At 42.3% G+C, this 248,883-nt stretch overlaps 1 protein-coding gene across 1 annotated transcript; it reads right to left on the minus strand.

Moving 5' to 3' along the window:
• Positions 1-49,475: 49,475 nt before the first annotated feature.
• KCNH5 (potassium voltage-gated channel subfamily H member 5) lies at positions 49,476-217,165 on the minus strand. The gene is made up of 11 exons (XM_075712579.1): positions 217,093-217,165; positions 203,833-203,956; positions 197,306-197,412; positions 192,717-192,845; positions 177,271-177,386; positions 173,130-173,522; positions 156,256-156,685; positions 102,786-102,985; positions 90,964-91,216; positions 78,070-78,266; positions 49,476-50,423 (listed from the first exon to the last, which is right to left on the minus strand). The coding sequence occupies exons 1-11, from the start codon at positions 217,163-217,165 to the stop codon at positions 49,476-49,478; spliced, it is 2,970 nt and encodes a 989-aa protein (XP_075568694.1).
• Between the last annotated feature and the right edge of the window lie 31,718 nt (positions 217,166-248,883).

The raw sequence follows: 248,883 nt of genomic DNA on the forward strand, positions 1-248,883 counted from the left end.
GTCTTAGGTGTGCACTTGTCTGTTTATTCCTTGACAAAGCCTTTCTCAAGTGTCCATACATTTCGTACTTCACATGTTTGTGCATTTCCAGCACGCTCACCCTGGCTTCTCTTGTCTGGAACAGACTTTCCAAATTCCTCTACTGCTGGAGTGATCTTTTAGAGTAAACATGGGGTTTGTGTTAATTTAGTGCACTAGGCAAATAGTGCACAATGTACATGCTCCCTTCCTGCCTCCGGTAGTGGACATCCTCTCTGTGTATTTTATCTTAATGTGCTCCCTTCCCACGCTGCTGGGGGTCACAGGCACCCAAACTGTTTCCCTAAAAGTTAGTACAGCTGGAAATGGTTTAGTCACATCAGGGTGATGCTTCATAAACCAGGACTCATCGGCTGGGAAATTATGCCGTGCCAATGCAGCTCCAAGCTGGCATCTCTGCATGGTGCAGCCCTGTGCCCATGACTGTAGCAGTGCAAATCACCTGCATCCCTTTACCTGGTGACAGACTCATCAGACTGGGGGTCTGACCCTCAGTAATGGACCCTAGTGCTGCTGACTCTCTCCAGGCCTGGGTGAGGAGCTCCTTTTCAGAGATACTTTGGCTTTGGACTGTGTCTACCATCTGCAGTTCTTATCAAGTCTCTGAACTGGGTGTCCTCACTCTATCCATCCTTGCATGCTGTCAGCTCTCACAAATCCCCTTTCCTCCCCATCCTATCATGCCTCCCAGAACATCCCCAGTCCTGCACGGATCATGGAGCACATTAGGAATACTTGAGCTGAAGAAACCCCAATGGGATTCAAAAGGAGCATAAATTGTCTTCACATTTGTATCTGGTTATTGATTTATGCTGTCACTTCAACACACAGACTTTTTTTTTTTCACTCCACTGATCCACTGATTTTAGTAGTGCTGGGAATCCATAAAAGAAAATTAATTTGGTTTAATATGTTTGATGTGTTTGTTAGAAAACCCTTCATTGAGTTTGAATAATTAGAAATAGTTCATTTTACCATCCCTGTCAGGTCCTGGCTCTATCAATATGAGTCAGTTATAGAGATCTAAAGGTAAGTTGAAGCCAGTAGCTTATTGGAATATATTCTTGTTGGAGCCAAAGTGTGGTGATAAATTGTTCATAAACTGCATCACAGAAGACTGCTTATTATGTCTGAGTTACATCACTGTCTCCCTAATTGGCTTTGATATTGCTGTGCTTATTTTAGGATACTTCTGATGAGTGAAGAATTTTCTTTCTTCCACCTCGATATAAATGTACTATTTGTAGTTCCTTTTGCAGTCTGTTCAAATTTTATTCCAGTGCTGTGGAGGACATTAAACCAATTTCATTGCATTAATTTCTGCCTGTCTGATTTCTGCCTCATTTCTGTGGGCATGAAGCAAATCATTAGTCAGAACTAAACTGAAGAAATGTATCATATATGTTAAAATATTTTCTGAAAAGTAAGTGTCAGGTTCATACAACTATTTTGCCCTCGGCTGGTTCAATGGGCTCAGCTTTCCTGAACAGCGGTGAAGTTTGGCCTTGCACCAACCACAGATGTAGTTCAGCTGTCAGCATCTGACATGAGGCCCTCATGGACTGGGTTACGCGCAGCTAGAAGATCCAGCTTGATCAGCTCCAGACCACGCACAGGCATCTGAGTGTCCAAACTGGGGAGTTACAGTCGCTTTCTCTCTAAGGTGCTCTTCCACTGCCCTGTAATTCCTGTGCTTCTGACTACTCAATGTCCCAGGGAAGGCAAAAAGTCTCTCCCCATCCTCACCCACCCAGTGACCCCATCCCGCAGTAGCCAGGTGGCTCTGGTACTCTTACACAGGCAACTGAGATGGACTGAAATCCCTTCAAGCAAAGACCCTCAGCTGAGGTTATTTCAGGCCAAGTTCTCTGACTGTTTCCTGTTAGAAGGAAGGTGGCAACTGCCCTACTGAGTGTGTCTTTCCCTGAGCATAAAAGTCTGAGGCTTTGGAGGCCCAAACATGAGAGTTTAGCCAAGAAAGTGTTGCCTTTTCTTGTGGGTGCCCAAGGAACCTTCTGGCCACCTCAGAGGACATTGTAGAGATTCAAGGATTAAGCAGTGTTGAAGAGCAGACAGGCTGCATCAGTACTGGGACTTGAGCAGAAGTTAGGCTGCCTGGATGTCACCTGCAGGATCTGATCAAGGAGACAAAAGAAGTGTGCTCCCCATCCATCTCCATCCCTTTCAGGAGCAAGTGCCCTCTGTTGGGTCATGGAAAGAGATATTGTCTGGAAGTTGTACTCTACTTCTGACCATTTGGGGATGGATGCATCATGTGCCAAATAGAGAAAATATTCAGAAATGAATGTACAAAGTCCTAAGAAACATAATAAGGAAACTACTGCAGCCAGAGAGACAGCTGCAGCCAACAATTCCTTAGAAAGTTATGGTAAAGTAAGAAAATCCACTCTGTGTTTTGCTGAAAGTTGGGACGCTGTGGACAGAACTCATCCTGCTGAGCTTTACTGACCAACAGAAAGCAAGGAGGCAGGATACTGGTGAGCTCCTTAGTATTAAGCATTTTTTCTGTCCCATTGCTTTCACCCCCATTTTCTGTGACTCCTGAAGTGCATGATACCTGAAGTTTTAGAATGTAGTGCCTACTGCCCTCACTCTTCCCTCTTCTGATTCACTGCAGGATTTTACATTCACTTTATGTCTTTTAAGGCAACTTGAACTCCCAAATACAGGGAGTAGCCATATCCTCCTGAACATGAGACTTACTTGGCTCAGATGTTTTGTGAAAGATAGGAACAGACTTTTGCACGGTTTCTCACTACCTTTACTGTCCTTGCACTGCAGATGTTGCAGCCCATGAAAGGGCTGAAGAGATGCTAAGTCAGATGGTTTGAAGGGACAAATATGTAGTCTACATCTAGTCTTGTATGCATTAAGCAAGGTCAAGGAAATCTGAGCATTATTTGGAGTCCAAGAAGAGGAGCACTGGGAAAGGTGAGGAGCAAAGCGGGTGCAAAGAGGATTGTCCAGAGGGACCAGAAAGAATATGTATCCCCCTTTAAGAGTAGGACGTCTGTTATGTTCATAGTGCTTTACTTTAGAGTGTTATCCTGTCTTTCAAACACCCTTTGTAAATTGAATCTGTGCTGATGTGTGCCCTAGGAAAGTTCTCAGGAAAATAAATAGGTGGTTTTCAGTGCTTTCTGCCCTGTAAATACAGTCATCCTGCATTTTCCTTCTGAAAATGATACAGAGTTCAGTAGTTCAAATGAATCACAGTGACACTCTCAAATTATTTCTTTCAGCAATGTAAGATGAGCTTGACACAAGATATTAATTGCCGAGATCTATCTTTGTGTCAAACACATAATCAACAAAGAAATCTGAGTCTGACAAATGAAAAGGGAACCCACCATTTCTGAACTGTTCCTCCTGAATGCTATGTCCTTTCAGGGGTGGTTTCTGGGTGTCACTTCCAGCCTGTGTTTCTCACAGAGTGCAGAGATTTATGGTCCAAAATTCTTGATTATAAGGAGAGTTTAGTAAGGGAGTACCCCAGCCCACCACCCTTTGTGGGGAGCGGTGTCTTAGTGAGGATGGGGCATGCAGAAGCATGGTGAGAGCCATGGGCCATTTCAGGGAGGGTCAAGGATCACAGCACAGCCTCCCCACTGCATTGTAAGGTGTACAGAACATCGCAGCACTGTCTGTGTCATCCATTCTTTCACAAATATAATATATGACTTCTTCGCATGCTGATGGCACATCTATGATGTGCAATATGATGAATATTGCGCAGGTCACCTCTTGAGCTACAGAGATGGGAAGCAGGAAGAGGGAAGCTGGTTTCATTACACTCAGGATCCTAACTCTGATAGAGCACTTCAGTTAGCTATTTATTTTAGTTTTCCTTTTTGCACTCCCATGTCACTGGAGAGACAGCCAAGAGATCCTTAGATTAGCTCCTGGTGAAGCTTGTGTTACAGCTGTGAGCCATTAGCTTGCGACACACTGGAGGTCTGCCCTGTGCCATCACAGAGTGATTAATGTGGCTCTTGGGCATGTCCAGTTCTGTAAAATTCTAATGAAGTTTTGCTTGGAGAGGGTGAATCGCACACAACGACACTTGGTTGCATTTGATCAATGCCACGGAGAACTCTGGATGGCATTTCCTGCGCTCTCTCTCCACTAATTGACTATACGTGTTGATATGAAGTTTTGGCAAGAATTTGATATGAGAAGTTATAAGGTAAATGTTTGCAACAGAGTTGCCGTATATCCTGAACCCTAATGAACTACCTGCATGTCTTCCTGATGCCTCTGGGTGGAAAGCCAGAGTATATCTAGTAAATAAATTGCTTTCCACAACCACCTTCAAGTCTGTCTCCTTTAAATGAGCATGGACACGAAACACAGCTGTGAACCTATGCCACAATTTTTCATTTTAATTTGTGATTTTATCCAAAGAAATAGTCTTTTTGAAGCTGGCTTCATCACAGTTCAAAGGTGTTCAACAGAACATTAACTATTTCTAGTGCAAGTCCTCAGATTTTTCAGCTTGCTGGGGGAACTGCTTGTTGCTGTTTTGCATTCAGGGCTAGCTGCACGCTGCTTGGGCTCATTCCACTTCCTCCCAGATTCATTTTTAAGTGGGGTCATCTCTCAGGAGGAAGGCTAAGTTAACTTGCTGAAAAAGCAAAGAGCTTTCTTTTCATAGAATGAAATTGTAAGTCTCTTTCAATCTCATTTACGTGGCGGTTACATCAGTGTGGACACCTGATTTATGGTGCTGCCTGATTTACAACTCTGAGATCAGATTTAGCCCTAAGAGTTTCCTGAGTTAATGCAAGTGGAAACATAGCTGAAGAAAAGAAAATGGAAAGGAAAATGCAGTGTAATGTTTGCTAATGTGAGGAGTAATTATGGGTAACTGGTGATTCGATACACAACATGACTGAGCTAAAACAGTGGCCTTCAGATTTACGTCCAGGTGCAGCAAAGGGCAGAGGAATGTACCCACCTTCAGATGCAAATGTGCCATGTGCTACACCTAAAGCTGAGCTTGTGCAGAATTACTTTGCTAAACTGAGGTCCAGGAAACCTGGGGTTGTTGGCTGACAGCCGGCTGAACATGAGCCAGCAGTGTGCCCAAGTGGCCAAAGAAGGCCAAAAGCATCCTGGCTTGTATCAGGAATAGTGTGGCCAGCAGGAGCAGGGAGGTGATTGTTCCCCTGTACTCGGCGCTGGTGAGGCCACACCTCAAATACTGTGTCCAGTTTTGGGCCCCTCAGTACAAGAAAGACATTGAGGTGCTGGAGCGTGTCCAGAGAAGGGCAACAAAGCTGGAGAAGGGTCTAGAGAGCAAGTCTTACAAGGAGCGGCTGAGGGAACTGTCATTGTTTAGTGTGGAGAAGAGGAGGCTGAGGGGAGACCTTATTGCTCTCTACAACTCCCTGAAAGGAGGTTGTAGTGAGGTGGGTGTTGGTCTCTTCTCCCAAGTAGATAACGAGAGGACAAGAGGAAATGGCCTCAAGCTGCGCCAGGGGAGGTCTAGATTCGCTATTAGGAAAAATTTCTTCATGGAAAGATTGGTCAAGCATTGGAACAGGCTGCCCAGAGAGGTGGTGGAGTCACCATCCCTGGAGGTGTTCAAAAAAATGTGTAGACATGGCACTTTGTGACATCGTTTATGGGCATGGTGGTGTTGGGTTGATGGCTGGACTGATGATCCTAGAGGTCCTATCCAACCTTAATGATTCCTAGTTTTACTTTCATTAAAAAATAATCCAGCCACCAAGCCAGGAAACGTGAAATTAATTACTACTCTACCCTTAACTGGTTTAGTGGTGGACTTGGTAGTGGTTGGCTAATGGTTGGACTGGAGGATCTTAAAGGTCTTTTCCAACCTGATTCTATGATTCTATGATTTTCATGTAGGGTCATGAAAAACCTGGCAGGCAAGTACAAACCCACTTCCTTTCAGGTTGCTAACCTGATGGGAGAAAGAAAACACTGGCATGCTCTGATTCTGAAGATGTTGGCTCCAGCGATTCACTGCCTGGGTGATTTTTGCTTTTCATTGTTTATTAAGATTACAGTGAGTTGACACCAAAACAATGAGGTCAGGAATCCCAGATTAAGCAAATAAATACACTTTCACATCTACTTTAAAAAAATTTCTGCAAATATGCTTTTCTACGAGAACAGATGGTTCCATCATTTCAGCTTCTACAGAACGTTTTGTTTTGGTAGGATACAGTCGTTATCTCTGTCTCTGTTGTTTTTCTTATGCTTTTGCTTTATGTCAGTTTTCAACATTATCACATCTCTGTGTGCATTAGAGCCCAACTCTTTGACTGCAACAAAGAGAAAGTGGCTTTACCAATTATTTTCATAATTTCTTAAAATACTTACGGTTTTCATTCTGATTTGCAATGAAATAGCAAAATTTCCTGCACCTGGAAATTCTCGTCAGCTCTGATTTTAAAGCAGTGGGCCAAGGGACACAATTTAAAATGCTAGATAAATAACTTGCATGCACTGCCTACACTGAAAGAAGATTGATTTTATGTGCTTCCTTCTCTCATCTTTGTCTTGTAGACCATCTTGTTTGATGGACAGCCAAGCAAGAGCTGAAATGTGCTTTAGATAGACTTCAATAGTTTTTTTCTTCCTCCTTCCTGACCAGTGGGATTTAACTTGCAATGTTTAGCACAGAACTGTGCATTCCATTTGGTACAACTTCAAGAGCACTATAATTACAGGAATAAATCACCAATATCTGCTCAGTGTTTGTGGAAGCGAAGATTATAAAGCACTGGAGAGCTGCAAGCACTAGCAGCTAGAGAAGACAGTGCTGGAAAGTAGTTTGTCTCTAAAGTTACCTCCCTAAGGAAGAGAGTTAATTATGATAATAATATTCTTATTCTTTTGTTTCTTTGGGGACCAGAACTTTGGAAATGGATCTGAGCACTGATATAGGCAGACAAATCTAGAAATGCCCTCAAATATGAAAACTGCAGTATTCAAGGGACCACCTTCCAGAGAGAAGAGCAAGGAGGATACTTTTCCTACCTGTCTCAGGCACGTTTGGATCTTGATCTTTAAAAATATTCCAGCTTTTGGTTCCTGTGGAAAGTAAGGGAGGTTAAAATGTCCAACAGGTGTTTAAGTCTGCTATGTAAAGTCATTTTTATGCTCTCTGTCCTGTTGAAGGAGTCACAGCTGGCTCAAATTTACAGCCAGATTCACTACACAACAAATTTAGTTTGGATTGCTTTGTGTGGGATGCAGAAACATGCAAGCTTGACCCTCTTTCTGCCCTTCCTCCCCTTGTCCCAGATATAAACATGGCAATATTCAGTATTGCAGCAACACATATTTGTGCATGCTGCCTCCCAGTTGTGGCTCCATACAGTACCTTACCAAAGAGCTCTGCAGAAAACTTTCTGGTGTGTATACAGACGTCTAACCTTTGGGGTTTTTTTGGCTCGACGTGCACTAAAGAAAGCAGGAGCTCAGCTACTGAGGAGAGGTAAATTTGTTACAGACAGTTGTTGAGATTAAATGCATCACTTCATCATCCTTGAAGGTTTTTGGAAAGGTTCCACATCTCCCCCACATTTCTTGAAGGAGTCCTCACAGAAGGATCTGCCACGGCTCCTTCCAGCACTAGCCAAGAATTGAGGGTCAGGGCAGGAAGAGTGATAACTGATAAGGCACAACAAATCATAAATGAGATACCTGGAGGGGTTTTAGACAGTCCTTGAGCATAAGGATTGAGTTTCTGCAGTCTTCAGTTGACTTACGTGGAATGAGGAGTGCAACTGGCCTATTGGTATCGATTTAGACTACCTTGCCAAGGAAAACCTTGTTACCCGGGTGAGACTGTATAGTCTCCAAGTAAAACATTTCATAAATGAGAGCAAGTGCCTCACATTTATATCACTGGGCTGGCTGTTTTCTTTCTGTGATAAATGCCAATGCTGAAAGGCAAACAAGAAGCAGAATCTCTTCTATTCTTCAAAATTTTGGATAATAGAGGTTCCAAACTGTTTAAATTTGGAACCACTCAAATGCTAAAAAGACATCAAAACTAATATGAAATATTTTATAAATATAGTTCAGTACAACTCATTCATCTTTCTTTGATTAAAGTAAGAACAAATCTCTTGTGACATTTTCAAAACAAAATGGGACAACCTCAATAAGTCATTTACTTTTTTCTGTCTAATAATAGTTTGAAAACAGTATCCAGAGAAGCATTTCACTTTCAATGAAACTGCAAGGAAAATCTTTTCTGGCTAAAGTATTTCAACTAGCTCTGGGATTGAAAACGTCCTGGGTTAACATTTATTTTACAGTCATGTATTTCCTGGCAAGACCACCTGGCTGGTGAATAGCAGGGGATAAAACCAACATATACAAGTCTCAGGATAAAGGTTTCTGTCACAAATAAATCAATGTCCCAGCAGTACATAAATGGAAAGTGGGAGAGGAGAGACTGTAAGGCTGTAATCATGTGAATTTATTAGAATTCAGGTCATGCTGATGTATGAAAAATGCTGTCGGGGAACAATAATTCACTTTACTTTGGACTGGATAGATTAGGAAATATGGCATCTTGCCTTAGTTTTCAGAGCTGGTATTTTGTATGCAGGGGAAATGTGAAATTCACTGTGTCAGTAAGGAATGAAACTGTAGGGAAGACAAAATCTAAGGCTTAGCCAAAACTTTCAAAGTGATTACTGACACTGGATTGCTAATGGATTCTTATTTTTTGAAGGGTAATCTAGAAACATCTGTGTCTCTCTGATGTGTCTTCAAAACTGGGTACCCAAAAAGTGAGGAATACATCCTAACTTAATAAGTCTTAGTCTTAGTGATTAATTCTAGACTCTCTCTGGAAGAGAAAGCAGGTACCAATGCTTCTCTGGGTGAGAGAGACTGTGTATTTGTAAGTAATTTAGCAGTTCTCAATACTGGTTTACAAGAACAGTAGACAAACAGCAGACAAATACATATGATCTTTTTATAGTACTTTTTTAGCATCTTGCTTTCCCCGTTTCAGACACCTTATTCTAAGAACCTTTGTTTATTGCCCAGAAGTGGGCTTCATCAAGTTTATTAGCATGGTGTCAAGTGACATCAAGTGGTCATCTGAGAAATCATTTGTGTCTTTCCTTCAGAGCAGTGGCCTTGGACTGCTCTGCAGACACCTGAAGGCTGAGATGCACAGAACTGTAGTAAGAGCTTGGTACTGATCCATGCTACTGTTTTAAACACAAACACTCATAAATGTGTCCACTCTGTGCACGTATTTTGTGCAGTCCGTGAAAGACTGCAGTCTTCCCACGATTCCACTGAGCCAAATATTTGGGAAACAAATTCTTGAAATTTCCCAGGATTTCTCTACTTCCTCGATCAGCTATAGCTGTTGGTATCAGCCAATACATTCCTAAATATATTGAAACAGAGCTTGTTTCAATAAAGTTCATATTCTAACCTTAACAAATCCCTGGCCCTGGCCATCAATGGTCATTTCACATACGTCTGAGAACTTCTGTAAAATGCAGGTGGGCCATGTTATAGAGGAATGGATGAAACAACAGGCTTGGTAGATGAGCAGCCCTGAGAAAACTGCTCTAGGAGACCCTGCTTGAGCATGGGCATGGGACTAGACGATCTCCAGGGATTCCTTCCAGCCTCATCCATTCTGTGAGCCTGTGATTCTATTTGCTTGCAACAATATTGAAATACTTGTTTTGAAAACACTTTTGTGTGTTGGTTTGTTATTAGGTTTTTTTTCCTCAGAAGATCCCTATCCTCACAATATGGTTCCAATCTGCTAGAATGTAATATTCTACTGTAAAAACAGTCTTTCACAAAACTTTCAACTGCCTTAGTTCCCAGAGTTGCTGTGTGAAAACCTTCCAAACCCATAATAATCTGCCCAGCTCTGAGGTCAGAGACACCAGTACCTGAAACCTTGCTGCCTAGACCAGTTCTGGATTCCTATCAGGTCTGATGTATTGCTAACTAGATTCTGTGGATATTTTTCAGGGAGGCTGAAGACAACGTAAATGCTATAAATTCAGCTCAGTTATTCTTTATGCAGGTTGCTGCTGTCTCAAAGTCTCAGAGTTCTAGTGACAATTAATTGTAGCAATTTTAAAATTTTCATCTCTACTTTTAACAAGTACTTTAGATTTAATAAACCTAGTAAATAGATTAATGTCATCTCATCCATTTCTCTGGCTTCTCTTGTGATGCTCTGGTGGGATTATGCAGCTTCAATCTTTTTTCAGTTGTTAAGGTTGTATTGATAAATATGTAATAGCACAGAAGTGAACAGCATACTAGAAGTGCTGTTAAGAAGTTGTGAATCGAGATTGCTTATAGCACCTGTTGTATTCCTGATCTGTTCAGAAGTGATTTGTTTTTCTTCAGCATTTCAATTAAGTCATGTCAAAATCATTTGAGGTATAACTATTAGACATGACACATCCCTCTATCTTTAGAAGTTTAAAAAAAAAAAAAGCTAACTTCTCTAGGAAGTAGGAATATTGACACATTCAGGCAGCATTTCTTATTCCATAATGTTCATTTCTACCACAGATTCCCCGTGTGTCTGATAATTAAAAAAAAAAAAAAAAAAAGAGGACAGAAGTTTCCTGCAACTTTGGAAGAAATAGTGATGAATAGTGAAGATTTAATGCTCTGTGGTGGTGGGATGGTTCCAGACCCATCTGAGAAATGTATTTCTCTGTTATTAGACAAGATCTTCTACGGGACCTCGCTTCCAGGCCCTGTGAGAGGGACCTACAAGTGTGATGGGCTAGAGACAAGCTCTAATGCTCTTATAGTATCCCAGGATAGAGTCTGTTCCCATCATATCAAGGTACCTCCTGAATGGTGCCATCATGCAGTGATGATCAAGACCATCAAGAGAGGAAGGGACCAGTTCCCTCCTTTGTAGCATAGAGATAGCTATGGCAGCTCTCCAGTTCCTGTCTTGTTCCAGACAAAAAAAGCCCTGAAAAATGCAATTGCTTTATTTTTAAAAAATGGCCAGAGAAGATAGGCCTCATCCTGTAAGGGCCTTAGTCTGTAAGTTTGTTAGGTGTAGCTCTGAACAGTGCAGGCATTTCCAGAGAGTCACTGCCCCGCTTGATTTCTAGATGCTTAGCTAGTCTTTGGTAGGAATGAGAAGTCCAGTATTGGGAAGAGTAGTTTTGGTGCTGGGCAGAAGAAGAAATGTCAGGAGGTAGCTGGAAGAGGTTGACAGCACAGGGTTGCTGTTCAGCCGACCTCTTCTGACTTGTAATTCTGGACTTTGGGTCAATTTTGGATTTGTCTCCTGCTCTGGATTTGTCACCCTCTCCTACAGCAATGAAGCAACTTTAAATGCTACTGAAAAAGTAGCAAACTCACATAAGAAAAGGGTCTCTTTTATACCATGCAAATTCAGACTGTGGGAAGCTTTGGCTCAGTCCCTCAACGTCATTTTTCAGATGTCAGCACTTATATTGCAACTCATCCCACTTCAACCTGGGTAAGCAGCTACTGAATCCAAACTTTACAAAGGTCCGGCAGTGCTTCCTGTGTACATTTCCATATAAAATTATTTTTTCATCAGTCATTGATCAAACACTTAGAATGTCACTTTACCATTTTTACAGTCACCCTCCTGCATATTTTCCCTTCCCTTCTGTCTTGGTTTCAGCTGGGATAGAGTTAATTTTCTTCCTAGTTGCAGGCATAGTGCTGTGTTTTGGATTTAGGAGGAGAAGAATGCTGATAACACACTGATGTTTTAGTTGTTGCTGAGTACTGCTTACGCTAGTCAAGGACTTTTCAGCTTCCCATGCTCTGCCAGGCGCACAAGAAACTGGGAGGGGGCACAGCCAGAATAGTTGACCCAAACTGACCAGAGAGCTATTCCATACCATATGACGTCATGCTCAGTATAGAAACTGGGGGGGGGGGTTGGCTGGGGAGCAGTGATTGCTGCTCGGGAACTGTCTGGGTATCGGTCGGCGGGTGGTGAGCAATTGCATTGTGCATCACTTGCTTTGTATATTATTATTGTTATTATCATTATTATACTGTTACTATTAGCATTACTATTTTACTTTATTTCAATGATTAAACTGTTCTTATCTCAACCCAGGAGTGTTTCTCACTCTTACTCCTCTGATTCTTTCCCCCATCCCACCAGGGCAGGGGGAGTGAGCGAGCGGCTGTGTGGTGCTCTAGTTGCTGGCTGGGGCTAAACCACGACACCATCTTGAATTTCTTCCAGACTTTTCAAACTCTTTAAAACCTTTGTTTTTGCAGGAGTAGTAGCGCTTTTCCCAACAGGTAAAACTATTTCCATTCCAGGTATTTGCCAAGCAGTTAATAATTACATCCTATAAATCAAATGACCTAGTGCTTTCTGAAAAGCAATGGAAACTTCCATCAGTGGGAATGTGTCAGTGTTTTAATTAAATGCAAAATAATACTCATTGCATCTAACAATGCAAGTAGAAGAGGTTTATGTTTTATCCAAATAAATGAGCAAACAGTTCAAATCCTGAGAGCAACAGAATGAAATGGAATTAAGCTGCCTGTGATGGTTTCCCCCCTAAAATAATCATCCCTGGCCATTGTAACACAGGTGCTCCTGTTTTTCAATTTATTTCTTAATTACATTTTCCTTTCAGAATTTTTTCTCTGACTTCAAGTGCCATAATTCATCTATCTCTTTTCCTTCCTTTCTCAAAGTTACCTCAGACTCAGTCAGAAATGGAAGTAGGAGAGCAAGCTGGAGCACCAATTGAAATGGAAAATGGCATCACTCTATTAAGGTCCAAAATAACAAATGGAAAAGTTTCCAAAAGGCAAAGAATAATAAAAAAAAATCAGCCATGTGTACAAAATGTCAGCAAAGTACCCTTCAGTTGAGTCAATTTTGTCCTGTACATTAAACCACTTCCACAGAAGAGTCACCAAAAGGGTTGGTATGTGCAGTGGCTTTAACATGCTTGCAAAGCACAATGGGACATATGACAAAGCACTATTGCACGGGAATAGTGAGGTGCCCGAGAAGGGGGATCCAGGCTCTACGATTCAGCATGTGGGTGCCTATGGAACCCTGCAGGCAGAAGATCCACAGCCAGGAATTCACACCTGCAAGTGGAGTCTTACAGTAGCTCCGTACTCTGCCACCACCCTGTGCACAGGCTTTGCTCTCCAGCATCACAGGGTTGCTCTGTGTTTTCAGAGTAGTCCAACCACACAGCGATGCTCTACCCTTTGCCAGGCTTCTAGGGAATATCTATGCTGCTAAATGAAAGACGGGGAGCCAGCTTAAGGGCTGGACCTCTGTCGTCCACATTGCTTAGCTGATGACTCACAATTCTGTTGTGGACCTCTCCAACATATTTCTAGACAAATTAGGGACAGAAAGGGTAAGCTCTAAATAGTGTAGATGTGAGCCAGCTGGTTCCATTTGCTCTTGGTGTCTGAGGTTGTTTCCTCTAGCAGCACAGACATGGTCTAAGCAGCTTTCTGGAGGAATTGCCTGGTTGGTGTTGTTTCCCAAAGTAATGCTTGCAGCTCTTTAGGGTGGAGAGTTGCTGGTGAGGCATTGATTGGGATCTCTGTTCATTCAGAGGCTTCACAAAGAGACGTGTGGAGTAGCTTCTAGTATCAAAAGGCCCTGAACTCCTTGAAGTGAGTGGGAGAATTTCCCCTGGCCCCAGCGGCCCCTTATCTGCAACCATGGTCGCAGAACAGCTCTGAGGACTGCTGTGGAGACCAGAGGTGGGCTGACTGTGCATGGGCTTCTAGGAAGGTGCCCACAGGGTTTCTCTACATCAGCAATATCCTTCTGTATGTTGCGTGACTGTGTTCTGGCCAGTTGGAGGAAAGCAGACTTTTTGAGCAGTCCGTCATAATGTGTTAGTGCCTTTTCTGTCCCATTCGTATCCCATAGGCGCTGTGCTCTACTGAGATGTCTTTTTGCTAACAACATCTGAAAGCCTATTTACGAGTGACTTTTGTGTCTTTATCAGCAAAAATTCAGATTTAATCTGATATGAAAACTACTAATCCATTAGGACTTGGACATTTCATTAGCTTGGAGAGAAGCTTTTATTGCCTGCTCAAGCTCGTAAACTTGTCTCCAACTGGAAGGAAATGGCATGTAGTTTGAAATCCCAGAGTTGGGTAGTACATGTGCTCAGGTGCCACGTCAATCTCATTTGCCCCAGGGAATGCTCGTAGCACTGTACTATGCCTACGCTTAAAGGTCGCATGAGGAGAGACTGCTACTTGTCATGCTGCTCTGCAGCCAGCAGCTTTGCCTCTGCAGTCACTGTGCTGGGAGCTGAAGCATTTCTTGGGAAAGTGCTACTTGAGTAGGAATAAGCTACAGGCCAGCTAAGTTGTCCCTATGAGCCTCTGGCACCAAGGAAGCAGAGAAAGGAAAGGAAAAATAATTTACTGGAGTCATAGGTGAGAACTTGGCTGTGCTTTCCACCCAACAGCATCAATTCCTGCCTTAGAGGGACAAGATAGTGAGTGACTCACTGGAGGAAGTCTTGTGTCCTTTCTTCCCACTGTTGCTCTGTGCTGTCCCACCCATGCTCTGCTCACAGACTGTTTGGCTCTGCATCACCCTCACCAGTGCTTTGCCTCCCTGTCTTCTTTTCCCCTTCTCCTCTCTCTGCCTCTGCATATGCCTAACTGGGCTTTCCTACTCCACTACTTCACCTACATGGTTCAGCCTGGTTTATCCTCCTTCTCCCTTTTCCCAGCCTTAGAAGGGTTCTTTTGTGTTAGCTCTTCTTCATAAACTGTGGAGAGCATAGATTTGAGCCTTGAATGAGGGCACTTCTTCAAAGTGCTCTTGGAGGGTACAAGAAGGTTTAGGGATGGCTCTACTCCTGGAAACAAAAGTTGAGTCTACTGTTTTCTCCCCCTGAACATTATAGAATCATAGAATCATAGAATCGTTTAGGTTGGAAAAGACCTTTAAGATCATCCAGTCCAACCATTAACCTACACTACCAAGTCTACTCTAAGCCAATCAAGGGTAGACTAGACTAAACCATGTCCCAAAGTGCCACATCTACCCGTTTTTTGAACACTTCCAGGGATGGGGACTCCACCACTTCTCTGGGCAGCCTGTTCCAATGCTTGACCACCCTTTCCGTAAAGAAATTTTTCCTAATTTCCAACCTAATCCTCCCCTGGTGCAGCTTAAGCCCATTTCCTCTTGTCCTCTCGTTATCTACTTGGGAGAAGAGACCAACACCCACCTCACTACAACCTCCTTTCAGGTAGTTGTAGAGAGCAGTAAGGTCTCCCCTCAGCCTCCTCTTCTCCAGACTAAACAATGCCAGTTCCCTCAGCCGCTCCTCATAAGGCCTTTGCTCCAGACCCTTCACCAGCCTTGTTGCCCTTTTCTGAACATGCTCCAATATTTCACCCAACATTAGAAAAGATTATACATAGGCTATTACTGTCACAAACAGTGTAGATCTGCTGCAGGAAGTGTTGTATTGGTTGAAAATGGCAAGAGCTGGTCCCTGCTGCATCTTCTGCCACTATTACTGGGGTGATGGAGCTGCATTTATGGGATGTCAGGGGAATTCTGATGAACATTGGTACAATCCTCATCAAAATGTAAATACTGATGCTCCATCCAACCTCAAGGCTAAGGTTTTTCAGAGCACTTAGCATTTGAGGGCCAGTCCCCTGTATTGCCAATGCCACTGTACTCCCAATGGAGGGAGACTGCCTCCCCTAAAGAGCATTTCAGAGTGGCAGTACTACCTCTTCAGACCTGCCTTCCCACTTACTAGCAGCATACAAAGTGAGGGTCTTCTGTTGTCCCTCAGCCTCTCAGCTGCTTGCCTTTTAATTTGTACCTTTAACTTATCTCCTGAGCAATCTGATAGCAGAAATATTTCAATGAAGTAAAACTCAGTAACGCGATACAGCAAAAGATGGTCCTGATCCACAAGTACAGGATTCATTAGCAAAGACAAAACCATTGGTGTATTTATCTGACCACTTCAGCTGTTACACAATAGCTATTTGCAAATCCAGGGTTATGCCTCACAGCTGGCGCAGCCTGGCTTAGATAAATATAAAACTTGCTGTAAGGGAATAGCTCGTAATTGGATTATGCACAGTGTTTTAATTAGATTTACGTAAATGCATACAATGCATTGCAGAAATCAATAGCTTGAAGAGCTGCTTTGGTTTTATTGTTTAATTCAGCAATATCAAGTCAGCTGAATTTAATAGCATGCTTACATTTACCCCAACCCTCCAAAAATGGCACTTTTAACATGACTGATGGTACGTTTGAAATGTGCTGTGCTGCATAATGAGCTCCATTGAGCGGGTCCATTGCATGGTGCTCTCATTTGTCAGTCTGGCCACTTGCAAATTGGGCACTTGCAGACAGTACCTGTCCAATACAAAGGAAGGAGGTAGGAAGTATTTTAATTCTAGGAAGAATTTAAGCATTAAACAAAAGTTGTGCTATCCAAAACAGTACAGGTCAATAGTAATTAATCTGACCTGGTAGGCTGACATGAGCTTATCAGTTCCTGGAGTTAAAGCATTTACCATGTCTGCAAATGGTAGCAATTGGTACAGTGTGAAGTAAGGTCTTTCTGTTATGACTAGAAGTAATAGCCTATGAGCTATACATATCATGTTTTATAGACAGGGTGTGCTGATTTTCTGCAGAGATCTTAAGGAAAAAATAATTGTTTCATTATTTATTTCAATTGAGAAATTGAAATTGTTAAAAATAATTGCTTTATTATTTACTGATAAAGACTTTCTTGTCTATACCCATGTTGTGGTTTAGCCCCAGCCAGCAACTAAGCACCACGCAGCCGCTCGCTCACTCCCCCTGCCCCGATGGGATGGGGGAGAGAATCGGAGGAGTAAGAGTGAGAAACACTCCTGGGTTGAGATAAGAACAGTTTAATCATTGAAATAAAGTAAAATAGTAATGCTAATAGTAACAGTATAATAATGATAATAATAATAATGATACACGAAGCAAGTGATGCACAATGCAATTGCTCACCACCCGCCGACCGATACCCAGCCAGTTCCCGAGCACCGATCCCTGCTCCCTGGCCACCCCCCGCAGTTTCTATACTGAGCATGACGTCATATGGTATGGAATAGCCCTTTGGTCAGTTTGGATCAACTATTCTGGCTGTGCCCCCTCCCAGTTTCTTGTGCCCCTGGCAGAGCATGGGAAGCTGAAAAAGTCCTTGACTAGCATAAGCAGTACTCAGCAACAACTAAAAACATCAGCATGTTATCAACATTCTTCTCCTACTAAATCCAAAACACAGCACTATGCCTGCTGCTAGGAAGAAAATTAACTCTATCCCAGCCGAAACCAGGACAACCCATCAACTGAGAGGAAAAAGGCAGAAAGAAAACAGTATTATCAGCTATTTATTAAAGGGGACAAGTTCAAGTGCAGTGTGAGATAGATTTAAAATACTCTGAGGGGTCCCAAACAGCTGTGTATTGCATTTTTTTAGGGAAAAAAATAGCAGATTTGGGGGGGGTTCTGGTTTTTTTTCATACTTCAGTGTGGTCTGCTTGGCACTACTGCTTTTCCATACCTGAAGAAGCCTTTCTGCCCTTAGCAAAACTTTTACATAAAATAAAGGTGAGACTTTTAGAACAGCTTGGTATTGGGCTCACTTACAGTCAATGAAAAGCAACTGCCACCAAGCGCTTCAAAGCTGTTACCTTAAAAGATCACTTGGTACAGTCAAAACTATGACTTTCCAAGAGCAGCATCAAGTGCAGAGTTATGCACTCAGAAGTTAACTGCCAGGTTTAAAGACCTTGTGTAAGATCCACTTTTGCAGACCTTTTATGATACAGTCTTTAGTTGACTGATTGCAGTCTAAACCTCCTGCCTTCTTTAGTACCTCAGTGGACACCATTCATTTCTCCTTGCTGGACAAAGTGTAGTTTCAAGCCTTTTCTACTGCTGGTATTTATCCTCACTATGTTGTTCCTCACTAATCAGGTTTTATCACTGCAGTAACATGACCAGATTTTTGAGTGTCTGAAGATGCTCAGAGAGTTGTGATGGAAGTTTCCAAAGCGTCATTGTTTTTCCCTGGAAATCCCAAATAGATCCTTCCGTTCTTCCATCTATAAGCCTAAGCTGTTCAGCTCTGCCCCTCCAACCTTTTTTTTGGTCTCTTTTTCCTATTTTATCATTCAATCCTGTCTTACCCACTTCTCCCAAGTTCAGACCCTGTCTTGTCTCTTCATTCTCTCTCCTCCATTCTGTCACTTTGCTAGATCCTCCTCCCAAACTTTTGTCTCCCTCTTTCTTTCTTCCAATCCCTGCCCCATCAGTGCTTCATGTTTTTGATGTTTTTCATCCCCTTCATCTTGGCTGCATGTCATGCTAGCTGTCCTTACAGACCCTTTCTGTTTATGCAGTCAAGTGCTACACAACCCTTCAGCAGTAATTGAAGATGAAGTCCAGCTCCCCTTTCACTACTGCAGGCTGCAGCACGTGGTATCCCACAGGGCCATGGCCTGTGCTCCACACTAGTTGCGTGTAAGAGGGATCACATCTCTCAGAGGCTGTGCAATCTTCTGAGACTGAAGCTGCCACCTTCAAAAGTATCAACAGTCAAAATCTGAAAAATCCACTAAATTGAGCCTTATAATTTAGTGGATTTTCACACCAGCAGGAACAGGCAGAGCTGTGACCCCAAAGATCACCCCTGAACTAAATTCTAGTATGCTCATGGTTTCTAATGAAACTAAGCAATGTAAAACAAAACAAAAAGCCTTGCTGATACTATTTTAAGATAGCAAAGGAAAATATGTTTCCTGATCTCTTTTGTTCTTGTTTGGAAGTTCTAAACTTTGCTCTCAACTGGTTTTCACCAAAAAAGAAAAGAGAAAAAAAAACCACAATAATCAAAACCAAAACAAAAAGCTTAAGCAGCCCATGCCTTGTATGAATTCTCAGAGTGGAAAATTTTAGTGATAGTATGGCAAACCTATAAGCAACTGAAAACAGGTTCTCTTAAAGGAAGTATTGTATTTATCAGGCCTTGCGTGCACACACACAGATCCCCTGAAATGGCTCAGAGACCATCTTGTTTTCAGTAAGTGATGTTCCCCTTCATTGAACAACAGAAATTGGTGTTGATAAATGCATACTGTTAATTTAATTCAAAAAACAAAAGCCATGTATATTGTCAACAATGTTTGGTGCTACCACTGATTTATACCATCATAAAGGTTAAATTTAAATGTGATGAAAGGGTGGGAATTGTCATTGTTGAGGGCTAAAGCTTCCATTCTGTCTAGAGTGCAGCTAGAGTGAACAGCAGTAGCACATTTGTACTTACACAGGCTAGGAAATGGGCTATATGAGGACTATGAAAACAAGCACCTAATAGGAATAAAATCTTTGGAGCAGCTAATTTGTGAGTTTCTGTGTTTGCCACTTAGTTCAGTTAATTTTTCTTTCTCTTACCTTTTTGCTTTCTTGTCCTTCATCTTGTGCTGTCCATGGCAACACTGTAGTTCCAAAAAAATAGGGTGGTCTGATGGGTCTGGTGAGACTTGTCTTCATGCAAAACTTAGGCTAAGAGGACTGACACCATAGCCAGAAGTATCCAAGTAAATATTATTTACCAGAAAAAACAGACAGCTCATAGAGTTCTGTGCTTGAGCATCTTCATCAGACAGAGTCTGAAACTTATGTTTGTTGTCTCAGCGGATTGAGAACTCATGACCAAAAGGTGGCTTTCAGGGAGGAAAATTCAAGGTGCCATTTATATCCGTGCACAATCTTGTGCTAACCAAGAAAATTTACAGTCACTAGAGCTGTGCAGACCAGCCCTAAAACATATAATCTCAATTAAACAGATTTAAATCAGGGGTTGCGTAACTAAAATACAAGGAGTCACTTTGCCTCTGTGAGGAGGAATCAGATCATGACCTGGCCATAGATGCAGAATTTGCATATGGCAAGAAATATGTAAATATGCCAATAAAGTATTTAAAATGAAAACAACAGCCACTAGAATAAAAAAAAAAATCTTCAGTCTTTGAAAGAGTATGAAATATATTCCTTTATAGAAATTTGAAAGTATGCCCAGGCAAGATATATGTGAAAAGAAATCTGAATTTGAGGTGGGAACATGCACCTGTCATATAAAAATGGTGGGGTTTTTTTGCAGTACAAGACATTCTTCAATGAATTTTCTAAGACTCAGTTTATGCAGGGAAATGCTAATGTTATTGTGTAAAGGAAGCTGCTGGGCCAACTCAAATCAAGTTTGGACTGCATCCTATAAAGTCTGTCTGGTTGAAACAGGAGTAAGCATATGCATTTTCTTTGCCTGGATTTGAACAGCAGTCTCCAAAATAACTTGGTTCAATATTTGGCAGACAGGGAAGAAGGAAGAAATGCTGAATCTTCAATAAAATTGTCACTTGTATTCACAAGAAAAATACAGACCAGAATAAGGTACTTTGAAACTGCACAAAAGAACAAACAGGAAGATGGAGCAAGAGACAGTCAAAACCACAAGAAAAGAGAAAAAAGGGTCAATGCTGCAGTCGACTTGACGGATCCCTTGAAATCTGTTCCACATGGCAGCTAGGAGCCAATAACAAGTGATGATAAAGACAGGAGATGGCAGAAGAAAGAAGGTCCTGGGTTAAGAACTTGAAGGAATGGTGCAAGGAAATGGACTCTGGAGAATATTGCTTACGTATAGTTTTGCTTACTTGCAGTACATGGGGAGCACACGTAGCGTATCCTGTCATCCTTAAAAATAAAGTTGGGTGGCTTGGGTGGCTGGTCACCCGGTGCATCACTCTTTTTGCAGTTAGTTTCATTGTGAGAAGAGTAACTATTCATGGTGTTTGTGAGGATACACTAGCCCACCTCCTTTGAGCCCTAGCTGATGCGTAGACATGAAGTGTTCCTTCAATTGACCAGTCCAGGTGGATTGGGTGAGCTTTCCCTCCATCAGCTAGCCAGAGTGGAGAGCTGTGGTGGCCCTAAACTGTGGTGGTGCATAACAGACTGACCACTCCAAAACTTTTCAAACCTACTATTATCCCTTTTATATTCCATTATTCAACCCTGGCTTGTTCCTGCTGAAACTGTTCTGACTGTATAGTAGGGCTAGATTTGTCCATTACGTATCTTATGGAAGTCCTTAAGGCAGGATTTTCAGAAGCAATGCTACTGGTTTTCAAATTGGACTGTTGAGACTCTAAGTTAATGTGATGACAATACTTTTTTTGTGAAATGTTGTGGAGAAAGGAGCCCACATTTCACTGATTTCTTTTTTGCTCATTTTTCTATTTTAAGAACTCATATAGAAGGACTCAGGCTTTCTGCAATCATCCAGGTCTGATGGTTATTCCTGACACTGGTCACGTCACCCTGGAATGCTCTCAGGAAATGTCTTCTAGAAGAACCAGCAGAAGCTGTTGGTAATGCTGTGGCTAGTGGGACTTCCCAGGAGATAGGCCTGGATTGTACCTGGTCAATGATTGCCAAGAATAAAAAGATCCAAAAAGATGGTAGTAAGGGAGTAAGATTAACAGATCCTTGGCCAGAAAAAGTCACCGTGATCAGCTAGTCTCACCACTTGCATAATGAAAGCCAGATTTAGGCAGCAATTTATGTAGGAAGCTCATAGCTCTTCCTGGAGTTGCTTTAAATTCTTTTAAATGAGGTTCTGTGTGTTCTTCAATACACCAAGGGATGGTGAACCCACCACTTGCCAGCCATAAGTTTGGGAAGCCAGTCACTGTCAGCACAACAGCAGTGCTCTCTCTTCTGTAATGTGAACTGGTCCAGAGGCCTGCACGCTGGCTTTTGTAATGTCTTTCACAAGAAATGCAGTCATCACTGATTAACTGGGGCATCTTCCCCACCATGGTCTTGACTATGATATTCATCACTTTCTCTTGGTTTAACTGAATAGATGGCACCAAAGTCCCCCTGACTATATTTGTACTGTGAAAATGTATGGGTTGCATACCAGAACTGACAATTATTGTTGAGATGCAGGAGCAAAGTCCGGACAGGGCCCTCTTCCCTCTCCCACTGCTGCCCTGTTTGTTGCTCTCATCCCTGTGAGTACTGCCCAGGTGGGATACTCAGTGGGCTGAAGGGATAGCAAAAGGCTGTAGATGTAGAAATATTAAAGGTCCTTTGTTTATCTCATGTGAACTCATTTGAGGATCCCCTTGGCCCACAGAAGCAAACTAACCATGAGTGTGGTCACTGCATGTGCTGGCTCAAAAGCAGTTCTGCTTCAGTAAGCTTTGGAAATTTGACCTTGCACAAATTTCAAGGAACCTAAATCTTTTTAGTTGTCCACAAAGGAAAATTAGGAAGAATGTGTTTTGGAAGCAAAAGGCCTTAGTTCATTCTGCTTTTTGTTCATATAACAACTTCTTAAAGCACAAATGAAATGTTTAACTTAAAAAATCCTTGAAATAGTATGGTGTGACATTGTCTGTTTTTTTTCTTTACTTCTGTTTGTTTCCAAAGGTAAATTATTGGCAGAATCACATGATTTTAGTATTGATTCATACTTTTGTTAAGCTATAACAAGCTGCCCATGGTGTTTGCTATAGTTAGTTACATTCAGGTAGTCTTTCAGATAAACTCAGACTTGCCTGAATTCATTCATGGGAAAGGCTGACCACACATCTGGGGCTGGCAGCTCCATTTCGTAAGGGAAAGAATCTGCCGCCTTTTCTTCCAAGGTTTGGTGTTATACACTTTAATTATTGCCAGTTATTTCAGTAAAACTGTCTGTGCAGTAAGGTACTTCTAAATGTTCAGAAAAGTGATAGAATCCAGCTCTACCTCATTACCACGGCTGTAGTGAAATGGTAAAAGCGGAATAAATTGCCTGGTATAATTATGTATATGCCAGATGTTCTCAATCATTCCACTTCAAGCCTCCTTTGCTAACTGCAATTTTGAGCCTTTTCCGAATCTAAAGGAATTGGTAAACATCAGTAATTAAAAAGAAATTAAATGGATTTTAGAAGTGAATTACTGTAGTTCCTGCAACACTATATAATATAATTAGCACCTCTAAAATCAATCTGGGTTAGAAGATGTGCTTCATGTGGCACAAAGGATGTTTCATTTGTGGTTTGCGCTAAAAACATAGTCGTTGTCTTGGTGTGGTTAAACATCTCAACAGAACTGTACCAGGCAAGTAAGGAGAAATTTATTCTTAGAGCAGATATATTAAAATAGAAACAGAAAGCCATATCTCAGCTGGTGTAAATCACAATATTTGCACTGACTGTTACATGCTGAACTTGGACCAGCTGAGCCTGTGGCCCATCCTCCATTCAGATTCATGCAAGCACAGGTCTGTTGGTCATCCTACTCATAATAAATTATTTTTGGCTCTGTAGCTAGAACTCCTCTTTCAAATGAGACAAAGTTCCTGTAGCTGAAAGCAGAAGATACCCTACTATTAGGGTTTGTTTTTTTTTTTTATTGTGTTGATATTTGGAATATTTCTTTTCTTTGTTTTCCAAAACTCTGAGGATATGAAGAAAAAGACAAAGCTGTAACACAGATTGTCCCAAAGAAAACAGATTTCTGACCAAAGTTTTCCTTAGAGGCTCAAAGACACCTGTGCTTTGTCAGAACTCTGTGACATACCATAAAAGCTCCATTTATCTGGGAGAATACAAATATTACCAACGGAGGAAGGTGGGTAAGCATGGGATATCTGTTACAGGAATCACAGACATCGCAGTGTTGGTTGAAAAGGACCTCTGGAGGTCTATAGTCCGATTTACTGGTCAGCTGTGATCTTGTCTAGCTGAGTCTCGAAAGCCTCCAAAGATGGACATTATAGCAGCTCCCTGGGCAGCTTGCTCTAGCATTGCAGCACCCTCCTGATGAAAAAGTTTCTCCTGAACATCCAAAATGGCAATTTACGGGTGTTTTCCCTTGTTATATTGTCTGCCCCTCCTGGGTCTGCTTTTGTAATCTTTGTAATTACCCTTCAAGTACCCTTCAAGCACCCTTCAAGCCACCTGATCATGACTTAGACTCCTCTGTGCTGGATTAAACAAGCCCAGCTCCCTCACCATCTCATTGTAGGTCATGTGCACTCTAAACTTATATTGAACCTGGTGTTCACCACAATCCCCTGCTCCTCTTCAGCAGGACTGCTGCTCATTGAGGCAGATCCCAGCCTGCATGAGGGAATGGGGTTAATTCCAGGTGTAGAACTTTGCACCTCTCTTTATTGAACTCCATGAGGTTTCTGCTGTCCCAGTCAAGTTTCTCAAGATCCCTCTGGATTGAAGAGAAGCATCAAAAGAGATAAGAATCCTTTTCTGTATATTTTGTGCTAAATACAAGGAACCTCCTTGATTTCATCCCAGTAAATACCTGCACCTAATTATCTTATCCCAAACTATACAGTATTTCCTACTGACTGGGAAGGAAGCAAGAGTATTTCTGTTCTTAAATACAGATTTATCAGAAGTTAGGGTACATGACTAGTTTGCAGAAACACTTAGATAGCTATACACTCAGAGTACCTATCACGTCTGCTGTCTGCCTCTTGACAGTCACAGCCAACAAATGGGTATTTGTCTCCTTTCACCAGGTTGCAAGTTGAAAAGTGGAAGGTCGCTCCAGCCATCTGTATGCTAAAACTATGTAGACAATTCGAAGGAAAGCCTCTTGCTTCATACTGATGATATGCTCATCTGCTTCTTTTCAAACACAGCCGACCAGATCTTCTGCTGCTGCTAAATTGGCTTTCGCTACATTGAAGATATGGAGTTATGCCAACTGACAGCAGGGCCAGAGCAACAGCACTTTAATGGTTTTTGCCTTATTTAACTATTACCATTTGTTACAGGATCGTTCATTAGATGCAGCATAAATTACAAGGATTTTTATTAGGTTTTCAGCTCTCCTTTCCCACTAGAGACAGGTTCCACTTTCAAATGAATATTAGAAGAACATTAAAGTCTTAGCTATTCCTAATCTTTATGGTTTCATTTGAGTTCATAATGTATCTTTTGGTTTATCCCGTGAGTTGGGAGCTATCTATTTGGGGGACTTAGTCCAAAGATACAGTGTGAGAAGATAGTTTGGTTAAGCTGATTTTTGGAGTTTAAGTGGGTCTAAAGCACATCATGCCTGGGATTATCTTTATAGTTGTGGTTAAATTTGACAGAATTTGAGCATTCTTTATGTATTGCAGTGTACGGCTTGGAAAGTAAAAGGCAGCTAGGTTAGTGGTTTATATGTGAAGGATTGTTTGAAGGAACACGTAGATGATTACATTTTCATTCTTCTGTACATCACTCAGGGAGAAAGTAAATATTTTGGCAGCTTAGATCATGTGATAGCAATACAAGAGACCTCATTAAATCAGGTATTTCAGATTCAGCAACAGCAGAAAGGAGGAATTATGACTGCCCAATTTGATCCAACTAGAAAAATCTAAATCTAGACCAAGGTCAGGTACATCACAAATGAAGGAACAATATAAAGGGCATTTAATTTCCTGAGAGCTGTGATAAAATTAAGATAGGAGCCCTGGGAAGAGAGTCTAATATACCACTCAACCTTATCAAGCCTCACATGTTTACTAGGTGTGTCATAGCTGACTTGAAAGGATGATCCCTTAAAAAAAACCTGCAGAATTTTCTATTTTTATTCTTTTAAGAGTTCTTGTCTTTCTGAGTAGGGCCATTCATAGAGTCAAATGATATTCAGTTGTGCAATATTAATAGTGAAAGCATCTGTACTCTTTGTTAGTTACTAGGGACAAGACCTCATTTTCATTTCTTCAGCCAGTGCCATGACTCTGTGATAAGCTGTGTCTTCCCTCCCATGGGATTGCAAATCATAGCACTGCAGTGGGCTTTGCCATCTTAGATTTAACATTTGCCCTGCACAGTGTAGAATTGCTCATGGTAGAAAAGACTATTCCTCACAAACAAAGCAGGAACAGTGCCCTGGAGGACTCCTGCACCACCGCTGTTGCAAAGCATTTCCTTAAGCTTATTTTGCAGAGGCCAGAAAAGAAGGAGCAGCACTAGCTAGGGGTGAAACATTAGCATTTTATACTGCCATCTCATTGGTGGTCCTTCTGAGAAAGGCTTTTGCTCCAGTGAAGGAAAACTTGCCCTCTTTCTCTACTGTTTTTTTTCTTCTCTCTTCAGTCCATCCTTTTAATAACTTTATTTGCATACACATGGGAATATGTGCATGCATGTGTGTATATGCATATGTATACATATATATATTTTTACAGGGGTGTCTGTACATTGTGATTTGAATTGAAAGCATGTTACTACTATCTCTAACAGAGTAAGGGCTCTGTTCTAAACAGTAAATGTCATATGCATTCACTCCTGCTTGAAAGTAACACCCAGCATTTTCTTAGCTCTTACTAGATCAGATCTAGGAAACACTGGGAAGGAATTTAAATTGCCCTCTAACCCGTGCCTGGTTTTCTTCCCGATTTCACAAAGGTTAGACACGTCTGTGAAAGCTGTTCTTTGCGTTCTGCCCACTTTTTTGTTTTCTTCACCCAGGTAACAAAAATCCTCTGTCCCTGTCCAAAGACCAAACAGTAACAGCTGGCTCTTCAGCTCACGTAACAGCAGTCAAGAGCAGAAGCGTTTGTGATTGAAAGTAACTGTTGATGAAGGGGGAGGATGGCAAAATACCTGCAGGCCACCGAACATTTCCCAGCAATTCAGCTATGGCCAACTGTGAGTGCTAATTAGAGACGTTGCGTCACTGACCTGCTATTAAAAGGGAAGGGAAACAGGTCTGTTTACCTTTGCTGCATTTAGTTCAGTTTACAGAAGGAGTGGCTGCTTCTCCTGGCTTTTGCAAAGCATGTTGCACATCTCATGCTGCGCCCAGAGCACAGCTCCTGCAGCAAGTGAGAGGGTACAGCGGTGCTGGAGAGCAATAAGGTCTCAGCAGTGAACTCAAAATTCACCTGGACTCTTGAGAAGGACGTCTATATTGCTATGAAACGTGATTGTACAGAATCTCTCTTACATGCATATGAAAGTCAGATTAAATTAACGTTTAAAAAGCAAAGAAATCCAAGGTGGTTTTAGAGCACCAAGTTTAGTGTCACTCCTCAGTAGTCAGCACTGTTAGCACTGCACAGTCAGGAACCATGAGCGTGTTTTCCCCCAGAGATCACGCAGAGGTAAAGGCAGTGCATGCAGTGGTTCAGCGTCATAACTTCATGTGCAAGTTTGCGTGTTATTCTCAAGGGTGGGTGAGCCACGCATTTACTCTAAAAACATGTAAGTGACGGTTCTGGTGTGTTCGTATAGCTGTAGGGCTTAATGCTTTTACAGCTGTCAGATGTCAAGAAATTTTAAGTAATAATAGTAACGATAATACAAAATTATTAGTCTCTGTAACCCTCAGCCTAGGCAGATCTTTGTGCTAGATTAAACACCATCTCTCCTCTGTATACCTGTGTCACATGCTTGTTCCAAGGTATGAAAATTTAGTTTAAAATCTTCTGTTATCTTCCTTAATTCTGCAACAGTGAGTCCAGAAGGGGGGGAAAGGTTTGACACCCCAAAAGCCATTCCTTTCCTCTGCTCTCAGGCATCAGAATAAATGAGAGCAATCATTTCTCACCTCATCAACAGAGACACCTTGAGGGGTTTCATCTTACCCTAATTCAGACCCCTCAAATGGATCTTCAGACGAGATGAGCCCACTGCTGCTTTCAAAACTGTGGGACCAGCAAACAGAGATCAGATGTGAGAAATGTATTTCCAGATTAAAACCCCTACTCACTCAAGGTGCTTTGGGAGCCAAACTCCTGGTAATTTAATGTTAGCAATGTTGAGGTACCTTCTTTTAAAGGATTTTGAGGTCACTCTCCATCGATTCCTGGTTTGCTGCTCTCCGGATGATTGGTTCTTGGTTGCAATTGCCTGCCACATTTGTTTTAAGCTAACATTTTGTTTCATTTATATGGGATTTTATTGCTCAGAACGAAAAGATGTGATTAGCTAATGAAAACATGAACTAATTGTTGTAGCCCTGTACCAGCAGCTTGGTTTGGCTTGTCACTAGGGTTCAAGTTGAACGTACAACTGCAAGCCAGAGGGAGCGAGGCACAGGGCTGAAGATTTGCAGGGGAGCACTGCACAGGTGCCACTGCGGTGTTTTTGGAGAAGAAGCTACGTGCTGCCCAAGAGCCGTGTCCAGCTTGGGAGGCAGCTTGAGTAGCTGATCAACTAGTAGTGCCAGCAGTGGTGTGCAACTATGCATATGGAAGAAGCCCTTCCAGCAATGGTGAACCTCAGATCAGAAACTCTGGACTGCATCTTAGGCTGAAATTGCATTCTCAGGAGAGGGTTGGAGTCCTCCACTGCAGGTATGACCCTTAGTCATATCTAAGGAGAAATTACAGAGCTCTTGAGTCCTCAGTGGTTTTCGAATAAACAACCCAAGAAGCTCATCTTCCGTTGATGGATCCCCAGGTGGATCCCCAGTCACAAGGGTGAAGAATTTGCTGTTTGTTACATGTGAGCACAGAACAACTTGCATCTCTTAGAAATGCCAAAATAATACTGATTTTATGCAGCAAGGATCAACTGAATGTCATGTGCTACCTGTTTTGAAAGCACATTTTCATATGTGCCCTATGGTAGATGAACCCAGCGTTTGCCTGGACTTTGTAGGTGGGTTTTACCCTGCGCTGGGAGAAGAGGAGAGCTGCCTCACCCAGCCAGGCTGACATAGTGTTTTGGCAACATGGCAAACAAAAGCAACTCCATAGAGACATTATGCCAACTGCTTCAACATGGGTTAGAAATATGAGCTGGAAATGACAAATGAGGGACTGATCCTGTGAAACTTGTAAAGGGAGAGAGATACTCACAACGTACCAAGTGCTGAAAAAGCCCTCCGGAGCACTCTGTTTAAAAAGAGATTTAACATTAAGCAGGTGAGCCCACGAATGGTTAAAATGAATAATCTGAGTAAAAAATGTTGTTGTAGCCAAAGCATAGGATTGAACCAAGAGAAAGCATGAATGCAGTAGCCAGGCTCTGTAACCAGAGGCTGGGGGACCAGCATTTCATAGTTATCTGCTGGTTACAGGGGAATATTTTGCCAGATCACAACCTCAAAGAACAGGTGGGATTTACCCACTCAAAGGCAGGCATCTGTATCTCAGTGAGGTTCTAGGTTCCTAATTTAAACCAAGAGAGGTAGAGGCAGTCATAAAGCACTGTTCATCTGACCTATCTAGATGTTTAATTTTGAGAAAAAATTCTGTTTAGGCATACTATTGCATGCATGCACGCACACATGCACACACACAGACACACATGCACATACTTTCTCTGCTTTTTTCTGTTGCCTGCAAAAGAGGTCTGGGTCATTAGCTGAGATGCAAACAGCTATAGGTCAGGCACCAAAGGGTGAACAGATGAGCCCAAAATGAATGCTGCGTTGCATGGAGCTGTGACAGCAGCACATACCTGGGAGGGAATGGCTTTTCTCTGCATGGCACTGCTTAGTGCTTTGCTTGCATCCAAGCAAGCCCCCAGCCCTCTCAAGGTTCTAGAAAGGGTTATTCTGATTTCTTTACTGGACAACAAAAAAAGGAATGCTGAGACAGGGTCATCTTTTTCTCCCTTTGTATGGGTGGTGCACACATCTTTTTTCCTATTGCCCTGGTCCTTCAGGTGTTCAAATGGGCAATACCAGTGCTGGGTATTGGGCGAGCATGTGCAGGTCAGAGCTGATGAGCCCTGGGTGAAGCTGGACATAGCTTGAAACAGAAATGGGAGCACAGAGCAGCCTTCTGGGGTGAAGCCCCAGCTTAGCAGGTCACCAGGACACTAGCACTGGCAGCATGTTGGGCTTGGGTACTGGCCTCTCTTCGTGACTCCAGTCCAGAGCTTGGCATTGATTTTTAAAGTATTTGAAAGCACTGAAATGTTCTCTGCACCTTGCTGCTAATGAGATTTCAATGTAAGATAAAAGGAACCCTGTCTAACCCAGATTAAACTCGCTCCTGAGTTATTTTTAGCTTACCTAAACTCTTTCAACCCTTTTGGTAAAACTCATCAAAATTCATCTCTACTAAAAGGATGTAACTTCAAAGAAGTCATATGCATTAAATGTCAACATGCTTTACTCATTATAAATTACAGTATCATTAAATCTAACATGAGTTAAAATGTAGAAGATTTAATTTCACTATCTTTAAAAAGAAGGCTTTTTAACAAGAGAATAAACTTTGCTTTTAAAATTATTTTTAAAGTAAAAGTTGGTATAGAAGCTTTATTTTACATTGTATCGTATTTGTATATAATAATAAAAGCAAAAATGTAACACTCCATTGTTCTTAGGAAAATGTGGAAATAGTAGCTTACTTCTGCTCATTTTACAACCCTCTTTTTGGATAGACTTCTAATTTAAACTACGGAAACTGAAAATGTTCCTTTAAAACTGGTTGTCATGGTTATAAAATCCCGAAAGAAATGATGTGCGTCTGCATCTGCTGAGGGAAACATTTATGGCATGATTTAGAAGGGGGGGGGGAGGAAAAAAAGCAACCACCCACAACAACCCATTTTCAGACTTGCTTATTGCATTACTTGATAATAATTCATCACCCTCCCCAAAAAGCCACAGAAAGGATTCTCACACACTTTTCACTGCATGTAGTTCATTAGCAAATATCATATGGTGAGGGGTTAGTTCTGTCAGGTTCTAACAGGTTGGGGTTTTTTTGTTTGTTTGTTTTCTTTACTTGTCTTTGTTTCAAGCAAGCTTATCTGGAAATACAGAGTGTGCTAGACTACTACTGTACATTTGCTGGCACAACTGATGTCCTGGATTCCCTCTGTTACTTTTCTTTCCCTGCTACAGTTAGAAAGTTGTCTGGACAGAATAAAAGGTCAACCTCAAAACTGCAGGTCAAACTGGCCAGAACAAGAGTCTGCATTTCTTGATGGAGCTCAAAAAAGGAAAAGAAAAGGAAAAGAGGAAAGGGGGGAGGGGGGACGAGAAAGGGAAAGGGAAAGGGAAAGCAAAAGGGAAAAGGGAAAAAATAAAAAAGGAAAAGGGAAAAAGGAAAAATGAGGGGAAAGGGAAAGAAACATCATTGTACTAAAGGAAAATTGAGTCTTTTGTAAAGCAATATGCTCCCAGGATGACGTTTCCCAACCTTTTGAAGCCATAGGTTTATTAGAAATGGGTTGATGTTGGGCTAGGCTTTATCTCTTACAGGGATGCAGAAGCCTGCACATGTCTTAGAAGCTATTGTTCGGCACTTTTCATTTTTTACTAAGAAAAGCTGATTACATACACAATTAAAAAAATTGTGCTGTGAAAGACTGAGGTAGCATTTTTTAATCTTTAGAAGGAAGGAGAAAGACAAAGGGTGGGTAATCTGTTGGCTGGTGGAAATCTCTGCAGCTCCTGGCCCTGCTTCACAAAGTAAATAGAAGATAAGGAGAATGGGGGCATCTTTGATAAATACTATGCTTTATGTTACAGATTGTGAACCACAAATAGGATTCAAAGAGTCTGCTTATGCCCATTGATCCCTGGCTTTTTCTGTTCAAAAACAGCTGCTGGAGAAGGAAGTTTGGTGTCCCCAGCATGAAGCAGAACCCTTTTTCAAAAGTTTGGAAAATCATGACAGGCTGAGCTACTTCTGAAAAGCTGTGGCTATTTCTAAACCCTTTGACCTCCCCGCACCCATGAAACCAGGGATGACATTTTTCACTGTTCTGTTTGGTGGAAAATTATTTCTAATGAATAATTTCTACTCTCCCAACAGAAGCAAGTGATTTATAGCAACTGGATAGAAGAATATGAGAAACTGGAGGAGAGGTGGAGCAGCGGGGACAGAATTATGCTTCTCCAACCCTCTTGCGTCTGTTCTTTCCATCTCAACAAATGCAAAATCTTGCCACTATATTTGAATCTCCGCGTGTGACTTCTGATTGACCATGTGCTGCATGATCACAGACTTGCCTTTTCCCTTGCTGCCTGTTGAGTAAGAGACATGCTTTCCCATGTCTGTACTACCAAGCCCTCGCCCAGGTCCTGCTCAGCCCTAATGGCTGGAATAACTATGAGAAAGACAGGCAGGCAGCAGGGCTGCATCCATCCAGCTCCCCAGAACTGGTCCCACTGGTACCTTCTGCCTCTGCTGCAGAATACTGCCAAGTTGTGGCATAGTGGAGCTGGGGTCTTTGAACATTACAACACATATGTATATGAAAACCAGCTAAATGCGTCCAAATTCTCTTCCCAGGTTGAATAGCGTCTGTTCTGCAGTCTTAGATTTTGCATACCAATGTGCTATTCTTTGCATAGTATCTATGACACTGATTTATAATGTCATCCTAATGCCTATGTATAAGTAGATGGCAAGACTGATTAAACCATCAAGTCTGTCCATCCATTTCTCATCTCTGTTCTTTTCTTGCCTGTGCTTTATTTACTTACCAAGCAATAAGTTGGTTCAGTCTATCTCCTTATCCAGCCTTCTATTATTCCCCTGCTAATTATTAGCAAGTAGACTTGGCAGCCTCTTGGAGGGTCACCCTCTGCCCCATGCCATGGGGGCAGCAGTCTCACCTGCTCTCAGCTGAGATGGACCACCGCACCACTCTGCCTCTGCCAGCAAAGCCCTGCACTCTCCAGGGGCTGACAACAGTCCGCTTCACTGCAATCAGATTAATTTGGAAGTATGTTACTTTCCTGGCGAAAATGTCACAGAATTACAGAGGGGAGAGATGGAAGAGGTTTATTAAATCAGTCAGTCCATCTTCCTGCCAATCAAGGGCAGTTCCCGACAGTGCACACTCCCAGCTCTGCTCAGTGATGTTTTCAAAGCACCTCGTGATGTGCTGCCGGCCCCTGCCCGTGAGGGCTCTTCACAGCCGGCATCCCATGTCAGGAGCACTTAGCTGTCCTGCACCTGCGCTCTGCGCTCCTGGCTGCCCGCCGTTCCTCCTTATTTATTCCCATTTGCAACAGCACAAGCATACTCAGACCTTCCTCCTGTTTGTTAAAGAAGGTGTTGAGTAGCACTAATCCTGGCAGCAGCACTTGTGAAGCCAGAAAGCGCCTCTGGGACGGCATACTTTGCTGTTTATCAGGAAGGTCACCTCAATGCCTCAGTGGGCAGTTTCCAGCCGATGTCACTGTGCTCTCCTTCATACCAATAGGACAAGATACAGATTCAGACCCTTTGCTACAATATTTAACCTGCCCTAGACTTCTTACCTTCTAACCCTCTCAGCGAGAGCCTATTTGAAAAGAACAATTTAAGTTGTGCTGGTCTAATAAGAAACAAACCCATCATATGGTCTGTATAAACTGGGAGTTCCTGAAAATACCTATGACATTGGGACATCTTTGAAAGTTAGTGGGCTAGCACAGCATTGGGCTAATATGGCCAACTTTTGTTCTGACCTGATCACACAAGCCATTTCAGTGTGGGGTTGGTGGTGGGTTTCCATGGCCTGCTGCAGAAATGGTTGGACTGTCCCAAGTGGTGTCCCATTCAAGCTTGGATTGCTTTTCCCTCCCGGGAGCCAGAGATGAGCCTTCCAGAAGCAGCAACCTGCTGATTTTGGGTACTCCCACCTTTCTTTCAGCATCTCTGAAAATCAGAAGGGGAGCAACCAGATTTGTAGAGAAAACTCAAGTTTGGGATTTCTTTAAAGATCTGTCTCTCCCATGCAGAATCACAATTGTGCCCTCAGTAGGGAGTAGATGAGTACTCAGCTCTCTGCCTCTCTTGCCTAGCTGCTGTGGGAACAAGAGGCACTGCTGACAATGGTGGGAGCTCTTGGAAGGTAGGAAAGTCTGTGAGAGCTGGGCAGGAGCAAGTGACTTGCAGGCACCGGGTGAAATGAAGAGATGACAGGCAGCAATTCGTGCAATGCCTGGCAGACTTGAGCCAAGGAACTCGTGGAGACAGGAGCTGTCACAGAGATTTGTGCTTTCTTGCTGCTTTGGTTATTGGGCACTTCGAAGCAGAGACACTTGTCATTTGCAGGGGAACACCAACCCACTGCTTTCCTCTGCAGATGTGTTTATAAAAAGACCTGGGCAGAAGCACACCTTTTTTCACAGTGTAGCTCCTTTGGTGGCTTCCTTTTCAGCAATAAAAAAATCCATCCATCCTTTCTTGACAGATGCTTGTTTGACTCCTTCTGAACCACATGTTGTCCGTGTGCAGAAGAATAATAGATACTACCACTGAACCTAACTTTTCCCTTCATAATCTGCATTATGATAATCATTTACCCAGCTCCTAATAACATGTTCACAGAAAGCTTTTGGCAGCTTCTCTAAAAACAAATTTCTTCAAGCTTTTTGTAAATGGGCTCTCCGGCAAGAATGGTACATGTTGCTCTTGAAGGACTTGTGTGATGACTCTAAACTCTGCGTGACACCTGCAGGATATATATTTGCAGAAATGTAGGAGCCAATGTTTCCACGCCTGTGTTTGTACAGCACAACAGCAATTTATAACCAGCAGCCCAGAACACTAATGATGTAAGGGTGTTGTCACCTTAGGCTGCCCCGATCTTGTTTATGGGGACAGATAACTCATCCAAAGAGTTTCAGTGAGCTGGAAGTGTCCTGTGTCTTGTCCATGATGACAGATCTTTAGTAGGATTGGGTTCCAGTCTGGCATCCTCAATGAGTTGCCTAAATTTTAGGTGAGATGAACACAGGCCACAGGGAGTAGAATAGGAAAGTAAATGTTCAGATCTTGTCTCTCCCTTGGTGAATATCAGCAGTGCTTGAGGCTCTGCATGTCCATTTGTGACGGCACAGAAATCAAAGTATTTTGCTAGTGTCTCTATTTATCATTTCGTTATACAGTACAAATGATTCATGTTTAATTCCATAAATATACTATGTATTTGTATTTATTTGTTTGGCAGCTTTTGAAGAGAAGTGGCTATGAACAGGAGAAGCTGTTGACAAATGTCTTGCAAGGCAAACCTCTACTTCCCACTCGTGAACTAAGCAATCAGGACTTATTTTCTGTGTCTTCCTACCTAACACAAGAGAAGCAGCAGGAGCAGTCTCTGCCACTGGATTTTCAGCAATGGAAATTATGGCCTGTTCTACCAGTGCCTGCCATGAAGGCTTTAAGCTGTCCTCCCTCCTGTGCTGGGCACGAGATCTCCTCACTGCAGCTGAGGATGCTGAGAGTAAGCACTTAGCGAGTCCAGAAAAGAAAAGGTCAGCGGTGGGTACTTCACCATAAATAGGGAGCATTTTCTCCCCAGAGAACATGTCCGTACAGATGGCAACACCTATCTGTGGACAGCTAGATTTGGATGCTTTACCCTCAAACTGAATTAGTTCCACTCTGTCTGTCACAGCTGTAATTACTACCCCTCTCACACCCTGATACCATCGCTGGCCAGGACAAAGCCTGTAGGATCTGGATCAAAGCCACTTGCAATGGAATAGAAAAAACTCCACCAATTTCCATGTGCTTTGGTTTCTGAGCTGAAGGAGTGTTGGAGCAACGATGGTTTCAAGAACATGTCAGCAATGTTGTGTATATATGTGTCAGAAAAGTCACTGGCACCTTGGCACAGGTGATTCTTTGGGGAATGCCACTTGTGACAAAGCTAATTATATAAGAAGCAAAGGTAGGAAATGTCTTGGAAATATTTGGAACTTGCTATTTGCAAGTGAAACACTTCTGCCTCTACCCCACCCTCCCAATCTTTATTTTTCATTTGGAATGTAATGAACATATGGAATTGTTCTGAGGCAAAGTTATGCATTTGCACCAAATAAAATGGAACATTTTATGAACAAAATGTTGTAAGCAAACACTTACTATCCACTTAGATAAAAGTATTCCCTCTTCATCCTGATTTGCTTGGGGGAGGTAATTAAATGCTACAAAAGTTTTGTGGATGAGATACCTGTGCCCAGCTCAGCTTGATTTATTCCTATTTTTTTCAGGCTAGTGAGGAGGAAGGCCAAGCATTGTTCCTGTTCTATATACAAGCTCTATTCTAACAATAGATTATGTATCTCCCCCATCCCCAAACCTCCTAAAAATAAGATTATGTTTTGCTCATTAATCTCAGCAAATTTTGCTCTGCTTTGGTCAGAAAAACAAGAGCTATTGCTTTTATGGTGCCAGAGCTCAAAGAGAAGTAACAAAACAAGCACACAAGGTCAATAAAATGCACTTTTTATTCTGTATCAATGAAAATATAGCCACATGTAAATAAAGACGTGTGGAAAAAAAAAAAAATCAACGTTGATCCTCCCTGAAGAAGTACAGTTCATTGTGCTAAAACCCATAATCCTTTGGGTTAGAAACAGTTGTCTGCCAATGCTTTTAAAGTGACCCACATTTTCCTTGTTGTTGAATTTTAGCAAACAAAAAGTGCAACAAGAAACTTGCTACAGATTAACCAATTTCAATCAACCACACATGGCAATGTCCAAAAGCAACAGGGTAGTCACGTTTAACCAAAGCATTCCCACACATTCCTCCTCGGCAGTCACGCGTGTGGTCAAGGGAGCATCCACTCTGTATGAACTGATGTGTGATTTTCAGTAGAAAGATGGTCCTTCCTTGACGAAATTCATGATCGCTTTGCAGATTTCAGATATGGTAGCAGAGGTGCATTCCTTTCATAGCTGTTCAGGTTTCAAATGCTTTATTTTTTTTCTCTAGGGTTTTATAAGCTTCCTGCTGTCAAAACACAGTTCTCAATTGCTTTTGTAGAAATAATCCTGAAAGGCAGAGGCATTTAAAATCCCCCCAAATCCTCAGTATATGAACACCAGCAAAAAAGATAGTTGGGCTGTTCAAAATATCACCAGTAACGTGAATGCCATTTGCATCAGCTAGTGTACAAAGAGCAGCAAGTAGTAACAAAAGAAACATTATCCAAGCAATAACCCTTTCCCCCAATTTCTCCCTTGCAAAAAAGAGTTTTCCCAAAATATTTTGCCTCCCCACAGTCCAGTGTCTGTGAATCACATACATTCAAAAGCTGTAGTTATCTTGTAGATCAGTTTTTCCAATATGAGTTTTTAAAACCAGTTGTTCTGCCCAACTTCTCCATGAAGGTTGCACAAATGAGTTTATACCAGCTGGTGCTTTTTCAGCTAATGGGACACCTTGAAATTGGAAATCAAAACTAAGGACCTCAGGGTAAAAAAGGAGGCTTTAAAGCCCATTACACTTTGCTTCGGAATAAAGTCCTGCTAATGTTAGTGGAACGATCCCCACAGACTAGGGATTAGTGTTGCAGGATTGTCCATGTTGGGTGCTCAGGGGTGCAGAGTGAGACGTTGCAGAACAAGCGTGGGTCAGTGAGCGCTGGGCTGGCGACACAAGGCTGCCTGCTCCCAGGGAAAGAAAAAAAATACAGATTGGCCATGCAGCTGCATTTCAGCAGAGAAGAAGAAAGAGAAGGCTGGTTATGCCTAGGATGGGTGCTCAGCACAGACTGTGTGGGTACCTTGCGAGGACAAGCTGGGGGGGTTTTTAAATTCAGCCTCTCACTGTGCAGGCTTGTATAGCAGCTCCTGGCTGTTTAGTTTTCAGTTGTCATTTGGGGTGAGGGGGGAAGCCTAAGGAAAAAAGCTAGAAAAATAGTACTGCTTACTGACTGTAATGAGGTCCTCTGTGATGATGACAATTTGTTAAGAAAAATCTCCCCCTGCCACTAAGTGTGAAAGCACTCTGAGCATGCCATTACAAGGATACTTCACCAGACACCATTGGGGATCTGGGGGTTGCACAAAGAATTATGCAACACCATGCCCAACCCTCATCCCCTCTTTCCTCCTATATATTCCCCAGATTTTTCTTCCTTTAAGAGCCTAGGATGACCAGTTGCCTAAACATGAGTGGGAACTCATAAGCATTTCAAAGGGATGGGGGAGGCAGGGGAGGAATCCTAAAACCCATGCCAAAACTCCCGTGGCCCTCATGAAGCCAGGACTTCACCCTTTGAAGCCTGGTTTGGGTGGGGGCTACACTTCATGAAGTCCTATGCAGCTGCTCCTTCCCTGCGTCATGCTCTCCTCCACTCCAGATGTGGACGGAAATGAGGAAACACAAACAGGATTTAAAAGTTGAGCAGCTCAGCCCATGTCTGAATCAGCAGTGCTTGGATACAGGGATGGCAGGACAGGATTCAGAGTCTCACAGTATCTGGTGCATAACCTCATGTCTTCGTCATCATCTCTGTGGTTAGCAATAATAACTTTATTTTTAACTGTGCTTCTCCCCAGAGAGTTTGCACAGCTTATGTACATATCTGGCTTGTACAAGGATATTCTAGACAGTCATGAATTTTGAGGAGCTACTTTGGATGGAAATTACTGACAGTTCAGACACCAAGAATAAGTCATTTGGATTCAAATATGTATTAATTAAAAAGTGCCCTTTCCCTGATCGGTTCAGCTGATTTTTATGGCAATTTACCTTGCTGTCCCAATCTTCAAACACACCCTCTACATTTCTGCCTGCATTCCACATGCAGCATTTTGTAGGGCGTGAAATCTTGGACCCATCTGCATTACACAAGGGCCTGAAATTAAAACTCTGGTACCCGCAGTTCCTGGTTTTGAGAAAGCTCAGCCTGTGCTGAAAGTTGCTGTCATGGTGCCTCTGTGAGAACTGGCTTAGAGTTAGAGAAATTAATGGAAAGATTTCCACTGGCCTTAGTAAGAACATTTACACAGGATGCTTGGAGTCTGAAAATATTTACCTTCAAAACGAAGAACACAATTTAGAAGATCTGCTGAGACACTTTACTGAACCACTCGGTCACTGGCTGGTATTTAAGCAGGACATCAACAAATCAGCCCTATCTACAATTCCTATTAGCGTATTGTTTCTTCTAAACATAAATAGCAAAACAGATCATTATCTCATTAAATCTGCTGATGCAACATTACTTAATCAATCTTCCTGTTTCTACGAGTTGCTAGCCTAATAATCTAGGCAAGAAAAAAAGAAGTCAAGGAAGGAAGGAAAAGTGAAAGAAAAAGAAAAGAAAAGAAAAGAAAAGAAAAGAAAAGAAAAGAAAGAAAGAAAGAAAGAAAGAAAGAAAGAAAGAAAGAAAGAAAGAAAGAAAGAAAGAAAGAAAGAAAGAAAGAAAGAAAGAAAGAAAGAAAAGAAAGAAAGAAAGAAAGAAAGAAAGAAAGAAAGAAAGAAAGAAAGAAAGAAATGTAAGAAAGAAAGAAAGAAAGAAAGAAAGAAAAAGAAAGAAGAAAGGAAGGAAGAAAGGAAGAAGAAACAGAAGAGAGATAAACAAGCAAACAAGGAAGGGAAACACTGCTTTTCATTGTGGAAAATATTCTGCTTCATATTACATAGCTTTCAAGACATGCAGAAATTAACACAAGATATGCAGCTACACCTGCATGTAAAAGCCCCAGTCAAGTGCTATAGCATAAAAACAGCAAATAGGTATGTAAAGTTTATGAAGCATACCATGTCCGAAATTCATGTGAGAACGGTTTGCAGTACTAATGGGATTTTGTTACATAAACTGTGCTGATAAGGCATTGGAGCTTTACACAGTTAACAAGTGTATTTTTATTACTGGGATGTTTTCCGGAAAAGATATGGTGAACCTTTATCTCCACTGCATCCCCACAAGCTGCACGTTTATTGTGGTGTCCCACGTCCCTTACAGGGCCACAGCTCTCTTAAAGGGCAAATAATCAACAATCGGTGACAAGCAAGGAACGGGACAAACCTGTCCTGTGAGAAATACTGCAGTACCAGCTTTAGGAGCATCTTTGAATCACTGCGAAACTACTGGCAGGGGAAACACATTGAGGTTAGTTGTGAAATTTGCCCATCCTAGTAAAATAGTGCTATTACATTTGAGGAAAAATGTTTTGCATGCAAGTTTTCTGGGAAAGCTGATTAGCCAGTCCTGCACTCTACAGAAATAAGCCTTAGTTCCCCTTGTCTGAGTGCAGGGATTTTATTGGGACAGTTGAAAGGTACATTTACAGAGTTGCTTTGCACTTTTAACGCTAATGAGCTTTTTCACTGGTATCAATAAATTCTCCCGCTCACATGGTTAGCATTCCTTTGGCATGCATTGCCAGCTAAATCCTTTATTGTCTTTCTGGTAGCTTGCCCAATTCCCACAAGGCAGATTTTTAAAACCCAAATCCTGCCTTATTGCTAGCTACTGCCTCTCCCACTCGATAAATTGAATTTACCACTTGATAGAATTATGCAGTTGGTGGCACTCAGCCCTTCCTTTAGGTCAAAAAAATGTGGCTGGGAACCTACAGAGCATGAACGGGCAGTAGGAAGAGTTGGGAGGTGCCATTGCATTCTTGCACCCACAGTCCTTTTCTAAGAGCCACATTGTGGGAGGACACCCTGCAGAACAAACCCCCTTCTGTTATTGATTTCAGAAAGACGTTCACACTGACATAGTGATGGCCCTGAAGTAATGAGCTCTGAATGCTCAGTGAGTGCAATGGGGTTGTTGGTATTCAAAAGCTAGGTTTAAACTACTAGTTTAGGTGACATTTCAGCTCTGTAATTTTTAAGTACCACCTGAATGAGCTTGTTTGTAATGCCAGGACTCCTAATTATACCTAAAATAAAAAAAGAAGCTGTTGCCAAACAGCATTTGATGATACAAGTGAAGAAGGCAGTAATTAATCCTGCAGGGACAACAGAGGACTAATTAGAAGCAGAGCAGAAATTTTGTTTTGCTTTAGAAAAAAAAAAAAACTTTTTCCATGAGAGCTCGGGTACGACACCCAATTTACAAACTGAACTGTGACCTCCAGCTAATGGTCCTGGCAGCAGCCCTGGATGCAATTGGATTCCCAATGGATCAGCCAGAAAGAGCAGTGTACCACACTGCTCCTCGCCTGCTTGCAATACGCTGTGCATGTCCTCTCCTGCTCCACCAGCTAGAGGAGGCGGAGCACCAGCACAAAGAGGCGGAGCACCAGCACAAAAGGAGTTTTCTTCTAGGAAAACAAAGTGGTGACAGAGAAAAGAGGTGCAACAACTCAGGAAATTCTTCTGAAACCAAGCCCAGGACAGGAAAACGCCTTCATGTCCTGGCATACCACACATGGAAATGTTGAGCAGAGCTCTAGGGTCTGCCCAAGGAAATGAAGAGGACTTTTACTAGCACTACATGGCATCAGTCCAAAGTGCCGCTGGTGGTGAAGTTCACCTAAGGTGTAACCACAGGAGGAAACCTGAGGAAATGGTCACACATGGCAGTTGCTGGACTGAGCGTGAAGCTGGTGTCTCACTCAAGTTCCCCTTCTCAAACTGCCTCGTTAAAAACCGCAAAAACTCCAATCCCTGCTTGTCTATGGGACACTGTACTGTTCAAGATTTTCCAAAGATCTATAAATAAAATAAAAATTACTGTTTGTTTAATAAAATAATGCACTGAGATGGCATAAGGTTTGCCCTGTTATTCCTGATTTATTTGGAGACTTGCTACTAAGCCACAGATCGGAAAGGATTTTTTGAGTAACCCTGTGAGGGATATGGAGGAGGTTACAGAGGCTGGAAAAATAGCTTTTCAGTTACACCTAACAGGGCCAGTTATAAACCTTGGAATGTGCCTAGAAAAGCAGGGAATAAGCCTGGGAATGGGGCTGGGGCAGACTCTAGGGATGTGCACGGGCCCCATGGACATACCCAGACCCTTTGGACAAACCCAGGACATTTCAGCAATGGTGTTCACGCACAGACAGTGAGCAGGCTGAATCCAGAGGGGTGAGAATCACCCACTGATCCAGCCACTAATGAGAAACCTACTTGCCACAGCCCTTCACACCTTTCCGATCGCTTTGGCTCGTGCATGTCTGCCAGTGCAACACTGAAAACCAGCTCAAATGCTACTGCTTTTTGGATGGCATCTTCAGATATCATAATCACCTTTCACTGAGCTGGGGAAGAGGCTGGAAGAGGAAGTAGGTGTTGTTGATGCATCCATATTAGCCTGCTACTTCCAGAAACTGCATGGTCACCGAGACATTTTGCCTCACTGTTTGGCATCAAGTGTGGATGTTAGCTGATGCCCAGTGAAGGGCTTAATTTATTTATATGCCATAGTTCTAGAATATGCCAAATTTCTCTGGTGTCTGTTTGATGAGTATCAGCTTTTAGAAATATTCGTTATCTTGAAAACTGGCATCACATTCCTCAGTATGGTATTTAAATTGAAAACCAGAAAATAATGGAACATAACTAAGAACCTTCAAATTCTGCCTCCTCTCTATTTCTGCTACTAAAATCTACAGAATCACTGAATAATAAAACAACATAGCTGGGAAGGGCCCTTTTGGAAATCATTTGGTCCAACCCCTGCTCAAAGCAGGGCCAACTTCAAATATATTCCATACATGGATGTTACACAGCTTGGATATTATATGCCCCCTTCCAACAGGTCTTTTGGAATCTGTAAGAGCTGTGGCTCTCCTGAAGCCCACATTTTCCCCTAAAGGCATCTATAAAGGGTATCTATATTAGATTAGCCTCTAATGGCCTTTCCCTGTCCCACAGCTGTCACCCCAGAAAGGGCTGCCAGCCTCATCCTGAAATGACACCTGAAGGAAAGAGGAGTCTGCCAACTTCCAAATAAATAAATGATGAAGACACAAACAGCCACTATGCAGAGACTAGTAAGTACTGACTTCAGTGGAATATTGTCACCATTTTTGGACACCATTCTTTATATCTTTCCTTCTCCCCCTCTCCTCCCATTGCACAGCATAGAGCCAGGGCTCTGCTGTGGTCTGGGCAATCGCCTGACCATTGTTCACTCTGTGTCTACCTTGGAAGCTCCTCACCACAATTTTTCCAACAATTGTTGGACATTTCCAAGCCTTGGCCTGCTTCCACTGCATGACACAGCTCAGCAATAAGACTCCTAACATCCTCAATACCCCAGAGCAGCCAAAGATCCCACACAGGTGGCAGTCCTTCACTGCCCAAAAAGTGACCGGTGATTCCCCCGTGCCTTGGTGTTGCACATCGTGATGAAGAGCATCTCAGCTGCTATATACCTGTGAAAACGGGGGTCCCTGGACTATCCTGCCATGGCATTGAGGTAAAAAGTTAAAAACCTGATCACCACAGGCCAAGAACTGAGCATCTGAGAGTCTTTGTGGAGCTCTCATTAGCGGTTTAGGAGCTGAACACTGTTTCTGGCTGCACGCTGAGACATTTCAATGTTCCCTGTACTGTTAGTCACCTGTATGAAAGGGCTTCTGTGCTGGAAAGATGGTAAGTGGTCCCTTTTAGAGGTACCTTTTTATACAAACGAAATCAGGCTGGGAGCTTGAGTTATGGGTGGGATTCAGTTCATTTACCCTCTAGCAGTCTACAAATCAAGTGTCTAATCTGAAGTCGTTACTCTACAGTAAATGATGGGAGACTGGCACCTCCAGAGCATGATTTATCCCACCTGTCTGAAAGACCTGTCTTAAATGGGCTAGATCTGAGTCCCCATTCCAAATGGGTAGGTATACATACATATGGCGTGTCTATACATCCTTTGCAGGCAGGCAGAAACATACTCTGCCATTGCTCGGTCTGAACTGAATCTGCTCTGAACCAGCTAACATACAGCCGTGTCACTGGGGGGGTGGCGGTGGTGGGCTGAGCCCAACCTAACACAAAATCCTTTTTATAGAGCTTTTAATTAAGGCTAATTGATGTATTTGTGGCAGATAGCCAGATACAGAGTTGGTGCACACCAATAGTCTCAGACTGTGGGCCAAGCAAGCTTACATGTCTAAGCAGAAAATAATGAAGAAACGCACTTATCTGCTTTATAGACAATGGATAAAAAGGTTTGTGAGAATATTGCCCTAGATGCCTGGTTCCACCTGCCTTGCATCAGGAGGCTGATTAACATAACATAATAAATTAGTATAATTTATTTATCATAGCCTGGTCAAGCCCTTTTTGAATGCTTTATCATTTGAGTATTCAAAATCAATATATGCCTTCTTGTCCCACTGTGCAATACAAGGTCAATTTTCTGTATGACTAAATGCACCCTCAGTAAGGACGATTTTATTTTGTTTGTCATTTGTTAAGTATCACAAAGCTGATCTTTGCACAATATTCTTTATGTCAGTAATAAAATTTGCTGCTTTTCTGCCAGAAATAATGTGGACTTCGTGTCTATTTTAGCTCCATTCAGCACTTGCTTTAAGAATGTATTTGATTTTGAAATGCGCTGTAACGTATTAAAACCAACCAAAAAATGTAGAGATCATCTTATCCATTTGTACCAAATAAATAAGGAGAAAGTTATAAAAACTGTTCCAAGATGTGGAAATCTAGCTGGATCAAACTTTTCCTCCCTGTAGGCTCCATGGGAAAGCACTGCTCTGGTCACACAGACATAGGTGAAGGACTGGGGCCATCCAGGAAAGATGACAGTGTCAACTTTTCTACTTCCTTCTTTAAATTCCCTGAAGATAATCAGTGCAGATGCAGAAGTGCCAAGACAAATGCAAACTACCGCTGTTCAGTGCTCACAGCTCTCACTGCAGCTCGGGATGCGAGAGTCACAGAGCCCAGGCTGCCACGGAGAGATGCCTTTCTCCAAAGGAATCCCACTTCTCAAACCCTCTCTAACAAGTATGTTAGCAGCAAGACTATAAAGCAATATAGATCCTATACACCTGAAGATATGTGTTAACACACATACAAAAAAGGAACTGAAAAAAGCCTTTACATACAGCCTATTAAAAATAACGATAACAAAACCGGTTAAAACACTCTTCTGTAGGAAAACGGTATTTGAACACTTTTTTTTAAAAAACAGGTATCACTGATGCCACCTCACTTAGGAAAAAAAATGTTTATTTTAACAAACAGTCTATCCAATTCTGACATCCAAAAAGACAGGTTTGTGTTTTCTAAATGCTCAAAATCCAAGTAGAAAAGCATCAGTTCATTATAATATATCCTTCCACCTCCTCGCTCCCAAATTCCATATTAAACCTTTGACTTTTTATTTTCCCTTCCAGTTCAGGATGTCTTTTTCCCCCAAAAGGCTCCAAGCTATTTCATGAGCACAACATCTGTTTTCTGACCCATGCAAACGACGACATCTGTATAAGGGTCTCAGTTACATCCAGTGACTGCTCACAGCTTGGAAATAGTACAACATTATTTCTGCAGCTGCCAGTTCTCTAAAATTTTCGGGGATCCAAAATACACTTTAAGGTCCAATATGATCATCAGATTCAACCTTCAGTTCACACCTGTGTAACAGGGTTGCTTTCCATGTGGCGGTAAATGAAGATTGAATTTGAATCTAGCAATGAGCCCAAACTTCAGTGCCAGCTGCACAGAGTCCCTATGGTTGTTCTACTTCTCCAGAACAGGGGAAAGAAAAACGGGCAAAGCTTAAGTTTGTCACTTCCAGAGTCAGCTCTGCTCTAACCCCTGTCCCCTGGCAAAGACAGAAAGATGGAAAAAAGGATTTACATATACAAATTCAGAAGAACTGAATCTTCACTACAACAACTAATTTTTTCCACTTATTATTCTGAAGTGCTGTTCTATCTCGTGTATGTAACATTACACAAAAATGCTATTAAAGGTACTCTAGTTGGTTTGCTTTGGAAAGTGTTTACTTTTCTGTACACATTTCATTTCTATTCCAAAGTCCAGAAAGATAAAATCCACTTGTGTACAGGTAAAATGCTTTGAACACCCGAAGCACAAAGTAAGTGCTAAGAATGCTCTTAGCAGCATGTGGCAGGAACATCTGTACAGGTACACAGCTCTTAAAGGAACGCATGCAGCCGAGAGCTCCCTCCACGCGGCAGGTAGCCGCCTGAGCACTGGCTTAGCTGGGAGAGAGATGTTTGTGTCCGTATTGCACTTAATGACTATAGGTGCTTGTTTTCAGTCAAGCCTGAACTACAAGACTATGATTCATGCTTCTTTAACAGAAAAGGAATGCCCCAGTCGGCAGCACGCTGGCTCGCATCATGCATAAACATGAGGGGATGGGAAAACTGAACCAGTGCCCTGGTAACAACTCCATGAAACAACACGTAATGCTCCGATCATGACATTTTGGAGGCAAAGTGCTTCAGAATTGTACAAGCCAAATTTTCAGAGCAATAGCCACTAGAGTCAATCCCGCAAATTGGGCCTCTGGCTGCACGGAGCCTGGGATAGCCCATCTGCAGGCAGCATTTATCATGTCTGCAAGACACTCATAGCGCTACTGCCTCATACAAGGTACAAGCTGGTTCCACTGAACTTGCAATGGACAATATTGGAATATCAGAGTCAAAGCAGCATTGTGGACCCGGGAACACCGTATTTGTTTCATGAACTTGGTATTTTACACTATTTATAGCTTTTAGCCACTACACATTTTAACGAGTTGAGTTGCACTTGAACTGTAATAGACATTCTGGGCTCAAATAATTTTCAAGTTCAGATTAATCCTGTTACATGTTCTCTCATTGTAAAGTGGCACAAAGTTACACCTGACTTGCAAGATAAACCTAAATACAGATCCCTTTGCATGCCATGCAGTTCTATCTAGAATTAATATCAGTTACGGAGAAAGAAAAGAAGTCCTTCACAAAGGCAGAGGAATGCCATTAAGGCTAAAGCTTTCTAACAAAGTCACCCACATTACCCTGCTTGCTCTTTTGCAGCATCACATCACGGCAGATTCATGCATTCAAGGAACTTTACCAAAATCTGGTCCCCAGACAGCCTGCGTGACTCAGCTATTCACTGGGCAGCTCTGGGCAGTTGCTGTTTTTCTGTCTTACCCAGCAATCCAAGTCAGGCAAGAACATTCAAATCTTCAAAGCTTGGCACTTAAATTGTACCCACAAGGTCTGTACATACTCCAGCAGCCTGCAGCAACCCTGTAACTCCCTAACCCTATAACCCTCCTGATTCTTTCAGAGTCCCAGGATAGGATTTAGAGTAGGACCTTGAAGGCCCTGCTGTTTTGCAAGTGTAGTTTGTCCTTGCAGACCAAAGCATGGTTGCAGAGTTACAGATTTGCACTCGTGTCAGGACAGCAGCTGCAAAATACAGCTGAAAGTTTGACAGCGGCAACTGCAGCTGTGAAAAACTATAATGAGCAGGCAGCCTAACCACCAGGCTTCAGGAAGAGTTGTCCCTTTCAGTGGCTTTTTATGCTTCTTTTTTTTTTTTTTTTGTCTATAATTTCCTAAAGAAAGGAACTGGAGAAGGGTCAGAAACAGGTCAGAAAGGAACAGCAAATGAGAATGACCATCATCTCCCCAAAAGCTTCTATGAATTGACACAACAGAAGCAATGACTTCTTTGGCTTTCTTATGAACTTTTGGGGGTTTATGGGTTTGGATTTCACAGAAGATATGTTCACCCTAAGATGAAGGTTCCTAATGGCCACTACTGCAAATGATGTTTTGGTTTGGTTTTTTTTTTTTTATTTTTTCAGGAAGCAATTTAGTTTAGTTTAGGTTCCTGATGTTAAGCAATGGATCTGGTATTGGTGTCTGGTAAGGATGCCCACTAATTAAAAACATTTCTTTTATTTACCTGATTGATAGTGATGCCTTGTGGTACATATATGTTTTACTCCAGGCACTTCTGAAAACATGGGATCTTGATGCAGGAGGTGTGGAGGGGAAATCCTCTGAAGGAGCCATTGCAGTTTGCTGGGCTGGCCTCAAGCTGTACCGGTTAACAGCTCTGAAGCTGCGATGGCCATTTCTGCTGTCCATCATGTGTATCTGGATTCAAAACCAGTACAAACAGACAGGAAGAAAAACCCCACCACACTCAGGTGCAGACCCAGGCAATGTTCAAAACCTCTGCTCTAAAAAGGAGAACAAACAGGATCCAGTGCAAGAGCCTGTCCTGCCGCAGCCCTGCCAAGCCAGCAGGGCCACGTGGAGGCAATGCCAGCCTAGGAGGTGGAGATGCGGTCTGAGCACGGTTCAAGATGCTGATGGGAGCCAGCTAAGAGGACAGTCGGAGCATCTGACACAGACCCAAGGGACTTAGTACATGTGACGACTGGCTGCGCGGGCACTGCAAGCCTGCTCTTGCAGCATGCCCACCCCGCACTCAAACCTTGCATGAGTCCAAGGCAAGAGCGGTGGGCAGCACCCTAGGGAGGACTTCATCTCCCCAACACACCCACCACTCTCCCACCCAAACATTATCATCCAGGTGCCTTGGACTAAAGGGAATTTCATCCTGACCAGTTATTTTCTCTCCTTCTCAAAGGCAGTTGCAGGCTGATAAATGTCCTCAGAAAAGAAAGTGGAGGGGGATTAAACTGCAGCCTTTTAATGTCAGGCTTTCAAACCTGCTCACATGGCTCCTGAGGAGCTGAACTATGATTGTTCTCTCCCTTGCTCAGACCTCGTGCAAAGTCTTTCTGCCAGGGGCAATGGGGGGGACAGAGGGAGAGCAACCTCAACCCTGCAAAAATGGGACATCCTAATGAAGATACTGACAGAACTGGACACCATCGCTGAGTGCTGCAAAGAGAATCTACATAGTGTTACTCTAACAGTTCGGTAAAAATGGCATCAGTAAAAGGAGGCTTTCAAGAAAGAAGTTACCCCCAAACACACAGGGAGTGCAGCTGAGAGAGTTTCTGTTAGTTTCATTTTGTTACATAAATCACCATTATTATTTCTTACTTACAATGTTAAAAGAGCAGGAGGATACTTGAAATAAAAGGCTGTGCATGCACAATACCCACATGAACAAATTCCAGTGATCCACCCCAGCACTGGACACGGTGCCCTTCCCTGGCCACTGAGCTGAGCCCTCCCTTTAGGAGGAGTAGGGGAATTAATCACCGAATATACAGTATATTGTAATGGGATGATACCAGGAAACAACACTAACTGGGGTCTGAACGTGTCCTCCACGTGGTCACGTTAATCTACTGTTTAACTCGGCAGAAAAGACAGTGAGGAAATAAAAGCTCAATTCACCCAGCCTGAGATCAAAACTGTCATGGCAATATTGGCAGGTTAGACCCTGATTCGTTAAATAGTACATTGCCTTTGTTAAACAAAAGTCATTCTTTTATTACATAATAGAGATTATAAATAAATGTAAAGTGTGCATGCAGTCAACTGCATATTATACAAGCAATATCTATGTTAATAATTGTTTTCTTTGGCAGGCCAGAATCCAGCTGGACATGCAATATTTACATATCAAAACCATTGGTGTGTTCAAGTCATATTGGATGCAAGTGAAAATATATATGTATATATATTTACCGTATACACACACACATATATATGTATAAAGGTATATATACACCTCTGCATATATACTGTATACATATATACACATAGGTATATGCTAAAAGTGGATTTCATCTTTTTCTGATTCAGGTGATGCAGGCCTTGAAACACTAAAAATATCCTGACAGGGTATTTGGGGGGGCCGCTGGGGTGATAAATGAGACGTGGGGGAAGTGGTCTGGGGTACGTTCTTTTCGGACAATATTTTTAAAATTTCTGCCACCTGCTTTTCAAGGGCAGCCATCCTACTGCTTAGCAGCTGGATATCTTCTTTGAGTTCGTGCTTGACTTCCTGCAGCGTGGTTTGTAAGGCCTGCTCAGGAATAGGGTAGAAAGGATGCCTAGCATCAGCCTGAATGGGGCTGTGCTCCAGGGGGCTGCGAGTCTCACCAGCTTTGTCCAAGCGAAGGTCACTTTTTGTTATTCCACTGTCACAAGAGTCTGTTTTCCTCAGTGGGTTTTTATTTACACCGTTCTCTGAGTCATTGCACTTGGGGTCATCGGACAGTAACCCCATGGACTCAGCCTTCGTGACGTTGTTCCAGTCCTCCTTCTTCTCCTCGTGGGTCCCCATCGTGTTCTTCAGTCGAAGCCACCCTTTCCCGTTCCCGTTTTTCATCCGCATGGGACTGTTTACTTTCAGACATTTTTGGTCTCCGTTTCCATTTGGCTTGAGCTCCATCGCATCCCTGTTGTTCTGCTTCACGGCCTCACTAGTTTTCATGTAAGCCAGGGATGTCTGGATGGGGGTGATCTGAGACACGGTGACCACGCTGGTGCCTGTGATGGAGGCCCCGTTCTGCACACTCCGGCTTTCCACCTGAAGCTGGTTCCTTTCCGGGTCGATGTGAGCTGAGCCTTGATTACGCATTTCTTTTTGCTGTTTGAATTTCTGGAAGAGTTTCCGTACGGGGTGGTCCACAGGGATGCTCAGCGTCACCTCGTTCTTCTGGCGCAGGCGCTCCTCTTCTTCCTTCTTGACATCGCTGATCTTGCGGAAGATGATCTATGGGGGATAAACCCACAACAGAGTCAGTACCCAAAGGACATTGCGTATGGTAAATGTTACCGGGAGATGGGAAACAGTATTGAGAGAACAGCCATTTCTCCTTCCTTTCTATCTTAATTTCTTGTGGTGAATTCAAATGGAGCTAATCAAGACATAGTAACCTCAGATATATGTCACTGCATAGATATATATAGACATATAGACACACACACTGTCTTAAAAGTGTAGATTAAAAGTGTGTTTCACCTTTATGTTTGATGCAGAAGAGAGAGCATTGAAGAACTAAAAATATCCTGACACCAAGAGAAGGAAAGAAACTGAATAAAGAGAAGAAATAAAGTGAGCAAGAACTGAAATACCGTGATACCTACCTACCCATTACTCACGCTCATACCTGCTCTGTCACTGTCTTTAGTACAGATCAAAAGGAAATAGTAATTCAGTGGAGACTACACAGCTGTAAGTTTAACTCAATGTACATACCCTCCCAGAGCCTGGAAAATCCAAATGTGCTCAATACTTTTTAGCTCTGCTTACTGCTAGTTTTATAACAGTGGCTGGAGGGTGCAATTAGGTTCCCCATGTGCCGTGTTGTGTGGCTTCACACAGCAACACAAGCGTTTCCTGGAGAGTTTATATGTCTAATATGTGTGGGTGTACTGGGAAGACCACGAAGAAGCACTGTAACAGGGGTGTATGATTATAAAACCCAGCAATAGCCACCGTTTTGTGATGCCATGCCATTTAATGCTGCAGTTATTTCACCCTGCAGCATCTCTCAGGCCTCTATAGAAAAAGGAATCGGTGCCTCAAACTGTGAAAGGATCCACAGAGTAAGAAACTTCTGCTTGATTTTATGCATGTTACTCATATGAAATATTTTTTTTTTTTTTTAAGATTCATCCAGTTTTCTTGAATGTGGGACTGAGGCAGGATAGGGAAACTCTGGTTCTCTGGATGACGATACTGAAGTGAAAAGCAGCACGTGATTAAATGCAAATATGGACTGTGTAGGGATAGTATTGGTAAGAAAAGTAAAAGAAAGCCCCTGCAATACGCAAACAGTTTTCTCTGTGACAGTCAGATGTAGGTTTTGAAGTATCTGTTTGAGTATCTGTATTTCAGTATCTATTTACTTTTTATAAAAAGGTTTCTCACGCCTGCCCATATTTGCAAAGAAATAGTTGCTTTCAAGTCTCACATCTTTAGAAGTCAGCAGAGGAGTGCCATGATGGCTACAGCTCCTTCCCTGCATGAATCTAGGATAGGCTGGACTTCAAAGCTTCATTAGAGAGCTTTCAAATGCAGTAAATATATCCTTGTGCAGCTGCTTATGATAATTTGGAAAGTTAACATGTTTATTAGAAGTCCAGTTAAAAAAAACCCCACAAAACCAGAGAAACATGGAAGATACTTTCATCTGACCTAGATGCTGCAACACATACACTCATTTGGAAGCTCCCCTTCATTAGCGCCTACCCTCATGGAGCAACTCTCTCTCTCTTGAACAAGCCACTGGGGACAGCAAATAAATGCAAGAGAAGTTGCCCTTAATTCAAAATGAAAGTAATTACATTTAATTGAAGCCACGGTCTCTAAATGAAGATTTGGAAGGTGGGTTGTGTTGTTTTGTTTGTGCCTTTTCTTTCCCTGGAGGGCCACGTGGCACCTCTGGCAGATGACGCAATGCTGAAAGCAACCAGCTGCAAGGACGTGTCCCCAAGATGTGTCTCAGAGAAGACGGCCGGTTCCTCTGCCGGTCTCCCTGGCTGGCTGGGCTGCTCTGCCCTGTGCCATGCCAGGCCAGAGTGGCTGGGTCCCTGAAAACATCTGGGGTGGGGAAAACATCCTCTACCCCGTGTTTCCCTGCTGTGTGGCCATGCCCCTCTTTCACAGCTTGAGCACCCTCCTCTCCCCCAGCCAGCCTGTGCCTGGCAGGTGGTGCCGCAGGCAGCCGGGGATGCTGCAAGGCAGGCAGCTGCCTGCAGCCTGGCAGGGGCTCGCAGCGCTCCCGTGTCCGGTGCAGCGCTGAATGCGTGGTCTGGAGAGGCACGAGGTAACTTTGGCAACTTCTGTCCTGCCAGCTGTTTGTAAAGACCAGAGCGACAGCGACAAAGACCACAGGACCAGTTTTTGATTCTTCTCCAAACACTTGCCCTTCACTGAAAATTACCATCATCTCCCTTTTTTTCCCCAGTCTACTCTTGTTCTTTCATTTCTCCCTTCTCTCCTCTCAGTTCAAAACTTCTCCAGCCAGAGGTTATCTCCCTGCACACAATATAATTACCCATGACTGCTCCCGCTGCCTTCCGCAGAAGAAAAGCCAAGACTTCGCTAATTTGACACTGCCTGTACCTCACACTCCTCAAGTGGGCCCTTCTGAAAGCCAGGAAATTACTCTGCTTTTCTCCGCTGGAGGCTTCACCCCAGAACCACTTGGCCAGACATGACTCAGATGAGCTGAGCCCACTGGCACAGGGGTCTGAGCCCAAGCACTGCTGTGCCTCAGCTTGGGGCCAATGCTTTGGGGGAAGCTGAATGTTTCCCTGCCGCGGGGACGGGCAGCCGAGGTGACGAACACCGTCAGATGTGCAATGTAGATCTGCTCCAGCCAAGTGAGACCAAGGACCCAGTAACCACTCAGAGCCGTGGGCTTTCTCCCCACTTTATGCACATGCAGTGGAGAAGACACGCTCCCAAAGCCCTTCTGTCACCTCCCCAGCAGGAGATTTTCCTTCAGTGTCTTGTAGGATGCAAGCAGGAGCCTGCCAGAGCTCTTCATTAAATCCTTTCCTCTTTCTCTGCATAGGACAGAATATGCTATACCCTGGAATAATTATGGGCAGCTCCTTTGAAGAAGCAAGCCTGCTGCACACTGAATTAGCACAGAAAATGCCCAGGGACTCGGAAATCCAGGGGTTAGCTGGGAGTCAAGAATTCAGGACTGATCTACCTTGGTGGAGCTGTATTTCCAAGGAAGCAAAGGCGGGCTGATGCAAAGCCCTGCACCCACTCTCCCCTCGGCTCTCCCATAAAACTTGGATGTGTTCACAGGTGTTTGCTATTTTCTTTTTCACTCTGAAATGCGTAACCAAGCAGACCTTCATGTCCCACCTGACACTGTGAGATTATGGCACTTTGGAGACCAGAATCTTGGTGCTTGTTCACCCACTGAACTACTCCGTCACAATGAGGAAACCATTTCACCCCTGCATAACCCCATGGAGACTGCCCCTTCTTCAGGACATCCACCCTCAACCAAGGGAGCACTACGCCTAACACAGCAGGGATCTAGTCTTAGTCAGGACTACTCAATATTGTTAGAATACATACAAGTAAAGGAAAAGAAAGGTCCTCTTATGCAGACAAAGAACTGGGGGGGAAAAATGAGATGTGAATTCTAGCAGTAATAGTTGTTTTGAATTACCAAATTTTTCCATATAAGGAATGTTTTCATGTGGTTGGATTTAATCCATTCCACAGTGGTTCATCCTAAGCCAGATCAGGATTAAATATGTTTACATGGAGACTTAATTCTATTAATGCCTAATAACTATTATTGGCTATTTTTCTCTATAAATAAGAACAGAAAAACACCTCATGCAATCTGACATTCCTCAGCAAATTGGGAGAGGCTTATTTTGACATCTTAAATTGAATGAGCTATTTCAGTTGTCCCTGACCCTTTTCAGAAGGGTTACACACAGGCCTGTCCAAACGTATGTCCCAGGAACAGACACAAACCCCAAAGGAGTTAATCAGAAGAAACTGAATTAAATGTGTATATAGCACATCTCAAGGAGTAAAGAGCCATACCACTGTCTCAGGGCAAGTGCTAAATTCATTAATGTGATGGAGATTCAGTGTAGGACTTCATCTCCTTTATGGATGGGATTGTGAAAGACTGCCCTGTGTGACACAAATCCTGTCTCATGAGACCAGGTTCCTGGTTTTTTTTGCTTTTAATGTATTTACTTTGGGAAGGAGGGGGAATGGAAGTGATGTTAATTATCGAGCTGGCAAAGGTTAAGTAGAAGTCAACTGATGGCCAGCCCTTGGAACTGAATTATTTGGGTTATCTACGAGGCAGGCACAGAGGAGACAACAGCAACTTGAGACTCTCCATTTGATCTTAACCCCAACCTCCTTTCCCTCCCCTCTGTACTGAGAGGTAACTTGCTGTGACTGCGAACTCAGCCCATTACCACTTCCAAAGTGGTGCCTTACCAAAGGCACTGGCAATGGGTACATTACTGCTGGAGCAGCTCCTGTGAGGTGCCAGATTCTACAAAAGAACCCAAAGCCAAGTGCAGACGAGGGCAGCAGCAATGAAAGGTCGGGGAGGCAGCTCAAGGCTGAGACACACACAGGTTCTCCCATCTACTGCTGAACTAATCAGTAAAGCTGTGGCCCTTTCCAGATGCTTTCAAATGCCTTCCTTGTCTGCTGTCTTTTTTTGTACCAGTACTGTGAAAATCATCCCTCTAAGACCTTCCTCCATTCGTAAAGACCCCTTAATAAGCAACTCCAAGGAAGGTACATGAAAGGATTAAAGAACTGGTGGAAGTCTTGAAGAATTACAGTAAGTTCATAGAAGTAGCAAATATTTGACCAGAGATCATCCTGTCCCGTTCCTAGAACATCCCATCCTGTTGTTAGTAGCGTTCAATACGTGCCTGCCCCTCACCACGGAAACTCACAGAAATGTGTAACGGTATAGCAAAAGGGCACACAGTTGTCATGGTGATGAATACAGAGGATATGCACCAAGTGAGAGAGAGGGAAAGCCACACAAGGCCATCAACCTAAAGACTTTCACAGTGACTAATAAACTCCAGGTGCCCGAGATGAGGCATCCTACGAACATGGCTGATGGGCAAGGGATGCTGGAGTCCTGCTGCAAGGGGAGACCCTGTCCTACAAGAACTGGCTTGATTCAGCTCGCCAGGTGTTTACGCAGTGCCAAAAACTGGAACAGAAAGCAAACACAACATTTCAGCCCTCACAGCTACATACAGCCACGTAGAGCAGAAGGAGGAGCTCTGCCATGTGGCTGGATTGGGACCGCAATCACTAACCGACAGGTCACACTCATTAATGCATAGGCTAGGCTGATGTGGGTGTTGGTCACCTCTCAAAAATGAGTTCCAGAGGGAACTATCTTGTCTGTATTAATGTCTTGCAGAAGCCCCATCTCCCTCATATCTGGTTACTCACAATCTAATGTGTTTGTCCAGATTACTGTATTTTTGTTCCCATTTAATACCGGAACATTCTAGAAGGCACCTTAATTCAATATTGTGGCCCTGAAGACAAATACTCACTGTTCCCCTCCCCAGCAGCACTGAAAATTAGATCAGTGAAATTATCCAGGTTAATAAATTTGAAGAAATAAATAGGTCTCCCTTTAATCTGGACCATGCCAGTGACCCATCTGACAGCACAGACCCACCGTTGTACTGGAAAACACTGCAGGTGGAGGGAGTGGGATGAGTGGATGGAGTGAGTGGGAACTTTCTGAGCCAGCTGCAGCGATGGAGGCAGCGTGTTAGGGAAATGCACCATCCCTTGGACCACACTGAAGAGCTGGCAGCTCCTGGCACACTTGCAGTTGGCTGAGACCTGCAGAGCAGCTCCTTCGCCAGCTTTCAGATCCCACCAGAGGGATTTGATCTCGTCATGTCCTATGGGGATGTCTAATTCCCATAAAAAAGAGTCAGTGTCCTCACAAGGTGTGTTGGTCTTGGCACCCTTTTATATAGGTCCTTTTTGGGAAATAGGAGAGCTGTCTTCCATTGCTTCCTTGGCCTGAAATGATTCAAGGCAAGTCCTTCACACAAGCTTAGCTGAAGCTGGCAAATGGATTTTAAAGTTTTTGATGATATAACCAATATCAGACAAATACTGCAATCACATATGCCTCATTTTCTTTGGAAACAATGCTAAAAAACCCGCCAACAAATACAACTGAAAATAAGGGAAGCTTAATTCATGCCTAGGCTGCACAACATAGAGCAAACTTTTATAAAGATGTTTGCAAAAAATACTATTAATTTTCACATCTTAGAGTGCACTGTAGAAAAGTAATTGCCATTTTTCTCATGCTAATGAGGGAGGCGAATTTGTGTCAGATCCAGGATTTAGACACAGGATACCCCAACCTATGCAGTGTTCAGACGAGTGTGCTATTTTCCGGCTTCTAAGAACAAACTACAAAACACACCCAATTTCCAGAGCACACGCACTCAGAACAGGGTTCACCCACAAAGCCTGTGTCTGGATCCGAATTCATCCTCCAGGAGCTCTGCACAGTCGAGGGAGAGAACAAGACACTTGGAGGGTGTGAGTCATTTCACCTGCAGCTAGATGTTAAAACAGGGCAGACAAGCTGTACCCTGAAATGCCTGTTTGTCTCCTGTGTCTGTACAGGGAGCTTTGTGCATGTCACAGATGCAGACATCCTCCACGTGATGGTGGGTAAGAAGTATCCAAACTCCTGCCTCTAGCAGTGCAAATGTCAGGGTTTGGTGCAGAGCATGTGTGTGTGTACTATATCCTTAATCTGATGTTATTTTTATTCCCCCCAGCATGCTGGGGTATTGCCAGTTCCCAGCTGGGATGCGTTCCCCATCCAGCCTCAGAGACCAGCCAGTCCTTCCAGATAAACACTATTATTTTAAACGCTGCAGAGGGAGGACGAGCGACAACTGCACAGAAGACTGTGCCAGACTGGTAGGTCCAAGTGAGAGCTTGTAAAAAACTAGATATTTTTGCCTGCATGGAGCAATCAGATGAACCACTAATGGGGAAGGCAAAGACCCCCTGTTCTTACCATGCTCCCTGGGAAAACCCTCCAGTAGTTGGTGGGGAAGTGAGCTGGTCTCTCTGCAGCTCCTAGGAAACTGGAGCCCACCTGGGATGGCTGTGGCTACTCCCATACAACCACCCTTTTGCATTGCAAATCTCATCCCACTCCCAGATGTTGCAGGACAGATCCTGCTCAGATCTCTCGCACTGCGGGCACTGTGCACTGCTAAGGACTGTCAACACCAGCAAATCCTTCCCAGGCCATTGCTTTGATGAGCTCAGGTGAGTCTAGGATGCTCTACCCCTCAGTCCTTGGGGACTAGTCCTCTCTGGGAGACTTCAGTTGTCAAAACAGGGCACATCTGGGACCCTCTTTTTTGATATTCTGAAAACTAGGCCAGTCAAGCCCAATTTCTCACATGTAACCTTTGGCAAACAGGCTTGCTCCAAAACCAAAATGTTTTTTAAATCTATGCAGGTCACGGAGAACATGATTCACTATTAATACTTGATGTTAAAATGTTTCTAAATCTTAATTTTTCAGATATATTTTTTTTAAAAAAACTTTTAAGATGTTAAATCTTCCTTTTTATTTATATGAATTAAAACGTGCTTAAATTTAAAAAGTTAAACTATTGAAAGAATGGACAGAAATGAATGAATAGGGAATTACCTCACACAAGCCCTTCTGTTTGCAATTACGCGGAAACTGGAGCTCTGGGGCCTGGGCTAGCAGAGATATGAAATGCAGTTCAGTCTGATAGAAGAGTCACAGGCCATCTCTATTTGTCCTTCACCTGGAAGCCCAGCCTGTGAGCCTCACAGCGAGCCAGAGAAACCCAAACAGTTTGTGTTAATGCAAACCTTCCTTTGGGATGGATGCAAGAAGCTGCTGCCATGCACTGTGGATGGACTCACTGTGTCTGGATTGGTTCCCTGCCTTGAAAACCTGTTTCATTGCAGGTTTACTGCCCTTCCAAAACAGAGAGGGCAATGGCAGCATCGCCCACAAGATGCAATTCCAGCTCTTAACCCCAAGGGACAGTGTAGAGTAATGCTTCCTCCTGGGTCAGGGCATGGCAAGGAGTCAGGAGCAGACAGCTAGGATGGGAAGACCAAGCAGCAAAACCAGCAAACACCAGCAAAGGGCCAGCAAGGAGTGCTGGCTCCGACCCAGCTTCCATTAACAGCTTTTCCATATGGCTCATGCATGAAAGCAGCCTCTGACCACGGTGTCCTGCGCTGGCAGGAGTCTCTGCAACTGAGAAGCATGGTCAGAAACCCTCTACTGAATATGACAGTGACAAGAAACCTGGTAGAAATGGAAGGGAGCTGAAGCCACAAAAATTGAGAGCAAAGAGAGCCTGAAGCCAGGGTACCTCTTTCCAAATACAAACTGCATTTAAGCTGCTTCACCTAGTTTAGCCCTGTAAATCTCCATGTCCTCTTAGCTCACTTTATTAATCTGCACTCAGAGGAGGCAGAATAGATGGCCTGAAATGATGGCTTTATTGTTCTTCTGCTCTGTACACTCCTCAGATAGCTTTACTTTGATGTGAAATTCAGCCTCAAAAACAAATTGCTCTAACAACTGTTTTAATTGCTCTCCAGTAAATTCTCCTTAATCCTCCTGTCCCAGGAACTGTTTTGTGTTAAACCATTGCTCCATCTGCGTGTGGGAAAGGAATTGCTGTCCTTGGCTGTGCAGTGAAAATGACTGACTGCTGAGCAATTAGTTAATCTCTGGAATAGGAATGTTTGACTAAACAGTCTTTCATGCTGGATTTTGGAGGAAAACGAGATTTTTATAGGTTAGTCTGCTGGCTGCTTGAAAGAAACAGTAAATAATAGCCTTTCTGCAAATTTCCATTGATCCTGACTTCACAGACATGGTAGTGTGCAAAAGCAAAAGCTTGCTACCAAGCACATTTTAATTTTGCTTTGGAGAAACTGTATTCATGTAGTTTCTTCCTAAGTGATTACAGAATTGACTTGTAAGAGATGTGAAGATTTCTAATCCAAGTAACAAAGTGATGTCACTTCAAGAAAAGGAGAATTATTTCCATGATGTTGAAGAAGTCCTTTTAAGGGAAATTTAATGGCATTTTATGTGCAAGAAATGGGTTAATCTTTTCATCATGACTTAATAAAGATCTGTGTCCTCCAAGTTGCTCATCTACAGAAAAAGCGGGGCATGTAGGGAGGGAGAGACCCTTCAGAAGAACCCAACAACAGCCAATAACTCATTTCCCAGAGCCCAGAACTTCTATCACCTCATTACTGGTTGCTCTGTGTTTTAGAAATTAGTTACTGTAGGTCAAATTTTAATCTGGTTTCATTTTGTGTTTGCAATCAATTTGCACGGCACCCGACTACTCTTGCAGAGAGACATCTGTGCCTGCTGACAGTCAATTAGGCTGATCTGCATTTGCAAACAAGCACACATATTAAGAAGAGAGTGGTTGAGAGTTTTCCCGATCTATTTCATACTTGGGATGGGTCTGAAGTCATCCTGTTTTACTTTAAAACACGTCTAGATTGAAGAAGAAAGAGAAGAGAAGCAGGCAGAGATCCAAGTCACATTTGTCACAACCCCAGAGCATCACGGCCCAACAGATACAGCACCAGGCTGGGATTCAGGAGAATGGATTATTCTGCTGGCCTGACCTTTGGCCAAGTGGGAAGTGTAAATCACACTGTCTCTTCATGTCTCCATCTCTCCCAGTGTAAGAGAGGATAATAACACTGTCCTCATTCTTGCAATTAATTGGAAATCCCTCTATCATGGCTAACTATTTACAACCGAGAGACTAGGATCCATGGCTGATAGCAGAGAGAGGCCACTGTTTTGGCCTACTGTCAAAACCAAGACACTTCATTAAAAAAACAGCCATAAATATACACATAGGTGTTCTCAGGATTTCAACTCAGGATTAGGGGCCTAAGGCACTGCTGCACTGAGACATCTAGGGTAGCGCACAACGGATGTACAAAGCTACATGGAATCCTTTCTTGATGCCCTGATACATCAGTCACACCGTGATTGAGGGTAGCATTGACACCTACTTTGCAAGGAAGGATCAGTCAAATTGTTCAGCCTGAGTGATGGGCGCTGATTCTTCAAAATGGTGTGATTACATGTTTACCTAAGGACGTGCTGAGGTAAGGAATCAGATTGCCAAAGGAAATGCCAAAGCCTCTTAACTCTGTTTGCACAATTGCCCACATTTACACCAACCAGGAGAGCAGCTCAGTCTCCTGAATCAGGAGCTCTTCTGTTCTTCCAGCTGCCCTGACCTCAGCACCTCCTGCCTGTACATTCAGCCTTTACAGATGCCTCTGTCTCTTTGTACCCCAGGGCAAAACAATGCATGGATTTTCTGCTGCTGCAGGCTTAGCCGTTATATCTGATGCCTGCTGGGCTCTGTGTTTCTGCTTGGAAAGGGACGCTGAAGAAGGGCACTGTGCACCTTTGGAAGTGTGGAGCTTTGCCGTGGTTTTTAAACAAGACTCTGGAGTTGAAACTGATCTCTTCTTTTGCTGCTTTGCCCTCACTATTTTCTGTTTTCTTTCCTTTAACCAAACAGCAGATGCCTTAGCATGTTGCAGAGCACCCAGATTCAGACCTATTTCTCCAATACTATCAAAGACAGCAAAATGCACCTTCCACATAAAAAAATGTTGAAAACAATAAACTAGAAAGGCTATTTAATTTATGAATTTATGGCATTTTTCAACCAGGGTCTATTGCTGGTTGGCCTAGTTTAGGGTCAGTCCATTGCAGAGAGGAGTACTGATCTGTGTGGCCTCAGAAGAGACTGAACTGTGACCATGATCCAAAGAGACACAGTACTTCCTATGGGCTTCTGTCACAACTGGAGGCAATGAAACACAGCTTTAGCTTCCTAATTCCTTTTCAGGACCCTAAATCCTACACTGAACTCAGTACAAAGACTAAATTGGACTTGGGAGCTGAATACTTTGTTGAATCACGGCCTAATTTGTTTTCTGTGTACAACTCAGAGATGGTTAAGCATTGGGAAACTGAGCAGAGAGCAATTTGGAGATAACTGTTGCAGTGTAACTATTACTGAGTAGTGTCCCATGGCGACCCTTGTTCCCTCTCACTGGTTAGGTTTATCCACTTTGGGATTTAAACTCCATAACAACTCTCCCATGTAAACAAGTCTAGCCTGGGCTGGTCATTTGGTGGGTAAGCAAACTAAACAGTTCCTCCTGCTCTCTGCTTCCTTCTACCAATTGCTCCTTCTTGCAGATGTGCTCTCAATGGAGAGTATCACGTACTCATCTCTCCTTCCCCTTCTCTTCCTTACTGAAGCAGTTATTAGAGGGAGCAAAAGGCACAGGAGGTATTTCTCCTACTTCTTTGCCTGGCACTAAGGCAGAAAGAAGAGCGGATTTCTAACACTCTTGCTGGACTTTCTTTCCTTCCATCTTGAAGATGTTTCTTGCTCTGTATAGCACAGAGCTCCTGCAAGAAGGGAAGCTGAGGTACTTATGGAGACTGTCATAGATTTCCAGCCCTTGGGAAAGAGAAGCCCTGCAGAAAGCTAAAAACCCAAGCTCAATAGACCCAAGATCTTTCACTGGATGTGGAGAAGAATCCCAGCAAAGATAGCCTCCACCCAACAAAATCATCCCATGACTTTTAGAACTCCACATTGATGTAAATAGCTGGTGACACATACCACCAAGTGGTGCACTAAGACCATGCTACCACCACCAATCCTGCCAGCACTTCACCATTAGGTACCCTGGGGCCCAAGAGTTGAAGGGAGCTTCCCATTACCTCCTAGCCCAGCTGCAGGGTGGTGTGCTCACTGTGAGACAGTGCCCCTTCAACAGGACAGCTTCCAACTAGATCAGGCAGGCTTGGTCCTTGCAAACCTATATTGGCCATTGGATCAATATCTGCTATTGGCACTGGCCTAATGAAATGTCAGTAAGCAGCAGTGTCAATTGATTCAGGCTTCACTGTGGTGCAGATGAGTTACAGTCTGCATTTTATTACAGATGATTAAAAAAGAAACTCCTCAAAGAAAGCAGCCTTTGCTTTGCCCAGTGCAGCATCTCCTAAGAGTGATATGCTTCTGAGCATAAATTGGGAAAGATAGTTCAAAGCTTCCAGACGACAGCAGGGTGGTTTGAGCTTGGGGCATACTACAGAAATGGTGCTCTGGGATGGTGAAAAGTGCCAAAAGACTTTTCAAGCTGCTCTTCAGCCTGGTTTAACTTGGAACAGAAAATCAATCACCAATAATAATTATATGCAGTACTAATCTACCACTCTTCTTTCCCTGTATTGGAGAAAGTAGGATTCATGTTGCTGCCTCTTTCACCAGATGCCAAAACCAGGGCACAGACAGGTCATATATCACTTGCCCATGGTCACTGAGCTGCTTAGTGGATGAGCAAGAGGGACAGAACCAAGGTTTCCAGCCCAGAGTCCCCATAGTAGGAAAAGCCATACTGCAAAAAGATTAAATATATATAAAGATATTTATTGAAGTAAAATAAAATTATTAATATAATAATGCATTTTTTTTCACTGCTATCCAGTCTGGGAAATACAGTTCTGGATTTGAAATAGTTGGAAGGACTCAACTGTAATTGCAGCTAACTGCTGAAATTAAATCCAGTCCAGGACAACTTTGCTGCTGTTCAGGTTTGTGTTGGAAGAGGGGTGGGGAGGTGGGCAGCACTCTCTCTGTTTATTTAGTGACAATTTTCAGAAGGACTTGCTTTTATTCCAATGAAAAATGTCAAAATCTTCACGTTTGGCTTCTGGTCAGCCCTACTTGTGACAGACCCAGTATTCCTGCATATCCCTAGCACAAAGCCACACAGAACATGGGCCCAGAGGATATGCAGAATTCATGTTTTGTTCTCTGTGTCTTCGCCTCTTACGGGTTTCTGCCTGAAGACCAAATGGTCTCAATAAATGCCTAAGAGACACTCTCCATTTACAAAGTAATACATCAGCAAAAGAATTGCAAATTGCTCCCAAAATGGACTATTCTCTCCTCTCTACTTTAAGTGGAAATTTAAATTAATTGGAATCATTATGGGTCTTTTTTCCTTAAATATTACTGTACCAGACTATAATGTGCCTGAAATTTAATCTGAAGTCTTCAGACCTGGAAAAGTGTTTTGCAACTGAAAGCTTGTTGATTTTTTTCCAGTTATATCCACTGGTCTAACAAAAGGTAACACCCCTTGCTATCAGCCTTGCTTCTGACATTGAGGACATTCTACCTGGCTTTCAGAAACTTTCGTTTTATATGGAATGTGCTACCAGCTATTCTGTTTGTTCACTTCATCATTTTCAAGGTTTTATTAATTTATTGAAAAGCTTTTATAACAGGAGCTTCAATTAAAACAATGCACTTCCAGTGCCATGCAATGCAGAACACCATCAGTTTTGTTTGGAAGTGATGAGTCAGAAATGAAGAAATAATTTTAAAGGGCAGAACATATGAAAAACAGACCCAAACAGAAGGGACAATGGGCATCCTCTGTACCTTGAAGAGCCAAGGCATCAAATCTTGTTGTATCTTTCCATATTACAAAAGAGTGAAGTAAAACATACTGTTCTGTCACTGTCAGACATTCCTCACCTGAACCAGGTCTAATAGTGGAGACTAGTTTGGTGGGGAGAGCCACTGACTCCAGATTCAAGCGAATTCAAAAACACAGTAGTATTCCTGAGCAGAGCAGGTTCAGGCTGGCAGCTGGGCAGTCAGTTGCTTGTTTCCTATTTGCTCCTAGATTCCAGTCAAGGACCTGATCTTTTAAATGCTCGTGGGGCTGAAAGTGAGGGCACATCTACACCACACCACAGGGAAGGGCACAAGGACCCCTGTTGTAGCATAGTAGTCTTCCCCTGCAGAAAGGCAGGATTAATTAGGCTCAGTTCAGAACTGCTCTAATCTGGCTCTGTTGCTTTCAAGCCCAAAGCTCACACTGCACCATGGTTCTGCTTTCAGCCAGCCAGCCATGCCAAAATTACCCTGGAGTTAGTTGTTTTCTTTCTTGACCCATAAATAGAGCCTATTGCCATATCAGAGAAGACTGAACCTGCCTGAACCAAATTCAGGGAGTTTCTGCCAGTACTCACTCCCTTTCTACAGATCTTTTGGATAAAACCCAAGCTCAAATGACCATGGATGTATCCCTGTGACTACCTTCCCCACGGGATGCCCTGCAAACGAAGCCGCAGGGATGCTGCAAGGGAGAATGATCTAGGACAATTCAGCAACTCACACCTCTGCTTCTCAGCTCAGAGACACCAGCACAAAATCCACTGGCATTGTGACCTGGCAATTCTTTTAAATGTAAACCAAGACTCAGAAAAGATGAATGCCTCTGGCAGATCATTCACTGACTGAAAGACAGGGTCAGCCCACGGTGTAATAGATGCAAAATAACTCCATTAAACCATTGGGAAATCCCAATTCAACAGGAAAAAAGACCAAAAGGTTATTTAAACTTTTAATATCTACTTCATTTAACTACAGAAAGCTCTGTGAAATGACCTTAACAAGTATCCCTGGGATTCTTCAAGTGAAACATCTCACCCAGCAAGAGCTAAAATTTTCCCAGTTGAGAGCTCTCAGTTGGCAGTGTGTGAGTAAGAAGTGCTGGCTGTTGAAACATACTGTAATTGCCCTTAATATGATCACAGCCAGGGCTTCAGTGGGGGGGGAACACCTTGAGGAGAAAAGAAGACCCAAGACATAAGCATGCAAACACTGAAGAGTATCAAGAAGAGATATACTATGAAGAGGATGTGCCGCTTTCACCTAAGCATCTCCCTTTAGCCACAAGTGGTTGGCGTAGAGGTGCCACTGAGGGTGCTTTAGCTCAAGAGATTGAAGGAATCACAGTTTTCCAGAGGCATCTGTAATTGTCAACAAAGCAGGGGCCTCCTATTTATGGCATAATCAAATGAAAAATTTTTAGAGAGCAAAGACTCCATTTCAATGATGTTGCTAATGTTTCCTCATACCTGAATCTGCACCAGTGAAGAGCTGTCCCTTTCTGGGGCAGAAAGTCAAGGAAACTCACCCACAGCCAGAAGAGCCTGGAGGAGAGCCGCCCACCAACTAGTGAGCTTCCTACAACAGCATGGAAATACTGCATCAGCCATGTGAAACCTCACCACAAAGAGAAGCGCGCTGTTCCCTGAAGGTTACTTGTGCAGAAATGAAGTTGTTAATGATAGTCATATCAGAGCCTCTGGCGGGCAAAACCAGCAGGTTGCCTACGTGACAAACACCCAGGGAGGACAAAGTTCTCTCCCTGTCCCCATAGGGACCATCAGATGTGTTTTCTAACCTCAGAAGATGTGACTGAGGAACTCAGCAAGCGGTGACTCTGCAAAGCTTTGTATTTATTTCTGAAGCGTATCAGCAAGAGGAAGAGACAGCACAGAAGAGTTAACTAGTGGGGTTACGGGGATGGGATAAACAGATGGTGTGGTGAAGAGCCATTTCCTTCCCATTTACATGCTGACTGCATTAAATCAATCCCTGGGCTTTCATGGCAATAAGCTAAGGCTCTGCTGGGGAGGATTTTAATGATCTGGCTATATCCTTGTTGTGGGTATCATTCTATTGTGTCCCAGCATTTAGTCTGTTCTCGGGGAAAAGGGCCTTGAATTTTTTTCATGTGATTCTTGGTGATCTTCCCTAATAACTGTATCACAGCCATCACCTCTTTTCTAGATGTGGATCTCTGTAAAGCTCATCAGCACTGTTTCATGTTCCTATCCATGTATTTAGGCACTGACACAGGATGCTCCTTAGGGGCTGAGCCTGCTGTTTTTGCAGCCTTAGCTTATCTCATTGCTCCAGACCCAAACAAATTAGTTTGTAATCCTCAGTATTGTATACTTTGGCAAACCTGGCTTTAAAAGTGATCAGAAATGACCTCCTTATGTAAAACTGGAGTCAGTCCAGTTGGTTTGTCCCCTCTTCCTGTCTGGGGTTAGTAAGAAAACCCTGTACATGCACAAATAACAGGTCTTTGCAATCAATAACATTGATGATTCTGTATTTCCCCATTTGTGACTGTGCTGCACCCTGTTTACACACTGTTTGTATCCTTTCTACCGCTCCCTGTGCACACGCAATTAACAAAACACCAGCTGGTACAGGATAAACGCTGCTGCAATGATGCAGAGAGACAGCAGACAGAAGTACAGATCTCTACCTCTGGCTCTGTTACTTTTCATCTCAGATGCCGCATTTGCTTCCCAGAGGTCCTTTTGACCTCTGAGACTTTGGCCAAAGCATCCTCTCTGCTCTTCTCTGGTTTGATTTTTTTTCTGGTGTCTGAAAAATCCAGCTAACCCTAAGCATCCCACACGAGACAGCAGTTCTTCAGTCACCTTCACCCAGGAAGGCCTTGTCTGGGCACTTCTAGGAGGCTCTTTTCAGTGGGGTCCAGCACCCACCTTAGATGCTAGCGGATGCCTGCAGATGTGCAACTGTGCCAGATGTTCCACCCATGGGGCAGGGTTGATCCATGGAGCAAGAGCATCTGCCCACAAGAAGGCTAGCAAGGTTAAAGAAAAGCTGTTGGGGATTTGGCAAGGTCAATGTGTCCCAGCAGAGTCCTTATCTACCCTATTAGCAGCTATCTGACACGCTGGACTGAATTTGAGCACAACTGGTCTGGGAAGAAGCTCTTCATGGGACATGTTACTGAGGGACCACAGGGCAAACAGTGCCTTGGTTCAAACTTTCTGACAAATGCTTTAAGTTATGGCTGGTGGTTCACACGGATCTGTCAGGCACCTGTTTGGTATACTAATGCATGACTGCATCGAGCTTGTAAATAATAATTTACAATTCATGTACTTTTGGAGAACATCCTGAGGTTATTGGGTAAGTCCTTTAATAAATGGAAACAGGGACAATTAATAACACATGAAAAACATGCATGATTCAGTTCATCTATTTACATTTCTACTGTAGCCTTCTTCGGCAGGAGGGCTAATACAGCCTGGGAGAAGGATGGGGGTCATTCATAATTGAGCAGCTCTGAACTACCAACAACTGTTCCATTTAAAAATGGATTTGGCTTAGACACATGATGGAGATGGAAATTCATTATAATGGCAGGCAGTCAAGGAAGGCAGAATTGGTGAAAATAGCAAGGCTAGACACTGAAATTAAGTGCTGAGATGCCAGGATGCTCTGATAAGGTCAGGGACACAGAGAAGGAAAACTGGATGTCTGCGATGAGGGGCAAGCAATGCGCACAAATGGAAAAGCAAAGCCAATCTTAATAAAAATGCTACATTTCAGCTGACCGGTAGAAATATCCTGCTTAGAAATGGCTGTTCTTTGCTGCTCTCATCTGCTGGTTGCTTAAGTCCCCATTTTCACATTTTTAAGGGAGTGCAAAGTGGTTTAGGCTCTCAGAAAAAGCCAAAGCCTGTTCCTGTGGTAACAGGAGTGCTGTCCGTAATAAAAACCAGAAGACAGTGGACTGTTTCCAAAAGGGATATGTATTCACGGAGCACGGAGATGTAAGCCCCTCTGCTCTGGAGGTACAGTGACTGATGGAAATATTTAGTCAGGAAGCACTATACAAAATCTTTTTGGCAGATGAGAGAACGTTGTGGAGTACTAATAAAATAATCTAAAATTCACCAAAAAGTCTGAGGGGAGGTCCCAAAGTTCAAAAGATCACTGACAGTTTAATTAAAGGAGTTAAGAGAACCAGAGACTTTTATAACTGCTTACACTATGTTCCTTTTTTTAACAGTAACTGACATCTGAAAACTATACTATGATTTCGTTATCTTTAGGAAGGGAAACAAAGTAAGAACTAAGGGCTGTGAAAACTGAGAGGTAAAAATATGAGGAAAAAACGTGGATTAATAATATATATTCCTTCCTAAACACACGGAAGATTTTTGCCTTTCAGCATGTTGCTCAGAAGTGCAATAACAGGGGACTCAGCTTATTTCAGGTGCTTCCCAGAATCCCTCTGTCCCTCGCGACAGCTATGCCCATCTCTGGCATATATGTAAATCAGCTACTCTCAAAAATGCTCCTCCAGACTTCCTTTGCATGAGACCTAAACTGAGGCAGCTTGCTAATCACACCAACTGGCTGACAATTAAAAAAGGTACAGTCAATCAGCCATCATTAAGCTGGAAGTGACAGGCTGGGTTTTATTTTTAACTAAAACTAGTGGGATTCATGCAAACTTCCCCACAAAGTTTCTCTTGCGCTTTGTGTACAATTTAATACTTTCTTACATGCACTGTTTCTTTGCTGTAGAAGGCAGCCTAAAAATAGCATTTAAGGTAAATCCAGGATTTGCACTGCTGCAATGATTATCACATGCTGGATCGGCATGTTTGGGTATTGCATCTGTGAAGTGTGTGCTGCAAAACAATAAATGGATGGATTTATACTTGCACGGAAATGAAAGACCTTATGCAGGGAGTTTTATCTAGCATTTTACAGGCTTATAGTATGTAACTGGTGAGGAACCTTTCTGTGCAAGCCAAGGCAAAAACCTGTTCGGAGAGGGGAAGGTAAGAATAAAATCAGTGCTCTCTCCAGTGCAAAACAGCTGTGAAATTGCTACGGATCATTTCTAGATTGGACAAAATGGATCCCATTTTGGGCAGAGCCAGAAAACTCTCATGTGGGTGAATGCTAAAGCTCTGTCTGCTCCTTGTGAAGCCTATGGGAATCAATTTATATGATCCTAATGAACAGGCAGAAGTTCTCTTTCCCCAGCCATGGTTTTGGGTGCATTGCAACTGGCATTCCATCTTGCAGAACTATGGTTTGGGGAGTAAGAAGTCTGGTGCAGAAACTCATTTTTATACCCGCAAGTCATGCTCTGCTGTGTTACTAAAATGTCTGGCATTCTGCTGCAGGAAGCAAGGATGGAAGCAACCAGAACATTTGGAATTTATCATCGCATTTTTGTAACAACTCTCCCTTTCTTTGCAGTTGGAAAAGTTGTAGATCTACATGGTAATTAGGCTCAGCAGCCCGTGCAAGAAGATATCCATTGCTCTGGGCTAACTGTTTGGAGGGGTGTGAGATAACACAACAGGCCTCTTTCCCCACTTTCTGTGCAAATCCTACCTGCTAGGATGCCGGTGGCCTTAGCATTAGGCACAGTTGTATGTAATGGAGGTGGCCCACATGCAGAGAACCACCTGCAGCAGTGGCAGCTGCTGGGCAAACTGAGGGCATCACAAAATAAATTGGCCACTCTCAGCGGTAACAGAAATGCATTTGTAGCAATCCCATGGCTTGTTAGGCACCAGAGGAGTCACACAAAGCTATGGGGAGATCAGCTTTGTTAGGCCGCCTGCCCAAAAGGGAGCCTGCCACAGAGCTAAACCTGGCAAAGTAACAGCCCATGAGGGAAGCTCAGGGACAGGGACGGTGATCTGCTTGGGTCTGCTGCTGGCTGAGCTGCTGGTGCCCGTGTTCATCACAACATTAAAACACAGGGAGGGCTGATGATAAAAACCTTCTTAACTGGCAATCAAAAATGAAATGGCAATGTTGCTTCCTATTGCACCAGGCACATTCCCTCCTCTTCCCTAGCAGTTGGAAGAGATTAAAAGCATCAATTTTAATCGATGAGGGGAGGTGAACACAAAATATTTATTTTTTTAATATTTACAAGATTAAACATAGTAAACCTTTGATTTATTTTTTTATCATCATTCAAGTCCTGCGCAAGCAACACTGCCCTGAATCAATATTAGCAGACAGCCTGCAGAAGGCTTTCTGAGTCAGCTAAGGGGAGTCTCTTAATTGTGACAGCTTTCTAAACAAGAAAAGGGTATTAATTCACAAAACGCACAATAGCAGATCATCGTCAATCTGGATCTTCACTCTAACATAGCCAGTTTACACTTTTGTTTTCGTATGGACACTGCCCATCCCTGTCATTTCATGTTTAATGATCTGTCCACACACAAATAAAGCACTTAGTTTGCATTGCCTGCCTGAAGAAGAGATGCTCATACCTTTCACTGGGGTAAATCAGCAGAGTGCCTTTTATAACAGCTGCTGAGTCCCTACATACAGGAAGCAGCACATCAGCACACAGGATTTTCTTCTGCAGCCATACCGTACTGTTCAAAGATCTTTGAATGAAAAGTATGCTCAATTGCCTTGCATTTTGCAACAAAAAACAACAGTAAAACAAGAGCCTGACAAACAAGATCAAATGTCCTTTTGATTTAGATTTAGACAGAGAGCTACATGTCCAGGAAAAAATAAGTCTACCTCTGTAATGCCAAAGGATTATCAGAATTGGGCTCAGTCCTACTTTTAACAGAGTTAAACAGAGAGTGCTTTGCCTCTCACTCCTACAGAAGAACAGTCAGGATCTCTGAGGAAGGTATTTAATTTAGAGATTATATTCAGAATAGAATAGGGGCCTGCTGGTACCCTGTGGGATTAATGTGACTCTGAAACACTATTAAAGATGATAGTACCTTGACTAATCTCTGCATCTGCCTGTAGTCTAAAGGCAAAATATATTAATCCAGACTGTGCCATGAATCCATACTACCCCAGGCCTCCCAAAGACCCCAGGGGATTACAGTGCCCTGTTTTTCAGGTAAGTATTGAAACACTCACTAAGATACCCAAGTGCTTGAGGTGGCAAGGAGAGGAGAGATTTCAGGTTTATCGCCCACTTCTGCACCCATCCACAAACACCGTCACAGCCAAGGGAGCACACTGTGCTTGTCGAAGGAGAGAAAACCACTGTGCTCCCTCTGTGCCTCCCGGAGGGGTTCAGAGGTGCAATTGCTCCCGTACCCCTGATTCTCCATGGTCCATCTGACCTGAAGAATGCCCAGAAGAGACCACTGTAAGGGAGATGATGAAGTGGCAAAAAGGGGAGGGAAGGGAAGGGAGTGAGGCATGCAGAAAAGAGTGAGAAAGCAAACCCACTGACTGCTTTTACAGCAATTGCTCTGCTCAGACAGCTGTCCTATGCCATGTGGCAGAGAGGCATAAAGGGGTGAAGTTAATGCTGCTGCAGCTTTCTCTTTGAATTTTTATGCTGCTCTTCTACCTAGCAAAGTCATGCATGGTCCTCCAAGGACTAGCTTCCTTGCTTTCACGCCCTCAATCTGAAAAATCCCTGGTCCCCCAAAGAGCAGCAAAGACACAAAGAATTGCTCAGGGGAGCAGGAGATGGGAGGGAAGAGCTGCAGAAAAAACTCTAGCCTCAGATCTGTAATCCTCACTCAGAAGGAATCACATGGGTCTCTCAATGGCAGAAGGTGTAGCACGGACTGTGCTGGGCTGTCTGTAACCACACAGCTACAAACACACAAGGAATTACTCCATTCTCTGTACTGATAAATTCCTCACATGGGTTTGGCCCAGACCCATTAGTAGTTTCTCAAGAAATTCCCGAGCATGGACCAGCCAGGGACCACTGTCAACTGGCAGTTTGGACAAGGCCACTTTGTTTGAATGTTTGAAGTGGGCTCTTCTGTCCCATGCACATTCGATATACACAATAATATACAATACACAAGTCTAGACACCATCAGAGGTGGTACTAAACCTAAATCAGTGAAACAGCCCTTTAGGAAATATTGCAGTGGAGTATTAACATCTCTGGAGATAGCTGTGAATGCAATGAAGCCAAACAATAACTTTTTTTAAAAAAATTGTCTTAAGTGAAAGCTTCTTCAAGCATAACGGAGGCTGCAGAGTCTGCTAAGACGTGAACAAAATAAAACAATATTGATTTTTGAGGGTATAACTTATTTGCTCTGTAATCATGCTAAACTGTTGCTACAGCTAAACTATAGCTATAGGCCTTCATTTTCTGGGACAACATGTTCATATAAACAAAGGAAAAAACCCAGATAACTAAAGACCAGAGAGGGACAGGAAAGGGCAGAAGCATCCTGAGACAAGGTAAAACAATCTTTCCTTTGTCACATGGAGATGGAGAATAGAATTTGGTGAAATTAAAGGCAAGGTTACTCTGTGAGCTCTACAGTGGGAGCATGAGGATGTAAATTCCTCCCTTATGCCCAAACTGAGCTGACCTTATTGCTTAAAAAAAAAAAAAAAAAAAAAAAAAGGACAAAATAAAAGGACTCAGGTGCATTACTTTTGTTGGAGTTACAGGTGAGGAGAGAGTGAGGAGGAAAAGTAAGAGGTGAGACCTTTGGCTTAGGCAGCTGACAAAGGTGTCCTTTGCCATGGTCACAAGAGAGTTGCCCGTTACTTCAGTAATGAAGCAAGAGCTGTAAACACCCAAACACAATGTCACGGGCAGCACAGCTGGGAGCCGTGACTAACATCACTCTGTGTTTTGCCCTGAAGAGGGGTGTCACCATGCCTGGCTGGGGAACCCCTCTGTGTCCCCTCGCCTTGGCTAGAGGCTGCGAGCAGCAGGATGTATTTATTATCCTGCAGATGCTTTGAGTCCCTGAAAAGATACAGACAGGGAAAGGAAACATGCCATACATGTTGCCATCAAGAAGTTGATCAAATTAGTTTCCAATAGGCTTGAGCAAGCCATTGAGTTACAAACTCTGAGTTAAGCCATGCCAAAAGTCCACTGGCCATCTAAGCCATAATAGAAATTGATCTGTTGGATCTGCCCTTCCAGACGCGTGATCCTGCACTCCCTGGGACCCCTGTCACTGGCTCAAACCAGCAGAGAATAAGCTGCACGTGCAAAAGAAAAGTACCAGGAGTGAGACATGGATAAGGACTGAGCACCAGCCTGGGGGTGGGCACATTCCCTATCACAGGTCTGGACTCTAGGACCCCACTGAAGCCCCCACCAGCTGATCTACATTATTAGTCACAGCAGCTCCCTAAGCAGCATGTTTTTCTCCCCTGCTTCTCTTCATTAATAATGATGGAAAAAATTGTTTTTCCCAGGAGGTTTTGCCATCATTGCTGTCCCACATGGAGAAAGCTCCCAATAACAGACCGAGGAAAGGTGAAAATGGATGATGGACCTGCCAGTGCAGATGGACCACTGGGCAGAGGAGGTGCTCAGCGCATCCTGCTCCACAGTTACTGCACAGCTTTCTGTTTGCCACGTACCCAAGGACGATGCTCTGATCCCCTCCTATGTGAGCAAGTCACTCCCCACAACTGATCAGGACTGAGTGTGAGCATCAGCTGGCAAAGTGCAAACAGCTCTGAATTAAGCTGTCATAATTGTGAATGGCTTTCAGAGCCCCAAACCTGCGAAAGTCCTCAGGTTCACCAGAACACACGCAACCTTCAGGACCAAGGGCCAATACGCAGAGCATGCTTTCTGCCTCTGACATTGTTTCTGCATCACGACACTCACTAATACAGCACGCCATCTGGAGAGTCTTAAAAATGAAAAAGAAGGGGGATCCTGAATGAACCTTGGTACAACCTTCACTTTTAGGGGACATGAATGCAGAATTCAAATTAAAATAAAGCTTTTCTAAAAACTATGTGACACAGAAATGACGAGCAATTCGGTCGAGCAACAACACGCCATTCTTTAAAACCTCAAGTGAAAACAGAAAGCCAATTTAAAAAGGAATTACTCTAATCTGAAATAGAAAGAAAAACAGGACGTGCGTTAAGACAGTCTGATAGCCTCACCTGGTAAAAAGCCTCAGAGATTCACACTATGCTGGACGATTTAGATAACATCAGTCATTCACAGTGTTGTCCCTGGCTTTAAAAGCCTCACAGGAAAAAGAAATGAGCCTCTCCGGATGGTATTTCACTGCCTTAAAGGCACTTGTTTCTCCTCGCATCTCCTTGGCTCACTCTCCAGCAAACCTTCCAGGAGCAAATGCACCAAATTGTCTTCTTCCCTGGCTGCTCCTGACTCAGTTCTTTAACACAGCTCACTTTGCTCATGGTAGAAAACAGCAGTATGTGACCATGTACATTCAAAGCTGTGGGGAAAATCTTTGCTTTACTGAAGCACAGGAGAATTTTAGCTGTGATTTCAGGAGGGCCAAAATTTCAGTTTGATTTTTTTCTTGCACTTGCATAGACCGTGTTGTTCTAGCAGTTAGCTGGAGATGGTGCATTAGCTGGTGCAAGTGGAAGCAATGATGAGAAAAGGAAAAAAAAAAGCTTTACAAATATTTCAGCTGAACACTTGTTTTCTGTGGGAACACATTTGATAGCTTGATGTAGGCCTTTCTTCCTGAATTTAGACCGTCAATAAAATGTACATATTTATATGGGTTTGAACCTCCTAGAAATCTGTCTTGGCTCCCCTTCTCAGGCCAAGCTCCATGGCTCAAGCTTGCAGAGAGGCCCTCCTCCAGCTGTGTGAAATCTTGAAAGGCACTTAATGAATTAGACATTATTAATATTCTCTTCCAACATCAGAAGGCAGTAATTAACTCTTTGAAGACTCATCCTAAGCACTGCTTTATAACTTTCAGTCCTCAGAGGCAGCTATGTAATCTTATTGTGATTTTAAAGAGTATCTTTCCAGATTAATTATTTTTCCCTGTTTGGAAAAAAGTTCAAAGCCCTGGTTCTGCCTTGGAGTGTGCATTGGTGAGGTTAGATGTGCCATAAAGATTTCAGAGCGTGAAACATGATGTGCTGCAGTACTCTGCAATTATGAATTAAAAGTCACCTCACCACCCTGGGCAGGAGAGATGACTGTAGGTTGAAAAGCTAGCAGGCACGCTCACTTTATGGGCTCATAAATGCAGCGTGATGGCTGAGCTACCTAGCAAACAAAAAAGAAAACAAAAATCCAGAGTTGATAACAGCATGCTGAGCGGATCCCTTAAGTAGGTCATTCAACATGCCAGGCCTCTAAATGTTATTTGGGAGTGAGAAAACATTATTTTCCCACCTCAGCGTGACTTTCTCTTCCCTGTCATGTGGAACTAACCTTTTGTGCTCAGTACTATTATTAATTTATTAGCCTTTTGAACATCTAAATTGTTTTGCAGTCTATGGACTACATCTAAGTGCTTGTTGAGGGACAATGCAGCACAAACACGTGTGTGTGTGTGTGTGTGCATCCACATACATGTATGCATATTTTGAAGGGCAGACCTGATGAAAGAACAATTCTGTCTATATATTTTTGACAGTGAGAACAGCCATTTTCTTCAGCACAGAACCGCAAGGAGTGTATTTTTGTTATAATTAAATGTCAAAGCTTACGAGCGATGACTGCGTAGAAAAAGTGCTAAGTATATTTCTATTGAAATCAATTAAAGGAGACAATGATTTTCTTTCCATTTAGATTACATGACTCCAGCACAAACTGCTGCAGTACAGTACAGCTCTGTCACCCTGGTCTCATTGCCTGAACAACTGCTTTCTGTTCGCCTGATGAAACTGTCCTGGATGGCACTGCTTTTCCTAAGAGATGAACTCACTGTCAAACACTTCTGTGCCCAACAGGGAATCACATATACTTTCAGCAGATCTGAGCGTTGAAACAATCCCCTGAATAACTTTATGTAACAGGACTTAGACTGTGCCCCTGGTGTTGAAAGTAGCATGATCTATTTTGTGCCTAGGAACAATACACAGAATTTCTGCAAAGCAGGCTCCAGGTCAGCACATCTTACTGCAATACTAGAATAAGACTTTTCGCAATATAGTTCTTGAGTAAAACTGTAGGAGACATCATAGGCGGAGTTCATCTGATGTACCCTAGGTATTTAAAAGTTAGTGATCAAGGACTCTCTCAAAAGTCAACAGAAAGGGGATGATTTTCCCATCCCAGACTGGGCATTGAAAAGGGGCCAGATGATTGCCTTCTGGAGGAACCATTTCTCACGGGCTATAAAGGTGACTGGTGACTAGCTTGGACGTCATCACCCAGCTTTTAGTGAAATGAACTCCACCCTGCATGTACCAAATTGACAAGACCTTTCTTTGACTCTCCATCCACTGTCATGTAATGCCCACACATGCGCCCAACCAACATTTCCTCTCCTTCTGCAAAATCCAATGTTTCTTTAGAAGCACTGTTCCTTCTTGCTTTGAGTCACTGCCCTCATGACAAAGTCCATGTACCTAACACTGAGCTATACAGCAGGTTCTGTACTGGGGACCCAAGCTCCATGAGTGTTTCCACCTGGGTGACTCCCTGTGGCAGGGCTCTGCAGGGGAACCAATTTTCCTAGGAAAAGGTGCATGGGAGAGAAGAAAATCCATGAAAACCCAGGAGGCTATTCCCCATATGCATCCCGGGACTACAGAGTTGAACTCCAGCACATTGCCCTGTCAGAAAAAAGATCTGTACTTGGTTTTGCTGTATGCAACCTTGTCATGGCTAATGGTGGAATGGGAGTCCCAGGAACCTAGCTGAAGTGACAGGTTCCCAGTTTTAAGAAGGAAAGAATACATTTTGGCACAACGTATGTGGCATGAGCTTGTCCCATGAAATCACCATCACCAACACCTGAGAAGAATTGTCATCACGGGACTGTAGCTAGTGGCACGTCACAGGTAGGCAAGATGGCAAGCAGGGGGATGCTGAAGTCAAGGCTTGGTGGACATTGTATCAACAGAGAAGCAATAAGCTAGAAACTCCAAATGAGCTTTCCAGCCCCAAAGCCCTTCTTCAGGTCTGAAGCAGAGTTAACAAGCTTCAAGTCAGAGGTAAGCTGACAGGCTGGAACCAAACCTGATTATAATTCAGCTCTTTCAGGCTCCAGCACAGACAGAGGGGGACTGTAATAGCACTGCAACTGATTTTTGCCATGGGTATTTTGTGCCTTACTTGGTATATTAATGAGCACAAGGAATGCACCAAAAATTAAAACTCCTTTGAAAGAAGCATTTGTAAGATGCTCCAGTGGATAGAGAGAAACTAGACTCAGAAAAGTAAAATTTTGGTTGTGTGAAACTCCTGCTACTGTGGAGGCTGAAATTGTCTTGTGAAATACCGAGGTAGCCTTGGTACATTATCAGGTGAGATGCCTTAGGTACAGCTGCAGAAAAATGTGTTTCAGCAGCTAGCGGATCACAGTTAATACTCAATAATCTATAAATCATTGTTATGAGATTTCTCCATGCAAATGAAATTTATATAACCCTCATCAATCTTAAAAAAAAATGATAAAGATTAAATTTTGCAGCCGCAATGCAAATTAAAGAATCCCTTAACCTGTTTTCAAGATACGTCCTTATAGCTAATTAATTTTTAGATGGAGTGTTCTTTGAAAATACTAATGGATAGTGAGCATTGCTGATTGATTATAAAATGAGAGGAGGGTTTAAGAAGTGAGCTGTGAATGTAAAATTGCTACCAAGCTTTATTAACCTTGCCATATTAAAATTCTAAACTATGCAAGTGAGAGAAGCAGGTATTAATATAATACTTTTGCTGAGTACATTTTATTTATTTAACATCAATAAATTTCTCTTATTCAGTCCATGCCATGCAGATCCATCAGACTGTCCTCTGACCTATATCTTAGCAGGTGAGCCACGAAACCTCACTTCTGAGGAATCCAGAATCTGGATTCTGTCAGACTATAAAATACGACTTTATCCATTATGCAATGAGGAAAAAAAGCCAAAACCCAGCAACTGTGAAGAAAAGGAAAAGAAATATAATTCATATGTCACCCTGCTAGGACTGCTTCTCAGAGCTGCAAATCTACGGGAAACTTTTATTGAGCCATCATTAATGAACAGCGACAACACTTATTGAAAGACCAGTTAATCTGCAATGACCTGAAAATATCAAGAGTAAATCGGGGGTTGTGAAACACTGCAAACGGTCTGCAAGAGTGTGCAATCTCTTGGTGAGAGAAAGGGGAAAACAAGAGCAGTTGCCTTACCCGTTTCCTCAAATTGCAGGTGAGCGTGAGATTCCTTGAGAATGAGTTTGCAAAAGCAGTATAAAAGTCCAACACTTTAAGCAAGGCTTCTCGTTTAATAATATGTAAATCGCAGTATGTCAGAGCCCGTACATTGGCACATGCGTGGGCCAGACTGGTTTCCTTCCAGAAGATATCACCAAACACATCACCTTTACCTGAAAAACAGCAGGACAAATTTGTTAAAAGGTAAAACTTACGCACTGTTCTTCAGCACACAAATGATTTCTTCCCAAACTGTCTTATACTTCCAATTACTCTAACATAAGCTCCCAAATGTGAAAACTAGTAAGGGTAGAAGTTTTTAAAGTATCTGAAGTACTTGAGTATCCTCAGCAGTAGCCCCAGGTTTTTAAGGTATTTATAGATTGCTGTGTGAAGTTTCACAAAGCATAAAAACCAGATTGTAAAGGTCTCCTTGTAGCTGAAGATGCAGGTAATAGATTTTTCAAAGGCTCCTGAATATAGTAAGCACTTAACTAATGTTCAGGTGATTGAATATTTCTGAGGGTCTGTTCTTAAGTGACTTAGGAGCCCTGCTCTCACCGAAAGCCCATGACATCTAGATTCCTGCACCACCAAGGCTTTGCAGCGTGGTGTAAGAGCCAGCTTCCAGGGCCCAAGGACCACATTTTAAAGGATGTTTAAACATTTTTACTTCAGTGTGAGTGACAACACTCCTTCTGAAAACCCACCAAAAACCTCCCTGAGACTTTTAATCTATAAATAACTGGATCTAAATATTAAACAGATCCAGAAGTCTAGTTCTAAATCCAAACACATCAGCTGAAGTAGAGGCTTATGCTTAAGTCGGTATTGAAATGTCTGCTAAGTAAGAAAGGGTTTGACCCCTTAGACACCTGCACATACAAATAACTTCAACCAGATGTGAAAATTACACCTGAAGGCTATTTCTACATTGGTAGGCAGCGCAGCAAAACAGTTGATGCTGAGGACCTGACCTTCACCCTGCACATTTTGAGGACTTAGGGCTAGCTGTAGGCCAGTCCCATGGTCAAAAGAGCTCCAGCGAGTAGAAGTGCATGAGATGTGCTCCTCTGCATCTCCCAGTTTCTTTCCCTCTGCGAGGAATCCACACCCCCAGACAGCCGTGCTAGGCACTGAAGCAGGACAAGTCAGGAAGATCAGGACATCAGATTCAAAATCACACTCCTGACCCAACCAAAACACCAGCATGGATGCAGACTGGACAGACGCTTTCTGGTTTGGACGCTATGGTTGCTCTGAGAAGCAGCAGTGGCAGCAGCAGAAAGCACCCTGAAGCATCCAAAAGGTGCCTCTTGCTTCCCAGCTCCTTGCCAGCCACGGCCTGGGCAAGGGCCATGGCGTGTGGCTTGTGGCTGACACCTCAAATCCTGAAGCAGAAACCATGGTACAAAAGGCATTTTTTGCTTCAGACCCCAATGATATTCAAGCTCTTTATTTTTGCAGTTACTAAAAGGAAACTAAAATCAATCAGTCAGTGGTGGTATCGCTATCGATTTCAGGCACCTCAATCACCCCTTGGTGAAGGTTAGGGATTTTATAGTTTTGGCATAAAAAAGGTAACACATTTTAATATTTCCTCTTTTAAGAACTTGTAACATTTCACCCAACTGTATTTTGGGAACACAGACCAGAGTAATAATTTATCCAACCTTATTACTTTTTGGGGTCAGAGGCTCTATTTCTCTATTTCCATTTCTGCTTTAGGTACTGTATCCAGTAAAACATAGCCAACATTTCTCATGTAGAGTAAAATAAAATGTGCAAGTCCTTATCTTCATTTCCTTGTTTTAATTTCCTAACAAAAGTCTATATAGCGGAACCATCCCTTAGAAAGGTTATAACTGCATTGTCATTGAACTGCTTTTAAATAATTCTACATATTTTGATGTAATTAACTACAATACATAATACAGACGGTATAATTCATAAAACAAGTTGCTTTAAAATGCTCTCCTTATCACAGAGCATTTCCTAGTAACATATCATTTATCTAATGTACTGTTTTCAAATTACCCTTTGCAGTTAATTATCCTTGTCTGTACCCACAGTTCGAAACCTGGTTTACAGACATACTCAGCACAGTTACTAATTTACAGAAAATAGACCATTTCTGAAATGCACAAAATTGCTTAATGGATTTGCTCACTGAGGTGGACACATGACAGAATCGAGTCCTGCTTTCACCGGCTGCAGAGTGCAGTTAAAAACACAGAATTCAATAATAGATACTACTACGATTTTCCCACTGAAATGTGAGCAAAACACATTTTCTTTCCAAATTTAAGGTAATACATAGCTAATTCAAGCCAAGAGGTTGAAAGCAGTGGATGCTCACTCTGAAACTCTGCATGATGGTATGTTACAGGATGTGTACCCAAACCCTGGAAAAATGAAATCACCAGGCATAAACTTGAGAAGATCTTCTCATTGTCTTCAGTTCAGTGAGGCAGGGAACTGCACTGGGTCCCTCAGAAAGGCTGGGACACGATGAACTGAACCTATTCACTCCTCCATGAGCCATCAGTCACTGGCTTTGAATGGTGAAGCTATAAGCTCCTCTTACATGTGGTTTATTCTCTTCAGAAAGTATAAAATCTTGGAAGCATTTAAGGGTTCTTGAATTTGATGTTTCCCCCACACATTTCCGAGTCTCGTTCGCCTGTTATAAATGTGCTAAGGAACATACTGAATGAAAACAAACCCAACCAGATTCTCCAAAACAACGTGTCTTTTCTCATAAATGCAGAGATTAATGTACTATACTTAGTCCCTATTAACTGTAGTTCACTGAGTAGAGAGTGGTAATTATTCATTCAAGGTTAATTTTACATGGCGCAACTAAATGAAAAAAACCTTTCAGAGTTGCAACAACAAATTGAACTGGTGGGTCTGAAACACCAGCTACACAGAGGCACGTATACGTTGTATGCTTGCATGACATGTGCACGCCTCCAGGGAAAGCCCGGGGCTGGGCTGGGAATACAGAGGCACTTGGGGCTGATGCAGCTTGCAGACTTTTCAAAGCCTCTCTCCAGAGATTTCTTGAGGCCCCAGCATGTTACCTCCCAAATCTGCATTGCCCTGAGTCCTGAGCAGTCTTAATATCCCCCCTCCTGAATGGAGGCAAAGCTCTGGGAAGTACTCCTGCCCCTCCTCTCACAGTGCCCGAAGCATCGCTGAAAAAAGAACGCCATAAAATTAGAGTAGGAACCGCTTGCATACATTTTGCCGTTGGTATGAGGAAAGGAAAGAGAGGTGTCAGGATTTGGATACTGCTGGATTAAAGCTGGCAGAAACATGGGTGTAAGGATTTGGGGACTGAAAGAACGATGGAAACCAAGAGGAAAGGTGCAGGGTGTTGGTGACAAGCATAATTTTTGCTGAAATAACTACACCGGTATCATCCTAAACATGGACAAAAATTTGCTGGTGTATTATGTACATATGTGTCACGGTTTAACCCCAGCTGGCAACTAAGCACCACACAGCCGCTCGCTCACCCTCCCCCCCTGCAGTGGGATGGGGGAGAGAATCAGGGAAAAAAAAAAGTAAAACCCGTGGGTTGAGATACAGGCAGTTTAATAGGACAGCAGAGGAAGAGAAAATAATAATAATAATAATAATAATAATAATAATAATAATAATAATAATGATAAAAGAATATACAAAACAAGTGGTACACAATGCAGTTGCTCACCACCTGCTAACTGATGCCCAGCCAGTCCCCGAGCAGCGATTGCTGCTCCCCGGCCAACCCCCCCCCCCCCCCCCCCAGTTTATATACTGACCATGACGTCATATGGTATGGAATAGCCCTTTGGTCAGTTTGGGTCAGCTGTCCTGGCTGTGCCCCCTCCCAGCTTCTTGTGCACCTGGCAGAGCATGGGAAGCTGAAAAGTCCTTGACTAGCGTAAGCAGTACTTAGCAACAACTAAAACATCAGTGTGTTGTCAACATTCTTCTCCTACTAAATCCAAAACACAGCACTATGCCTGCTACTAGGAAGAAAATTAACTATCCCAGCCGAAACCAGGACAATATGCCTGTACATGAAAAATACATATATATACCTGCATGTTTGTATATATATTTAGAGATAATCACATGGTATGTAACTATATAACAGATAATGGTATCTATTAATGGTATATATATCTATTATTATCTATAATCTTTTATATGATGATAACTCTCCCATAGAGAAGGTGGGGAAGACGTTCTCTACAGCCCTGCACCATGGACTGACTTGCCAATTTGTGAGACAGCAGCTCATGCCTGGACCTTTCAGGCAGAAAAAAAATTTCAAGGGCCTTAGGAAACTCCCTAGGAGCTTGCAAAGGGAATGAAAAAGTCCTTGAACTCAGAGAGGAACGACACTTGTTAAACAGCGTCTCAGAACCCATATATATGGATTTAACCAGCTGCTTACAGCAGTTGTTTCAGTGCAGAAATGTTTCTCCAAATGGTATTTTGAAATACGTAACACTATTGTTGAGATGTTCAAAGAGCTGAGCCTCAGTTTTCAGGATCGATGTGGCCTTTGGAAGCTCCTACTGCATAAATAAATGGCTGGAAAAAAAATCACTCCATTGCAGGGGTGGGCATCTGTTTAAAAACAATTGTGAATTTAATCAAAAAAAGAAATGAAACTTTGTTAAACTTGCAGGGCAAGTATAAGGAGGACATTTCATGAATTCAAATTCCCACACAGGTAGTACAATGTGGTGTTAAAAGTTGATAGTTTGTGTCCTCTAATTTGATTCACGTGGAGATCTGTAAGGTGAGGTGGAACTGGTACACGAACGTTGTTTTAGCTTAGCAGCAGATGGACTGACACAGCGGAGTCACAGAGCAACTGCTGTGATAGTAAAGCAGCATGATAATTCGGCATCTGTTTTCTGTACTGGGGGATGAAAGGCTGGACATGAGCCGGCAATGTGCGCTTGCAGCCCAGGCGGCCAACCGTATCTTGTGCTGCATCAAAAGCAGCGTGGCCAGCAGGGCGAGGGAGGCGATTCTGCCGCTCTGCCCTGCTCTGGTGAGACCTCACCTGGAGCCCCGCGTCCAGCTCTGGGGCCCTCAGCACAAGGAGGACATGGAGCTGTTGGAGCGGGTCCAGAGGAGGGCCACACAAATGATCCGAGGGCTGGAGCCCCTCTCCTACGAGGCCAGGCTGGGGGAGTTGGGGTTGTTCAGCCTGGAGAGGAGAAGGCTGCGGGGAGACCTTAGTGCGGCCTTTCAGTGCTGAAAGGGGGCTTATAAGAAAGATGGGGACAAACTTTTTAGCAGGGCCTGTTGCTATAGGACAAGGGGTAATGGTTTTAAACTAAAAGATGGTAGATTCAGACTAGATAAAAGGAAGAAATTTTTTATGATGAGGGTGGTGAAACAGTGGAACAGGTTGCCCAGAGAGGTGGTGGAGGCCCCATCCCTGAAAACATCCCAGGCCAGGTTGGACAGGGCTCTGAGCACCCTGGTCTGGTTAAAGATGTCCCTGCTCATCACAGGGGGGTTGGGCTAGATGACCTTTAAAGGTCCCTTCCAGCCCAAACTACTCTGTGATTCTATGATTCTGTGATATCGATGTAAAATTTATCCTCCTCCAGATGGGGACAGAAACTGAGCTAAAAAATATCCCAGTAAACATGAGAACTTGATGTGGCCTTTGGGAAGAAGTTTGGGCAGGCAGTGAAAGAATAAATTCTTGGTGGAAAACAGCACTGAGGAAAAACACATAGAAGGGACCAAGACTTCTTCTTAATGTGATAAGGTGTTTTTCCGTTCTGTGCAGTCTTAGCTAATAGGCCGCTATCCCTCCCCCCATTTTAAAACATCTCCCAAGTCCCATCAGTCACACTAGCAAAGGCCAGATGTGATGAATAATGTAGGCTTTCGACCATGATATGCTCAAATCTTTTGTTGCTTATGAAAAGCAAAGGTTGATTTTGCTGCAGAATCAGTAAAATAAAAAACGTATCATATAGAGAAAATGTTTATCTCATCAGCTCAGGTACCAATAGCCATGAAGTGACGGCAGCACACACAGAGGTGGAGGTCAGCAACCAAATATCAAGTCCCTGCAGCAGTAATTACATATACTGGTATGTATATTCATACAAATACATCTGCCTGTGTCTACACATGTGCAGTGAAACCTCTGGCTGCAGGACAGATGGATCTCGAACTGATGTAGAAATCCAATGAGCAAGGAGGGAATCAGCTCCTGTTACCCAGAGCAGCACACAGCTCTGTGATGGTTCAGCGAGTAGGTAAGCTCTGCAGCTCCTTGCCATGGGACATCGGGGATGGTTGCATAGGTTTACAGACTGATGGGATGGATTCATGCAATAAAATCCATCTGTGGCTACTAAACACAAAAGATTCCCCTCTGGGTGAGGAAGACCTTAAAACACAATTTAATGGAGGGTTGGAGAATATTCTGGGGGATTATCACTGTTTGCTTACTTCATCCTCCTACTTTGTCCTGCACATCTGCTATTGGCCATTTTTGGAGACAGGCTACTGGGCTGGCTGGATTTCTGGACTTAGATAATAAAGCTGTTTATGTCTGAAGAGGGGATCTGGAGAAGATGGGGGTGATGTAGTGGTGCAGATTTACCAGCTGCCTCCTGCCAGCTGAGACATCATTGCTTCCTGTAAGGACAGCCTACGATGTGCAGAGTGAGACTCTGATGCTCAGAGTAGACTGTGAGAGAGGGCTCCTTGCCTTTGTGAATGTTTTCGCCAAAATATCAGCCTTTCCTATGGCATGAAGAAGGGCCAGCACTCCCTTGAAAACCAGATCAGAGCTGAGCACTAAACAGTCAGAAATCCAACTCTACAGGACTGCACATTAACATGTGAAAGGGCAGAATGATAAGAAAAAACAGCATTTCTACCATTTGAAAGATTGTCAAAATAGCCAGCAAAGAAACAATAACAAGAGACTGTGCCAAAGGTCCAAGTCCATACTGGCAAACGTGCATTATTTAATGAAGAGCAACCTTCCTCATCTGCACCTAAAAACACAAAAGAAATTTACCTTTCTTCCACCATTCAGGACTGCTGCAAAAAGAGCAAAAGGTCTATATAGATATTCTCTTGTTAGTGAAGGATTTATGGTCCCCATCTCTCTCACTTTTAGTGCAAGTCTCCTAGTACTTCATATTTTTCTAGAAGCCCCAGCTCCTGGACACAGGATATCTGCATTTGGATTTTATACAAAAGTAAGTTTCTATCCTTCCTGACCGAGAAAATAAACTCAAAAGCACAACCATTCCCACCATCTTCATAGAATCATAGAATGCTTTGGGTTGGAAGGGACCTTTAGAGGTCACCTAGCCCAACCGCCCTGCAGCGAGCAGGGACAGCTTTAACCAGACCAGGTTGCTCAGAGCCCCATCCAACCTGACCTTGAAGGTTTCCAGGGATGGGGCCTCTACCACCTCTCTGGGCAACCTGTTCCAGTGCTTCACCACCCTCATTGTAAAAAACTTCTTTCTAATGTCTAGTCTAAATCTATTCTTCTTTAGTTTAAATCCGTTATTCCTTGTCCTGTCACAACAGGCCTTATTAAAAAGATTCTCCCCGTCTTTCCTGTAGGCCTCCTTTAAAACTCGTAAGGCAAATCAGATTGCCTCAAACTGTTAGTCTGATTTAAAAGAAATATATCATATGATTTAAAAATAATTTTCCTTTTCTTGCACTGCCAAGACTTTTAAGCTCCTGGGTTTGGCAGTGAAACATGCAGGTCTAATTCAAAACCATTTCAATTCACTGAAAGGAATCTTTCTGGTATTGGAGGCTGCAGATCACATCTATAACACATCAGCTGGCACTAAATTGAGATTGATGCTTCTTCTAAGAGTTAACTATCATGCAGATAGAAACAAAAATATTTTAAATTTACGAAATAATGTGAAAAATTGAATGTTCCCTTCAACTCTGTCAGTAAGAACTAATAATACTTTTGAACAAGCATTAGTAGGACTAAATCTTACATGGTACTATGTATGCTAACCCAGACCTGCAAGATATGATTCATTCCAAGAACAGCACAGTGCAGAGCAGCACGTCACACTGGTTCTCAGATCAGTAATCCTTCAAGTATTTTGCAGAATACTTTGAGATTCAGTGCTTAAAAAACAACCTGCATCACATTAATTATTGCAGTCCTGCTAGCTGAAAAAAACCAAGCCTTTCCTTTATGAATCATTTTCCTCTTAGTTAATTTAGAGCTTTAACTCATTGGAACAAAAGGGACTTTTTCTGTAGATGAAATAGGACACAGGCTGTTCCATAAATTGCTACCAGGTGCACGTTGCTAACCTGGGGAAACTCTCACAATTAGTCTGCCTTGGTTTACTTCACATGAAAAACAAGAAAAAGTTCAGTATAAAATATCAAGAGCTGATTTGACATAGGGGCAAATTCTGCCACCTTCATTCCACTTGAGAAGAAACCCAAGCTGCAACTACACTAATTAAAATCACAGAATTAGCTACTAATACTGTGAGATAGAATTGGTCTGACAGTTTTTCATGTCATATGGTGCATCACACATAGTCAGTCGTGTCCTGCACAAAGCACATGCCCAGCTGTATAACACCAAGGAAATTCAAAGTGTTGATGCATGGATCCCAAATACCAAATTACTAATGCCTAAAAGTAAAACTCTGGCTTGCCTAAAAACAATAAATCCAATAAACAACAGGTTGCACTGGGACTATACGCACAACATGCTGAGAATTAACATGCAACACATAAAGGCAAATAACAACCTAATTGAATACATACGGGATCAGGACCCTAAGTGTGGCTGAAACATGAGCTATTAAATCTATATTCATCCTGGCTTGACTATCAAAATTTAATTCATTCAGCAGCAGCCTCCACTAGGATTTCACTGCTTAATATACTTTTATCACTATGCAGTTTGAGCAATATTTTTGATCAATTCCTACAATCAACATTTGAACGTGGTGGGTCATTATTTCTCTGCTGGCAAAATGACTTCTTTAAACCTTGTTCATCAATCTGCCTGGTTTAAGTTACTGTACAACTTACGCAGTCAGCTGTGGAAATAGCAGGAGCTGGAAAGCAGCTTCCAGAGACACTTGGTTGGCATCGCCACTTAGACGAAACTCCTAGCCAGGAGCAAATTCAGGTTAATTGCAGCAGGGTGAATTGTTAGGTGCCCTCTGCTAGCAGATGCCTTGTTTCATTAGCCTGGGGGACTTCAAACCCCCGGCCCTTCCTGAGACTTCTCCGCTGGTAACACCTCCCCAGAGCAGTGGCAGTGAAATTGTTTACTCCTGCTTGAGACGGTGGAAGATTACTGATGTGCCTTCTCAGGGTCGCCTCGCTTGCTAGGAAAGTTTTGATAATCAGAGACAAGACTGTTTGCCCTTCTCCATTACCCTGGCAACTGCAGATGAGTTATGTTAAAATGAGTGGATCTTGTTTTCTCCAGCAAAGCAGCACCCCATCACACCAGCTCTGCATGGGGTGTGCTCTCTGCTACAGCAACACTCAGTACGTGCAGAAGGTGGGAGACCGTCCTCGAGAAATGGAGATAACTAATGAGGGGAATGTAATGGGGCACCTGGGTATCTTCATTAATGAGTCCTATAAACTGCGGATCTACAACTGGATTCATTCTCTTACTGTACCGATTTCTGTAATGCTGATTACTGCAGCAGCTGGGCATTTAATTACGCACAAATGAGAACAAAACCAAACCAGGGGAGAACAAAATGTCGCAGTGCTGAAAGTTGCCCTGTCAACCACTGGGTTTCATCTGCTTTTGAGCACAAGAAACGCCAAAGCTGGGGCCGTTGAGCCAGGAAAAATGCTGTTGAACAAAAGGATGGTTGTCTCCACAGTGGAGCCTGCAGAAAGCACCTGGACAGGATGCCAAGTCTCCTGAGGACACCGTTTCGGCAGGCAGGGAAGCTGGATGTGCCAACTCACCATGGCTGCGAGGGAAGGGAACATGATAAGGGAAGACGGAGAGAGGGGAAAAGCAGTAACATCGCGGAGTGATTCATGCTGGGACCCGAGGGAGGATGAAGCCCTGCACTTTGGACAGAGGTACAAATGTAAGAGATGGAAGATGCATGTGCTTAACCCTTTTTGGTGTCCCTACCTGATTCACTTTTCTAGGATATTCCACTTTTAAGAATACACCAAAACTTGCAGGTGAGCATGGTGAAAAGAAAAAAAAAGGACACACCTTCTCTCTCTCTTTAAGCAAAGCAAATAACACTACCATATTAAATGACACTACATTATTAAAACAGTAACTGCAAAGTACCAGTTCCAAAGCAAACTTAGGAAATGGATGGCTCTACAAGGAGCAGAGGCTGGCAGACAGCATGTCCTGCCACGCTCCTGCTCCCACAGAGGAAATTAATGAGGACAAGTTTCCAAAGGATTGCATTTCCACTCTAGGTTACTGCTGGGGGATGGAGAAGATGGGACAGACTGGTAGTACAACCCTGTAAGTTGACTTTCCCTAGGAAACCCAGTGTGACAGCAGCTGCTTGGAGTATTCAATGCAGGCTACAGAGGTTTTCATGTTAGGCAGAGGTTTTTAAACCTGGTCTCCCCCTTAGGCAGATTCACTTTCCTTGTGCTTGAACTTCTCAAGGGAGAACAGGTCGATAAAAATTATGTTCTTCACCGTCTGATCCGCAGTCGCTATTTCAGGTGCCACAGCTGCCACTATAAATGTCTTTGCAACTACATCTGGGAGAGATTTTCCTTCCACAAGTGAATTTTTAGGATTCGACATCTCATAATTACTCAGTTCACTATTCTGTTAAATAATCTGTCAGAGCATGAAAAAACTCTTCAGTGTGCTCTATGACTACAGGAAGCAGTTCATCTTCCTTTAAGTTACATTTACACATTCTGCCAATCCCTGTAGTACACAATGAACATAGCTCTGAGTCATGGGATTGCCTGTCAGCAGCCATGGCAGAATCGAAGGCACTTTTGGTAATTAAAGGTAATTCACTTTAACTAGATATGGTTAAAGGTCTCTCCAGCCAAATGGAGAATAACATAGATACTAGATTTGCCATATCTACAAGGTAGAAACAAAAAGTTCTTACCGTCATTCCAAACACACAATATTCATTAGTAAATGCAATAAAGTTTTGCATGTAATCCATTTAGTGATGGCTTCTAGTTCAGTAAATTACATATTTATTGTTTGTTTTCACTGTAATACCCAGAAAACCAATTAATTGTTTAAATGCTGCTATTTACTCTTAAAGCTTTTGGTTTTTAAATAGCTGTAAGCAAATATAAGATATCGTCACTGAGATTAATAATAAAAATGAAGTTGTGCAGTGAGCTGAAATACAAGGAATATTTTACTATGGAAATCGCAGACTTAGGAATTTTCACCACAATGACTTCACATCTGAATATGGAAACAGATTCATTCTTACATTAAATCTCTATCTTTAAAAACCTTAGTATATACTAGAATACAGAAAGCCGCAGCAGGTAGTGTGAAACAGCACGCATGTGCATTTTCCTGAGTTCACACTCTCTGGCTGGGAGGACCTGGGTTATGCCCTCTGGGAGCCAGCCCCATACGCTCCCACCCACACACCTGCACACTGCCCAATCCCACCCCAGCGCAGGACACACATACACAGGCTTGTACGGCAGCACGTCAGGAGCCTCCTTCAGCTACATGCTTGTCCTCATTTCTCCTCTCTGCTCACTTGCTGCCAGCTGGGAAGGAGCTGAAGCCTTTATTCACGACCAGTATTGACTCCCCATGTCTGCCCTCTTGCCACGTGCTGGGGCAACTCCCAAGTGCAACCCTCATCTCCCCGCGATCATCCCCGTGAGATAGAAGAGGGACCTATGGAGCCCTCTGGAGCCACCCTTAGGCGAAGATGCAGTACAGAGCTTCAGTGGGGTGTGAGAGGTCCCCTAGGACAAGGCCACCCACCGGATTTGCCCTCAGGGAGCCACAGCTCCAGTTTAAAAGAAGGCAAATAACTAATATTCAACAGGAGACGAGTTCTACAATAAATGAGTCTATCTTAAAACAGGCAAGACAGACTCTGGATGGTTTTCATGCAGAGCCACCAGTTCTTCCTCTACAGTGTTCTGTCTCTGAGGATGATTCCTGCCTCAACACTAGTGCTGACCACTCAGTCCCACCATCTGCTACACCTTTCCCAATCGCATACAAGATAGTGAGGAGTCTGCATTAGGCTCTTTCCCACCCACCGCTGGCAAACCAGACACCACAGCAGGGTAACGGGGTGATTAGCCTGGAGCTCCCCCATTACTCAGACTTCTCACAACTGTGGCTGGATAGCTGCTGCATCCCTATCTCCTTGCATAGTCATATCAGACTATTTGTTTTTTGTAAAGACAGTTCACTACAAGCAACAATTTTGCTTCCTTGTAGACACTGTTTGCCGGTGTTATTCTGGGATAGAATACAGACAAGTGAAAATCCCAGTGTGAAGGTTAATGTGGAAATCCTCGTGAGAGACTGATATAAAACAGTGTACATTTCCTCTACCAGGCTATTTAAAAGATGTCAAGTACACAGATGCCATTCTCTTCTGCTCAGAGACACTGTAACTGTGAACAGTGAGCCATACTGGGCAGAAAGAGCTTTCCCAATGGCATAAAAGATGAAGGGTTTGCTTCTAGAGTAGTATCTCTGGAGGCATGACATCTCCATCTTATGACAACCACTAGCCTTCTGTAGTCCCAGCTGATGATAGGCAAGGCTAGTTAACATTTGAAGCTAAGCAGAAGGCAAATATATCTAAAAAACTAGCATTTCAACAGAGATCACAGTACCTAAAATAGCCACCACCTCGTCGTCCTGGATGACTTCTAGGGATCCCGAGACCACAAAGCAAAGAGCATCAACGCTTTCCCCAGCATGATAGATGAGGTCTCCCGGGGCGCAATGGATCGTCTGAAACTCCACAGCCAGGGCTCGAAGGCAGCCGTCACTAGCCAGCCGGAAGGCAGGGTGCTCGTTAAAAACTTTCCGGTTTAGGTGCACGCAAATATCTGCTCTCATGTCCTTTGGGCAAATTGAGAGAACCTGAATAAAAGAAAGATGAAAAATAATCAGCTGGGAATATGACACCAGGCCAGCGCGTGCTTTGTGAAATAACTGAATGGGTGGATCTTAAGATCCATCTACCCAGTTATTTCATAAAGCTTCTGATGGGAGTTTTATCTTGAATTGGGGTAGTCTTTTTCTACCCATCTGCTGCTTTCACTGCAGCTGAAAGGGTGATGTGGAAGAAGGTACTATTATGTTACACTGTTCTGATTCCTAACAGTTTTCACACTTGTTTTCCAGAATTGCAGGTGGCACTACTATGTCCTGTTTGTGGATATCCCTCCAGACTTGGTGCCCAGACTATCCACCCGCTGCTACGCTGAGTCCCTGCAGGAGCACAGAACGGACGCTCAGAGCTGAAGGAGCTTGAAGACATGCAAAGACAGACCATTCACAATAGAAAACACCACATTTTGCTCACATCCAGAAAACCTAGTCTTCAAAAGTCTTGATGTAGATGACCACTTACCGACGCGTATCCAAACACACCTAGGGTTTAGTTTCAGTGCCGTGAAGACATATAATAAGTAACCTGCCCTGGAGGGCTTACAGACTAGAAAATCCAAAGAGCCTGAGTTAGAGCAAAAAGAAAGTATTATGAAACCTTATGAAATGTAAAGTAAAGGTGAGTGAAAAACTGTCCTGTGAACATGAAGATGTCTTCATAGCGGATCAATTAAATAAGACCTTCAATAAATTTCTTACCTGAAATAGCTTTCCCTATTGAAATAGTAGCACAAATACACCTGAAGAAAGAAACTGAAAACCTGTGGGTCTTGTTACATTTGTAAACTGTGTATTTAATATTTGCACATCCTCCTAAACACACTAAGGTCCTTATAACCCTAAAATGCATGGTAGCTGAGAATGTATGCACTGAGAAACATATAAAACCTTTTAAAGTTTTCCTAGGATAAATAATAGAAAAGAGCATGAGATTAAGAGCACTCTGGAAGTCTCATATAAAGAAGACTGCAGATCAATAGTACTGATTAATTTCTCATTGTATGGAATTAATCTGGCAGCTTGCTCTGCAGACAGTACGAGAGCCAGGGTCATTGGGTCAGTGTGCTGACTGCCATTGAATATCAGCAAACAGAGAGACTCCGGTAACCCGGCCTAAGCTTTGAGGCAAATGGTCATGTTAATATTGAAGTAAAGCCACGATTTTCATTTCTGTTTAATGCAGAAGAGGTATAAAACATAGTATTGTAAAGTATTACTAAAGGTTCTAAAGCATCAAATGGGAAAATAGTAAACAATTTCTAGTTTAGTAACAACACTACTTAGTCCCTTTCTTATTTCAATAGATCAAAGTTCCTTTGCGGTCAGAGATATAATGAGTGCAAAAAAATGAAGTTATTCTATCCTCTGTACTATGACAGTCTGAGGCTAGAAGGGTCTACTGCAACCATCTGCACTAACCTCTTGCACTCATAATTTTCATATCAGTCCCAGAATACCTGGTAAAATTACAGCCTAGAAGGCCTTGATTCAATGTTTTCAAATTATATAGGGTAGTTGTTCCAATGGACAGCTACTCCCTCTTTTAAAACATGTGTTGTTTCTGAACTGCTTTTTTAACAATTTTCAGCCAGCAGATCTCATCATGTTGCTCAGATAAAAGACCTGCAATCATCAGAAACCTCTTCCACATGTAGGTGTTTATAGAATATGACCAGGTCATCTCTCGATCTCATCTTGAATAAACAAGAGAGATGATGCTTCTTGTGCCTGACACTATCAAGCACAGTATCTCTTTGGAAACTTCCCCACAGCACAAGGTTTTCTCACTTACAACAACGTTCCCAGATCTACCAGATAATTAGTTTTTATTTCATTTAACACAGAATAAGTCTATTTGGCTTAATGCTATTTTTCTGTAATAAAATGTTGTACAGAACACATTAAAATATCCTGCATAAGTCTGTTCTATCATTAAAATTAATAATAAACACATTCAACAAGACATATTCTCCATAAACCATCATTTGCATTAGTAATAATGTCTTGTCTGAGTCAGTGTTGACCATATCCCGTATCACATTTCCATAATTTTATCAGGGGCAAATGTCAATTTTACAAACTTATACTTACCTGAGTCATTCCACATACCATCAGAAATATGGGCACACCTTAGTTTTTCCAGTAAAAAACAAAAATTACTTTTGAGAGTAATTGTTTCACCTCAGCCCTACTTCTGGATCAAACAGAAAGCTCGTCTTTATTATAAATAAAATAGAAACATGCCATCTTTCTTGTCCTCAATAGTAATTTAATGAAAAATTCTGCTTCCTTTTGTATCGTGATTGATGACTTCTAACATTTTTATCTACTCTTGGGCCTAAATCGTGGTTAGAATTTTTTTATATCCCTTTAATACTTTCAGTAATGTAAGTGCTTTTGACTTAACAAGGCCATGAACTATGAATTCTCAAACACTGCTCTTAAGAAAAATGTGCATATTCATACATGACTGATTTCCAAATTTTATCTTTTAAGCTTCCAAACTGCTGGAAAAATTGGTTAAACTATTGCAGAAGTTGTTACTGTAAGATTCGGAGATGTTCTGGGACCCTTTGTTTTTTGGAGTGTAAATTAATTATGTCCCTCAAGAATAAAAGCCACTTGGATGCAAAGCAGCATATTGTTTCCTCACAAATACAGAGTCAAATACAGAGTGTTAAAAGTGAGCACTCAGAGCATTACTCTTTTTATAGACACAACAAACATATCTATCATCACACACTGTAATATGAAGAGACAGGAAAAAATCCATTGCACAGAAAAAGCCAGTCTTAGAAAGCATAATTCAGGAATTTTCTGATGTCATGAAAAAGTGATTCTGCTAATGACATATTATTGTATGGAGATATATGGAGATATTGCTTATCAACTGGTACAGCAGTAAATGAGTAATGATCCAAGAGTTAGCCAGGAACAAATATCCTTTATTTCCTTTTTCTTGTCTGCTATGCTGCAAGTACTGAGAACAGAGAATGAAACAGATGACAACTAAAAGAAATGTTTAATATTAAAAGATTTGGCAAAGGAGCTTTGACTGATAAATGTAGATATACAAAGGGGAAAAAAAGAGCAAAGATAGCCAATCTCAGTATTCAGCTATGTTTACTGTATGCTCTAAGCAAAGGACTTCGTGAGCTCCAACCTGACTTTGCAGCACTTCTTTTCGTGTTTACAAATACCAACATCATGAATTCAGAAGGAGTCTCACAGATGCCACCAGCTTCTCTATTAGTTGTACTGTAGAAAGGGGTTGTTGGTGACACAGATTACAGTATGTAGTAATTTTCCTGCTTCCAAAGAAGACACATAATGTGATATAGGATCACACAGAAGCATTTGGAAGCTAATAATAAATAGTCCAAAGATCCTAAGAGCAGAAAATGAGCACTTCAAATTCAGATAAATATTCTTCTGAAAACAGTCCCTTATTGATCATACAAGACTCTGACATTCTTATTGTGAAATGCTCTTTCTGAGATCTCAGCATTTTTAAGGCAGCATGCAACTAAAAAGATACAAACTAATAGCAACATGGTTGTATGCGAGTCCATATGATGTACAAATGCACACACGTGGGCGTAAAAGAGAAATTCAATTTAAGGGAGAGGATCTCCTGTAATGCTCAATCTACTGTTTCACTGTTAGGGAAATGCCTCCAACACTTCATGTTAGTAGAACCAAAGTTCAGCTGGAACACTTGTTCTAGCCTGTGTATTCTTTCAGCAGCATATCAAAAAACACCAAGACAAATTTCTGAAGAGGAAATTACCTTAGAGATTTCAAGACCTTTCTCAGTGAAACCTGTAGTTTATAAGCAAGGCAGGATATTAAGGTTGCTGACTGCAGTGCTTCACTAACTGATGGTTTTGGAGCACACAACTTGGAGCAGACAGTCTGCAGGGACCAGATGCTTCTGCTGCTACAGAAGTTGCTCTGTAATAAATCTGTAGCCACAGACTTCACAGTCAGCTTTCCCATATGCATCCAAGCAGAACCTGCTATGTTTCAATGCAAAATCAGAGGAGAACGTCGAATTCTACCCAGAGGAAAATCTTCCCTGGCTGTATAAACTGTGTTTCTACCAGAAAAGGAGCAAGGCTCCATGCCGCGCATGACCAGTACACATGTATCCACAAAGACCTGCACCACTACAAAGCTGAGAGAGGAGAAAGTAAAGCACAGAATAACATTTATCACTTCCTTTCTCTGCACAGAAAATTAAACCTCCTCAAAGTCAGGGTAAGACAATTTTATTGTCTTTACTTTACTCGGCATTACTCGGCACCCAGCTGATACAAACCTCAACACACCACCACCCAATGCAGAGATTCAACACTGCTGAAGTCTCTAGAGCACCCTATGGCATACGTAAAATGCTGGCTGTGAGTGAAAAACTTGTGGTTGCTGCTACAGACTGGGAAAGGCAGTAACCAGCTCTGGAAGACTCACAGGGAATTGGCACAAAACATCTCACTATCTTTTCAGCTCAAGATCTGTAAGGGGGGAATAAAATTCCCAAGGAGGTTCCATCTGAATTTTTTCCCCTCCCATCCATTTCCTCAGCATGCTCAGGCAGTTTAAGATAAGCACCTTGAACTGCTCAAAGAACTCTGTGGGGAGCAGAGATTATAAAGAACTCAAAGAAAAGCAGATAAACTGAAACAAAAATTGTACAGATTAAGAGTGTGTCCAAACAATACCTTTTAGGATGGGTTTAAGTATTTTTTAAAAAATCTTCCCCAGCTGGAAAACACTACAGGATGGCTTAGCAAATACTACAGAATCTGTTAAGACTTGTTAACAAAAAGGGCAGAGGCCAGTGAATCATGAACGCTATCTATTTGCAATTCTCTTTCAGCACACAGGATTCTCACTTTCTCAGGGTTGTAGCTAGGGGATATATTGACTGATATTCAAGCGAAGAGCGTACACAGTCTTAGCGGTGGAATAACAAGGATCGTTTCCTAAATGAGTAACCATAACAAATATTGGAGATACTAAAAAATGTCAGCTTTGACAATAAATAAATAAACTCCTCCAACTTCTAACCAGTTATAGGCCACAGATAGCTCTTTTTATTTTGTGGAGATAGGCCATTCTGGGTTTTCAGACATATTCAGCAGTCATAATCAGGGCCAGTTCTTTCCAAAAAACCACAAGACCCTCTAGGCACTTGACCAAATTATTCATATTTTTAGAAGGATTTGGCTCATTTGAGTATTGAATTCTTGTGCAGACCTGCCTAAAACTGTTACATTCGGCACTGGATGGAGGTCAGAGACAAAGGTAAGGAAACAGCTGATTGGCAAAGCACAGAGCATTTTCCTGTAATAATCAGGTAATTTTGTAAGTAACTCAAAGGTGATGTATGGAACTGAGCAATTATTAACCTGGCATGCATTAGGGTAATCTTTAATACATCACTGAATATCTTGGCACTAAGAATTGAATTTCAGAAGCAATGGTGTGCTCTGTTTTAATTGCACTAAAATCCAAGGTCACTTGGATTTAAATGATCAGAAACAGATCTGAAAATCAAGTCTAATAAGTTGAGTTTGGCTTGTTTTCTTGTTAACAATACATGATCTGAACCAGTGATCAAAATGGTTAGGTTTAGTGGTATAGTAACAAAATTAACCACTTTTTAACGAGTAACAAGTGTTAGAGACATTAAAAAATCCCTAGAAACTGGCTCTCAATTACATTAAATTCAGTATTGTCAACACAGGTAGAATCTAGCTAAAGGACTTGAAAAACAGGGGAAGATGAGAGGCATCACTGCCTGTTTTAAGGAATCACGTGGTTCAGCAGCACAGGGCCTGCTGGTTTGTCTAACGCACTGTGGCACACTGGTAGAATTCACCAATGACCCAAAGTAGCAGATCTCAGGTTGCCTAAGGGTCGTAGAAGTCTCAGAACAGTTAAAGGTTTTATTGTTTTCAGTTTTGGTATAATATCTATCCCAAGCACAATCATCAATGGGGCAAAGGATAGCAAATTACAGGGAATTTTATCATTAAAATAAACTTCTTAGATAAAAGAAAGAAAAATAAACATCAGAAAGAATATGGCATACATCAAGGAATCTCTCAAGTCACATTTTTTGGAGTGACAACTTCTGGCACAAAGGTCACCCTTGGAAGAATGGAGTTGATCAATGGATTATTTTATTTTGTGCTTCTTCTGGAGGTGGCTTTATTTTCTAACATGCAGCATTATGTGAAGACATTCAAGGGTGAAAGCATTAGGAAAACAGGTCTGGAGAAGACCTTCCCCTAGATGTGGTCTCTGGAACTGACAGACCCTCTGTCAGCTCCATCCCCTTGGTGGCAGTGCTCAGGAAAATGCCCGACCCATCCACTTGGGTACTTCTTCCCCCAGAAACTAAGCTCGTGAGCTGCTCCATAGCCATGGTGTATAGCCCTCGCATGCCCTCAAGCATGACAGGTTCATAGTTTAATCTCCATCAATCCCAAAATGAACACATCCAAGAGGCAGAGATAATTGTGGATAATCTTTCCTGGCTCTGCACAGTGCATACAGGAGGTAAATAATCCATAGCATCCATAAAGGTGAAACAGAAAGCCCCACTGGTGCACAGGCCCCGCTCTTGGACCCGTGTGAAGGACAGTGAGACCCTGACCGTCTCTCCTGCATCCCACTCTCCAAAGAACCGTGGATTGCAACTGTACCTGGTCCTAGCTCAGCTCTGTGAGGTGAGGGAAGACTTCTTGTTCACCTCGTCCCGATCTGCAAGGAACGACCAACAACCCCGCCTCTACAACGAAACAAAAATACTTGTCCAAACGATTTTTACCTTCCCTCTTCAGCAGGGAATTGTATGTAGCTGTCACACCTAATTTTGTAGAAGTTCTCTTTGGCCACGAAGCTTGGAAGCCTTCTACCCCGGTCATCCACGAGGAAATCCAGCCAGCACTTACAGACACCTTTATGTGATGGACACCATAGGAATGGCAGCCTGATTCCCCTATTTGTCTCACGTTATCACTAATTATTACTACAGCTCTTGAAGATCTTATTAACAGCAAACACAACTAAACTGCACTGACCTTCTGTAGATTAGTGTTTAATAAAGCTACAGCCTGTGTCTATTTACCATAAACCCATCTCTCCTGTATGAAAGCTTAGTGGGCCAGCAGTGAATAGTTTTAAGACTGTGTTATTTTCCCATGATTTCCATTTCAGTCATTGCAATGTAGAATTGGCTCTCATTATTTGAATCATCATTGATGCTTAGGTTGAGACGAAATAGATGCCTTTTTTCTCTTTCAACCTATGGCTTTTCTGAAGGAACTGACTGTTAAAACATAATAGACATTTATTTAATTGCTTTCTGAGCAAATCCTAAGCCATGCAACAGCATAGAGGTCAAGAAGAGAAAATCTTCGGGTTTTACTGCCATTTCAGAATGTTATCATTAGATGAGACCTTGAGACATCTGCATGTTAGTTAATCGTTGTTCTGCTTTCATGTATAATGACCTATTTCTTATAGAAGAGCTAATATCTATAAATTTTTCATTTGCTGCCTAGAGATTTCAATAAAAACTAAGAATTCAGTGTGTGTTTCATATATCAAATTATTACTGTAAAGATTTTTTTCAGCTGCTTAAAAATGGTTATATACAGAGCATGTACTGCCTCTTTTTTACCTCTCAAAAAAACAGGTTCTGCTGGATGAGAGATACTGTTTAGTATATAAAGTCGTCTTAGTTTTGTCATGTTTTTAGCTCTGCTCATTATTAGATGAATAATCCTGAAACCTGTAGCATTAAACGTAAAAAAATATCCATCTTGCTTGAGCCACTCTTACACCAGAAGATAAGAGTCTGTGAGCATGTATTACACATATCATCCCAGCTGTCAGAGGAGGGCTCTCATGTTTAAGTGATTTAAGATTATGGATCAGAGGCCACTTGTTTCCCCATAAGTAATAATAATAAATACGCTAATGCTTTTAGTGTCATTGTTAATTCCTTATTTGTGAACACTCAGAGACAGGCTGAAGCGCTGTGGTTTGAAGACAGGATGTGAAGATGAGCTATTCCCAAGGAGAACAAGGAAGCCAAAATTGTGTGCTTAAGGCACCATCACTTCAGTATGGGAGAACAAGGCCTCTTCCACATACAAGGACAACAGACTGGGGCTTTAAAACAAAGTTCTGTTCGGGAGAGATTGCTCTCACAACCAGCAAGGACTAGATCTTCATTCAACTTCCTCCATGCTAACTTCCACTGCTAACTTCCACTTTGCCTTCAGTTCCCATTTCATCCTTACCAGTTTTAGCCAAAGATCTTCTTTGGGACTACACACTGAACATGTCATTCAAGAATGGATATTTGAGCTCTGATGCAACAAATCTACACATATTAAGTGGTAGTAATATGTGTAGTGGTAGCAATTCCAATCAAGTTATTAACTTACATTTTTATTTCAAGCATATGAATTTAAAATCATTAGTTATCAAAGAAACACATGCACATGTGCTTACTTTTACTCCATCAAATTGCTAGGATTGTTCATCACCATAGGAACCTATTGTAGCACTCATATAAGAAATTTCATTCTTTGTTAGAGCATTAACCTTCTTGTTCTTTGAATTTGGATTTCAAAACAAAGCCATTTCAACATGCTGAGTGACTGAATGAAATGTATTATAAATTTGTGGCAAATGATGTTGCAAAACACATTCCAATGTGACAATGCAGATATATTTGGAACATTTTAGGATGTAATACTGTATGTTAGGTTGAAAAACATCCCTGGATGATGGAAACTGTCTGAGCTGTCTGATGGAAACTGAAAAGTTGAGAAATTCCTCACTAATTATCATGTGTCATGAGCACATGTGTTTTGCAAGATAATAAGAAGCTTATTGGAAAGTTCCTAAAAATTAAGGAGAATGGGAAATCATGTGATGCAAAGATAACCAGACAACAGACTGGTCAGAATCTCATTACTGGAGCTTTGAAAACTAGACTGGAAGAAACCCCTAAGGTCACGTCCAGGCTGTCAGACAAAGCAGTGCGGAGAAGCAACTCAAGACCTGGGGCAGTAATCCCCTATTCCAACCTACGTTGCAGCACTATCTGGATTTAGCAGGTCAGCTGCAGGTGCAGTGTAGTCCCATTAGCCCCACTGTGTCTACGGTAATAAATCTGACTTGACTCTGTGTACCTTGGAGGTCCCTACTGTGCACTCCCATCTTGCTGCTCTAGGGTTAGTACAGATGGATTTAATTTAAATGCAAAGGGTCTTAAGACAGGGCTTGAAGGGGTAATGAAAGAACTAATGCAAGAGAAACGATCCATTCTACATGTCTAGTCTCTGGGACTGTACCACTGTTTCTACCATTTCTCAGCTGGGATTTACAACATTTTCTCATTTGTTTTGGTGAACCACATTATAACACCTTCCTGAGTGGAGATAAAGGTAGGAAGGCTGCCTGGCTATGACACAGCTTTCCACCCTTTCTAAAACAAATCCTGACTTTGGCTGAGGTCCTGCAGCTGAAAGCAAACTGCCTGATCCTTACACTCGTACAGACCCAGGGATGCTCAGTGCAGGCACTACAGGCCACTGGTGCTGTTGCTTTTGCAGACTTGCAGGCTGTAAGGGATACAAAACACCAAAATATTCAAACCGGTGCTCAAGTTCTTACGTTTATCTTGTCTCTGTTCTTCTGTAACATGGGCTTTTCTGGGAAGTTCGATTAGATGCAACTACTGATGTCCAGATGCAGAGGTTCCTGAAATCCTTCCACTGTATTAAATAGGTTTTGGATCCAGGCCTAAGTTTAGGCAAGTCTTTACCAAGGGAAAATTGTTAAAAACCTAGGTCACAGATTGTACAGCCATATTAATTATCTAGCTAAGCAGCCACTACTGTCTTACAGAGCAGAGAACACTGCTTACCATGTGTTGAAGATTATGGCTCTAACTGCATTTTTATAATCTATAAAACCGGACATGCGGAAACTATGGAAGAAAATTAAGGCATAGGTTCTCCTGATTAACTGCAAAGCATCATTAAAATCTAATGAAACTATAGTGGAATAATACAGGATTCTGGCTTAACTGCAAGGAGATAAATGCAAATGAAAGTTGAATTTTCATATGGTTTTGAGTTTACACAATAGGACTGAATGCATTTACAGTAGTTCGCAATATAAAAGCTCACTTTTAACACTATGAATCAGCATTGGGAAGTTAGGGTATTAGTGTATAAGAAGTTAACATATTAAAGAATGTAACATACTGAAGCACAAGAATCAAAGAAATCAAAATCCTTGTTTCTTAAAATAGTTGTATTTGAGATAGTAAACCGAATTTCACAGCAGATGATTAATAAGATAACTGCTGTTGTATCAGCATGATGTAGACTAGATTTTTCAGTGTAGCAACTTCATCTTGGCATACCTGAATAAGCTGCATCATCATTCCATATTACGCAACAGATTCAACTGAAGCAAGAACTCCAAAGCTCTGCAAGCACTAGACATTTTAAGATATTAATCTGTCATGACACTTCCTTACCCTCCCTTGGACATCTGCCTTATAAGTTCTTAGGAGGGAAATCTTCATGGAAACTGGAGCTTGAATTCCTAATTTCAGCTGATGTATATCAGGTCTACAGAAGCCACAGGAGCATCACCAATCTCCACTGATCAAGAATCTAGACCTAAACCTGTTATATCTTGCCTACATTCAAGGTATTGCAGGTGGAAACCCTTCCTTCAGCTCTCTAAAATATCCAAGGCTAGAGAGACTCAGTGCACATATGAAGAAAGAGAGGCCCTAAGGAAAATTCACTTGGTCTGTCCTGGCACACAATGAATCACTCTCCGAAGACGACCTTCTCCTTTAATCAGCTTTTGAAGAAACCTAAATGACCAGTCCTTTCTGAGGGCTAAAGTCCTGTAGGACTTCCACCCTGCATGGCTGCCAGCAGTGCCACATTTTTTGTATCTCCTTACCAAAGCCCTAAAGTTCTAGCTGAGAGACTCGAGCTCAAGGAGATCAATCTCTACTACCATTAAATCCTATACTAATTATGCTGATGGATATGTCGATGTCCTGGGCATCAGCAAAAGGTCCAAGCCAATCAAACTCATTTCATTGCAACTCACAGATGCCAATACTTTTCAGAATAATACTGATGTAGGTTAGACACCAAATTATGTTCTCAGACTAATTTGAAGACCAATTTCCCATTGATTTCAACAGTTAAGTACATTAAAATTATTTAGTATTTAGGCACAGTAAGACTGGAAAGCAGAAAACATTTACCATAATGCAAAATAAAGGCATATTTTCAAAGTAGCAAAACAGTCCTTCTTAAAAACATCCAGTTTTTCATCCAAACACAAATATAATAATGGAGTAGCATGCAGTTAAGAATTTGTTAGTAAGTTATATGCTGTTATACAGTCCTGTTTCTAAGAAAGTACGCAATGGACACAAACTCTCGCTATCTAAATTGTTACCTCGTACTCATACCTTCTCTGTGTCAATTCCTTTAGACATGGACCAGGTTGAGACAATATAATCCATGACTCTTTCACTAAGGCCTTTTGGGACTTGATATAATTTTAGGAAATCCCTCACATTGTTCAGCATCTCATGGTATCGGTTGGTGTTGGCATACATTTGCTGGAAAATGGTAGTGACGTTTCCAAAAATAGTTGCATAAAGGAGAGCTGAAAAAAACCAAAGGTAATCAAAAATAAATATGTATGCTCCAGTAAATGCTACTCATAATTCAAGGATAACTTGAAAGAATTTTATGTATGGTTACAAATTACTGCAAATGCATAGGAGTAAACTGAAAATTTCTGTTTATGCACACACTCTCAAAAACATACATGTACAGTTATTTATTGGATTTACCCATACAGCTCATACAGCCACTCAGTCTGCATTAATTTATAAAATCAGTCATACAGATAATGTCCACACATGGAGTTATTTAAAAACAGTCAGTGCATTTTAACTCTATACCCTATACTAAGCCAAACTAATTTTCAAACGTAGCTTCAGCCTGCCAGTAAACCTTGAAGGCACTATCTAAAGAATCATGTGGATCTCCTGTACAATCGGCTCACATAGCACGTGCTATGAGTAGAGAATGGCCTCAGTCCCAAAGAGGAAATGATATGGAGAAGAAAGGAACCTGGAAAACTGGCAAGGAGATATCTATACAACTCGTGTCCTGTGTCCATGGCCAAAGTGTGCACAAGAAAGATTCAGAGTGGCATTTCACAGTCCAATTTCACAGCCAGCCCCAGCAGATGACTTGGGTATGTCATGTCAACTCTAGATGCCAGTCACTAATGATTCCAAAGAGAGAAAAACTGGATTAGCAAACAATAGAAAGTCCCAAGTTTACCTCATTTCTGAGGACATATCACTAGGGCAGAAGGAGGACACAGTAGAGTAGGAAGCACTACCTCAAACCCACACCTGAAGCTACCTTCTCTTCTGGTTTGATTCTCCCCTTGCCAAACATGCCACCATTAATGTCAAGCTCAGCCAGCTGAGTTGTGCAACACCAAAGAATGACATGCCTTATTCAAGAAAAATCACGTTTTAAGTAAGCCTTTCCAACTGTAAAGGCATCAACCTCAGTATACTATTACAAGTGTGATGCAGTGAACACTATTTGATGAAGAACAGTTAATTTCTGAACCCTAAATTCAGCAAAGCATTTAAGCAAAAACTTAAATGCACACCTTTGCTAGAAAGACGCTTTTAAAGTCAAGCAAGTTTAAGGTGCCTTATTGAGTCACAATGTAATTACCCTTGCAAGCAAGCCCAAAATTGCATTCTTCCATTAGGCATTACAGATTTTGCAGAAAAAAAGAATTATTCTGATATCTTATAACACCAATGTGCAGCACTTTACTTCTGCTCTTGACATTATCAAATACACAAGAAATGTGCCTGTCATTTTTAATAATCTTTGCTTGGAGGTACTTTACAGCAGAATGCAGCTATGCATTTCCACATTGCTTTTTAAAAAAAAAACTGCAGCCTACAAATGGCAAGAAATAACCCACTGTGAAAGGAAAAATGCCTTCCATCTCTCACTGCATAACATCTTCCCTCTACACAAGACACTTCTACCTCATTCCAGAAAACTCACTTTGTTTCATACTCATTTACTGTTGTTTATCACCCCTATCTGAGAGGTGGCATTTTTAAAGAAACATGGTGCTTTCCTAACACCTGTCTAATAGAAAAACTGTACTTTCATTTCTCACAGTGCTTTTTACTATGTCCATGTAAAAATTAGATGTTGAAGTTCATCAGAAATACGATGTTCATTGTTTCATCAAAGTCTTGGGATTTTTCATCTCAACACACAAGATGATATCCAACAAGGTTACACCATGTGTAGCAAAGATGAACATGGGGTTTCAGTTTTAGAAAACACATCAGATTAATACTCTATGTGATGTCCAGAAATAAAGCTCTTTGCAAGGGTAGTTTTTTTTCCTTGTTTTACTGATTGTTTTATCATATCTGCTAGCTACTGAAAGGTTTTCTCTACCTCTGTACCCATTCAGATAGGTATTTCTTCACCGAAAAGGTTATCAAGCATTAGAACAGGCTGCCCCGGGAAGCGGTTGAGTCACCATCCCTGGAGCTATTTAAAAGATGTGTAGACACGGCACCTAGGGACATGGTTTAGTGGTGGATTTGGCAGTGCTAGGCTTACGGTTGGACTCGATCTTAAAGGTCTTTTCCAACCTAAATGATTCTATGATTCTATATCAGCACTCACTCGGAGTAAAAGAGTATGTGGATTATAAAAACACTCTAGATGGATGAATGCCACCTGACTTTTTTCTGTCTTTTTTTTTTTTCCAGCTTTCACCACTCTTTTGGACATTTGTAGTGGGACAAACATGACGAAGTGTCACTTCTTCTAAGCACAACATCCGTCATTCTTCTGAAGAACAGGTGTTGATTTATCATGAACTCAGCTCATCAGATATCTGAGTGCAGAGCATCTCTTGTCTTGCCCTCTGATGTCAGATGCATCTGAAAATGACTATGACTATAAATGTAAAGAGAAGTCATAACTGTCCCCGCAACCCTGCCTTTCTGTATTAATAAAATTTATGCAAACCTGTAACTACAGCTAGACTGCATATGCAATTACAATGCATACAACCCAACTGGCCATGCAAACCTACACAGAAGACACAGGCTGACTGAAAATGTAACACAGTGCCCTGTAAGGTTCGGAAAAAAGAGATTCAACTCTGACATCTGCCAGGTTGGAAACAGCTGAGACTGCCATAGTGAAAACAGCTTGTCTGAAGCAACTGGCAAATATTACCTCCTCTACAAAAAAAAATTACTCTTTGGCAGAGACAATTTGTAGAAAATATACAGCCAGAAGAGAAATTCTAGTTCTGTCTCTCTTAATATAGGGTCCTGGAAAGTTGTACTTAAAAAGAGTATGTTTGTTCAAGAAATTAAGGGTAGAATAAATCATTGGATCAAGCCTGCAAAATTGCTGGAAGCATTACCCAGCAGTACCTCACTAAGCCAGAATTCATGAGCCCTCACTGTAGAATCTGCACAGACAAAACCAGCATTACCCCTCTGTTGGAAATCAAAGCCTTCCTTTGCCTCCTATTGGAAATGGTAAAGACACATGGTTGAGCTCATCTAAATATTCCACTTTTCTTACAGGTTACAGCATGGGCGTCCTTTGGCAAACATTTAAAAGGAATCTACTTAGATCTTCACAGCTTTGAAGCTGTGCCTCAAAGACTCTCCTTGCTTGTGGTGCTTCCCTACGTAAACACTGGTGGCTGTTGGGACTGGTTTGTTGTTTTTTGGGGGAGAGCACATTTTTCATAATTTGGCACAGAAAATCCACCTCTCTCTATAAATCAGCTCCCCATCCCTGTTCTCTACAGGATACCTAGAAAACAGGGTCATTTAAAAAAAGCTGATTATTTCTTGTTTTGCAGGTCTTGGTATGCAACAAAACAAGTTCGTGCTGATAAGGAAATAATAAATATATAAATAAAATCATTCGCATTGCATTTGTTACACCTGTTGTGACACTCCTCTACAAGGAAAGGGTCCTCTGCTTGGGAGGGTCTACTGAGAAGAGGTTAGTCCACCTTAAAAATACAAGTTACCTGCCTTTGCTCTTCCCCAACCAACTTTAGGCCGGGGTAATTGCATTAGCTGCAAATATGACAGAGATGGGACAGAACAGGATCAGCTGCGTAGCTGGCAGAGATGTCGCAGCTCAGGGAGCCGACAACCTCCGGAGCCTGTTGGATCCCCTGTGCACAGCCGCACACGTGCAGGCACATGCGCACACGTGGACATGCTGGCAAGCATCTAACGCTGCTCCTGCCTTTCTCAGCCTTTAAAGGTTTAAGACTCTCCATGAATGACCCTTAGCGCCTGTGATTAGCAAATGAAGATTTCTCAGAGCATCCCTATTTAATGAGCAAACACTGAAGTGCCAAGTGTGAACCTTACCCCTCACCTTTAAAAAGTGAAAGGCAGAGGAGTGATACAGAGGGCATTTCACTTTTGTTGTATTTTAATTATTTTTGGCAAGAGGAAGTGGCAGTACAGATCATTTGCAAAAGGTTCTGAAGGAAATAAAATACTGTCCCTCTCTTGACAGTAAGAGGATTTGAACAATCTCTAAAGAAATCTCTAAAGGTATACATACACTTCAGTAGTTTTAATTTAGTCTCTCCATTTACAAGAAATGGGAGAGATGACGTTACAGAGATTAAAGGTGAAATTACTTTACCCAGTTTCTTGAAATGACTAGTTAGGTCAAACTGCATTTATCCACCTTCTCTTTAACACCTCGCATTTCTCCAGATGTTTTCTGTTATGTTTCTACAGCCATGCAATGCTCATTTACTTAATTGCCCTGTGTGTGTAAATCTGGAACAGTCTTTGCTAGATTTTGTAGAGATCAATTTGATATAATGATGCAGAAACATTTTTTCTCAGTCCTGAAGGTGAGGTAGGTGGTTCAACTGTTACTTTAATTTCTATTTTTACTCTTCAGTGTTGAAAAAGTTCCCCTAAATTATATACAAGGATCTAAGTGCTATGTATTTTTATATATAAAATGTGTGCTACTATATTTGTACATGCATAAAACAGTTTTGAATGATTTAGCAATAGTTAACACTAATAGTTAACACATAAATCTTTATGCCAGTTTAAAAACAAGGAACTTTCTGGAAAAAAATTTATCCCAAAGCATTTCAGATCTCTTATTATCCTGGCCATATGCTAAATATGTCCAGATAGGAACATCTGCCTTTAAGAACTGAAGGTTTGACTAAGAGAGCTAATTTTCCCTATGGTCTGCTCTGTGCTAGAGTATTATTAATCTAAGCATATATACCTTTAAATTGTAATTGTAAAGAAGAAGATGATGCCGTGATCCTGGAAGAATATAGATGCTTATTTTTGCATGCTCAGGCTAGATGTAACTTTTTGAATGAATTTTTGGAATTAGGTATTCCTGGAAGATTATTAGATCAATATCATTAAAGCTGTATCATTCACGAGAGATTTGATACAAACCCCAATATATAGATACTAGACATAATTAGATATAAGCCCAGTACCCAAATATCTGGTTGATTACTTTAAAAGGAGAGCAGTTTCTATTACTCCCTTCCACCTCACCTTAATACATCTAATTATATTGCAAAACTTTTGCAGGCACTATCCAGTGTGACACCTGGCAGCACAGTGCAGTGTCCCTCTCCTAACTTCAACAGCCTCACTGAGATGCAGCAGCAGCGACAGGCTGCCGCTGCCACAATGAACAGCTTTCTTCAAATCCATCAACATTATTCAACAAAGTGTGTTACTTGGAAGAAAATAATGCTTCTAAGCCCCCTCCCTTATCATCGTCTTACGGCACTTTTTTGATGCCTGCCCCGTGCTGCCCCGCAGCCTCAGCCTCCCACCTCCACCCTGCAGCAACACTCCCGCCTGCCAGCTGTGCTAGTGAAAGCACCAACACAATCCCCCGGTTTTACAGGTCTTCCAAAGGCCAGTTTTAATTTTGAATCCTTGGCTCCAATAAAAATTGTGCTGTTAAAATACACCCCCCCATTCCAGCAATGCTGACACCAGTTTTACAGCAGTGTTCAATCAGTGTCCTAAATACAATTACTCCCCATTTAACAAGGAGGGGATATCAACACCAGAGCATACCAGCTTTCACATTTTACTTCCAGAAGTATCCAAAGTAAAAAAAAAATCTCTTTCCTCCAATTACACTTGTAGCTGTATCGCTGTACAATCCTGTGCCATATAATGCAATATATTTATCCTCCCATAAGCCCCAACAATGCATTGTTACACCCGCTTTGCAGAGGAGAAGCTAACGGGCAAAGGACTGGATTCAGCAGTGAGCTTCAACTCTGAACTTCTTACCAACATCATCCGACTGCTGAAATCGGCGGCGGGGTTGGACATTATTGTGTCTAGGCGCAGGCACACCCTGGCCATCCTCCCACAGTGCCTGCATCCAGATGTATGTCCCATACTGCCAACACAGGGAGGTGGTGGCCATCCATGCGTTCCTATATCCCATGCTGCAGTCACTAAGACGCACAGCTCCTCCATGGGTCCAGCTGACATTCACCCCTGTTTTCCTGACCCAACACCTTCTTAATACTATAGTAATGGTAATTCTAAATTAAGAGGATAATGATAATAACGATAAATCTGTAAAATTCCTGTTCACATTGATGGGGTATTTGTTTGACAAGAACTAAATAATTATGTAAATAAGAGGATCATCAGTAGTACACTGTAGGAACTCACTCTTGCTGTTCTCCCCTTTATAGGGGACACTGTTTGCATAGCAGAGTGGAACAGCTGCTTTGGAGGCAGTTAGGCATTTTGCATACTTTATGCAAAAATCATTATAAAAATAAGGGCTTTCAACTGTACTTGTATAGTCACTAATTTTTAAATGGTGAAACTGGGAGCTTTTTTTTCATGAGAGCACTTAGCTGACGGAAAATATTTACTTTAAAGCTCCAATGCCTCTCTACCATGCAAATGTGATGCACTGACTGGCTATATTTTTGCACACAGATGCAATCTAAGAGTGGCCAAATTGGTATTGCAAAACACAATTGCTTTACTGAGACAGTCTTAAATTAAGGCTACCATTGCCCATACTTACCAGTGGTTTTGGCTTCTAGCCCTGAGGAAGCGACGAACATGCACTGAAGTTTGCTAAGGTTACTCAGCAGCATAGACAACAAAATTCCACGTTGACCCCCCCCCCCCCCGAGGATACGGGGCCAAGGGCTGCCTGGGTCTGATGATGCAGATGCTAAGCAGCTTGAAATCACAGTTCACCCATAACATCTCCCCTGCTCAACATCCCCTGCCACAGCCACCCCATGTTATTAGAGTACTTTGTTCGTTCACTCGAGAAACGGTGCTAGCCATGAGAAATACAGCCCCGCACAGGTTCAGTGGTCTCCTCTTGGCATGTGGACGCAATTTCCTGCATTTTCTTTCATCTGTTTTGGGTCGGCTAGGGTCTGCTTCTCTCTCTTCATATTATTCAAGGGTGTTAAGCATCATATGGCAAGGCACAGCCTGAAAAATGGCTGCAGTTACACCGTAACAGGCACCAGGGAAAATAGCATTACCTTGTGTTAACTGCATGGCAAAACCTCACACCTAAAAAATCCGTATCTGGTAGTGAAGGGGCCTTAATTCTGGAAACTTTTTCCCTAACAGCTCTGGAGTAAGAGGCTGAGAGTTGGGGCTTTTTCTACATATTTTGTAAGCAGTGGAAGTTGGGTCTAACAGGTCACAGCTTTTGTGGTGACAGTTAGGGGAGGAATTTATATTATTGCCATTTATAAGAAGGGTATGACATAAACACAGAGAATAATTAACTAGTGAAATGAGCTAAACCATTTCTTATACTAATGCTTCATCGTTCCTGTTTCTTCAGAAATCCACCACCTCCTTACCACATGGCACATCTAGCATTTCACATGCTGCATAAAGCCCTGTGCAATGGTAAATGCTAACTACAACGCAATCACTTCCCTAAAGGAATTACAGTGGGTGCAGAAGCAAAGTAGAGAGGCAGAATATGACCAAAATTCATGAGAATTATGTTCACCATGAATGCCAGCAACCCCATCCCTCTGGCACTTTGCTCCATCCCTTTATTTGAATATTATTTTTAACATTGCCACATTTCCATGCAAATCTCTCCAGTACTTCGAAAAAAGCTGAATTGTGTCTGTCAAACAGTCATCTACCCATCAGATGAATCTTTCCCTTTCCTTTCTCTATCAAAGAAATAAAGGAGATGCTTTCCCGGAGTGCTGTCTTTAGTGTTATTACTGGCTGGCGCTGACACCTGTGGATCAAAACCATCCCATGTGCCTTCCTCTGTGTGCATCACCGTGTCAAAACTGTCACCAGTAACAAGCACAGGACACAAAGGGACTCCAGCACTACTGAATGGAAGCACAGCAACCAAAGGGATCATCCCCAGAAAAAGGTTCTCTGAGCAAAATTGGCAGCTGTCAGCATTACCATGTGAAACAACTTGACAGCTTGTTGCTGGATTTGAGCTGCGAGGTTTTTTCCGGGTTTTTTTTTTTTTTCTTTATTATTTTTAAGGGAATTTTTTAGTGGGACACCAAGTTCTTGTCACATTAAGATGAACCTAGCATAGCAATGTTGCTGGAGGCAGGATGCCAGAACATCACTTGCACACTGAGGAACACCACCTAAATTGCCTGTCTTGTTAAAATATAATAGGAAATTTGTAAACAGACCTTCAAAGTACTGGACTGTACTAGAAGATGTTTCTAGCTCTCTGCTCCTAGGTTCTTTTTTCTGCATATGCCAATGTAAAAGTTTGTACTGTATAAATCTATTGGTGTGTTTTAGATACTCACAAATATACGTATTTATACATGTACGTACACACAGATACACCTGTATGTAAGTGTAAAGGTGAACATACAACATGAATGGGCTCAGACTTTCTGCAGCTCCTAATTTTCCTTTCAGTCTTCTAATTTGCTCATTCTTTCTACTTCTTTCAAATATAACTTTGCTTATTCATTTAATTAAACATTCAGTTTTATCTCAACACAATTAATAGGAATGGATTTGGGACAATTAGACAAATGATGCCAGCTATAAAACACAGGCCACGCATAGCCTTGAGAGGTGTGGTAAACACACCTGTTAGCATAACAGTGCGTGATTCCACAATATCTGCCTGAAAATATTAATGGGACAGAGCACAGGTAAAGCAATGCTGCTTCTATTCGGTAGTTCCTTCTTCCTGCATTTTAATTCATCAGCCTGAACTCTGTGTGAGGATAGATTTTTGTATGCAGTTATAGACTATTTTTAGGAACAAAATAAAGTTCTTAACTGTTAATCCTAAAACCCTCATATTTGGAGATGATGATTGCATCCTATTATTTTCAGAATAATTCTGCTTTGTAAAATGACCACAAAACTGGCTTCATTGAACTGAACGATAATGTTTCTTACTCATCTAAGTCATCTACAGAAGCACCTTCCCTCTAATTCTCAATCCTGCAAATTCAGCATCTCTGGACAGAGCCAAGCAAAATTTTGTATCGAAATTTTTCTATGTGAAGCTGACAGTCTATCTCAAATTAAATTTGCCTTCCCTGAAGTGTTTGCACTAAAACCAAGGGGAAAAAATAACAGTTCCACAAAAAGTTGAAACAATTCACCTCCAGGTTTTACAAAGCTAAAATAATTCATAGCAAAACATTTTTCCTCCAGTCTTTTGATTTTAAACCTTTGAAACCTGAACAACAGAAGAAAATCCCATTTTGATGCAAAAACCAGTCTTAACAGCCTAAGAAAAAATGGAACATTCATTATCTTCACACACACCCCATATTTACATTATAATGGAACATCTTCCACAAAATGCAAACCATGAGTTCCTAGCACACTGCTAACAATCAGGGCCAATGTGAACCCCTTTTTGCCTGATTTATTAGCACCAGGTTTCCATTTTATCAAAGCATCTGTGCCTGTGGCTGGCGTGAAGCCTGCTCCCCGCTCCCACTGAAGGCAACACTTGGGCAGACTGCTGCTCAGGGCTGGACCTCGGCACCTCTCATGTTTTGCTGGAATAATGCTGGTTTGTTCTAAAACATTTCACACTAATATTTCCAGGCTTTCAAGGTGAATTAACTTTACTCTGCTTTGATTATCCACTTTGGGAACCTGTCCTTCATCGCAGTATTGATTTAGCTGTGGCAGATGCTGAGCTGTCACTGAGCCTGACAGCTTCTTCAGAGCTTCCTCGGTGGTTGTCTTGTAAAACAGTCAATAGCCAAGTGAAACCGAACTGCCAAAACAAGCACGCTTCCCACTTCTATAGTCTGTGAAATATGTGTGCTACTCTGTACTGCATCCTTCTGGGAGGAGGGGGGAGGAAAAAAGTGGGCCTCTTAATTTAGTATTCAGTGTTACCAATTAACCCTTTATGTATTCAGACTATATCCACCCCCGCCAGCCCTGACACAGCAGTGGAACCACGTTTCAGTCACAGGTCTGTGGCTTTGGTGTCACCCACTGCCACTCCAAAGCCATTTCTCACCAGTGGAAAAGGGTCTTTGGGGAAGATGTTAGTGTGAATGCACTTAGCGAGAGGGTTTCGTCTCCTGAGCTGCCCGCCCCTTCTTCCAAAGGTGGTAGTCTCTCCTTTTTTCCCTGAGTCCCAGCAAAAGCTCCCTGTTCAGCCAGGACTCAGGGAAAAAAGGAGAGTCTACCACCTTTGGAAGAAGGGGCGGGCAACTCAGGAAGAGTACAGGGATCTTGTTAGGTCATGCAGAGAGGAAATTAGAAAAGCAAAAGCCCAGCTAGAACTCAATCTGGCCAATGCTGTAAAAGATAATAGAAAATGTTTTTATAAGTACATCAACAATAAAGAGAGCCAAGGAGAATCTCCATCCTTTGCTGGATGTGGGGGGGAACATTGTCACTGAGGACAAGGAAAAGGCTGAGGTACTTAATGCCTTCTTTGCCTCTGTCTTTAATAACCAGACCAGTCATCCCCAGGGTACTCAGCCCCCTGAGCTGGAAGACAGGGACGGGGACCAGAATGGAGCCCTCATAGTGCAGGAGGAAGCAGTTAACGACCTGCTACGCCACATGGACGCTCACAAGTCTATGGGGCCGGATGGGATCCACCCGAGAGTACTAAGGGAGCTGGCAGAGGAGCTCACCAAGCCACTTTCCATCATCCATCAGCAGTCCTGGTTAACAGGGGAGGTCCCTGGTGACTGGAGGCTTGCCAATGTGACGCCCATCTACAAGAAGGGCTAGAAGGAGGACCCGGGGAACTACAGGCCTGTCAGCCTGACCTTAGTGCTGGGAAAGACTATGGAGAGGTTCATATTGAGTGAACTCAACAATCATTGAGGTCAACCAGGGGATTGGGCCCAGCCAGCATGGCTTCATGAAAGGCAGGTCCTGCTTGACCAACCTGATCTCCTTCTATGACCTGGTGACCTGCCTAGTGGATGAGGGAAAGGCTATGGATGTCATCTACCTGGAATTCAGCAAAGCCTTTGACACTGTCTCCCATAGCATTCTCCTTGGGAAGCTGGCAGCTCATGGCTTGGACAGGCATACTCTTTTGCTGGGTAAAAAAACTGTCTGGGTAGCCGAGCCCAGAGAGTAGTGGTGAATGGAGTTAAGTCCAGTTGGTGGCTGGTCAGGAGCGCTGTTCCCCAAGGCTCCGTTTTGGGGCCAGCCTTGTTTAATATCTTTATCAATGATCTGGATGAGGGGATTGAGTACGCCCTCAGTAAGTTCGCAGATGACACCAAACTAAGTGGGAGTGTTGATCTGCTCAAGGGTAGGATGGCCCTGCAGAGCGACCTGGACAGGCTGGACCAATGGGCCGAGGCCAACTGTATGAGGTTCAAAAAGGCCAAGTGCTGGGTCCTGCACTTGGGTCACAACAACCCCATGCAACGCTACAGGCTTGGGGAAGAGTGGCTGGAAAGCTGCCTGGCTGAAAAGGACCTGGGGGTGTTGGTCGTCAGCCAGCTGAACATGAGCCAGCAGGGTGCCCAGGTGGCCAAGAAGGCCAACAGCAACCTGGCTTGTATCAGGAATAGTGTGGCCAGCAGGAGCAGGGAGGTGATTGTTCCCCTGTACTCGGCACTGGTGAGGCCGCATCTGGAATAACTGTGTCCAGTTTTGGGCCCGTCAATACAAGAAAGACATTGAGGTGCTGGAGCTGCCCAGAGAAGGGCAACAAAGCTGGTGAAGGGTCTGGAGCACAGGCCTTGTGAGGAGCGGCTGAGGGAACTGGGATTGTTTAGCCTGGAGAAGAGGAGGCTGAGGGGAGACCTTATCGCTCTCTACAACTCCCTGAAAGGAGGTTGTAGCGAGGTGGGTGTTGGCCTCTTCTCCCAAGCAGCTAGCGGTAGGACAAGAGGAAATGGGCTCAAGCTGTACCAGGGGAGGTTTAGATTGGATATTCGGAAAAATTTCGTCATGGAAAGGGTAGTCAAGCATTGGAACAGGCTGCCCAGAGAGGTGGTGGAGTCACCATCCCTGGAAGTGTTTAAAAAACGCGTAGATGTGGCACTCTGGGACATGGTTTGGTAGGCATGGTGGTGTTGGGTTGATGATTGGACTGATGATCTTAGAGGTCCTTTCCAGTCTTAATGATTCTTAGTTTTTATTTTCATTATAAATAATCCAGCCACCAAGCCGGGAAACATGAAATTGCTACTCTACCCTTAATTGGTTTAGTGGTGGACTTTGTAATGTTAGGTTAATGGTTGGACTGGATGATCTTAAAGGTCTTTTCCAACCTAAACGATTCTATGATTCCATGATTCTACACGACGTCTATTTGAATCCCAGTATATTTGGTAGTTTTTCTGGCACTTGAGAGAACATCTATGGTCCTAGGAAGATGCTCTCCACATTCACCTTTGCAAATGCCAGAAACTGTTCTGCTGAAGAGCAATGGCATGCCAAAATGGCAGGCAACAAAATATATTTTTGCATTTTCTATCAGAGAGGCACAAAGCCAGACAGTAATACATATGTTGAAGTGGACATCAGTACTGCAAAGGTTACAAACAGATCTCTTTTCAGATGGAACAAGAGCTGTCTAAATACTATATCGAGCACATTAACTCCACCTCTTTCCACCTGTCCCACAGCTCTCCACTGCTCCCTTCCCCATAAATCCAAGCATAACAACATTGCTGGAAATATTACTAGCCATTGATGCTGTCCTGGTAGAAGGGGTTTGAGAATACTCAACAGAACAACGAAAGATTGCATACATTGGCAAACTAAACCAACAAAAATGTCTGGCATTTCATTTCAGCCTCTGCCCATGTATTGTTGAACCCTCCATGTGAGACTGGAAAAGTGTCTTTATTTCCTGGCAGCAGGTCCTGGAGCTCTCCTCCTCCCTGTCCAACTCCTTCTGATCAGCACTTGTTTCTATCTGATTACCTCCATGTTTTCTTGCTCACTATTGCAGGAAGGAGATGCTGGAATTAGATTTGCTGCATTTCCATTTCTACATTAACACTAATTTCACTGAAGTCAATGAAATTACATGGACGTCTGGAGAGTATCTGAGGAGAATAATTGAGTGTATTTTATCACTTTCCTTTGGCTTTTTTTGTGGTTGTTTCATAGCATTTTTAAATGTCCTGTTTCACTAAAATCAATTTATTCTGCTCTTGGATGCTGCAATGAAGTTACTCTCTTCGGGACAATGGTGTTCTTGCTGTAAAGCTCCAGACGCCGTCTGGAAGACGCTTGTGGTGTGTATGGCCCACAGAGATGGGTACAGCAACAGAAATGACATGCAGCATCACACCCAGTGCCCATCTAAGCCAAAATCTTTCCTCTGACTGCAGGCCCTTCTGGACACTTATGATAAGAGTGTAAGAAAGAGGGTGCACAGGGCATCTCCTGCCGTGGGCTACTCCTTCCAGATTTCTATGAGCCCAGAGCCCAGGAGCTTTCTACACTGCCCACTGCATCCAGACCACGGTATTAGCCACCGACCAAACATTGCCACCAGGAGTATCTAATTCCTTTCCACAAATCTACCTTTTTCTCACCAAAACACTGTGTGGCAAGTATTTTGTCATGCTATTCTGCTAGTCTGGCTGCCCCAGCCTTTACATTGGCCACCCCCAGCTCCCCTTGCTCGTGAGTCAGTGTTTGCTCCTCTGCACCTCCTGGGCACTGCTCTTGATTTTTGCCAGCCTTCCTCCACTGTTTTCTCAGTAGTGAAAAGGCCTCGCCTATTTGATCTCTCCTTCTGAGAAAGTCATTCCATGCTTCAATCTCATCAACTTTTAGACACCCTTTTTAATCTTACAAAATCTTGTAGAACAGTGTAGCGTGGTGCAATGACGTTAATTTCAATTACGTGCCCAGAAATCCGATTTGCCTTTTTTTGACTGGTACTGAATATTGAACTCATATTTTCAAGGAACTATCTGCAATAACAATCAGATGTCTTTCCTGAGTGGTAACTGCTAATTTAGAAACCATTATTGTATAGGTATAGCTAGCTATTTTTTGCCTGCATGTTTTAATTTGCATGCACTGACACTGAATTTCATCTGTCCTCTTCATAATCGCTTCTGTGGTGGGACTGATACAGCAAAGCAGAAACCCTAATTTAAGCATTAAACAGAAAAAAGCTATGCAGCATAAGGGAGCAAAGCTGCACTTTGATACAGATACAAGGTAAAGAATAACAAAAATCTGGGCAAAATTCTTAAATTTTTTTAGGTTTATACTAGTATCATGGCTTAGGTCCCAATAATTGGGAAGATTTTACCATCTTTCTACTACAAGCAGGACTGACTATTTCCCAGAGCAGGGCAAAGGCAGGCAATGCTGTTCCTTCTTGGACTTTATCCAAGAGTGACTAAGCCAACCCTGAAAGTCCAGTGAAAATTAATGAGATATTTGACAGAATAAAAATGTCAAGATGTGACCCAACACTTATAACAGTTATGGGGTGTCTCTTGACCATTAACTCTTTAGCAGCGAGAGTAAGCATTAATTTCTAAAAAACATCTTTAACCCTCCAGTTTGGCAGTGTCAGTGTCACACCATTGCATGCACCATTAACGACACTGAACAGCTATCGCCTTTATTCAAGTAACAGTGAGATCAGCTACAAAAGCAATAGGTTAATTTAAGTCACCTTGACACCTTCAATGTTTTTGTTCATATGCTGATAGCTGCAGGAATTACTGCAGGGTCTCTCCCCCCACTTATTTTGCCGATACATGAAGCATCCTCAGTTGCTTCTCTGATGTTATGAGGCACTAATAGCTGGGCATGTATGCCATTAACTTCCTTCATTAGGGACAATGACATCTGAAATTACACACCGAATGGGGACTGTACATGGAATGGGGAGCTTGACAGTATTTTCAGGTTTTTTGGTCCCTCTGCATTAACGACCTAAACCAGCTAGTGCTACTAATACCTGCAGGTAGTACTCACGTTCAGTTGTTCCTATCACTGACTACTTCTGAGAGCAAGAAACTGTTGTAAGCCTTGCAAGATGAAGTGTTAAAACCCAATGAAAATTAAATTCAACAACCCATTTATTATCACATCTTTTCAGGCCTTCCAGCCTGCTTGTTCCCAAGCCTCTGCAGTATGGTACATTAATTTTATACTGAACCATTAATTGTAGTTGACTTTGCAAAGCTGTTTTCTTTACATTTTTTATTCAGTTTTGCAAACCCAATCCCAATGGAGTTCATTTTATTCCCCACTGTTTGTTTGATCAAATTGCAAATATTTCCTTTAATCTTTTTAGGTATTCAGATTTATTATCTATGGAGCAGACCCTCTTCATCTCCTCTACTGATGGTTTGAGAGAAAGAATCTTTTACATACTTCTCATTTTAGGCAACTATTTATTCCTTCAAGTACATATTAGTAAGCATAACATTAAAACACATTTACCTAACCTAAATAAAACCACTTTGAACTAAATTTGCAAGCTAACCTGCTTTGGTTCTTAAATGATATTCACCTGAACTCATTTTTCCCAGAGGTTGTGATCCATAATTCACTGAGGTCAATGGAAAGTAGCTGCTGATGTTAGTGAGTTTTAGGGTCAGCAATAAACAGGTACGCTTACCTTTTCACTTGAGAATCTGTATGGGAAATTTCCCACAGGCAGGGCAAAAGGCCTTTGGGAAACTATTTTAATTTTCTTCATGTCTATTCATCGTAAGAAATAGTAATAGTAACAGTAACAGTAATATCACAGCCACACCATACTTGACATTTATAAATACATTTTACAAAGGAAGATAAATTATGCAATTTTGTTCCATACCTGTCATCTACTTCAATTGTCCCTATTCTATTTTTCATTGGAAAATTCAGAATAAAATATTTTATAAAATTGAGACATTTACTTTTTTTAAAAATTATTATTCCCATGTTATTATTTAGCCACTTTTTTCCTAGTCAAATAGAGTAAACACCTGTGGGTTTTCTGAATCTGAATTTGTAGCTGTGGAAGATCTTCTAAAGTGAAAGTAGAAACCCAATGTCTTACTTCTTCACTACGTTGTACTTCTACCATCAAAGTCAAAAGTTTTTTAAAAACAAAACAACATTTCCTCTCATTTTTAGAAACCTTTCCAGCAGAAAACAAAGGGAAGGCTTGTGCTCCAGTTTCCTTCCAGTGTAAAAAAATCTGAAAAACACAGTAAGAGAATGAGCAAGAAAGAACTTTTCTGTTATCTAGAAAACAGGGACATAGTAGTTGGGAAGTAAAAAAAAAAATGCATGTATATTAATTCTTTTCTTCAAAATATGTCATTTTCAGTAAAAATACATTTTCAACAAAACTAAGGGTTTATCTAAATACTTTCCATATTATCTGAATAAGTTTCTACCAAGTTGTTTTCACTATCTCATTAATTCCCTCCATTTCTTCCTCCCCTCCATGTTTCCCCTCAGCCTCTGCTGAAGTCTTCCAGAAGTGATATAGCATCTTTTTTATTTTGTTTAAAAGCTTAACTGCCTCCCACCTGACATCACTCTAAGCTGTTTTTCTTCATTTTACCCAGTGTTATTCCTAATGATTCTACCTAATTGATAAGATGCCTCCTCTGGGTAGAGCTGGTTGCCATGACACTCGAAGAAATGACTCCATATTCTCCATCCCTGGATCTTTCTGAAGAATTTATACAGAACATCTTGCTTTCACCAACTCCCCAGCTTCACACATACCCATAAAAAATAATTAACCCTTGCAGCCAGGTTTCATCGGCATAATAGGGCTAAAAATTGGTTTTTTTCATAAAGTTTTCTCCTTCTACTAATACCGGCCAAGATCGCTCAGCTTTGGTGCTCTGCCGTAGCACGGCATGCCTTTGTCACATGAAGCGCTGTTAGTCCAGCTGCCAAATGGCAAGCTCTCATCACAGGGGACTTGTTTTACTGAAGTAACCGTAGTTAACAGCCTCGTCAGCTGCTTCCCTGTGGCTCCTACTGGAGTTACTAGGGGTACCAAAGACTCAGGGCTGCTCAAGGACAAAGCTCTGCCTGGTTTCTCTAAGCTGCCCACCGCATGGAGCTCCACAACCATGTCTTTGGTCGAAGACACAGGACACATGGCTTCGCCCACAGAGTTTTTGGGGAGTGTTAGCCCAGCTGCTACAACATGGACACAGACAACTTGCACACTCCCCCCACCTGCATGTTCCTCCTCAAATTCAGGCCAAACAGAGGCAGAGAACACACCTTTCTGCATCTGCCATCACCTTCCGTGTACCACCACCATCATATATATATCCAGTGGAGCAAGATGGGCTGCTCCCATGGCACAACAGCTACAACTGCCCAAATGCTGGCCCCAACTCACGCCCTATCTATGTCTACACCTGCGCTACAACATAGGAGTCTGGGCACTGCAAGGCACAGGCACTCTTCCTCCACAGGTTTCCAGACAGCAAAGCACAAGGAATCAACACAACAGCAATGATTAACCTAATAGACAACTTCCTCCCTAATGATATGTTTTGAAGGCACCTGTGAAGAAGGGAAGTTTCCAGGTGTCTTTCTAGTATCTTTGCCACCATGTGTAAACCTCCTCCTTCAAAACAATAAGGGACAACATGGCAGGTGGTACTTACTTGAAAATTTAACAAGTGGCTGCTACAGGAAGAGGTAAAACAGGCTGCTCAGAGGTAGGACCACCCTGACAGTGGAGGGCTTCCTATAGATTGGCAAGGCAAAGGGTCTTAGAAGTAAAGGCAAATAGGCTACACTTGATGTGACAAACCAAATGCAGCCAGGGGAAAGCAACAAGCAGTGAGGTGGCACGGGCACAATATCATCAGCATAATGCAGCTCATACAGGTATGGCTTTGGTGGGAGCCATGCTGGGTTACAGCTGAGTGCTTTTGCAAAGCCCCCCACCGTTCACATCAATAAAAAGTGGTGTGCGCTCAATAACACAGAGGAAAGAAGACACAGTTTACAGTAAGATGGTGTCTCGGAAGCTGGAGCCTAAGCCTAAAGTTTCAGGCAACCTTCTAATTACAGTAATTTGAGACAGTGAATTTTAGAACAGGGCCACACAAATGATCCGAGGGCTGGAGCCCCTCTCCTACGAGGCCAGGCTGAGGGAGCTGGGGTTGTTCAGCCTGGAGAGAAGGCTGCGAGGAGACCTTATTGCGGCCTTTCAGTACTGAAAGGGGGCCTATAGGGAGCATGGGGACAATCTTTTTAGCAAGGCCTGTTGTGACAGGACAAGGAATAATGGATTTAAACTAAAGAAGCATAGATTTAGACTAGACATAAGAAAGAAATTTTTTACAGTGAGGGTGGTGAGGCACTAGAACGGGTTGCCCAGAGAGGCAGTGGAGGCCCCATCCCTGGCAACATCCCAGGCCAGGTTGGACGGGGCTCTGAGCACCCTGGGCTGGTTAAAGCTGTCCCTGCTCACTGCAGGGGGTTGGGCTGGATGACCTCTAAAGGCCCCTTCCAGCCCAAAGCATTCTACGATTCTGTGATTCTATGTTAATGGCTTGAGATGTTTTAAGGGCCCTGTGACTCTCTTAAGAGCTTTACAGTTGCAGAAGGAGGAGCGCATTGAGGGAACCTCGTGCAAAGAACAGAGACACAGTAAGGAGCTCCAGGGGAAGCTGAGATCCCTCTCAGGAGAGCAGTCCTTTCTGTAAGTCCCCACTCACCTTTGGCAACCCCAACCCCTCCTGCCTGGCCCCCAAGTCACCCCAAACCTCAACCCCCATCTCTGCACAACCTCCCCTCATGGCCCAGACTTTCCAATCAGGACATTCATTTGAAAACATGAAATGAAGCTAAAGCATTTTAAGTATATACCTCAAGCAGCATTAATGGCTCAACCTCTACAGTCTGTTTTGGACTGGTTTTAGACAGTGATCACGCTGCTTACATTGCAGCGCTCTGGACAATTACGTACAATTTAGAGGACCACAGTTCGCACCTAAGGCAGTCTGAAATACACAGCATGGACATTCCTTGTAGTGTATTTGTCCTTCTCAAAGTTGCTAGTGAAACAGAATAGTAGCCATATCCGTGTCGTGGTTTAACCCAGTTGGCACCACACAGCTGCTTGCTCACCCTCCCCCCCTGCACTGGGATGGGGGAGAGAATCGGGGAAAAAAAAAGTAAAACCCGTGGGTTGAGATACAGGCAGTATAATAGGGCAGCAGAGGAAGAGAAAATAATAATAACAATTATAAAAGAATATACAAAACAAGTGATGCACAATGCAATTGCTCACCACCCACTGACCGATGCCCAGTCCGTCCCCGAGCAGCAATCGCTGCTCCCCGGCCAATCCCCCCCAGTTTCTGTACTGAGCATGACACCACATGGTATGGAATAGCCCTTCGGGCAGTTTGGGTCAGCTGTCCTGGCTGTGCCCCCTCCCAGCTTCTTGTGTGCCTGGCAGAGCATGGGAAGCTGAAAAGTCCTTGACTAGCATAAGCAGTACTCAGCAACAACTAAAACATCAGTGTGTTATCAGCATTCTTCTCCTCCTAAATCCAAAACACAGCACTATACCAGCTACTAGGAAGAAAATTAACTCTATCCCAGCCAAAACCAGGACAATCCATTATTTCTATTTACACACGCCACTAGAGCTCTGTTTCTGCTCTTCAGAACTATGTAGTTAATATTGCAGAACTGATACAGACTGGGAACAGCCAAGCTTTTTAAGGTATAAAGATATTAATTTATTTTCATTTTTACGTTATTAACAAACTTGCTGAGTAAAACCTGCTTTTATTGTTGATGATGATTCATCCACAAGGCTAGGATAAGAATTGTGGCAGAAGCTAACAAAATCTTAACTAACAAGTCAGACATAATAACAAAATTGCCTCTGAAGTCCTTGATGTTATCTCCATTTCACACTTCAGAGGCATAAGGTTCTTATTAACTTCTTTTTTTAATTATTATTATTTTGGGGAGATTCATACCAGATTCAAGGACTGATTTATTCACCTAATGTATTTATTGTCATTTATGGAAGACATTTCCGAGTGCTCTAACCAAAATAACAACAAATTGAAATTCTCAAAAGCTACCATTCACTGATTATAATTAGTAAGAGCTTGTCCATGTCTCATCTCATTTACACAAAATGAATGTACAGTCCATTTCCAGGTTCATCCTCTGCAAGCAATCAGCAAACAGTAAGTACTTTAAAGAACATATACTAAGAGGCACTGAGTAGAGGATGAGAAATGATCCTTTCAACCCTGCACAGAACCCACAGACAATTTAAGCAAGCCTGTGCCCACCCCACAGATCTCCCCCTGCCTTGTGCAGACATAGAGTCATTAATTGCTCTATAATTAGACAAGACCAAAGAAATGAATGTCACTGAGCAGAGTCAGCATGCAGCATAGACGGCAGAGCACGTCCCCTTATGGCTGCCCTAACGAACAGGTTCCAAGCGCACGTACATTGAAGACAACAGGCTGCAGAAAACCATGCCGCATGGCCACAAAGAGTCACCTCGATGGAAAGGGAAGTTACCAAAGACATGCAAAACTGAACATCAGTCAGCACACCATACACTCACTGGAGAAGTGCGCCAACAAATGCAGAAGAGCAAATACGTTTTCTTTACCTACACCTCTTTTCAATGATCTCTGACTGCTGACTCTGTAGGTTTGGTCCCATTCCTAAACTGGTGGCCATGCTGTTTTACTCCACTGTTTCCAGCTATTCTTGGAATGAGACATTTTGCCACTGTCTTTTCCAGGGACAGTTAGAAATTCAGAATTTGACACCCCCCAACCACCCAGCTTCCTATTTACCCGCTTTGCCCTCAAAAAACGTGTAGAGATTGATATAGCTCAGATTTTCTTTCTCTCAGGAAACTCTAATTTTGAGACCAAATTGGAAAGGAAGAATAATTTTTAGATCTAAACATTGGGGTGAATGGGTGTAGATTATGGTGTTAGGAATGAAAATCAAATCTTTTTGCACTATTTTATATTCTACTAGGTAACACTAAAGAATAAAAAACTCAAAGCAAAGGACGCTTAATGACAAAATTGATAGGTCAGTTTGTCCCATACCGAATTTATCAGGACATAATGGAAGGAAGGGGACACTGAGTGCTAACAAGTTTTTAAAACATGTTTTGGCAAGATCAGTTAAATGCTTCGTCTTTGACAAATTAGCTTCTTCTATTGAAGTAATATTCTCCCTCAAAAATTTTTACTAGCTTTAATAATCTCACAATTTACTTGCTGGTAAGGGATTTCTGCAATACTCCAATAGTATTTCCAAACAGGGCGTTCAGACTTACAAGGGCCACATTGAATATCTTTGTATTTAAATGCATGAGGATGTTCAGACAAGTTACCGTTGTAGCACAGTCTAGTACTAAATTATTATGAGCAGTTTGAAAGTAACTGCTCATCTAGTATCTTGATTTTTCTTAATTACTGGAAGAAGAAAACTCTTTTCTTTTTGATCTCATGATCCTCACATAGGCTGAGATGACACCTGAGAAAGGCTATTGAATACATTTACCATGACCGATCTTCCACGTGTTATCTTTCATTTTCCTTCAGAGAAAAAAAAAAAACAACAGTATTTCTCAGTATCAACAACTAAAAATATGTATCACTGTCCTTCAGAAGCAAGTCCGTTTCTCACTATGTTTCACCTATTTTATTTCAAATAGAAACAGAACAATTCGAATTCTTTTTTGTTAAAATCATGACAAGGGCAGTACACCCCATCCATGGAGAAGCTGTGACTTTGTCCTCTGCATGGATCTAAAATATGACTTAATAGTATACTGTCGCTGATGAACTAGTAGCTCTGGAGGCGGTTCACCAGGTCTTTGTAACCAGCAGTTGGTCAGGTCACTGCTTTGGACAGACAGTATTTTCAGGATAGAGCAGGCTGTGGCAACTTGGAAGGGAGGTTCAGGACATGCCAGACCTTTTTTGCAGTTTCGACTATCCAGGGAAGGTGGGGATCATCAGTAGTTAGGAAAAAAGGATCTGTTCTGCAAGAATACGAAACATTTTCCATGTAAATATCCCAACTGTATTTGTGCACAACTGTACACAACTGTATATCCCAACTGTGTTTTGCATTATTTAATAACAAAATGAAGCTTTTATGATTAACTCGCCTGTAAGCCTATAGCACAGCCACAAGCTAAGTAACAGCAAAGGTAGTCCTCTAAGAATTTTAATTAGTCTGGTAACATGCACTTCAAATAACTTGCAATAGAAAAGCCTTTAAAAAAAGTTACTTGAGCAAATGTTATCTTCATAGAGAGAGAAAGGGGAGGGGAGAAAAAGAACATTACCCAGCACTTTATTATCCTAACTAAAAATAATTTTTAAGAGGTTCTAAATTTATGGGTAGTATATTTAAATGACAAAAAGATAAAAAGAATCTGTATTAGGTGTAATGCCTTCTATTTAGAGAAAACTGACAATAGAGGTTCTGGAGACATAAGTTACATAAACCTGGCATCAGAAGAATCAAGCCCTAACGATTGCCATAGTCCTTCCCTATAAGCTGACAGAACTTCTTTTCAACCGACCCTTGCTAAGAAAGAAAGGGAAGGGAAGGAAAGGTGGATAAAAGATGAGGAATAAGGACTGAGGTTTCATTGGCAAAATTTCATAGTAATTTTTCCAGTTTTTGGTAAAAAAGTTTTTAGAAGCCTTTCCCCTTCATTACATGAGCATTTCATGATCCATTTGAAATCAATACAGAAAAGCTGCCATCTATTTTGAGAAACCAAAAACTGTCTAAATCCAGACTGTTTCACATTATCCGCATTATTGGAGGTGCTGAATTAACACTGTTCTGACAGCAAACCTGTGGACTGATTCCTTTGCCTCAAGCAACTTCAGAGGCATATTTGGGCGAGGTCTATTGATTTTTGTACCAGCAGAAGTAAAGAGGGAATGACAGGGAAAGGTGAACAAATTTAAGCACTGCTTTACTTTGTTAACCTAGCACTACTTTTGACTGAGAACAGAAATGAAAAATTGGGTGATCGAAGATTTTATGAAGCCAGCTGCACCGGGATGGTAAACGCAGGTGCAACCTTCTCCTCTCTGTCCATATCCCCAATAACCACCTAACTGTGGTTATTTTCAGCTGCCTTCTCCAGACAGATACAATAGCTGCTGCTTTTCCCACAAATAGCAGTAAACATATAGTGAAAGCCATTTGAGAAATAAAAGCCTATTACTTATGCGAAAAATTATACCTTTTCTAAGTACAAAACACTCTCATCATTTTCTCTCTTCTTTATATAAAATGGCTATAGCATTTTCAGCTGTTTTACGATTACACGTTAATATACTCAACACCTTTTACAAAAGTTGAAAACAAACCCTCAAAAGTAGGAAGCATTTGCACAAAAACACAATCCTGATAATTTGATTGTTCAAGAAGTAAGACATCTTTTAAAATACCAATTTTGGAAGAAACATTCCATTTTAAAATTTACTTTTTCTCCTAATGTGATTATATAATTGTATTAAATGCTCTTAGTCATTGAAATATTTGAAAAAAGAAGGCAGGACAGGGTACTGCAGATGACGCTGGTCTACACATAGCTTCACCTCAATGCCAGAGTATTTCAGCACAAAGATTCGTAACAGAGAATTTCACTTGGATGAGTGCCTTGCAAAATGAAAAATGGATCATTGTTAGGGTCTTTGGACATCATGGAAAAGGTCCAAAGAAGTAGCACAAGCAGAAAACAAAGGTTAAGCAAATTCAGATGCCTGCATCATCGTGTTGCAATGAGGACTAACCCTGGAATTACTCAGAATCATCAGCTGCTTCTCTTTTTAATCTAAATATTCCTGAGTCACCTTCAATGCTGCTTTTCTGCAGAGACCAACAGACTTGGAAAGGATATGGGAGGGACTAGGCAGAGGCACCTACAAACAATGGAGGTTGCTGAACTAGGAGGATGTGGGAAAGAGTTAAGAAGAATGGCCAGGCTTGGTCACAGAGATGAATGAGTTCACCTGGGAGAGAACATCTGAGAGAGAAACAGGCAGGAGCCTGAGGCAGGATGCAGTAAGAGGGAGAAGTGAGAAAGGTGACCTGGGACCTCTAGAAGGTGACAGATGGAGGACTGAAGTCCCTCAGATCAAGGATGGTTGCCCAAGTCATATGGAAATATTCTGATGACTAGCTTCTCCTCAAATACTCAGGTGAGGGCAGTGATCCTGCCATAGTGAGCCCCTGTTGGCTCTTTTCAAAGAACAACTACTGGCTCCAACTGCATTTGTGGTGGTGGGTCTCAGATGGGCAGAAGATCCTGGTAGCCACCCTGCCTTATAAACTTCTGCTGATGGGATTGCCCACATTTGGATACCCACTGTATTCAACAAGCAACCCACTAGACAATGGCCAACTCATTTGGCCATTTTCATATTGTTCCTGTCCCACACTGCCACCCAGGAAGCTGGTAAAAGGCACCTAGAATTTATAAGGAGGTTTTTAGCTTCAGCGACTGCTTTGAAGATTTTTTTACTAGTGATGAGGCATTTTTGTAACCTCTGGTGTTCATCATCCAAAGCAAACCCTAGGAGATGATCCTGTGGATCCAATTCAGCTGTGCATGTTTACTCACACTTGTAACAGAAAAGTGGGTATTTTTCCATCTTCAGATAATACTCCAATTCCTTTCACTAATACATCTCTATTAAATTTCTCTGCTAATTAAAGAAGCCAAGGCCATAGCTGAGGAACTGGAAAGTGCTCTAATGGAATTACTACTCTGAGGTGGCTTGAATGTCATCATTTCCTTCTCCAACATAGCAAAATCTTGACAATCACATTAAAGATAAAGAGCTAGAATAAATGCTGCTGGCTTTTTCAAAGGAAACATCATTATGGATATTAACACCTTCTGTGTTAACAGCAATACATGCATTAAATATAGCAGCTTGAGTAACTGAAATGCCTATAAAGCATCTGCCACAAGATAAAGCGTAAAGAAAACTCTGGGCTGAGAAACACCCTGGAGAACTGAAGTTAAAACAAGTTCTCAAGCATACCTAAGCTATGACTTCCATCAGACTACAAATACAGTCCATTTCAATTAGTCTTCATATTTAAGAAGTTATCTAAGCTATTTTGACATAAGGCTATGCAGCATTTACGGTTTTGTCATCGTATCAGAGCTCTCTTTTCCTTTCACTGTAATACTCCTATGCTCTAGAGACACAGTCTTTCCATTTTCTATCACACCGTTTTATGGGAGAGGTTAAATGATCCCTCAGCTTTTCATAGTGGACAGGGAACATGGTTAAAGAGCCAGTCTGCTTGTGCATGCATGGAGAAGGTCTGTGTATGCACTATGTATAGTGTCGTAAGCATATGTCTTGTCCATGTACATGACATATGTATATGTCTTTTTCCTACCAGGAAAGACAGCTCAGCCCTCCTCCCACAGTTGTCTTTAACCCAGAATAGCCAGTGTTTCAGTACTGGGGCATACAAGCAGCACAAGTGTCCCATGAACTTCAATCATCTACTAAACATTGTTTTCCCTGTTTTAGCTTTTGCCTACACACAAAACCTCCCCTGAGCTCAGTTTCTTCATAACCACTCTTCCAACATACATAATGCTATTTTCCTGCTCAAGCCTTCTCTGCCTGGCAATTTCAAAACTGCCAAAACAAATCAAGCATCCACATAGTGCAACTTTGCCAAGCCTTGGTTATGACCCAGCTGAGCCATCGGTGTTTGCTGAGCATGAATGAGCATGGGTCTTCATCCTGGAGGTCACTGTGCTTGCAGTAACATCAGAAACATGTGGACAGTTTTACCCGCAGATGATACCTCAGACATCAGGTCTGGGCTTCTGTTATCTCTGACACCACCACTGCTTTTGCATTTAACAAATGAAACACAACTAAGACTGATACTAAAATGTAGGGAGCGCTGACATCCCTGGATTTGGCTAGGTTTTCAAAGTTTTTTGTATTACAGCTGTTCCAATGCATCATCTTTGAAAGTGAATGTACTGTCAGGTATTTAATATTTAAATTGCTGAGACTGTTGAGTGGATCCAGAGTTGACATTTGATTTTTAAAAAAGGGGAGTTTAAAAAAAAAAAGGAGAGGCGGAGACATACCAGAAAGAATCTTCCTTTTAATTAAATGATGTTATTTAAATATCAACGGTAATGATAACTTGCACTGGTAAGTTTTACCCCAGGTCAGGTGAGTTAGCTTCTTGGGAAGCAAGTCATTGGAGAATGGTGGAAAGGAAGTAGAAGGTGTTCAGGAACAATTTTGACAATGTATTTCCTCCTCTTTTTTGTCCGATACTCCTGATGAATGTTTTGTCAGTGTTTTTACCATGTAGCTCTATAGCTGATGAAAAGATGGGATAAGCAAACAGAAAAGCTGTAAAGCAGTCATCTATGATTTTCCAGCAAAGTGTGAGTAAAAAATAAATCAGCGTTTGAAAAATGCCTTCCTGCTGTCTGTAGGAATAATTGTTCAGCAGTAGTTAAGCATCAAATCCCACATTTACTCAGAGTATCCTTTTCCCTCGACATCTTATCCAGAAGGTGGAACATGAACCAGAGCATTACAGGGTCCAGAAAACAAGTTACTGCAATGTCCTTAGCTCAAGGCTATCCTGAGAACCATCTCTACACCACAGCTGCACAACAGCACATCCCTGCAAGATTGCTAATGTGGATGTTGGGAGTCAGTACTATTCCCAGCTGCCTGCACTCCACTCTGCCCTTGGTAAATCAAGTATTAATGTCAACTACACAAGGACATAATAGTACCTACATGCCTTACTGTGGCTGCCAGCAAAAGGACTCGCCACAGACAGAAACAGGCAACTTTCAAATGAACTTTCCAAATAGCATGATTATTTCCATAGTGCGACAGACAGAAGGGAACAAGAATAAAGAAAAAGAGTGAGCACTCAAAGTGACAAAATGTAAACAGCAGATGGTTATACATACACTGGCAAAAAGGGAAAAGAAAAAAAATCCCTTCTTGAAAGGGGCCAAAATGTTGTAGATTAAAGTCTCAGTTTAAAAATTGATGCACTGTGGGAAACCGTATAGCTCAAAAGAAGAAAAATGACAGGATGCAAAGTCTTTCATCTCTCCATCCTTGGCCTTTGCTATGTGCTGGTCAGTAAATCTATTTTCCTCGCTGGCTTCAAATACAGGCAAAGCACACTCAAACACAAACCTTACTCTTACTCTCTGAGCCTGAACATCCAACTCATTTGCAAATCTTTGTAACTGAAATCCTCCCAGAGGACATAATTGCAATAATATGATAATCAAGTTCACAAGACTCATTTGAAGAGTAGCTTAATGTTAATCTAAGCAAATGATACCCCTGTTAAGGTAACTTGCAACTGCTTGCCTATGTTTCCTGCCCTAAATCATAGAATCATAGAATCATAGAATCGTTTAGGTTGGAAAAGACCTTTAAGATCATCCAGTCCAACCATTAACCTAACATTACAAAGTCCACCACTAAACCAATTAAGGGTAGAGTAGCAATTTCAAGTTTCCTGGCTTGGTGGCTGGATTATTTATAATGAAAATAAAAACTAAGAATCATTAAGACTGGAAAGGACCTCTAAGATCATCAGTCCAATCATCAACCCAACACCACCATGCCTACTAAACCATGTCCCAGAGTGCTACGTCTACGCGTTTTTTGAACACTCCAGGAATGGTGACTCCACCACCTCTCTGGGCAGCCTGTTCCAATGCTTGACTACCCTTTCCATGAAGACATTTTTCCAATATCTGATCTAAACCTCCCCTGGTACAGCTTGAGCCCATTTCCTCTTGTCCTACCACTAGCTACTTGGGAGAAGAAGCCAACACCCACCTCGCTACAACCTCCTTTCAGGTAGTTGTAGAGAGCGATAAGGTCTCCCCTCAGCCTCCTCTTCTCCAGGATTAACAACCCCAGTTCCCTCAGCCGCTCCTCATAAGGCCTGTGCTCCAGACCCTTCACCAGCTTCGCTGCCCTTCTCTGAACACGCTCCAGCACCTCAATGTCCTTCTTTTACTGAAGGACCCAAAACTGGACACAGTATTCCAGGTGTGGCCTCACCAGTGCCGAGTACAGGGGAACAATCACCTCCCTGCTCCTGCTGGCCACACTATTCCTGATACAAGCCAGGATGCTGTTGGCCTTCTTGGCCACCTGGGCACCCTGCTGGCTCATGTTCAGCTGGCTGACGACCAACACCCCCAGGTCCTTTTCGGCCAGGCAGCTTTCCAGCCACTCTTCCCCAAGCCTGTAGCACTGCATGGGGTTGTTGTGACCCAAGTGCAGGACCCAGCACTTGGCCTTGTTGAACCTCATACAGTTGGCCTTGGCCCATTGATCCAGCCTGTCCAGGTCCCTCTGCAGGGCCATCCTACCCTCCAGCAGATCGACACTCCCACCCAGTTTGGTGTCATCTGCGAACTTACTGAGGGCGCACTCAATCCCCTCATCCAGATCATTGATAAAGATATTAAACAAGGCTGGCCCCAAAACAGAGCCCTGGGGAACAGCGCTCGTGACCAGCCGCCAGCTGGACTTAACTCTATTCACCAAACATCTCACAATAACTTCTGGGTCCAGAAATAGTTGGCTCTTCCTTGGAATATACCTGGGTATGTGCATACAAGCATCTTCTAATTCTCTTCCCACCATTTCAGCCTTTAACTGAAAACAATCTAAGAAGGCACAGTAACACAGGTCCACTGCTGATTGTAAAGTACTATATTCAAAGATGTGCTTACACAAACCCCCACTCAGCCGAGAGCTCAGGAGTGGAATTAGCAAAGGGATTAAAACCACAAGGTCAAGGAATAAAATTTGTGGTGGGATTAGAACCATGAGGTCAAGGAATAAAATTTGTGGTGGGATTAGAACCATGAGGTCAAGGAATAAACTTCTTGAGGAGATTAAAAGTATGAAGTCAAAGAACCAAAGAATTACTGGAGGGATTAAGATCATTCCCTGGCTATTGCTATAGACGCTTCTTCCCTGAAGCACTTTCTCTTGTCCAGTTTAAAATAAAAATGCTACAAAGAAAGCAGGAAGCAAGAAAATCTGAGCAGCGGCAGTAGCAATCGCAAGACAACATATTTCTCCTCACCCAAGTGGTTTCTTCACCTACCAAGATGCTGAGAACATGCACAGAAATACCAATTTTCTTCAGTCATTGGGAAACATAAATAACCTTTTGTCAGTGAACATTATGACACACCAAGTATCTGGGTGTAATTAATGAAATCTTGAGAATGCCTGAAACAATTAAACTGTCCTCCACAGGTAGCGCACCTTTGCCTGTCCCCTGAACAAAATGAAAAGGTCAGTCACAGTCTGGCTCCTCTCTTCTGTTCCTCCCCAAAGACCCTTAGCTCCAAATGTTTAGAACAAATTTAATAAGAGTGAAAAAGCAGGGTTTGTGTACTGAAATCATTGCATTTCACTGTATATTTAAAATTTCAAGAGACGATAGAACTACCTTGCAGTTTACGATTTTCCTAATGACCTTGTTTCTCTGCCTAGTCCTGCTGAACAAACAAACTTTTCAACATTGTCCTGGTTTTGGCTGGGACAGAGTTACTAGTAGCTGGTATACTGCTGTGTTTTGGATTTAGCATGAGAATAATGTGATAACACACTGATGTTTTACTTGTTGCTAAGCGGTGTTTATACTAAGTCAAGGACTTTTCAGCTTCCCATGCTCTGCCAGCGAGGAGATGCACAAGAAGCTGGGAGGGAGCACAGCCAGGACAGCTGACCCAAAGTGCCCAAAGGGATATCCCATACCATATGATGTTATGCTCAGCGTATAAAGCTGTGGGAAGACGGAAAGGGGGCACATTCCGAGTTATGGTGTTTTGTCTTCCGAAGTCACCGTTACGCGTGATGGAGCCCAGCTTTCCTGGAGATGGCTGAACACCTGCCTGCCCATGGGAAGGAGTGAATGAATTCCTTGTTTTACTTTGCTTGCACATGTGGCTTCTGCTTTACCTATGTCCTGGTTTTGGCTGGGATAGAGTTAATTTCCTTCTTAGTAGCAGGCATAGTGCTGCATTTTGGATTTAGTAGGAGAAGAATGTTGATAAACACCGATATTTTACTTGTTGCTAAGTACTGCTTATGCCAGTCAAGGACTTTTCAGCTTCCCATGCTCTGCCAGGTGCGCAAGAAGCTGGAAGGGGGCACAGCCAGAATAGTTGACCCAAACTGCCCCAAGGGCTATTCCATACCATATGACGTCATGCTCAGTATATAAGCTGGGGGGGGCTGGCCGGGGGGCAGCGATCGCTGCTCGGGAACTGGCTGGTTATCAGTCGGTGGGTGGTGAGCAGTTGCATTGTGCATCACTTATTTTGTATATTATTATTACTACTATTATTATATTGTTATTATTACTACTACTACTTTACTTTAATTTGTTTGTATTATTAAACTGTTCTTATCTCAACCCAGGAGTTTTTCTCGCTCTTACTCTTCCGATTCTCTCCCCCACCCCACCTGGGTAGGGGGAGTGAATGAGCAGCTGCATGGTGCTTAGTTGCTGGCTGGGCTTACACCACGACAACCTATTAAACTGTCTTTATCTCAACCCACGCGTTTTCCCACTCACCTTCTGATTCGCTCCCCCATCCCACCAGGGGGTAATGTGCGAGTGGCTCTGTGGGCCTTAGTTGCCAGCTGGCGTTAAACCACAACAAACATGCTGCAGCCTCTGTGCATCATGGGAAAAGTCAAATTTTAGAGCAAAGGGACTTAGCAACTGCCCTTTCTGTAACAGCAAACTTATTTTTTTAAAAAATCATTAAGTTCTTCAAGGTCCGCCTGTGATCATTTAACTTTGCACTACGAAGCACTCCCCTGACATGTTCAGGAGATTCAAGCATTAGACATTTGAAACAACATTACTTTGAAACGAAACAGTGCATTACTTTAATCAACTGCTCTTCCAATGGACTCAGGCAGGAAAGATGTCCCACACAGGCAGCTGCCACCAAGACGGTGCTGTAGTAGCACCGTATGCCATGGTGAGGAGTCCCTCTTATAAATGGTACCTTCAGGCAGCAGCAAGTCTCAAGTGACACACTTTCCAAAAGATATTTTTATTTATTCCCATGACAATTCAGCTGATTGTCATTTTCTATATTGCATCTCAGCACGAGGGGAAAAAAAGAAAAGGTAGATCCAACTCAGTGGGTGGATAATAATTCAGTATGGAGCCCATCTGTCAAATGCTGACTCTTGCCTTATCCCCGATAACTAAGCACCATTACAATCTGATTACACATCTCAGGTATTCTTTCTTGACCATTTTAGACCTCAAATTTCCTGCACTGTAAATCACAATGATAAATCTCCATTTTTATGATTGGAATTTATTTATCAGAAAAATCTTGACATTACAGAAAGCTAGTTGCTTAGAGGAAGTGAAACCGCAGTAGCCTAAGTCTCCTGAATCAATTTTTGGTTATTGCTTGCTTTCTTGATTCTTTGTCAAGCACATTTGGTCTTGACAGGTTGAAAAATGAGTTGGTGGTAGGGAAGTACTCATGTACTCAGTCTATTATATGCTGGTTAACAAAAAAAAAATCATGTTTTCTATTTGTAATTTTTGTTGCTATTGAAAATATGCAAACATTTGCAGGGAACTAGCTGTAATATTTGTACAAATAAGTCGTGTTTTATGTTTATTGCTGCAATGTAATTCAACATGCAGAATAATATGGTGCAATGTGAATAATGACATTCAAATAAGAAAAACTTAACTGTATTTCTTACAAGTGAACAAAGCATATAGAATACTAGGAAAGTTATCTACATTGGTATTTCACAGGTCAATTCATACTCTAAAAAGAATGTTTTTAATTTTATTTGAAAACAAGTAGGTTTTGCTGGATTATGCTTGTATTGATTGTGTCTTCTGAAGGTGCAACCCACAGGACAAGCCACAGGTATTCCCTCTGAAAGAGGCAAACCACACTTCTTCATAAAGGTACTTGTTGCAGGTTTCATGCCTCCACTCTTCACCCTTTGAAATGTATTTATATACCAATATAATCAAAGGCTTCCATACTTCTATACTTTTAAACTATTTGCCAGCTTAAAAACCACTCACTTGCCATGTTCTAACATAGCTGGTGCCAAGTCCGTACGTGAGACTGACTATTACAGGATTTATTATATGAGCACAGTTAATAAACTGCAACAAAGTGATGCTGCTAGTGAAGTTACACACCGACATCAAGTGCCAAATATATACAAATTATCCAGCAACCCAGAGAGCTAAATACTTTTGCAGAGAGATAAATCACCTAGCCAGCGTATGAACAAGCTACAAGTGACTGTGTGCAGCACCCGCGCAGAGCCGTGTGAGGTAACACTCGTCAGAACTGATTAAGTTAATGGGGTTTGGGAGCAGCATTATCTGAGTTGCTCTGCTGAATCAAAATTATATTATCAATTTTGCATTCACTCTCAAGGTGCTTACTGGCTCCCTCACAAGCTGTTCTTCTCCCAAGCACACGGCAGCATCGACTGCCCCATTTCCCTGCAGGAATTAGGGCAGTGGCTATTGTGTAAAGCAGCACACTCAGTGCTCAGTCATATTTACCATTTCTTAGGAGATTACCAAGTAACAAAGGAATACATACACAAGGCAGGAATTTATCACCGCTCCACATATCTGCTAAGAGAGCCCAACAGCAGCTTTTAATTTCTGCACACGACTTGTGCGATATGGTTAAAATGAAGCCATTAAGAAGGTGCTATCAGCAGACTGCACCATGCAACTCAGGGCATCTTTTCAAGAGAAGATAAAATGAAGCAGGTTTTCAGCGACACCCAACTACTTCAATTTTAAAGTTTTTCAATGCTCAGAGTAATCTCTCTGGATCATGTATTTATATCAAATGAACCTGATCCAACTCAAACTGTTGCAACTGCAGGCTGCGTTGGTGTATATGGAGGAAGCACACTTCAGATGTGGCCAAGCTGGACTCACTTTTGTTGCTAGTTTAAATAATTTTAGGCAAAGTACTTTCATCAGGGAAAGCACAATTACACCAATTAATAGAGCCCACTAATGGTGATGGGCTGCACATAATCTACAGAATGGGAAAAGATTGGTTTGCGATTGAAGGAATGATAAAAGTAGAGCAATTATAAACCCAATGCATTCAGACACACACAGCAAGTTTATATGTAAGTTCACATCCATCCACATGCACTCAATATACATACAAAGAGAAACAGCCCTTTTTGCTTTCCCCTCCTTATGTGTCCATAAAAATACGCTATTTCGGTTCCACAAACTTCTATGACAAAATATTCACTGGCAATGTAAAAACTCCCATGTTTTACGAGATGATTTTATCTAAGCACAGCTGCATTGTTCTTACAAAGCTCTACCTGTGTTTCTAAGGAAATGTGGGATACAGATATCTACATTTAAGTTAGTTTTATAATCAGAATTTAAGAACACAGTTTAATCTCATTTTAAAGTACAGACACCTACAATGGGTCGGGTGAATTGTGCCTTGAAAGTGCCCATTTCTTCTGAATGAGTCTAAAACAAACCTAAAGGAGGTCAGGAAAGACAGTAATTTATTGTATCATGCATGTCTTAAGTTAGGCAAGATGAATTCTATCCCAGGGGACCATTTTTAAAACATTCTGGACCATGCACTAAGATTAATACTCATTTATGAGAAACAACGTGCTTTTTTAAGATGATGGAGAATCCAAGATTATGTCCCCCCCATGATACTGCTTTTTACTAGGAAAGTATGCGGCATGATGGCTGCTAAAATAGGGTAAGTCCCACAGCACACTGAAAAACTACAGACTGAGTTCAAAAACGAAAATCACATAACTTTAATTAAAACAATTCCTCTTGCTGCTGAATTACGGATGTACGTTGAGCCTCTTCAGGGACAGACTCTCTTCCTACCTCTACCTAACCCCATCCTTATATCTGTATGTTAAGCACCCGAACCCTGAATTAGCCTACAAAACACCACTGGGACAGTACAGAAGCACTAATAAGATATTTTTTCAGGTCACAGACCAAAATGAAGGCCAAGTTTTCTGCTGACAGTAGAAATTATCATCTACAACTATTACTATAATACATCAGAAACACTCTTTTTTTTTTTTTTTTTTTTGAGTTGTTCAGTTTATTACCATTAAGACTAAGAGGTTTCTCATTAAGGGCAGCCTTAGAAACAGCAGCATGGCTTTCACCACATTATTTAATCAGTTCTCTGAATCCCTGGGAAAACAATCAGGTTGGACAAATTTCCACGTTGCTCTGGTAAAGTTGTCTCTAAACAAGGGAAAAAAGAGGAAAAAAAATGGCAGCTGGATGACGGTCCAACATCATTTTCTTCTAGTTAATTCAACAAGGACCTACTGACCATACATGCCTTGAAAGTCCCCTCCTGCATGCTCCAAGCAGAGGATTTTGTTCCTCTCTTTCCCTTTTTTCCCCCCTTTATTTTTTCAGGCCAATAAAGGAACTGACAGAATAAAAGCTCCAGATACAACATTTCAGTCTGACTATATTGGTCCTTTCACTTACAGAAACTTTCCAAGACCTAAAATAAAAAAAAGTGTACTGTCCTTTCCATGAAGACATTTCCACTGCAAACAAGCCCCTTGCACAGAACGACCGTTCCAGTTTCACCCCAGATTTTAACAGAAACCCAGGCAACTACTGACACCCCAAAATCTGTGCCATTCTTCCTCAATAAGGTCTGGATGAGGAAAAGCACTCCAAGTTCCCTTGGACCACCTCTGCTTTTGGTTTTGCTCACACAGCCTTTTCAAGGCAGTCTGGAGATTCTTTGCAGAGATGAAATCTCCAGGATCCACACAAAGCACACAGAAATGAGCTCTGCCGATGCAATCACTGGAAGGAAGAGACAAGCTGAATCCTCCTCCTCGGCGAATTTAGCACAGCTATTTGGTACTTCTTATAGTTCCTTAATCCTCAGAGATTTGTCAAGTGGGACACCTTGCTTTTTGAAATAAGTTTGCTGCACTCTCCACTAAGTGCTTGATTAATGGACAGCTGTGTATGTGCTGATTAGGAAAGGGTGGGAGTCTGTCCTTTTTGTGGGAAAAGTGTGCATCAGATTTTCCAGTGAAAACTGGACAAGATTAAAGCAGAAGCAAACAGAATGACTGCTATGAAATGGGCCCAAAGTGCTTTTTTAATATATTTTTAAATGTCTCCAATATTCCGTACTTAAAGACTTTGACAACATAATTCTGTGAAAAAGCTTATTTATCCTGCATAAAGAACACAGAGCACTAAGCTCCCAAAGGAAAGAAAATACTTATGCCTGTTGCTGTGATAAATGTTTCGGACAACAGCAGAAAATCTCTCCTCTATTAGCATGAAGAAACACAGGGAACAAACCTCACTGCAAGCACTCATCCCAGTCCATCTATATACTCAAGAGTTGGAAAGAGGGAAGAAAAATTCCTGACCATAATTAATTTCAACCTTTTCTAATTTCACCATGATCCCTGCTTATAAATATGTTCATTAACTATCCCATACAACACTTAGCTATGTACTTAGCCTAATTAGATTATGGAAATGGTTTTAAATCAGGAAGGCTTAATTAGCAGCAACTATTTCACATGCTATCCCCACTATGTTATGGGATGGCACGGACAATTTCATAATGAAACAACAAAAAAAAGATTTTTCTTACAATTTCATATTCTACTGTGATGCACAACACAGGTTTCACTTTCTGCCTATACAAATAGATGCTACTAACAGCCACAAAAAATAACTCTGAGTTGATAGGTACTCGCTTTCACATCACAACATCGTACGTACACCCTGACTCAAGCCAGCTTGGCTTTCATTTAAAAAAAGAAAAAAAAGCAAAGAAAAGAGAAGCAAAGGAAAAAGGAAAAAGGAAAAAGGAAAAAGGAAAAAGGAAAAAGGAAAAAGGAAAAAGGAAAAAGGAAAAAGGAATGAGAAGATGCCACGTAAATCAGCCTTGAAAGTACCACGCTCCATGCTCTACCTTCTCACAAAAAGTGATCTGAAATTAGCATTAGCAAGACATATTGTTGCATAATTGAGCCTATGGGTCCTGTAGGTGTCCCCTTGTTATCAAAACAACAGGGGTAACGTTCTGGTTGCATGGAAATAAGCAGAATAACTATGTCAGGATTTTACCCTGGGACAACATAGATGGCCTTATTCCAATTATAGCTGTACGTAACTACCGAGCTTCATGCCAGGTCAACAGAGTTGTGCCACGTCAGTAATTCTGGGGGAAGATTAGGAAAAAAATTAATTACCATTTTCACAGAAACCGTTTCAAGAAAAACAGCATATGAGGATAGAGTCCCTGAGGATAACAATGGGATAATTGTCAAAACATCTTAATCCCATATACCAGATACCCAGACTACCTAAACAGAATTTAGCAAAGTCTGTTGTTTTCTACCGCCTTCTAAAGTGAAGTAATAGGATCAAAATCTAAGAAATTGATTTGTCCTCATTTTGTGACACTCTTCCAAACAAATCTTCTGCCTACAATATTAAGTTTCATGATATTTTCAGTTGGGTGTCTTGAACATGAAGGGACCAAAGAACAATGGAAGAGAATATTACGAATATAAAGCTGATTGTAAAATTTTACTTGGGGCAGGAAATGGAAGTATGGTAATACTACGTCTCACAACTGTATATTCAATGGGGTTTTTTTTTACCAAAATAAGGATATTTAGTTTGGAGTAAGAAAGGGAGTTAAAATGTTTTTTTGCAGAGGGAACAGTGCATTCCCCAGCTGAGACAGTTTCACCTCCCACTCTAAACTTACTTCCTTTCATCAGACTAATTTGTTTTGGCCTGATATTTTCCAATGTCAAGGTGAATGGTTTTAGGAAATTTGAGGGAAAATGAGTTTGGGTGATTTTCATTTGTCATAGCTCTACATGAAAAATACGGTATTTTCATTCGCTTTTGGAAGTACGCGTAAGAGTAACAACTTTATAGGCAGAATTCAGTGCAATTATTGATCACATTAGGATAAAACATACATAGAAACTTTGAAAATATCCTTTCAATACTAAAAGCATTCAAACAATCACATTTTTGTTCATCTATAGTAGAAGTGAATTTGCTATGCTTTTTTCTTAAGGTTACTCAAAAATTTTTGAGACGGAAACAGGTTGCAAGAACAAGAAACCATGGGAATCTCATGCAGAAAGCTCAAACCAATGGCAAATGCATCAAAATTTTAAAAACTTTTTAAAAAGTGAGAATTTTAAATCAGTTTTTTGTTCTTTGTGGAAAAAAATAAGTGTCTAATATTAATCCACTATTAAGGCTTAGTACTCCAAGACCTAGTGCTTGAGGGTCAGGGAACTCAGAGTAATGACTTGATGGTTTATCTTAATCTTGCCTGTTTAGTAGTTTTCGTCTCACATTTCCTTTTTATAATTAATATTTCTGGGTTGTTTGGCGGGTTAAGAAGGGAGCAAGGAGCAGATCCTAAACTAGTTAAAAATGTTCCATGTTGATTATAATGGGAAAAATTTTCACAAAAAAGGAAATATGATGTAAATGCCAAGATGTCTCTGAAAGTGAATGGGAAATAAACTCCCAAAAGCTGTATCAGTGTTTTGAATATGCTGTCTAATATCCTAAACAACTCACATTTCCCGTGTCTATGATGGGACTTCCAAACCTGTTGTAGATTTATAGAAGATACCTGTTGTGGCTTTGTCATGTCAGCCATATATGTATTGCCATTCTACTGAATAATATTGACTCTGCCTTAAACATGCTAATACATCAATTTAAAAGATCAGGATATATTGGACTGTTGCATTTACGCCTACACATGCTCATCACATTCTTATGAGAAGCAAGAGACAGGCACTAATTTCAGCACAAATCTGTACTGTTCCCATATGCCCTGGCTATGTTAATCCTGGAACTATTTACCACTGAACACACTGCTCATGGTAGGAAGAATTGCCTCCAGTCCGATTTGGCAGACTGCATCCCCTGAAGCAATTTTTTCTTTTTTTTTTTTTAAATCAGGATGAACTAGAAGGTTCATCTGATGTCTTCCCACAAATGCTGTGGCTCAGACCCACATGAACTTTTGGCTATCATGAAATATCCTGACTGCAAGCTAATATCGATCTAATATTGGCCATACAATGGACAGTATCCCCTATTTACCTCTGCCTTCACCTGAACTTTTAAACTGTAGATTGGTAAAAATTAAATGCCTCCTGCACTCTTTGAATGTAACCCAAGGTCTGAACTCCACTGACGTGGAGTCAACTACAGAAATTCACACTAATTCAATGCAGTCACCTACTTTTTTTGTGACTCCTGGAACTTTTTCATTTGTTTTTGTTGGCTCCCTGTAACTTGGAACATTATGTTGGTAGGCACTGTATAAAAACATGTGGAGTTCCTGCCCCCAAGCGTTTAACATTCAAACCAATAAATCAGGCATAGGTTTGGAGAGGAAAAAAGAACCATAAAATTTACGAAATGCCAAAGTTCACGATTCTACCAAACGTCAGATCTGGAAATGAAACTAAAGGTTTCACATTCCTAGACAAGAGCCTCAACCTTCAGACATCTCTACCCAAAAGCTCTTGCTCCTTTGTTAAATGCTACCAATTAAAAGAGACCACAACTGACTCCTTCTCTTTTTCATGTACACATGAAAACACATTCGGTAACAACCTCCACATGTTGCCATTATATGTGAAGACGCTTCGTTGCTACAATTATAACCTGAAAGTCTGATTCATTCTGACATTCTTATTGTAGTAACATAAAAACCATTAAAAATGTCGTGCCACTGCAGAGATGGCTGTGTCATACTGACACTATGACGTGCCTTTATCCACCGTATAAATTTGGTTAGAAATATTTGTGCAGCACGCAAAGGAAAAAAGGAATAAATATCTGGTGCAGCGATAAAGAACATAGGACTCTGTTTGTTCCCTTTGAATTTATAATCGCAAAGTGATATATTTCAGCAGACTTCCTCTTTGATGCTTTCTCAGCTGGCTGAAAATGGATTATAAGGTGAAGATGCATAACTACTCTACGGTCCATTATTTCTTATTATCATCCAGATGGAGCATGGCTATTAGAGCACCACTAAAAACTCTAATGAACTGCAATGTTTTAGATTACTAATTCTTCAACAGCATGTTTGTATATCAATAATAGACTGTAAAAACAACAACAATCTGACTAATTAGGCTAGGTCAAATCTGCTCCGCTCGGCTTCCTGTCCCTCCTATTCTGTGTGTTCGTGTGGGTGTTCAATACTGATGCAGTTTCCATTAAACTCCGTCCAAAGCCTCTAATCACCCCTTACAATGTTGCAAACATTTAGGCGTTTTTAATGGCTTCTCTTGCTTATAAGCAGCATAAACCATATGAATAATTTTCTGGCTATTCTGTCTGTAATGAAGGGAGTTTAAATCTCTCTCTTTCCTAAGATAGCTAGAGAGTATTTTACTTGGGAGACCCCCAATATTTATCATTCAGTCCTCTGTTCAGCAAAGCACTTTAGGATTTTATTCATTAATACTCTCTGATATTCCTGAGTTGTTTGTTTGGGTTTTTTTAACAGGTTACACAGAAACTTGATTTAAGCTTATGCTTTCCCAGATTGCTCCTTTAGCTGCTGGTAGAATATGTAACACAGCTGCTGTGCTGGGCCCCACTGTGAAGCTTGGGAATTTTTTTTTTCCCCCCCAAAAAAATGCCCAAAGCAGGCTGTGGGATCTATGAAGTCACTACCTTCCTAAAATTGTAATCCTGCTCCAAAGCCATCAACACAACACAAATAATGTGCATCTGTTACAATCCCTGAAAAATATTAAGGAAGTTCTGCCAATGAAGATTTATTATTTTGAAGTGAAGACTAATGCTTCAGATAAATCTCTCTCATTCTGCCATTTCAAATCCCATCTAACAGCCAGTGCTAGCCCTTGACTTCCCAGAAAAGACAGCAGAGCAACCTCGACATGGGTGCAACCATGGGCACCCACCTGCTCCTACCCAAGGAATAGAAAGGGGACAAGGAGGTCGGTGGCACTGACCACATCAGCTCCTGCAAGGTCCCACGAGACACCAGCAGGCTCACCTGTGTTTGATTTCTCAGCAGGACCAGCTTTCAGCCCCTGCTGCAACTGAGACGTATGTGATAGGGCTTAACACACCGTCACTCACACACAAGCACACACACGGAGCCTTGCACACCACTAAACAGACCTCTCCGCTGAAACGACCTTGTGCATGGGGAAAGGGAAGGTTGGCCAATGATCTCCAAGGGCTCTGACCGTGCCACGGATGCTGTAGGCATCTCACACTTGTTTTCTCCTTCTCTCTTCCTTCACTTCATTTATCTTCAGACGAGGAGACTTGATTACAAACTCCTTGCATGACCAATCTTCACCCACATTTAATCATTTCAGACTTATATCCTCCAGCCCTTTCAATATTTTCTGATACAGCACTGATGCCAACAGCTTTTTCTGAACTTCTTTCTTATCTCAATGACTTGCTTTTTTTTTTTTTTCAAGTGCTAGAAAGATTGTGCTTGATTAACTAGAAAGTTACATTTCCTTTAGGTAAGGTGGACTATCAATTTGGGCAGGAAATGTCTGCATAATGAAGCACAGTAGTAACCTTTATGCCTCAATTTCCTATTCAAAACAATGGAGTGGAAGCATCCATCAGATTTCATGCTTTAAAATGTTTCTGGCCAAGGAGGAAGAAGGAGGGCAAATGAAGCTAGTCCTTTCACCATATAAAGGAATGATAGTTTGTTCCTGTGTCTTTACCAAACAGGTGATCATTCTAATATATCATGTAAAAAAATAATTTCCATATATGGAACCTCGCTGAAATGGACGGTGAGGTTTTACAATATGCCTACATGAATTTTAGGTATGAGTCCTAGCGACCTTCAAACAGGACTTACCCTCCTAATTCCCTCTTGACTAAATTTGGAAGACCCACCCATAAACCTTGAATGTCAGAAATGTTCCTTTCGTTATGGCTTGCCGCCAGAAAAACACTTAAAGGTAAGCTCACATTAAGCAACAATGAGGTCAGTGGGACTATTCAAGTGCTTAAAACATACCGTGCATTTAAGGTCCCAGTTCAGGAAGGACCGAAGGACCTGATTAAATGCTTTTAAAAAAATAGGTAACAATTCATCACACCTTGCTCTGCCCTCCTAACCTTTAACCTAACATCATTCAATCACATATGAGGCAAAAGAGATGAGACTTAAAGGATGCCACACCCATCCAAAGGCAGATAATGTTTGCCTGTGTGACAACTGATGATATTTTCAGGCTGTTCAACCTTGCCGATACATTGTAAGAATTACAGTTTTTCCCTAGCTGCTGCCATTACCATTGGCATGTTCACACACACAAATACAAATTTTGAAGGGACCCGGATATGACTGCTACTTCCAGTGTTCCACCTTCTAAGGGGCTTTTACGTCAAAACTGACCATCTTCCACTGAGGAAAAACAGAAACAGAACTCGACACAATGCCATTTCTATAGAGCTGGGCTTTTTCCTGCGAGGAATTCAGCCTCTAATTGTCACATCACCATGTAGAAATCAATGGCAGATATTTATAACCCCTTTTCCATCAACTTCATCCTATTTCAATTCTGATTACGCTTCACAATGGAGTTTTGAAATATGCTTTAATTTTCATGACATACTTTAGAAGGCATTAAATATTCTGCTCTATTACAAAATCCTTCATGTTGTTATGCAACAAAAATGTAGACAAAATAGGATAAAAGCTTATTAATCTTTCAACTTTTAAAAAATATCTTCTTCTATCTGCTGGCCTTCTTCCTTTTACCTACTTGCTTAGTTTCCCCTGGAAAAAGAGAGAAATTGTTGAAAGTGAGAAAATTGCCCCAAATTATCTCTTTTCTCTTTTTTCTCCATCTTTAAGGGAGATTCTGCTTCCATCCTTCTACTATTCTTCCAGTGGGTAATAACAAAAGATGTGGAATTTTTTTAAAAATATATGTTAAAGGAATGAAGACAGGAAAAAAGAGGGGGAAAATAACATTTCCAAGATAAAATTAACGTTTTCTCTTTCTTTAGTGTAAAGCTCTATTTTCTTAATGAAAAAGTCCTGATGAAAACACTGAGGCAAGAACGTTTAGCTGAGAACTATATTTCAGTAACAAAAACTTTTAAAGCCAAAAAAAGCCAAAACTCCTCTACTGAAATGAATTTCTGTTTCCTGCAGATGGACTTGATTCAGACCCACAGTGAGAATAGGTTCTTCTTCCATAAATAACTGAATCAAGTTCCATCACCTCCAAACACTGCCTTCCAAATATGTTAGAGAATACGAATGCTAGCATGCAGCCCTTGTACTTGAGAAAAAATCCCACTAAAGCTTTGTTTTAGTGTTGGGCACCCCCATTCATCTCTGAATGCCTTGCACGTTTTGGATGACAACAGCATTTCTACAGGCAGCTGAACTTCCCCAGGATGAGTGTACTCCAGTGTGTGCATGCACATTTTACAGTTCAAATGTGGAAATGAAATAGGGTGAATATGCAGTGCTAACATGCAGCCACTACATCATGGACCATAAAACATCACTAAATGTTAAAGGATGGTCAAACATCTAGAGAACATGAGCTTTTCTAGCTTTGCCTTGCTTAACACATAAAAGAGATTTTCAGCTGTACCTTATTCTCCCTGCAACATCAGAGAGACGTAGGGTTGGGAGGAGCCTCAAGGGATTGCCTCGTCCAATTGCTATACTGAGGCAGAAGCAAGGATACCTGGGACAAGTTTGGTACATACTCATTGAGGAACTGGAGTCTACCAAATCTGGTGGTGGCTATGCCCATGATCTGAATCCACCCACATCTGAAAAGTTTTGGTGGGCTGATGTTGGAAACCCCTGTTTCCAACATCAGTCTTTCATTCCCTCCTAACTGACATGATTGACCTTCAGAAAACACAGAAGACCAACATTTTCTTCCCTTTCAAGCACACTCTCTTCATGGTAGAAGTCATTCTTTATGTTCCCCTTCAGCTTCCATCAGCTTAAACCAAAGTCATTTCCCCCAGCTGTTCCCCTGAGATCCCGTCTTGTAACAGATTTTGATTGATCTCCTCTCTCTCCAGCTGGTCTACAGCTTTCTTAAAGCCCTGTATCTCAAAAAAAAAAAAAAAAAAAAAAAAAAAAAAGTCTTGCCAGCCCTAATCCAAGCAGAAGAAATGCCTTCTTCCACTTGCCTATGACATTGCTCCTGATACCTTCCAGAGTGAGATTTACAGGTTTTAACCCACTGTTGTGTTACATTGTCTGCAATTGCCTTCCCCCCTCCCTTTTCATCTCAGATCCTGTCAAGCCTCGCAGCAGCAGAGCCAGGTATTCCCTATATATATATATATATTTTCCCTATATATATATGCGCTTATGCATTTGATTTGCCCTCTTTACACGTGGTGCATTGCACTTGCCTTTATTGACATTCACCTTGTTGATTTTGGGCTGCCTTTCCAATTTATTGGGATCATTATGGATTCTGATGCTGTCATCTAAACCGCTTGCATCCCTTCCCATAATCCTCCCGATGTACTCTGTTCTGTCACTCAACTCTGCTAATGGAAGTGTTGAATAAAATCACACACGGGTCAAAGACTTCCCAGGCAATTCCCTCCAGGTTTGACAGTGAAGCCCTTGATTACTTTTTGAGAGAGATTTTTCAATCAGTTATCGACGACTTTGTTACAACTGTGTTGAAATCATCTTTCACTCGTTTGCTATGAGACCACTATGTAGAAAAGTGTCAGAAGCCTTTTAAAAAGTTCAGCTATATTGTATCTACTAAATTCCCCTTATTCACTAGGCAGTTATCTTGTCAAAGAAAGAAATCAGATTAATTTGCCATGAACTCATCTTGACAAATTCATGCTGGCTGCTGGCCAGTGGAATAAAGCTAGTTTTAATCATTCATGACCAAAATACTCCTACTGAAGCACAACTGGATCTTTTTTGACTCAGCACTGGCAGGGATGCACAGCAGGTACCCAGGCGAGAGATGCCATTTTGGATGCCATCCTGCCCTTCCTCCAAATTGAAGGGAAAGGGGTACAGCTCTTTAAGGAAGAACCTGCAGTCATACTCCCATGCAGGGTATGCTTCCACTAGCGGAAACTTTGTCCTGATTCTACAAAGGTTCTTGCAGAAAAAGCTGCAGGGAAGACGAATGAAGACAAGAGACATGCAGACTCAGTCCTCAGTGCTCTCGGTATTTTCAAGAGGAACATGACATTGTACTACTTCAGACCTACAGAAATGAAGCAATGATAAACCACAAACTAGTATCTGTCATCTTTTATCCACTTACCTGATATCTCAGTACCATCAAACATCTTACAGTACCACAGGCAGTAGTGCAATAATGAAACCTCCCAGAGATTTGGGCTTTTTATTTCTTTTACAAAAACAACACAAAACCCTCAACTCTGTTGGCCTCTCTGGATGTGCAACGATGTCACACAGTTTTTCAGTTCTGAAATTCAACCTAACAAAATTTAGGCAAGGGAATCTCTCGATTGACCTGAAAAAAAATATTTCAAGGCCTGATTCACTGGTATGATTCAATTTTTCTACAATGGGACACTTCCTAAAACAACTTGTCTCCTCACTCCACTGCCCATCCTAACAACTTTCTGTAAACTCCGGTTGATAAACCATAGCATTTGTCTGCAAGTAAAGCTAGGCCAGTATTAAGGAGATTTAACAGAAAATTATTTGTTTTACCCACTGAAAAGCAGTGCCCACTGAGGACCACAACTCCACTGAAATCAGGCAGGAACTACCTGGGTAACTGGCCCAACTTTCTTGGGTAACTCTGCCTTTTCAATGCCAACCACACACAGGTATTACCTCATGAGTATAAAAAATCAAGCCCTCCCGATTTCAAAGGATCTCTGTGCAGACAAAGGCCTAGATCACTCACTTGGCTTTCTGAAACTTCAGAACAGAAAAACACAATCTCCCTAGCCCCTTCCATCCAAGTGGTATAATACTTTGGGGGTTATCTTTTATCTCAGATTTGTTTATCCCTCTAGCACAATATGCTATAAAACTGTGCTGTGTTGTGAGCTAGCTGGACATATTTGCTGATCTAGTTGGATTAATTAAAATTTTGCTTCCTGAGAGATACAGATGTTATGATTAATCCGGGACAACCTGATAATCCCTCTGGGACCATTTCAGGTGGTTGCCTGCACTGTGTCTGAGCAGGAGCACTGTGTAAAGGTTGATTTTCTACATTTATGTATCATTTATTTAATAGCAATTTTCAGTTGTTTTAAATAACATAGCTCAATAGCATGAAATAACATTTCTTTCTTCATTCTTACTTCTCCCACTCACTGCCCCATCTCTCTTGATACCATAAATTCATTTAAACATATCAAGTCAATGATAATAAAAGTAAAGCTTATATAAACACACACTAGCTATAACCTTGCAAAAAAAATCCCATAAAGCTTCCCAAGGAGGCTGTTTTACAGTTTTAAAGCTCTTTATATAAAGACATATGTTTCTGGTATAAACTAGAACCTGAATATCTAAAAATCTACTGTCACATCACAGTTAAAGCAAAACAAGGCGCATGTGCCCCCCATGGTGCTTCTGCCAATTACCCTTGTTGTATCCACCCCAATCTCACTCTTAGACTGAAGTTTCATGAAAAAGTGGATGGTGCTAGATCTTTTACTTCCTAAGAGTAACTTGTTTTTTACTGTAGGCTACTGATATGTTTATACTCTAAGCCTTTTCCATGCAGCTGTTCAGAGAATATTAAGATTGCCAAGTTCAGCCGCTGCACTGAGACAATACCCTGCCTGGAAACTGTTCATCTGCTCCAGCTGTGAGACATAACTGAGATTGCTAATAATTAAAAGATATCACAGAAAAATCTTGATATCCTTGCTTTGTAGAGTTGATAGCACTTGGACTATGGTACAGCAGTCCAAATGTATCAAAATGCTTTTTCAATGGCACTCAAAAGGGGAAATTTCCACTTGCAAGGCAACTTAATATTAACTTTCTGTGTCACTGCCTTCTGTTTGCACTGATGGGTGAATGTGAATGAATAGTTTTACTCTCTCCTGATTTGGATGTTAAAGAATTTATCACCTTTCTCATGGCCTCTAAACTAATAAATTTATCCCCGGTTTCACTTATAACTTGTATTGTTATAGTATATACATATATGACTTAGTTGTGCAGAAATCTTTACCTCTAGTCTTCCATGTGTCCTGCTGCCTTTTGAGAACCTTTCTTCAAGCTCTGAAATATCAAGATACGCTCACTTCAAAGACAAGGGGTAGGGCTGATGCACAGCTTTAGTTCTGGTATTTCATCCAGCGGGATATTGGTGATGTGGCCAAATGCCAACCTGCCCAGAGCAAGACAGCTAGAAATACACTCAAATCAGCCCTTCTGGGAAAATCTTTGGCATCCTGTCTCAATGTTTAAAACCACTCTGGGTCAAGCAGTTCTTTACTGCAAGGCAGTCCCCACGTCACCTCTTCCTCCATTAGCCCTACATCTCTTAGAAGTCCAATTAGAAACTAATGATCTCCTCTAGACAATCTCCACCACCCCTAAATAAAAAGTGCTGTCTTTGAGACGTAGTTATTAATGCACAGTTGAGTGTGCAGCCTTTCCAGGTGGATGCATGCTTGTGCAGAGGAGCAGGAGGGAACCAGTTGCACACAGAAGAGCTCCTAGTTTGGAAGCATCCTTGTGCCCTCCTCTCAGTAGCCTTGATCAGGGCAGCTTTGCCAAACTAAGTAGTAGATTCACATCGTACAATGCAGAAGACCATGAAGAAGTGAGAAGCTGCTTCATCCCTACTTCTCCAGGCCACATTCTGCAGGACATTCAAAACTTGCTAAGTCCAACCTGGCAATAACCTGCAAGTGATCCCTCCAGGGGTGCAGGCTGTCACCCAGCTCTTCAGCCACTTCAAACCGATTGCTGTGGAAGCATCCTGCACCCCACCTGCCAAATGCAGTTTAGGGGTTACATCTGTATGTAGCTGAAGCAATTAAGAGCTTGCTAGCAGGGCCATGCTCTTGTCCAGAGAGACGTGTTTCCCCCCACTGACCCACATTTTAAGAAACTGGAAGGAGCAGCGCAAAAATTGGCACAAGTCCTCTCCTCTACTCGTCTAACCTTTCTGCAGCTCCTGGATGGGCGGTGCAAAGCTGTGTCTCTCCCATATCCCACATCTCTGCAGGAAAAGAAAATGCCCTTACACAGGACTCACTCTTGGACACCCTTAGAGCAGGGCTGGATTTCAACCACAGCTAAACACTCAAGCCTATGAATTCCTGCAAATGTAAAGCCTTCTCACTTTACTATCTGTTGCTGTGAAAAAAATGATTTAATCTACGTTACTGGCAACGATTTTTGCTAGAAGGTGCTATCTTACACACACATTTTCCTCGGGATCAAAAATTAAATCCTATGGACTCTTGGGATTGCTTGTCTGGAAGTCTGCCAGACAAGCGCTTTCCTACAATTATACACTGTTGTGTCAGTGCGTGGGCTTAGCCACTGCTTAACAAATTTACTAGATAAACCTCCATGACTCATACAAACAGCACTCAAGTGCTAACTACCATATATTGGCAGGGAACTGAGGAATGTTAGTTGAACAATGAAAGAACCCACTTGAATAATGAATTAGGTTTTGGCAGATCAATGGAGAGATGATTGACAGTCCATGGAAGTCCGTGTCACAATTCCAAAACAAGAGCTGAGCAGCAGCAAGGGTGCCATGAGCAACCAGAAGCCTTTCAGCACCATTCACCCAATACAGGAGGTTTTAGAACCAGAGGTGGCTCAGATGAGAGCATCTCACCCGATCTCAAAAGGAAAGAGCATCTCCTATTCTCTCTGTTGAGTAAAATTAAAAGCAGAGCAGGGTATCAGGAGGAACCCACCCATGCTCTCCTTCATGAGCTCTCCCTGAACAATAACAACTTGGGGTCAAAGTGACAGCAATCACGTCTGTTTTCTTTTCCAACCTGCAAATCATCATCCTGGGTATTTTTAAGATGAAAACAAGAAGTCAGCATTTCAAGCCATGAAATTAGAAACTGAGTTTTGGAAAGAGCTGTCTAGAAATTGCTCCAATAGCTGGCAGAAATGACCAGTTTTGCACAGAAGGTATCCTGTAAAATCACCACAACAACTTCTTCTGCTCATACACAAAACCAATTTGAATTAACAAGCCTGTATTCACCATAATTTAAAACCAGTCATTCAAAAATAATACCTCCTCCACAACCATGTCCCCATAAATCTGGAAGCAAATAAAAGCCAAAGCAAGCTACGTATATCAGATGTAAGTATCGCCCTAAAGCAAGCACAACAAAGCACCCTTTCTCAGCTTTTCTGGGGACTTTTTTGATGGATGACTAAGAGATTCTTCTGGGACTTTCACATCCTGAGAAACAGTGAAGTATTCAATGTTCATTGACACTCCTGCCTTTGTTATCTTGTTCTGATCTTCCCTCGCAGCAAGGATCATCAGAGCATTTCAATGACCAGTGGAATATACTGGATTTCTGTTATTGCTTAGATGAAGTACGCGCTGGGTTGGGCCCATTCAGCTGGACAAATAAAATCACATAAATGCCATATATATGGGGCTAGACTGACTCTGCAATCTGCTCTATGTCATTCAGAGCAATTTCATTGTTGCACATGAATGGGGCAAAACAATTGCTCCAGGTTACACAAGAAGTGTCCAAAAGTGTATCAGAGACCCTTTTTGGTGCAAGCTGGGAAGCTGGCTGCTTTTCTCCCAGTGGAAGCACAGGAGAGAAGGCAGGCATACAGCAGTACACAAACTCTTGTCGTTTAAACATTCACACTTGTTTCCCCAGAAAACCCCATCTCTCATGAATTCTGCAAGCTGTTTCGCCCTGCCATATTGCCACCTTCCCCAAAATGCCTTTTCCCTTTTACAGACTTTCTGCTCACTGAAGTCCTGGCTGTGCCAAGTTGCGAGATAGCAATGGTGTACAAACCAAAAGTATCTTTCTGGTTTCTTTCTTAATACATTCTTTTTTCTGAAAGGCACAAGATCAGTGAGGTTATCTACATCTATGGCTGTGCTGCAGAAGCCTAAAACCTGCCTGTGGACTGGGCTAGAGCAACATGCAGCAGCAGAGACCCAGTTTCTTGGTAGAGGCGGAGGCAGTCTGAGAGCTGCCAGAAGATAATGGGAGGTGTACAGGAAGGGTCTTTCCTGAATGATTGTCATGGTTTACCCCAGCCAGCAACTAAGCGCCACGCAGCCACTCGCTCACTCCCCCTACCCTGATGGGATGGGGGAGAGAATCGGGAGAGTAAGAGCGAGAAAAACTCCTGGGTTGAGATAAGAACAGTTTAATAATACAAACAAATTAAAGTAAAGTAGTAGTAGTAATAACAACAATATAACAATAATAGTAATAACAATATCCAAAGCAAGTGATGCACAATGCAATTGCTCACCACCCGCCGACTGATACCCAGCCAGTCCCCGAGCAGCAATTGCTGCCCCCGGCCAACTCCCCCCAGTTTCTATACTGATCATGATGCCATATGGTATGGAATAGCCCTTTGGGCAGTTTGGATCAACTATTCTGGCTGTGCCCCCTCCCAGCTTCTTGTGCACCTGGCAGAGCATGGGAAGCTGAAAAGTCCTTGACTGGCATAAGCAGTACTCAGCAACAACTAAACCATCAGTGTGTTATCAACATTCTTCTCCTACTAAATCCAAAACACAGCACTATGCCTGCTACTAGGAAGAAAACTAACTCTATCCCAGCTGAAACCAGGACAATGATAAACAATTCCTGGTCCATTCAAAGGATCTGATGGACCTACCTATTTGTTCTGTTCTGTGCAGAGAGGGGATGGAATTACCTCTATCAGTACAAAAGGAGCTACAAAAATCAGATTTTCAATGCATGTTTAGCAACTCTAGGCAGCAAATGCAGAATAGGTATTTAAACTATAACCCTTGTAAAAACCTTGCTCCCTTGTCACAGCATGCTTTATGTTTGCTATTTTTAGCCTTTCAAGTGTCAAGAAGCAACAGAAAAAATATTGCTGAACAGCACTGGACACCAAGAAAAAGCAAGTGAGGCAAAAAGAAATCTTAAGTAAGCTCCACAAGATGAGGTTAAGTTATTCAAAGCTCTCTTTCCTGCAAGACAGGTGATGTATTTCAGTCTAAATATCCCACTGGATTCTGTCCCCAGCGAACAACCAAGTGACAAACTGCCAATCAAACTGAAAAGCATCACCATTCATCTGGGTTTCCCCTGCCACTGCCCCGCACTGAGCAATGTTTTATCAGCAGCTACAGATTCTTAATTTGGCTATTTTTAACAAGGACACCATTTTGCAATCCTGCCCACCAGAAGGATTTGCACACCTCTCCAAACACTCCTCCCAGTCCTGATAACTTTGCCAGCATGAATAGGAAACTTCAGGCTTGCAGAACAAGCTGCTGCTAGCTGACAACACAGCGAAGATTTTCTTTCGTATCTGCAGTTTGCATGAGTAGGCAGCTGGGATTGTGATGAATTACTATCTCTGACTCCACTGCTAAATTTAAGACATTTTTTTGGCACAGTCTGTTAGAAAAGACGCTCCCAATATCAACTATTGGTATTAGCAAACTTCTTCAGAAAAACTACCAAAGGTTTTTCACAGTCTCTCTCTGCTTATAACAGGAGTCAGTTCAGGGACCAGAGTTTTTTATTGACTGAACTGTAATTGAATTTTGCTGAATGTTTATCTCAAAACACTGTTTCAAAAGGAAAACTGAAACATCTTGTTTTGAAAACAACTCGAATAATTTTCAGTTCTTAGTTACACCTTTTCTTGGGGCCAAATCCTCTTCCCAAGCTCAGTGGCCACTTTGATTGCCTGAGAAATTGCATTTTCCATTCGCTATTTGTTGTGCCTTCCTGTCCCATTTTAGTGTTCAGATTGTCATGTTTTCAGCAGCTGGCACTGCGAAGCACGTTTATACAATCCTGCAGGTCTGATCTCTTTGCAGAAATATTGCAAGTATAAAGCCCACGACCAGTATCTATCTGAAAGTTGGCATATTTTCTAACCAGTATTCAAACCAACCAAGCAACTCCTTTAGATTTCAGGAGCAGTCATCTTACTGATGTGCATGAATTGAAAATCTTCAAATCTTCATTGATATATTTGTAAAAGATTCAACAATTTGATCATAATTGAGCATTTTTACACTCACAAATAATTTAAAACATTTCTTCTGTCTGTAGCCTTCCTGGATGCCACAATGCTCTTCACCCCACTCACAAGAGAAGCTGCATTTATTTTGATAGCATTATTTTTATGCAATAAGCCACTTAACTGTCCTTTTGCCATGCTTCTTGAATTTTAGATTCTACTTTTGCCTTTGCCCAAAAGCCTATAAACCTACTCATGGTTTTCCAACTACTAAGCTTGCAGGTACCACCTACAAATTTGACACGTACATTTAATAATTTTGTAGGTAACACTTATGAAAACTATTAAAATCAGCCAGCAGCACATACATAGGTTGTTGTAAATGTCAACTTTGATATTGCTATGTATATTCCGCATCTTTAACATGTGTTTCAGAGATGAAAAAGCAAGAGTGCAATTCACCTAGAACAAATACAAATCAGGTTACAAGCTCCATTTCCTTTTCACTTACTGAGGCCATGTATCTATTTTGTTATTACTATTATTATTATCATCATCATCATTATTATTATTGTCATTATTCATTATGTTTTTATGGCTCTCACCTCACCCTAAATCATATACCAATGCTGCTTAGTTCCTTCTGTGGGATCCTCCTCTGCATGGCAACAGTCTCCACAAAAGACAAGTGAAGTAAATATTACAATATTTAAAATGTTCTATATCCACTTTATTCTCCAAATCCCCAGCCTTCTGTAAATACCACAAAGCAGTTTCAACAAATGGCTAATCAGCACCTATAGGTTTTCTATGGCCTAGCTGCAATAGCTCATTAATGCTCTAGCTTAGGGATTTGCTTTTTATGGATTTTGAAATGTTTTGAAACACATCAACCCATCATGTAAAGATGCTGTTCAGCAGAAATTTCATTGCACCACGCTGCAAGCAGAGTCCTAAAACCGCAACCTCTCTTTTCAAAAACATTTTAAAACCTCCAAACAAATGGCTTTAATCTTCTAAAGATGTAGAAAGACTGTAGCAAGAAAACTTCCTTTTTATAGTTCAGTATTTCTCTGAGATGAGCTCAAAGTGTTAGCTGAGATAATTATCGAGAGATTATGCAGAACTTATTTTCAAAAGGTTTTGTTTGCTCTCTTGTTATATAATTGCTCAGTGTTTGTATGGAGCTCAGAAAAGAGAAAGCATCAGAGAAATACCAAGAATTATTTATTTAACAGAAAAATAATTCTCCAAAACAATATTAACATTTTCAGCAGTCTTTACTATATTTTGAAGATTTCTGTTAACCTGGAGAGCTGCTCAGTGATCTAACCTTGGCAGCACATGAAATGAGAAATGTGCCCTACCACTATTGGTTTTAGACTATTTCAGCGGAGCTGCAAAACAGCAGGAAGCAGAGAAAAGGTGCAATGTAGTGTCTTATGATTTCCTCACTTCTAGCTTTGCTGGTGACAAAGGTCACCACATTCAGGAGACAAAATCAGGACTTGTTGTAAGTCAAACCAGTGCCATAAAGTACACAATCACTTTATGGAACCACTAAATTTTTTCAAGAATTGGCTAAAACCACTTCAAATGTTTCCAAGCCTGTGTAAGTTTATAAGCAAAACTCAGTCAGACTACCTGAATTTGAATATACATTGTAAATTTTAACCAAATTCCATCCAAGACCTTTCAAACACCATCAAAGCCATCTTTAAAGCATCAAGAAGAGGCCCTGAACTCAATATAAAATTGTCATTGGGCACACTTATGCACGTACTACACTTAGTCTCAGAAACAATTTAAAAGCTACAGCAACTACACAATTTCAATTCCTGTTTTCAATATCATTTCATGATTATTTACAGGTACTTCAGAGTCTTTAGGATGTCAAGAAAGCTTACAGCAAGTGTGCTATGCAACCGTCCTACTAGCTATACAACCACCTTTTCCTTAAACACAGTAAAATCAAATTCTACTTACAGCCAACCATCATCATGGCCACCGAAAAAATCTTCTCTCCATCAGTGGTTGGTGCTATGTTTCCAAATCCTATCGTTGTAAGGCTTGTCATGGTAAAGTAGAGAGAAGATATGTACAAGGAGTCTTTACTGGGTCCTCCTTCCCACTGCCCTGAGCCAGTGGTGTTGTATCGATATGGTGTCCCAATACTCAGTGCCAACTGGTAGAGCCAGCTATCTGTTTTGATTGTATTAGTGACTTCATCTATAACTTCATAGTCCCCGATGCTGTACCATATGCAGGCTAGCCAGTGGGCCACCAGTCCAAATACACACACCAACAGTACCAGTACAGCAGCACCATATTCCAGATAATGGTCCAACTTCCGGGCAACTCGACCGAGTCGTAGAAGACGCACCACTTTTAAGGAACTGAAGAGGCTACTGATCCCCTAGAAAAGAACAAAAATCATTAGTTCATCTGAAATATCCTGCTGGTTAACAGAGAAGGCTGATTCCTGCATCTGCTTTAAATCTTTCTATACAATTTTTTCATGCCCCAGATGACAGAATACAACATCAAACCCTCCTCCCCCTCCAGTACTTTTGTCCTCATCAGGGTAAATCAAGTTTGGCAGTCATTAGTGAATAAATTACTTCATTCAAGCTCAGTCTTTCCAAGTAACAGAAGAGTTCTGTGGAATCCAAAGTGAGAAATGGCATGTTGATTACAAAAAGGAGCGATTTGATAGTTCGGCAGTTTGATGTAAACAGGAGACTCTGCTTTGACATCAAGGAGGTCAAACGTGGTGGAAGGGCAGTCACAGATGGAACTACACCATCCAAGTGGAGTCTTCTCGAAGCTTCTCAGAGAACAGTATTTTATTAAATCCAAGCAGAGGATTGCTGTTCTGGCCCAAACGGGGGTCCACCTACTTCAACAACCCTCAGCATTAACAGACGCTCAAGACAAACATCAGAAAGTAATTGTAATGGGCAACTGCCTATTGTTCCTCTCATCCACCAGAGAGTAGCTGGGTAACTTCCTCTAGCCCAACAGTCTCCACCTTATATTACCCTTCAGCGCAGCTAATACAACTCTGGATATTTTGTTATTTATAAGAAGTCTCAATGACTGAACATGGAACTAAGAACTGTGGGCACATCACCTTTCTGAGTGAGGGTAATATAGACCACAAGGCACTGGCAAGAAAACCACATGCCCTTGCATACAGGGTTAATTTCCTTTCCAATCAACAGACATTGCAGACATTTTCCTAAAGCAAGTATTTGTGCAGTGGTTTTTTTTCACGCAAGATAAATGAAGTACAAATAAATGGAAGTACAAATATTTAGGGAATAGAAGCACAGGGACCATCAAAAAGTTAATAGAAACATCTGAGAGGGAACAAATGTGTATGTCCTCCTCAATGCACAAATGGTTTGCAATGTATTTTAATAGAGTTTATAGATGCAGAAAGAGAAGAAAAATATGTTCCTGATCTAATGCAATCCCATGATATACCTAACTTGTGCATTAAATTAATTAGTGGCTCAAAATAGAAGGTTTGTAAAGGAAGGTTTCTAATATAAAACATTCAGAAGCTGAAGACATTTAATTTAAAGTAGAAATTAAGACATAGAAAGCAATGAGGCAAACATTCCTAGTTACTGTGCCAAGATTAAATTGCCCTTTTCTGTGCATCATTATCAAATCAGTCTAGTCAAAACACTGGCTAATTATATTATCAAACAGTGAAAGACTGGAATTTCTGGAGTTTTCCATACCAGAAAAACATTAATCGCTTTTGCACCTCTGTTTCTTTTCACAACTAATGTTTGAAGGGTAACATATATCTGATATTTCTAGATGTAATCTGTTCAACAAAGTTCTTGTATGCTTTTCAAATCCTGTTGGAATTTCTTTCAGATCCCCAAATCCTTAATAAATTGAAGTTCTATATTTGCATTCAAGCTCTCATGATGACTAATACCATGAAGTGGAATTTTCCTACTTTGATTTCTGTATTTTGCATTTACACAAGACACAGATCTAGTTTATCATTCTTATTTCCATCTAAACATATATCTACTTATTAGGTTTGGGATACATGTCTGTGAGGCATTCTGAACAGCCAATTTGTCCAATAAAGCGGGAAGTCCCTTACAATGTTCATTACACAATGGACTGGGGCCAATGGACTACTGCATGGGGGTCACACCCCACAGAAGCAATATCTATATTAAAAAAGAAAACTACAGAGTAGTTTAATTGTGTATTTCATGAAATTAATCTTTTCACAAAATTAATCTGCAGTGTGTTTCAGTGAATTCACCCTGATTCTGAAAGTTTACAACTTGCTGTGAAATCCAAGGGAGAAAACAGCAGGGTGTTTTTTTGTAGGATCCGGTCCTATGACGTTGGTCAAGGAGATACACATTATTTCCATTTTACTTAAAGACTCACTGTTCATTACCAAGACTAAGGCTAGGGAAGGAGTTAGAGACCTGGAGTATAAACTTGGGAGTTCCCTTTTTGCACCCAGTAGTTCAAGTTTGTCCCAGTGGCAAGGCTTACACTCCACTTTCTACTGCACAAACCCAGAGTCAACCCTTGATCAGGAGAGTTTACAGTCTGACACTCCATCCTCCATCCGTATTATATATGGATCCGTATTACATATACATGGGCTCACAACAACCCCAAACGCTACAGGCTTGGGGAAGAGTGGCTGGAAAGCTGCCTGGAGGAAAAGGACCTGGGGGTGTTGGTCGATAGCCAGCTGAACATGAGCCAGCAGTGTGCTCAGGTGGCCAAGAAGGCCAACAGCATCCTGGCTTGTATCAGGAATAGTATGGCCAGCAGGAGCAGGGAGGTGATTGTCCCCCTGTACTCGGCACTGGTGAGGCTGCATCTGGAATAACTGTGTCCAATTTTGGACCCCTCAATACAAGAAAGACATTGAGGTGCTGGAGCGTGTTCAGAGAAGGGCAAGGAAGCTGGTGAAGGGTCTGGAGCACAGGCCTTATGAGGAGCGGCTGAGGGAACTGGGGTTGTTTAGTCTGGAGAAGAGGAGGCTGAGGGGAGACCTTATCGCTTTCTACAACTACCTGAAAGGAGGTTGTGGCGAGGTGGGTGTTGGCCTCTTCTCCCAAGTAACAAGCGATAGGACGAGAGGAAATGGCCTCAGGTTGGGTCAGGGGAGGTTAGATTGGATATTAGAAAAAATTCTTGACCAAAGGGGTTGTCAAGCATTGGAACAGGCTGCCCAGGGAAGCGGCTGAGTCACCATCCCTGGAGGTATTTAAAAGATGTGTAGATGTGTTGCTTAGGGACATGGTTTAGAGGTGGACTTGGAAGTGCTAGGTTAACAGTTGGACTTGATGATCTTAAAGGTCCTTTCCAACCTAAATGATTCTAGGATTCTAAATCTTCTCTCTCTAAGTTACATGGACAGTTTAGCATTTGTACAACTAATATAAAAGTACAGCATTTATTTCAAAGTCTGGGAGAAAGTTTATGCTGTGATTATTTTTTCTCCTAAGCACAGATAACAATCACATCTCTTATGTATAAAACAAAGAGAAATGTTTCATTTTAGCTGACATTGAAATGTATTCTTTCCAAAGAGTAATTAATTTAAGTAAGTTTCACTGTAAGTCTTAAAGCCAGTTGAGCCTGACCCACACTACTTTAAGGCCAAAAAATCAGAGATATATTTATTAAGCATTCACATTTCATGTCTAATCTTACAAAATATAAAGACAATATTGGAAGCTTTAAAAGCCTATTCCATAAAACACTACCTAGAAAAAAGCAGTTAAGCACATGCTAAGCTTGATGAACATGTGACGCATCATACTGTTTAAGTATTGGGTTGGGTCAAGCTGGTACCTTTATACTTAAAAAAGTTGCCTGACGAGAAATGCACCATTGTTAATACACAAAGCTCTGCCTAAGAATCAGCAACAATCTCTGTGGTGGAAACTATGTGAAAGACTAACTGCCTTGAATTACAGTTAGGCTATTAAGAAATTCAGCGTTCCAAACTCAACTGATTGCTGGCTGCCTTCAATTTCATTTTTTCTTTTAACTGTATTTATGCTCCATAATGACTATTTTGGAAACCCTTCTACTAAAGGATGAGCATCTGCTCTAACTGAAGTAACCTCAGCACTCAAGGAACAGAGAGGCAATTAGAACCCTTGAATAGAACATGCAATCCCGTTTGGCACTAGCATGGTTTAAATAACACATGTGTTTGATACTGAAGATCTAACCTTCTGGGAGGACCCTTTGTCACTCTATGACCGCATTTACTCAGTTGGGCCAACTATCTTTAATATCTGCTGGTCTGTGTTCTCTGATGGAGAATATCTCATTATGTTATGAACCACCCAATCCTGCCCCTTGAAGTTTTGACTAATGCATTTGATCACATCTTAATCAGATGAGGACATTCAGCTTGTTAATCTTCAATCATCTCAGCTGTAGAAATCTTTTAACTGAAAAGCCACCTACTCCAGAACTGCATTTTGTGTGTCAAGTTTGGAACCAAATTCCTATCTGATACACATCATCAACTTAAGTGTTACAAGCGTGAGTCAAAGGAGACTTTCCCAGTGACCTCTGAGGCCACTGGATCAGGAGAGGACACAAACAGTAGCTCTGAACCAGCCCTTTTTGTACCACTGTTGCTATTTAGCAGACAGCTGAAGCCACCGCAAGGGAAGTAGACAATGTCAAATTTATCCAGAAAGACATTTCTGAGGAATGAATGTTCAACTTTGGAATTAAATGAGCCATTCATGATTAAGCAAAGCCCAAGCAAGCACCTTGTAAAGTCTGTGTTCTCAAATTCTCTTCATATACTGAGGAAGGAAATTCAGTTTGATAGTGGGGGCACAAGTGATGGCAGCACTCAGTCTGAAGTGCAGAGGGACCACTCCTTCCTATTAAAATTACCTGAATCTTGCCATTTCAGGTCCTAGATGTTACCACATTGTCAAACTTCAGTCTTCCAGGGTGAAAGAAGTGTCTAAGCTGTGTGTCTGACTCTAAACTTTTCTGACCACAAGGCTGAGATGTTTCCTGCAATTGCGATACACACTGTGGGAACAGATCTCTGCACCTTGAGCAAGAACAGGGAGCTAACTTCTCTTGTGCTTAATGAATCCCTGATAAGCCAGGCAATAGGAAGGATGAAGCTGTCAAAGTCATGTTATACAGGGGTTGAGAGCCAAACATGCAAGAGGATAAATGGACCATTGTCACCAAAGGAAAATTAAGGTTAACAAGTGCAGGAAATCATTCAAGTTAGTATAAGTGCCAGAGATGTCCTCCTAAACCAGGAGAGCGGAGACTCTTCTACACTAAAGGAGCAACAGAATTGCAGAGCTGCATCTTTGCAAAGGATGTAAAAGATTTAATCAGCTGGTTACTTGCTAATCTAATAAGTCTTTTCTGTAGTGGAAAATTATTGCATAAATGTTTTAAAAAGTAAAATAAAAACAAAACCAGCCATTAGTTTCTACCATCTAAATATACTAAAATCTGCTTAAACCTCAAAATTAAATCCCAGTATGCTGAAATGCTAAATTGATGCATATTTTTTTTTTCTATTAGGGAACAATGTGTTTTTAACTCTAGGCACTTTTTCGATTAGACTTCACTCCATGATTTTTTATTTATTTATTGTTAGCTGTGGGCACATATGCGACAGCAACAAAAAAATTAAACATATGTTTTAAATATTTTCCAAAACTGAAATCATCCCAGCTCTGAAAATGGGGATCAGTACTGCATCATTTAACAGAAAACATTGTCTCAGAAACGGTCAGAGGGAAAAAAGAATTGCTTTTCACTATGTTTTGATGTTCAGCACATTGTAGTTTTTAAGAATTCAGGAGTGGCCAAGAACAAGAGCTGGGAACCTTTCTATGAAATGCTGTAGGATATGTTGCCACTGCAGACAAAGGTGTTACTGCAGTATATACAGACCTTCTTAAGCTAAATTTAAGCTAATATGCTTTGAGTTGCTAGGCACAAGCAATTACAGCAACCTGCATTCAGCAAAACTAGCCATTAAAGTGATCAAATCCTCTCAGGAGTTTGCAGCCCAGGCTGATCTCTTTTATCTCCGTGCAAGAGCAAAATGGTTTCATGTAAATTGAGCTTGAGCACACCTGCACAAGCCACAGCCACACTATGACTGAGCACTAACCACCCTCCTGGGGTGGGAATCTATCTCACATAATGCTGCAACCTTACGGCCAACTGTCCGGTCTACGTGAATTGTCCAGCTTTCCTGCCTGGTGAGTGAAGAGAAAGGCATGTCAGAAGTGATTCACCCAATCCATCTCCGACAGCCAGGGATGGGATGAATCACCTCCTGGAGTTCTCTCTCTCTCCCCTCCCACTGAATACAAAGAAGCTGAAGCCTATCACTTACACAGCTTACGGGAGGAGAAATTAAACCCATCCTTAGAAATGTGGATAGCCCAGATCTGGGCAGCATCCAAACCTGTATTATGTTATTACAGAGATGGATATTACGGAGCACTGCGTCACAATGCGAGACTTATCTTTCTGGATATGAGCTTGGAGAATAAATGCTATTAATAACAGCAGGCTGAGATTTTCTGCAGATGCAATAGCATGCTTATTTCTTCACTGAATAGCCAATTACTCTACAGAAAGTGATGCTACACTAGGTTCTGACAGGATTTTGCAGAAGTCCCCATTGGCTTGAAGAAGGAATTGAATCAGTTCATAAAAAAATGAACAATCACAAAGTAAACTGGACTGGGGTTCTTGATCTCAAAAGGGCAAGAGCTGGTAAATTATAAATTATAGTATATTGAACTATAGACAATAATAAGTGAAGACAACTGGACTGTGAGAGATAGGAGAGTCAGACACCTGGCAGCAGAGGACACCTGGAATGTCCTTACTTCAAAAAGTACAAAATATGCAGAGGTTGTATCTCAAAGAAGGGGAAAAATTTGTAAAGCTGGGCATCAGTTATAAATGCATAATAATCACCCAAAGGAAGAAAACAGAAACAGAGAACCGACAATACGTAGGAAGCAAAAAATTGATCAACAGAAAGCTACACCTTAGAGGGTAAAAAAAAATGTTAAGGGAAAGAGTAATTAGAAACATTGAGATAAATCAAAATGGAATCAGTGCAGCAATAGGTGTGCTAAGCTTAGGTTAGCTGGGATCTAGCCAAGTTTTCCTGACAGCTTTCTCTAATAACACACCCCATTTTCTAAATAAAATTTAAAAAAAAAAAAAAAAGCAGTATTTCAGTAACACAAGGGGTGAAATTATTAGGAAACAGAGAGAAAACAGGGACCACAACTGGCATTGTGAAAAGGATGGCAAAATGGAAACCATTAAAAGGAAGTCTAGCAAGAGTTACAAGTGGCGACTCCTGGTGATTTCGTTGGTTTCTTAGTGAAGTAAGCATTAATATTATATGCTCACAAAATCTGCTGATGGCACACCTTTGGAACACACTGTCAGTGCAAAGACTAACCATGTGGGAATAAAGGAAAATGTGATAAAGTTTAACAATACAGACTCTCAAAGCATCCATTACAGAGCAAGTGAACAAAAATTTCTACAATTACAAAGATCTTTAGCTGACGTTTACTGAGAAAAAGAAATATTTGGGTGTATGGGTTAATCCCACAGTGACTCAGAGCAATCAGCGGGTTGCACTCACAGAAGAGGTTAATCCAGTTCCAGGATGGATCAGCTGAGTGTTTCCAGCGTCAAGAGGAAAAGCCAAATGCCAATTACAAAGCGAAGATGAATTGTCTGCCTGGAGTAATATGTACAGCTCTGCCCTAAAGAGATGTATTCAAACTTAACTCCGTGTAGAGAGAGGCAGCTGGAATGGCCAAGAAAATTTTCATAAAATTTCATAAATGAGGTTTCTAGACAAGATCAGTTTGCTTAGATTAAGGAAAGGAAAACAGGCGTGTTTATGCAGGGGGAGGAGGGGGGGATGACTTCTTTTTAAGCACATCAAGAAGATAAACATGAAGGAAGGAAAAGAAATATTTAACCAACAAGACTGGCACAGGGACAAATGCGCAGTCCGCAAATTAAGACAGACCTGCAGACACCATGAGTTAAGGTGGATTTTGACCAGTTTATGGGAAGAGTGATAGGATGAACCTGCCCACCAAAGCCAATGACTCAGTGACTCAACAGGTCCCTGTGAGTTTTACACCTATTATCTTTTTCTGGTTCTGTTTTTATCCTTTGAAAAGTTGAAGTCAGGCAAATACTGTCTCAAGGGGAGAATGAATCTCATCTCAGCCTAAACTATACCATGGAGGGGTCTGCATCTGAGCTAGTCACACTAGCATGTCATTACAGCCAATGGTGAGAAATAAGCATTTTAGGGCAGGGTGACTCCTCAGACCTATTTTGGAGATGCATCTTAGAACATGAGAAGCCATACTCCAAATGTGCCTGTACCTCATTGTGGGCTATGCCTGGCCCTGTGTTTCATCAGATGAATCCCATGCTTCTTACATTTTGAAATACAATCCAAATACTTTATTTAAAGAAGCATGGGCAACACTTTCATCATCAGAAGTAATTATACACAAAAAAAAATTCACCCAAATGAATCACTTAGCTGATTCTGTAAAGTCAAGGTATAGCTCAGCATTTGGTACTGAAGTGAAAAAGGCACCATTTTTGTAAACCTTGGGCAATCTTCATCGAGCAGCTGTTCCATGATGGTACACAATGTAAAAGAAAACAAAGTGCCTACAGATTTTGGGAACAACTGAAACGGTCAGTCTTGTCAACAGGGGCGGGAGAGCCTGCAGGCACGTATCCAGAATGTACTATTCTGTGCAGTGCAGGGGGAGTATCCAGGAGGACATATAGGCTGTTTGAAATTTAACCAGCAAATCATTCCCAAAAGAAATTTTTGAGCTTAGCTACTTAAATAGAGCTTAGCTCTAAAATCCCTGGTTAGCTCCTTAATGCGTCTTTACTGGACTTAATGTTAAAATAAATCTTTCAACATATCTCAGAAACCCTTCTCTTTAGGTAAACAATTAACATAATAAAGTTGCACAGTTACAAATCAAAATGCTGGAATGAGAAAAATAAAAAAGCAACACTTCTGATTTATCACCACTTTAAGAACTGAATTTAGGGTTGCATTCAATTATATAAATCCACACGGGAGTAAGGGACTTTGCTTCTGCGCTAGCTGTCTAGATCCTGGGTCCAGATACAAGCAGAGCCCATTTAATACTTGACCCTGCACCACTGGTAGCAATGGGAGTACTGACTGCAGTGAGCACAAAATTGAGTCCTTACAGCAAAATGAAAGCAAGTAGGTTTTCTCATGCAGTCTCTGAAAGCACCTCTAAATTTATTGCTTGAGATTTATCTTTTTTTTCCAGGAGGATGGGGGAGCTTTTCATTTTTTTCCCCCTAACACAAATGTCAATAAGCTACAACATTATAAATAAACTTTTAGTGAATTGTTTATGGCACAAGTATACAATGCAATACATTTCAAAAAGTGAATAACTGAGGTTATAAAAAGAAGGGCGATTTCAAAGTATTTCTTCTAGATTCAAGTTAAGGGGGATGTGGCATCTTGCACTATTTATTTGTTAGTGCATCAGTGTGCCCAACTGGGGAAAAAAGATACCATAAGATACCGTAAAATCTGGTAATTTTCACTTACTTAGGGAAGGTGGACAGAGGATGAAATGGGAGGGAGAGGAAGGTGTGTCACATCGGTTGGGACAGCTTCTGAGCAGGATACTGAACTTAGCTGATAGTTTCGTGCCAGCAACAATCTAAAAATTTCCTATGCCAATATAGGAATAAAAAGAGAAGAAATATCTGGAGAGAGTAACTTGAGCTGCAGTGTTTCTGCAGGTACTTCTGGAACTACGCATATCCCTGACGTCCAGGGGTAGACATAACACCAACCCAGTCTTGAACAAAATACTCACACCAAGTTACATGGCTGTCTCGCTAGTAAAATTTTGCTAATTCTGACATTAGCCATGCATTAGTTTCTCCAAGGCTGTACCTTGGCTCCATTTTGTGCAGAGCAATTGCCCAGCCCTAAGCCTGCGACTCTTTTCCTCCCACTGTTGGCTATGTACAGCGATCTCAGTAATGTGGATTTGCACTACTCCTATCAGCATTATTTCAGTGATTATCTGACCAGATTCTTTCATTTGCCTCATCTCCTTTGTAAACTTTCCCCTCCTCTGCGAGCAAAGGGATCATGCGGCACTCAAAGCTTCCCTTGAAAGTACCCCACACACAATTTGCCCTAATTGGACTCTGCATCACTTAATACCACTCTGACTAAAGATTTGATTTAAATGGCTTGTACCCAACATCTGCTTCCCAGTAACATATACAACACATTAAAAAAAAAAAAAAAAAGGCGAGGGGGAGACCACTGAGACATGTAATTAAAGTTCAGTATGCCATAATCTGCATCAGAGCGGTGCAGCATGAGGCTACCAGGACACATCCATCTCGTGGGACAACCCTGCCTGCCCTCCCACCACCCCCTGCATCGACCCCAGTTCGGGCCCTTGCTTTCACAAGTTGCCCATCATATCAAGATGACATTCATGTGTCTCCACAGGGGAACCTGCAGAAATATCCCAGACCTTGTATAGCATTAAAAAGCTGGTACTTGAACAGTGGCAGAACTTGAATAAAACCTTAGCTTGAACAAAAGCTAAAGAGACATGGTGCAATTCTGCAACTAAGTGCAATAGGGGTGAATAAGCGACAGGGGTGAATACGGTTGACCATCTATATCATATATGCCTAAGGTGGATACATTTATATTTGGACATCGTAACCAAGCCATTGTATTATTATATTGCATTTTTCTGCACACTACAGCAGGATGAGAGTATTCTTCCTATTTCATTGCCTTTTGACTGCATAAGAAAGGGGAAAATGCCAGGTCCCAGGCTTAGTGTGTCTGTAGTTGTGTTGCTAGGAATTTTCATCATAGTTTAACACTTGGCTGCAGCAGGGGTTTAGGTCTGGGAATTATTTTCTCCATGTCAGCCACCTAGATTTAAGAAAGGTAGCTAGCCATAGACTTTATCTCAGAGCCAAAGGCACATTCTTGAAACACACCAATTTATCTTCACCTTGCATATGCCACTCAGACTGGGGTCCATAAACCCTTCCTCAAATATCTCCCGAAAAGGGAATGTTTGCAGTAAAGCACTGCAGATGTGAATATGGCTAAACTAGTTGTATCAGCTTTTATTTGCTTTCAGTTTACAGACATTGCTATTTTAGTCGCTATTAATTGCAGCGACGCATAGAAGTTTCTGCCACCGCTGAAATAGATCGATAATAGTAATTAAAAGAAGATTACAATTACAAGGATTCCATGCCTTAATATGTCCTGCACAGATCACTAAATTTTAAAGGCCATTGGGTCATGTAGTCTTTTATTAAACAACAGAGATGGAACTTCAGAGTTTTAGGTCATTTAAATTTGTCTGCTTTCACTTCCAGACACTGGCTCATGAAAACTAACTTTTGCAGAAAGGATGACCTTTTATACAACTCATTTGAAAACCATCTATTTGGCTATTTCTATGTACCATCCTGACATGTGGCCCCATTCTTCGCAATATGTGCCATGTCATCTTAGGACCACATTTCTGGCAGAGATGAGATCAAGCTTCTAGGGTTTGTTTCATTACAAACTGAGAAATTCATCAATCTCAGTGAAAATTCCAAGAAAAGAAAAAAAAAAAAAGACACCGGTATTTTTTCCAAATAGCAAAGGGGGCTTTGCCAGTTGTATTTAACACTTAATTTGTGGAAGCATTTTCCATTTGGCCAAAAGCTTGTCCATCCACCTAGTCTTGGGAATATTTATTCTATATACTAATTTACAGAGGCTCAAATGCAGCCCTGAGCAGCACTGTATCAGCGTGCGTGTACCTGAGTGTGGGTACCTGAGGTGCTTCCAGCTCCAGGTACTCTCCCAATTGCATGGCTCCATGTGAGGACAAGAGCCAAGCACCTGCACGACATCCGCGTTTCCCTGGGATGTAAATCCATGCGTTTGGTCCCAAAGGGAGTTGTAGCATGGTTTGACCATATCTGAACAAGCAATGGGATCGGCACCCTCGGGAACACTGTAAACCCATCTGCTGACAATTTCAGCACAGTGTGGCTCTGATAATTGTGACTTGTATGGAATCAATGGTTAGCCACACTACAAACAAACTTTTGGTAGCCCAGACTGATAGAAGTTGGATATTTATCTCTCTCTAGTAGGCAGAACACATATAAAGGCTAAGCCTCAAGGTAACATAATTCTCTAGCTTCAGAAGTAGAGAGTCATGATTTTAGAAATGTAAGTAACGGTGCATATACCAATGGAAAGGGTTGTTACATACAGCTAAGTACTCAGGGAAAAAAATAGAATCGCTTCATGTAACTCCAAGACAAAAATAAAACTTCCAGTCGCTACATACTTCACAGCCTAGTAACAATAGGAACTTCATGCGACCAAAATATTTGGATCCAAACACCATATCCCCCATTACTCTAAACTTTTTTTCTTTACATTTTTAATTTAAGAGACAGACAGACAGACATGCACGCGCTTTTGGACTAAATCTGAAGTTTCGGAGAACTCTTTTACTTTAAAAAAAAAAAATCAGCCTAGTTTCAGAGACTCTGAGCACACACCCGACCTTCTGGTTTGTACCTTGAAAACCGGCTGGATTCCTCGGTACGTTTTATAGTGTCCCTTCTCACACTTCTATACAGGAAAGGTTTTCTGTATGGCTTTGGTTTAGCCAGAATGTATTTCAGTGCAGGTAATGTTTCCCAATGAGAAAAGATGCCATGCATTTTTCTGATTTCTAGGACTATCATCCTACCAATTTTCTTAAATAAAGTACGTATCCCACTAAGGATTCCACTTTCCTCCCTCTTAGCTCATTTTTCTCCAGCCTATTTTACCTTGTTTTCCTACCCTTTCAATATCACTTAGCCACTTAATTCCTCATCCATCACATCAATTTAGATCACTCTATGCTGTGCAAGGTATCTCTCTCTCTCATTATCTTACCTTTCCCCCTCCTTGTCATACATCCAAATCCCTCTGGAGAGACTGTAACAGCCCGTCTCTGTAATTCCAGGCATGGAAACCTACAGCTCTAATTCTGCTTCAAATCATCTTAATCCCCCCCCAATTCTCAATTTGTGTGTCATAATCCTTTTCATCATATCCTTCTACTGAGGCTCTACATCCACTCAACAACAAAATAACTTTGATCTGCAGTCATGTTTGCCTCAGATGGGAATTTCACAAGACTCCAGCCTTGGCCTAATGTTGACCATGATGGAAATGACAGTGTTCCTACTCTAGCCAAGACTGACTGCATTTGAAGAACTCCAACCCTCAGGAAGAAAACTCATATTTCCTTTTTTCAAACTCATTTTTTTAATCTTTTGATTTATATCCTTAATTCTCACATTATAAAATAGCACTTAATTGCATAAGGCATCTCATACAATGCATGAGAACCCTCAAGCACCTATATCACATATAGTAATCTACATCTACAATGGAGACACACAAACCTAAACTTCCTTGGCTGTATCCTTCTTTATGCGTGAGAGACCTGCCTGTAGGGAGGAAAAGAAACTGCCTGCAATGGTGTACCTCCCTATTCACCTAGTGCCTTAACAACTAAGGAAAGTGCATTTGATGCGTTATGTGGAAAAAGGAGGGATGAAGGTGGAAAGAAAAATTTGGAAAATCATCTTTCACTCAGCTGGCTTTTAGGGCTATTCACTCTGATTTGGGTCCATCCTTCGCCACCATACCAAGAACTCAAAGAGCATCAGGACCTGCCCCCAAGGTCTTTACCACTAAGCTCTGATTTTCTGTTAACTTTTTCTGAAATGCCACAATCACTAGCTTTAATGCTAAAGACAAATGCCCTTATCCAACACCCAGGGCCAAGATAAAGAGCTAAAACCTACCAGAATCAAGAGCTAAAAGAACTCTTCTCTTTCCTACTTGCCTAAGGAGGAAGCACTCACCTTCTAATCATAGAATCATTTAGGATGGAAAAGACCTTTAAGATCATCCAGTCCAACCATTAACCAACCACTACCAAGTCCACCACTAAACCAATTACGGGTAGAGTAATAATTTCATGTTTCCTGGCTTGGTGGCTGGATCATTTTTTAATGAAAGTAAAAACTAGGAATCATTAAAGTTGGAAAGGACCTCCAAGATTATCAGTCCAGCCATCAACCCAACACCACCATGCCTTACTAAACCATGTCCCAAAGTGCCACGTCTACACATTTTTTTTAACACCTCCAGGAATGGTGACTCAACCACCTCTCTGGGCAGCCTGTTCCAATGCTTGACTACCCTTTCCATGACGAAATTTTTCCTAATAGCCAATCTAAACCTCCCCTGGTACAGCTTGAGCCCATTTCCTCTTGTCTTATCGCTAACTACATGGGAGAAGAGACCAACACCCACCTTACTACAACCTCCTTTCAGGTAGTTGTAGAGAGCAATAAGGTCTCCCTTCAGCCTCCTCTTCTCCAGACTAAACAATCCCAGTTCCCTCAGCCGCTCCTCATAAGACCTGTGCTCTCTAGACCCTTCACCAGCTTTGTTGCCCTTCTCTGGACACGCTCCAGCAACTCAATGTCTTTCGTGTTGTGAGGGGCCCAAAACTGGACACAGTATTTGAGGTGCAATAAGAAATACTCTGCTTTTAATCAGTCAGAATATTTCTTCCAAATTAAGTTTGTTGATTTACTTATTCTTTACCCATGAACAGGGTTTGAGCACAGTGCTGCTAGTGGGCCAAAAAGTTAAATCCCAGAAAAGAAGTACTAGTTAAAACAAATGTTATAGCCAAATGAAGATAAAGAGCATTAATAACTACAACCATCCAGAACACACCAACCAGCTCAAAAGACTTCAATGTCACAAATGAAGACATATCACACACATGCATGCACAAAAAAAAAAAAATCTCCCCTGGAAGACAGAAAAAAGGGAAAATGTAGACCCAAGGAGGAAAGACTGACTGTTTACATACCTGTTTTCAAAATTACTTCAATTCTTTTCAGGCACTAGGGAAAACTGGAGTTGGAGGGGTTTGAAATCAAGTACATAAGCAGTTATACTCCAATGTCTGCTGGAGGCTCCAGGGCCATAACACACCATTTCATGAGAAAGAAATGTTACTATTGGTTCTCTTATTAAAAAGGAGTTGATATTTCATTTGTTTGAAGGTAAATGATAGCAGCTCTAGGATCACTGGAGCTCATGATGCCTTGTTGTTATTACTACATTTTGGTTAAAGTTTGCCACTTGAAGTGTGCCTCAATTATAATGCATTATGCCAATGATTCTCTTCACTGTCACAAATACTACAGATGGTTTCTTTCCCATCTATGTGTTAGAGAAAGAGGTTAAGCTCATCATTTAAATCCGTACTGCTTGGGCACACAAATTTTCTGTTTGTTTTACATATTAAAACACAAAAATCTGGCGATAACGCTGCATTTTTATAAAAATCAGGTTCATCTTAGTCTGAAATTGGTTATCTTAAAAAGCTGTATTATATTTACAACCTTGATAATACCACCTCCTTACACAGCCTGACTGTACAACCTGCTTCCAGACAGGCAGCCCTCATATGATCTTGAAATTAAGCTGCAAGTATTATCACTTCTGTCATATATGCTATAAATAAAATGGAACAATGTCAAAATATGGTACTTAGCACAGACAGGGATGGAATTTTAAAGGAGCTCTACAAAATCTGCACCAAAGTCTGCATTAAAAAATAAGAATGTAAATTTTATATAGTGAAAATATAAAACTGCAGAATTTGAGAATTAAAAAAAACCCAAAAAACCACTCAACGGTGTTCTAAGAAAAAACTGTTCAAATGTTAAAAAATGAACAGAGGCTTTTTCACCTGTTTATGGCCCTAAAGATAAAAGACTCTAGAGAAAAATTAAAACAAGTCCTAATGCCATGCTAGTTACATTTTAATAATGAATTTTCTCTACACTGACTTGTGCATGCATTATTTGTCGTAGTTATTGCTTGTTTTCTCTATTATCTTAGGCTGCAAGCTCGATTTCATAAATGTTAATACATTTAGCAGTTAAAAAGCTTTAATGCAGCGTCCATTTAAGATATTTATGTTTTCTCCCCTCAGTTTCTAAAATTCCAGCAGTAGCTCAAGAACTGTTTAAAAAAATGGAGATAAATCTCCCTCTCAATCAGACATTTAAAAAGACATCACAAAAAAAGATAATTACAGCATGGTTCAGAAACTAATCCTAGAGCAGGATTTTAAAAATGCTCATTCAGAGGCATTCTCTACTTTCATATAAGTCAGTGACAAATTTGCCACCGGCTTCAGGCAGAGCAGATACAGAGTTTTGATTATTTTCCATATAGTCTGCCCTGTAATGGATTGGGACTACTTAAAGGCAATCACTGGGTATGAGCTGAAAAGAGAGGCTGTGTCAGGGGGACATCCCAACTGGTCCAGCCCATTTTGATATGGATGTGCAAAAATGCTTTTGGATGACAAGCAAGTGATTCTAAAACCCACATCCGTTAATGTTCACATTCACACATGGTACTGAAATCATAAGAGACCTCTTCTCCAACACAGGAATGCCACATAGGTAAAGCCCAGCAGCTCAAGGCCATCCCTGCATATTTGCACAGAGCTTCAGTTGCCTCTTATTGCTGCCAGATGCCTGGGAGCATGCTCCTAAATTAATGCTTAATTAAAACACTCCTTTTAAGGCAGACTACAATCACTTACCTCATCCACATTCTCAAAGGCATTGATGATGTCATACGGTAAACAGGACAGAAGATCAATCACAAACCACGTTTTCAGGTAGTTCATCCTTATGAGTTTGGGATCAGATATAACCTCTCCACCGGGGCCAACAAAGGTTGTATGAAAGTTCAAAACAATGTCAACCAGAAAAATAACGTCCACAACACTGTCCAGCACGAGCCAGGCAATGTTGTTCTGTTTTGTCTTGAAGGAGACGTTATATGGAACCATAATTGCTGTGTAGAAGGTTAGAATTAAGATGACCCAGTCCCAAGTGGTCTTAAAAGCACAATAGTGTAGTATAATGTGTGGTGGAGTCTTTGGAGCTTCTTGCTTGTACTGAGGAAGAATATCAGATCCCAGCTGGAGAACCTGTAAAAGACAGAAAAGCAAATGTTACTGGTTTCAATTAATATGATCCAATAAGGGGTCTTACGGATTTCTGTAAGGAGCAGCACAAAGATGGGACTGTGTCCATTGGACATTGCAAGTCAACCCACAGTTCCTAAATTATCTGATTTATTAAGAATGTGTGGAGGCAGCTATCACTCGATGAATGGGAGCAGCATAGCATCTAAGGATATTCTTGCAAAAAGGGTGGTCTTTGCAGATGGACTGAGGGGAAACCATGCCAATAGCAAGGGCAGAGAGGCTCCATAAACAGGTTGTGGGTACTGCCAAACCAGCTTATACTCTGCAGTTATGAACATGAGTATTCATTCACATTTGGAAGTGTTGCAAGACTAATCCTTTGCACCTGACCTCTTTTTTAAACCACTGTTGAGCCAGAACAATACCCTATCAAAGGTAAACCAGACTTCAGCCTTGCTGGCCGACCTCCTAAAATGAAGCACTGCGTGCACAATTTCTGCCCTAACACCCTGGCATGCTTCCTTCTCATTTTCTTCAAATAGTTGTTGCTCTTACAAGTTCAATATCACTAGTGGGTTCTCTTTATGTCTTGTAATTACTTTTTTCTTTTTTGCATATGACTATAATCTCCTGCATGCGCACTTTCATAAAATGTGGAACTGGAAACATTGCAAAGGAACCAAGCCAAATTCACTTAAGACATTCCTCCCAGCTAATCTAATTACCTCTTATCGCAGTCCAACACAAGAAACAAAAGCACAAAGGAATGCACAACGTGGCAATATATTGCGCTGACAACTGGAAGATTCATGTGTACTTTGGAACTAATAACACCTTTTACATTTGGGGATCTCAAGTCTGTATGGAACAAAATAAATAATTCCAGCAACTTTAAAACTCATTTCAGCCCTACACGTGTCCCATATTGAAGGTGATGCCCCGTATTTGCAGGGACAGTTAGATTGCAAATAGCAGTCCCATATGTGTAAAAATCATCAAACGCAGGATGCTTCCTCGATGAAGAGGAGTAAATGGCTCTCAATAAACAGCACAATGACTACAAGTACCACAGATACAGATTCTCCATTAATTCTTTGCAGTCTTGTTTTTAAGATGAGAAAGCTGTTACGGAGATCAGACAGTAAAAGTCTGGCTCTCCTGAAAATCTGTTCTTCAGAAATCACCAAGGGACAACAACAGCAGCCTCTCTCACTCTGTGTTGGAGGATGTGGCTTCCCAACATGTCTAATCTGGCCCAATGTCAGGCTGTAACCTGATGGGACGCAAACCTGCTTCTGCCTACCTGCTCCCACCTTCCCTAAGTTCAGATTTAGCAATCACAACCTGTAAGGAAAGTCAGTTAAACTGGTATGATGAAAAACTTATTGTTACATTAGTTACCCATTTGTTTTCTACAGTTAGTTGAGCTGTACAGATTTATCCCATGGCCAGGAAACCACTAGACCCACTACACAGGCAGCAGTGAGAGTGCAGCAGAGACCTCCAAGAGACCATGGCTGCTCCCTTTGCCAACAGCCTCTTACCACACCAGCTTCGGTGTAACACAAAGCCATGCGCTGAGCTCCAGCTGAACAGCAACACACGCCAAGCGGTGTGGTCCCAATGGCACTCGTCAGACACCCTGACAGATGCCAAACCCCTGGCGAGACCCATAAAAATATCAACCTGCAGGTGTCCCTTCCCCAGCGACCAGGACAAGACTCATTAACAGCACTCCTATAACCACCCAATGGGCAAGGTTCAGCTGGCCCCTACGGCACACTGAACTCACTGGTGGATCCATGGGTCCTTCCCTGGAATAAAAGCAATCACCAGTACAGTCATTTTTTCACAGCAGCCTTTGTGCAAATCCATGAAACTTCTTTCAATGCCAAAATTGTCCCCTGCATTTAACACCATTTTGGCTTTGACTCATAATCTGGTCATTATCTCCAGTTATCTCTTTGGACTCATCTGTGGTCAACACTTTACTGTCATGATAAATCAGGACTGGGACTTCTTTCCTTGGTTTCACCAGGCCTGTTTGTTCGCTGTCTTGTTTGCTGGGGCAAGAGCTGGAAACAGCCTCACTATAGCTGGAATAATAAGCTTCTTAGGGCTCAAGCCGAATGCGATGAACATATGCTTGATAGTTCCCTATGCCTCTGATGCTGGAGTGCTTAGGAGCTCCCATGATACTGTAAAAGCATAATTATTATTCTTAACATAATATCATGCTGAGTTTGACATGGTGAGTGGGTGGCAAGTGGCTGTGGAGACCACTGAACTATAATGATTATCTCTTTCATGCTGCATGAATTTTTAATTTTAAACCACTAAAGAATACACAATATCTTGTTAGTCAGCTGCAATCATCACAGACTCTCTGAATTATTCTTGTATACAACTAATGAAAATGGCTGATAATGGTTAAGCCTGGTAAAGGTGGGCAGTACGTTGTGCAAGGGATGAGCTGTGGTGATAACGCTCCTCCTCAGACACAGAAGTATGGAAAATGGGGCCTGTGCGGCGATGGCGTACCTCCACGCAGTCTGCATTCCTGACAGCACTTTGCCTAGAAAGCATTTTGCAGCTCTAAATGACTTGTAAGAAAGGAGATTGCACACTTTCCAAGCAACCTATTCCTGGATACAACCTTCTCCCTTACCCGAGCTTTTCCTACTGCCTGATCTAAATCTTCCTTGCTGTGACTTAATGCCATTACTTTTTCTCTAGCTATAGTGGTCCTGGTGAATAATTTCTTCCCTCAATCTATGCAACTGCTTTAGACTTATTTGAATATTGTTACCATATCTTCTCTGGTCTTCCCTTCTCTAGACTAAATCAATAATGGATATAACCAGATTTACAGAATGCTGAAATGTCATGAATCAGAAAAGCAAGACATGAGAGTAACTCAGTAGTCATCTGAGCTATTGCTTTGGGATAATTCAAGGGAAAACATCACACTGCGTGTATCGAACCCAGGACAAGCTCTCTGGCACAAGGTGGCTAGGGCTGTCACTTTCAATAGCCCATATGTTTTGACCATGTATTTTGACCCGTATATTTTTCATTACCAATGGACACGAAGATGAAAGCAGTACCTCTGTTTCATCAGTTAACCTGAAGGCATTCACTTGTTGCACCATCTGCACTGTTAAGGAGATGTTTGCAACCTGCCAAAGAGTTCATTTCATCAGTTCTGAAGAAAAAAATGATGAGCAAAATACTGCAGGAATGACTTTGCAAGAAAGTCAAGATATATATGTAGACATTGTGCCTGTACAACCCCAGGGACCCAGACAGGGATGCTTCCAAAGAGGAGTACCTGGTTTTTCAAACAATCCCTTTTCCCTGGGAGAGTAAATGACCATCCACAGGGCTCAAGGACATCAAGTCTGGTTCCATGTCACTGTGAGACAGCACGCAGAGGAGCACACTGTGCACCCCAAGTTAAGCAACAGCCGGCAAGCTGAGAATTGCATGCGCGAAAATAGGGCCGTTTAAGTAAAAGTGACCTACAGAGACTGTTTTCATGACTGAAAGAGCATGACCTGTCCCAAAAACGTGGGCTTGGCACATAGTGCTGCTTTAGGATGAGCAGAGGAGAGGTTGAAAAAATCAGAGTTGGGAAATATTTTCCCCTAAAAATATTATTTATAAATAGGAGTAGGTTTGGGTTTTTATCCCCCCCCCATCTCTTCCTGCCTTGTGAAGGGAGCAGGCTGGTGTCTGTCCCACTTACTTCGGCTAAGCGGGAGTGTTTGTGCACCACCTCAGCCTTGTTCATGGGCGTTAGCTGCTGCAGCACGCTCCGGCTGTTCGTCAGGGCCCGCGTCAACCGAGCAAACTTTGTCCAACCTGCAGAAAAGAAGGAATCGTGTCAGAAGTACTCAAACCTCATTCATCGCTAGTAAATCTCCTTCGTGTTCACTGATATTAAGTCTCAGACTTGAATAGTTTCTCTAAATTGCTGCACAGAACAGCTTCAGGCTCCAGGTTTAAAGACCTTGCAAAAGAGGAAAAACACCGCTGCTTCAAGGCAACCACGAGTAAATCTGAGTAAAATCAAAATGCTCTGGCTTGTTCTTTCTTCTGCCTTTTGGAGACATTGTGTTAGAGGGATCACATTGTGCTGTCAGCCTTCTGGGGAGTTACTCTGCTGCTGAAATCTAATTCTAAGCACTGAAGTTAATGCAAAAGCTTCCCCAGTCTGCAAATCCTGCTGAAGTAAAACGCTGCCCAGCTACAGAAAGGCTCCTGCTGATTCAGGGCCAATGGAGCAGACCCAAAAGTCTGATCCTTAAGTCTTTACTGTTTCTTACGCCAACTAGACTTCAGGGACAAAACTAAAACTTTAAAAAAAAAAAAAAATCAGCAAAATTCAGGGCTGCATCAACAGCAATGCTTCAGACTAAAAAAAGAATCATTAAGACTTTAAAGACATAAGCACTAGATTTTAAATCGCATGAAGAAATACGTTTAGCTGTTAAACTAATGATAAACAGCTGCCTTAATGGTAGCTTGAGACCCACACACCGGGCCACCCCTGGGGAATTTTCTCTGCAGCATTCAGAAAAGAGCAATCACAGTTTGTTACTGACAGCAGCAGTGACCCGGGAACATGTCATCAAGTCATTCCTGCTGGAAAAACACCCAAACGTGACAGCTGGCGTGGATGCATCAATGGATGAGGTAGATCAGCAGTAGCAAAGAAAATGCCAGGGGTTTAAGCAGTGTAGCACCTCAGTGTTAAGCAGGAAAATTTAAAATTCAAGTACCTGCAGGAAGGAAATGCCTCCCCAAGAGCACTGAAGGAGATGCTCAACATTCAGTTTATCCAGGTATAACCTGATATTTTTCTATACAGGTGTGTATAAAATATCAAACAGACAGGAAATGGGTTCAGGAGAAGGATTTACTTTTATTTAACTTGAATGCTGAGCAGGTGAAAATTGGGGGAAATGTCACATCTGAGAAAGGCAACAACATTTCTATGTTAGCAAGGTTTATTTTTAAATGCCTGTTGTCTGATAGAAGTCGGGGACTTGGAAAGTTAAGGTAAGCCCTGGGGTAGATAAAATGAAGAGCAGAGAACAGGCAAGACAATAAAACTTCAAGAAAAAAAATAATTTATAGTTTGGCTTTGCAACTTACTACATACATATCACATTAACACAAATGTAAATCCATTGTTCATCATTTAGCAATCAGAACAGATCTAAATACCATGATAGACCACCAGCACAGCACAAATCACTTGTCTGACTATTTATATATGACCTCAAAAAAGCATATAAAAAATGCACTGTGAAAAGGTAAAAAATAGAAGTATTTTATTAACTTTTCAAATCCAAATGTGAACCTCAGATATGCTTCTTGAGCTTACAGGGATATTCAATTAGGAACATGCACTTTCTGTATTAAAGTCAAAAGAGACTATAGTTATCTGAGTATGAACTATTAATTTCTAGAGAAAATTCTTGTGGTTTTCTTTTTCCTGGTTGCCTATAAAAGTGTGGCAAGGAGACAGCTTTAGGACAAAAGTCGGAACTGTTCTTTATCTTTCTTAGCCAGTGATTTCAAAGAGCAAGTGAGCATGGTAACAGCGTCATGACAGCTCTGCCCTGACATTCTCATAATTGCTGGTGGCCACGGTGCATCCAGCCGATTGCCCTCGGCACGCTACAACCATGTTGTAAGAAGCAGAGCAAAAGAGCTGTTCTCCTCTGGGAAGGTGGTCATCCACCTCCAGACCCTGGGAAGATACCTACACACTCATGCACACACCCAGTGTCCCCTTCCCCTGGAAAGACACTTCCCTGTGGTCCATGGGAATGGATTCGGGGTCAGGCCCCAAGCTTTAGTTTGTCACCCTGCCCCACAGAGCTGATACGAGAGTGACAGAAAGGAGCTCAGCAAAGCCAAAACCACCACAGCCAAACTGTTGGATTCAGTCCCAACACCCTCATGTGTCACATCTCAGCTTTGTCAGCTACTCCAACTCTGACATTTCATTTTCTCATGAAGTTCAACAAGGAGAAGTACAAAGTCCTGTACATAAGGAGGTACAACCCCATGCACCAATATATGCTGGGGGCCACCCAGCTGGAAAGTGGCTTGGCAGAAAAGGACCCAGGGGTCCTGGTGGACCACGTTGAACATGGGCCAGCAATGTGCCCGTGCTGCAAAGAAGGTAAATGGTATCCTTGGCTGCATTAGACAAATTATTGCCAGCCAGTCAAGGGAGGTGACCCTTCCCCTCTACTCAGCACTGGTGAGGCCAGTACGTGGAGTGCTGTGTCCAGTTCTGGGCTCCCCAGTAGAAGAGAGACATGGACATACTGAAGAGAGTCCAACAAAGGTCCACAAAAATGATTAAGGGACTGAAGCACCTTCTGAGGAAAGGCTGAGAGCTGGGACTGTTCAGCCTGGAGAAGAGAAGGCTTGGATTGGGTAGGTCTTAATAATGTGTCTAAATACCTGAAGGGAGGGTGCAAAGAACACAGAGACAGGCTCTTTTCAGTGGAGCCCAGTGACAGGACCAGAGGCAATGGGCACAAAATGAAACACAGGAGGTTCCATCTGAACATCAGGAAACACTGTTTTACTACGAGGGTGACCGAGCACTATTGCCCAGAGATGTTGTAGAGTCTCCATCCTTGGAGATATTCAAAATCTGTATGGACATGGCCCTCAGCAACTGATCATAGGGGGTCCTGCTTGAGTAGGGGGGTTGGACAAGATGACCTCCAGAGGTCCCTTCCAACCTCAACCGTTCTGTGATTCTGTGACCTTTCTGATGCCTGATGGTTAATGATTCAAGGTTTACTTTATTTTCTGAGGTTTATGGCATTGATCTGTACAGTGATTAGACAAGAATTTGGAGAAGAGTCAGTGGCTGGCAGTGACAGGAGATGGCTTCAGGTACTCTCTAGCAATCCTTTCCTATGGTGCTTCACAGGCTGAGAGATCCCACTCACAAAAATATGGGGTTTAAAATTGCCTCTCTTAGAAAAGCAAAACTGGTAAGAAATGCTTTGTCATCATCTTAGGTAAGAAAAAATCAGTTCTGCATTAACTGCAAAAACAGAAAGCCTGGGGAAGTTGGGAAAGATGTACCACAAGTAAGACACACCAAACAGCAGCAATCCTTTAGCTGTAAAATTAAAAAGAAAGGAAGAACTATGACTTTTTCAAATACTCCTTTTCCACCTTGGTGAGATCATTGATGTCATGTGAAAGAAAGAAGCCATACGTTTTAGCATTCAGGCTTACCACTCTACTCATCTGGTCTGACCTCTTCTTTACACAGGGCAAACCATTTCATTGTGTTCTTTCTCCATGAAGACCAAAGCTTTGCTTTGTGCTAGAGCAGACCTTTTGCAAAAACCCTTCCAGCCTCATTTAGAGACTTCACATTTTCACATTTCTTTCAGCCCTGTGAAGCCCGTGATTCTGGATGTTGGAAGTACAGAATACGCTAACATGACTTTTTTTCTAATTCAGCATAAAGTCCAGCATTATTCTACCTGCTCCAATCTATCCATCTGCAATAGTGTGAAAAAGTACCAAGTTCTTTTGTTTCCTATTTACAACCTGAGAGAATTAAAAACATAGCAACAGCAAGATGCTGGGTTGTGAGTGGGAAGGTGAAAATGTATACAGGCTGCCTCATGTCTGAAATAATCTGTACAGGGTACATTTCTCTGTTTCTTGACCTTGTTGTAGACTAGATAAGTTCAGAATTATATTTAAACCCAATGTCTATGTTTAAATAGACCAGGCAAAATTTGCATAGCTCCCTACTGCTGTCAATGTTTCTTCAAACGATTCTCTCCTTTCTTTTCCTCTATAGACAGAGACTTGAAAAGAATGATAATTTTATCCCATGTATTAGTGACCGTGTGTCACTAATCTCACAGATATTTTCAGTCTGGAAGGAGTAAAGGAGTGGTACAAATAGCAGGTGCAAGAGGGGAAGAAAAGCTACTCATGAGAAAAAGCAACACTTCTGATGCTCTCTTCAGCTCAGCTGGATTGTGTCTTTCTTCCACAGCAACACTTGAAAAATAATACCCTGAACTTGCACCACTGCACTCAGATTCTAAGGAACAAAGGCAACATCATCACATCACACCAAATCAGGGCAGCAGCTGCTTCTCCTTACAAGAAGTTAAGCTGGGTGTTTCAGAGGAAGACGTTAACTACCCCAAATGGAAAATTCTAGAATAATGTACGCATAAAATGATTGTTTCCCCTGGTTCTCTTTAATTACTTTCTGATTCATGGACAAAACCAGAAGAATTTGTACCCCTGCTTTAAAAAAAAGACCCTCTTGATCTGCATTCATTCTCATGATCGAAAACAAGGGTCTAAAGGACATAAAGAAGGAAAGCATGCTGACAGACATGAACTAAACTAGTCTCTGCCCTGGCCCAGCTGTAATGCTGTCCTTCCAAGCATTTCTTCCTCCTTCATGTGTTTTAGTCACAATTAAATACTTTACATCTGCAAAATATTCTCCACGTGTCTTGCTCTAATTAGGACTGCCAATTTGACAGCCCTCTGACTGCAGTGCTAACGGAGCCAGGGATGACTTGGTGGTGTACTTTGCACAACGGGTGAGCCAAAGGTTTCTCTGAAGACAAAAAAAGGAGTACTAAATTAATTTTAAAAAATTGTATTTCTTTCAAACCTCAGCTGCTACAACATGAGTTGAGGCTGTTAACATTGTGCCAGGATGCTTGAGGGAGAGCAGGAGCATGGTAGGCAATAGTCAAGTGAAACAGAGAAAGTGCCCAAACACCTCCTCAGAGAAGGAAAAGAGGGGAATTTGCAGAATTTCCAGATGGGTCTAAGATGCTCACTCCCTAGATGTATGCACCACTACAGAAATGATGTAGTGTCTAAGGGGGAAACAGTATTTCCAGCTTAGAACATGATCCTATCATCCCTCCGCTGTCAGAAAGTCCGAACTATCTTACCAGAGACCTCTTACTCACTATAGCATGTGCCTTTCCATCAGCTACTACTCCGGCAAGAGTAGTATTATGCCCACACATCTTTCCTCCTGATAACCCGAATCAATCATTGTGTTTTACATTGGACAGCTGGGATGGGAACAACTCTGCGACAGCTGCTCCCCTAACAGCTCCACTCCACCGCCACGCTCACTGCTTACGCTGTGTTCAGGGACCTTCTGCGAACTGCGCTCTGGCATTGCCATAGGGACCTCTCTCCCTGCCCTTCTGATCACCAACCTCCTTCCCATTAATATACCCTGCAGATCGATCCAGTACACAAACACTCTCATCCATCTCCAGCACCCGCTCCTCTTCTCTGCTGCCTTCTCTAAGAAAGAAGAAATGTCGTCCAGGTCAAAGATGCTGTTGCAGTGTATGGCAGAGCATAAAGAGGACCAGGGTAAAAGCTGCCCAGAGAAAGTGCAGCAAGGGAGGCTTCCTCAAGCAGGAGTGATGCTGGAAGCCATGGGAAAGAATCACTGTTTCCTAACGGCGATCTGGAGACAAAACCTGTAAATCCCTCTGACTCCTCTCAAGGTCACAAAGTGGGCAGAGAATTGGTTAGACTCCACCCAAAACTGTGAGCCTCCTGATGGTGCTCTCCCGTGCCCCGAGGAGCAACTCCTGGTGCCCATCGCACACAGACACTCCTGCCAAGGGGCCGTGTCAGACCCAGGCAGTTCCCCCCGCCGGGGAGAAGCCCCTGGGCAGGCACAGGCTAATGAGCAAAGAAGACGTGGGCTCTTTTGCTCCACTAGTGCTTAAGCCACCTTCCCTGTGCAAACCTCAGCAGTCAATAGGCCTACCCATTGCCTTCAAAGATAACAGCAAATATTTTCAAATGTAAGTATTTGCGAGTGAGAAAACCCTTCGAATTCTCCCCATAATTTAATTGGGAGTTGAAAATCTGCAATCTCTCTTACTGGATTTGTGTACAGGTCCAAATACGGATTTAGCCACCTAGCTAGCAGCCACACTGAAAAAAATTAAAATCTCTAGTTCATAAACCATATTATGTTATTTTAAAGCCAAATTCATACATCAGAGTTTATGAAGAGTTTAAAAATCTCAAGGCGAGATGTTAATGTTCTTTATAGTGCACTTGCTCTGAAAAATCTAGACATGACTAGTTCCCCCTAATAAAACATTAGTGTAGCTCTACCAGGTCGCAATTAACCTTTTTGTCAAGGTTTGTCTGGTCTTAAAAGGATCAGAAATAATGAAGGCTTTTAAATTAGTGTAACAGGGAGCTATCCAATATCTTCGACTGCAGTGAAAACACCTGGGTTAAGAATGATATTGTATGTAAAAAAAAAAATGCAAAGGGTAATTACAGCAATGCTCATGTTGATTCCTGCCTGCAGGAGTGTAAGTAACACCTCCAGACCATGGAAAGGTGGTTGTTCTCGTCTCACTGCAGAGCACGAAACAGTTAACATACAGAATGCTTAAATAATATATAATCCGTGACTTACCCACAAAAGCAAAGAGGATAGCACTGCTCAGAAATAGGCAGTTTGGAATCCAATTGATAATATGGATCATCCTTTTACATCAAGAGTTAGCATCTACAAATCTCAACTATTTCTAGACGTTCAGACAGTAAAATCATTGCAATGGCTGGCTGTTTGCTCTTTACTGTAGGTAAAGTATGGCTGAAAGAGCTCATTGTCTCGCTGAAAAACTTAATCATCCTGGTTTTGCTTTATTAGAGACAGAGGGATAAATGGGATTCCTGAATAAACAGAATAATAGTCAAACAAAGCTCAATCACTCCCATGATGCAGTAAAACCATTTACAGACTGAAGAACCACAAAGTCTATTCAAATGTAATTCAAAATATTAGGATAAATCTCCCGATTTGAAATTCTGTGCATTCCACTGTCTGATGATGTACTACACTATTGGGATAATTTTTACATCTGACCTCTGTTCTTGCCCAGTGTTGTATTCCCAGCTATGATCCCACTGCAACTACTGGGGAGCTCAAAATGGATAAAGAATTACTGGGTAGTCTTGGGCATATCACTTCACCTCTCTGAGCTTCAGTTTCTCCTTAACATGAAGATAATGCTAATGACCTACTTTGCAAGCCATTCTGATATCTACTGATGAAAAGTGCTAAGATTTATACACCACTACACTACATTTGGTATACAATGTATTTTTAAATTTAATTCTGACATAGCTGTGAATTTACAGTGCACAACTTAAATTTCATGTTTCTGCAACTAAAGGTAAACTTTATACACACACACATAGGGCCACCAAAAACTTATTTCCCATAAGTATATAAAAACAAGTACAAATTGGGGGGGCTGGGAGGGGGGAGACTAAGTACTGTAAATGTCAGTCAACTGGCTTTTAGGAGTTTGTCAGAGAGCAAAATGGTGCCATTCAGTGGTCAAGGAAAAGGACTACACCAGCCAGAGGCTCAAGGTCAAAAGGAAGGCAGCTGCTAGAAATGAAAAAGCAGTACACAATAAAGCACACAGGGATGGGAAGAAAGAGAGAACAAGTAAGTATGTGAATGAGAAATTATGGCTTATCAGAATGGACATGGAAAGCTAAAGACATATGGGAAAAAATCCTTCTCTGGCTAGATTTATTACAGTAACAATGAAGTTTTTAAAGAACTCCCAGAGTACAACCAAAAGGCTTTCTGCACCCATATGCAGAAAGGGCAAACAGGCGGACCAAAGTAATTACAGGTTGCTTAGCTTGATCTCAGTGCCATGCAAAATGAGAGAAAAGCCGACCTAAGTTTCAATACGTTCGATAAAAAAGAAAAGGAAAGGAGCATAATGAATGGCTGTCAATACACAATGATGTAAAATGCCCCACAATGTTAAATTCATTATTTGATAAGAGTATAAATTTGGTTCAGGAAGACAGCCAAATGCCTTGACACAACAAGCTGCAAGCCAAACGCGATGGCCAACCGGAGCCACAGCATACATATGATGTACGCCAGAGAGGCACGAGCCAGGGCAGCTCAGTACAGTACAGGTTAAATGGATGAAGAACTTGCTACCTGGCAGACATCAAACAAGGAGTAGCGGAAAATAGTAAAAAATTATTAGTGAGAGCCTTCTGGACCCCAGTGGATGGGTCCCCTTCTGTTCAGTGTTTTTCTCTATGGTCATTATAAAATGACTGATAAAATGCCCAGATGACAGGAAGATTAGAGGAACGTTGAACAGTAGTGAGGGCAGTCATGCAGAATGATGTGCTTGATAACTGGGCATGTGCTGTTAAAATGTGTTTTAAAGGGAAATCAGATAGCTAAGCAAAAGCAATGCAAATTGTATCTCCAGCATGGGAGGGGGAAACATCCCTAGCAAAGAACAGTTCTGAAAACGATCCAGAGGTCTTAGTAGATGAGCAATTCAGCATGTGGTTTGTTTTGTCAAAAAGTCACCTACTCCTTGGATATACAACAGTAAGTGCTAGGCTTGGAAAGGCTGAGCAATGGGCAATATTGAGGAGTTAGCTGTGAACCCACCTGGCTACGATAACGGCTGCAGAAACTTATCTGGGACCTGGGAGGCTGAAATCCGTGTCACCACAGCTTCATCCCTACTGCTGCCAATGAGCTGGATTAAACTGCAGCTAAAATGTCTGTATCTGCCACCACCAGACCTCCAAATTCAGGCTAGACGGAGGTTTAAGGAGTTCAACTCATTTACTTAATCAAAAGAAGGTGGAGCAATGACTTCATTATACGTGTAAGTGACTTCATGGGACTTTTTTAGTACAGTGGAAAAAAATGCATAAGAAGATGCCACTACAAGAAGCTGAAGCCAGGTTAATTTAAATATGACTTTTTTTTAAAGCAATTAGCGTAATGAAAAAGCAACAAAAATACGAAGGAATGTGGTGGATCTTCAGACTCTTCAGACTTCTAAATGAAACTGGATGTTTGTCTGGAGGGCATGGTTTAGTGAAACATAAGTTCATGGGTTCAGCAGAGGAGTAACTTTGTGAAATGTAATGGCCTGTGATATACAGATCAGACTCTTAAACTCTCTAACTCTACTAAATTTATACTTATTATTTAATACATGGCTTATGAGTGTTCAGTTTTCTACATAGAAAGCTTTAAAGATCAGCTTCCAGTTTAATTCAATCTCTCACTGGGTTAGATTTGGTTTCAGTGGGGTTTCTTCTGCACTGCACATAAAACTTCTAGAAATTTACAGACAGTTAATGCACATTGTGGGTTGTTGATGGAGCACACAAAGGCCTCAAAAGGCAATACCAGAGTCAGAAAAGTACTTGATTTCTGTGAGGGAAACTAAACAGCCCTGGATATGGAAATTATCTGTTCTTCATCATGGTGGGTCTCTGACAGCAGCAAAGCGAGAAAGGAAGGGGGCAGAAATAAGGCCTGGGAGTGTCACCTCTAGGAGTGAGGAAACAACTACCTCTTGGCAACTGTTCAGCCTTTGCAGTGTCTGCTAAAAGTGCCACCAGCATGTCACTGAAGACGCTAACGAGGATGCTTGTCCTGGAGGAACAGGAGCAAAGCAACCTCGGAAGGTCTTCCTGGTTACTAGCAAGCTGTGCCCATCCAAAGTGGATGGTTTCAATACCAAGAAACTATGTCTTAGCATTATTCCTCCGAGTCATCTACTCTTGACACTGGAAGCCCACCTGGTGTCCTGGCAAATGACTGCTTCTCTTGTCATGCCCCCCAGAGTCCTTTCTCAAGGCCCAGGTGTCCCTGGATGCAGCACTCTAGACCCAGGGGAGAATGGAGAGATGGAGGTGATCTCCTTGGTGCCTGAAGGCACTGGGGAGTGAAAGACTGCAGATCAGAGCAATAGGAAACAGCACCAAAACAAGTGGATCTCTATAGCACCAAGACCCTTGTTATTGCAGCCATGGAAAAGTGCAACAAAAACATGGTAAGGATATCCAAATTGTGACCTATTAAATTACTGTTATGGATTACTGTCAAGGTGATGTATTCAACAGGGTACACCGTGCTTCAGCTAAAGGTAGAAACCTCATTTTCATGCTCTAATCCCTCCACCCACTTCTTCTGTTATCACCAGGATTGATACCCCCTCAAGGAAAAAAGTTCCCATGTGCAACTAGTTATATATGCTTAATAACTTGCACTTATTAAAGATAAAAAAGGATCAGAATTATAGGCTTAGCAAGGATTAGCAAGCATAAGTGCATATTTCTGCAACTACTACACTTTTTATAGCCCTGTCACACTCCGAGATAGAGTTGTATCATTATATAGAGTTATATAACCATAAAGAGTTATATCACTGGAAGCATTACAGCATTGTCCCAGACAGTCTTGATTATCAAAGTCTGGCTGTATCAAGTGAAAAAAAAAACCAAAAACCAACTTCAGGATACTGCTGTGCCATCTCCTGATCCCATCTGTTAACAGCACAGAGTCCTGAGTTGTACGGGCCTCATTAACAGCTTTGCACCCTAATTCAGCATCCCATCAGTATTCACCAGAACTTCCCAATCTCTTCCAGCACGGGACAAGCCTGATATTTCACTCAAAAGAGACTTAAGACAACTAGTGAGAATACTAGCTGAAAAAACTTCCAAGTTTACCTAGAGGCCACATTTTTTCTTCATTGATGGTAACAAAGGAAGTAAAGCCATTGCACAACTAGGTGAAACTCCACTGTTACCCCAAAAATGCCAGTCCTTTTCTATCCTTAAACTTTCAGTTCAATATAATCTACAGCACTCCTGGCTTCAAATGTTAACATTTAAGTGGCCCCATTTGTCCTTGTAATAGTTAGGGCCCAGAAAAATGGCTTCATTTTTTTCTAACAAATAAACATAAGATTATTACCACTGTATGTCTTTGGAGGGATTGAAAGTCTTCAGATGTTTTTAAAAGGCCATTGGGTAAAGACACAATAAAAGCACAGCATGCTGATAAAAGCATCCAACTGTGACCCTACAATGGTACAAACATAAAAAAGAAGATTCTTTGGGTTTTATTCTCTGGAAGAAAATACATAATACGATCTTTCATATGCTTGTAATGGCCTTCCACCTCTGCTGTGTAAGGCATTCATCCAAGACACCTGGAGATCTGGCTGTCCACCACCACAGGTAGGACCTATTGCTTGGTACTGAATCCAGATCAGACAAATGTTCATATTACCAAAAAGGAACAGGAGAAAGAAAGAAAGAGAGACCAGAAAACACAGCACAGCTCCTTCACCAGAAAAATAAGGCATTGTCCCAGTGACCATGAAGTGCAGCCATTATCTCCTGTGACATCTCCTGCCCCATCACCAATTCTCACGCCTCTTCTTCCACACTGCCACCATCCACAGCTCTTCCAGCTACCAATTCAGGAGCTGGGGCACTACAAACCATAAACCAAGTCAACGGAGGGTGTTCTCCCTACCCTCCAGAGCTGCACAACTGTTGGTGGCATCTTCACCCAGGAGTGAACACATCAACCAGGTGCCTGATGTTTCTTTCCGTTACCATCTTCACTGCTTCTACTTGAGATGCTGGGTTTTGGGGTTTTTTTTTTTTGGTTTGGTGGGGTTTCTTTTTGGTGGGTGGTTGGTTTTTGTCTTTTTTTTTTTTTACACTTTTGCATGGTTAGACACCTTTTAAGTAATTTTCCATTTACAAGGATACAACAGTACTTTTTGGTCACTGTTACATTGCTATACATCATAGGTCTCCCACACATCACCCAGCGATAATACATACCAGCATAGGTAACAAGAAAACAAGTCAGTCAGATCTTTAGTGTTGAACTGCCTGTACCCTCTCAGAAAACAAGGTTTTTGATATCTGCCGCTATATTTTATTGGAGGAAGGTAGCTTTTAAATATCCCTTTTCTCCAATCTTGCTTTCAGTCCAGTAAGTTTCAACAGCTTTCTGGACTGCAACAATTCAGAGTCTCCTGGGTGACCCGGGAAAATTTTTCATTACTTTTATTCCCTCCTGCAAGCAAAGCCCCCTCCTCCTTCTCCTCCTCCTCCTTTCTGACAGCATTAACACACATCAAATGGTGAGCACACAGGTGAGCAGAGATATACACCATCTGCCGCAGTGCCCCAGACCTCTCTAATTCCCCTTGCTCGCACGGGGCTAGTCCCCGTGATGTCAACTATATTTTTTCATACTAAGCCTTGTAAACAAGCATGTTTTTGAGCCTATATTGAGCAAAAAATCCCACCTCTCCCTTGCAATGTGCTTTGTAGTAAGACAACTATTTTCTTCTCTTTGTATGCCCTGTTTTCACAAATACAACAAGCTCCTCAACACTTCTGAGCAGTTCTGCATCCTGTCCCCCAAAACAGCTGTTCCCTTGTAAGGTCTACAAGAAATACTGACCACGTTGCAGCCACCACAAGCAGATCTGGCAAACCCAACCATTTATTTCCAGGAGCCAGGACACACAGACACCCTGCAGTGTAGATACACCCATTGTTATGATTTAAATATCAAATCCTTGTACCTTGTAGGAGCATGATATACTGAAGATTCACAACAAAGCAACATACCTTCGAACAGTGCAGAATGTATTGGTATGGAGAGATTATTGCATAATGGCATCAATATTTTATTTCTGTTGAATTTTTTATCTCAAATTTACTGCTCCCATAAGTAATAGACAGTAACTCATCTGCACCATAGTTACTTATGTATTATGTATTGCATGGTCCTGGCAGAATTTCCGAAGAAAAATCTTTCTTTTAAAAAGAAAAAAAAATATCCCTTTTAATGACAAATCCCAGCACTCAACAGTAGTATTTTACTGAAATGCTTTTTACAAAAGTTTAAAAATTCTCCACTAAATTGTAATGTCTATGTTTACCAATCTCATAATTCAAAAAAAAGTGGCCTGACAGCTTCTAAGCACATTGCAATGTTATCTGCAAGGACAATGAATTATGCATCTCTCATAGCACTACGTCTGACAAAACAACACTGTGATCCTGGAGCTGTGGGATCCTGCAGATCCATCCCAGTTGAGACACACAGGGTAATGCAACAGTGCTCTTTTCCCATCCTTGTAGTGAAATGGTGCAAATATTTGAATATGATTTTTTTATATGAAGAATATAAAAGACAAGCTCTGATTTATGGAAAAGGAGAAGAAACAAAATCAGGTCAATGGTTTGTAATTATGGAGCTTGTTGGACATATCGATCAATGTTAATCAATGCTCTAATCAAAGCACCCTGAGCAAACTCTTAAGACTCCAATCATATGCCTTAAAGACACTCGAGAGATGTGGCTGTACTGCCTTCTGCGGTGTTTTGTTTTGTTTTGTTTTTTAACGTATGACTTTGACAGAAGTAAGTGCTCTTTAAACATGCAGTCAAACCTCTCTGGCTGCTGACGACAACATTTTGCAGTGTTCGTAGTTAATGCCTGGCATTTTAACTAATGGTACCCTTCACCGGAGAACAGCGGTACACAAGTTATGCACTTTGCAGCTATTGCTCTTTCCCATAGGAACATATATTGTTCCTATAATGGATGCCAGGTGGACTCTGCTACTCCTCAGCCACAAGATGGGGAGGCAGAGAGCCCAGCTCCCCCGCCCCCAGCACATCCCTGCCTCCCCAGGAAAAGCAGCAGAGTATGAATCTTGCAAGCTGAGAATCCGAAGGAGGCAACATTCATCATTTCTGCATTTGGGAGTCACCTTCAATATGTCTTCCCTGTCCTGCTGCAGCCCCACACTCCTCACTACAACTATGTACTGCAGAAAGTAGGGCAGAGCCGGTGAAAGAGGGGAGGAGTTGGGGGCTGGTTCCACATGAGGTACATCTCAGTCCCCCCAGAAAGCATCAAACAGGAAATCCTACAAGAGGATCCTTGCAAAGCCTGGCTTTTCCCTTGATGAGCTCCCACTACATATTATATACACTGCAGCAAGGAGCCAGTCCCATGCCTTCAGGCCTCTACAGTTAAAGTCATTTCAATTAACTGGCATTTATCTTAAAAATTTCAGATTATTTCCAGGAAGAAGAATTCCACATTATAAAGCTGCAAGTGAAATAAAGGAACCTTTGCAGGTTGCTAACTAAACTGTAGAGGCAGTAAAGCTTATGACAGCTGAGAAGGTATTCCTATATCGGGATCTTATAACTTTACGAATCATACTCTCTAGACAAAAAAATTCTCATATTTGGTGTTAGCCCAAAGAGAGGCCTTTCATTTTATTTTAGTCTGCCTTTATAAATCTACTTTTCAGTTATCCAAACATATATAATAAGTATTATCTAGATCATAAGAAACCAGTTTAAATCCTGTTTGCATTCAAATGACACCAAGTTTATTCTAAAGAAGATGGCTCAGAGCACACGCAGCTCTTGTGAAAAATCAAGCCTTCTCCAAGCGTAAAGAGAAAAATATAGCAAGGAATTAATCATCAGAAGGCAATTTCCAAAAGAAGATGGGATGGGGATGCTGTAGTATAAACGCCCTGCTTTATTTAAGTGTGCATCATTTTACCCAAGTCAATACCCACGTGAACCTGATGCAAGACACACAAGTCTTATAATCAAAGCAGAGGATGCTGCTTTCCCCACCAATTCTCTCTTGTGCAAGGCTGTGGGTCTGGCCATGGGTTGTTAGGTGACGAGAGCATGGCACATCCCAACAAACGCCATCACCAGCAGCTGTTAAATAACAAGTACGATGTCCGCTGCCACGCAGTCAACATTGCTGGCCAGTAAAAAAGGACTCACATGGGCTGTTTCTTTCGCATTTCATCTCCAAGAGTGAGAAAGGGAGGAAATATCAACATCGCAGCACAAAACACATTATTTTTTTCTGGAAAAAAGATACCGGTCCCTTAGGAGAAAGGTCTCCCAAAACAACACAGCATTAAAATGACTCAAAACTATGTAATTTTTAGCAAATGCCAGCTGTAGTGATGAAGTAGTGAAACTACAAAGAGGAAGGAAGGCTTGTGACTCTGGCAAAATGTTGTTAGGTAATTTCCACTCACAGTGATTTATCTTTTATTTTTAAGCAGTAATTTAGGAGAGCAGCATTGATACTCTGACAGGTCACAAAACATTTCCTGAATTCAAGACACAGATCACAGGCATGACATGTCCCTGTCACAGGGCTGAGCTCAAGCATGTACTTCATCTTTTACAAAAATTAATAGTGTATTTCATATTTACCTTTTGTTGAATCATCTTCAATCGGTTGTTTGAACAAAGTGATATCCTTAAAAGTGCACAGGAACAAAACCACTTTTTCATGCTCATTTCTTATAGGTGCAATTTGCATGTAGAACCAAACTGGGGTTCCTGAAGCAGAGAAAAAGGTGACATTGAACTGTGGTGTAGCACAAACTTTCCCCAGCCTGTACACAGAATACATCATTTATATGTTATTATAACACATGTGTACCTTAGGACCATATCTCAGTATTTCTACACCTTCCAGATCTTTTAGTTTTACTTCCTCAAAGGAAAACAACATATTCCCATTTTTACAGCTTCATTAAAATGGGGAAATGCTACCAATCTAATTAGATAAGCAGAGGCAGGCGGCTTTATAAATCTCCATTCTGAAATAAAATATATTATCATTCCCCTCTTGCTCTTGTTTTTTCCCAGCATGTCTCACAAACAGTGTCTACAAGGTAGGAAGGCAAGAAAAAATGGATGAATGGATGGAAGGTATTTGATTCCTTCTTCACATAATATGACGCTATCAAATCCAAAACTGATAGAGTATACTGTCAAATGCTCCAAATTTGACGCTACTCCATTATTTAAGAAGACCTGAGTTAATCCAGACATGGACTCTAAATGTCCTATCAGGACAAATCAGGAGATTCGATTTCCTACTTGTGTTTCAGGTCATACCCTCTCCCTCCTTACTGTCCTGCCCAGTGGAGCACTCTCCCAATGCAGTCATCTCTATTTAGCTTTTGAAATAAATATAAAATATTTTTCAAATCCTACCACTCATGAAATAAACAGCCAAAAAATGCCTATGATGTTGGAGTGGTTAGCATGGCTTTGGGTAAACCCTCATTGTTCACACAGGGCTCCCACAGGTGCTCAGGAGCCGAAACTGGTCTTGTTTCCTCCTAGGCTGAAATGCACATGGCAGTCCCCTGTGTACATGCAGGTCTGCTCTGTAAGGGGTGAAATCCTAAAAGACTTGAAGTAATTTGCTTAGAAACACCCTGTTCACCTGCAGGGACGTGAATGTCAGAGATGCTTTCCATCCGACAAAGCTCCATGCCCATGTCGTCCCCCCCCCCAAACTTGCACCTACACACACTGCACTATAAACGTCTTCACAGCCAGTTAATTACTTTTGGGATTTGATGTGCCTTCATCCAGTTAACATAATGGCTTTTCTTCTGAGCTGCCTGAATGCTAGTCTGAGAGCTGACACACTGAGACAAGCCACTTGCCCACTGTTACCCCATGGGCAGCGCTGGCCCCCCCAAATCTCCTCTAATGCACTGTGCCTGGGAGCTGTGCCAGGAACTGCACGGTAGATGCCCAGAGGGCAATGAAACCCATTTGGACTAGGACTACTGTGGGGAAGGTTAAAATCCACAAGGGTTCATGACAAAATTCAGCATTGCTGAACTGGGATTAAACCAGTAACTCACTAGCAGTAAATGGAGAAGTGGGAGAGATGGGGGACTGCTTTTTGTGGTAACTCCACAGCCATTATGCTGATTACTTGATTATCTCAATTCCTGGTTGCTAACTGAAGAGAAAAAGACTCTTTTCATAACTTCTAGAACAGTGCTGCAGCTCTCTGGACTACTACTGTACTTGCCCTTACACCTGGCAACTCATCAGCACCCTTTGAAAAGCTCTGGAAGTAAGTAGGCAAAATAACCTGTACAACTGCACTGATAAAAACCAAAGACAGAGGCAAGGTGGCTACTGCTGTAGAAGCAGCAATCTGGGCAAAAGCAGGCAAAGAGGTTTCTTGCACATTACCCACATATACATATATATGCATGCCTACATGGTTGCTGAAAAGCTGTGTGGATAGAGCTGAGGTCTATATATGAGGGAATGCAGTAAAGCGGAAGAAATTAGTAGCAAATTTTCAGGTCTGAACCTGAAACCTGCTACCGGATTAAAATGCCAAGGGGGCATGTGAAGTCAGCAGTCGTGTGGATACTGCTTGAGAAAAACAGCTCATGAAGAGCATCTCTGTGCCGAAGGAAAGAAGGATGGGAAAGCAACCCAAAAATCTCAGAATCTCCTTCTGCCAAAAGCATAAAGGAATGAGTGAGAAAGAAAAGGTTGTGCCACATAATCAAAAATGCACAGCACTTCTGGACCTATAGTTTGAAAATGTGGGTGGGAGCGTGCTCTGCGAGCACTGCAAGCTCCAAGCAGGAGAGAGGCAATATGCAGGGTCTCTGCAGGTGATAAACACAAGCGCTTCCACAGAGTAATTGCAGAAGTATATTCATATATATGAATATGTAGAAGTATATTAATTCCTACCAACAGATAGTACTCTTTATTTCTTGATCTGCTCCAATATTCATCCTGATGGATAAGAAGGATAAGCAGGCAGATTCTTGAAGAACATTCTTCTGCAAGGCTCAGAGTATGACAAATGGAAGCAAACCTTGGGCAAACCAGATGCTGAACTGGAGCCAAAAGGTGAGCCTATTAGTGTTAGCAAGAGGTTGAAGTTCTGGGCTTCAGGTGATGGAGAAGGAAGCTGGCAACAGATGTTATGGATGGGAACTGACTCAAGCCTGAAAAGAAATATGAGGACTTTTCCATGAAGTCCTTCTGTAATCCTGCACAACTTATGGAAAGTATAGGCTTGGAGATCTGGGCAAAGGTGAAGATTTTATTACGGCAACTGCAGCTCAATAAATCTCTGAAGCATCATCAAGCTGCAGCAGGCAATCCACAACCCAAAGCAAAAAGTGGCTGTCTTGTTACAGAAAAGTCACCAAGAGAAGGCTTTCCTCTTTTTATACTTAAATAAAATAGAAAGGAATTTAGCTCAGGACTGGCCCGTGCTACAGCCAGAGCTGCCAGCCCAGTTCACAAGGGAAGCAATGGTTGGGGAGACCACTGGGTCTCTGGGATCCTCTTCAGAAATCATATGGACACAGGGCATGACAGCACTGGGCACCTCCACCTGCAAAGATACCCAACACAAGTCTATCCCAGGAAATACCCCTAATGTGAGGGGACGCCCAGGTGACGTGCACAGGAAACAGGCAGAGAAGCAGAAAATCTAGAGAAGAGACACATCCATATGCTAAGGAACCAAAAAGAAGTCATTTGGAGGGCTCTCCTGGGCACCTGCAGAAACAGCTGGACTTCAGAGCCACTCTTGCTTCTCTTTTTAATTAAAGTGTTGGCTAAAATGCTTTGAAGCAGGCAGAACTGGAGAAACCTAAAGTCATTTCCTACTGTTTAAGTGCACATACAGGAAGATTTAGTCTAAAAATGGAAAGTGGAAATAAAGCATAAAGCATGTGAGTTTGTTTCAAGAAGACAAGGCATCCAGGATGCTCTCTTCAACGTCATGAGAGGTTCATGTGAGTTTGCAGTGAAATGCAGCAGTCAGGCACAGTTAGCTCTTTCCCGAGGCACACTGCTACCTTCCCGCAGCCACAACATGGAGAGAAAACCTCCAGCCTCACCCCAGCAAGGTGCTCCATGCCAGCACCGAAGTCCACCCGGGGTGGGACAGGGGGAGGGAACGTGGCCTCAGCTACCGGGCTTCAGGCAGCTGAACCAGGGGGAAAGCTCCCTGACCCCACAGGAGCTGCACCCTGTACTGGGCAAGGGAAGCAAAAGCAAAGAAAACATCTCCGTCAAGATTGCTCTTGGCTTGTGTTTGACATGGCCACCGACCCAGCCAACTAGGCTTTGTCTGCTCAGTGTAGAGGAACCAGCTTTTCTGGAGCACGTTTCATCTGACAGCTCTGGCTTCCTACCCTGGGAAGATGGCCTGTGCCAGTGGAGGAGGCTGCTCATCTCCACTGACAACAGCAGGAATTTCAACCACCAGCCAGGGAGAAAAGTCCACACTGCACAAGCCCAGCGTGAGACCACCCAACAGTGTGGGTTTTGCTTAGTATGCGCTATGACACTGATAAGCCTGGAGTACTACCCACATACGTGGCAGGACAGAAAATGTGACTGGAATGACTCAGGGTTAAGACAAACTGAAGAAAATCTTCCCTGGTTCCGGCAACCTCCTGTAAACCCAATGACACCAAGAGGAAGGGACCTAGGTCCTACATCTCATAAGTTACAAAATTCCCTGGTTTTCTAATTAATCCCTGGGTTATGCACCAAATTTAGCACTCCCACTAGAGCTCGTATGTGTTGGCTTACACACTGCAGAGGCACTGCTGGGAGCATCCACTCACAGCAAACAGGGTCTGGGCTCTCGCTTGTGGAGACATGGGGGTGTTTCCTGAGGGATGTGGAGGAACCTCATTCAGGATTTCTTTTCACTTAACCCAGTCAGTTTCCCTTCAGGGAGGCAATGCTCAAAACTAAATATGTTTTGGAAAGAAGGAGTCAGACTAGAGACAGCAGGGAACAACTATTCTTGGCAATCTGAACACTCATCCTGAAAAAAGAGCTCTTTTCTTGAGCTGTGGTGACCAAAATACCCATTTCTTCTCCAAATCTTGCCCCAAATTTACCCATATGCCAAAATGAAAATTTATTTTAGTCTATTATATACATTAAATATGCATTATCACTCCCAACACTATACACAAATATATACATACTGTTTTTCTTGTAGAGGAGAATTTCAAAGCAGTTTGACTCATAGTTGTCGAAAGTCTGTCTGACTTTTTCAATGGTCTTCTTGTCTGTCAGTTCACCATACATAAAACTGGAAAAGAAAAAACGTTTCTCTTTTTTCTAGACAAGCAACAACTTTGTTACAGTCACCTTAAACACCATGAGCATTGCAGATGCTATTAACTGATATTTACAAAAGTTTAATTACGATTTACACTTCATTTAAATATTTAGTGTCACCTACAATAGTAACCATGACCACCTTTTTACTGTAAATGGCAGCAAACACATCTACTGTAATGTTTCATTAAGTGCTTTTCTGAGCGTATCTTTAATGATGTATGGTTAGAAAAATTGCTGATAGCCTATAAAACCATCATTGCCACAGCTGCAGGCCTTGAGAATATTGCTGTCAAAACAGAGAAAACGGAACAAAACCTCTAAAACCTCCCAAATTTTGTTCAATCCTCTTGAAAAGGCTTCTGGAGGGGGAATGGAAGCTACTACAGGTAAAGGCTCTTGGCTGAATTGATGGCTACAAATCTAATCCTGTCAAGATGCATCTGGGACAATAAGATAATTGGAATCCTTTTCCTAAATACCGATTACAAAAGGAGGGAGGATTTACCAATAAGAAGTGATGACTGTAATTCTCTGAAAATTCAGCACAGAAAGCAAGTGTATGAGTTATCTCAGTGTAGCTACGTCTGCACTACTACCAAACATAACCAAATTCACCCCCATTTTCCTTGTTGTATACTGCATTTCTTTAATATTTCAGTGAAAATATGGGAAACATTAAAATGCTTTTGGAGACTCATCCCCCTCCAGAGATGAGAAAACAGAAACGTAATTTTAACTCCGCTATTTCTTGCCACTTGACCATCTCATCTTTGCATTCTTTTCCAGGTCAGACTTTCAGCTGGTGTAAGCAAACCCAACTCCCTGACCTTACTTTTGAAAGCCTTTGTAAGGACACAGCCAGGCTGTTATTGTCATTCTTTGCTAGATTAAAAATAAGCGAAGACCACTCTGTGCAAATTCCCAATTACAGAACTGCAGGAAAATGGAACACGGGATAAAAGCTTTCAGACACTTCGATGAATATACTTTTAATTGATCAGACTTTTTTTTCCCATTTTCTTTGTTCACAATCAGTTTGAGCTTCAGCTGAAACCTACAACAGACAACCCTGAGAATGTGAAAGAGAAAAGAAAAGCTATCAGTGCCTCTGAGGTTTCAATGCAGCTTCTCTTCTATTGATCAACAGACCTCCAAAGGTTCAATAAACATTTATCTTATGTCTACTGTTCTGAAAGAAACAATAAAACGGCATAGTGGTTAGTGACTCGGCAAGCATTAAAATACTCAATGAAGGCCAGACCATGAATCTTTTCTTTACAGAGCCAGCCAAGGGAGGTGATGGGGCTGCTCCCAAAATAAGGTGCTGCCCAGCAGGGGTGATGGAGGCAGATGCGGGGCACCAGAGTAACTACAACATCTGTACGGCACTACAGGCGCTTCTCCACCGGTAACACAGGGAGAGCTATTGATGAATGACATCGGAACTGTTACCTTTGGGACAGCAATGTAATGGAGACGCCACTATGGCGACTGACGTCAGGAAATGGTTTCACCAGGGCACAAGGCTTCCTTAAGGTACTGCTTACCATTAACTTACAAGGAAATGGAAAACACAGCCTACTGCTCATTTTCAAATGACCTGCCTTTCTTTCCTGAGTTCAGCTGATAAACTTTTATACATTTAGAAGTGAGATGACAACAAAAAGAGTTTGATTTTATTTAATTTTTTTTACTCTATGCCTTTTTTAATGCACTGATGAGGTTAAAGCAGATTGCTCTCCTGTCTGCAAAACAGAACAAGAGCTGGTAGTTTTCGCCCAGCCTCTTGTGCAATTGAATTCTCTTTTTTTGTTGTTGTTTTCTTGAGATTTAAAACAATGTTTCTCTTAGCCCTGAAGGAAAAAATACCAAGAATTTGTTAAAGTGCTTGACTTTATATGGCTTGTAATACAGAAAGTTATCATTAATTAGTATTAAAATGACAAATTGTACTTGGCATTCTGAGTGGTGGACAATACCAGTTAGCGCTTCTGAATGCAATCAATCAACTTTATGTTTTAAATTAAAGGCAGATTATTATTGCAGTAAACCTTTAATACTGAAATCTTACATTATTTTCACATATAAAGAGACATTTTAAAGGCTTGTGGAATAATAAAAACATTTTTCAGAAGGCGATTTTTAACAACACCAAAGAAACCTCAAAGCCACTCACTGTAAAGATCTTTGCTTATCACAGGTTTAATTTAAGTTAGTCTGTCCTATTTTGTACACATGGAGGGACTCCTACTTCTTCAGTCAATCACTCTGTCTTTTTCTGCCTCATGTTTTTTGTTATTTAGTGCTTGTCAAGTGCCTTCAGTGCAAACTGTACAAGACATAAATATCAAAACCACCCTGCTACTGGGAATCTTACTACCTAGAAAATAGACTTATCAAAGAGAAACAAGACTTACTGAAATACTCAGAGAAAGGCACAATCTTAGATAATTTCCCCATCTCTGAAACAGCCCATTTGTCATTTAAGATGGCTGGTCTCCCGCCTCCCTTTGAAAGCATCCCTCGGTACAGAAAAGCCCCATCTGAAGCTTTGTATTGAGCTCTTCTGTCCTTTGTCAGGATCCAGAGCAGCGGCATCAGAACAGCTCCAGGTTTGCAGTGCATGCCAGGGTGGTATTTAACAGCTGTTTGTGAGGAATTATCCAAGATGTAGGACAGGTGAAGCACAGAAGGTATACGATCCTGCATCCAATTTACAACTCTCATCCAAAAGCACTGGATGAAAAGTTATCAATTGCAATGGACAGACATCTACCCAAGAGGAACAGCAAATACCAAAACACATCAATATCTTCAAAACTTTGCAAGCTTAAGAGCAGGCACCATTTCTAAGGAGAAATGGTGCGGCTCCCTGGGTCCCACTGGCATGCTCACCAAGGCTTCTTTGCACAGCTTCAGCAGTGCAAGGAGGCTTTCTCGCATACACAAAAATCAGGTCACGGAGATGACATCCCAGTTATCAAATCTAACTTTTTTCAAGTCCAGCACACTGTACCCAGCATGCAAAACCCCATTTCTTTGAACACAGTGGGAATTTTGCCATTAGCTGCACTGGAGCCAGGATTTCACTCGCAGACTTTTTTTAATCCCACTTGTAATGGCAGTAAATCAAAACAAGGGAGAGCAGAGATGCCAACTGGAGCGCTCCAAGTGTTTCGGTGGGAACACTACCTGTAAACAACCGCTTCAGCAAGCAGATCCAATTCCATCCCCCTGTACAGCTGGAAGGCAACACGCAAACAGGGCCTAAGAGCAGGTTTCCTCTTTGAAAACAAAACCAGCAACCAGCTACTCCCAGCCCAGCACGAGGCTCCGAGGTGCAAGGAAGAGTAAGCAAAGCTAAGCCTGGAGCAAATGCCAAGTGTAAAATGCCAGGGTAGGTCTACTAACCAGCCATTCAAAGGCTGCCTGCTCTTCCGAAGGCTTGATGAGAATACGGAGCTTAACTGATAAGCAACAATATTAGAAAACACTGATATTACTTGCAACATTAAACTGGGTTTTAATGTTTTATAACTGTTTATTCTTTCAACGTATTCCTGAAGACATACATTTTCATGACTGTGGGCAACCGGGCATGAAACAAGTGGTTTCCCTGCATGCTTGTTGATCTATCGCTGCGCCTCCAGGCAGGGGTTTTTGCATGGTTAATTGAAGGTTAGAGGTGTCGCAATAGCGGATGCCCTGTTCCTCCTGGACTGTCAGCTCATTTTCATTTGGTACAGCCATGCTTCACCAGCACACAAGTTCTTCCACCTAAAAATGCAAAAATGCCGTGCATTTTCGCACTCACTTATACCAATTATTCTATATATCAGCCCCAGCTACACATGCCTGACCGCTATGTATACTGTGCCTTTTATACAGTGCCCATAAAACTAAGGAGACTGACACTTGCACTTAGGTACTTCTAAGTGATTTTCCTACCAATGGGCACATTGATGCTTATTAAAGATGAGAGAAGTGCAAAATCAAAGGGATTATCAGCTTGTCACAGGACTAACTCGCTGCCTGAGCTGGAATAAAAAAAAAACGACTCGCACCTCCAGTGCCTTCAGTTTTTATCCACCCCTCCCTGTGGTCAGCATCAGCTGAGACCACCTGAGACTGAATACAATGATGACACAGGAGCAGCCCCAGTGTAAGGTATGGGGTGGGACAGACAGAAAGAGGATGCAGTGAGTACTCACTGGACCACCCAGGAGAAAAGCATAGGTGAAAGCTGATTTGAAGGCACTATATCTTATAGGCAGGGGTAAACTGACCAAATATTCCAAAACTTACAAATTGTCCTTTATCACACCAGTAACAACAACAACTTGAATCAGGGGCTAGATTTACATTGTTAATAACAGTGTATTTGCCTTTGGTCAGATTTTTGGCACTAAAAAGCTGTAAAAACAGACCCTTCCAAAACCTGCAACAAAGGTGTGACACTATAGCACTCTTACCCCAGAGCACTTGCCTTAGAACTGTAAAGCAAACGTTATATATAAAGCAATTTTGATGTATAATGTAACATAATCTGGGCATAACAGAAAATCTGGACTGAGAGCCTGACTCAGAAAATAATTTAAATAACAGCCCCAGATATGAAAAAACCTCCAATGACATTCTACTGAGTAAGCCTAAGCAGGCACCGTTGGCCTTTGAGACTATTTTCCATTCCATACAGCTGCACAGCTCTTCATTAGAGAGCAGCTCCAAAGACATTGCTCTGGAAGGCTACACGTTGCATGTCAGACCGTGCTGAAAACCTCTCCAGCTCTTCTTTAATCTGCAAAGACTGGGATGTCTCCTAAGCAGCAGGAAACATCAGACCGCATATATAACTCCACTAGCTAAGACCCAGGCACAAAAGAAGTATTAGCCACGCTTCAAGCATAGAGAGGCCTCTCCAAAATCCAGAGATGGATGTACAGAATGAAGAGTAAAGAAAAAAAAAAAGTTTGCTACCAATTCCATTTTCCACAATAATTCCTCCTTGAATTTTCAGGTGTATGATTCACCTGTATGATCTACTTGAACGTGGTCAGAACAGGATCCCTACAAGTGAGAGCCCATCACAATCACAAAAAGCACTCGGAATAAAACTTTTGGTCCCCTCAGTATGTGAGGCACGGGGGAATCATTATCAGAGAGGTATTGCTAAATCTTCACTTCCTCAACGTTTCCCTATAATCCCATTCTATATTTGTAATTATTTTAATGTGCACAGACTGTAAAAGTGCTGGCTCACAACAAACTTACACAGCTCAATATACAGGATAGCTGAGAGCAAAGGGGAAAGCACATGTGCCTATCTGGGATGGCTGCGACAAGGCTGTTTCTTTCAGCCCCACTGAGCATATCGACTCTGTTGCCACTGTGTGAACATGTATTTCATTTCAGCAGCACGTGCCCATCTCTTCTCCATTGCCCATTAGAGGACACCTGGCTGCACAGAGCAACCCTGGACCCCAAGGCTTCCTCTCCTTCCCGGCAGATGAGAGTAGCGACCACACGTCAGCACGTGTTGCTTTTTGGAGTAGGTGATGACTGACAGCTGAGGACAGGCTCGCTGCCTGTCCTGCTCCGGCCAGCTGAAGCATCAGCTGATGACAGTGTCTGGCAGCACCCAGCTCCCAAAAATCATTGCTGTAGATATGCAGCCCCCTCCTCCCAGTGCCCTGGAGCTGGTCGCTCCCTGAACACATACAGGGAAAACCTACACAAACTTGTCTCTCAGCCATTCCTTATTGCCTCTGTCCCTCGTTCACTTTGCTCACGCACACACGCACATGCACACGCATCAGGGATTCAGCCTTTCCCCAAAGCACCTCCTTTTAAAGGATGCAGCAAAGGCACAGATGCATGCCTAACCATAAATCACAGCTGCCCGTTCCTGAAAGACCACCAACAAAGGGAAAAAGCCATAAAGCTGCAATGCTTAGAGTAAACATATCATCAGTTTAATCACTCTCTTGGGAATAAAGATGCAGTTTGCGCATTACAGCGCTCTGCGTGTGTGTGTGTAGTAACACGGACCAACATGGGCTACCGCCTCCTGGCACGATAACAGAACAATTAACAAAAAGCTAGTAAAAAACGCCTTTGAAATATATTACCTAAAAACCCACTTTCTTTAATGGATCATTAGCTAGAGCACATTTGTATTGATATTAGCCAGGATAAATTTCAAAGTGCTTTACCATGTCCTGGGTAAGTTGCTGGTTTCATTCATTTAAAGCCTGTTTCAATACTTTAATTTCTGCAAAACAATGCTTTTCTGACATCAACCCTTTTTCTAAAACCTTATTGTTGTTCCTCCTAGCAGATTACAATTTTAAAAGTGCATCGAGTGGCAATGAACAGACAGTCGGCATACCTGCAAGTGCTACTCTTCTGCATGACGTCAGCTCGATGATAGCCAGAGAGTTTACAAAAACCGTCATTACTATAAACTACAGGCCAGTCCACAATCTGGGCGTTTCCCAACAAAAAACTGGATTCTGAAAAGATAAAAAGAGAGAAAGGGCCGTTGTCAGTGGCAAAGTACATTTAAATCCTCCCTGTGTTACACAGCACATGCAGAGTTTTTCAGGATGGCAACTTCTACAGCAAAATTTCAGAGGGAACTGAAATCAAAAGGGGCATCAGAAAAGAAATTGCGACAAAACAAGATAAAATCAATAGGTTCTTGCACCCTAAAACACTGATATAAGCTGTATATGCTTTATAATGCTTTAACAATTTAGAAAGGATTCATGTATTCACAACATCTGGGCAAGGTATCATGTTTGATTTTCATTTTGTATGTATCTTGAAATCAACCTTAAATTAACTTGCAAACTGAATTTTAAACGCTGAACTGTATGTGTGCCCAACAGTGATGATGACTCTCTTGCTTAAGACAAGTAAATTTTTCCTCCTGGCAGGTCCCAGTCTGTTTCGCAGGACACAGCCAGCATCCCTGGGATGAGGGACAGAGAGCGGCAGGAGCCGCTGGGGAGGGGCCAGATGTGCCCACAGCATCTCGTGGTACACCACGAGCCACATCACGCCTGGGAGTGCGGGTATTAAGTGACCCACAGGGAAATTCAGGATGATCGGGGAACTGATGAGTCCCAAAGGGACTTGGACATTGAAATAACACAAAACAGGTACTGAATTTCAGTGGCAGTCTATTAAAAATGCAAATAGGTGGGTTTGACTCATCCTAGTAACACGCATCTGTTGCTGTACATACAAAATACGGGCAGGGAGTATTTCTAGGAGGCTGAACTCAGGTTTAAATATCGCTTCAGTCAACTGTTCTTTCAGTCAGTGCCTACAGTTCATACTCACGGACTGGCACCAACGCATTATCAGTTAGTCCTAAAATGGTTTTATTCAGTTTGGAATAGTTTGGAAAGATTCTTCCATCCCTGCTTTTAGCAAGGCATTTCCAAAGGAGGAAATAACCATTTTGCTTAAACACACTGTTACGGATTTTACATTCATTGACACCATAAACCTTCCTAATTTTGTTTCAGAAATAATATTCTCACATAGTAGAGGTTCTCAAATTGTAGCCCATGATGATCTTCAGAGTTTTCTTTGTTATTACTGTTAGTTTTCAATTTCATTTTGACTGCAGCTATGGAACTAACTGGTCTCATTCATTGATGCTAAAAAGCTACTAAAATATAACTATTAACAATCACTGTAGTATAGAAATTACAGGAAACGTTCCTTTCAGCAGTGCTTGTGGAAAAAAAATTAAGGAGATTTTTACAAATTTTCCTCGTAATAGCCTAAGAATGGTTATGCCAATTACTTACAGACATATACTCAGGTGCATGCATTTATTTTCACATAAAAGTGACACTGGGTTTGCATGAGCTACACACACCCTTCTCAGAGTATTTATATCTGTGACTGGATTGTACATTATGCAAACATTATTCTATTGAACAAGGGAAGTGTGCCAAAAAAAATAGTTTTCCTTTCTTTTTTCTTTATAAGCTTGAATTTGGAAAAAAAATAATCTGGAGATTATTGGATTTTCTATAGAAAAGCAGATTAAAAAAATATTTAAAAGCCAACCGGTGTGAGAAATAGAAGTTTAGATTTTGTGAAATCTAACACTTTTAAGCTCAAAGAATTTATTTGAATCCATCACAAATACTCTTAAGCCTAAACGCCAACTTTAAAAATTTGCTTTCCTACCCAAAGGGAGATGTCCTCACTACAAGCAGTGGGGGACACAGAGTAAAGCCTGAGCATTGCATAAAATCTCCCTGGCTTTCCGCAGCCCTTTCTGCACTGGGGGCTCAGCCCAGCTTTCCTCAGCACAGCACAGATACTAACACGGGGGACATCCTAACCCCCTGGAAACCAAAGGGCTCACTGGAGCTCATCCCATTGTATTGATGTCACCCCAACACCTTGCATCTTCTCAATTTGGAAGAGGGGAGACACCACCAGCCCCCTAAACCCTGCGGGCTCCCCCCGTGGCAGCCACCCTACCACCACTGCACCCCAGCAGCTGGAGAGGATGGGAGCATAAACAGCTCTTAGCTTCCCATCCCACAGGGAAACAAGCAATACTACAAGTCCTCTGGTTAGATTTGGAAAGAGATTTCTTTACAGGATTATCTTTCACCAACGTTTTGCTCACATATGTAGATACAATGGGCAGAACCTGGGCAATGAGAGACTGCAATACCAAACTCATTCGTGGATGCTGTGCACATCTGGGTGCTCCCCAGAGGACCACAGTCCAAAAGCAGGTAACCCTGCTTCAAAGCCTCCCCATCCAACAGACATAATCTTAATTGTGTATTCCCACACATCAGGATATGTTTCAGGACACAGAGTACACAGCAGAAGATGCATGTTGCAACCAGCAGCCAACCTACAGCATTTAATGGTTGTCTTCTATGGATTTTATACTTCTTTACACCTGAGGGTCTCAAAATACTTGATAAGGCATTCACTAAACTGCTCAAATCCACCAGAAACTTGGGAGGGAACAAAACATAAAGACAAACTATTGATAGATTAAAAAACAAATCCCATAAAATCAGAAAAAAGTAGACCCAAGAAGTTTCTTGGTAGATACTAGTATTTGTAAGGTTATAGCAAATACATAGCGTATGTACTAGAAACTTCACCAGATATCAGAATATATTTTCTTTTGTTTCTATGAATTCTCCTTTACTTAACTGACTTCTTTTTTACCCTTGTCTCCTAGGCAAATAAGGCTTATTCATCCATGCTCAGCATGTGAATATGTATGTGTGTGTCCTATTCCAACTGAAGAAAAATCCTGAATCAATGTTTGCATCTTGTTAAAGACCAATGAATCTAACTGCGGGCACAAAGCCATAGGAATCCGTGTTTCATTAATGCTGCTGCTCAGTGAGCAACCTGATGAAATTTAAGGAAGAACGGGTCAGCATCTGACCCTTGGGTTTTATTGTGTACCCAAGTCTCAGCATCCACAGGACTCCATGCCTACCCTACATTTTATCAGGAATCACATTATTTTCTCCAACCAAGACACATATGAATTCTTCCCTATTTCTACAGTCTCTCCAAATCAAAACTCCAGGCAGATTTAACTTTACATTAGCCAGTCCATACCCAGCTGTAAGCATCCAGACTGCATACTGGATGACAGGACACTTTGAGAGAATCTCTTTTTTTGGCCATAATTTCTTAAAATTGCAGAGTGCAAAGGGACATAGAGGAGTTTTTGCTTTGAGTCTTCTTGCTGTGACTCCTTGTATATTCTCTAACAAATCTCCGTTTTGGAGCCTAACCTCGGTCAACAGCAGTGACTCATTAGTAGAGAATACAACCTTAGGGTTTCTAGGAGTTTTGTGTAGTTGGAGAACAGACTGCTTTGTATCACGCCATCACCACCAGCCACTCATGAAAGTCCACCTCTGCAGTTACCTCCCCTGAGGTTGAGTCCTACCAGCCAGTCCTGGACTAAATCCATCTGCACGCCTGACTTCGTATTTCTACAACTCAGTTACATGGTTTCCTTGCTAAGAAAGGTCAATCACAGTTGTGTCCTGGGTTAAGATTTCCATCAGCCTGACTATGGCAAATTCCACTCTGTTCAATTTCCAACTGGCTGCTTGAACCTGGTGTAAGAGACAAGGGTTGGGAAAACCTCATTTCCTCTCCATCTCTAGTTGCCATAAGGCAGCCTAACACCAAAGACGAGTCTGTTCCCTTCCAAGCACAACTGGCTGAATGCTCCTCCTGGCCTCCTTTGCCAACAGGTCCAAAGCAAGGACCCTCAGCCTTGATGTCCCCCTGCACCCTGCTGCGGTGGCTCTGTGGTGAAGTCCCATGGCAGGCTCTTAGCACAAGCTAAGTCTTCAAGCAGATCAGGTATAACAAAAGACAAGTATGCTACAGACCTGCCTACAGGATGCCAACTGACTTGCTCCTTCCTGAGATACATCTATATTTATTGCACACAGCAGGAAGGAAACGCACCCAGACCACAGCTATTCAGCCAAGGGCAGCCCAGGAACATGCCCCACTGGCGCTGCTGCAGGCAAGCACTCGGTGCACCTCCACCATCAAATCCCAGGTTCACCCCTGGTCCTCCCCTTCCCCTGGTAGCCCACACTCCACACTGGTTAGGTCATACCAAACATCTTTTCTGGAGTGAGCCAAAGGACTTCTACACAATCAGTCTTTCCTAAAGCATGGGCATGAGCCCTGCAATGCCACACACCAAGGACTGCCCCCCAGGGCAGATGCCTTCTGCAAGACAGACCCAAGCTCAGACTCCCTTCATGGGAGAGCCAAGCTCTCCTTGCTTGCTCTAGTCTTCAACAGGTAAGACTGGTGTTTTGCGCCTTCCTTAGAAGATAAAGGAGACAACAAAAGGTCTGTAAATTGCAGGGTGATGAGCACAGCAAGGACACCAGCATCGGGATCTCCCCAGCTGTCTTCCTGTTAGATTCAATACACAAGAGCTATATTCTGCAAGGTAGTTTTTTTAAACAATATATTATATTGGAGGTATTCTCAAGGATAAGTATTTCTTAACAGAGGTTAGCTACTAATAACTGGACAACACCAAAGTCAGCCCCTATGCCTACAGCAGAACACCTGAATTCACTCAGTTTTTAAGTATACCACACCTTCACTGAAAGAGTAGTATCACAACAGGGATTGCCAAGGATAGCCAAGTTACCGGTGGTCTGATCCAGTATATGAAACTCTATGCAACTGTGATCCAGATTATCATGTGGTGATATCTCATACTCTGAAAACATTAACATGCAGCTAACTTCAAAACTTGCATGATGATTAGCCCGAAATGTCTGGTAATGCATTCATCTTTGCTTGGATTTCTCCGATGCATTGAAAATGCATTTCCACTTCCCATTTCCTTAGAGATAAAAGTCAATTTTAATTATTTCTAAGCTTGTCTTGATGTCATTGCCTCCACCAACCATTTTCTCCACCCATCCCCCTTTCTGATATGTTGTAGAGAGCCCAAACCACAAATCTGTAGGTTGTATAAATTCTTTGACTAGACACATCTAAACACCAGTGTCTGTCTATAAGAGGGCAGGAAAGCAGGGCTCAGCCAGCAGACTCGCCTGTCTCAGAGTTGCTAGATTCCTCTTAGAAAGTCAGCAGGCTTTTTATTAGCTAATATAACTCTCCTATTTACAAGGTTTAATACTGATGGCAAGGAATTGGGGTATTAGAGGCATACAGTTAGCAAAATTTCAGGTTAGAAAACACAACTGAGGAAAACAATTGTTAAAGGCGCTGTGTTTGCTGTTGCTGTGCTTCTATTTTGCAAAAAGGCTCTTTTGTACAAAGGCAGCCTATGCTGTAGAGCAGCAAGCCTTTAATCTTACTCTATCTTGCAGTATCTAATACTCAACACAGCATTGAGCCTTGTTTTGTTTAAAAAATAAAAAAAAAGAACCAAAAAACCCCCCAAAAAGACCAGTGTGCAAGCAATTTTTTTTTTAACCACCGAAATGCCCAAAGCAGTGTAAAATTCATGTTATGTAATCACAGGAGAGCAAGAACAGCTAAATCATTCCAGGGGATATGCTTAGCCAAGTGAGAAACGTTGTCTCGAATCATCTTTTCTCAAGAATGCTTGGGTACCACTTGTAACCAAAATTGTTCAAATCGCCATTTTGGAATTCCATCCCTTCCCAAGAAAACAGGCAACTAATCTTTTCAGAAAAGTCACCATTGAAAAGATGTTTTCAAAAAATGAAGCAGTAGCAGAACACAAGTAATAATAATTATTATAATAATAAAAAGAAGCAGTGTTTCCATCTAGGAATAAACTCCTAACTCAAGCAACTTCACACAGAGCCATCCTTCAGAATTACCGTCCTTCTATTGCAGAGCAAATACAACCTGGACCTGGCAGGGTCTGTGAAACACTTGGAATTTGCCTTTTTTGCTAATGCTGTCTTATAAAAGCCTGAAACCACTTAAGCTGCTGTCAGCTGACTCTCCTTATAACTACACAGGGTCAGCATATTGCTGCAGTCTTGTTTAGATGTTCTTGGAAAACTCGTGGGGCTCCTCCATGTGTGTGTTGGGGAAGGGGGGTCCTAAAAAATGTCCTCATTTTTTATCTTCTTTTAGCTCTCCTGAGCAAGTCTTGGCCCTGTTAATACATATTTCTATCGGTGTTGTTTACAGTGACTCCAACCACATGCTCAAGATGTACTGCGTCTTCACAGAATACAGCAGAAAATCCTAAACCCTTTTGGAGGGCACTGCCCTCTGAAATCAGCCTCCGCGGGCACCAGCATCCCTCCAGCTCTGGGGTCGGCCGCAGACAAACCGCTGTGCTTGCAGCAGCAACCTCCATCAGCACTTTCTACTCCTTACTATAAAACCACATTGCTGTTTTCTAACAAAGCCATTATTTCCCCGGTGTCTTTAAAGCACGCAAAACATCAGTGTCATCCAATTTATCCAGCACATTAAGCACTGCTTGCCTGAAAAAAAAAAAAATCTCTCAAAGAACTAACCCTTTACGTCACCTTTCTGTACCACTGTTTAGTTAATACTCATATTATGAAGATGCAAAGAGGGCTAAACCCAGAGCAAGATGCCACCATACCGACTATGGCTAAAATGATCTATTTCCTGCCCCGAATAAGTGCTCCTCAAATAAAACAAAAGATAAATAATCCAGCAGTGGCTGAAATATTAAATCCACACGTAAGTAGCTGGGAACACAACAGCTTGGAACACAGCAGCTTTCAGCAATTCAGCAAGCGAGCTCAAGACGAAAGATTAGAGTCTACCTGGAATTTACCGCCTGAAAACTTAAAAAAATTAACTTTGATCATTCCGAATGTGAAAGCCCACAAAGAGCGCGGTCCCCTGCCTTTACTGTGTCACAACTTCATTGACTCCAGGAAGAGTTTTTAGTCAATAAGAACAAGAGAGCGTCCCTATGAGTTGCTCACGAAATGACATCTCATACAATTCTGATCACGGGTTCTCCTCCACACATTCATTTATCCTAGAGTTAAACTAATCCTCACGTATCCCCGTTATCTTCCAAACGCCACCGCTGAATCTGTTCTCTATTAAAATTATGCAGAACACAACATAGATGGAGCGAGACTAAATTTCAACCGGAGCACACTGTAGCTCTCACTAAAGGCACACAGGCAGCCTCGGGGAGCAACCGAAAAACAGGTTTCTAGCTTTATACCAACGAGAGTGCCTGCTTCACGTTCCCAGATGAGAAAATTGTGGTGACAGTGGTTGTTCAGACACGGGGGCCCCTCTTGCAAACGCTCAGCCCGAAGCTAGTCCTGGCTGCAGTTCCACAGAGCCTGGCTGTATCTCAAAAACACTGTTTTGGCAGAGCATCCTCTGCCTCTGCCGCGCTCCCCTCGTTGTGCAGGTGGCTAAAGCAAAACTGTCACCCGGACGGACCCCAGCCCAGCGCCGAGGCGCTGCTTCAGGACGGTCTCCTACGGGGCTATCCGCAAGCCAGCGGTCCGCTCCTTCCCGCCGCCACGTGCAGGTGCAGGATCGGGCTCGCGATCCGGGTGACGCAGGCTTGGCATTTGAAACAGCCAGTCACTGAGTGTGCTGATAAAACAAGTATCAGACTCTTTTTCTGAAAAACAGGTCATTAGAGTGCTAACTCCAAACATCTTCTATTACTTAATTTTATCAATCCTGAAAATACTATTCCCTTAGCTTTCCAGGAGAAAAACTTAAAATCCTGGTTAACCACCAAAGAGTACCCTGTTAAACAGGCTAATTGAATATATTTCCACAGCTCACTTGACTTCCTGACATTATTCCTTGGCTGTATACTCCTTCCAATAGCAATAAAAAACCTGGATGTTTACTCTAAAGAAAAAAAAAAAAATCAATAATTTCTTTTTTCTTTTCTTTCTCAGATTTAAACATTAACCTGGGAATGCAACAGCTCTTGCAGTGACCTCTTGTGGCAAGCGCTCAGCAGCGCTCAAGCATCCCCCAGAAGAGAACGTCTCTCCCACCGCCCCATCCCACCGTCAGCGATACGCACAGAAAGAAATATTAGAAAGAGAAGACCCACAATTTACAAAGCAGCTGATCAGACCTCAGGGAAAGTCAGCTATTCCTTTAGCTAACGATATGGCATTATTTGGGTTTCTAAATTAATACAACGGTATAGAGCTCCCAAAACCTTTTTGCTTTAAAAAGAAAACACATTTAAAAAATTTTAGACCATGTAAAACTCCCCAGATTTCAGCAGCAGTCAGATATGCTTAATCTTTCCGCATTCAGCAAACCAACTTGAAAAGTAAGGAAAGCGGGGCGCTTCCAATTGAATACTCCTCACAAATGTCATCTAGTAATGCTTCTTAGTGTAAAAATCCACTTTGCATTGATTTACGTATAAGCAGGCCCCCTGCAGTCGTAGAAATTGCAAAAGGAACGCTGTGCTTTCAAATGCCAAAGAAAGCCCTAATGACATAAGCTCCTTGGTCATCCCTTCAGTCACTTCTCCGCAGTCAGCTGAGCTGGAGCGTGGAAACTTTCACCCCACAGTTTATAGTGTCTTTTTGTAGAGATTTAGGCAACTGCTGAGGCCCGCGTTTTTTTCTGAGGATCCCCCATGACAGACATCCTGTCAACTTGAAGTAACTTGCTTTAAAGAAGTTTCTCTCTGCAGCGTGTGTGACTTAATTCGGATCAGATGAAAATGCAGCTTGTTTTAATTTAGGGGAGAGAAGCCTACACGTATCATGTCCCATGATAACAGCAAAGTTTTGTCACCCCGCCTGTAAGACGTCAGGTACGCTACATGGGCTAGTAAGAAGGACAGGAGAGACAATAGACACTTATTTTGTCTGTAATACCAGTGTAATAAAAATGAAAAAGGTGTCTTAGTGCTACAGGTGTGACACTCATTTCCCTCCCCTTTCCTGGGTAACCTGCCTTGACAGCAGTCACCTGTAAGCAGGGCTGATCCTTTCACCCATCAAAGTCGCGGGGACCCAGCAGGGCGTAAAGCTCTGTCGGAAGGAACTGCTTTGTAGGAACGTGGCACAAAGCTGAAAAAGGCCAGGAATTAAATGCTAGTTTCACTACAGCTCGTGGTAAAATTCCCATATAAGCCTTGGGAAGCCAAGATTTCAGCTCAAGCGTCGAAACACGTTTGTGAAAGACCTGAAAGACCCATTTTCCCAAGGAAGCTTCTAAGACTTATCGCAACAGAAATGATAACCAATAATGATGACTCTTATCATACAGATAAAATTATATATACTCTTTCACTAAATTAAGCCCCTCTTCCAGACTGTTAGCACTCTTTACTGCATATTACCGCACAGTCCGAGAGTTAACCTTCTCCCAAACTCATCCTCTACCATAAAAGCAAATTCTGCCATCAACACAAGCTTAATGCTTTTGCTGCTAGAATAGGTGATGGGTGAAGATGGACAGGCAAGACATTTCTCTGCCCCTGTGCGTGTGGCTCAACTCGCCAGATCTCTCTGCACACCAGCCAGGTCCACGAAGCCCAGCCCTGCTCTAGAGACTTGTCCCATTCTGTACCCGTTGCAGCTCCACGATGCTGAGCCGAGGTCAGCGTCAGCAGGAGCTCTGAATGCACTGAAGAAGCAACCAATAATATTACTAATAAGGGGCACAGACTGCCGAGAACATCTTAGGAGAGAACACTGCGCTAAGGATGGCCCTTATTAAAAGTCCAAAATACTAATGGCAGTAAAAGGCAGTCACCTTAATGTGATTTAACCCAGTGCTCTCACAAAACACTTCTTTCAGCTCAGCAAAACGCCTGGTGTTCTTAAGATCCAGGGCACAGTCAAGGCTGTACCGAGATCGTATCAATCTTTGTGAGCCTCAGATAAGACTTTTACTCGATGTATTTTCACTGTGCTTTAAAAGAAAAAAAAAAGGACTGCAGAGAGTGCACTGAGATTTCCCTGAAGATTGGTCTGTGTGTCCTGAGGGTTTGTCCCTTTGTACCACCCGTAGCGGCTGGTCGAACAAGAGACCTCGCTTCTCCCCACAGACTGCGTCTCTCCTCCAGCGGAGCGCTGCTGCGGTGTGGGTGAAGAACCTGCAAAGCAGCTCGAGGGACACCATCCACCACAAAACGCTTCGGGAACCACCTGCAACCTGACGCTGTCCACAAAGCAAAGGATGCCGCTGCTCTACAATACTTCGCAAGCTCCAAGGTGTAAAGTGGCCTCCAAAAGAGAGGTTCCCGGGCAGAGGGACACTGTGGGACACCCCCCCCACCCCATCACTTTGGCGGCTGCCCCATCTTTCCCAAACGCGTTGGCCAGGAGGGGAACATCCAGTACGGCAGCCCAGAAATGCCAGCCCTCCACGCGGAGGACAGAAGAGCCACAGCCACCCCGTTCCTTTCCGCAGGGCTCTTCGATGATGTGCTCACAACTGACTCACCGTTGAGCACTTCTCCCACAATTTTAACCTGATTTGTAGCCAAAGCTGGGGTGAAAAGGAAAACCAGAAAACGTGTAAATAATGCTGAACATTTAATATACGATTGCTTTTAACACCAGGCTGGCCACCACACTAAGTCCACATGCCACTTTCCCACTATGTCAGTTCCGACTTTCCACGTTTTAAAATTACTGCAATTTTGTCTATAAATTTTGTTATTCAGATCCATCTCTGGCAAGTCCGAGTAATTTGTCTCCACTTACATTTCATTTTGAAACCATTGCTTCCATTTCACCTGAAGAAGAGCCTATCTGCTGAAATACCTGTCTAATTTTTTCAGCCATACCTGTTGCCTAATAGAAGACATTACTTCTATCTACAAACCTTCTCCTGGTTGTTAAGAAGATTTATGGTCAAGAAGTGCAATGGGATTGCATAAGAAATCTCAAAAGAGAGTATTCTCTAACCAGGAAAGGCAATAGAAGGGCTTTTTTTGAGGATGCTGAAGATGTATTTTAAAAAGCAATCATCAGTCTTTCCTTCATCCCATTCCTCAACTTGTCAATGAAAAATCTCTTGGAAACTGGCAAATCCAAGTATAAAAACAAAACCCAGCACACAGTCAGCAGACCAAATCCTCGCCTTCTACTGAGCACTGGCAGGAGATACTTGAACCAGATTTGTTCTGTTCGGATTAAACAGTGCTGAATCCAATGAAAATTACTATTTCTATAAAGGACAAATAAGGTTATGTCCTGGATGACAAAAATAAGAACTAAATCATGTTTCAGGGCATAACACTGACCACTAACATGAGTTAAAAACAAATTCCTAACCCACTTTTCACTTTGATGTCCAATAGGGCAGATTTGCCTCTGTAGCATCACGCTTAGGCATCATCAGTGGCAGAGAAAAAGCAGAATGAATGACCTGATCAGCACGATTTAGGCTCCAAAATTAGACCAGGTTAAAAACTGGAGAGGGATACGTGCTTTCAAAGTATAACGTTCGAAAGCCTTCTGAGCTTTTGCAGTTTTTGACATCTCAAAGCTTTACTAAGCTTTCACCGGGGAGGACATGTGATTTAATTAGAGCACGATACAAAAGCATGGCAGTCCCAAACCCTGCTCCCAGCTCTGCTGCCAACTTGCCATATGACCTTGGGAGAACAACTGCGATGCCCTGAGCCCCCGTTTACACCACAGTTCTAAGAACAGCTTGGGAATGCCTCTGTGTGTCCTCTTCCACACGGAGCTGCAAAGAGTAATTAAATTCCACCCAGCGCTTTGAAATTGTCAGAGGGAAAGTGCTATATAAACCCCTATTAATTAAGCTTGCATTTAATATTCTGGTAAATAAATACACTATTGCGGGAAACCAGCTCTCAGTGATCGTGCAGCTACAGAGCTTGACACAGAGTCAGCTGCCGAACACAGAGCAGAAGAGAGAGGAAGCCCCCCAAAAAGGGCTGATGGCTTAATACAAGGCTGGCATTTTAACATACAACATTTTAAAGCAAATTGTAAGTCCTCACACCCCTCCTGCTCCTGGGGAAGTCAACGAATCACTAATTCACTACCTCCCATCAAAATCAACTTCAAGCCAGCACACCAGACCACGTTAGCATGAATGTGAGGTAAATCCAGAACCGTGCAATAGGAAGGTAGAGGGGAACACTTTTCAGCACAATTTCCCATCACATTAGCGTCTCGATCAATAACACATGTGGTGACTTTTCTCAATACTCTGCTCTGCCCACCTTTCCCACTCACGTCCCCAGATGTATGCTGGCACAGCAATGCTTTGCTACGGCAGGGTCGCCCTACACTTGGGCTGTCCAAGGAGGTGTCTCTTAGCAGATGCAAAGTCGAGGTCTCTTACTACATAAAAAAGGAATATAACTAGCACAAGACTTGCCTAGAGCAGCACCTACATTAATACACCTAGAGAGACGGTGGTCTGCAACCACATCGTAACTTTAATGGAGCTCTACACAGTACTCTTCATCAGTGCTTTGCACTGGATGAAAGGGTAAAATTAACTCCATCAGCAAGGAACAATTTAATGGCCATGCAGTCCCGAACCAGTCCTGTAAATATTCACCTAACAGAGGAGGTGTAGACGAGCAACCGCAGACAGTTCTTTACATATTTGCCCAGCCACAGGATTACCACCGTCCAAATCACAGCCACTCACTCCCTCATCCTCTTTCCCGGTACCTTTGCCACAGACTTTAAAGCGTCACAGAATTGCAAAGACTTTGAAACCCTGAATGAAAACGGCTGCAAGCCCAGTTATTAGAGAACTAAAAGGAGAAGAAGGGAAAAAATGGCCCGACGAGCGGTGAGGATATTAGGAATGTAAATGATGACTACTTATTTTCAGAAGCGGCTCACAAAAAAAGGAGAAAAAAAAAAAAAAAAGCTACAACTCCGTAGTACCGTTAACGCTTAAGAAGAAGCGAGGGGGGAGAGGGGAAGGAGCGGGGGGCGGCCCCAGCGGCGCCGGGGGGCACGGCAGCCCCCGGCCGCGGGCAGAGCCCGTTCCTTGAAGGCGCCGCTTTGGCACAGACCCACCCGCGGGCGCCCCAGGAGCGGCCGCGGGGACGGAGGGACTGGATGGGCGGAGGGTCGGGCGGACGGACGGACGGACGGACGGACGGGCGGGCGGGCGGGCGGAGGGCATCTCTCACCGCTCGAGCGCCGGACGATGTTCTCCAGGAAGGTGTTCTGCGGTGCCACCAGCCCTCTCTTGCCCCCCGGCATCCTGCAGCGCCGGGCTCGGGGGCCGGGGGTGCGCGGCGGCGGCGGCAGCGGCGGCGGCGGCGGGCGGGGGGGGGGGGGGGGCCGGCGGCGGCTGCTGCGCCCGGTGCCCGTGAGTCGCGCAGGGGCGGCCGCGGCCGCTCATGGTAGTGGCGCCCCCGCGGCGGCTGCAGCGCGGACTGGGGCCGCGCCGCGCACGGCGCCGCCGAGCGCCGCCGCCCGCCCCCCCTGCGCCTGCGCGCCCGCCCCGCCGCGGGGCCGGGGCCGGGGCCGGGGCCGCCCCGGGACGGGGGCGGGGGGGGCGCGGAGCCCCGCGGGGGGGCGCGGGGCCGAGGGGCGGGAGCGGAGCCCGAGGGGCGGGAGCGGAGCCCGAGGGGCGGGAGGGGAGCCCCGCCGGGGGGCGCGGAGCCCCGAGGGGCGGGAGCGGAGCCCGAGGGGCGGGAGCGGAGCCCGAGGGGCGGGAGCGGAGCCCCGCCGGGGGGCGCGGAGCCCCGAGGGGAGGGAGCGGAGCCCCGCCGGGGGGCGCGGAGCCCCGAGGGGAGGGAGCGGAGCCCCAGGGGCGGGAGCGGAGCCCCGCCGGGGGGAGCGGAGCCCGAGGGGCGGGAGCGGAGCCCGAGGGGCCGGAGCGGAGCCCGAGGGGCGGGAGGGGAGCCCCGCCGGGGGGCGCGGAGCCCCGAGGGGAGGGAGCGGAGCCCGAGGGGCGGGAGCGGAGCCCCGCCGGGGGGCGCGGCGGCAGCGCGGGTCGTGCCCGCTGCCGCGCCCCGCCGAGCATCGTCCCCTGCGCGGTCCCCGCGGTCCTTCTCTCCGGGAAGCCCCTTGGAAGTTTTGCCCTGTCCCCCTGAGCGAAACAAACAAACAAAAAAAAAACCCCAAACCCCTGCATTTTCATCTAGACTTTTTTTTTTTTTTTTTTTTTTTTTTTTTAAGACAGCGTTCCCGTGTCTCAGCGGCTGGGTTTGGGGGAAAACAGACTGCGAAATGCTGGGAGACACAGCGGAAGGTGGCTGCGTACGGTGCAAGGTAACGTGTGAAATGCCAGCCTTGCGTGAAGCCATCAGCCGGGCTGTTAGAGGATTCCTCCCTCTCCCGCTGACAGCAGCCTTGAGGGGGAGGCGACAGGAGGCAGATTTGGGGCTGGAGCCCTCTTCTCTGTCATTTTATTCAGGGACCCAGCCCTGCCGTGTTGCTCCTGTGCCGGAGCCCCAAAGGAGCGGATGAGGCAGTGCGGTGGGACGCCACACGCCAATTTCAAATCATAGAATCATAGAATGCTTTGGGTTGGAATTTCTGTGTAAGCTCTGCCCTACTCTTGACCCAGCCGCCTTTCTCCCTCCAGCCTTTTCATTACTCGGACGGTGTCTTTTAACGGTATGGACAGTAAAATCCTGGAAGGAATCTCTCCACCTCTTGCTTCTGCCTCGGCTAATTTTGCATGCTGCTACAGACTAGAAAGGATCGCAGAAGGAAACAAGAGATGGAAAAATCGCTGTTTCTCTAGAGCAGGGGAGTGCCCCGCAGGGCACATCCCGGTGTGCTGCACACCCCTGCTGTAGCTGGCACAAGCAGCAGTGCTTCTCCCAGAGGACATTACTCCGCTGTGGAAAAATCAAAATTTTTTTTTTTTTCTTCCCTCCCCCAGCCTGTTTTCAGCTCTTCCTGCTTCCCATGCTTGGGTCTTGGTCCAACAAGTCACACTGAGGTCACCTGAACTCCTCTGCTTAAAGTTAAGTGCATGCTTAAAATCTCTACCACAGCAGGAGCTGTTGCAGGAGCAGCCCTTTCAACCTGGGTGTCCGGACCGCTGTCGCTGCCAGCCGGCCCGCAGGCAGCTGCTGAAAGCAAAAGGTCTGGTTCTGCTTTCATTTAAACAAATGCAAATCGGGACCAGCTCCGTTACCATCAGCTTGTGAATGCTGAGGTGAACCAGAACCTATTTGTCAAACACTTGTTCGTTCCCCCCGGCCCAGCTCTGAAATCTTCAGGGCTTTCCTTAGAGTGGTGTGGTTTAAAAGATGCTCCTGCTGAGCTCTGCCCCAGATACAGGGAAATTTGGCTCCTGGTAATAGGCGAGTGGAAGGCAACACCTTCATTTCTTTGAAGTGAGCAGCAGCCATATAAAAACATCTGTACCCGGGCAAATACTGTGTGACTGATCTGTCTGGACAGTGTTGCCAGGCCCTCTGTTCCCCAATTCGCTCTGTACCACCCAATTTGAATTCTTCTACTCATTTCCCATCATTGTTTTGAAACCTTGATTTGCCTGCTTACACCCCCCTCCCCCGCATCTTTTGATTACCTTCTTGTTTACCCTTTCTACTAAACTTCTCCATTGTGGTGTGGCAGTCATGCCCCAGAGTCACTCCATCCTCCCTGCTTCATCTCCTCAACTTCAGATCCTGCTGTTAAGTTTTGTTGCTGTTTTTCCAGTGGCACAAATTAATAGGTTATGGAGAGGGACAAGCTCCAAAAACGTATCTTTAAATGTCACAGGCATCTGGTGGGATAGGAAGGGCAGGACATGTGGTGGGATGCTTGCCTTTACATCAAGGTAGCAAAAAACTCCAGAGGACACCTCTTTTTTTCCTGAAATGCTGGATGAGGCTAAAGATAACCTTGAAAAGAAGAGTCTGATAAAGAAAGCAAACTGGGAACTGCAAAGAGACTCTTGTCTTCTTCTGGGGATCTTCAAATTGTGCTTAGAAATAGCGTCAAGCTACCATGCAGGAAGCTGTCAGAAAGGTTTGAGGTCAGTGTAAGTAGGAAAAAGGCAGCTAAGCAGTTTCTTTCCAAATCAAAAATACCCCAGTCTCAACCAGCTGTTCTTAAATGTGGCGGAAAATCCACTGTGGTTCAAAATGCTTTTTTTTTTTTTTACCCCAGAATAGGTAAGTCAACACAGTTTGAATTTTAGGCAATGAATTAGTTGTTAAAACACTAAAAAAATAGTCTAAGCTGAATGTAACAACATTCCTGATGGAAGATCAGAGGATTCCCTGTCCTTTCTTCCCAGCTTTCAAACTTTATTTCTTTAAGCACAGAAACTATCTTACCTTTCCTAAAAGGCAAAGCGCTAAAAGGGAATAAGCACATTGCTGCACCAGGGTAAAAGAGTAATCACGTTTCCTTCCTCTTCTGCTTCACCGTTTCTTTTCTTCTGAAATTTGAAACACCTGCTCAGGGTGATTTACCTCTTTACTGGTATTTCTGCAAAAGGCACAATACCCCATATCCACCGAGCGGTGGGCAAACATCGACTCCCGCTGCAAGTGGAGACAGTGCACGCCATAAAGTTCAGCTGCATCTGGTGAAGAGCTGACCCTTTGAATCTAAACCTACAGGAGAGGGTTATTTTACTTCAGGGACTATTAAACATTTCAGAACTGGTTCTTATCCACAGCACAGAGCTTTAAATGTATCTTCCATGAATTTATGAATTGAAGAATCGTCACCTGGGACGCAGGGGGCTCCTAGAAGAGGAGGGAGGCATAGGCCAGCATAAACAGGTCAGGCACTGATCCACCCCAGTGGCCTGAGTCATTAAAACATACAAGCTGCTGCTCTGATTCGCAGCATTGCCTTTCAGTGTTTGCATGTAATAAGATGGAGTCAGGTTCCCTGGGACTGGTATGGACACCCAATGAGACCCACCCATATAGGTCTAAAAATATTGTGAGCAGAACTGAGCGATGGGATACCTTTGGCAAGGCTCAGAGCTGTTTTCTAACTCAGGTGCACACAGAAGACTTCCCATTCTAAAAATCATAATCAAGGTGACCACAAGCTTTGGTTATAAACAATGCGATTTGTACAAATTGGTCTGTGAACTCCAAAACTAGCAATGTTTGGTTTCCAGTGGATTTGTGTCTCATGACTGACACATATATTGCTGAAACAAGGGCTCAAGTGGGAAACAGATACCAGAGGGAGGTGTTTGAAGCATGCTAACTGCAGGAAAAGCAGGTAGAATTTGCTCCTTAAACCCCAGAGAATCTGCACAGAAGAATGTGACAAAAGAGACTTTACTGGTATCTATGAGGCATGAAGTCCTTAATAAATCTTTCTCCATGGTTAAATTACATTTGTTGTCAGAAACTGGAGTGGGACAATAGATGAGCTTGTACTGCAGCTTTCTTCTCCTCAGCAGGGGGGACTGTAAGGCCAATTCTCTCTTACTGGCTCCAAAACACTACCCAAGAAGTATGTGTGGGACTCGTCAGAAATCTGCAGGAAGCAAGCATCTCTGAGCCCACTGTCCCTTTCACCATGCAGGTAAAATCTGAGTTCAAAAGTTACTGAGGGGATGCCATCAGATCTGCTTATACATGTGACAGCATTTCTTCATTTTGCTTGGACAGTAGCCTTCAGAAAGGGGGAAATAACTCTGCTCATAGCAACAGCTGATAATACCAAGAAAGATTACTTAGGAGAAAAAAAAATAGGTGGGGGGAGGGAAAAAATTACAGTTTCTCCCTTTTTTTTTTTTTTTTATCTTTTGCTTCCTTCCCCATTAGAAATTTGAAAAAGCAGTTTAGCAGACAGGAAATCAATAAAAACTTGACAAAAGTTGTTGCTTTTTGTATAAAAAATGATGGAAAATACTGATGAAACCTCAGAGCCAAAGTACTTGCTGGTATCTGATTTGGCACCGATGAGAATTCTTCATTCTCTGTTGTGTTGCACAAGTAAGTCTGGACAACTAGACCTGGAGGTTATAGATCTCCTCTCCCTTAGCCCCTTTGGCAGTCCAAAGCAAAGGGATGCAGAACTTACATGAGGCAACAACATTCAGAGAGGGTTGGACAGCTGGGTCGAGCACACAGGATTCAGGAAGAATTAAGGCTTCCTGTGTATCGTGCACCTAGGATGCACTCGGATGGCGCTCAGTGAATGGGTAACAGCTAAAGCCTTCCCCTTTATAATTGTCATTCATCGTGGCCCTGTGCCATATTCCTGGGACACCAGCCAACCTCTGCTCAAGTATGGCACGGTTAATTTCTTTGTGGTGCTCGTCACTAATCTGCTGGTGCTTTGTAGGCATCAATGAATGTCTGCTGCATTTTACCTTGTCATACACGCATCAGACAGGAAACTGGGGCACAGTGAGATTAAGGTTAAAATCATCTGGTAGTTCACAGTGTCCAGCTTGAGACATCCAGGATCCTATAGCAGAGGAGTCCCACGTTAGTAGAAGATTACATGCTCAGTGTCCAGTGACTTCAATTATAGTTGTGAGAGCAAAACATTTCTCCAGATTGCAACCTGTGCATTTCCCATGAGCTTATGAGAAAACCAGAAAGAACAGGCACTGGGAGGCACTAGGTTCAAGTGACTTGCACAGCTTCATGGAAGAGCCCTGTAACAGATTTAACAATTCCAGGTCTTGTTTGCCTTTAACATGAGACTTTTTATAGACCTTGCCTTGTTGCTTCATACCTCTCATTTTCTCTAACAAGCACACCAAAGGTATTACAGGCCACAGTGGCACAGAAGTTGGAAGCCAGTGGGGGAAGATGTATATACACACACATATACGAAATATTGTGGGGAATGTAACTGAAGACTGTGTTGCAATGAATAGACATAAGGGCAGAAGCAACCCAACCATCATATAGGCATTGCCTCACTTTGGAGCGCTTAGAAACCCTGACTTCACTTTCCCACAGGCTTTTTCTTAAGCCAGAATCTGACACTTGGGAAAAAAGCTTTTAAGATATTATCATTTTATTAATGTTGTTTTTCATATTCCTTCACCTGCAAAGTCTGTGCTTCAGTTATCATCAGTCCAGCTGTGCAGTCACAGGGAGCCATTAAAGCTTCTGAAATGACCTAAAATAACACCTCGAATTTAACAGCATCAAAACTTTCAAAGTCCATTATCACAGCACCAGGCAGGTGCTGCAAGGTCCAAACCAAGACTCCTGTGGACTTTCTCCTGGAAAGGAGGGAAATTCCTTCTTCTCAAGGGTACAGTGTTCGTATTTCTAACCCTGCAAGAAAACCATTACAGATGCCGCAGCACATTTATGGGTAGAGAAACATACAGCGATAGGAGTGAAAGTTCTCATGTCTGAGACTTTCAGGAGAGAAGAGGTGGGAACCTCAAACTCCTGCTTGGAAAGGAGAGTAGGAAAGAGTCCTCTGAGTTAACCTAAAAACCCAGTAAGACCAGTACCACAGGATGGCAGCTTACGGGTGCCCGAGAGGCGAGGTTTGGGGCAAGGGTAGATGGGGCACAGTCACAGCAGTCAACGGTGTAAATAGCTGGTGTTCAGTAGGTCAAAAGGGTATGTGGAATAAGGGGAGGAAACGTTATTCCAGCATAAAGACAGCAAATGTCAGCACTGAGGTTAATCACTGGGGGCCCTAATGAGCCTGTGGCAACTTCCCCTTTCAGGGTTTCTTCCTGAGAAATAAGGTGATAGGAACCAATAATTTATTGTCAGACTTTACAGAGATAAATCACTGGATTAATTACAGAAAGCCAAGAAAAACGGACTGATGTCCTTCTCTTCTTTCTTTTTTTCTTTTTTTTCAAAGGGGAAAGTATTTCTAACCACAAACAGGTAATGCCTGAAATAACAATCATGTGAAGATGCGATTACAGAGTATTCCTGTGCTTCAAAATCTTACTCTTCAGGTTATTTTTGCCAATAGCTGAATCATCACAGAAAAGATTCAGAACAGGAAACAATCCATAGTCATATCTTAGAAGAAGTGTTTTGCATTTAAAGTAGTGTCCAGCTAAAAACATATCACGGAAGCATCTTCTGTTTCTCTTGGCCTTTTTGACTAATCCTGAAGTTTTTACAGCCCCAAAAAATCCTTGCAGGCATACTCTGAGGAAATCCATAATAGGGGCAAGGACTGCGCAGGTTCAGACGTCCTTCCTGGGCCCAGTTTACAACACACGAAAAACTGCTTTTGCCTCCAGGGTGCAGTGCTTGTGGGGCTCTTTGGACTATTCGAACCAGCCATAAATCCTTGACACGCAGGGACCGGGAACTCGGAAACAAATGGTATTCTAACACCAGAAAGGGTGTTTTCAGGCACCAGTGGATAATAGTCTAGATTAAGTCTAACAGAGGCCCCAAACAGCATGATATTCTCCCTCACGCCCACAAGTCCCAATCCCACCAGCGGGGAGCTGGGGTAGTACGAAATGAAAAATGAATAGCTGCAGATCCGCCCCCTCCTCTCCAGCCATGGTCACGTGTGGGGGGCAGGAGGCAAGCGAGCACCCCGCTGCAGGATGGAGCCCTTTTCTGCACCAGAGCTGTTGTTCAGGCTCCCTGCAGACTCAGAGACATGGATTGCTTCGTAGGCTCTGGTCTGACCATGTTTCCAGGCTTTTTGGGTGACTCCTAAGGGAAGAAACTTTTCTTTGGTAACGAAGTGAAAGCTGAGAGTCTCTAATCCTGTGACTTCAAGAGCTGGGGCACTAGGTCTGATCTTGGCTCTTTTTTTTTTGGTTGAATCTTTTTTTCTTCCACAGTTGGTAGCATGCACATGTGGAAAACAGCCAGGAAAGCTGCACTGGCAGGAGGGAGCACAGGCCAACCAGCCACCAGTGGTGCTCATGGCAAAGGCTGTGGCATGCAGGACAGTCTGAGAGACCATCACTTCATAGAATCATAGATTCATAGAATCGTTTAGGTTGGAAAAGACCTTTAAGATCATCCAGTCCAACCATTAACCTACACTACCAAGTCTACTCTAAGCCAATCTTCCTGCCCAGAGGTGTTACAAGTTATTCCCACACCTGACACCTCTTCTGGACCTTTCTCTGTGTGAGAACCATCTCAGGTTCTGGACCCTCCTCTGAAATAGGCAGGAGCTACAGAACTAAAAGTCCGCTGTGTTCGCCACATTTTACTCTTATAGGAATGCCTCAGAGCCTGAGGATTGTGCATCAAGTACACTAGAAAAATCTCAAGACCTTTTGGCAGCTGAAGTATCGACATAAGTGGATGACATTAAATTGTCCTGAAAATAATGTGCTTTAAAAAAAAAACAACAGAAAAATGCTTGTCCTGGTTTTGGCTGGAATGGAGTTAATTTTCTTCCTAGTTGCAGGCATAGTGCTGCATTTTGGATTTAGTAGGAGAAGAATGTTGATAACGTGCTGATGTTTTTAGCTGTTGCTGAGTACTGCTTATGCTAGTCAAGGACTTTTCAGCTTCCCATACTCTGCCAGGTGCACAAGAAACTGGGAGGGGGCACAGCCAGAATAGTTGACCCAAACTGACCAGAGAGCTATTCCATACCATATGACGTCATGCTCAGTATATAAACTGGGGGGGGGGGGTTGGCTGGGGAGCAGCGATCGCTGCTCGGGAACTGGCTGGGTATCAGTCGGCGGGTGGTGAGCAATTGCATTGTGCATCACTTGCTTTGTATATTATTATTGTTATTATCATTATTATATTGTTATTATTATCATTACTATTTGACTTTATTTCAATGATTAAACTGTTCTTATCTCAACCCAGGAGTGTTTCTCACTCTTACTCCTCCGATTCTCTCCCCCATCCCATCGGGGCAGGGGGAGTGAGCAAGCGGCTGCATGGTGCTTAGTTGCTGGCTGGGGCTAAACCACGACAATGCTTTAAGCACAACATTTGCTTCTAACATAGGCAGCCTAAGTTAAGCATTTATATATTTTGGGTAAAATGTTATAATAACAGTGATGCAATTAAGAACAAGGGGTTTTTTCAATTTTAAACCTATTTATGTACACTTGCTTATAAAAAATGTCTTTAAGAAAGAAATTACTTACACCAGAGCTTAGCTCAACTGCAGTTTTGTTTTAGAAATTGTCATTAGAACTCAGCAGGGGACTATATTTTAAGTTTAAACATACTTGTTAAAACTTGTATTGCTGGAAAGCCAGAAAGTTTCGGCAACAAAGACACTGTACCTATATGTACATGTACCTATGTGGCTCAGTTTGAGCTAAAGACAGTCAAAAATTATTGTTCTATAGATAGCAAACTAAGACACAACTTTTGGGCTAGCAAAAAAAAAAACGGGGTAGAGCCCACAATCAGACTTAGATCCTCTTATTGCCAGCCTGATGTTCAAGCACCTGCCCCAAACTCCTTTTCAGATAGAGAAGGATGACAGCAGATGCATGTCTGCCCCAACCCTTGCTCACGTACTCTTTCCCTTCACAAAGATCGGTTTGACATGGAAACCTTAATTTCAATGTATGGTACAGCAAAACCAATTACCTATGGATGCATCACACGGCAGAGAGACTGATTATTCATGTCATTCTGAAAGGCAGCTGAACATTGTCCCTTCCATACATGTTATCTTTCAAGTTATGTCTAACTTCAGTAGGAAAAAAAAATTAGTTGTAAGTCCCTTTTCCTAACTACATAGATTCCCCGGTAAACATCTAATTCAGCTAAATATTTTTGCACCAGTGAAGTTTTCCACTGAGCCCAGTGCTAACATGGCCTATGCATAGTTTAGCTGTCCAGGCTTAGGACGAGTGGTAGCTGGCTGTCTGCTTTTTCTTGTTTAGATTAATTCTGTGCAAGTTTTCATATTGATTTTCCCAGAAGCAGAAAGAAGTCCTTAGATTGGTATGTTTATAATAGTGACTCTTCAGAGAAGTTAAAAAACTTAGCATGTAATTACCTCTTTTTAGTGCAGTTAATCTCAACCTATCCTCTCACTGGCAATGTTTTCTCACATTAAATTTTATTAGGATTTGCTGCTGGCTCTGCAGAAAACGTAACATAGACGCAGAATCTGCTGACACACAAACCTTTCATAACAAGTAACACGGCTGCTACTCCAGCACTTCTTTGGAAAGCAGTAACATCTTACATGACTAATTGATTAGCATGGAAAAGGTGTCCCTAATTTGCTGTTCTATTGGATACACAGAATAACACAACTCTTCACTAACACAAGCAGGTCCAACAGATGAGATGCTGCTTAAAATGAAGTTCAGACTGAATTAAGTATTGAAGGACACTAAACTCTGCTTTACGAGAAGGAAGAATGTGCCAGGGCAATGACCAAGAAACTTTTTTAAAAAAAAAAAAAAGTCTTTCTAGATGATCTGGTTGCTTCCCTTAAGACTACAAATATACCAGGTAAGTAAAGTAAGATAAAACACACTTTTGTTTTTATAGTGGGTGGCCAGTCTGAAGCTCACAGACCTTGTACTGCCTGCAGCACCTTTGGACTATGGAAGAAGTCTTAAGATGTGGTGTCCCTCGGAGTCAAGTCACTGCAGCTGTAGCAACTACAGGGTCCCTCCTGGACCAGGACACACATCCCAGCACTCAGGAGACCAGAGCTGTCACCACCCAGGCGCTGAAACTGCAGGTGCAGATGCTATCATGCTCTAACCATTCCTCAAGACCTTCTTACTGCTCTAGAAAAGTGCAGAAGAGTTACAAAAGACCTGCACCACAGATATCACAACTCCTTCTGAGTCTGGCACAAAATGAGACATCAAGACCAACACATACATATAAGCACAGGGAAGCGCTCCCAAGCTTGGGCCAGCATAACACAAGCCATCTTTGGAAGAGGTGTGCAAGCATCAAAGTGAGATTTAATTTTGTTACTAGGCCCCTGGGCTAAAGTCAGACCCGTATATTAGCTCTCCATGATCCATGCTTTGGAAATCCCAACCAAGAACTTTAAAACGCACTAGCGTACACACAGAGCAAGCGTTCAGGCCTTGAAATTTCACAGACAAGTTGCACTCCAGCACCATCCACTTGCTAATGCGAGCACCAGGCTGCAGGAAATGAGCAATGGAAACTCCAGGAAAGGTATCCTGGAAGGGCCAAAAGAAAACTTATTCCACGGCTGGTAAGTTGTTCAGTACATAGATCCAAAAAACAGACAGCAGGAAGGGGAAAGAGATGAGGAAAGAGGTGAATATGTGAGTGTTCTTTCTGTTGATGAATCTGATCCAACTCTTTCCCCAGCTAACGACTCTCCTTTTTTGAATTACAAGTTGCTCCTGTGTTGAAGGCTTGAATGGGAAGTTCACCTCTGAGCATTTGGACTTTAGTTGGAAAAAAAATCACTGTTAACATTAAGAAGATAGTCAGATATATGCAGAAATAGGAGCAGATTTCAAGAGCATGCTCTTGTAGCAATTACCTTTTAGTAACTTAAACTTTGACATTTCATTTACTCATGCAGGCAAACCTACAATCTGATAGAAGCTATTAAAACTAAGCCACTTCTTAAAGTGCATTGAAGGGAGTCTGGGCTGTCCTTCTCATGCGGATATGGCACTTAAAGGAACCATCTGTAAGCTCGTGCTCTGGGATGTCTCTCGCAGCCTGTTTAATAACGCAGAGCTGTCTGTTAAGATCCAACACACAAACAGGTGGAGGTCAGAAACACCAGGCAGCAGCAAATTGGACACGCAAGCGTTTGTACCCTCCTTGTGATTTCCTCCAGCCAACAAGGCTGAGAAATGCTCCATAACCCCCTCTGACCTGTATTCACATGCAGGGAAACCAAATGGAGCCAAGTCCTGCCACACCAGAGTGGTGGGAGAGAGGTACAGCCCCTGCTCTGAAGATCAGTAGGGCCAGTACATCAGAGCAACCCAGGCATTTGAGAAATGCCACCACTAGGCATTTCCCACTTCCAACAGAGCAGTTTGGGGTTAGGCACCCTGGGGAAGACACTGACTAACGCACTTACCATTAGGACAAACGCTTGGGAAGCGTCCAACCCACCTTGCTTCAGGGACCACCTAAAGAGACCTGCTGAAAAGTGTACCTTCCCTTATCACCTGCAGGTTTGCAAAGCTACATCCATTTCTCTTGGGCAAATGTTGTGCTTTACTTTATAAATTCTCTTACCTCTGCAGCACCCTGCTACATGACTAGCTGTTTGCAGTTGTATCCCCTTCTCCTTTGTTCTTGCTGGATAAAAATGAACCAGACTTTTCTTGACATTTTTTTTATGACAGGGATATGAAGAGGCTCAGGGGAAGGGAGATCCAGCAGTGTGCCCAGGTGGCCAAGAAGGCCAACAGCATCCTGGCTTGTATCAGGAATAGTGTGGCCAGCAGGAGCAGGGAGGTAATTGTCCCCCTGTACTCGGCACTGGTGAGGCCACACCTGGAATACTGTGACCAGTTTTGGGCCCCTCAATACAGGAAAGACATTGAGGTGCTGGAGCGTGTCCAGAGAAGGGCAACAAAGCTCGTGAAGGGTCTGGAGCACAGGCCTTATGAGGAGCGGCTGAGGGAACTGGGGTTGTTTAGCCTGGAGAAGAGGAGGCTGAGGGGAGACCTTATCGCTCTCTACAACTCCCTGAAAGGAGGTTGTAGTGAGGTGGGTGTTGGTCTCTTCTCCCAAGTAGATGACGATAGGACGAGAAGAAATGTGCTCAACTTGCATCAGGGGAGGTTTAGATTGGATATTCGGAAAAATTTCTTCATGGAAAGAGTGGTCAAGCATTGGAACAAGCTGCCCAGAGAGGTGGTAGAGTCACCATCCCTGGAAGTGTTCAAAAAATGGGTAGACGTGGCACTCTGGGACATGGTTTAGTAGGCATGGTGGTGTTGGGTTGATGATTGGAATGATGATCTTAGAGATCCTTTCCAACCTTAATGATTCCTAGTTTTTATTTTCATTATAAATGATCCAGCCACCAAGCCAGGAGGCGTGGGGTTGCTACCCTACCCGTAATTGGTTTAGTGGTGGACTTTGTAATGTTAGGTTAATGGTTGGACTGGATGATCTTAAAGGTCTTTTCCAACCTAAACGATTCTATGATTCCATGAGATACTGTGTGCCACTGATCCAACTAGAATTTCTCTTCTCTGACTCGAGGGGACCAAGAATTGCTCACAGCATCCCAGATGCAGCAGCAGACAAAAGCTCTGCTACTCCTAGAGGTTGCTCACGGTTTACTTTTATTTCAAAATCATAACTGTTACTTTACTTTGGAAGAAACTAAAGTTATTAGGTTACGTAAAACCCATTTTAACATAAGGCAGGTACTTAAATGAACTTCTTGAAACTTAGACTGTCTCTACATTTTAGCCAACAATTTGTTTTGACATTGCTTTATGAAAGCAGTTCTCCTCAGCTGTATCACCTAATTATTTAGCATCTGCTTCCTTAACCTATTTCCATATTTCCAAATGCAGCTCAGGTTAAACATAGACTGCAGAAAGCACTTCACCTAAAACAGTTATCCAGCTGCTTGGGTGTGCCAGGAGTGCAGAGCAGGCTACAGTTTTCCAACTTCACGTGTGAAGAGAAAAAAGTTGCTTCTACAGTCAGTGCTATAAATATAAAAAAACACATCTCCCTCAGAATGTCTATATGAATAGCCTCACATACAGGAGTATGAGTGGTTGTATCCATAATAATTATCTCTTAATAAATATTACTTTCATTTCTGGAGACCACAATTTGTGCTTGCGCTGAAGCTCCTCACTAAAGTCTTTTGCATTCAGTAATCAACTAACTCAGGGCAAGGTTTTCTCCATAATGAAGAGCAGCAGTTCGCTGTGTACTGCGGAATCTAATGTCTATCGGAAAGATATAATTACAGCCTTACTTTAATCTCTGGTTAGAAAACTGGAAATCATCAATACAAACCAATTTGCACCAGAAATACTTATATTTTTCAAGTGCTTTTTGAGCTATAGATCATACAAAAATCATGTGGTTCTTAATTACATCAATCTCACTTATCTTCATCTCAAAGTAGACACAAGCTAGACCTAAAGAAAACAGAACAGACTAAATCTTCTGGAAAAACAGAATCCTGTATCTTTTGTAGGATACAGGATTCCCATCCTGCTGTTTTCAGTCGAACTACTTTGAGATTTTTCTGTGCTACGAGTAGAAATACACATTTAATAAGAATAAAGCTAATGCCCCCTGTTGGTTATATATAACTAAAAACCTAGTCTATGCACATAGGGATTCCTCTGTCTCCTATTGCTAACAAAAGCATTGTACAGAACATTTAAGATTTTGCACGGGCACAGAGATTGTACTCCAGATTCACCTGCATGCATTTCTCACCTTCTCTATAGGCAAGAAGCCACATCCTGGCACACGTGATGCTTCTGTGTCTACAAAACTAGCCCTAATCACCGGCATGCTCTAGAATAACCTGTCCTGCAGGCACAAACACTGCACATGGCAATCAGCAGTCATATAGCCTAGGGCTGCTGGGTTACTTGTTAGAGTAAGCCAAAACGCTAATTTTGGGTCAGGTATTTAAAGCAAAAAGACCTTGGGGTTTTTAGCTTTTCCATAACATATTTCAGTAGTTTCTGAGGAGACACCCAAACTGAAAACTAACAGCATCTTCAGCTGGCTAAGTTTTCTGCAGCTGTTTTATCCTAAATTTGGAATTGCTTTTTATCAAAAAAAGCCCCAAGATCAAATACACAAAAATACCCAAAATGAAGTGAAACTTTTTCGCCAAAAAATTCTTTGGCCAACAGCACTTTTTCTGTTGACTGAAGGTTGAGTGAAGTGCTTTGCCTGGCTCTGGACAGCAAAAGACGCTCAGAGACTCCTGCTGCCTGCGGTCTCAGGAGCAGTAACAGAGCCGATGATAACACTTCAGAGGTGAGAATCACTTCTGCAAGTGACAGGAGGTTGCTTGTGCCCATCTCTGTACCTTTGCCTTTCAGCAAGGATTACTGCCAGCCGCCCACAGCTGAGCACTACCTGTCCCTCCTAGCTGGCAGCCACATCCCCAGAGGAGGGTGCTGGACCGATCCTCCGTAGCTGGCTGAGCACCTGTCCCTCAGAAAGACACCACTCAGTATGGGTGTAATACATAGCTCAGACCTATGCAGCAGAGCAAAATGCAAAGACCATTCCCTTGTCCTGACCTGGAAATAGCATCAGAATTGGAGACATGCAGCAGGAATTACCATCCTCTCACAGTGTGCTGCAAATGCTGCCATTAAAGTAGTTAAATTTGTGAGGAGTGCTGTGCCATCTCCTGTTCTTCAAATCTGTGATGCTACAGACTCCGGGTTCATCAGAAAGGAAGCCCAGAGCTGGGTATGAGCAAACGCCAGCCTCCTCCTGGAGGCACATCTGGTCTCCACCATACAGATGGCTAAACTGCCTAGAGCCTAAGTGACTTTCAGTGTTCTGCTGTGAAACCACAGCACATCCAGGAGCAGGAGGCATAAATCCTGTTTCATTCCCTTACCTTAGCTCCTGGAACAGCTGCCTCTCATTGGGGGCTATCCTCGCCTCTGTCTTCAGGTTAAAAGCATGTCACTGATATCAGGATTAGGACCGAGAGGGACAAAATAAACAGTTTATGAAATGACAGAACATTGAAATGCAGGGGAACACCAGGAGATATTTTGTGAATGCTGGTAGCCCAGCAGATGCCTATCGCTGAGCAAACATGGCAGGGCCTTGGGCACTCCCTTCACCCTTTCTGAAAAAAAATGGAAAGCAACCACATACCCAAACGAACCTCATCTCTCTCAACCACACCACACACAACCAAAATCAGTACCTTTGGCTTGTCCTGCTTAAAGGACAGCAGAGCTATTTCTTGCTGCTTGCCTTAACCCTCCACACCTGGCCAGCAGAGCTACTCCTCACCCTTGCAGGGTACAGCTCTTCTCCAGTTCACCTCCTGCCAGAGTGTAAGTGGCACCCAGCCGCAGCAGGTCCCTGTGGTGCTAAGGCCCCTGGGCACCCAGGATGAGAGCCCATGAGCCTGCCAAGTGCCACACAGCCCCTTGGTGCCCTGCAGCGTACCAGGTGTCACCTGGGACCAGAGGCACCAAAACTCTTCCTGACCGTGAAAGGTCCCTGGAGCTGTGCCTCTGTGTGTGTCCACAGCAGCCATCACCACAGTGACATGGGGACACCCTCCCCCGGCATAAATCCCCTCAGGAGCTCCAGAGGCTCCAGCACCAGCCATGCTGCAATGGGACATGCAGCTGCTGCAGCACTGGCAAAAACAGGCCCTGTTTGTCCAATTTTTATTATTTACACAACTGGCCCAGAAGGAGGGTGGGTTGGTGCTCATTCAGGCACCTGGATCTCATCCTACCTAGATCAGAAGGGCAGCTGGTGCAGGTTTTGACAGTGCACCCTGTGAACCTGTGAGCAAAGCCTTGGAGTACTCACCCTCCAGTCACCTCGGTCCTCTGCTGGATTTAGCCAAAGCCAAGCTTCATACCCAAGTCTCCCAATTCCCCATCTCTGGCATAGCTGAGCTGTGCCAGAACTCTAAGTGATAAAACATAACAGGTTCCTTAACTGCAACTGTGCATAGAAAAAGATGGCATGACTGAAATCATGGTATAAAACGTGGACAGTGTAGAACCAAGCTTTCAGCATTTCTTTGAATCAAATCCAGCAAAGTCTCATCACTGAAACAATTTTGCAATATCCAGTTGCTCCTTCAACAATAGCAAATATGGTTTCCTCTCTGCCCTTAATTTGAAAGCATCCTACATTAGGTGATTTTTTGGACATTCATGAATGAAATATAAACCCTATCATTAATTGGCCAACAATATTCCTTTGCTGCTTTTGACATAAAAATACGTCTACTGAGCCACTCTTGAACCAGCATTATTTGGATAGAATTAAAATGTTATTTCAGGTTCTTTGATAGAGGTTTGGGGATCTCTTTGCTCTTTCTGGCACTCCGCCCTCCTGTCATTTTAAAATAAATTCAAGAAATCACTTCAGTGATAGGAGAAAGGGGAGATACTGAGAAGATCATCTGGATTTATCCCTTAAAGTGTTTTGTGTAATCTAGTCTGACTTTGTTCCATGCTGGGGAACCTGATGCTTATCCTCATATGTAGTCCTTTGTGACCCCTAGACCATGAAGATAAGAGCAAAGCTTTTAAAATAATGCAGTGTCATATTGTCGTGGTTTAGCCCCAGCCAGCAACTAAGCACCACGCAGCCGCTCGCTCACTCCCCCTACCCCGATGGGATGGGGGAGAGAATTGGAGGAGTAAGAGTGAGAAACACTCCTGGGCTGAGATAAGAACAGTTTAATAATTGAAATAAAGTAAAATAGTAATGCTAATAGTAACAGTATAATAATGATAATAATAATAATGATACACGAAGCAAGTGATGCACAATGCAATTGCTCACCACCCGCCGACCGATACCCAGACAGTTCCCGAGCAGCGATCGCCCCTCCCCGGCCAACCCCCCCAGTTTATATACTGAGCATGACGTCATATGGTATGGAATAGCCCTTTGGTCAGTTTGGATCAACTATTCTGGCTGTGCCCCCTCCCAGTTTCTTGTGCGCCTGGCAGAGCATGGGAAGCTGAAAAAGTCCTTGACTAGCATAAGCAGTACTCAGCAACAACTAAAAACATCAGCCTGTTATCAACATTCTTCTCCTACTAAATCCAAAACACAGCACTATGCCTGCTGTTAGGAAGAAAATTAACTCTATCCCAGCCGAAACCAGGACACATATCTGTAAAAGATTCCTGTAAATCTGCCTTTGAGGCTGGAGGGAGGGAAGGAGAATCCAGTTGAACAAAAGCTTTAAAAACCACATGTGATACGCTACAAATCTATGTAACCGTTCAATGAAACTGGAAGAAAAAGCAAAGAAACATGTGCAAAGCAGCACTGCAAATGTGATGCAAGAAAACGATAAAGAAACCCTTGCAACCTTTAAGGACATCAAGTGAAATGCAGAATGCTCAAAGTTGGCTTGGCTTGCTCTCCACTTGATTTGAGTTTCAAGCTCTGATGTACAAAAAGCTTTGTCTCGATGCAAGGTTTTGAAGTCCTGCAAGACTGACTGCCTGGATGCTTTTGCTTTGAAGCTTCCCCTGTCATCACTGTTTCACATTAAAATATATATTCTCCATTGCAGGACTTAGCAAATAGATTTTCAGCTGTTCTATTTTTTCCCCCCTAGTCAGATTGTTTTTATCAGGCTCCAAGTATATTCAGATTTAATGGAGAGATCTTTAAAAAATAATGCTTTCCTGAGAGAAAACAATAAGTTAAAAGCCATTTGTTGTCTCCTGCTGCCAGATTTTTGCCAACAAAACCAGAAAACATAGTATAATCAGAATGTTCTATGCTGTAAAGCAAAACTGTCTGCCTCTTCTAAACCATTCATCTGTCCTGGTTACATCAATTCCTAACACTTATATCTTTCCATGATTTCAGCTGCCTTCTAGTTGATGCCCAAGCCCAGTCCCGTGAACTGAGCAGAAGACAGTGAAGGCACATGATGGTTAACATCACAGGGTCTGCTGCTTCCCCGAGCCCTGCATTTCAGGCTCAGTGCTGGGTCCTGGCTCTCACCTGAGACCGGTGCTCCCTCTGCCAAGCTCCAACCGCTCCTGCATCCTCCCAGCTCACACAGAGTATGTTTGCCTTTCCCTCCTTTTGCAGCCTTTTTTTTTCTCCTTCTACCTCATGCTCCTACCCATCCCACTCTCCTTCTGCTTTTTTCCTTTTCATGACCCAACTCCTTATCCCTTGCCTCTTAAACTCTTCTTCTTGGACTTAAATCCTCCACCTGCCTCTTCCAATTGTGGAATGGATTCAGAATTGATAAACACAGTGGATTCAGAAAACAGCACTGCAATTGAATGAACCACCAAACTTACCCAAGGGTATAATGTTTTTCCAAAGGAAGAAACATATTCCCACCTTTCATGTCATAGATAATGAGTAGGATCATTATCATATAATGATCAGGATCTGAAGATGATCTTTACCTATCACCAATTATAAGAAGATTTTAGGCAAAGCATTATGTGTTTTAGAAATGTAAATACACTGTGATGATTCATGAGCTGGCATAATCAGACAGATCAGAAAGGAGCTACATGAGTGAGGAACACCCTTAAAAGAGATTAGAGCAACTGTAACTGCAGCATGGGCAGGTATGTCTCCAGTTACTCCATTGCCTTTGCTTGGAAGGCTGAATTCCACCTACTAATTGAAAAGCAAATAACACACCTCTGCTTTCAATGGATAAGATTTACTAATCCCACCCTGTGCAGTCCAAATAGCGACTCAATGTAGAAAGTATTAGCTCCAAGTCTTTTTATTCAAATCTGTGTTTTCCTTTACTCCACCTCCTTAATTTATTTTTCAAATCCTGCAGCTCCAAGTCACCCTTATGTTCTGAAGCCCTGTTCATGGTAATAACCCCAGAAACGCAGACCCTGCAAAATATCCCTTGGAGGTAACAGCGAATAACCACACAACAACACCCCAGATCTGAGAGGGCTCCCAGTTCCTAAGGAGTTTGTCGCGGCAGCCTCACAATCTGGTTCTCTGCCACCCACTTTGCATGCTCACCTGCCATTCCTCCTCTCTTCCCCTCCCACAGTCCTGAAAATGCTTCTTTGCGGCTGGCAGGCTGTGCTAGGGTTTCAAATGTGATGCTCCCTAATTCTCTTTCCCGAGCTGCCAATATGGGAGCAAGGTCTACTAATGTTATTTGCTGCTGAAGAAGGACCAGCTGCAAAATGTATTCTCTGCCTCCTCAATCTCCAAATCCAAGTGTAGGCCTCCTCCTCCACTAGCCTATCTTCACTTCTGCTTGCTGCCCCCATGCCTCCAGAAACTTCTCTTCATCTTGCTTCTCTTAACTCCTCTCTAAGAAAACACCCCTACACCTCCTTCTCTTCATTTTCCCAAATCCCATTTCAGCCCCACAAAATCGCCCCACACAATCTAATCCCTCCCCATCCCCTTCCCTGTCCTGCATACAGGAGCTCCACTTCATACACAGGACCAGAGCATCACTCCTTGTTTCCCTTTGGTGCTGCAAATCAACTTCCACTCCCTCTCCCCAGCACTCACATACAACCTGCCATCCCTTTGGAGGTGAAACAACCCAAATGCTTGTCAATATACATCTATCCAACAACTCTTGGTAGAAACCATTTGAGCAGCTCTGGCTTATATCCTTCTGAGGTTCCTTAAACTGCTGCCCAGCTTTGATTAACTTGTCAAGCCCCCAGACTTTCTGTATTCCTCCCTATTTCCTTGTTAACACAGCTTACGTACTGCTGTTAGCTTTTCACAGCTGCTTTGCATTGTGGAGACATTTTCACTAGGTTCACAGGGATATCTAAAGTTTTTCTTTGCAGCTAGGAGGCCACAAATAACTCAGACCCTGTGTGCAAGGGTGACACTGGTCTATGCTGATATTCAATTTCCTCCAGTTTTCTTAGCTCAGAGCATCTCAAATGGCAGATTTTGAGGATTTCATATGAACCTGGAGCATAAGTAAATTTTGCCGGAAATTCACCAAGCTCCAAGGCACACGATGCCTTCCATGTTCCTGCAAGACATCTCCTATTTCTTACTTCTTTCCCAGGCTCTGAGGGACCAGTGTGTCAAAGACAGCACGTGATTCTGCCTGGGTCTTCAGAGGCAGAGGCTGTGTACTCCTTCCTGCTGAGTGGATCTCTATAAAAGAACCAAGAAGACCTTAATAAATAACAGAAAAATTGGTAAACTTGCTTGGAGGGTGCTGGTGAAAATTAGGCATAGCTTTATTTTACATCCTTCTGGGATTCCTCAAGCCACTGCCCGGTTCAAACTAACTTAAGACACTGGTTAAAGCAAGATGTCTTTTTAAGTTTTAGTTTCCTTTTCTGAAAGGTGATTTGATTAAATGTTTTTTCACTCATCAAACTTGAAACTTTGACTATAAAATTTAGAAAAAGAAAAAAACCCAAACAAAACAGAATGATGTATAGGTTCATTTAGACAGCTGGGATATTTTCCAGGCAGGTTAACACAAGACAGAGTGCAAATACCCCACTCCAGTTCTACCAATGTGAACAGGGCTAATCCAAATAGCATCAGGTAAGGGTAAAAGCCTCTCAGTACCGTTAAACAGGATTATTTAGTGATCTACAGAGACATCTTTTCTTTCCTAACAAACAGCTGGATAATTCTTTATCCAAACTGAACCCCCACTGAAGCACTACCAGTGAGGCAGATGTTTGTCCTGCCAGTGACTGTGCCAAGGAGCTGGAGAAGCATTGACATGTCTCCTCAGCTGGGGGCTACAACCTCTTGGGGGTCCACTGAGTATTTCTAATATGAAGTTTTCCAAGACATACATAGCCAGATGACCCCATGTAAGTGTTGTAGAGGTCTGAACCTTTTCTTTAAACTTTCCACCGGACTGCTGCTACCATGTGCTTCTTCACGGTCACCTGGTCCAAACACCATGCATGCCAGAATGACACTTGAGACTGCGGAGAAGGATACAGGGATGTTTCTGATTCCCTGGCAGCAGTGAAAAATGGTAGTTTGGGCAATCTGATTAAATCAGATATATGAAACTAACTCATTGTGTTTTCTGCCTTTGAGAGCAGCTCTTGCAAAGAATTTCATCAGAGAAAGTCAAGCCACAAATGAGCTCATAATGACCAGAACCTACCACAAATGGTTTACTGCTCTGGTTGTTATTTAATGAAATATGTGAACTGGTATTAAGCTTTTAAAGGGATTTTCATGAGGTTTTATGACATGTCTTTTTAATTTTTAATAGTTACTTTCAAAATGTGACAGTTTCTAGAGTTACATGCAGGGTGTACATAACTGCACCTCCTTTCTGTTTCAATACACCCTATTATTTTTGTGTTTCGCACATGCAACCTTTGACATGCAAATTACCATATCAACAAACTGGGCAAGCAGTTTTGTTTTCTGTCGTGATGTGGACCCAAAAATCAGGTGTGTTGCTGCTGAGAAATGTGTTAGAAGCAGCAAAGCTGTTGTGTTTTTATGATGTGGAATAAAAACATGAGGACAAAAAACTGAGATACTACCTCAGATGAAAGACCCATTGTGCTGTTTCCAACTGGCTGAGAACAGGTGTGTGAGAAGGAATACAAGAACATATCAGGTATATGAAGATATAGTCCCAGGTTACTCTCCAAAGCTGTGATATTTTGCAGTTCAGGAGCTTCCTAAGCCAGAGGTGTTTTCTCTGCATTTAGTATGTACAGGCAGGTTCTTCTTCGATGAGTTTTTCTAGCTGCTTTTTGAACACTGAGCCAAATATCTGAACCAAAAATTTTGTTTGTAATAACTAATCTGAGGGCAGCCACTGCCATCAAAACTGACTCTAAGAAAGAAAATAAGGTATAATAAATCTCATTATTGATGCACTTGGCTTACAAGAAAACAAACCAAAAATGAACCATGCCAAACAATAAGCATTCCTCAAAGAGATAACCCTTACTCATATAAACAACAAGGTGTAAATAACAAGACCCTTTTCTGTAGCTCCTACTGGCAATTTCCAATAATAGTCCTTGCGCTTAATGGGGGAAAAAAAAAAAAACACACACCCCCAACTGAAAATTCTAATTGCAGACAGTTTATTCTTTTTTTAGTTTCAACAAAAAAAAGGATCCCATTTCAATCAGCACTACCAAGCTCTGTCTCATAGGACAAAAATATCCCATAGAAATTAAAGTTGTCAGAGAGATAATGACACTTCATGTTTCCTGATCTTTCTTTGCTGTTCGTGAAACTCATGTTCCCAAAATGAACAAATTTTGTGTGGATCCCCAAACCCCAGGTAACCCACAACTGCTGACTCCTCCTGCGACACCCACTGTACCACTGAAATGCAATGGAATGGCCAAGGACAGCTGAGCATCTGGCATGGCTGGGCTCTGTATTTCTTACCTCACAAATGCTGCTCACCCCAAACAAAGTTAATTTATGCCTGAAAATACATCCTTCTAATTGTTTTCCCCTGCCAGAAACCATCTGATCAAGAAATCTGTATGGGGTATATTTTCTCTTGGTCTGTATTTAACCACAGTAGCATATTTCTACAGGAACATCACTATGTTTTATAGATGTGCTGGTGCTGCCACAAGCTTTTCTCATTATTGCTTCCAAAAGCTTATGGTCAGAGCCAACCGCAGCTTTTCCTGTATGAGCGCTTACAGTTAGACGTAGACAGACATCACTGCATGGTATGGGATACACCCTTTCCAATCTGTGCATTGTTTACTTTTGCAAATGTAAGACTTCTGAAGGGATAAACAACTGGTTTCCCCTTTTGCAGCTGTATAACTCCAAGCCCTTGCACAGATGCATCCTTTACGTCTTGTTTCAAATGAATTGGCAAACCTTGAAGGGGAACCATGCTTTTGGCATCTCTGAATCATAATGAAATACTTCTTTTATAGACATGCAGCTTTCCGATGACTTTAAAGGTCGTTGCGGTTTACTCTTTGATCACACACACAGTACAGACGTAAACTTGAGGTAAGAGTTTTCATATCAATTCCATGTAAGGAGAGAGGCCACCCAGAAGGGCCAGCTGAGCCTTGCACCCTGGTTTTGGAGAACAGAAGTAAGCCTTTTCATATTATATTATATTATATTATATTACATTATATTATATTGTATTATATTACATTATATTATATTGTATTATATCTTAATACAGGAAGAGTTATAGACTCAACTTTTACCCTCAGCTCCCTGGAACCTCTGTTCATCAAAGGATCAAGCCAGTACATAACATTTCAATGAGACTATTTTTCTTTGTATTATAATAATGTTACATTCTTATTCAATGCTTTCTTTAAACTCTTTATTGTGTTAGTCGAGCTGTCACTGTTTGGAAGACATTAAGTTATTGGTTCTGCTTTTGAAGCAAGACACATTGAGGAATTAGTTTCTTTTATTATGCTATAAGCTGTCTGTTCCCAACTAACTGCTGCTGCCATTGCTGCACAACCTCTCCTGCAGGGCCTGTGCCACATGATTTCAGCAAGCAGGAATTGCCAACAGGCTTCCATGGCCTTAAAATTCATTTCCTTTTTGATTTTCATCTTTGTTCTCTTTTGTGTTGCTTTTGATGCCTTTTAGTTTCTGAACAACCCCTGCGGAGTGAGATGCAATCAGATGGAGAGCACCCTCCAAAACATTCATCAGGCCATTTCTGCAAATGACTGCTTGAAGAAGGACTGAAGCAAGTAGGCTCCCCAATGAATTAAATGCTCATTTTTATATGAGATTCCATCACTACTTCTAAGCATGGTCCTGAGCCCCGTGAAGGCCATCTGTGACAAGGCAGAAAACGGATTGCTGAGCTCCCTTCCTTCAGCGAAGATCTCGCCGGTGGAAACGTTTCAGCCTCTACCTGGCAGCAGCCATTAGCACCCAGCACGGAGAGACTAGGAGCACCACTCGCGGGGACAGCAGCATGGCTCATCCTCCCCACAAGCTCCCTTTATTTGTTCGTCAGTAAAATCTTTAAATCCTTTAGGAATTAAGTCTTGACTAGCTGAAAGGACTGTCTGCACAGCCTGGGCTGGGGACAGCTTCTCAAACTGTCTTATGGTTCATCTGTACAATCTCCTTGGAAACTTTTCCATCACATGCAGGGGTGTTGTTCCACCCAAAAGTCCTTCTCTTCCCATGTCCATGGCAGGTGACCTTCTTGCATATCCCTCTACAGCCTTCAATCTGCCCTGGAGGGGTGAGGAGTCTGCAGGACATCTGGTACTCTGCAGGTTCAGTGGATAATAATTGACCTCATGCTCCCCCAGGGCTCACAGCTGAGGAAGACCTTGGGGAATGTGGCCAGTGTCCCATTAGAGCATTTTCTGTGGTCAAGGAGGCTGGAAATAGTGACTGCCACTAGCTATGGCATGGAAACCTGCTCCAGACTTCAGCAGAAGGGTAAGCAAGATACCCAGAAATGGTTGAATCTGGGGAATTTTCAACCAATTTGGTGCTGTTCTCCAAAATGATCTTCTTGTGATTTTTGTCTGTGAAATGTTTCTACCACAAACTCTCACCTAAGCACCCAAATTAGGGAATAGGTTACACCACTTGCCTAATTAATGTATAATCCAGCTATGAGACAGAGCGTACTTACCGCTGCAACTGAAGAGATTAGTCATGAAAATTTTACCTGTACAGACATAATTCTATTTCAGGATATTTGAAAACAGCCATGGGAAAAAGATAAGCGAGCATATGTCACAGGATGTGAAAAAAAACCCACATTTCATCGAAACTGCCTGTTGGGCACAGAGTATTGCACCTCATCGTCTTCCTAAGGTAATTCTTTTTTAAGTTTTCCCACACAACCACAACAGAGCTGTCTGTGCAGTTTTACACAGATCCCCAGTTGGTGTAAGACAGTGTGATCTCCAATAACTCTGTTTATGTTAATGGAGGATTTAGCCCAAGGTGTTAAAATATTTACTGCAGAGAGACTCACAGATCTGTTATAATTACTTTTTATCTACTGATCAAACCTCTTACTGTTCCCAGTGCCGTAATTACAAAACTTGGATTTCTTCCAGGAAGAGATAAACACCGGTAGACAGATGGGCAAAAAAAAGAATAATTTAACATTTCCCTGGAGAAACGACACAGAAGAAATCATTTAACAATAACCAGAATTAAGAAAAGATTAAGACGTTCAGTAGTCATTGTTCATGAACAAAATCAGATGCACTAGAAAGGGCCGTGAGCCATGTTACATCCCTGTGTACCGGGCTGGTCCCTGGTGGCTGCTCACTGAGGTTGCTCTCGCCAGGATCAAATAACCCTTTTTACTGGACTTTTGACACTCCTTACATGGATTGTTCAAAGGCCTGGTACAACACACCATCAGGAAATTTTTCTTGTTATTCCACATGAGGTTTTACCTTCTGATCATCATGACTTTGGCTTTAAAAGCTCTGTGACCTGCTGGTTGCAGTTGTGCTACACTATAGGATTTTACTAATCTCCTTGCAATAATTTGTTCCATTCATCAGCTGGGGATGGAAATTAAACTAAAAGTAACACACAGATAACTCATATTAATCAACACAACTTCCTAATACTGCAAAGGGCCACACCGAGCTTTCCTGTGAACTAATGTCAGGAAGGCAAAAAGGCATCCAGGAATTTTGCAAAGCAGAGTTCCCACCAAACCCTTCTTTCAGTGGCAAGGGTGTTTGGGGTCCATGAACAAGAGCACCAGGAAATCTGTTGCAAGTCCTTTCCTGGATGTGTATCACACACATGCTGTTGGCTGCCAGAGAAGAGCTTTCCATAAAGACTTCACATGCATATGCTCACAAAACCCCAGCCTAAACAAAACACTGCTCTGCCCACACTTTTCCTACCCAACAGGACGCCAAGAGCACAATCTATACATAGGCAATAGTTGGTATATTTGCTGTACCACTGCAAGGTGCTCGGAGACGGGAAGGACGTGCCAAGTTTGCAGACACTATGTTGGCTGCTTCAAGCAATGTGGTATGGGATATAATCCAGCTGGTGGCTTTCAATTTGCTGCCCAGGGCCTGTAGATTAATTTTTAAGGGGTCACAAATGGTAGAAAGAGTGTAAAACTAGCATTAGAGCATTTAAATGCATTTTCACATAAAAACTAAAGGAATCTGTACATAAAAAGTGCTGAAAAAAACCTGTTCTTGAAAGGCAATGTAGGAGTGTTGCCTCTCCCCATACCAAACCCCTGAAAAAAGCCTGAAGGAAGGAAGATGAGGGTGTGTTGCTCTGCAGTCTCATCTTTTCTGCTTGCCTGCCCCCCTCTTCCCGGGGGAACTATCTATCCAAACTCAGTAAGCTGAAAGGAAGTTCAGCCTGAATCTTACCAAGACCCCAAGCAGCAGCCAAGAACACAATGTGCATGTAGAAAACAGGGACTGAGAGGGAAAAATCCCACTGTACAGTCATCGGTGGACAGGCAGAGTCAAGAGTTCAGTTCATTTGTACAAACTGGTTGTTAGGAGACTTGCCAAATAGCATACAAGGCAATGATTTCACTGCTAAAGTGGTTGTTCCCTTCAGTGTAAAGTAATTAACCAAATCTGGATCCAGTCCCTGCACAGCACCCTAACTTGCCTCTTCCTGACTTAATTCAGTCTCTCATTTTGCTATCCTGGTGCACAGTATAAAGCTGTAAATCACATTTCCTGGAAGAGTAGAGGAAACTACATACCTTGCTCATCATAAGTGACAAAGCAGACACAATTTAAATACAGATGTTTTGAAGATGCTGCATTGGAGGCAGTTTTTCAGAAAATCAGAGTTAACTCTAAAACTATCTGGAACTTTAAACTGAGCACAGATTTCCCAGTTACATCATTACAGTTTTAAAAATAATCCTCTACATCAGATGCAAAACAATTTACCTGTATTATTAGTCTTCATTAGTTGTATTACTATACCACCCAGGAGCCTTAGCTGTGAACAGCAACCACCATGAGCAAGGCTCTGTACAAATAACACAGATAATTACCTTTTGACCTGTTTTTAACATTTGTAGAATTTGAGCCAAATTCATCCCAGGAGCAACACAAAAGAAGCCAGTGAAATGACACCCTGGGTCAGCTTATTCCTCCCCCTCAAATCTTCAGTCAATACTCATTTATTTTCTTAGATACATTTCCCCTTTCCCCTTTTTAAACACATTCTGGCTCAGACAGCACCCTTTAGCATTTGAATATATCCTAGAATTTCCTTTTAATTTTTTTGCTATCCAGCACTCCCTCTTGGTCTTCACAGTGAAACCACCTCTTTCAAAGGGAGCAAAAATGAAGCAAAGCTTTAGTCCCAACAAACAGCTTGCTGCCTGCCTTCAGGAGGTATCTCATGGATTTCCACCCCCTGGCAAAGGAGAAGGCTTCAGCTTTCATGTCCTTTGTAGGTTATTGTGGGGCTGTGCATTTCTATGCCTCCACAAAGCCAAAGAGAGTTGTCCCTTCAGTTTCCTCAGTAGATTGCCAATTTTGTACCATATGTAGCTTCCAGAGCCAGCTTCAGAGGGCCAGCAACCTGCCAGCCTGGATTACAGACGGCCTGACTGCTCAACTACCAACATCCCTTAACTAGGCTTTATTAAAAAAAAATAACTCCATGGGATAGGGCAAACCAACCAATTAACGAAGAAGAAAAAAAATGTAGCTTTTCCTCCCATCCCTTTCACTGACTTAGGATCTGGGCAAAAATTCTCTCCCATGTAGGAAAAATTACACATATTCCAGATTTTTCAACACTCTCTTTCATAAAGCATAATTTGCTCAGTGTCTGCTCTTTCTGGCTGGTCAGTGTCAATTCATCATCTTCAAGTAAGGCTCCATGGCTGATTTCTGTTATTTATTTTATGTTTCATCTTATCAGATGCTTTCCTGAGTCCTTTGAGAAGTGTTGCACCACTAAATTAGTAAGGTCAGGTACCAAAACAGAGGAGTCTCTGCACCAAAGGCTGTTCAACACCTCCAGGGTATTCCTAAAATCCCAGTCATGCCAGTGCTGCTGTGGTAACATTGCTGTTATTGCCCACTTTTACCTCACTTTTATTTAGATACACTCTTGGGATGCAAGGTGTTGTTTCCTCAGCTAGTGCCATTTTATAAGCCACAAAAGAAAGAAAAAAAGTGACTGCGAATGTCTTGCAAGATATCTTCACAGCTATGGTTCATTAAAAGCTGAAATAGATCTTGCTATGATAACAGCCATTCCTAACCACAGGGACCTACACCGCTTCTCCATTACCAGGGAACAACAGGACATAAGAGTACTGTAGCCAGTAACCCTGCTCCCACTTAAAGCAGAGGACTGATTTTTCTGAATTTACCTTTAGGTCACTTCCCCAAGAACCAAGGTGTGTATGTTTTGCAGCTGACCTCCAACCATTTATTGCACACCAGTATGCTGATAGGTTTTTCCAGAAGACTTTCCTTTCTCAATACTTCTAGTCACCCTAGTCACCCCCCTACAGTCAAGTCTTCCACTTTTTAAGGGAGGAAAGGGATATACCTACACAACTGAGCTGCAGTCTCTCCTGTGAGCTTCCCTTATATTGTCTCTGATACACTATGAACTTGGCTGTAGTTCCTGTTCATTACATCTGCAGGCACTTGACAGAGAGCTCTCAGTAATGGAAATATTTGGAAACTGGGCTTTGTGACCATCACATTTTTCTGCTGACTTAATTTCTGCTGACAAAATACTGAAAGAACGAAGAAGGGATCTGTTTTAAATAATCAGGATATTTGACTTGGGAACATGATGCAGCTGCTTTAGTATTGAGAAAAAATAATTCTTTTACAATGCTTTTGTCTGTAGAGTGAAAAAGCACTGCAGAAAGACAGTGGGAAATTAAGCTAAATGCCATCAGCAAAGGTTACTTAAAACTTATAGTGTAAAGAAAAGAGGGCAATGGTAGAATTAAAAGCGGGATTTGATTAGGTAACCTTGGTCATCCCTCAGCATAGGTTTACAGTCTTTATTGCCAGTTCAACACCTCCAATGATGAATGCAGGCGAGCTGGCCCAACAAGCTCTGAAATGTTCCTGCTGGCAGCTCTCAGGAGAGGAGCTCTGCATGGAGTGGTTGATGTCTGCTTATACCTTATTAAGTGCAAAGCAGAGGCAGACCAAAATGGACTGGTGGGGTGCAGGTAGTGCCAGAGGGAACGGAGCAAGAGGTGCCAGAGGCTGGGGAGGAGACAGACACAGAGACTGTGGCCAAGGGGAGAGGGCGCGGGAGTTAGCCATTGCAGTGGAAGTGCTCAGTGCTTGGGAGTAGATGGGTGAGGAGAGAGACAGGTCTTCAACTCACATAAATCACCCCACGTCCGCCAACTTCAGCACAACCTCAGCTCACCAGACCACTTTAAACCAGGTGAGGACCTGACCCCAAATACTCTTCCATGCGTGACATAGGAGGGCAGATTTACAAGCAACAATAAGAACATGACAGACACAAACCATGCACAGCCTCTCCAGGGGCTATGCCAAAAATGTAGTCTGTCATGCAAAAGAGTGCTGCAAGCCAACATGGAATAGCAAATAATAATGTTATATTCTTCAAATAATTAGTATGAAAGCAGGTAGATCCTTTCTGTTTGCTACAGTAAGTAAGAAAAAGGGAATCCAGGTTCTGCTATGAGATAGAAGGTTTCTTCTGTGATTGTTTTCTCCATACAGATAAAACTGATAATTAGAAATAGCAATGTCTTTTCAATGGCTTTCTTCGCTGTGTAGGCAGTAGCCTGACACACTGCAATGTGTACTGTAGTTAACAATGCTAGTGTTACCTTTTTACTCTAAAAGGACGATGTCAAATTAAGGGATTGATCCTGCAAACACTTAAATATGCCCCCACCTTCAGGAATTCAGTCACCCCTTTGTTTTCTTTCCTGTATTGACTTGTATGCCCATGCACAGGACCTTCATTTCATAGCAAGGGGATAAGATTGAGCCACAATCCTACACTGTGAAGAGAGAAACTTTCTTAAGAACAACAGAAATACCATTACAGCGCCTGCTCAGTGTTAAATCAACAAATATTTCATGTGATGTTACACATCAAGGGTGTTAGAAACTGAAATTCATTATCACCAGAATGATGGGGTTTCCCTGAACTTTCATTTTCGAAGCTGTGAGAAACAGACACTATAAACACAGATCCAAACTAGCAATGGTGCACTTGGATTTAAACATTTTCTCTCTTAAACACAAATACAGACAAAGGGAAAATTATAAAGTTATTAATGATACAGGTATCTTCTGGATTCTCTGTTCTTTTGCCTTGTGCTCTTATGTTCTGAATAATAAAAAAGATATAGTTATCAGCAGCAAGAACAGAATAGTTTTCTTAAGGGATGTTTGTGCCTAACGTCGCTTATTGAGAAAGTTTATATAAGCATCATGTCCCAGTACCTAATCCACCAAAATAGGTCAATAAAGCAAAGCCAGAAAAAAAGAAACTTCTTTAAAAATAAGCTGTTTGTGAAGTTAATTCATTTTTTATTAAACTACAGGGTTCTTTCCTTTTTTTTGAACACCAGGGATTAATGTGGATATGATCAAAGCTACATGTCATACGTTGGCCTTTCAGATCTTTCAGGCCATCAATGCATGCTGGAAAAAGAAAATCTGGCTTTTCCACACCAGGAGATGGACAGCTGTGCACCAAGTCAACACTGCACTTATAAAATACAAAAATACCAGGAGCCAAATACCCAAATGTTTGGATACTAGTGATACTCCAGTGTGTGCAATTCTTGTCTGACAGCTGCTTTTCTCTCTACAGCTTCTCCTGACTGAGCCACCACTGCATGGCTCTCCTCAGCCCCCGCTGCTGCCACGCACCCTCTGCAGAGGTGGGACAATGCTACCTGCACGGCCTCTCCCTGCTGCTTTGCTATCGCTCTGAACATTCAGGTCCCAATCCCGTCACTGATGTTGTTTCTGATTAATCCACAGGATGACTCAAAATAGTTGTCATAATGCAATATCATTTTGCTGCTTCTTTGCATGAAATCACTTGCGTTGCATACCAGGAGGGTAAACAGAGTACCTCTCCCTTTTAAAGGCAGAAAATGAGAATCCGGGGAACCATAAAACTGTCAGTCTGGAAAGAGACTAGCGCAAATTATTAACCAATCTGTTTATAAACACCAGGAGAACAATAAAGGGATTTAAAAAAGCCAGAGTGGATGTGTCAAGAACACATTGTACCAAACCCAAACTCATTTCCCTCTTTGACAAGATGACTGGGAAAGGGGGAGGTGGTAGATGTTGGATGTCTTTATTTCAGTCATGAGAAACTAGGAACACATGGTTTCCAGGAGCACCTGCCTGCAAAACCATGTCCCGACAAGTTGTCCTCAGACCGACAGCACATGTTGCCATTGGGCTCCTGAAGTGGTCTGTCCTGTTCAGTTGTACTCAG

This window comes from Pelecanus crispus, chromosome 6 (genome assembly GCF_030463565.1).
Source record: "Pelecanus crispus isolate bPelCri1 chromosome 6, bPelCri1.pri, whole genome shotgun sequence".
NCBI classification, from domain to species: Eukaryota; Metazoa; Chordata; class Aves; order Pelecaniformes; family Pelecanidae; genus Pelecanus; species Pelecanus crispus.

Coding starts and splice junctions, on each gene's coding strand:
- KCNH5 (XM_075712579.1), bottom strand. CDS start 217,165: ATGCCGGGGGGCAAGAGAGGGCTGGTGGCACCGCAGAACACCTTCCTG. Junction 156,686..173,129: donor CCTTTGAGAATGTGGATGAG/GTAAGTGATTGT, acceptor GTTCTTTTCTAG/GGGATCAGTAGCCTCTTCAG. Junction 91,217..102,785: donor AAGGAATTGACACAGAGAAG/GTATGAGTACGA, acceptor TCTTTTATTCAG/GTTCTCTCAATTTGCCCAAA.